This window comes from Stylophora pistillata, chromosome 5, assembly GCF_964205215.1.
Source record: "Stylophora pistillata chromosome 5, jaStyPist1.2, whole genome shotgun sequence".
Classification (NCBI taxonomy): domain Eukaryota; kingdom Metazoa; phylum Cnidaria; class Anthozoa; order Scleractinia; family Pocilloporidae; genus Stylophora; species Stylophora pistillata.
Window position 1 is genome coordinate 38,361,537 of NC_142523.1, and position 262,500 is coordinate 38,624,036.

Below are 262,500 nucleotides of genomic sequence, written 5' to 3' on the forward strand. Positions count from 1 at the left end.
TGTGACCCTTCTGGGCCATCGTAAATCTTCTATAATCCTACGCAGATCGCTTTCGTCCACAACCAAAAGCGAGTTCCAGTTCATGCTGTTTTGGCGAGAAACTAAAAACTATTCTTCCTTGGCGTTGCGTTCCAATTTTTTTTGTTTGCGTTTTCTTTTTTTGGTTTGCGTTGCATATTTTATTTGCTGCAGTATTTTTTGTTTGCGTTGCATTTTTTTATTTGCTGCGGTACTTTTTTTCTTTGCATTTTGATTTTTTTATTTGCTGCAGTATATTTTTTATTTGCTGCAGTTTATTTTTTGTTTCCGTTGAGCCTTCTGGGCCACCGTACGAACCGGATCACGCCTCCCGGATCACGCCTCCCGGATCACGCCTCCCGGATCACGCCTCCCGGATCAAGTTCCCGCATCCAGAACGAGCGCCGAGTTACCAGGACGTCACCATGAATAGGCCAGTTAAGTCGAGCTGGAGCGTGACAAAACACGCACAGTGGAGGAACTCCTCCAAGCCCTCAAGCGGTGGCTGACTTGGTGAGTCATTAGATTGGCACTGAAAGCCCTAGTAGTTTCATTTATAGAAAGCCTTGGGCCCCTCTCGCCATATTCGCATTCCATTCCATTCCATTGTGTATGGAAAGCCATACTGGACAAAAGTGGGCGAGAATAATTTTGATGGCCGAGAAATCATTTTGTCACGCGATCAAGTAAAACAATTCTGACCGGCGATCAACCCCTTTTAATATATGGCCTTCCATAATAGTACCTGTCCAATCGATCTACGCACTGCTCGCAAAGAGCAACAGATATAGTTTCCCTCGCGGATTCATGAAAACTTTTACAGCAACAAATTAAATACCTAACCAGAGAGCCAACTTGAGAGCCAGTTGAAGTCCTGGAAGCCTAGTTACCCCTCATTCAAGGCTAACATTCAGAAATTCTCAAAGTGCATTTACCAAATCGCTTTTGGCACAACCTCTACTCCAACCAATAAATGTATTGATGAATTGATATATTGTTTACGTTCAGTTTATTATCTGTCATCTTGATTGGTCTTCCCTAGACCTTTCATTTGCATTATCTAAATTACACCATTTAATTACTATTTATATATTTATTCATACAGTCATTTCATGCTTATGTATTTATTTGTGTGATTACCGGTATTTATAACCATTCATATTAGGATATATTTTTAAATGTAAGTGTATTATAGTCTACTAAGTAGATAACAGGTCCACATCAGCAACTGCTGCCATCTACTCAACCCACTTTAACAAACAAAGGATGTATGTCTGTATGTAACCAATTTTTTATCATATTTCGTTCTCATTGCATTGCTTGCTCACCAACTCCAACTCCTCTTCAGCCCTAATTAAAACCCAGAACTTGATCAAAAAAATATGTGACAATTAATTAATGGCTAGCTGGTAAAAATACTGCTTGTTACTCAGCAAAGCTATCTTTAAAAATTCATCCATAAAGAGGACAGTTCTTAACTCCACTCGGCTGCTGACTAACCTCTAGCCCAGCAACTATTACAAAGCTAATCTCCAGTCAGTGTTTTTAAGCCACAAGTAGTCTAAAAGCAGGTCTATTTCTAGTGCAAATTGATCCTTTCATCTATAATTATCATCACAGTGACCCTCATTCCTCTTGCCTGAAAGCTAGGACTAAACCCATGCACTAATATTTTGGACGCGTGGGCAGAAAGAGCACTTCCCTAGGATACTGCCACACAGTCTGCGCTTTGTCCTGGCGCCTCGCCAGACGAGTCCTGGCCAAAAACCTCTGCCAACCCCCATTCTCTTGCACTCTCTATTTCATGCAATTTTCATACCACATTCCTCCTGTGTGAAGGCTGGACCAAAACCATGCACTAATATTTTGGATGCGCGAGCAGAAAGAGCACATCCCTAGGATACTGCGACACAGTCTGCGCTTTGTTCTGGCACCTCACCAGATGAGTCCTGGCCAAAAACCTCTATCCTGTTCTGTTCTGTCCTAACCCATACCAAACTGCTACTGTGTCACTGCCAAGATGCCCTTGGTAATTTCCCCTACTCTGTTTATTTTTCATGTAACAATGATTATTTTGTTGAATCATGTCAAAGGGTACAAATAAAGTTGTTGGTGCTTGATATTGTAATGATATTGTAAGGAGGAATTCTGTCTTCGTTGCTTCTGGGAGTTAAAGGGTTCACAATGTTATCACATTCTATATGACATGAATTATGTGGTAGATCTTTCATCTTTCATCTTTTCTTGTTTACAGGACTTTATTTCATAGGACCAGAACCAGAAGTTATTACAAGAGCATGAAGGTATGCATAATACTGAATTAGCAGAATTATATCTCTTGAGTTTTCCCAAAATTCCCAGTAATTCTTAACCCTTTCACTGCCAAGATCTCATTAGTAATTCTTCTTTATGTCTGCCATAAATCTTTCTCATGTAAGTTTGGAGAATTTGCTATTGGATCCACTAAAAATCCCCTTGACTTGCCTGCTTGAAATGGACTTGATATCGTGAGGAGGAAATTCTGTCTTGGTCACTCATGGCAGTGAAAGGGTTTGTAAGTTTCAATTTGCGGGATCTACAAGAACTCTGAAACAGTATACAGTAACATGAAAATATGCTGCTTGACAACTTACATTTGAATTTTAACACATCCAAAGAAGTTACAACCACATCAAATGAACTCAAAGCCTGACCCTGGAAGGAAAGGCTTAAATACCACTTGTATTATCTTACATCCATGATTAAATGACTCATTGATAGATATTCATGGCAATACACATAATTCAAGCAAGTCAATTTGTATTTCATGGAAAAGCCAATTGACAGATTCTATTTACATTTGTGTCAAACCCATTTGGATGATTTATTTGGACTATTTTCAATGAGTGGCCATAATGGAGGATCATTTTTTTTTAAGTTTTTTTTTTTCTAGACAATCAAAACTATTTGACATGTAAAACTGAGTTGAGCATATAAATCAATTTCACTGACCCCTTTAATTCTTAGTTGGGGGGTAATGATGCCTATATTTATTTTATACTAATGAATAAAGGCTGATAGTTTTTAAAGAAACTGTTTGGCGCTGCGTCGGTGGGGGTAACGAAATAATTTGAATATATCAACAAAGTTGAAATGGTAAATTGGCCACCGTTACGGTTATAAAAGCTGACGTTTCGAGCGTTAGCCCTTCGTCGGAGCGAATAGGGGAACTGTGGGTTGTGTGTGCTTTTAATGGCAGAAAATGGAGCTACGTGATTGGTGGGGACATGGCAACAAGAAAAACACGAATAAATTAGTGGAATGAAAAGCGTTCGTTGATACCTGTGAGATTTAGACTGCCGGTTTGAAAGATGAGCCTTTGTTCAAGAGTTTTGCGGCTTTCCGTACTACCTAAGTGTAAGGAAAGACTGCAGATTGCCATATGTTACTTAGAATGATTGGGTAAATTAAAATGTCTAGCGACTGGTTTCGATATGTCCTTGTCATTCCTCTCCACGTCGCGAAGGTGTTCTCGGAATCGGTCACCTAGTCTTCTGCCTGTTTCGCCAATGTAAATCTTTTTGCAATTTGTAGAATCTGCTGATCACATGTATCTCGGTGTGTCGGGCTTTGTTTACAGTAATTGTCACTTACTTCAGTTGACCTAAATTTCAATCAGCTCTCAGTTGGTATTTCAAGTATATTAAATAGACCTTGAGTCTCACCAATAACTTACCTTTGCAATCGTCCAGCATCGTTCAAATTAACATCTGGTACATGGTAGAGTTGAAGAGTAGAGGTTTTAGAGTTGTAGAGTGGTTACAAAGTAAAGTTCAAATTGTGTTTTAAAAATATCTACTGCCATAGTATAATGTGTCTGCTCTAGTTTTGAGACTTATTACATAGTCTATACATGATATTGATATTATATTCGCATATAACTGCTTCTTTGTACTATCGATGAACAGTTTGTATATCTCGGTGACAGGTGGACGGTAGTAAACACATTGTTCTAAAAGTTTGTTGATGGAATGTTTTTCTATTGTTTCAACCATTGCTTAATTAAATTAAGTCTTTTACAGGAGTTTAAAAAACTAGTCATTGACGAACAACTTCTGCAGACAATAATCTATTACATTATCATTGCTTCACCTCAAAACACTTTTTAACATCCCCTAACCTTTTGCTCCAGAAATACCGAAAGACTCGTAGCAAACCTAAGAAGCAGAAAAATACGAACAAAAAAAGCATTTATACATATGTTTTATATGATTGTTGTTGTTTAAAAAAAGCATTGGCGACACTATAACAAAGTGGTTAAAACAAACTAGAACTAAGGGTGTATCTAATAATGGTAAAAAGTATGTTGAATAAATTATTATGAAATACTATGTATTATGTATGATGTTTACTATAGTATAATCCAAAAACCTACCCATCCACCCACCAATGTAAGAAAATACTATATGGATGTATTAAAACTATTAGAGATAAAAGTCAAGTCTATGTTGTGAATTCTGTGTATTGTGTACTATATATTGTGATAATAATTATTTGACATACTTGCCTGAACTGGCTCAGTGTAAGGCATATTTCCAGCAGAATTCTGATGTGTTAAGAATGCTTTAAAATGATTTGGTGAGTTGTTCTCTAAAGTGACTGGCTTAATAGCTGTTTTGAGCTCCTTGAAGACTTTTTCTCTAAGTCCTTAAATTTTCTTTACTTACAACCTGACCACAATTTACATAAGTCCTCTATAAGATGATAATAATTGCTAGCATTTTTGGGACAGCTCTATTTGACTTTGATGATCATAATAATGCTAATTCAATAATTTCCAGGAAATACACAAACAGTTCATAGCTAAAGAGTTTTCATGATAATGAATTAATTAGGAGAGCTTTCAGTGTTATCATGATAAAATTATTTTAATAAGTTAAGATCACACCTTGCGATCAGTCATTCCCAGGAGTTCTAATGTGTTGAAATTTAAAGCAGACTCCTTTAATATCATTGTCACAAAATGGTTCTATAGTTTATGAGTCTGTTTGTATTTAAAAGACATTTTCTGCACTGCAAGTGTTTGACACACACCAGAACAGTTTGAAATAATTTAAATGTTTGACTAACTGTTAAAGCAGAATGAAGAGGATATATTTCCTCATTCTTCCCCCTCCCCCTCCCCCACCCCTTTCATAACAAAGCAGGGAAAAGGCAAACTGTTTGCACGTGTTCAGAGGCTTGTCATTAAAACCTGTGGGGCCACCAAGTGAGAGGTCACTTGTCTCCACTAGACTACAGAAAGAGCCACTGCTATTATGACAGAATCTCAGGTTTGGAAGTTTTCTACGCCAATGCAGAGCCAACAACATCAGCACAACCAATATGTTGCAATAGGTTATTCTACAGTTCTATTTCATTTATTTTCCTTGTGTTACACATAATTATTTTCAATACTTTGGTCAATAATAGCAAGCATTTAATCAGCAGCTCTTGGGTATACAATGCTCATTTCATGCGTGACTTCACAAAGTAATCATCAACTTTAAAAACTGAGGCAATTGACACATCAAGTAAAGCTACATTTCTATAGCAAGACACTTTGTAGCAATACTATCATAAACACCAGTTTAAATGTTGATCAGTGGTATAAATGCAGAACAAGACAGACAAAAGCAGACAGGTGACTCTGATAACAACATGTATCCCAAAACAAACAAACAAAGTTGAACAAAGCAAAAATTGAACAAGTACGAACATGAATAAGGTACATGTATCTCATTCGGTATCTAAGCAATTGCACAGCCACCCCTCCCCTATCCTAACATTAACCCTAACTTGCTATCAGCTGACTGTTGTTGGTTTATTGAGGGGGGATTAGTGCACAGTTGCCTAGATACTGATACTGATCCAAAACAATTAACAAGAAGGTAAATAAATAAGATAGAAGGCTTGTTTCCCTTCTCACAATGTTCTTCAGAGCCATGCTTTGGCTTAAATGTTCTAAACATGGAAGCATCACCTTGGTAAGAAAAAAAGACGTACGCTGTCTATTTCTCTTGGTTAAATGATCTCTATGTCGTAACTTCTTTTCCATTAACATGTCTAACAGCACTTCCATTTGAATATTCGGCAGAATCCTTCCATGTTTCCGTTTCACCACTGACAGCCGCTGATGATAATTTCAGTGATTTAGGCTGAGAACTTGATTCGTTCACAGTTTCTTGAGACTGGGCTTTATCGCTAGACTTGGAAAATACGGCTGACATTTTCCTGGCCACATAGCGCCCAGCTATAACAAAATGAGAGGAAGCTAACTTTAGTTTGAAATGTTACTAAAGTGAAGTAATCAGCTGATTCGATATGTCTTCATGGAATCAATAACTCTTTTCTGGACCTTCGTTCAGTTGGAATTTGTGACTGTTATTCTTTCGATTTTTTTAACATTACCCAGATTATACTGCTGTAAGATTGCAATTGGCATGTAGCCATAGAACTCGCTCTACACAAAAATACGAAAGCCTTGATTACGCAACGAAGTCATCATTTAGATTCGAAGTATATTATCCTTTTATATCAAGGTAACCAAAACATGACAAAAAAAGGTTATCTGGGTAAAAATGATTAGAATTAATTCTTAGGATCTTCTTACCGTTAATAATTAGTCATACCATCCTTCAGAAAAGTTGGTTTTTACAAGAATTTCCACACAAATGCTATCTATATGATTCGTTTGATTATGAAAACAAGATTTTGTGCTGTCATGCCTTGGTAACCACTCGATCTTAGACTGGGGCGGCCACGCGGCCACGCACAGACGTCGTGGGGCCTTAGGCGAGTTTCGGAAGTAAACCCACATAGCGAAACGTTTCAGGCTCTTTGTGACACGTACAATAAAACGACTAGGTTGGGCTGGAATGATAAACTTATATTTGTCGAAACAATACAATCTTAGTGAAGGTAGGGTCAAGTAAGGGTAAGTTTTTGAATGAAGGGTGGTGCTGCGTCGCTGGGGGTATTACAAGATACTACGGTTTTATAACCCGAGTCAAGATGTAAATTGGCCACAGTAAAGAAGTTTTAAAGCTGAAATTTCGAGCGTCAGCCCTTCGCCTGAGTGAAATGAAGAAGGGCGAGAGCAAGAAATGAAGGGCTAACGTTCGAACCGTCAGTTTTAGAAAATCTTCACGATAACCAATTTACATTATCGACTCAGTTGATAAAAACCAATTTAGACTAGGTTTACACTAGAGGAGAGTTTTCCGGATTCATCAGTTTTGGAGTATTCGGATTCGTAGGCGTTTACACTGAAAGGATATTCGGATTCCTGACAGTTTACACACAACGACAACTCCGGGAACATTCGAAATGGAATGGTTACCAAGCCCAGTGTTGTTTCGTCTTTCGATCGACAAAGTGAAAATACCTTCCCCAAAAAAGGCTAGAGTAGATGCAGATGCCACTGAGGCAAATTTGAGTTGGACAGATGTTAAGCCATCTACGTCGTCGGCGATTAAGTGTGGCTGACGTTAAACTTCCTTGCAATAATAACTTGCGTTTCCTCAGAAATACTGAGGTACACATGATAAAATTTATCGCCTGAACCTGCAACAAGATTAGGCATCCGGAGACCGCCAGTAATGTTAGCACCGGATCCTCCATTTTGGTTTCCCCGCAAACTCAAAAGATTGAAGGCGGAAATAATATCCGGATTCGAGAAAAAAAGCGCTTACACGACAAAACTTTCCGGATTCAAAAGTTATGGGATTCAAAGTACCCACTTTAAATTCCGGAATAAAAATCTCCGGAGACACGACCAAACCGGGAGGTTTTTATTTCGGATTCGTCCACTTTCGTGTAAACGGCAAAATCAATCCGGTACCAAAACGTTTCGGATTCATCACAAATCCGGAATAATTTCCCCTAGTGTAAACCTTTTCTTAATATCTTACAAAAGTGGATTTCCTCGACACTTTGATCTAAAGATAATATTTTTTCTCTGTTGTTGTTTGCTTGTTTAAGTTTCTCTTCTTTCCTTTTTTTTGTTTACTTGGTTTTGTTTGTTGTCTCAAGGTAATGCCAGATTGAAGGGAATGCTAAAGCATCAACGACCCATTTAAAATTTCTACACTGCAGTGGACGCGTTTAAGAAAAATATATATTGATACCTGAATTTAACGACTTCTGCAAGAACGATATAATGTTCTTCTATGTCAACCATTAATAACGAGCATGAATAATTGTTCCTAAGCTAAACAAACAGACAGACAAACAAGCAACAAAAACACACCAGAACTGAGACTGATACTAACAAACTTAAACAAGTCCTTATCAAAGATTTTTAAGGAAATTTAAGAAAGCAATTACATTTTTCCTGTTTATTCTACTTTGAATTACCCTCACTTTTAACATAAAGAGAGTAAATACGTATGATGCACGATCCTCGCAGTAGAGAGCGCTATTTATGCAATAGCGAAAATCAGACCTGAAAAAAAAAAAAATCAAGCAAAGAGAGTAAACATGTCTTAAAATAATATATTACAAAACCTTTGCAAGCCAACGAGCTTCTGTCAGAGAAAATGAATGCATTACATTTTGACTTAGCTTAGATTTAAAATGCACTAACAAGTGCCTCACACGTAGAGGCCGACCTTCGCACACATGCCACTCCGGCCTCAGACATTTCCCAGAGTCGTGCTTTGAATCCCGAAGTCCCCAGTGTCTAGTGCACCTGGGAATAAAACTTCAGCTCGCTGGCATGCGTAACAGAGATGTGGCATGCGTGAGAAGATGGCTTCCCGACCCCTTTTCACAGGTGCCTCACACGTTGAGGCCGACCTTCGCACGCATGCCACTCCGGCGTCAGACATTTCCCAGAGTCGTTCTTTGAATCCCGTGGTTCCCAGTGTCTAGTACACCTGGAAATAAAATTTCAGCTCGCTGGCATGCATAACAGAGATGTGGCATGCGTGACAAGATGGCTCCCCGACGCCTTTTCACAGGTGCTTCACACGTAGAGACCGACCTTCGCACGCCCGCCACTCCGGTATCAGACATTTCCCAGAGTCGTACTTTAAATCCCAAGGTCCCCAGTGTCTAGTGCACCTGGGAATAAAATTTCAGCTCGCTGGCATGCGTAACAGAGATATGGTATGCGTGAGAAGATGGCTCCCCGACGCCTTTTCACAGGTGCATCACACGTAGAGGCCAACCTTTGCACGCATGCCACTCCGGCGTCAGACATTTCCCAGAGTCGTGCTTTGAATCCCGAGGTCCCCAGTGTCTAGTACACTTGGGAATAAAACTTCAGCTTGCTGGCATGCGTAACAGAGATGTGGCATGCGTGACAAGATGGCTCTTCGACGCGTTTTCACAGGTGCCTCACACGTAGAGGCCGACCTTCGCACGCCCGCCACTCCGGTGTCAGACATTTCCCAGAGTCGTGTTTTAAATCCCGACGTCCCCATTCTCTAGTGCACCTGGAAATAAAATTTCAGCTTGCTGGCATGGGTAACAGAGATGTGGCATGCGTGACAAGATGGCTCCCCGACGCTTTTTCACAGGTGCCTCACACTTAGTGGCCGACCTTCGCACGCATGCCACTCCGGCGTCAGACATTTCCCAGAGTCGTGCTTTGAATCCCGAGGTCCCCAGTGTCTAGCGCACCTGGGAATAAAATTTCAGTTCGCTGGCATGCGTAACAGAGATGTGGTTTCACTCGTCTTCGTGCGCGCACACAGTATAATGGCATATACCCAATGATGGCTAAGGCAACGAAAACTATTGCATTATCCAATGATCCAGTTTAAAAAAAAGTGACGTCATTTTAAAATTTCATCTGAATATTTGTTTATCTATTTTCATATTTTATTTGTATTGTCTGCCATCCGCCGACCGCATTCTCGTTCTATGGAGTAGGGAGGCTGGATGCTGGCATTTTTTTTGGATATCTCTACCTATGGGGGAGATTATACTGGTTTAGTTTTAACGACACGCTCATCCCGTGAATGACTCACTTAGACTTTGCAGAGTTACGTAAGCTTAGGCTTGCATGTAAAATTACAATTTTGATAAAGTTGATCAGACAAGACACACAAAGAATTTCACAAAAATGCATGCGAAGGGGCGGTGCTGAAAAACACGCTGTCCTGCTGAATGTTAAGTGAAAGATTAATTAGAGGGTCCCAGTAGTTAGGTTGATGAGTATTGAGTTATTGAATTTTTTTTTTTTTTTTTAAGAAGGACGTGGTACGTTTTTTTTTTTTTTTTTTTGCATTACGCGCACGAACATCAATGTTGCTTTGGTGCGATAAAAGTGGGTGAAAAAAAATTATATTCCTAGGCGTCTAAGATTTCAGTTTTCCTCGAAATAATTCCTCAGGTTTTGTCTCCAACATCATGTGATCTACCGTTTCCTCGTTTATTCGACTAGTCCCAAGCATCCTCATTACTGACTATTTCACCTTGTGTACGAGCTCAGAACGCGTGGCACAGGCTAATTTCTTTTGTACTATTTTTATTTAGATTAAGTTGCAAGACAAAAGGCGCAATTAAGGTCAACGAGGAGTCTAGTTTGGTAAGAAATTAAAATTGGTGCGGATTGTAAGAAACTTATCGTCCATCCAAATAATTGCCCAGGGTTAGGCCTCAATATTGTCAGATTGGAATGCCAGTGGCCTTGTTAAATAGTCAAGTAATTGCTCCAGTGATTATCAGAGAGGCTGTATTGTTCCTCTACTTGGTTCCTTTTGTTTCCGAAAGCAACGAATAATTGCTAGGCAACCAATTTGAATATTAGTGCTTCAGTACATTTTAATCACCTCACGCGGGTTGATTTTTGCAGCTCGTAGATCAAGCGCTTTTCTGAAAGAAAGTTTAATTCATGCAGTCTGATTTTGCCGGGTTAGCTTAGTCTCGAAAATGATTGTTGTTCATGACAGTGACCGACTTTTTGACATTCTCTTTTGTGAACTGTAATACTGCTCTGCTTTTAGAAACGACAGTCCTGATAATAATATCACTAAGAAGCCTTCAAGTGCTTATGAACCGTTTATTTTGAATCGGAAAATGCAGAGGCCTTGTCAAGAATGAATTTACATTTTCATAATGTGTTACTAAAACATTGCTTTCAGTTCTAAGCTTTCTTCAGAATATATTTCAATTTTTTTATGTCAAACGTAAACATTAATATTAAATTATGATTTTCTCTGAAAACATAGAACTAACTTAACTTTAAGTAAAATATTATCGTTAAAAAGCGACTCTGTAAAAGCGACGTTTACCACTCACTGTACAAGAAGTTTGTTTACAAGTCATTTAAAGCTAAGCCGCCTTTCAGTAGGAAGTTTTACCTCTCGTCAGTCACAAATGATTTATTGAATTTTCATTGTTTTTAAAAGATGCTCGCCAAAATAAGACAGACAATGTCCACTGCGTCTTTTGTTGAAACATTTGCATATGTCTAGTATTTCTCCTCAGCATAATAGTCACAAACGTTAAGATTTATTGACTATCCTTTTGATGGACGATAAAACATCTGTATTTCTTTTTCTTTTTCTCGTTGAGTGATCTTATTTTTTTTAAATAACGAACCTTTATTTCAACAGCGACTCATTAAATGGAAATTTTTTTTTTGTCATACCAACAAATTAAACAATGTTACAACCGAATATATTTGGGGAACTCTGCCCAAATTTACCGCTATGATTTCGTCCAGTCAAGTCTGCTTAATTAAGAAAAAAATTTCAAGCAACATCACCAATTATTCGTTTCAAACCTCGCTTTCTGATCTTTTCAGGATTCGTTGAAAATTCGCTGATTTGTTTGCGTGTCTTTTTGTCGAAGATAAACCATTATGTTTATACCCGGATACTGCAGCCGTTGACAGCGTATTATTATAAATCTTTGAATTACGCTTGTTTTCGAGGGAATCTTGATCCTCCTCGGCCAAGTCTTCAAACCGTTTGGTATTTCTCTGAAATGTATTATTTGAGTTTGTTTTATTTGAAAGCGAAAACTGAGTCACTGATGCATTACTAAGATTTTGTGTGGAATAATCACGATCACCTGATAGAAGACCATCCTCCCTTAATTCTTGAAACCCATGGGGATTTCTTGCTTTGTAATCTCTTAACTCTCGTTTTAGTCTTTCTATAATTAAATCTTGGTTATCTGCAACACTTGCTCTTGATCGCGGCGTTTCTAAAGAAGCGGCAAAAATTGTGAAATTCCCCGTGTTCCTTCGTGACAAAGTGTGATCAAGCGCGTTGTCATCCAGTATATTGGTGTTTCTCTGCGTGAGAGATCTTCTCGACACTGGATGTGAATCTTCAGAACTGGTAACATCATCTGATTTTCTTCCGACGATTTGTTTCCATTGCATTGGCAAACCAACGTATCTCCCCGAATCCTCATCCAAAGCCACATGTACACGATGTTCAAAATTGGCAGGTTCGGAAACTTTTTCAGCTTTTTTCTGTGCATTTGGGTTATTTTTCATCAGCCCGAGCTCCGTTGCGAGACGTTTTAAAAATTTCCTTGGATCCATCACGCTGGAAAATCCTTAAAACAACTCTAAAACATTGTGGATGGCGTAAATCGTTTTATATTGTTATGAACAGCACGCTATCATACGACACTCCAACCACAACTCGATGAGCCGCAATTACATGTTCAGATCTCATTCCTCTCTGACCGTTTCAATCTTGGTATTCTTCCAATATTTTACCGAATTAAAATGAAAGTCGGGATATTGCTTCGCATTCGACGTAAGCTGATATGTCGAAAATAAACTTGATAATTTAGACAGAGACTTCTCCTGAACGACTTAGATCTTATTTGCATAATAAATACAATAAACAGTATAAGCAAGAAAGTCCCTTATATGGAGAAGAGATAAATAAATATTGTTCCTATGCCACGGTCACATTTGGTTCCCTTGGTTATCATTGCTATCTCCAGTTTTTTAAGTTGCGATGAAAAAACATTTCAACCTCTTATTAAAAAAATAAGAAAACACCAACAACGACGAATTCTTTGCTTCTGTCTTACCGGAAACCATTACATATATGCAAGTATTATTCTAATTCCGAAATTTTTATTATTACTTTTTAATCTTTGTTTTTATGTATTCGTTTATTTACGGTAAAAATTTTGAGTATTACACCCTGACTTTTGAAGAGTATCATCGCAATAGTAAATTTGAAATTATAGAATTAAGCTAGAACAAATTGAAACCATAATGACACTAATTGCATCGTCTCTTTTCATTAGAAATTAAAATTGTTGAATATTTTGAGCACGAATACTAAAGCAAGCCATAACAACTAGCACAGTTGGTAACAGGGTTACAGCCGCCATTATTCTCATATTCAGTGCAGGATTTATGAAGGCTGTAATCCTTTTGCTTAACTTTGCAGGTGCCTTCTGTTTTAAAGATTATTTTTATTTAGTGCACCAAATTCACTCACACATTGCTACTCACACTTGATATTTAGGTGTGAAGCGATTCGCTATGATCTGAGTTCTGCAGTAAGGTACACTTTTGTAGGGATAGATTGAAGCAGTAGCGCAGGTTTCTCTTAAATGACAAGCTTTGACTCTTGTTGTAATACTCCAGACAAATTCCTCGTTAAAAAATCAGATCCAGCTCTTTTCCCACTCGAGATTTGGACCTGTAGAATAAATACCAATAAGGCAATATTCAGAATCTGTTACGTATCTCGTGTATGTGTTCAACAATTCACAGCTTGTGCTGTGGTGTATTTTTATCTCCTAAAGAGTACAGATAACCTTTAGAACAATCCATGATATTTTTTCTTAGCTTGGTACGGTGTCTTGTTTATGATTAGATGAGTTTCGTGGAGAAAATTTTTATTTGTGCCATTATTGGAACTAAGGTAACAAAATAGGAAATAGAAAGGACTGAAAACTAAAAAGAAGCGAGCATGTCATTTAGCACTGTTCATTGGTAGAATCAATTTAGTGCCGTACAGTTCCTAAAACGGTTAATTATTATTTTTTTTTCAAAATTGCGAAATTCAAGATAAAAAGAATTTATTAATCTGCGCATGCCATTACGGAGTCAGTTTTCAAATCAAATATTGATGACTGTTTTGCCTTTCACTGACGCAGTAGAAATAAGTAGAAATGCAAAGTCAGAACAAGCCGGGGTTCTAATTAGATCGAAACACGTACGCATTGAATTTTGCTGAATAGGTATGAATCATTTTCCTCAGAAAAGAGTTTTAATAGAAAAATAGTTTAATTTTGATCTTTCCTTATCGTGTACTCGTTTTAATGTTAAATTTGCTTTACTTTTAATGTTTGCTGCAGGCAGATTGTTTGTTAGTCGTAAGCCACAAGATAGAAATAAATTGTTTTTAAACGTATTTACTCGATAAACTTCACCATGCAGACGACCTTGGGTTAATACTGCCGTGAGTTAATGCATCTGATACGTCACGGTTTCCCCTTCAATGCATTTGACAAGACATTTGACACGAAAACGGAGACTAAAATTGTCTGATCTTCAAAGTAAATTGTGTTTTGCAAAATCTTGATGTCGGCGTCTTTCCGTGGATTGGTGGTTTGGTTGCAACGTGATATGAGGGTGCACGTACAAAGGATAAAAAGGCAATAACAAATTGAATAATAATGCACATTTTGCCAGTATTTGTTCTCGTGGTAAATAAGCTTATTTCAGGGCCAATGCCAATGTCGCGGGCTGACCACGCTGTCTACGCGCGGGAAATATGCATGCAATTTGCTCTGCGTGGGAGGTTTTGTAAAGTAACGTAACGTATTGTAACGTAACGTGTTGTAACGTAACGTATTGTAACATAACGTTACGGATTTTTGTGCCACCCCGTTCGTATATTTTCAACGAGGGAAGAGTAAATCAGTATGTCAAATTACTGGTTGAAATACAACATCGTATAGGGATAGATAACGCAATTACGACTTTGTTGTGGTATTTCATGTTTCCTTCAGCTTTGAATCCGGAGCCAACTCCCCTTCATCTTGAACATAATTAAACCAGCAGTAGTGTTCTTACGTGGACGCATGGAAAGTATTAGGTTATGTTTTATGCTTAATTTGGCATTGAAAGCCAGTGATATGCCACTGAGAATATTTGAAGATGATTCAGTGAAGAGTTATCCATCTTGAACTATGGAAGACAAGAACAAGATATTGCATGTCAATGGCTATAATTTCCTGTTATCTTCCCGCAAGGGAGACATGGTAAGCCTCCGCCGCAAACTGGGAAAACCTCACGGATATAGAATCTTACAATAGATGGAAACATACACGAGATAATTTGAATTTGCACCAAAAGCAATTTCCAAAATTCTTAACCCTGTAACTATCATTAATTGTGACGAGTACGTGATTTGACGATACTACGAGCTCCTTCAGAGAGATGTAAAGGTAAAACGGTTGTTGTTGACCTGTTTTTGGTCAAACCCTTCTCTGCACTGATCGCATTTCGGGAACCTTTAATATTGAGGTGTATATTTCTTTTACATTTTCGTACCTGAATTGAATAAAACTTGGGTTAAAACTGAGAAAATTCATCAATTATCAAGTTGCTTGGGTAGGACACGTAATGGATCTCTCCACAGTAAAGATATGGTGTTGTGGAGTGTTGAATAAGTACAATCAACAAGGAAATATATAATATTCAACTTAGGAGATCCGGCTTCGCACATAATTACAAATGGCCGTCTCACAATACAATTTTTTTCTACCATCAGTCTTTTGTTTCTATTTGGTTTTTCACCTCCTTTAAGCCCGGCCTCTTGTTTTCAAATTACCCTCTGACCAAAATTACCGGCTTTGGTCTGAGTGTCATGGAAACAAACTAAACACAATTCATATTATCAGCAGATGGTCTTAAATTTCCTGCAGAGACGTACATCTTACTCTTCCTTAATCATAGAAACAGTTTTTAAAGGCAACCATGATTTTTCTTTCTAAATCCTTGAATTTTAACTGTCGCCTGGCTGTTGTGTTTCAAAGATTACAAATTGCAATCTAATGACAGTTGTTAGACTTCCTGTGCTACGTTAAGAACAGTTTGAAAGATCGCTTGATATCCACTCTAGCCTTAGTGAAAACTGACCAATGAATATCTAGACTCGTTGAGTTAAAAACTCTTAAAACCAGTTAATTTCCTGTAGTTCCCAGGATTCAACTTGGTGCCCTTTTCCTTCTTATCGAAGCTTGGTAAGGTTCTTCTGCTTCAACGCCTCCGTCCGCCTTCACATTAGAGAAAATTTATAATAATTGACAGTCATGGCAAGACTTCAGGTTAATCAGGTGTCTTCTTCTCACCGTTTTCCTGTTGGATTGAATGAGAAGAATTCATTAGGAACAATATAAATTATGGCTTTAGATTATAACATTTTTCATATCTTGTCTCCGTGCACCTCATCATTATTTCAAACTTTCTAACCCTAACCCCTAAGAGTAGATTCCTTGATGTGAGAAACCTAATGCCGAATATTGGTATTCAGATTGCGGTTTTTTGTCTCGTTCACTTTCATTTGTGGGTCTTGTTACAAAACAATCGATAAGTTACGTTCATTTACTTGTATTTGGTCACTAGTGGAAAAACAAAAACATAGTAAATTGAGAATAAAAGTAACAGGGCAGCGGAAGGAAATCTTGATATGTAAACAGTTAAATCATTACATTGCCTGTTTACAATTTAATAAACCTTTACTTGTCCTCCGTTATATAATAATAATTGAATTTAAGACTAAATATATCATAGCACCCCGTCACTTTTGCTCAAAATGTTCTTAATACATTAGGGCTCGGCAGAGAGAGATAAATTTTGTAGAGACATCAAGAACAAACAGCGTCCGCTCTGCATAATTTATAAAAATGAATTAGTTACTGGGGAGTCACAGAATAATTCAGTCCTGAACCCAGCTGTGTGCCACGAACCTTTTCTCATAGTTACTTTTTATTGTTGTTTTTGTGTTTGCTAGTTTGTTATTGTTTGAACTCATTGGCTGAGAAGGTATTGTTATGACCCGGAATGTGTCATTATGTTTGTGTTGCAAACGTTGAATCTGAGAACAAACCGCAGAGAAAAGGAGATAGATAACTTCGTTATTGGATATCCTTGTTTTTTTGTTTTTTTTTAATTACACACAGAACGTAACATATCTCCCGTTATTTGTTTCAAAGATCTCCTGATTAATTAACAAAATCCAATTCTAATATTGATTACAGGATAGTGTAATTGTCAGAAATTTGTTGAACATAAGAAGCGATTAGATACTGAAAAATTAATTTCTTGCCATAGTTACGTAGAATAATACAAATCTAATTGCCCCTCACTTAAGTTGTAACGAAGTGTCGTTGTAGCAACATCTTCTTTTACGCAGTTTCGGTTTAGGATAAAATGATTTTCAAAAGGCTTCTTATCAGACCTTTGTGAAAAGTATAATACTTTTCCTACCGATCTTTTACGTACAGACTTGTTGAGAAAATTAATGTCAACCGCTTCATAAAAGAATTTAGTTAAATGCCCCAGAGTGTTTGAGTTAAGAAGCTTTACGGTCTCCATGATAAGTAACACTTATTGTCCATTTTATAATAGCAACTGAAAAAACACGATTTTCTCCCTATTGATTTCTTACAAAGCATTTCCAAATGGATAATAATACTTATCTAATGAATGGTTACGAACATTTATAAAAGTCGAATAAAGGAAGCCTTTCTTTTTTACTAATTGTGACTCTTTTTTCGTTTTTTATATCCTCTACAGCAGCTCAAAAAATTGAAACTGATTTTGGAGTGTAATTCATGTTGAAGGTGACAAATTAAAGACATAGGTTGAGTGAGTTAGCAGTAATGTATACTGTTTGTCTCTAAATACATTTTAAAGAAATAAAACTTCCGAAAAATCGAGAGGCTAGTCGCATGTAACCATTTTCCAACTTTATTCACAATACATTTTTTTCATTCCTATACTAGTCAGTAAAACCTCAGAAAAGATCCTTGCAATCTCAGGTAAAATGCAAATGAGCTCTTTTGATAGCTTGTGATGTTAAATGTATTACTTTTAGATTACCGTACACTTGGCTGATTACTTTGTTAGGAAAGTGGTTCCTCTCTAATCAAAATCAGTTCATTTTCGTTAGAGCCCCGAGGGTCGATTACCCTCAATTTTATAATGTAAACCTCTTTTAAAAAGCCTAGAGCGAGTTAGAGAATTAACAGAAAAAAAATGTTTCTTTCCGTTCGTGCTTACATTTTTATACATGACCCTGTTTCGGAATAACATGCTCTCTCTACATCCGGGAAAAGTACAATTTTCTTCGCGCGAAAACCCTCGGAATAACGTGCCTGTCTATTGGACGTTTGAATAATGCATGTCATATAATATGAAGCACTTGCCGGCGGCGGACTCACAGCGGGGTAGATACATGAGGAGAGTTGGTGCACGTGTTAGGCGTGAGGCGCACAATTTTCACACTTATAAGCGATTTTGCAGCTTACTTGTCCAGTATCCGGTGAGACAACAATAGGGCTCAGTCATGGCGTGTGTCATTGTCTCCATCCGTCAAAATTTTTCCTTCCTTCCTTTGCAGTCTTATAAAGCTAGCAAAGGTTCTTGTGTTTTTTTTTTTTATTTACTACTCCAAAGCCGCAACGGAAATTATTTTTTAAGAACCAAATGTTAAAACAAGCGAAAACCTCCTCTTAAAGACCATTTTTGCTTCATTGCATGTCCATGAAAGGATTGCACGACACTAGAAAGTCGCACCTATGTCACGGGAATGTTTTCGTTTGATCGCGCAAGGACATCATATAGCGTAGAAGGGCCTTTCTTTACATTTCCATATTTCAAAAGGGGAATTCCTGAAAAATCCCCTTTATGAAAGTCATTACAATTAATATTTCCCCTCCAATCTTATTCGTGATATCTCTGCGCACTCGTTGCCGCTTACAATCATCGACCCCTTCCAGCTCCCAGCAGCCAATCAGCTTTTAGCGGATGAATAATTATGTAAGCAAAACACACGCAATGAAAAATATTTAGCATGGATGAACCAACAGCATAGGTGACCATCATTTTGGCGAACGTGTGAGATTGCCAGTGTTTCGATTTGCAAATTGCAAAAATTTACTTTTTCATCTTGATAAAATCTTGGGTCCATCTTCTTCGTAGTTGTTCTGAAGCAAGAAGTCCTCGGCGTCATTATACACTCGGCGCCGCTGTATACCGGCTTTGTGACATTTTTTCAGGTCCTAACATCGCAAGCTTTGCCGGTGAGTCATTTCCACGTGTTGAAGCCGCGTGCAATTCACTCCGTCGATCAGCCGAGCACTGTTGAACATTATAACACCTTCTTTTGCGCTCGTAGTCCTCAGTTTTTTCAAAGAACTTCTTGAAAGATGTGCAAAGAACATTCTGTTGGTCCGTACGAACAACCTCCGGCACAAGTTACCCCTAATGGCGACTTGAACAACTCCCTCATCGTCTCTGAAGTCGCTGAGCAGCTGGCTGAAATCGGGGATAAGGTTGAACTTAGTTATCATCAGCGGAGAAGGCGGGAGGAAGAAGCTGGATTTGCTATAAGAGCTGTTATCATTGCTTTGGTTTTTGCATTCCGCGTACTAATTTGACAAGGAGATATCTTTGAACAGGTAGCTGTTTATGTTCTGTTCTCTGCCTAAACCAGCGCCTGGCAGAAGTAGCAAAGAAACTCTAACAACCATCTAATTTACAGTTTACTTACAAGTGAATATCTATCAGTACTTCTTCAACGTTACTTTGGGGATAGAGCGCAGGATACCAACTACAACAATACTACAAACACCTTAGAGATGTTTTTGTTCCTCCTTGACATTTTCCATTGGCGTCACGGAGGTCAAAGCGCATTACTCCGTTTCTTATCGCCAATAATCAAACCGAAAAGTAGCATAAACAGCACACTTTGTGAGTTTTATTCGATAATGCCTCTGACGCACAGCAAACTAGGACTTCAATCAATGTTCGATCCTTAATCGCGAAAGAGAAAGGCTGTTAACTTTACACGGTTCAAGCCGTACTTCCAAGCTGTTGTTTGATTCCATTTTTCGGTTTCGATCTAAGGAATGTTTGTTGTGCGAGATTCTATTTTTTACTTTGATTTCAAAAAGAAAAGATAAACAGAGTTTGTTAAAAACAGGGCTAAATTATGAAGATATCGCTTTCTGGTACTGAGGTTGTTATAACGCGAGATAGATGCTCGGCCAGAGTCTGTATATTTAGTGAACTGAAGCTAAGGCTTTCGTTTAATTCACCCTCGTGTAGTTACGCAGGAGTAACTTCGCTGCAGACCTTTCAGTTCTTTGCATAAACTCTCTTGTTCAATCTATTTCCCCGGCCATGGCCATGGACTGTTGTTGTATAGCATAGCATTTTAATATGTCATGCAGTGCACAACATTCCTTGGGCTGGGGTTCTCAGGCCTTGAGTTCGAGTGCATGAATGCAAAGATCTAGATATGATCTTGGACCGCGAGTTTGATGGTGAAGAACGCTACGATCAAACAGGGGAGAATTCTGAACCCGGAAGACCAAATGAACACTTGAGCTATTTCATTTGCGTAGGAGTGGGCATTGCTATGGGCTTGTAAATACATATACAAAGGGCAACATAAACAGCGAAAGTTCTTCTTGGCAGTAATGTTTATGTGTTAGACTAATTCAATGTTTGCAATAAAGCGCTAAGGATTATGCAACTATGCTTTCTTGATCTCTATAGTTTTCCTGTGAGAGTTTCTTATACAGGTTCAGCTATGAATTTAAGATAAAATGGTGTTTTAAAATTAAAGCATCTTCGTGGTCGGTGAACAGGTAGTGCTTAAGCTTTTTACGCGGAAACGTTTTTGCTTCCGATTTGTGACCCATCCGGCCTTGTGGCTGGCTGATGTAATAGCTAGTAGCCAACATAGTTTATTTCTCCTCAAAATGAGGATGTTACCCGCAGAACTAAACCTCGTCTCATAATGGAAAGTTCCATTCAAATTTTAGCATTTTACGACATTCAAACGGGGGAAGTAAACCCAAGCTAGGCAAATGTGCTGATATATTATTTCTTACGCAGATATTTTCATAGTCATGTGCCTTTGAAGTGTCAGATGATCTTGTCTTAAACGTGTTATGAAGAATCTTCTTCCATTTCTTTCGAACACAAAATGGCGACTATCCTGTGAACGTAATTTAACTACTACCTTTGTTCAATGTTGTTGTTGTTGTTGTTTTTTTTTCACTCTGGAGTCATTCTCCCTCCTTTGTAGATCATAGATCAAAACTGTGCAAAGCTTTTAGCATCCTATTATGATGGCGTCGACTTCTTCATTCTCTTTGAACCTGAGTCGTGGAAGGAAGTACAGTTGTCGATGTATTTCATCGTTGTATTTGTTTTTTTAGTTCTATTCTTTTATAAAAATAAATGGTAGAGAACTTTCAGCTTTCTTTTTCTTGTCTTTGAAAACGACTCTCCGTTTTGCTGTGCGCAAACACAGGGTTTCTTTTGCAGAGCTCGCTTACGCAAAAAAGTTTGTTGTGGAACACAACTGTGTATTTACATCAAGTAACAGGAATTGCTTCCCATTGCTTCCGATTTCCCCGCTTAGGTAGGGGCTTCCTAGATCAATAATACATCGTACAAGAAAAATAAGATTTAAAACCCTACAAGAGCTGGCGAAAATATTATGAACATGCAAATAAAACTGTGTTTTTCCGATCATAATGATCATACTCAAAAGAACATAATGGCGCCCAGTTCTTGAAGATTACATCACGTCTAGGGCCCTTTAACCTGCAATCGTTCTACTTTCAGTTGAAGATTCATTTACTTCCATAAATATGTTGATGTAACCTTTATCCTTCAGGAGTTGAGGGTGTATATCTACGTGACACCTTAACCATTTGTTGCGTTGGAAAGGCTTTCCGCACCGGTAGGTGTTGTGCTAAGTTGTGTCAACAGTGCAAAAGCCAAGGCCAAAGACTTTAGGAGACATCTCAGAATAATCTGCACTTTTGCAAGTTAACCCTGCTCTTAAATTTAGACTGATTAATATACGTTGAGGTATGAAGTTTATTAAGGTCTTCTTTGGGCTTTTAAGTTACCACAGCGAAGAAATGAAGGCAAGCTATAAAAAGGCCAAATAGCAAATCCAAACTTTGTAGAAATTTAGATTGTCATTTCCACTCTGTATTGTGCAGAAGTAAATATTACCAAACCAAGTAGAAAAGTGTTACGAGCGTAAAATATGGAGCTTAACATTTAGATCAAATGACCTCAACATGTTTGCCCAGGATTGCTACAGTATTTCCAAAACTTCTCCTAAAAAACATTGTATCACAAATCCCTCACTGGAGTATTTATTTCCCAAATTTACATACAACATATACGTTCAAAATTGCAAAATGAAAAACTAGCATGTTTTTCTTGTGCTGAACTGCAATTCTCAGAAGTTTCAAAACTGTGTTAAGAGAAACACTCCTAAAGTTGCAAGCTCAACGTTTTGTATGACAACTCGATCGGCCATGCGTACTAAAAATGCTGAAAAATCGACAAGAAAAATCTTTCAAATAACATACAGGCGCCAGATCCCTCGAGTAGCCATAAAAAACATTATTCAGCAGAAAATTACATTTGAAAGCCGACAGTATTTTAATCATACTCTAAAGTAAAATTGCCAAGGCCGACCTCGCTGGATCGATCGATTTTTTATACATTGTGCTCTACGGTGATCCAGAATGTGTGCTTTATTTTTCATGGTTGGTTCACCTTTAGTTGTGTCTTAGTGGCTGCTTAAAAGTATTGAATTCGTTTTATACTTGAGTAGAATTTGTGTTAGGAGCGTTCAGCAAAGCTTAACCGAATGTTACTTAAAGGGACTGATGTATTAAAAGGAACATGGCAGGAAACAAATTTAGCCTTTCTGTCTCATACATTCCGAGCGATGCGAGGCAGAAAGTGTTTGTGAAATAAATACAAAAGATATTCACTGAGTTCGATCGACATTTTATCCCAGTCGCTATTTTATTGTCCACATTATTGACCGAGGAACATCGACATGACTTCAGTATTTTCTTTGAACATCTAAGGCCATGTTATCATGATGTTGCTTTCGTTGGAGTTCATTGGAACATAACTCCACGGTGGTAGGAATAGTAAATAAACTTAACGACAAAACAGAATAAATTTTCCAAACTTCAACAAATAAATATATTATTCGTTAGTGGCCAAAGCCTATTATTTTTCACTCAAAGGCCGTTCCTTCCGATTCTAGAGGTAAATTCCCAGCGAGGAATAATTTATTTCTATTTTTACGAACTTTAATTCAAAGAAAAAGGTAAATTTTTTGGACCCTAAAATTTATATTCTCTGGTCGATTGGGAGCAGGTGCACTCGGCGCTTTACGGGGCCTCCTTCAAAACAATATTGCGATAGAAAGATTCGATAAATAATTGTAATTAGTTACCGAATTCTCGCTCTTTGATTGGTAGTTATTTTCGTTTGGCACACAGACGTCAACTCTACCATCACGTAGATTATGCTTGCCATCATAACAAAAGTGGTCTTCGCTACTAACAGCATAATGACATGCTGTCAAATTTTCAACCAATGGCAGACAAGCGCCAGTGGAGAAAATTGCATTTGTTTCCTTTCAGTTAATTTGCAATGACAAGAAACCGCGAGAATAGAGACCTGAGACCGACATTCAGCTTCAACTGCCTACCCCTGAAGGGACTATAACGAACTATCGTCACCTCCCTCGAAAGATAAAAATATTATTTCTCGACAAAATTAGTGTGATACAGAAAGCATTGGTTTTATTTATCATCATTATTATATTTGTTTTTTTCGGATTAAGTCGATAAAATCAGTCGAATGAATGAGTGGTTATTTCGCCCAATTGCTTCAACTTCGTTCGAATAAATTCGTATGTCTTGGTTCTCAGAATACAAATATAAGTGAGAGAAACGTGAATTTTTTGCTGCTGATGGAGAGTGAGAGAGAACGAGCTGAATCTATTTTAAAATTATAGATTTGTTCGCAAGCTTTCCAGTTAAATGATTTGCTTTCTCGTAGATTCTTAATAGAGCCCAATGGACTTAGACGGAAAGAAGAAGGCACTGATGAAATGACAATTTCGAGAGTGATACAAAACAAAAAAAATCAGCCATAAAATGGCTATAAATGGAATCGCCATCCGCTCAAAATCGAAAAAAATCGAATATTGTAGTCTTCATTTTCAGCAGAATCAACCAAAAAATATAGAATAAAATAGTAACTTACCAGACCAACATATAAACATCTCCATCCAAGATGACATTTCCAATTTGCTGTAATGGGTAGAAACATCACTTGAGCTGCGGAAAATCAGGCGCAGTTATTTGAGAGGAGTTTCTCATGTAGTTCAGCCAATTTACTTATGAAACACTTTCTGACCTACCGGTCACACAGAAAGGATTGCCCAATATTGAATCTGCGCAAGCGTAGTAGGAGAGTATGTGACAGGTTTTCTACTTAATATGCAAGATCTATTCCCCAGGATGACAAATACAGTCAGTAACATAAGTTTCTTTAGCTAAGCGTTAAAATTAGAAAACACCTGACTGGACACTGCTATAAGCACTTATTGATTAAAGTCATTCTGGATAATTCACTTTTAGAAACTTTTCCCAAAACTCAATCTGGCAAAACCAGGATTTCTTATGCGACATCAGAAGAGGTTTTTTTATTAGAAGTGGTGAGTTGTGGGATAAACTGACAGGTTTCATGTTTCCACAACTGAATATTATTGGTGATCCACAAGAATTATTTAATTATTTAAAAGCTTAGCTTGTCCACTTTTATACGGTATGAGAGTAGAGAAAAAGGTTTCAATATTTGTTCGCCTTTTATAGGCTTTTTTTTAACCAAAGGGACTTTGCCAGTTTCTCGATGGTTCTCAAACATGAGCTAGCTTAATGGTAAACTAAGTCGCAACTCGCTAATGCAATAAGCACAGAGAGAATTAATAAATGGATGAATTTTTGATTGTCGTTAAAATGTTTTCACGGTATATTCAAAAGAGAGGGGAGGAAACGACGAAATAGTTGGTTGGCAATTAGCTTTCTCTGGAAATATTCATTTCTTACAAAGTAAAGCTTTAGAAGATGTCAATTTTTCAAAGTGAGGAAGATTCATGAAAGCATGATAACGTAAAGTGCTGAGAAATATAATTTCAACTTGAACTGCTCTTTATTTAATGGTGTGTTGTTGTCAGTGGCCATTTCTATATAGAGAGATGTACTTAACCATTCTTGATCTAAACCCTAAGCAACGCTAATTTTACTATCTGTGCGTTCCCAAACAAAGACAGCGTTTCTTGAGGGAAACATTTTCGAAGAATTTTAAATTGGTTCAATTAAACCGAATCGAATCATGCTCAAGAGCATGATGTTGTGAAAAAGTTTCCAAACTTTTTTTAACTTCTTTTGAAAGAGTGTTATCCCCGGAAGAATTCTCCTGAGTATGCGCAGTTTGTTTCCCTTTCCTGAACGCATGCGTCTAGGAGAACAATGGACATGTGCAATGAAGCGAAAATAACAAAGAGGTATGGCTGGGTAGATCTAGCAAACGATAGTTTTCAATTTGCTTCTGTCAAAGCTATTTTGTCTTCGTGTTATCCCGAATAATGTGCTTAAGAAAATGTAAAGAGAAGCTGACCACTGAATGACTTGGCGGCAGTCACGTATTTAAACGATCTTACCTCATAAAACTGTAGGTAACTTGAAGTAAGGTTAAGCCATGTTAAGGCCAAAACTTTGTTTACCAATGTAATTATGGTTTTTCTAATTGTGTTCAAAGCTTGAGTAATGTTTTAAACAGAGGCTAGGTGATTTCAAACATTGTGAATACAGTGAGAAGATTCAGAACATTGCTGCTGTAATAAGTAGCCAGTTGTTGAAATTTTGTTTAACCGCTCAGTGTAGAATATTTCGTTTGTTTTGACGCTTATGATATAGTTGGGACAATTCACTTTCTGTTTTAGATGCAGTCGACAAAAGTAGTGTATCTGCGTTTTAATTCGCAATGGTTTAATTTTTTTTTCAGTTCTTCATGAACCATTTTTAAAAATGGGAATATTGTTAGTTGTTCAGTTTACTTCAGTTTTACACTTGAAGAATATAGAATCAAACTTCTTAAGAGCTGTATTAGTCCATAAATATGGAATACGACATGCTTTAATACAACCAGTAATGTCGAATACTCTGTTGGTCTGTCACGTGCATTATTCTATCTTGTCTACAGCTTTAAACAGAACTAGCCAGACCGCCGAAAAAAGTTCAGAAACGGCTCAAGGATTATGTTCACGGGGTGATATCATTGACTAAACAATTAACCACGTGTTCACCGAAAAAAAAATTGTCTGACCAGAAATGAGAAACAACGCCAGGACAATCATTTATGGAACAAGAGATTACAGACTAACTGAATGGTAAACTTTTGTGCTCTTCGAAAAGTTGACTGGAAAATTTTGGAAACTGTTGCGTTTATAGAGGTGATTTATAATGAAATCCGCAACTCCGGCTTGGAGCGAATAAGATGGGATGAAATAGAGTGATCAAAAGTGAATGCATGAACAAAACTTTGTTTTTTACTTTGTTTCCAGCCTGCTCTCCACTGCATAAAGGTTTCAGATTGCTTGGTTATCTAAGTGCATGTATGCAGACAATGGAAATTTAAATTGCGTGGAGTTGAGCATCGAGTCTTATAAGAAAAAGATATCAGAATTACACCAGTGCACAGCGACACAAGGAGACGACTGTGAGAATGTTGCAGCTTGCAGTTTTGCTGTTCAATTTTACGCGAGAAAGTGTTGTGTTCTGGCCGTTCTATCGTAAAGTTTGCTTCATTTGCAAACATTTACTGCTCTGCAGTCAAGAAAAGGTCAGTTTGACCACGTGTGAATAGAATCAGTGAATATAGATTTAAAAACAATTCGTATCTATAAACGCAGAACAGTAACAGAAAGGAAGTTAAATCACAAATAATTGAATGGTAGAATCTTCGAACCGAGGGATTCGCTCGATAATCTTTTTTTTTTTTTTTAAGTTACATCAAAACAAGTTCTGCTCATTCCTACTATTTCTCACTTTTGATGAATGATTTCTTCTTCAAGAAGAATAATTGAATACCGATATATTTCTTTGAAAATTTAAGATATGCTAGTCAGCTGTCACGTTGTATTTCAAGAGGAAATATAATCAACCAAGATCATACACAAGGTTTGGGTTTTATTTTCTTACCTTTTAGATCTACTTGTTCAAATAAAAACAGATGAAAGGCAAGCGAGTGATCCGTCCGTCAGTTGCTAGACATCTTTACAAGATAGAAAGCCTTCACTTTGGCGATCTGTGAAAAGAAAAAGGAAAAAAGCGAATCAACATCGACAAAGAATTACCATAACCTTTTTGCCAAAATTATGTGACGGAAAAAAAAAAACACTGAAATATTCACCTTACAAACTCTTACAATGTATAAAAAGTTCATGTTTATTTCCATGTCCTTTCAGTGCCACTTTTCTCCTGGTTACCTTGGACTATCACGACACAAGTGGTACATTTCTCATCAGCTTAGTATTTTCCCTCGAATATATGCCGTGACTCATATATCAAACACGGATATCAGCCTCTGAGGCATTATTAATTTCTTAGTGGACCCAACAGTATTTGCATTTGTTTCATTTGTTAATGAAGATGCGTAGGCGAAAAAAGTCAACCGAATAGAAAAACCCATCTATCACGCACACAATACTAGCTCTTGGTAGTCACGACGCCGCACGACACGGCATTAAATGATATGTTTATTCTGTTGGATCAAATACTTTTCAATAGATTCAGCATCAACTACAAAGATAAAAAGAAAGTTTGAAAACGTTTCGTGAGATCTTCTTTGTATTAATTTATCCAAATAAACTATAAGAAACCTCTAGCCAGTGAAGGGTTGTTTTGAAATCGAGACTCCTATCATGAAAAAACTTGAATCATGAATTGAATTTCAAATTACAAATTGGCGGCATCTCAAAGTGAAAATTAAAATATATTTATTATTTTTCATGAAATCACTTTCCAAAAAGCATGAAAAGTTGCGTATCATCATAGAAATATCTGGTTAAACAGAAATGAGAGTACTACACTGACAACGTTCGGCTACCCTGTAACTTTTTTCCCTGTTGTGAGAGACACGAGGCTATTGAAATACTTACTTAGACGAGAATTGATAAATGCTAGAATTAAAGTTGCATGCGGGAAATTTCAAACCCTCACAGGTTCATACGGCTTGTCACTTTCGTGTCAGCATTTTGAATAAAGAAATTCAGGGATCGCCAAGCTTATCATATAAATATCTGTAAACAAGGCGCAGATATGCTCTCAAATTGTTTTGAAATAGTGCAGGCCCATGTTTAAAAAATTCAATTTTTTTTTTTTAACAGAAGAGGCAAGTCAATCTGAAACCAAAATACCATACCGGTGTATCACATTTTGTTTGCGATCAATGTAACATTCTGTTGGTAAAACCTAGCTGTTGAAATGCTTTCTGTTGTAAATAGGCTATAAATTTCCAGTTTGATTTTTTTTTATCACTGCATTCAAAACACACCTCGTAATTTTCACATCAGTTAGGTTTAAAATGGGCCCTCTATACGTTTGTAGGAGAAGAAAACAAAATCCTATTTACTACCTAACATTTATCATGTAAAATAGGTTTATATCACTCCTTATTTTCCCCACAGTAAAAAAAAAAAACTGTCCAAAAGAACATAAAATGCCTAGCTTACCTCGTAGATGAAATAAATACATTATCAATCTATCATGAAAATAAAATTACAAGCTAATCTCAGACATTGTTTGGCTAGGTAAGCCAAATGGCCTTGCTCTACCCTGGAGGGAACGTTTCCTCATTTAACCCCTCCCTCATCAGGTAGCCTAACATCCAGCATGGAAACGAAGTGTATGTAGATTTTGCCTTTGTCAACACTGATAATTATTAACGGCGGTTTCCGAGATTCGGTCCATCCAGCGAAACACAAATAAATAATGGCAGCGTAGAAGATCGAGGTATCCTCGGAGATTTTTCTCTCGCCTAAAGTTATGTTTAAATCGACGGATCATCGTGGCAGTATGGCAGATTGGTTTGCTAACTTGTACTTGAAATGGCCAGCAGATCTGGGAGCTGTGTGTGTCTGAGAGAACTGTAATTAGCTGTTATGGCGCCGTAATCTTTCATTCAGGATGGGAGTTGTTTTTCCCAAGCCTTCAAAGAACTCTACTATTTCAACATCGAAAGGGAAAAATGCTACCTTTACAGGTACAATTAAGTTTATCCAACAATCAGGGTAATTTTGTTGCGTCCTGTAGCGTGAAAAATATAAACCATCTGAAAAGTGAACATGAAGTGAAAATTTCTTCGGCTTGTTGTTTTATTCAACTCCCTGTCTTGCAAAACTTGTTGAACTCACACGCTTATAGAGATACAATTTCGATTTTACTTATACAGAAGGTAGTGTTGTTCCAGTTCGTGTGTCGAACGAGGGATTTAATCCAGCAGAACTTGTCCTGTATCAAGGACAGGTGAGTATAGAGTGTAAACAGCTGAATATATACATCTCTCGTTCATCACTCGCATTATAATTTATCTGCGAAATTAAGGATTGAATAAACGTGATACTTCACAGAAAAGACTATGTTGCGTCGGTCAGTGGTGGTGAAAAATGTAGTGAAAAATGTTGTGCAAATTATTTCAGAATTCAAAAACTTAATTTAGTTAGAAATTGTTAAGCTGAGCGTTAATTCCGTGTAATGTATATAATGTTGTAGTTCAATTTTATCCTTGGTTCAAATTTTATTGGCCTTTTGAATAATAATGTGAAACTTTGCCTCACTATTGTTACGTTTATTTTCGTTGTTTTTTGTTTCATAATTTAACCATGATTCTTTCAGGAAGATATGAAGAATTTAAGATTTCTTTCATACTAGTACATTTCAGCATTATTAGCTCTAGCCTCCTAAACCTGGCAGCTTCACTTTTTTATTCATTGCCCCTTTTATTTTGGAACCATGCTCACTGGTCTTTGTATTTATTTCCAGAGCATTTCATTTGAATGGAATGACAGCACCTCCCAAGGTTTCAGAATAGTTCAGGTAATCTAACCATTTTCAATTGAACAAGAAGGTTTTTGCAAGGGGTGATATACCCACTTTGTAATTATTTGTTAGTTCTGTAGCCTAATACATGTTGCTAGGACACTTGACTGCTGTCAGTTTTAAGTGTATTTATTCTTTTCCTGGAGTCAAACTGGTGAGCTTTAAGAACAAGACTTAAGAATGCATGAGTTTTTCCTCTTGCCATCTCAAAGGTGGACTAGTGTCCATTACACCTGATTGCCGATCACAAAAGTCTATTTTGAATTATTGGGTCACTTTATGAGCACAAAATTAATAGCTGAATTTGAAGTGCATGTTTCACTCTAAGTCAAGACAATGATTTTTGAATTTTTAACAACTAAAAAATTTTAGGGGACAACAACTGAATTGACTTTTTTCTTCTTTCTTTTATTTATTTATTACCATTTATGGCATACAAAAAACAGAAGCCAAGGGATGAAATGCAAAAGTCATAGACCCCATATTAAAGCAGATCACCAATGGTACTAGAATGAAAATAATGATGGAAATTAAAATATGGTAATAATAAATATAAATATTAAACAATAAATACATTAAGAGAATGAACTACTCCATGAAAAACTTTTTAACTAAGACTTTAAAAGAATTTACACTTGTTGCCTCACAAATGGAAAGGGGAAGGGATTTCTTTGCTCCCACAACTCTATGAAAATAACTATGTTTTAGAACATTCGTTCTTGCATGTCGTTAGAGTTAACTTATTGTTGTGTCTAAATGAATGGTGATCAGTATCCTAATAGAAATCTACATGAGGTCCAACATCAATATCAATTATTCTGTGGAGAGCTTTGTATAAAAAAGTAACATCTGCTAATAATCAACTTTTTCCAGTGATAACAAATTATTTCATTAGGTGGTCAGCATAGCAGTCCTCAATCCCCCACCATTTAGAATAAGATAAATTTAAAAGAATACTACTTCTGGCTGGTAAAGTTACGATAGCCTTGAAGAAATTATATTCCAGGTCCAAGCTAGAATATAATTTTTTACCACCGCTGCCCAGTTAGCTCAGTGGATATTGCCCTGGACTGTTGAGCGGGAGGTCAAAGGTTCGAGCCCCGGGCGGACCAACACTCAAGGTCTTAAAATAATTGAGAAAAAGTTGCTACCTTAATTTCTATAACATCAAGAAATGGTTAGATATTCTAGTCTTCTCGGATAGGGACAAATAAATGGAGGTCCCATCTCCTGCAGGGTTGGGGGTTAGGAGATGTTAATTTCCCACGCACGAGATTACTGTCTGATGGATGTCCTCCCCTGGGGTAGGATGGGTGGGTTTACTGGACCTGCAGCACTTGGCGCAAGCTGTTGTGGTGTCCCTGCTGGTCAGCGAAGGTAATAAACTATAAACTAGCTGCTTCCTATTGCTATGCATTAAACGAAATGTTGCCATAAGTGATAGTTGGATGTATTTTTTTAAATGAAAACAGCTGAATAGCTATGATTTGGATTTTATAACTTGAAGGTTTGTGGTACAGAACTGAATTGTGTTCCTGGTGGATACAACAGTGGTGATCTCACAGCTGATGGATCTTTCAAGGTGTACTTTAGGAGGAAAGGGCAATTCACCTTCATTAGGTTTGTGTTGTAAATTAAAGTAAACATACAACAACCATTCAGAATAAGTCAGGTATATTATTTATCAGGTACGTGGGAATAAAGTGAGACTCATCAGTCAAGGTTTTTCCTTCTAATATTCTCTTTGCTTTGACTGCAAATGAGTCATTAAGACACATGGTCAGGTTGAATTGCACAACATAATTTAGTTTAAATAGAGTCAAAACATTCTACCATTTCTTAATGCCGAGATAATTTTCTTGGCCAATTCATAACTCAACTAATTAAACTTTAAAATGCACCCTGATCATTCAACTTTGTCTTTTCTTTCAATTTTAGTGAGTCAGTGGACCGTAGCTGTCTCGTATTGCCTTTCAAGGTACAAGTAGTGGAGAAGCCAATGAACATCGTCACGGTGCGCAGAATATTTGATCTTATTTAATAATTTTCCTATTCTGAAGAGGTACACTGTATGAAATTTTTGAAAGGAGTGAAAAATTGCAGCAAAAAAAATGTAAACATGACATTTCTCAGCATTGTGTGAAAGGGGATAAGAATGGAAATTAAATTGTAAAAAATACAGAGAAATTATGTCATCTAATGTTAGTAATAATCATTATCCTTTAGATAACAGGCAAAGGATTTGAGCAGATCTTGGTGGACATTGAAGAAGGAGAAACTGTTCATTGGAGCTGTAAATATGGAGATTCTGAAGCTTTGTCTTGTGTTATTCAAGAGATGGAGTAAGTAATGTCGAGTTAAGACTGTTATTAATAATTCCCACCCTGTTTGTCAAACTAATTGAGCTGAACGACGATAGCAGGATTTTCTCATCTCACACATGTACAATGAATACGTGTCATTGTCTGTGTCCCTGGGAATGGGAGGCATTGTGGTGTAATGTTTAGTGGGTTGGGTCGTAGTGGATTGGGTCGTAGTGGGTTAGGTCGTAGTGGGTTGGGTCGTGGGGGGTTGGGTCTTAGTGGGTTGGGTCGTAGTGGGTTGGGTCGTGGTGGGTTGGGTCGTAATGGGTTGGGTCGTGGTGGGTTAAGGTTGTGGTGGGTTGGGTCGTGGTGGTTTGGGTCGTGGTGGGTTGCTTGTGTTCAGTGTGTATTCCCTCAGTGTCTCTCTCCACTCAGGAGTGTAAAAGAGTACTGGTGAATTTTTTTCTTTTTTTTCGGGGGGGGGGGGTGGGTAACCTTGTGATGGACTGGCATCCCATCTTGGAGGATGAGTTAATGCTCATAATAGTGTCATGCTAAAGAGACTGCGATTAGATCTGCAGGGCTCGACACTAACGGTAGCCAACTGGCCACAGACTAGCTTAGAAATTCAGTTTTGGCTTGTGGTTTTCGATTTCTACTAGCTAGTTTGGCTAGTAAACAAACTGAAATTGTCCTAACATCTAAGATGTTACCAGCCACTTGGCTAGTAAGTTGAAAAGTTAGTGTCATGCCCCGATCTGGCTGCCTTATTTCAAGCCACTCATTTCAAGTGCAGGCTTTGCCATTTATCATCAAAGGGGGAAGTTAAAGGTACGAAGTCGGGAATTGTTGGATTGAGAAAAAGGTACATTAACTGACATGCCCAGGTATTCGGCTCTCACTATTGTATGTAGCGTGACACCTTTTGGGAAAGAATCAGAGATAAATACTCTGTTTACCAGACTGGGAGATAAGTTAAGTTTTATTAATGACTAAATAAAACTGTACTTTAGAGAATCGAAGCAAATGTAACAATATACTGGTTGCGACTGTTGCATGCCATTGACTGCCCTGTCCTTATGACATAATTTTATTTTTTCAGATATTGTTTTAAACATGCTGGGTTTGTTCCTAAGAAATCGAGGTACAAATAATTTTACTTTCCAAATTATTTAGACCTTATTTAAATCTATATCAGAGAGGTAAAGTTGACAAGTTGTTGGAAAAGCTTGAGTGTGTTTGCATTTCTTTAACTGTACTTCATTACAGTGATACTGGTTATCAAACATTATAAGTGGCATGACTAGTAGTGAATTACAAACAAATTTTTTTTTGTTCTCTTATTCAGGATAAATGTTCATTCAACCCATGAAATGACATTTCAGGACACAGGCCTGTACTACTTTTACCTTGATAAGCATGAAACAGACACAGACTGGCTTGATGACTCAGCAAACCTGACTTGTGTTGTGAGAGTTACTCAATTAAACAGGTTAACTTTGTAAATATTTACAGACATTAAACGTATGTTTTAAAAGTATTGTACTTCATCTAGCAAACAAAAAAGAGCAAACAAAGAAAGGTATTTTGATTGACATGATGTTTAACCACCTGATCACGGCCAGTGTAACAACTGATCAACAGCACTTGATTTCTGTTCTTTTATATTGGAGAAGGCAGAAGTCCATTTTATACTTCTTATGTGTTTAGTGGCCAAGCCTTGGAGGGGCTTACATTTCAAATCAGCATTACTGACTCATCATCTGACTCTTAACTGACGATTTGTCAAAGGCTAATGAACTTGATTCCTATTTTACCAGTATAAGCTCAACTTTGGCTAATACCTATGGCACCCAAGTGCAAGGTCATTCCAGTACCATATCTGCTATCTATTATAGAATTACTCCTTCCCTTATATCTTTTGCTGTTAACTGAGATATTATATCCCACTGATATTATATCCCACTGTTTTAAGCTGCATATCAAAGTGGGTAATTAGCTAATGGCCGTGATAATATCAGTGGAAAAGAGCTCCAGTTGCTAGGTGATGTCTTCTTTGATAGCTTTCTCAAGATTGCAGCAAAGAGCTTTGCTGACTGTAAATTTCCTAACCATTGGTAAACAGCCCAAGTTAACTGTATCCACAAGAAGGGAAACACACATGATTGTGGCAACTACTGCCCAATCTCCTTGCTTAGTATACCACTCCAGCTACTGGAAAGTCTCACCTGTTTTCAGCTTGATTCCTTCTTAGACCACCACAATCTACTTAGCGATTCACAGTGGGTTTTCTGGAAGGAAAATCATGTGAACTCCTATTTACTTAGCATGACTGAGAAATGGCAAATTGCCCTTGACCAGAAGGAAGCTATTAGAATAATATTTGTAGTTTTCCAGAAATCATTTGACTGCATTTCTCATTGAATTTTACCCCTGAAAATCCAGGCCTTTGGCTTTTGTAATGATGCTCTTGACTGGGTCATGGATTACCTCTCCAACTGACAACAATTTGTTTCTGTCAATGGATCTACATCAGACAAAATGAAGACTACCTCCGGTGTACCCCAATGTTCCCTCTTAGGGCCTAGGCTTTATTTATTTTCACAAATGATCTTTCTCTTTACTTAGATTCTAACCTTCAAAAGTTTGCAGCTTACTTTATTGGTGACTTGATTGATACTATCTCCATCCAAATTCAAAAGCTTCTTAATCAACTACACAACTGGGCTAAATCGATATATCTAACTTTATGTTTATCCATCCCACTAAGACGGAAATTATGTTTATGTCCAAGTCTCCTTTTATCGGCCCAGTCAAACCTATCACTTTAGCTGACAAGCCCCACAAATGTGTATGCAGCTGATCTTGCTTGGTGGTTAAAGGACAACAACTTAACTGGTCTCCTCATATTAAACTAACTGTTTCTTACTTCAATACTAATATTACCAAACTCAAACACTCCGGATGAAGTCCTTTGACTGACCCACTTTGGAATCAATCTACTTCAAAGCCACCTTACCTAGTGCCTGCACCCATTGTTTTTCTCTTTGGGGATCATGAAGCTTATTTTCCGAGCTCGAATACTCCCACATACCTGCTGCCAGATGGATATCCACTTTAAGTCCATCTATCCCTTAACATGAAGTTCGATCTCTGCAAGACCAAACGGAACTCTCAACTCTATATGTCCAAAAAAAGACTTGCTTGCATAGCATATCAGGCTATGAACAATTTGACGCCAGACAGAATTACAAATTTGTTTTCTAAACACAGAACTAAGTACAACCTAAGGGAAAACCTAAGATTTGAACTTGTTCATTCTAACTCTAACGTTCTTCACCACTCCTTTACCCACTGTGCTAGTATGTAGTCTGGAACTATTTACCAAGTCAGCTAAAACCTATTCTAAGCTGTACCTCATTTAAATCTTACCTCTGTGGAAGTAATTTCATTTGGCTCTAACCCAACAGCAACAAACAACAACGTCAGTGATTTACTTTTAACAATGATATTTATTTTAGTTTTTTAGTTATAAAAATACTTTTTCTCTAAAATACTTTTTCAGCTTACTTTTGCATGTATTTATATGATATTTATTATTGTTAGAGCACTGGTCCACATCAACATAAATGCTGCCATTAATTAACCTACCTTATCAAATAAAATATGTATTGTATGTAACTATGTATGTACATTTCTGCATGTAGACTTCACTGCTTTTTATGAAATTGTTTATACAGGCCAACTGGTCTCTTGTTGAAAGCTAATTTTAACATTAGGTCAATTTGAGGCTTGTTTCTAGACTGTTGAAAATCTTGAAAAGTATAAACACACAACTGTGAAATGAATTATTTCAGCCCAAAGGTTTTACATGATGCCAAAGTAATTAAGGTCAAAAGCAAACCTTATTAAATGCCAATTGGTCTATAATTTGTTGCTGTTGTTTTCAGGGAGTTCTCAATTCATCCATCTGACGAGGGTCTAAATCCAAGCATGATATCAGCCAGAGTCCATGATAGAATTTGGCTTCACTGTCCAACTAACAGGGTGAGAGTAAAACATTAATTTTTTTTTTTAAGTACACTATCTGAAAGAGTTTTTCAAAATCTTTGTATGAGAAATTTTTTTCCCAATTGTAACATGAATTTTTTGATGAATTCACATTGTCTGTTCTTTAGACATTACTTTTAATTTTGAATTTCTACTCTTTGAATTTAAAAGTCTTAAATAATTTTTTGTATAATTATGTAACTAATGAGATTTCTTTGCAACACTGTTATTTTCAATTTTAGACTGTTGGGAGAAAGATTTTAAATGCTTGTATTTATAAAGATACCATAGCAAGTCCATTGGTTTCATCCAAACTGTGTGCTGGCTCAACCAGGTACACCCTCAGTCTTTGTAGCAATATTTGTGTTTGATAATTGTGATTGAACAAACTGTCAGTGGGTAATTAATTTAATATTGTTACACAGTTGTGCACACATTCAAGTATTGTAGCCCCTTGGTCTATACCAGTACAATGAATTTTGGATCAGAGCTTGTTTCCCAGTCCTGGCCATTTTTTTTTTTTGTTCAAACTCTTACAATACCTCTTTTCACCAAGAAGTATGCAGTGTTATGTGCAGTAGCAAAATTAATTATTATTAACCTCAGAAATTAGAGGGGACACTGTAAGCATGGATTTATAATGTCTCATAAAATTCAATTCAGAAGGAATTAGCAGCCCTGTTAGTCCCTTCATTCCCTGAGTATAAACTGGCCAGCAGGGATAGATTGGGAGCTAGTAGGCTCATTTGCGTAATTGGTAACAGTAAGGGCGTTGTCTTAAGTATCATGTTGATCTTTACACATTTTTTGGTAACAGTAAGGGTGTTGTCTTAAGTATCATTTTAATCTTTACACATTTTTTGGTAACAGTAAGGGCGTTGTCTTAAGTATCATTTTGATCTTTACACATTTTTTGGTAACAGTAAGGGTGTTGTCTTAAGTATCATTTTGATCTTTACACATTTTTTGGTAACAGTAAGGGTGTTGTCTTAAGTATCATTTTGATCTTTACACATTTTTTGGTAACAGTAAGGCTGTTGTCTTAAGTATCATTTTGATCTTTACACATTTTTTGGTAACAGTAAGGGTGTTGTCTTAAGTATCATTTTGATCTTTACACATTTTTTGGTAACAGTAAGGCTGTTGTCTTAAGTATCATTTTGATCTTTACACATTTTTTGGTAACAGCAAGGCTGTTGTCTTAAGTATCATTTTAATCTTTACACATTTTTTGGTAACAGTAAGGCTGTTGTCTTAAGTATCATTTTGATCTTTACACATTTTTTGGTAACAGTAAGGCTGTTGTCTTAAGTATCATTTTGATCTTTACACATTTTTTTTAATCTCCATTTGAACCCTAATGTACAATGAGATTTTATTTACATTATCTTAAGTGAACATTTTCTGTCAATGATTTTCATGCTTTGATTATAATTATTCTTTATTGTAGAATTGCTGAACTTGTTTCCTATCAATTTGCTGAGCCTGGTCTTTATCACTATGTTTACAACATGGCTGATCTGTCACAGTTTAGAGGATTTGCTGTTGTGCAACCAAAACCAGAGGAACATGTTGTTGACATTGTTGATGGACACTTTAAACCTGGTAAAAGCATTCATGACAGTTGTAACATGACTTGTATACAATGTCATGTAGCCATCTCTAATTAAACTTAAAATATAGGATTGTACTACAGCAATTTTAAGACTTAGGGTTGAACTCTTTGTAGCTTACTGTCACTTCAGAAGCTCTTTAGTTAGTACAACACCCTCAAACCCCTCCCCCTCCCCTCCCCCTCCTCCCCTCCCCTCCCCCTCCTCCCCCCTTTATTAAACAGGAAGCCATTTTGTTTCTCTTCAGTTTATTACTCATGGTGGAATAGTATTCAACAGCTAATTACCCGAGCCACCAAATCAGTCCATGAGTGATCAACATGTACTTGTGTGGTTTCTATTGATAAATTAAAAGAAATAATTAATAGGAGTTATAGTGTTAGTTGATTCAAAATACAATTGTCATTGATAACTAAAGAAATGTTTAAGTATTGTGTATCATTAAGGAGAATTGCTTCAACATCCATCAATCATCCATCAAGGGAAAGAGTGAACAATTATTTCAAATGATTATTTCAACAGCCCTTTTGACAATAAATGAGAAAGAAAGGGTCTGGTGGACTTGGAAGGACAACTATCAGCATTTATCATTCATTTTGAAAGAGGTACGTGATTGTAACAAAGGAAAAAAATTATTAGTGACTTGCCAGGTTATAAGAATAGCTCTTAGTCATGACTGTAAAGCTTATGTAAATTAGTAGTTCTTCGTTCACAATTATATACCCAGAAAGAAGGCCTTATATAATGTGTGGGCAGTGATTTGTTGGTTTTCCTATTGTTAATCATTTTGTGCATGTATTTCAGTCAACACTGGCTTGTCACTACTACATGAAGAAAAGAATGCCAAACAAGTCTTTATCTCATGTCTTTTCACTTGATATATTCATTTTCAGCTATGCCAACCTCTGGAGATCTCAAATCTGGAGATTTCGTTTGGACCAGCAACCCCCCCCCCCCCCCCGACTGAATTTGCCAATACAAGCCCCTCTCTTGGAAATTTCTTTTTTGATTTGAACCTCCTGCCCCAACCCCTCCCCCCCACCCCCATTGTCAGGGACTTCAATAATAATGGCTGAATACTCATCCAATCAGACTCTTGCTTATATAGCAGTAACAAAGAAGAAACTCTCTTTGTTTGCAACAAACAACATGCATCACGCAAGAAAATGATGACAGAAACCATAATACAAGTATAAGAAGCTAGATGATTTCAGAATTTTGGAACACATGGAGCTAAAATCTTAGTTTTTTGTGGGCAACTGATCCAAACTTCCTTTTATTTGGGAGTTTTGGTCACCCGCACAGGAGAGGGGGAGGTTGGCTCTGTAACCGGGAGACTCCAGGATAATCTGGGAGAGTTGGCATTTATGATTTTACATAACTTATGGGTAATATGATGGGTGAATTAACTTCAAGTTACTACTCTGGTCTTGTTTCTAAACTTAGTTGAACTGCTGCACTCCTTTAACCAGAAGGAAATCTCTTTGCTCAGGTAGGGGCTGTCTTTTTCATTCAATTTATTATGCATGGCTGAATGGCATTAGCTTTGAGTAGTAATTCAGAGATAGAATATTTTAGATTCTTTAGTTTGCAATATCTCAGTCTGTAATGATAAGATTAGAGAATCATTAATTATTGAAAAGAGGAAAAATGTAAGACCTAAGTACCTATTTGATACATTACAAGAGAGAAAGAAGAACACAGAGGCAAATGCTTTTGAGATGGGCACCACCACATACACATGTACAAAAAGAAAGTAGTGAGTGGTGCATTTATTTAGTGACATATGTGTTGATCTATTGGTCCTAGCTATTGTATGAAACAAAACCTCTGAAGTTCTGAATATCAAGGACTCATGTTGAATCACAATATACAGTAAGATGTATTGTGATTAAACCACAATGGCTTTCTATATAGTACTTTGTTTTGGAATATTATTGTTTAAAGTCTTACCTGGTACTTAAGAAGATAAGAAATGTTATCGCAGTTCATTTTGCTTGCTTTAAACTGTGCCCTCAGTCTCTTTTGTTTTATTTATTTATCTATTTTTAGGATGTGATTGTGAGAAATTGAGTGATCAGGTGGAGTTTTTGAGACTGCTGGGACTGGTTACTCACAGGTTTGATTCCATAGGAGAGTTTAGTTATCACTTGGTGCCCAAGGATAACCAATCTTTTCTATCTACTTGCTGTTCAGTGGTGGTGCAGACAACTTCAAAGGTACATTTACTAGAAAGAAGAGAGGGCATGATTGGCTGTACATAGTAACAAAGAAAGAAAACAAAACTTTAAAGGGGAACTGAAGCCTATGATTGAATCTTTTTTAAATTGCAGCTAAGAGCTCAAATATCAATGTTCAAACATTTTGGTCTGTCTTTGGGTCAAACTTCGCCTGGAAAAGAAATTTTATGTTGTATTTTGACCTTGTAGTACAGCGGCTCAGAAAAGCGATGTCAGCAGTTATTTCAGCCCACTATTATGTCACTGGTGGGGAAGAAAGATAATAATTTTCCTGTAGAACTCTTCCTTCAGAACTTTGGTATGGTTATATATGGAGTTATCAAAGTTGCATGGGAATCAAATTCAAAAATGACATAATTTAATGTCATTTTTTCTGTATTAATGCAAAACATAAATTATAAACAGGAACTCTTGCTGAAAGAACTTTATTTTTGATCACATGTTAATTACTGAAAAATAATTGCAGAATTTGAACCAGTAAATAGATGCAGTCAGCTTACATGTGTGCATCCTTGTTACCACCCAATTCGGATTATCTAGTGATTCACTTGGGAGTCTGCAATTGCTCTCTTTGTACAATGACTCCCTTGCACTCCGTTCCATGCAACAAATGGCACAATCTATTAATTGCACCCTCCCAAATGAATCTTTAGGTAGTTTTAATTAGTTCAAACAGATGGTCAAAATTATTTATTGTTGATGAATTGTATGTAATAAGTAATGTAATTTTTACCTGATAAGCCTTGAAACAAACAATTCGATTTCATCTCTTGTTGTTTAGCATCATTCAGTCAAAGTTTGTGATGGTTACTTTACACCAAAGATTCTGAATGTGCATCCTGGAGACTGGGTGTGGTGGCAGTGGGGTGGTACCAAAAGACCCCATAACATCAAACAGGTATTAACTATGTTTGTTAATCAGTGATTAGTTTCAGGTCCAGATCATGTGCACACTCCTTAATTGTGTGCTCTCTTTTACTTGGATGAAGACGCAGTCATTTATCTCAGATATAGTTCTGGGTCGTCATGGAACATTCACACATTCCTTTGATTCCTTAACTCTTTCTAAATCCATTGACCATATATATAAAGCATTGGCAGTCACATGCACTCAAGTTGAAAAGGTTTATCCACAAAGTGATTTATTTGATTGGCATTGTTTCTTGTAAGTGGTTCGTTTCTACACAGTCAACAATGTATGATATTTAGCTTGAAGTTCTCACTGCTAAACCAATTCAATGCTGTTCAATGGAAGTAAGGACACGTAAAGTCACAGTTTGTTAGCAGCAATTCTTAGGGAAAGACTTCAGAGTTCTTCCTCCTCAATTTAGTTGTAAGCTGGGAAGATAATTATTCATCGTTTTTCCTTCGCAATCCTATCTGACGATAGTGATAACTAATGGGGCTCAACAAAGGCAATCATATTTTTAGTTTGAAATCAATCAAATTGAATGTGCTGGACAAATTCTTGAGTGATTAAAATATACTCCGGATAACTTTTTTAAACACAATTATTGGAAAGGCATTAATGCTGTCTTTCCTTAATTTTTTTTTATACATATATTTAATTATATCAATTAATGAGAAAACTAAAAAAAAAACACCGTCCTGTAAATGTTATATATTGCAGGATTTGAACGAGCAGCCTCTCGCTTTCTGCACTTCCAGCCAATCTGTTGCCCCAAATCTGCACATACTTTACTTTCAATTGGTAGAAATTAAGTTTTATAATTAAAGAACTGAAATGGTGACAATAAATATCAAGACAATGGACTTCTAATAGCCTGAGGACCATGTTTACTATCTAAACAAAACAATCTTCCCATACGGAAGAACCCCTTAATAATCTTTGTCACATGGACACTTTTTATTAAACTTTAATAAACCTTTTATAAAAGTGTGTAAGTGCTTGTAAAAAGAAAAGATTAAAAAAAAATCATTGCAAAATAAAAACATAATTATTCATGGAAGTGGACCCCTTAGCTATGAAATGATACAAAAGGTCCATTAATTCCCAGCATTTTATCAGTCATTAAGCAAATTCAGTTGCTCAGGGCTTTTTTGAATTATCTGTCAGAACTGGCCACACGTCACCTTAGCTAGTTAACTGTGCAGCTTGCTTTATATAAGCTTGCTTTCTATATCACAGACAAATTTGGAGCTGGTTGCTTTGGTTTTGGTGTATTTTTCACAAATATCCTGCCATCTTCAGTTCACATTGGTGTGCATGCTGGATCAGTTGGTTTTTGCTGCACCAAATTTTCCTTAGCTCGATGGTTGAAAGCGACGGTTCTTACCTGTTTAGTTATTGGTGGACACGATCCCCCACTTGATATTGCAGTCTGGATGGATATTTCTAGTAAACCAGGTCCTACAAATGATTAATGGATATCTGCTCTGGCGGTCAAAATCTGGTTCATGGCGGAAATTTGCATACTTCAAGGTTGATTCGAACAACAAGCACATCAAACAATGGACCAGGAGCAAGGTTTGGAATTCCATCATTAATTTCAATGTGGCTGACTGTCACTCATCTCTGGTTATATTAGGCCAGTGTTTCGTACACTCACGGACATTCCTATTGATAGATCCAAGTGTTCTTGTTGTTCAACTCGAACAACAAGCACATCAAACAATGGACCGGGAGTAAGGTTTGGAATTCCATCGTTAATTTCAATGCGGCCGACTGTCACTCATCTCTGATTATATTAGGCCAGTGTTTCGTACACTCACGGACATTCCTATTGATAGATCACAGTGTTTTTGTTGTTCAACTCCAACAACAAGCACATCAAACAATGGACCAGGAGCATGATTTGGAATTCCATTGCTGATTACAATGTGGCCGACTGTCACCTCTGGTTATAATAGGCCAGTGTCTCTTGCTTACAGAGAACTCGTCGATGAGAACTGTGGTGATCAGAAGAGATTATTCTCGGTAACAAAGTGGTTGCTTGGTGGCGGTCGTGAAACTTAATTTCCACCTTTTAAGGATAAAGCTGCTCTTGCCAATAGGTTCGGTGAATTTTTTGCCCAGAAGACTGTCACTATTCAGGTTGAGCTCGATGAAATGTCAGTTGATTTGTCACCTCGTAACACTGACCCCTAGCCTGAAGTATCTTTGATTGAGCCAATGATCAGTTTCACTCTGCTCACTGAACATCAAGTACGGAAATTGATTGAGGCCACGCCCAAGAAATCACGAGCGCTTGATCGTATGCCAACTCCCCTTCTTGTTGCCTGTATTGACACTCTTCTCCCTGTTATAACCAAGATCATTAATCTTTCATGGCAGAATGGTTTATTTACTGACCAGTGGAAATGTGCCTCGGTCCATCCCCTGTTGAAGAAGCTCGGTCAGACTGGAATCGATTTTTCAGAATTTCAGACCAGTCGGTAATTTACAATATATTTCCAAACTTACAGAAGAGACTGTGTTCATACAGACGCATTGTCAGATGCTCACCAATAACATCTATCCAGAGCTGGTGTCGTCTTATCGTGTACACCATAGCACAGAGACGGCCTTGCTCAAAGTTATGAACGACGTTCTTCTGAAAATGAACTCGCAACATGTGTCTCTGTTGATCCTTCTGCTTACCAAGGCTGTTGGCTTGCAGGATAAAGCGCATGATTGGTTCTGTTTGTACCTGTCTGGTCGGAGTCAACCAGTTGCAATCGATGGATCGATGTCAAGGGAATTTTCTCTGGACTGCGGTGTTCCCTAGGGTTCCTGCCTGTGTCCACTGTTGTTCGTTATTTACACCTCTTCCCTCTTTAAGATCACTGAATGTCACCTTCCTCAAGCCCACTGCTACGCCAATGACACCCAACTCTACCTCAGTTTCAGGCTGGGCGATGATGATGCCTAGGATGTCGCACATCACGCTTTGGAAGTATGCATTAAGGACATTTGAAAGTGAATGATTGATGAGCGGCTGCTATTGGACAAGATGAAGACTGAGTTTCTTGCTATCGGAACTCGTCAGCAGTTAAGCAAACTTCGTTCTTCTAGCATAGAAGTTGGCAACCAGAAGATTGATCATTCTCCCAGCATTAGGAACCTTGGCGTTATGTTAGACGAATCTCCCGGGATGAACAGCCATATTAATCAGATATGCAAGGCCTCCTTCTATTACATTCATAACATTAGGCATAGATCGAAATACCTATCCAAGGAATGCAAACAATCATTAGTCCATGCTTACATAACTTCAAGGCTGGATTATTGCAATAGCATATTATGTGGGTTACCCAAGTACCAGCTATCGAAGTTACAACGCATACAGAATATGGCAGCCAGGCTTATAACGGATACAATGAAATTTGATCATATTAATCCTGTACTATTCAACCTTCATTGGCTGCCAGTAAATTATCATATTCAATTCAAGATCTTGATGATTACTTTTAAGGCAATTCATGGCATGGCTCCTAGTTATTTAAGTAACAGGTGATCTGTATTAGATCATCATCTAGATATTCATTATGCAATAATAATACTATAATTTTAGAACGCTCAAAAGGGGTTATGCGGACAACTTTAGGTGCCCGCTGGTTTCATGCCTCTGTGCCTGCGCTGTGGAACACTCACAATTCAGATTCGCTACAGCTATTGAAATCTCTGAAGACCTATCTTTTTAAGCTAGCGTTTTAGATTTGCACTACATTCTTATCGGTATCTTGTATTTATTTCTTTACTTTTTATTCATTCATTCATCTATTGTAATTATTTATTGTAAATAGTATCTTTATTGTAATTATTTACTGTTAATATTAATTCTCCTGGATTGTAAAGTGCCTTTGATCCTCCTATAATGTTAAAGGGCACTATATATTAAGTAAAATTAATAAATTATTATTATAAATTTTTATAATTATTTCAAATAGTTCAGGTGCTCAGGGCTTCTTTGATTATCTGTCAAAACTGGTCACACACCTTAGCTAGTACTGCTTTATATAAGCTTGCTTTATATATCACAGACAAATATATCTTGGTTGTAATACTTACTGTGAAAGTGTAGTATTTCACGAAGAATCCAGAGTAACATCCATGTTAGCTGAGATAATGCTAAGCAGCTTTTGTTGTTTTCATATTAGGTGTCACACCAATGGATATCAATGACCAATGGATTTGATAGTGGAAAGGCCACTAAATCAGCAACTGCCTTTACACATCTATTTCAGGACCTTGGTATATTTTATTTTGCAAGGTATGTACACTGTGTATGCTGAATTATCTCACCCTGGTACAAACAATTTGTTTTAATTTTGTGAACTTATAGAGACATTTCCTTAAATTATCATTTCCTTGTACATGTAATGTGGGTAATTGGTTGTAAATTATGGTACATTGCACACTGATGCAGTGAAAGTCAGAGATTGCTGCTGCATTTGTTCACAGGTGCACATTCTTTGTGCTAACATTTTGTGGGACATGTGCCCATGTCTTCTAATTAACAGATTTTAACATTCAACCATCTGTTGTCATTTCATGCTCATCCTAAAATTTTTTCATGTTTGTTTTCTTGGCATAAAGCAGTGGCAATCCTGAAATGCTTGGGGCTGTTGTGGTGACTCCATCATCTAAGGTAACAATCCTTGTTCTCAGTTTTATTCCTTTCAATGTTTCCTTGACATTTGATCAGTTAGTTAGATTTTCCACACTCACTTTTTGGAGCTGTAAAAATACCATCTCAGGTACACATAGCTGTTGTTACAGCTGAGGGAATTCAGCCAGATCCATTGGTAGTATCAGTGAATGACTGTGTGACTTGGGTATGGTCAGATGGGACATGCTGCAATGTGCAAGAAATGTCCTTGGCAGGTGAAGTTCGAGGATCTGTGAAACCATCACACAAAGTCCACTTTAAAAGGTAAATAGCAGGTTGAAAAAAAAACAACAACAACAACAAAAACGAAAGCAAAAAATAAAACTAGTAGTAAAAATAAAAACAAAACGTAATAGTAAAAGTAAAAACACAACAAACCAATGTTGAAAAATGTAAAAAGAGACAATAATAACCACTGAGTAATGATTACATTTGTACTCAGTCTGGTTATGGTAAAATAACTTCCCATAGGTCTCAAATGTTTTGTTTTTATTGACTTCATACCACTTAATTCAGTGTTATTGATAAAAGACTGCTATGATCACATAGAGATTTCAGTTTCAGCTTATTTACATACACACTGCATGGGATTTAAAAGTTTTAATTTATAATAATTGTTTTGTGGTTTAATTTAGGTGCCATTCACACCTTTTTGGCAAAGCTGGAATGTACCTCTTCTTATGTTCAGGATGTCACGACAGTGAAAGTGAGGTGAGGAGAATGAAGATGATATTATTTTTGTACTCCCTTTTGTGAATCAAATCAAGCTTACCAGGTGCGACTATTGTACTTTAAGTAACAATTTTTCAATTGACTTCAGATAACATAGATATGGTCACTGATATATCTGTGTGGTTATGATATCCAGTGCTTAGTTTGAATAATTATTGTACTGTATCTCAGAATTTCAGCACAGTGATGTTGTTTCCTGTTCCATGGTTTTTATGTGTATGCATTTAAATGTCTTTTTCAATGCCTTCATTTTGTCTTGTTAGGTTCACAGTCAAAGAAATGAATCTTTCATCCACTCTGTGCTAGTAGAGCCAGTCCCCTACTCGTGTAGGGTAGGAGTTTCTGCAGCTGAGGGGTTCAAACCATCTGTTCTAACAATAGAAAAGGTACCAACAGGTCACTCTTCATTTCAATTGGAAATAAACAAGAACGTCTGCTAGACTTTAGTATTTAGTTATGTAAACTGCATTTATTACACGACTCGGGAAGTCAGAGGGCCAATAACTAAAATCAACCAATCAAAATGCTCTATTGCCGGTCAATATTCTCTCAGTGTTGGACCGGGCACTGTCCCGAATGGTCCCGAATGATACCGCACTTGTGTCCCTTTGAACTTCAAAGAAAAAAGATATACATCGGCGAAACAGGCAGAAGACTAGGTGACCGATTCCGAGAACACCTTCGAGACGTGGAAAGGAATGACAAGGACACATCGAAACCAGGCGCTAGGCATTTTAATTTACCTAATCATTCTAAGCAACATATGGCAGTCTGCGGTCTTTCCTTACACTTAGGTAGCACGGAAAGCTGTAAAAATCTTGAACAAAAGCTCATCTTTCAAACCGGCAGTCTAAATCCCACAGGGATCAACAAACGCTTTTCATTCTACTAATTTATTCTTGTTTTTCTCGTTGCCATGTTCCCACCAATAACGTAGCTCCATTTTCTGCCTTTAAAAGCACACACAACCCACGATTCCTCTATTCGCTCCGACGAAGGGCTAACGCTCGAAACATCAGCTTTTGTAATCGTTACGGTGGCCAATTTACCATTTCAACTTTGTTGATATATCCAACTTATTTCGTTACCCCCACCGACGCAGCCCCAAACAGTTTCTTTCGAAACTATCAGCCTTTATTCCTTTGAACTTCAGTCGTATAATAAATCTCTTATTAACCAAGCTTGCTCGGGACCGTACCAGAAGAATATCGGCGCTCGGTCTTTTTTGTACTGACCTCGCTGCGCTCGGTCCGTACTGTCAAGACCTTGGGCCGATATTCTCCTAGTACGGCCCTCGCGCTTGGTTAATAAGATATATATAGTTATTTTGAGTTCTTCACTTATTCAAAATACTTTGTATTTTTTAATCAATTATTTATTTTCTTATTCTCAAGTCTCACTGTATTCTTTGGACATGGGAGAACCAAGGAGATGAAGAACATAACATTCTTCATGTAAGACCACCCCAGGCTAAAGAGGTATACCATGACATATAATAAGAGACTGTGATGCCCTCCCCCAATCTCCCCAGTAAAGCTCTCATTTTTAGAGACATTCACATTTCTTAAGTTTTCTGAAGATCACCTCTGAGTTTGGAAATCCCAGAAGGAGTATGAATCCTTTGACGACTAGTTGCACCGTCAACAGAGTTGCCCACAGGCGTCTATGATAGATTAAGGAAGATTGTCAAATGTTTTCAATCAGTTGAGACATGATTTCAATATCAGACGTTTACTGGCGGTTTACCCTGTCCTCCCTGCTATTTGAGTTTTTATTTATTGTTTTGTATTATTTTTACATTCATCTTAAAAGTCACAGCCACAGTATTTCACTTTAAATTCAAGTGAAATAGTAGAAATCATTGGTGGAAGGAAAACTACCTGTCACCTTCCTGTATAACAAGCATAGAACACTGGACAGTACAAGATCACAAAGTGTTACTTTCTATTATCTGACCACACCGTGCATCTTTAGTTTAAAACCGGTCAAGGTGTTTTGCTCTGAACATGGACTTATGGACTTAATATATTACACCGATAATTATGTTATTTGACTGACATTTACATTTTATATTACTTGATATATTTCTTTTTATAATTTTTTTTAAGCAGCCGCTCTCTCGTGTCGTTGGTCTGTCTGCCTTTAACAGTGGTCACAAGACAACTTGCAGCACATTCTTTCACACATTTGACGTATCTGGAACATATTTCATATCATCAGAAGGAACAGATGGGTATTTGTGTAAAGTGGAGGTCCTGGAAAAGGGTGAGATCAGTTTGTGTATAAAGCTAGTCCATGTGTACATCATTTACTCTTTGTCACCAAGATACCAAAGATATGCTGGAATGACATATATATAGTAAGCTATAATATCAGTGGTGTTATTGAGCAACCCCAGCTTACTTTTATTAATCCTACTTTTTGTTTCATGCATTTAGCGGTGCACGTTGCACAACCTGGGATTCCTGCTGTAGAAAAAAATGGAGGAGATGTAAGTGCAGTTGAAATCTTCTCCGTCGTTTCCAGGAAAGATTGAAACACTTGTATTAAGCTGGTGACGAACTGATCAGTTCTGACAGGTATGCTATTATTTTTTAAAGGTTGAAAGTGGTTATCAAGTGTTCCTGGAGTGTGAAACAGAGGAAGCAGATATATATTACACTAAGGATGGATCGTACCCGGCTGAGTACAATTCACAACTTATGGTAAGGGCTACACTACGTCTCAGTTTGCTTATAGTTTTTGCTTAGAATTATTGGCGACTTAGTATTGTAAACTGTCGAGTTAAAAAGTATTGTGAGAGGTGGTGGAACATAATTTTAATTTTGGAGAAGTGGACTTGAAATATCGGCCAAAGTCCATCAGGGACTTCGTCGAATTTTCTGGAATACTTTCTTCAGTACACGGTAAGATCCATTGCAAGGGACTTGGAGGTTTAATATTGTAGAAATTTGATCAGTAATGTCCTTTTTTTGATAATGTGTGAGCCTAACGTGTAATTTTCGTTTCTTTTCAAAGCATTACAATAAGAAGGAAGGAATTTACCTTGCCCAAGCTGGATTTGTTGTCATTAGAGCTGTAGCCAAGAAAGAAGGCTGTGTAACCAGTTCAGTGTATACTTCAAAGTAAGTACAACATTCATGAACAGTTTCGTATGTTTCCTTCACTATCTATCAAGTTGTTTTTGGAAGAACATGGATTATCTAGGTTAAAGTGTATATGACATGAAATTTTTTTTTTGTTTTCTGCTAGTTCGATATATATAACAAACGGTTCGAAAGTTAAAAATCGTTGAAAATAATTATAAATACATAGTTTTCGTTTAAACTACGCGCTAAGTTGGCTTGAAATTTGTCCCCTCGAACGCGCGGCCAAAAGGTCACGTGAACTTTACCTGTGACGTCAGGTTGTTTGACTCATTAGACCACTTTCATAAATGGCTGCCCGATTACAATTCTTTTGTTTACATATAAATTTGCCTGGGTGGCCTCGTTCTCCCGTACAAAATTCAAAAGAATACATAATCTCAAGCGAGGCCAATCGGGCAAATTTAAGTTTAAACAAAAGAATATTAATCCGGCAGCCATTTATGAAAGTGGTCTATGGTGGAAAAGAATAGGCCAGTACGGAAAGGTGGACGTTATTGTGTGGCTGGGGCGCCCAACAATAGAAGCTGTACGAATACCAGCTACACACCGGGTATTTCGATGCACCAGTTTCCTGTAAATCCAACAGTGAGAGCCCAATGGGTGAAATTCGTGCAGCGGCACCGAGTTGATTTCGGCGAACCTGTTGCCAAACATGCCTCGTTGTGTTCGACTCACTTTGAGCAAAGTTGTTACGAGGGCAGCTTGGCATTTTCGCTGGACGGTATGACGCAGGTAAAACGGAACAAAGTTCTTATCAAGTGCTCTGTTCCAACAAGACATGCAGTTCTACCAGAAGGTCCTGAAGTTCTGACAGATCGCAACAGGCGACAGGTAAGCCTTTTCTCGTGATCTCCGATCATAAACATTAACATGTGTAAGTTTTTCTGATGTGAATAACCTATTCTTTTGGAAGCATTTATGTGTAAAATGTCCGTGTCTAATTGCGGTTTTGCCGTGCTGAAAGCAAACTGAACTGCTAAAACCTATACCTTAGTGAATCATCAATATGTTCACTGGAGTTTTGAGTATTGATTTATACAAGCTTTGTGATCGTTTCGAATCCTACACATAATCTTAGCAAAAGCAAGGGTGTCTTGTGCTCGATATATTTTATCAACCAGGATATTTTATGTTTTTGCTGCAGCTAAGGCGTGATGCCTTTGCAGAGTTTCATGAGTCGGAGGCGAAGAAAAAGAAGGTTGATGAGGCCAGGGAAGAATCAATGAGTAACCTTGTAGATGATCATGATGATGATACAAATGAAGAGAATCCGTTCAACATCGCAACAGATGTGTGCATGAGCCCAATTGATGAAAGTTCTGGCAGCACCAATACCTCAACTGCTACTGTTTCTGTTACCACTCCTTTCACTTCTCCAGTTGCCTTGACCTCCACCAACAATACCTGTACTACGCCAGTCAATACAGCACCATCCCCCAATGTAACACCATTGCAAGGCAGCTCTTGTGTAGATTGTGTATATAAATCCAAATTAAAAAATCAGAAGAAGCAAACTATGCGTCTAAGGAGAATAGTAAAGGAACAGAAAAAGGAGATAAGAGAGCTCAAAAGTGTGAGTGCTAAACAAAACCTATTTATGCTTTCTTGTAGCTTTGTATAATGGCAAAAGAATAGTATCCATATTGAACTTGATTCAAGTGTTCCTAGTGCTACTCACTCTCACTAGTACTGGATAATTTATTCCATCTTGTTTGTTTGTTATTATAGAAAGTAATTGAAACAGCATCTGAAGGAGAAATTGATGTGCAGGAGGAAAGTGGGTCCAAAGATTTATTTATCTGGTCAAGCACTGGGACTGATACAGATATGGCAACAGAGAATGAGGATGGGGACTGGAAGTCACAGGCAGGAGGTTCCACAGAAGCTGAAGGTACTGAGGATGATGAAGAGGAAGAGAATCTCTCAGAAGAAAGCATGGAAAAAGATATCAGGTGAGACTACTATTGTAGCTTTCATTGGAATTATACCACTTGCATAACTGGATTGAGGCACTTAGGGAGTTATGGGAAAGGACAAAAGGAAAATAGCCCTTTTTCCCATCCAGAACTCCTCATGTTCATCAATTCACTCTCATATCCAATCTTCTCTCACCCTCAAAACATATAAGTAGCTACTGGGTATGAGTCTGAGTTTATTGTTTGTTCCACTTCACAATAATTCATTATGTAACTTGAGTATATTATTGAAAGGATTCAGCCATGCCTTTTATTTTGCAGAGTTGATCCAGATACCCCTGAATATGATGATTGTCTCCACAGAGGATGTCTTCTACATGTTTTTTCCATGGTAAAAGCATGTGAAACAAACAAACAAACAAACAAAAAATGCACTAACATAATTAAATAAACTTATTTATTTTACAGAAGCAGAGCAGGCTAAACTACAGATGTCTATCAGTGACGATACCCCAAGCAGCAGTCAACCCACTTCAAGACGACCTTACAATTGTTCAATATGCCAAAAACCATTGTGAAGTCACAAAAGCCGTTGCAAAAAATAAAGTGACCAAACTTTTGTCACAGGAAGATTTTCTGCGTGGTACAATTTTCCTTTTTACTTCAAATTTTCCATGCCTGCATTGCACTGTACTCATCGACTTACAATATTTGCATTGTACCTACAACAAGTTGAAATTTTAAATTTAGTCAAACTAGTGTGCATGTAGAACCTAAGCTGTTTCTGGTTCACAGTCCATACATTACCAAACAATAGAACAAGAAACAACCACCCATGAAAATCAATTTGAAAATTGTTGTTTACCGAGACAATCAGTGTAGAACAATCATGTCATAGTTTTGATTCTGTGTACTATGCTAGTCTCTGTAATGAGCAGCAGCAAAACCTCTGGTATTTTGTGACTGGTATTTAGTTCTGATATTATGGTAAACACAGGCTGGTAGTGGTCTTCTGTTATCCCAGCCCATGTAGCCACAAAGCCACCTTGTGGTCCATCGGTATGCAACAGCTCTAATGAACCTAGAGTAAAAGCACAATGAAAATTATATAGGAAGGTGTGTAAGAATGCTCTACATTACTACAGGACCGGCTGCCTTTCACCTCCCCATGACACACACATTCAAATAAAAAATATTTATGTTTAGGAATTGATAATGAACTGCAGAGCATTTCTCAAGCTTACATTTTCCGACAAGCTACTTTGCAAGCAATCTTATTAGTTCCTGTTTTATCTTAGGTCAGTGCATCAGATAAAAGTCCAAGTAAATGCAAAATCTAACTTGGTCAACTTTTATAGCTTGAGGTGCCTTAATTTACCTTGATTTATCTGAAGCTTAATGTTTTATGCCCAGCAAAGTGATTATGCTAGTTTACACATTGTATGTTTTTATTTATGTTTTACTAAAAATGTACTGACTCGTTTTCTGACATTCTACCTCGGCGACGGTAAGTCCCACCATCCTGGTTTCTCAACAAGGGAGCCACTTGGAGAAGAACTGCGCGGTTCGTAATTGCATCGTAGTCCTCGTGTTGTGTGATGCATTTTATCCGTTCAATGGAACCATCAAAAACCATCGTTGCGGATGAATTTGTTACCTCTCTGCAACATCGAAACTCCAGGGAACCAACTAACGTTCCGGTATTACATTGCTCGCAGCGACACCTGAAGAAGACAGCAAAAATGAATTGTTGTCTAACAAAGGTTTGCTATAAGTATATATACAAGGAATTTTAAAGGACCAGTTTTACTAACCAGGAGTCTACGTCTACAGTTCTCTCGTATCTAGCCTCCAGAGTTGACGGGGTAAGTCCATCAACATCGGTTTGTTCGCTCGAAACGCCAGTTTCTTCTTCGTTCTCGTCCGCGAGCGGCTCATCTTGATATGGAGCTATCACACCAGTGATAACTCCCCATTCCTCTTCAGAACTGTCGCTTATTCCACAATCCATACTTTCTATAGAGTCAGACGACTCAATACTCTTGGAATCGCTGGACATTTCGAAGCGTGAAACGATAGAATTGAGCGAGTAATCACAGCGTGTTACAAGGAAAACACTGAAAGTTGTTGACCTTGCCAATCATAGGATCAAACAACCTGACGTCACGAGTCCAATTCTCGGCCCAGTCTCCGGGAACCATTTTACACATAAATTTAGCGTGTTTCGGGCGCTAAAAATCGACCAAAAAAATTGTTTCATTCATTTTAAACTCTCAAACCGTTTATTACACACATGGACCTAGCTATCAACGAAAAAAAAAATTTCGTGTCATATACACTTTAAAAAATGATACGCAAATAATCACGTATCGGAAATGTACAATGGGGTGAAGCTGGCACCCGCTAACCGCTGAGGATGCGAGTAACCCGTGCAAAACATCAGACGCTCCCTGTTTTCCGTGCGCTTGACTTGTAACACTGCGCAGAAGCCCGTGTGACTGGCACCCGCCGAGGATGCGAGAAACACGCGCGTGAAACATCAGACACACCCTGTGTTCCGTGCGCATGAGTTGTAACATTACGCGGAAGCCCGTGTAGCTGGCAACCACTGAGGAGGCGAGTAACACGCGCGTGAAACATCAGGCGCACCCTTTCTTCCATGCGCATAGCTTGTAACACGCACTTGTTGGTCTGAATCATCTAGTGAAATTAAGCGCTTACTGCGCAGGTTTGGATATGGACACCTGTTTCTTAATTTTACAACCTCTCATCTCAGAGAGACCAAGTGATTGATTTTAATTGATTTATCCTTGGAATGATTTATTTAACTTTGCTTTCACAGACGTTTTTGGGTAATTGCAAGCAAAGATGTTGTTCATGAAGATTTAATTGATAAAGAGTCTGAGCAGGAACTGGGGACTGGGTCAGAGGAAGTAGATTTAAAAGAAGAGGTGAGAGTCTGAGTAATTGGACAGTGTTCCTATAGCATCATCTAGTCACGGCAGGCAGGTTTTGGTAGAATGGGAGACTGGGTCAGAGGAGGTAGATTTAAAAGAAGAGGTGAGAGTCTGAGTAATTGGACAGTGTTCCTATAGCATCATCTAGTCACGGCAGGCAGGTTTTGATAGAATGGGAGACTGGGTCAGAGGAAGTAGATTTAAAAGAAGAGGTGAGAGTCTGAGTAATTGGACAGTGTTCCTATAGCATCATCTAGTCACGGCAGGCAGGTTTCGATAGAATGGGGGACTGGGTCAGAGGAAGTAGATTTAAAAGAAGAGGTGAGAGTCTGAGTAATTGGACAGTGTTCCTAGCATCATCTAGTCACGGCAGGCAGGTTTTGATAGAATGGGGGACTGGGTCAGAGGAAGTAGATTTAAAAGAAGAGGTGAGAGTCTGAGTAATTGGACAGTGTTCCTAGCATCATCTAGTCACGGCAGGCAGGTTTTGATAGAATGGGGGACTGGGTCAGAGGAAGTAGATTTAAAAGAAGAGGTGAGAGTCTGAGTAATTGGACAGTGTTCCTATAGCATCATCTAGTCACGGCAGGCAGGTTTTGATAGAATGCAGAACCCTTGTGCAAACTGAAGGCGATAAAAGGCATTATAGAAGCATGAAGCCTCTGAACATGAAGTTCTCGAAACTGTGTTTGGTTACTCTCATTGTACGTAAATCTACCTATGCACTGATGAAAATGAGTGCGTACTATCTTTGATAGAGAGCAATGATAAATAGGTTTTTAGTGACTTGTTATATGCAGAGGGTAAAGTTGTTGTTGTGTTGAACTTGCTGGGATAATCTGTTTTTTGTTTTCTTTGTGGTGATTGTATTTTATCAGATATTCAAGTGGCATTGGTTAAGTTGTAGGCCGAGTATTACCGTAGAACATGTCTGTGACAACACATTTAACATCAGTGTTACTCTTGGAAACGCTGTAGATCTAACATGGATCAAAGGATTTCAGGTGCGGCGTTATTCTCCTAATCTTTCTTTTTCTACTGCCATTCCTTCCCCTCCCCTCCCCTCTCAGATCTGTTGTGATTCAAAGGATTTCAGGTGTGGCATTATTCTCTTAGTCTTTCTTTTTCTACTGCCATTCCGTGCCTTCCCTTCCCCTCCCCTCTCAGATCTGTCAGGATTCAATGGATTTCAGGTGTGGCCTTATTCTCTTAATGTGAAGTGAAGTGAAAACCTTTATTAATTTATAAGGCTCAGGGTAGCCCCTTCAGACGCAAAAAGCTGTCTGTTATCAATGGGAGCCCTGAGCAACAACATTAAAACATTACACTAAAACAGGAAATAATATAGAGAACTATTTACAAGTAAAAGATTAAAAGATGTATAACACGAAATATCATTAAGATAATTCGTTAAAAAGAGTGCAACCATAATAATAGAAGGATCTTTTTGCAATCTCAGTTCTCACGGCAGGCGGATGTAAGAGGTTGCTTTGTCTAGTAGCACGCGCATGGATTGTATTATTACGTTTAAAATATTGTTTAAAATACTGGGGACATTGACCTTGCAGGCATTTCTTAACGAGTTTAAAGACAGATTTACGTCGGCGCTCCTCCAACGTGGGCCATTTCAGAACGTCCATTGCCTGCTTGCTGCGCACAGTTCTAGCCACTATCCTAGCAGCCCGGTTTTGGAGGGCTTCAAGGTCTTGTTTACGACCTTCCCCGCAACAGCCCCACACACATACACAGTACTCTAAAATAGGCCTAATTAGACTACAATACACTACATTTGCACTCTCTCTAGAAAGGCTTCTACGAAGCCTGCCGAGCATTCCTATGCGTTTTCCCGCCTTCGAAATTAGGTGCTTTATTTGCTCATTCCAGCTAAGGCGGTCATCAAAAACTATACCTAGATAAGTAAAATGAAAAACTCGCTTAATTACATTGTTATTTAAAATAATAGAAAAGGAGTTAACAGCAGATAGTCTAGGGGCGGTTCCGAAAAGCATAGCTTCAGTTTTTGTTACATTTACAAACAGACTATTAAAAGAAAGCCAGTCATCAATTTTAGACAGTTCAGCATTCAGCTTGTCTTGAATTACAGAGGCTTGAATTACAGAGGCTTGAATTACAGAGGCTTATTCTCTTAATGTTTCTTTTTCTACTGCCATTCTGTCCCTTCCTTTCCTCTCCCCTCTCAGATTTATCATAATCGAAGGATTTCAGGCGTGGTCTTATTACGCGAGCTCCCTGTGGAATTCCCGAGTTATAAATCGGGCCTCTTTATTTTCCATCTTGACACGCAAAACGTAGTCTAGCAATTAAAGCGCATGCACTAAGTATGCTTTTTCAGTTGCGAAGTAAGAAAACAACTATACGGCATTCAATCATGAAGTATATACCCAGGTAAGCTTCAAAGCACATGGTTATCATGGCGGTCAGAAAGATACCCCGTGGTTCAAGGGTAAATATGTCTTCTCATAAGCTCAAACCACATACAAAAGCACATACTGTTCGTGGTAGACCCACACTAAAAGATGTCGAGGGTTTTCGGAACGGGTCGATCCACGAACTTTACGAGAGATCAACTTACGAACGAATATTTTTGAGTGAACCTTCTATCGAGAATTATGCTATATCAAATGAACTATCTGCTGAACTGTCTATTGTAAGCTTAAAACCTATCCCTGAGCATCGTCGAGTATCTAGCTTAAATTTGTCAAAACGTAAATTATACAACGCTCTTGTCAGATTACATGCCTTTGTAAACATTCCTAAGCAAAGAAGCCCGAGTTCACGCAGTGTATGCGTCTAGTTCTCTTATGCTTTTGTTTCTACTGCCATTCCCTCCCTTTCCCTCCCCTCCCATTTATGAATCTGCCTTTGTCTTACCAAGAGAAGTTAACTCAACCATAAACTTATTCGCCATCAAAGCAGTCAGCTATCTTACCGTTTTTAATTATTTTTGAAGATACCCAGGACACACAGATGTTTAAAGTCAGGTCTTAACTCTTGATGATACAATTACTTGGATAATATAACCATAAAATTGCCAGAAAAGAAGTGAAAATCTGTATTGTATTGTATTCACCAATGATACATGTAATTCAATCTTTACAGCTACTTTCTCTATTCTACTTTCAGCTTTTCCTAAACGGTCAACACTACGGTGGGTGGTTCAGCCCTCGCTGCAGAGGCTTGGTTGTCAGCGGTATGATAGGTGGAAAAGTGTACCACGTGGTATTGGTAGCGTATCCTACCAAAGATTCATTTGAACCCCAGCTCTCCAATGAAGTGGTAAGGTTGTTACTTAACCCCATTAGCTGAACATAGATTCGATCATGCGCCTTGTGCAAATAAGCCTTTGTTCATCATTGATGTGCATTTTTCATCCTCTGTCCACTTTGCAGGTGGTTTCATGCCCTTTACAAGCTTCATCCGGGGGGCCGCTAGTATCTCTAGAAGCCACCACCTCACCTCATTCTCTTGTAATTGTATGGCCAATCTATTGTGATCCTAACACTGCTGATATCGTATCATACTCCGTGATTATCAATGACCAGCGGTTTGGAGAGCAGGTGAACACCGAATTCAAGTTTTACCTTGTGAACATCATGCTTCACCTCATGCTTCGGTAGTGAATGATTTATTCTACTGGTTTTCATATGAAAAGGGCTAGAATTAGATTGGGACGATTTGCTTCCCTATACCCTCTCCCTTCCGAAAAGGGCAATCCATTGCTCATTCGTGTCGTGCCAAGCGACCTTGAAATGCTTGAAAAATTTAGCGCCTTTCCAGTAGATACTCTTGGGAAGATTTCGTTGATTTTTATCGAAGATTGTACATTTAAATGTCAAGTGTACTTATAGCACAGCACTAGTTCCTCTGCTATTACCTTCACTGAAGCTGTTTGGTCTTTCTTGAAGCCAAAATACTTTACTGCGCTTTTTGTTTACTTTCTTCCCTCGTTCCTGACAATATGTTTTTCTCTTTTTTTGAGCAGGTAATACCGGAATGGGAAAGTGGCTATTGTAGAATACTATTTGAAAGCAGTATGCAAGATCAGAGTTACTCATTGCGTGTAGTTTCTCATTCTTCCCGTGGTAAGTACTTCAGTCTCTTAACTCGTTTGGTCGCCCAGAAATTTGAGCTAATCATCTGGTTTTTCTTTGAAAATGAAATCATAAGATGTGGCTAACGCATTTATATCATTTTAGCTGGCTTTCGAATGATATCTTTTTGCTAACCCATTGTTGAAGAGCTGTCTTTGGAGATTCTGTTTATGAAGCGTGTAATTCTTCTAATTTAGTTCGTTTCCTAGTTTCTATGGCAATCTATGTGACATAGAATAATCTAAGTTCACTGCACTTTTCTGTCTATTCTAAAATGTCAGAAAAAAAGTTGTCACAGAGCAAATAAACGTAATAAATTCATGTTAATTACTTCTAACGCTCGTTCTTGTTTTTTTTCTCTTGCGTTTTCTTGTTACTTTTTTTAATGATAAGGTCGAGAGTTGTTAGTGAAAGAAAACTTGTTCACAATTTATTTAGGTGCACATCTTTTTTTTTTCTTTTTTTAACAGGATCAGATTTTTTGTTGTACTCAAATGAGGTAGAATTCTCGCTGCCAATATCAGAGGAAATTCTTGCGGGTGCTTTACAGAAAACAACAGCTGAAAGTTATTCTGGGGAGGGTGACAAAAATCAAGATGGCGAAGCCGCACGGGAGCTGCTGTTAGTTGCTGAGCGAGTCACTTCAGAGTCGTGTGAGTCAGAACAATCGGCTGAAGGTGAAGAGCTTTCTCTGAAATCTGTCATTAGTAAACTGCAGACAATCCCTGAAGATCAACAGTTGGATGTTTTGGCTGCTGAGCCTGATACAGATGTTGAACAGGGAGTTTCATCTGAAGAAATGGACGATTTAAAGACTATGCTAGTGGACAATGAACTGTTACACCGTCTTGAAAAGCAAGAAAACGCAGCTGGAGATGGACTTGTTCCTTCAGGATATGAAGAAGCTGATGTGAAAGATGCATCAGCTGACTTGTCATCACCTCTGGGGGAAGTTGAGACTTGTACTGCAGTTAACGTTGAACTGGATCCCGCTATTTTCAGAGGCCTCGACGTAAGCCATCGAGGAACAGACTCAATTGTACGATCGCTGGTAGACTCTACAGAAGATGAGAGGAAAGCAAGTCAGCTGTATGAAGAAGTTATGGACGAGGCAACAACTGGGCGAGAATCTAACGTTGAAAGTTACACTCCCACAGGCATTGTATATAATGAACTACAAGAGGATGTTATTGTTAATCAGTGTGTTGTACGCGATCACGGACCAACGGTAGAACAAGCATCAGAGCAGGATGTGGGAACTCAAAAAACACTGGAAAATGGAGAAGGAAAAAGAACTCAGTTAATGGATAGCGACGAACAATCGTCATCGCATGAAACGAGCGCTGATCTTTGGGATCATAACGAAAAACAAGGCGACGAAGATGCGACAAAGAATGAAAATTTTATAGCCAAACGTGACAAGCTCAATAGTCACGCAAAGAGTCACGTAGCGAGCCAGGGTAGTACCAATCATGACAGAGCTGGCGACAATGGTGTCCAGGTCAGCTGGGACAATGACAAACCTGAGGTTGAATCAAGAAAAGAACCTGATCAGGAAACTGTAGAAGACGGGAGTCATTTCAATGATCTTGGGCACGATACTTTCATTGCTCACAGTCGAAGAAGTGAAGTAGGGAAGACAGACTTGTTCACAAGCGATGGAATGTCTTCTGAGATGGCTGATGATTGCACTGAAAAGGTGGTATGTGGTTTACCTAAGCATGATGCCTCAGGCGAGAGAGAATTGCAAGATAGTGACACAGCAATAGAGGATGGAAATGTGCGTGGGGCAAGAGGTGAATGCGTGAGAAAAGTGATATTACCCGACCACCGTGCGCAGCTTACTTTGGAGCGAAATAAGTCAGAGCAACCAGTAAAAAACAGAGAACTGAAGGATGAACACCATCAAGGCGAAAGAGATGATATAAAATCAACAAGAATACAGTTACAAAATGCCTGTCATGAAGAAGTAAACGGAAAACGTAAAAACGAGAACTTACAAGAAGAGTTGATTGCTGCTGCAGTCGAAGTGTTACAAGATTCACTCAACAATTTCACACAAGTGAAACACAGAGCCATTTCAGTGTCAGAGGAAAAAGATGACTCCAAAGGAGCGATTAACGAACGACTCAAGGAAGGCACCAACTCTGAAAAGGTCATGTGTATTGAAAACCAATCTGCAGATTTAACACGGCAGGAAATGAATTATCAAATTCATGGACCTAAAAATGCAAGAGACGGCAACCGACACGAAGTTGTGGACGACACTTGGTCGGCGTTCAGTAGCAATGGCTCAGTGAAGATTGATAACGACAGAATAATGACTGTTGCTTTAGAAACAACAGAGATGCCCACCTTTGAAGAAGCATCGGTCGTAGGTGATCCTATGTTCGAGCTTAACAGTAATCAAGAGGACGTAGACTTCCAAGTTGAAAGAGAAAATAGGGATTCCAACGTGAAGGAAGAGGAAGCAGAAGACCGTTTTCAAGGTTAGATTCTTTTGGCGTCTGACTGTGTTTTTCTTTATAAGGGACACGCGGTAAAGGCAGAATTAAAACCACATTTAAGCACAGGTTTCGAAGATAAGTGCCTAAGATTAGTTTACTGGGCATTGTCATGCATGAGCTCTCTCTCTCTCTCTCTCAGTTTATTCAGGTACTTTCCGTTCTTCGTTTTTTGTATAGTTATTCATTCGACACATCTATTTAATGATGTTGTGTTGTCAGGTGCCCAGAGGTTTGCTGTGGCTTAGTTGTCATGGTGACCCTTCCCTTTACGTCACTTACCTCTCAATGTAATTGACCTAGTGTGTCAAGCAAAGAGAATGTTGCACCTCTGTGTACCTAATATACTTTCACTACAATAGAGTCGTGCTAATTCGGCTTAAAAATTAATTTCTTGTCTCACGCCTCCCGTAACCAGATGCTTTCAGGTGAGATTCAAATCAACTTTTTTTTTTTTTTTACTATTCGTAACATGTGTGATGTCACTGACTGATTGTTTGGGAATCGTGTGTCAGTAGAGGTTTTAGAAACATGTTACGACGAAAATTATTCTCCAGGTGGATCCAAACATCTCCCCAGACCCCTTCTCGTAATCAAAGGAACAACGCCCACCACCGTGACTCTGGAATGGGAATGGAATTTGCTGCCCGGCCAGATTGTTGGCGCAGATATTGTCTACTCTGTGTTTGCCCTCGGTAGAAAATTTCACAGCGATATTAATAGCAATTTTTGGTAAGTTTTGTTGTCTCAAGAAAGCCCTGATTGTGCTAATCTCGGGATTTTTTAACTGCTATGAAATTGAAGTAGTGTCCTTATGCTTCTTTAGTTTTAATTTTGAAGACAGTCCAATGAAGACAATGTGGCCGAATGAAAATGTAAGTAAACTGAATTGACAAATAAAATGATAAAAGCTTTTTTTTATCCCTTTATTAACCTTGAACAGTCCCTTAGAAGTTCTCGTACATCCTTAACACACGCTCGTGCAAAACCTTTCTTTGATTGGTTAATTACTTTATTTCACCTTTTATTGTGTTTAGTTTTTCATATATTTATATATTTACAGGCTCACTTCAAACAACACGCATGGCGCACAACTGGCTGTGTTATCGAGATCACCGGCTTAAAACAGCGTTGTAGTTACAGGTAAGGTAGTTTAATTGATGCTGTATTGTTGTAGAGTACCTACGACACGCCCCTCACTTCTCTACCTTGGTCGTGTCTTTATAGAATGGCCGTTCTGGGCCAGTTGATGCCATGTGCTGATGAAAGCCTGTCACGCGTTATTTCCTTTACCATGCCTGGGCCGCCAAAGTCGCCATTACTCCATGTCAGAGACCTCCAGGATAGACAGGTACTGACAAAGTCCTTAAGTGTTTCTTCTTCAGAGAAAAATTGGACTCAACTTGCGAATTATTGATGTCTGCATCGCTTTGGGTTGAGATGGCATCGCCTGATTTTATCTTGCCATGTCCATGATCGATCATTCTTTGTATTCCAGGTTACTCTGACGTGGAAGCCGCCCGCGTCTTTCGGAGATGCAACTGTCGTGGGATATAGACTACTGAAAGATGGCAAGGCATTTAGGGAAGACCTAAGTTCTGAAACTCTCAGTCTGTCTTTAACTGGTTTAGAGGAAGGTTTGTGTGAACTGACATTTTATGAAGCAAAAAATACTCGGACTAGTTGATTAGAAAATTTCCCATTTGGCTCCATAGATTTTGTCGTTTAAAAGTGGTTTGAGGATGGAAACATGACTTTTATTGTATTAAGTTTGTGAAAGCTAAAACAACTCTAAATAATTTTCAAGTCAATTGTATAGATTTGTCTTAGATTTTTCTAACTTGTGATCTTAACTTGTAATATACGTTTAATCTCTATTTCTACATGTATCCTTTTTTTATCAGGTGTAATCCATAACTTCAGTTTATTAGCTCTGACTGGACACAGTGTAGGAGATAGCAAACCTTCTAATGCAGTCGTTGTACACTGTCCTATTGCACCTGCATCTCCAGAAATTTACATCATAGAATCCTCAACTTGGGGATCTATATGCATCGCATGGAAACGTGATAAGCTAGTGAGCTCCAGTTACTCAAAGAGACCTGTGCAGTCCAGCTACTGTGTCTTTGTAGATGGAGTACTTCATGGGGAATGTGCGCTGGATCATGTGACCGACATATTCTCAGATGAACACACTTATACCATTACAGACTGCATATTTGACCGCAAGTACAGTCTGAGCGTTAGAAAATATCTAAATCCAGATGCAGGTACCAGTGAAGATAAGAATAAGGTTTGTGTGTGTGGTTGCTATGGTGAGAGCTCCAACATTTTGGAGGTTTACTGCCCTGGACCACCATCTTCCCCTGTGCCTCGGGTTTCTCACATTGACCAATCAGGAGTCACCTTGTCATGGAGCAGGTCACGTGAATATGGTGGAGTAGCTTTGGAGGTATGTTTTTTCATTATATTAACTTAGTAATACCACGAGTTATACGGTCTGCACTATTGAGATTATTGTTATGAAATAAATGTTTATTTTTCCTTGTTTAAGGGCTACCTTCTCTGCATAAATGGTAAATGGTCAGGAGAACTGTTTCCCCCAGAACAGCAAGAAACAAAATTAACAGGTTTTAGGCCAGGAGATGTCATCCGCGTCCAGATGGCTGCGGTTGCTTCAGATCTTGGCGTTCCAATATCAGAAACAGTTAGCCAGGAAATCAATAAAGCGCGTTCCTTTCCGTCTTCATTTGAATTACTTGACAGTGGTGTGGAAAGTAGCTCAAGTTTGCTTTCCAAAGGTTCAGTCGACCATTCAGAACAGTTATCCCGCTCTCTAGGGCCGCCATTGCTGATCCAGTACTCCAACTTGGTTAGACCAATTTCCAGGTTTGGACTGACGAATGTGTGCTGTCGATCTGTTTGCATTACATGGTCATTGGATGTTACAGCTTCTTGTTCCGTTGAGCCAGCGATACTAAGAGCTTTTTGCTGGAAAACTACAAAGCATCGAAGATCTGCCGTGAGATACAGGGTTGAAGGTAAGGATTGAGCAAATTGATGTGAAAGTTCGGTATCACCAGATCTTGACTTACAGGTTATCCGTAGGAAATGTTCAGTTACCAGCATAAATTGCTGAGCAAGCAGTCGTGCACGAACTGTTCACGTGCACACTGAGAGCAATGTTCAGTTACCAGTCTAAATTGCTGAGCAAGCAATCGTGCACGAACTGTTCACGTGCACACTGAGGGCAATGTTTTACCAGACCGTCCATACAGCAGCTTAAAAAAGGTTATGAGGGGCTGAAGAGGGGTGACAAGAGCAATTTTAAGGTGTTTTTCTCCAAATATGTTTAGTAACATTTTGGCTTCGTCGTCTGAACCTTTTTACTCGTTGAAAAATGCTCTTTTGTCTTTCAATAGAGAAGCCTTTCAGAATCAAAGACCTTGAACCAGGAATGGAGTACTATGTAATGTTAGAATGTCTTGCGTCACACGTTAATGACGACAGTTCCAATGAACAGCCAATCAACCGCAACCAATCCCAGCCCATCTCGTTCAAGACGGGCATACCACCAGGCCCTCTCACTAATATTTACGTGATCTCAGCTACAGAGCAAAGTATCAAACTGGCCTGGGAGGCTCCAGTAGAACACGGTGTCCCTGCAGCCATGATACTAGTGAACGTAAAAAAGACCAGTCAGCATTCAACTGAACAAGGCGTAAACTTTCACGTGTCCCCTGACTCCACCGCTTTTGAATTTGAACATTTGGCGTCAAGAACCCTATACGCATTTACATTCAAGGTCTTAACTGAAGATGACATCTTCGACATCTCTGAAGAGAGAAGTACGTCAATTGCTAGTTTCTGTGCGTCTACAAACGGCGTGGATGCCGCTGACAAACTTACACTAACGTCACGCACTCCTACTTCACTTTCCATTAAATGGCAGCCGGCTGAGGCTCATGGGTTTTCCATTATTCAACACTATAAAGTACATTATGATCTAAACAGACGGCAACGTAAGAGGTCACGTGGTAAAGTGGTGCAGCAAGCGGAGACCGTGAAGGATTTCGTTATTGCGAGTGAGCGCTGTGAAGCAGCGTTAAGAGGACTGGAACCTGGTTGTGTTTATAAGATCGTTGTTCAGACGGTGGAAGGACTGATGGACCATTCGTATGAGGAAAACTACGACAGTGACGACAGCGACACGAATCCCGCTAATAGCAGTACTCCAAGTGAGAAGCCAGCTGATGTGCAACGAATTCACCTATCAGGACCCCTGTTAGTTTCGACCTTGGCCCCGCCTGAGTCGCCTGTGCTCATGGTTAGCGATTTTACTGCAACTCAAATTCGTCTGACTTGGAATCGACCTCTGGTTCTGTCACCAGGTAAGGAAGTTAAGAATTGTGTACCATTCACTTACCTCGAATTGCCTGCTAACGTGTCAACGACGTCACTCCATTTTGGCTATGTTCGTCTTAGACATAAAGCTGGAAGGGGCTCACTTTTCCAAATTTGCGTTCAAGGTGCTTAGTCTTTTCAAAAAACTAATATAACATAACTCACGTCAACTAATTTGTTGATTTTTGACATGGCCCAGTCACTAATGATGACGACATTCCCTGTGGTCGCGTGCGTCATTTAAAGGGTTTCCGTGTGCAAATCAATGGCCGCGTGTTCAGCAGATTAACCGCTGACAAGACGAGCATTACAATCAAGAAATGCAAGTCAGGAATGAAGTACACCTGTGTGGTTGTGGCTGTGACTTGTCCTGAGATGTTTGGTGGTCATCAAAGGAAGGTTGGTTCAGTGGGTCCGCCTTGGTTTCTAATTCTCGTAAACTAAGCTGGGTTATATGTATATATATATATATATATATAGGAAGTCTGCAAGTCGATTTTCGCGTGGAACAGTGCTCAATACGTTGAAGCAGAGCAGAATAAATATTATGAGAGGAAAAAAGGACGTAATTACATTTCCCGACAAGCCTGTTTCGTGAATCGCTTCACTCTTCAGGGGTTTAACCCCTGAAGAGTGAAGCGATTCACGAAACAGGCTTGTCGGGAAATGTAATTACGTCCTTTTTTCCTCTCATAATATTTATATATATATATATATATATATATATATATATATATATAGGGGGCAAATATACATATATATATATATATAGCTCTTTGGCATACAAAGCTTTGCTTTCATGTCCAAATTGAGCACTCTATCTAGGATGAGTCATTGCCGTTGCAATTGCGCATGCTCGCTGGTTTACTCTAGTTTGAGCACTCTGGCATGGCTTAGACGATACCACAAAGGTTGGGTCGTTTGGGGTGACCGTCTCGGTTCTCCCCCATCCTAGCATTAGCACTGCACTGATGAGGCCCAGAAGGCCGAAACAGTACTGTCTGCAGTTAGTTATATATATATATATATATGTCTATCTATACAGGGCAAATTTTCCTTTCAAACATTTATTTTATTTAAGTATGATTATTTGGGGTGTACAGGGTCAGGGTTTCCATCGTAAACAGAATTTGTTTAATTGAAGTTAGCCTGTATCCGTAATTGGATCCTCCTTTGTCTTCCGCTAAGTTGACTTCGGTCGTGTATCTTTAATAGATCCTTAGTTGGGTTTCATATGGGGTTATAGGCTTCCCCTACCCTGTCACCTTGAAAATGAAGTTTCCCGGGAGACCACGTCTCCGATCACGTAAATCACATCTTCGATTGCCGTGTTGCCAGCATGGTTGTCCTGATAGTGTAGTGGTTATCACACCTGACTAGTAACCGGGGGACGTGGGTTCAAATCCCGCTCAGGGCAAATTTTCTTTTCAAACATTTATTCCAGTTATATATATATATACATATATATGTATATATATATATATATATATATATATATATATATATATATATATATATATATATATATATATATGTATATATAAATATAACTGGATAATATATAAATATATAAGGTGATGAGCTTCGGGCGAAGCTCATCACCTTAGTTGTGATTTGAGTACTCTCGCATGGCAACATGCCTACACTTGGTCCCACAAGTGTAGCGCCCAGGCAATGGTTTATTCCAGAGCTTGGCCCAGTGTCTCCACTGCACTGACGAGACCCACATAGGTCGAAACAGTGTGCACCCTGTCTGCAGTATATATATATAACGTTATTTATTAAAGTTTTTAGACTTTTTATTGAGTATACGTCTTTCTTCGCTCGAAGTTGTCCGTCCTCGTGTGCCACACTACTTCTGTATGTATATATGTATGTATACTTACCTTTAAAACCTCTAATCTTCAGCTGTTCTTTGGAATTAAGACGCCTCTGAACGTAACTTTTTGTCTTTACTTCTTTGATGTACACTTCTAACACTAGATGAAACACTTGTACTTAATCTAAGGGGCTTGTAACCACTCTATAGATGACGTGTCTCTTTTATAATTATCAGGTTTTTCACTGATGTATGTTTTACCTTCTTGTGGCCGCTAGCAGAGTGAACCGCCTGACACAGCCATCAGCGACACAGACACAGATGAAGATGACATCAAATCATCCTCTGATTGTTTCGAAGAGTCGGCCTCAGATCCCGTTGAAGTTACTTTACCGCGTCAGGACTGGGGAGTTTGTTTGAGAGCAGATTATTGTGCAAGTAGGCCTGCCAGCTCATTGGGAAGCAGTCCGTGTAGTGAGACTGGTGACGAGGATGGTGGAGTGATAGTTCAGTGGAAGTTGTTGTCTGACCTAGCGGTTTATACGAGCGGATTTAGAGTGGTATGGTATTGTAGCACACTTGATGATCGGATGGAAGTGTCCTTATCTGGGGATGCAAATGAATATGGAATCTGGGCTGTATCACCAAGGTATCACTCAGTTAATGGCAGCATTTTGATTTTCTCCCTCTTTGCTAATGGGGACCATAAGCAGCCACGATGGCAACGGCAACGAGGACGTGGAAAAACAAGAGATCTAATGGGCAGAACAATAGCTCAGCACGTGCGTTTGAAACTTTCTACATTTCTTAGCCGTCCTGTGCAAAACAACAACGTGAAATCGCCAAAATTTGCGTCGTCTTCGAACCGAAACTACGACGCCAAATTAATTTAATTTCCATTTGGAACACAACGCTACTTCTATACGTCATGCTGAAGTTGAGCTGTGGCGCCGTATGAGACAGTAAGCTCATGCAGCCATTTTTGAAATTCTGACTAAGAGTAGAAATTCATTTTTTAATCGAAGTCTTCCTTGGCGTTGCCTTCCTGACTGCTTAAGGTCCCTATTGTATCCTCAGAGGCGCGTGAGGTTGTAGTGCACTGTGGACAAAGAAAGGATGAATTATCTATTTTGTCAATTTTAACTTATTTCATTTGTCTTATTCCGTTATGTCGCGTGATATTTTTGTTTTTCATTTGTCCGTCTTTTTACCAGTGCTGTGTACACTATTTACCTGGAGGTACTTGACGAAACAAAAGAAGCTAAAGCTGTGTTTGGTCCGGTTCATTGTCAGGTAACTTCCATTCTCACAGAGTACCCTGACTCTCCCTCACAACAGGACGCCCCAGTGTTTCAATTTTTTTTTTTAATTCATTTCTTGTCCCAATATTTCACCAAATGAATATATTAAACAGCCGTCAAGCACCATAACTGACTTATCATTCCTTTACCATTTCCTTAAAGGCTGGTTTCTCCTCCTTTAAAATTCTCTTCCCCAAGGTGACCCTTTTTTTTTCCCTATCGAAAAGTTTTCCTAAGATTATCTCTCTCCCCTTTTCTCCCCACGTGAATGTCTTGCTCGCAAACTTTTATTTTTGTCATGTAGACACCAGGCCCTCCCGCTTCTCCGTGGATCTGGTGCCGAACCTTGTCTCTGTCTCAGATTACAATTGAGTGGAATGAACCTGTTACATACGGGAATGTTAGCATCAGGGGTTATCAGGTGAGTTACCCTAAAGTTCGCAGAGAAATTACGCCTCAAAAACAGCGATATAGTTTTGTAATTGTTGGCAAACGGGTCAAAAGTGATGACCTGAAAGTTGCGAACTCAAAAGTAATTTTCTTTCGACTCAAAAGTGACAAATAATAGGTTCAACTGATGTTTTTCGACACCGGAGGCCAAACTCTAACAAATAAAACGCTGAAGCTGATATAGTTCACCTGTCACCTTGAATATGTGTTTTCAAATACCTCTTGTTGAGATAAAAATAAATTCCTAAAGTTTGTGTCGGTTATATTAGAGTTAAAACGACATATGTACGAAAACAACACACTTCATTCGATGTCACAAAAAACCTAAAAACAGTGAGAAGATGAAGAACACGTTGCTGATCCATTTTGAACTGAAAGCGATTACGCTGCCATTCAACGTCGTCCTCCCATGAAAAGTTTCTGATAGAATAATTGTTTACATTTCTATACCTACAGGTTTATCTTAACGATCGTCGCTTGGAGAAATTAGTCGACCGAACACAAAGACGAGTCACCTTTCACTGCCAATCATCCTGGTAAGAATGTCGTGACATGTCACACAACTGTCTCTTAACTGTGTCACGCTTAGGTAGACGTGAAGCGCAGAGTGATACTGAAAGTCACAATGTTTTGATTAATATTATGGAAAAAGGCGTAAATAGAGATTTATTTACACATTTGAGCCTCTAGCGATGACGTTCATTTGACGAGCTTAAAACTCAGAAAGTTCTGAATGAATAAAATAATGAATGTAAAAATTAAGAATTTAAATTGTTTACAATTCCCTGTAGATCAACTAGATTACTTTTGCTGGTGTCGACATAAAACAAGAGTTTTAAATAACTTCATGTTGCCTTTCCGTATGAAAACTGTCATGTTCTCACCTCGGGGAGTTGGAATTGAATAGAAATATAAAATTGCTTTCCTTGGTTGCTTTGACAACAAATCGAATTGTTTACTATCTTGCTCTGTGTGAGTTTTAACTCTTGGGACCTCCATCTTCCTGTTCGTGTGACTTCACTTTACGAGTCGCCGAACTGCTATCTTTTGATTGACTCTTGTTATCAGTTTATTGGTCTCGTCACTCGTCATTTCATCCTAGAGAAGGTGAAATCTGATTTGAATGTGGCCCTGAAATGAAACATCTCTACCTATCTGCTCATATAATTTAGTTTTAAGTTTATACGCTTTTATTGTTTTTTCCCCTGGTACATTATACATGTTCTTTGATGATATAGTAGGAAACTATTCAAGAATTTGTACGTGAAATTTTTAGGAAGATTCAGTCAAGCATTCAGGCATATATTATCGTAACACATCATCGACCAAACACCTCGGTAAATAAGCTGTAAAGAAACACCTGTTTGTTTCATTTTCTTTCATCTTGTCGTGTAGTTCCCCGTTGATAAATTTGCATGTTTTTTTCTTTTTTCTTTTTTTTTCTGTAATCCCTAAAACTAAACATTATAAAAACAGCTCAATATTTGCAGTGTCATGGAAATCTCGAGGCATTACTATTCGTTTTCGTGTTTGGTTGTAGGTCACAAAATTCTTCAGGACTCGTTTTTAATATGTGGTACTTTTGGTGTTTAGTTTGAGCAGTAACCTCTAGGACATAAATTAAAATAGTTTAGGTATTTATCGCGAGTATTCCTAAAGTTTGTGATAGAGAATATGTGCTGTCTCAAAACGATCAAATGCTTTTTTTTTCTGTTCTACTATAATCAAATGTTTACAACTGGTTAGAGAAAATCTAACGGTTGATCTGTGACGTGTGATGATAGCGGCTGTAATGTGTTTTTCCCTCTCCAGTGTGTACCGTGTATCGCTCGTGGCTCTTGGATCAGATCCTCAGTATGGTGATTCCCCCCCATCTAATGTCCTGAAACTCTTTACTCCTGCGGCTCAAGTCAACTTAATGGGACGCAGACCTTCGGTAGGAGTCAAGCGACCATCTCCTGACTTCACCGTAAATGTTCCATCGACTTCAAATACAAGCTTTTCATTCGAATGGACTCACCCCCCGGAAATATGTAGGTTTTCTATCTGACTACTTCAATCTGTCTGTGCAGTTCTTTAGACAGAAACAAGTGTATCCCTGATTATTGAAAGATGTTGCATGTTGCAAGTATTTGTTTGCTGAAGTGTGACGTTCTGAGTGTTTTATTATTATTATTATTATTATTATTATTATTATTATTATTATTATTATTATTATTATTTACTTTGAGTTGTTACGTGAGCTTTGTATTCAGATGTTGTGATTTGTTGGGGCTTTGGTGATGCAATACACGTTTGAAAACGTTTCATACGAATATTTCCTCTCTTCCTGGGTCGGGATTTAAACACGATAAACTTCCTCTACTTGTGAAGCCATGCCACTTTGATTCTTCTATTTATAAAGTTTATACGATTACTAAGGAGCAGGCAACAATCGTTTTTCTCTTTGATAGGGTTTTATTTCCTCTAGAGGCAAAAATATCCTGCTCATTATAGAGAAAAAACTGCTGTCAGTTGTTAATGGTGTATAATCTTTCTTTTCTAGTAGATACCGCTGATCATTATGTCATCAAATGGAGCTCTGTTGTCCAACCGCAGGTAAGAATACACCAGTTTATATTTTGTTTCTCCATCAAATGGAGCTCTGTTGTCCAACTGCAGGTTAGAATACGCCAGTTGATATTTCGTTTCGTCGAAGGCCATTGTTTTCTGCTTATTACTGTTGGTTTAGTGATCACTCGGTCTTTTTTTCATTTTAGGTTCAAGAACTAACATTACCATTGATGCGGACCTGTCACATGATTAAAGACTGTTCACCAGGAACCAATCACTTTCTTGTTGTCGCAGCCGTGAATGCGGCTGGGGGCCTGGTTTCTAGGTCAGAGCAGTATTTAGTACAAACTTCGGCACCTGTTCAGCAACCTGTCCTGAAATTGAGGTAACTCTTCTTGTGAGTGATTACTTAAATTCAGTGGGGAGCTCCCCAAAGACTCGGGAATGTTTGCTCAGTAATCTCTTGTACTTCGCTTTGACAGATTGTGTTGTCAGACGAGTATAACAATTGAATGGAGCAAGCCAACCACTTTTGGAGATGCTGAGATTGATCACTACGAGCTTATGGTGTGTTCTCATGAGTTCTTTAAACGATAAAAATATTAGTTTTTTTTTAGTGTTTTTTTAGTGTTTTTATTTTGTTTCAGTTCGAATGGTTGGTATCACTTCACATCATAAGCGCAGGTTTCTTACATTCCTTTGAAGCGGGAAAGCTACCAGGGTAAATATAAATTCGAGGTTGAATTTTGTTGAACCTTTTTATTTTCATTTTTTTTAGGTTAACAGGAAATCAGAAGCACAGCTGGATGTTGAGTTCAGTGAATACAAGTTTAACACCTTTGAGTCTTGCCACGAGTACACGTTTGTTTTAAAAGTATGTTAGTTTAAAAATCCTTGGAAAATCCTAACTGATTAACTTTCCTTTAGATTCATTTCTTGTGTCTTTTGGGGAGAAATTATTAAATATGAGATCGAGGATCAAATCCTTTTTCCCTCCGCAGGCCGTCAGCACTAAACCAACCTGTGACAGCCGCTGGTCGGAGCCTTTGGTAGTCACGTGCCCTGGTTCAGAGAAGCCCCAGATCGCTAGGATCCAGTCCCACCAGGTCAACTGTATAAGTTTGGGATGGAAGCCACCTCTTCTAAAGGGTGGAGCAGAGGTGGCTAGTTACAAGGTGATAAAGCTAGAGGTTTCTTTCATGAGTATATTCCAGCTTTGATTATTTTATTGCAATTTGCAGAATTTATATCTGTCTGCCTCCCGACGATGGACTATCATTATCAGCTCTGTTTCGTTTTTATATTTAACATGCATGCGTTATTTCTCCCTTTTTTAAACGCCCGTCCCATCCTGTTTGGGTATTTGGTGCTAGGTGTATTACTTAGAAGATAATGGAGAATTGGTGACAAGTGGAAGCTTCACAACAAATGAAAAGACAATAAAACACGGTCCACTACCCAGCCAAACTGAAAAGGACGAACTGTTTCCTGTGTCTCCCGACCGTTACTACTGGGTCATGCTACAATTAGAGCTCTTACCAGACGACTGCTTGGCAGTTTGCTCTGAACCAATCAGAACCCGTGCTGCTGTGTCGCCTGACTCACCTCTGATTAGTTTAGAAGTCGAGTGTTTGGACGAGAGGAGGAGACTGGAAGAGAGAATATGTGAACTGACTTACAAGAGAGACAGGTAGAGTTTTATGAATAGACTTTCATCAGTTAAGTTTGACAACATTGTACTAACAAATATTTCTCCTCCTTGTTTTGATTAGGCTTCAGAAGATTGTTAGTTCATTGAAAAACAGCATTGTTGTGAAAGGATCTAGGGAGAAAGAGAACAAGGTGACATATTCCGTTTATTTTAGATTTCTTTACACATTTTACTATCGAAAATTGGAGTAAAGTTTATTTTTCTTTCAATTGTGAAAGCCTCAGCATGGGCAGTCATGTATCGTGTACATTGAAATACACAATTGAATGATTATTTTACATTCCGGTACAGATTGTTGAGGTCACCAACTCAAGTTTGGAAGTTCATTCAGAACTCTCTGATGCACTTGAAGATATCAAAGAATACACAGGTTAAAAATCTACCCGTTTCACATTCATTGCTATGAACAACTAGCTAATGTGGTTTGTGACTAAGACGAAGTCTTTGAACATGGTTGTTCAACACAAAGTGTGAGCGAAGAAATATGGCGATCGGGAACCACCAAAGTTGTGATTAATATTCCTTGGCAAATATACGCGAATTGCTCGCTGATCGTCATATGCTCTGCTCATATCTAGGCTCTATTTCAACTCTTATAAGATGGTCTAGACCACATGACGACGGGGACGCAGTTGTAAGCGGTTACCAAGTTTTTGTTGATGGGGCTCGTTACGGCAAGATTCTATCTCAGAGGAGCTTAGAAACTCGTTTGAAGGTAACATCTTTTTAACTAAGCAATTTAACCTCAAGCAAAATCATTCCTTGCGGCTAATTATTATGGCTTAGTTCTATACGCAAAGTTTGTGATCTTGTGAGGAAACATTAAATAATTATTGGATGAGACTTTTGTGATATCCGGAATAATCAAGGTCGTTGTAAGTGTTATCAGCCTCAGCCTTTGGCTTCGGCTGATAACACTAACCGAGACACTGATTATTCCGGATATCACAAAAACCTCATGCCTCCCATAATTGTTTTATTATACATTGTTGTAAAGAAAATGACACCAAACGCATTATCGCAGCGAACACAGAGTAAAACGGATACAATGTATATATGAAGTTCATATATTTTGAACTGCGGTATTAGATACGTATGATGCACGATCCTCGCAGTAGAGAGCGCTTTTTATGCAATAGCGAAAATCAGATCTGAAAAAAATCAGGCCTGTACGGGACTCGAACCACTGCCCTCTGCGATAGTAGTGCAGCGCTCTACCAATTGAGCTAACAAGCCAACTGGGAGCAGGCCGTTAAGTTGATTCGTAATAAACCCGTGATGATAAATCAGATACAATGTGTATATGAAGTTCATATATTTTGAACTGCGGTATTAGATACGTGCGATGCATGATTACAGAGTAAAACGATCCATCCTTTTTTTTGCGCTTCCACATAAAAATATTTCAACACTTTGGCTAATTCCTTTTGTCGTTTGGCTCCTGGATATTTTTCTTTTTAAGGTATTCGTAGAACAGTTCCTTTGCCACTTTTGTCGATCTTTTAGTATTTTCCGAATCTTTATCTTTAAGTAATTTCTCAATTTCTCGCTGGGTCGATGAAGCGAATCGAGAAGCCATTCTTACTTCTCTGTCCGTAAACTTGACATTGCTCCACCGGAAATCATGCATTGCGCGCGCAACCAACAGATTATTCACTAATCTGTTGGTACAGATTAGTGAATAGTCTGTAGGTTGCGCTGTTTCCCAGAATTAACAGTGGGTGTTTAGCCAATGAGAAGACAGATGGCGACTACAATGTATAATAATAGTGTTTATTCGACTAATTATTTTGTTTTTCTATCAGCTGTCTACTGATTGTCACGTGATAGCGGTACAGACACTCACTGATCATCCAGTTGGACCCAGTTCTCTTTCCAATCCAGTTGAAGTGTCTGGCTGTGAATTTCTTCCTTTTGTGTTATTCTGTTATTTTGATGTACACAAAAGAGGTGAAAGGTGTGTGGTATTTTTACTTAGCTGAAGGCTTCATAACCACGCCGTACCTTAAAATACAATTAGAAGAGAGTTTTGGTTACAAAAAGAACTGATAGCCATGTGACTGACAATTGATACAAAAATCATTGCGAAACAGGCTCATGGGAATTGCAGCGAGTAGAGTAAAAACAAATTTCTTTCTACTGAATTCGGGTGTGTGTGTGTGAACAAATATTGGTTTTTGGGAGGGGGGTGGGGTGGGGGAAGCTTTAAACCGGAATAACTTTGGTTTGCTCATGATTGAGCCTATCACTTGGGGCTTACTAATCTTCTCGTGGGTGTGGCAAACTAACGTTTCTCTAAGGGTTAGAGTTTGTATATCTAGCCTTTTTACAAAGTAAATGCTCAATTGCTGCTATTTTTGTTTCAGTTGCCCTCGTCATGGTTGCTGTAGCTGGGAAGATTCTCATTCTTTCGAGTTTAAACACAGGAGTCAGTCATCAGGTGAAGTGTTTAGTCCACAAGGAATCCTGGCCCGTAGAATTCCCTGTCCCGTATTGAGTGTAATGGACGTTTTCAGCGCTCTTTGGCGACCAGTAGCTCCTGTTGGTCTCAACAAGATGGTTGCTTTGCTGTTTTGGACAAAGTGGTAAAGTTCATCGCCTTTGCATGTCGGTTGTTGATCTTCATCGTTCTATCTGTCAGCATATTGGTTTGTCTATAGTCTCTTTCTGTCGCTCCCTTTTGTCAGTGTGTCTGTCTGTTTTGTTGACTAGGTTGTTTTGAAACGGTAGTTTGAGCGAAGCTCCTAGCTTCTTAAAGAAGAAAATCCTTTAACTCATCCGAAAAAAAAAAGAAAAAAAAAAAACTCCGTTTATTTCAGGTGTTTTTCGTCACAAAAAGTCATGGAGTACTTCGTTCAGTTTGCAGAGGAATTCGCGGATGAGGTTGGTGAACACAGAGCGAGTTATTGAGCTAAGAACCTAACCCACCCCACCCTTCAGTTTTTTTTAACGTTTACAAATCACAGGGGGAACTGAGACATAATAAGGAATATAAATATACAGTGGTTAGATTACGTATGGCAATACTAGCGTTGATCTTAAACTCAAATTCATGAGCTGCTCCTTTTTTTCGAGGTTCAATTGAATCAAATCATTTGCAACGAAAGACTGGAACTCTTGAAGAAAAGTTAAAGAAAGACTTGGATGAGGTTCAAAAGTGGCTGAAATCCAATAAACTCACATTAAATGTCAAAAAGACAAAATATATGATAATTGGAAGCCACTACCGACTAAGGCATTTAAATGGTGACTTAAACGTTACTGTAAAAAGTCAACAATTGACTCGGGTGATTAAGTAACAATTATTCGACGAGCGCGCGTTGGATACGAGATGATAGATAGCCAACAAGGCGCGTAACGCCGAGTTGGCTATAATCATCTCATATCCAACAAGCGCGAGTGGAATAATTGTTTTTATTAAAAACGCCCTCAAGAAATTATTATTTTGTGAGAAGAAACCGGATTTTTTAGCTCCCTTTTGATTTTAAGCTGACGCGTACGCTTACCATATTTGTAGATTATGGTATATTGGCTCATATACCATAATGGCTAAGCCAATAAAAAGTCTTGAATTGCATTATCCGATGATCCAGTTTTTAATAATTATAGATATCTGGGAATAGAGGTTGACGAGGCATTGGGGTGGCAATCCCATGTAGATGCCATCTCTAAAAAGGTATCTGCAGGTATAGGGGATTTAAAACGTATTCGTTCCCTGGTGCCTCGCCAAACCCTACTGCAAATGTATGATGCTTTAGTCGCTCCTTATTTTGATTATTGCTCCGAAGTCTAGGGATGTATAGGAAAAGGCCTGTGTGACAGACTCCAGAGATTGCAAAATAGGGCTGGGAGAATTATAACATTTAGTGATTAGAATACAAGATCTGCGGATATTCTCCCAGACTTGAGATGGGATACGCTTGAGAAAAGACGCTCTAAACAGCTCGCAATAAGTGTTTTTAAATCTCTAAATAACTTTTACCCTGAGAGTTTAAAGAACATGTTTAAAGCAACCTCCGGTATTCATTCTTACAATGTGCGAGGTGCGTCGAACAACATTTTTGTACTAGGGTCCCGTACTGGATCTGCTAAGCGGGCTTTTAGCTACAGGGGAGCAGTCATGTGGAATGGCCTAGAAAATGTGCTTAAAGAAGAAAAAATATATATATTCTTTCAAGTCTGCCCTGTCTTTCTTGAACCATGGATGATTGCCCTGAGGGAGTTGAGAGTGAATTTACTTTAGTTAATTAATGTACCTTTAAGGTTGATTGATTCTTGTGCAATTAATTGTAGGATAGATTTTCTTAATATGTAGAAATTTTAGCAGTAATGTAGTTTCTTTGAAAATTTCTGTTATGTAAACGGCCCACTGGAAGAACACTTTTAATTTTTAATGAAGTGATACCGTCAATAAAGCTGGATTGAATTGAATTGAATTGAGGAAAGTTGTGTGGGAATGTGAACTAGCAACCAAAAGTGTGACTGACTTTTAAGATGACTCTCACAACCTGGTGTATATTGTTATTTTTAAAGATTGTTGTCTTTTCTTTCGTTATTTTTTAGTTCTCATTTGTCACATGCTGTGTGCGGAGTGAGGAACCACTTACATCCCATCGCCAGGCCCTCGCTGACATTCTGACCGAACGAGGCTGGCGCAAAAGTACCGACTGCGTCACACATACTTGTGGCTGCCATTCCCAGAGGCAGCGGACTCGTCATGCGCGTCGAGGCGTGATGAGTAACCCGGATATTTGTCAGTTGTTTGGTCTGGTTGGAACACCCACTCTTATTCTGTTGAACAGCTCAAGTGAGGAAATAAGGACACTTTTTTTTCGTATATTTTAGTAGTATATGCCACACACTAATGAATTGTGTTTTTCGCGCGCGTTGATTGGCTATCTCATGGCCGATTATCCAATTACTATAATTGACTTCTGAGCGGCCATATAAGAACAAAAAGGCTTCCGTCTCGTTTCAATTTCTGTGGAAGAAATTTTATCAGTAAACGAATAGGCCATGGTAAAACACAAGAATGCTAACAAATGCAATTTAGCGGAATATTATGGTATGTCAATGCTAGCAGAATGTTATGGTATGTTAAATTATCTTTTCAAAACATTGGCGGGCAATTTACAATCGTTAACTGAAATTTTGTGTTTACTATACAGAAGTTCACGCCTGGGAAAAATATTGCAACAAACAAATTCAATTATCTCTTGCACCTTCGACTGAATTTTTTAGACGCTACATCGAAGGTTACCTGAATAGATACATAGCATAAAAAAACTGACAGGATTCCGTTCGATTTTTGTTGCAAGCTAGACCTGAAGAAGTGACAATAGCGATTTATTTCCAATTTTTTTTTTCAGGTTACATTTCATGGCACGGCCGCTGTTCTTGTCAGGACGCGTCAAGTTTTCGCTTATTTCTTTTGCACATCTTTTCTCAAGTAAGTCAGACTCTCTGCCCAGTCTCCAGTTGCAGGCACTGTGAACTTGACAAGGAAGATGAACAAGGAACCAGTAGCCGTGATGACGAGGAAAACCCCGAAAACATTTCAAGTAAACAACGCAGAGAATCATCTGAATTGAAGTTTTTACATCAAAGACTTCACCAAACTAAATCAGACGATGCTTTCACTGGGAAACCTTCAACGTCTCAAGGGTATAAAAAGGAACGTACTAGACAAAAACCAACCACTGCTGTTGGTCGCTCTGCAAGGTCATCTGGTTATAACAGGTTAAGCGGGTTTGTTGAAACGTACAAAAGTTACCCTCGTTCTTTTAGTGCAGGTAGATTCATTCATTCCAATCAGAATGACCCAGGGTCATTTACACTGAAATCTCGTTTTGGCACCCCGCAAATTAGTAACCAATCCTCTCCAGGAAGATTCGCACTCCCGGTTCTTTCCCGGCAACGAACTAAAAGAACTCATCCACACGAACGAGGCTTAACGCCAAAAGTAAAAACGAAGATATCTGTCGATGACTTTGATCTCGGGTAGAAATTCTCTCTGGAGAATAAACAAAATTGAGCTCATCACAAGGATAAACATACGTTAAAAACGTTCTTAGGATATTTTACACCAAAGAATAATCAATTAAACTAAAGGATTTTTTGACCAAGTCTTGGGTTAATATGTTTTAAAATGGAAAAAGTGTAGTCAGGAGATGTCATGAGTTTTATAGAAATTGGTTGCCTGACTTGTTATTTCTTGAAACAGACGTTTCGGCTAATGCTTAAGCCTTCATCATTGATATGAAAAATGAAGATCGTTATCATACGCTATTTAAAGTTAAAAATAAATAAATAACTAAGTAAATAAACGTCTTCTTGCGATATACACTAGTGACGATGGATGTATATCGCAAGAAGACGTTTACTGGTATTCTTACTAATTATTTCAGCTTCGCCCTTTTGATTTTCAAATTAGGTTTGGTCAGAACATTGATCGACAGAGTATATAAGATCAATAATTCCTGTGTTGGTCTTCATCTGGATGTCAAGAAACTTATTTTCTTGCTACGGAAAAATTGTTTTCCATCTTGGGTCATAGACAAGATCATTTACAGGTATCTCGCTAAGAAAAATAATCCTTCTCCTACTGGGCAGAACGCCTCTTCTAACTTCGGTAAACCTTCTTCGCGCTATTATAAACTTCCCTATGTTGGTCGATTTTCTAACATCGCTCAGACTAAGTTAAGACAACTACTCAAACGTTATTGTAGAGCTGATTTAGATCTTAAGTTAGTCTTCAGTACGTTTAAACTCAGAAATATGTTCAGTGTGAAAGATTCAGTACCGCTAGATCTACGTTCGCGTGTCGTTTATAAATTTTCGTGTGCTGGCTGTAATGTCTGTTATATTGGTGAGACCACTCGCCACATTTGTACACGAGTTCGTGAGAACCTCTTGTCGGACAAAACTTCGCATATTTACAAGCACCTGCAATCATCAAGGGCCTGTCTTGACTCTTGTGATACTGAATGTTTCACGATCTTAGATTTTGCCGCTTCAAAATACCAAATTAAGATCAAAGAGGCTTTGCATATCAAAGTGGGAAAAACCCATTCTTAATCAGCAGTTGAAGCATCTAGAATTATCTCTTTCCTTTTAATGACGTTGTTCCTTGGTCTCTTATTTTATTATTATTTTTTTTTTTTTGATCTAGTCAAGCGCGCGCTATTTACATTTTTCGCGTATTTAATATTCAAATTGAAACGTAAGCCCTGACACGTAATTTGTAACGTACCTTAATATAAATTCAAATGTACAACCGTTAAAAGCTCATTTGCAACTGAAGATGACATGAGAATGTCGAAACATGTCTTGTAAATTTAAACTCAAAGTTGTCGTTTCTTTGTTGAGAGTTATTGTCACTCGGCTGCCTTTACGTCCTTTAGGTAACTAATTAGTGACTGTAAATAGAACAAGATTAGTATCAAGCATGTTAAACAGACTTGTCTGTTGAGATGTTTCAGTTTATTTAGCCAATAGAAGGCTCCAAACAACTACATGTTCTTAGTTTAGTCCTAATTTGAGTTCCAATTTTTTTATAAAATCACTACCATTTTATTTGTAGAGGTTAACTATATTTTCGTCCTAGTGACGTTAAAAGGCACACATTTTATAAATAGCTGTATCAACCTATTTATTTGTTTTGTTTACACTAAATGAATGGTTTTGTAGCAAGGTACTATCTTCTTCAGACTTTGCTTGTTTACGTAAGGTCGAAGAACGCAGTTCAGGGAGATTGATGCAAGTGCGCATCGAGTATGCGCACAACGGCCTTGAATTCGGCTGAAAGGAACTAGATAGCGGCAGGGTATTTTAACGCAGAAACGCGCGCATACGTGCGTAAGAAAGGTGTTTAGGCAGTGGGGTGTATTGATTGCAGGAGCACATCTTGAGTGAGAATACTCTCTAAGTTTATGAAACCATGCAAAGGGAATAGAGTAGGAGCATAACACTGTAAGTACAAACAAACAAACATGCCTGTGCACTTCATTAAATGCGTGCGGTTGGACCAGCGAATTTAGCAAGAACGGGTTGTGGCAGTGCACCGATATAAGTTCTTAACTAAAGAAAACGAGACATACATGGGACTGCACGGTCGATCCCTCTCGAAGTTTTGTGACGCAGAAGAATTAAAGTGTCTTGGAACTCATCCAACGCTGCATGTGGAACTACAAGGACGGTGTAAATTTCTGGAGCGCAGTCATGAAGGGGAAAATGTTTCTCTGGAGGGCCTGGTTCCAAGTGAAAGAAATCATGAAAATCGAGTTGCCACAAAGAAAATGTGAATTTAACGAATACTCCAAAATCAGGTTATCAGGTTTCGAAGTAAGTACTGGAACTGAATAAGTTATTTTTTTTGGTAAATAATTCGTTATTACTCAGAAACCTGATTTTGGAGTATCCATTCAAGTCACGACCAAAATAAAATATTCATGTGCACACTAGGGTGGTTTTGCTAAAAGAACAGGGTAATGCATTGTTCTTGATCTTTTTAATGGTAGAGGTTTTGAAGTAAAAAATAGGTTTATTTACAAGTTATATGCAGTCTTGCATTCCTTTCCATGTAAAATATCTAGCGTAAAAACAACTAAGATTTAAACCTTGTCTTCTCTACTGCATTAAGTTTATGCCTGTACACTGGACTAGTTTTACATAGTTCTAGGTTTATTTGACAAATGTGAAATTTCATACCCATTGTGGTCTGGCAAGTCATTCAGTAACCTACAAGCCAACCAAGAAACTTCCTCTGCTTTCCACTATGGGTTAGAATACTGTTGAAAGATGTACATGATTATGCTAAAACAATGAAATCTGCCAGTTAGAGATGATATCATAATCATCAAAACAGGGAAGGAATGTGTTTTCCATGACTGACATTAGTACATGGAGCCTGTCACTTCCCACTCCACCTGCCTTTGGACTGGAAGTGTTATTGGTGTCCCTGTGTTATTCCAAGGATTTACTTGATAAGATCAGGCCTGTATCCCACATTTTCATCCCAGCCTTTTCTGCATGTTTTGAGAATCCAATCATGTTCATCATCATCTGGTGAAAAAAGATAGTTTCGTGGAAGATATTTTGAGTAAAATGCAAAAATTCAATGAATTCTGGGAAAGGTAATGGATTAATTAGAAACTGACTTTAGTTTGCTTTTGTTACAAAAAATGTACAAAATGCTGATGAATGAACTCATTTTCTTATTACATTTACTTACTAACCTGCATTTCGAAGAAACTCATGATCATAGTCAACAACCACTCTTGATACAGGATTGTAAAAACCATCACCACAGTCATAGCAGCCTTCTGGAATCTCTCGAGGTGGAATACAATTTGTGAGCTGAGATCGACCTACAGGGCAATACATAAAAATGTTAACATAAAAGAGACTTTCCTTTCCACACCTTACATTTGCATAGAACAATAGTAGCAAGGATGTACCTGCTGGCTTGAGTCCATGGCAGATCTCGGTATAAAATCTCCTGTCGTATCCATCACAATACTCCCAATCCTCTTCATCATATTCTAAGCCATCAGCAAATGTATATTTGCCCTAGAAAATGTGCACCACAAACTATGCTTTATCAATTTCTTGAGTTTTTGCAAAGCCTCATATGTTTTAGTTTCACCCACACTACTCTCCTCAAGTGTGGACTGAGGTGAAAGGTGGGAGGGGAGGGTTGGGGTTAGAAACTGTTTAACCACAATCCAAAGTCACTAAAAATAGGTCAGACTTTTTAGACAAAACTATCAGTGTTTATTTTTTTGCTGTTTTTGTTAGTCTTATTGTTAGCATTAGTATAATCATTATCAATATACCCATCTTTGAGAAATATATGTCATAAGCCACCGGTCATTATCAACTAATTTATGCTTATTTTTTTTTGGTTTTTGTTCAAAGTTTTTTTCCAAGTTGGTTTCATTGTTACACATACCTCCACTGCAATTCCCTTCTCCCACTTTCCAACATACTTGCTTCCATTTGAGAAAAATAAAGTACCTTCTCCATGAAACCTTGTATCATGGGAAATTTCAAAACAGAAAATGTTATTTCAAGTTATGACACTATGCGGTATGGAAAACAACAGTTAAAGGTTCAACTAAAGTACATTAATCACTATGGCAGCTGATTGATTACTGTCCAAATGGAATGAGAGTTAATCTCTGAAAATTCAACAATAAAAAATCATTGTGTTTAATAAAATCCAAAATCAAAACTGATAATTCAAACAGGTTGTATTTACGTACAGTACGGAACAAATGATGGAAAAATTATAAAATAAAAAAGCTGGAATCTCGAGACTTCTGGCAAGAGAAAATGTTTAGAGTGAAAACAGAATTGTCAATTTATTGGAAACAACAAATTAACCGGCTCCCCCACTGATAACATATTAAATTAAGATTGAAAGCAAGCAATCAAGGAAATGACAAAACAGCAGAAGTTTTGTGCGTCAAAATTTGTCACGCTGTATTGAGTATATGCGTCATTCACGAACAGCGTGACGTCAACCGAACCAAATGTCAATAATTTCAGGTTCTTAATTATTTGATCGAAATTACACAAAAGTAAGATCATTGAAATTTTCACCAGCTGACTATAGTATTTGTGACTCAAAACGCATAAAACATTTAATACCTCGCTCGACACAATGTGACCATATATACTCCATGAATTAATGTGATAAAAACAGCTTACAAAAGAAGAGCAACAGCCTAAAATTAAAAATACTTTCCACTAGGAAAAAATATGAACTTACATTCCATCCTTCATCTCGCCGACGTATTTTTTTTTCAGTGAAGGAGGCAAAGTATATTCCGCTTGACCCTCCATTCTGGAATTATGAACACAAATTTAACGTGATTGACGATAGCTAGTTTGAACACGATACAGATATCTTTACCTTCCATTTTTTATATCCCCCTCGTGATTGCTGCCAGTGTATTCCATTTTATGGTCTCCAGAACGTAGAAAAAGTAGATAGACTTAGAGTTGTTTTCCAAAATGGCAGACCGTGGTAAGTTTGTTGCTTTGGCAACGAGAGGAGTCTACAGCTTTGTGACCAGCGGTGAAAAGCATGTAACAGGTTATGTAATATTTTTCCATACAATTAAAATATATTGGCTCTCGGTCACTGGAGCGCGTATTTCTATCGCTGAAGAATTTAGAATCGTTTCGCTTTCTAGTCGGACATAATTTCGCTTCTCCAGCCTCCACTGAGATACCCTGTCTAAAATGGAGGACATGTCAATGGTTCAGACACTGATGATTTGGAAAGATGGCGTGACTTTCATGGAAGAAGGAAACTTTCAAGATGCGCTTATGAACTTTATGGCTTTAGAGGGGAGAACAGACTCTTCTCAGCATCTTATCACTTCAGGAAGAAATCTGTTCAACATTGGACAAACTTACGTAGCTCTTGGGAGAATGGATATGGCGGCAAAGGTACTTTTGGGTTCATAGATATCACGACTTCTCCAGTCTAGGTGTTAAATACCGATTATAGTTTTGTGAAGTTTTCATTTACTTTAAGTAATTAACCGATGATCGTGATTTCGTTAATGAGCCGGTATAATTCTCCCTGTTCCTGTCACGCAAATTATAACCATGATGTTGCTGCCCTTTGAAGCGAAATAGTAGTTTTGGGGAGTTAAAAAGTTTGATGCTAATTTTCCAAAACGTCCGGCATATTTGAAATATTATGTGCAAATATTGTTTATTTATATACATTTATTTATTTTTATTGTCGATTATATTGTAGTAAATTAAGTTTTGCTGAGTAAGCGGGTCAAAAAAGTTGCACCTGGGGGCTATGTAATAGCTTGAAGTGAGGTCGTGGCTGAATTCATGGATATCATTCTAATTGGTAATGATATTGAGAAAAAAATTACCGTGAGTAAGATGCAGTAGGAGAATCTCCAGTAGAGATAAATCGATTCCATGTGACATGATTTTGATGTTTGTATTAGTCGACCACAGATTATTCCATTCTGTTTAATATTGCTTCTTAGCACTCACACCTTGAATTGGTCCCCTAGGGACCTCCTTGGACTGCAAGGTGCTTAAATCATCAGGATTGAATTTGTTGTTATTACACTCATCTACACATAAAAGAAAGTTCGGTATTTGCTCTGAATTATTGCATGATAGGCATTATTTTAGAAGAATTGTTAGTGAAAGCAATCACAAATTGCTAAGGGCAGACTGGAATCATTATGGGAAATTCAAATCGCATGTGACCAAATTTAATTATGTTACCAGATGAAATTCTTTCAATGTCTAAACAAAAGAATTCTGATTATAAAAAGGTTATAAATGCTTAAATTTATTCACTTCCACGGATAAATGCACACTGGCATTAGACAGTGCCTATAAACCACAAGGTAAAAGATGTCTTAACAATAGTACCCTGAATTAATTCTCTCAAGTTGGGATTCATGAATTTCATGATCTGTACAAAATAGGACAACTGTCCAACAGTAAATTATTTTTACCATATTGATGCAATTACTCCAATTGACTCATCACTCCATTTGACAGCTGTAACAAAAAAGATTAATTTGTAAGTACTTGTCCTGGATAAGTGTTGCCTATATTTGGTGCTTATTTTTGGACTAAGGTTTGCCTTAAAGAACCTCTGTCAGAAACCTATTGCCCAGCAACATAATGTTTCTTTTTCTGTTTGAATGTGTAATGATATCACAAGGATGATAGCAAATGTTTCAAGCACAAATTTAGGAAAATTTCATGTGTTACATGATTTTTTAAAAGAGAAATTAAAAACAGGCCTCAAAGTTTCACAGTCATCCAATTTTGTTAATCACTGATATGATTAAAGACCAAACTGGACTTCACTGAGTCCTTAATTACTGTTATTAATGAACCCCTAGGCACCCTCTTGCATTAATGGCCATGATATTAAAGTTTTTGATGCCATAATACAAACCTTTGTAAGGTAAAAGCCCTTTATCTCAGAATCTACCAAATGAGACAGTTTATAAATTCAGAACATGACTCAGATTTACAATCCATTAACATTTCCTGGAAATATTACTTTTGAAGGGTAGTAAGATGCACCTCTTACTGCCCCCCCTTCAATATCCGCGTCGCCCACAGACCCATCACCACACTACGTCAGTTACTAATCAACGTTAAAGACAAAGACGAACCGAAGAACAGACAGGGAACGATTTATAAGAGCAATTGTTCCGACTGCCAAGCGTCCTACATCGGTGAGACTGGCAGAAACCTCAGAACAAGACTGACTGAACACAGACGGGCGATGAGGAAAGGTGATGTCAGCAATCACATTGCTGAACACCATCGACTTACCAACCACAACATTGACTGGGACTCTGTGCAATGCCTAACCTACAGCACTGACTATTTTCAACGACTGACTCTGGAAAGCTGGTTTACTAACTTAGAACAGACTCCCCTAAATAGATGTCAACAACTACCCGTTCCATACAAACGACTCATTCACGACATAAACATCACAAACGACTGAAAAAGAATGACCTAACTTTACTGACAGATCGAAACAGACCAATCACGACCAATTTACGTCACTTGAGTCTTACAGCCAATAACATCATGGCAAAACCAACCGATCATTTCACACGAACTGGAATAAGAGCATTCTACTGACAACAATTATTCACTTGACTCTGATGATGACTTCCGCAAAGGTTGTCGAAACATCAGTCACTACCACCGACAACAGTCCTTCTCAGGACTACACTCACCCGGATGATCAGACTACGCCTTCACATTGTATTGTGTGGAATAGATGCCAAAGAGTATATTTTCATATCCCCATAATACCTTCTTACTTGCAAGATCACTATTTCTTATAGTTATCTTTGACAAACAAATGAATCTCACTCTAGAAATTCAATGATTCAATGATTGATCTGCTTGAAATGCAACCAACATAATTATACCATAGCTGTGAAACTCACCCAGTAAGGTTTATCCCATTATTGTATTCATCAAAGTTATTCAGTTTGCAGTCTAACAATATTCCTTTTGTCAATGAAGGCTTTTGAGGAGTCTGTAGAAAAAGACAAAATGATGGCAGTTGCTCATTATATGCTGGGGAACATCAATTTGGCTTTGAACAGGTAAGAACATTACTTTAAGGTACTTTAGGAAATTCGTGAACAAATTTACTGTGCCTTGAATTCATAGTAATGTAATTGGCTATAACTAGGGTAAAATTAAATGAATATGTACGTCACTTCTGTTAATTTTAGTAACTCATGCTATAATCAAAAGTGGCCAGCATGATTATATAGGATGATCTAAAATTTGGGTTTTGTATATTTTGACAGTTCTCCTTAATAATAGGAAATTTTCCTTTCATTTGTACTAAAAATTCCTCCATTCAAGGGGCAGATGATTTTAGATTGCTGTTTTATTATTATCATTATTATTATTATTATTATAATTATTATTATGAATGGTTTCATTGAATTTTCTATCAGTTTGGTGTAGCAGTTGATAGCAGCATTCTGGTGCCATGTGGAGCTGCATAATTATAGACCACTTTCATAAATGGCTGCCGTATAAATATTCTTTTCTTTAAATTTAAATTAGCCCTTCTGGCCTCGCTCGAGATAATGTATTCTTTTGAATTTTGTACTGGAGAATGAGGCCAGTAGGGCTAATTTAAATTTAAACAAAAGAATATTAATCCGGCAGCCATTTATGAAAGTGGTCTAATATAGTATTGTGGCTCCCAAGGAGAACTACAGTTCAAATTCCTTTTCTCCAGAGCCGTGTCCTCAGTACTTTAACAATAAGCTGGCAGCTTATAGAAAATGGCACATTGATAGAATTAAGAAGCTATTAATGAAATAAATGGAAAATATGAGACAGTTCTGAACCTTTTTTTTGAACTGCTCAGGGCTCGAAATTAACAGTAACCCGTTAACCAAGGGTTAGTAATTTTCAACATTTGGTAATTTTCAACATCATGTAGTTTGAGCTACTCTTTAATTTGCCCTATTCGTTATTATGATCAAAATGTTCAATATTTGAGATATCGTAACTTGTCAGCTTGGATACCAAACTTTATAATTTGGTTAGTAAAAAAGATATCTACTAACCCTTGGGTTAGTGATCCAAAAATTAAATTCGAGCCCTGCTGCTATTTTAGTTTGATATTCTTGCAGGTTATATACAATATGTACATTATTTTTTCATTTTCTTTTCTCCTAGGAATGAGAAAGCACTAACGAGCTATGATAATGCTTACTTCTATTTGCGTGGAAACAGATTGATTAATTATCAACAACTAGGACTAAAGGCTAAACTCTACTTATGTGAGGTATGGGGTGAAGTAAGATTCAAATAAGGAAGTTAAATTTCACAACGCATGACAATCATGTCATAGGAACTTGAAGCCTAATTGCTGGCAGTTTGATTAAAGGCTTAATTCCTACTAGATCTTGTTCCCTTGTATCTTCACCTTCAATTTTTATCTTTCTCATAAGATAACACACAAATCTTTTCTTTTCATTTAGATCCTCACCAACAGGGCCATTGCCCGCTCCAGGTTAGGTGATTTTCAAGAAGCTAAAAATGATTTTTTGATGGCTTTACAATCCAAGGTGGAACCTAGACACGGTGTTATTGATGACCATCTTCTCTGTTGGCAGGTAAAGCACTCAGTGCTTATACAGTAAGTTTTATTTTAGGTGTTGAAATTAACTATGTGCAGTTAGCTTTGATTACCTGAATGATTGATTGAAATGAATTAATACCAAGTATTAATTAACCAACTGATTCAGCTGAAAGAACAAATCTCATATGTGACTAAACACTTCTGAGACTCAACTTAAGGACTGACATGACGGACTGATACACTAGCTGTGAACATAACAACTGGCCCTCTAACTGGCTAACTTAGTAACTAAATAACTAACTGATTGACTGACAGATCTCGTTGTAGCTGTTAGACTGAGTGATCAACTGACTGATTGACAGACCAAGTGGTTGATGTACTAATTGACTGACTGACTGTCGACCGACCGACTGACCAATTAACAGACAGACCAACTGATTGCCAGACTAGTTGTTTGACTGCCGCCTGGTGTACTTATAGTGACTGATTTCTTTGTTTAGAGATTGACTGGTTTACTTCCTAGCTCATTGATTTACTTTCTGACTCACAGCTTGCCTGACTGGCTCTCATTTCCTCTGAAGAAGGGCTAATGCCAGAAATGTCAGCTTTGAAACTCTTTACAGTGGCTAGTTTACATTTATTTATCAACTGATAAAACTAAAATTACCTTGTTATACTCTCCCACCGATGCAGCACTACAGTTTCTTTAGAAACTTACACCCTTTACTAATTTGGCTCTCAGACTGTTTGACTGGCTGACTTACTGGCTACACCTGTCTGACTGACTGACTGACCGACCGGCTGACTGACCGACCGGCTGACCGACCGGCTGACGGACCGTCCGGCTGACCGACCGACCGGCTGACGGACCGACCGGCTGACCGACCGACCGGCTGACCGACCGACCGACCGGCTGACCGACCGACCGGCTGACCGACCGACCGGCTGACTGACCGACCGGCTGACTGACCGACCGGCTGACTGACCGACTGGCTGACTGACCGACCGGCTGACTGACCGACCGGCTGACTGACCAGCTGACTGAACGGCCAAACAAGCTGGCTTGCCTTTGGACTGACTACGTATCTTTAACTGCAATTGATGTCTGTCTGTCAAGACTTTCCATTTCTTTTTCTCTTCATAATAAATATACATATTTAATAAAACCTTCTCGTCTCTTACCCATCAGTCTGGACAAAATGTAGAACCCATGAAGATGCCATCAAATGCAGTCTTTCAGCCACAGAAACGCCATATTGATGCCATTAGCGAAAAGCGTGATTTCTTGGGACAATCCAAGGTAAAGAGAGAAATAAGGTTGAAGAACACTGCCTGAAATTCAAAAAGAAAAATTTCGTTGTTGTCAGTGGGGATAGTTTGATTAACTCCTCAGTTCTCTTTGGAAATTGAATCCGTACGCCAGGTAAAATCTGCTCACCACTGACTATAGCACACAAGACCACTGGGCAGGGCTGACTCTATAACACACAAGACCACTGGGCAAGGCTGACTATAACACACAAGACCACTGGGCAAGGCTGACTTATAACACACAAGACCACTGGGCAGGGCTGACTATAACACACAAGGCCACTGGGCAGGGCTGACTATAACACACAAGACCACTGGGCAAGGCTGACTATAACACACAAGACCACTGGGCAAGGCTGACTATAACACACAAGACCACTGGGGCAGGGTTGTTCAAAAGCTAGGTTAATATAACCCAGGGTTTGTGTAAAGTTTGACTTCAGATCTGACAGCTTGAAAAGGAAATTCAATATAATTCTTTTTTTTCTACAGTTTGAAGATTGGATTCTCTGAAAAGACTAAGGAAAATTATCCCAAGAAGGCTCTCGAATAGAGAAATAAAGAAACCTGAATTAAAATTTAACTCTGGATTCACGCTAATCAGCCTTTGAACAAATGGGCCCTGATGAGTATACTGGTGTAATTGAGAGGCTGGGGTAGAGTTGTCCTTTCTGGTGTACTTAGTAATTGTGTGATTATAATCGTAAAGAAGGCGTCAGTTCGTGCTAGAATATTTTCATCTACACTCTAAACTGGTAAGAGAGTGTGAATAGATAATCTCACTAAGTATGGTTCGGCGGTCTGTGAGAAACTTTTACAGCTTTCATAACTTTTGCAATGTTAGGTTGTCGCTGAAAATGAAGTCACAAGATTTCCCAGTACTCGCCTTAGAACCTCCACGGTACGTTTGTACTGATTTTTGTCTTATATTTTCTTCATGCTAGATCCTATTATCTTTAGAAGATTTTTTGAAGCTTATTTTTCTACATGTGGACACAAGTTCATCGATCCAGAAACCGTACTATTTTTCAATCTCCCAAGCCATAATTGTTATGAAATCAAGACACTGAGTGGGTCTCTAGATTCTATAGAGTAGCCTAGCCTTTCTAAAGTTGTCTTTAAACGTCCTTTTAAATCCTAGTGGTGGATGACGTCATTGTGACTCCTGCTTGAACTGCCTGGTCGCTTACCTGTGGCTTAAACTGAACAATCTCCCACTGATTTTTTTTTCATCCTTTGGTGATCAGTTATAGTTTCAGGGAAAGGCATCTTCGAGTCGAAGTCTTCATCAAGCACCTTTTTGTGAACCAAACTTTCCGGTTTGGTTCTGCGGGTGCGGCCAGGTCGCGGGGTTGTTTGTGTATTGGTTGTCGAATTTATAGCACATTTGAGGACAAATTGGAGTTTGCAGTGCAATCTGAAAACGTAGATGAATAGAACATTTTTATTTTATGCTTTAAATGGTGGAGATAGAAATGACATGTTCTCTGAAGCCTAACTCCCCGGCCTGAAACCCGGTACATTGCATATGGCTGCCTAGGTATTTTTTGTATCATCGCACCTCATACAATGCTCTTATTCTGTTTGTCAGACTCAGCCTCCATCCCCGGGTCTTCTCAAAGATGTAGAAAATGAGCAATCTCCTGAACAGCAAATCCCTGCAGCTGGACGGGTGGTATGTAATAAGATGTTAGTTGATATATTAATAATTTTTGGTGAGGGGGGGGGGGGCCTACAAGAATAAAGCAGTCGTAACGGAAACCTTCATTCGATGTTATCAGTTATTACATGTATGTCACGAACGTGCTTCATACTGTTGAACCTCCATCGAGCAGTAGCTGTTCTGTTGGAGTCCATTAGAAATCTTGACTATTATTTGATTTTAAGCTAACTTAAATCTATTGTTCCCCCCCCCCCCCTCTTCACCGACGCGGCACCACACTTTCTATAGAACTTACCCCTTTATTTAGTTTGTTCTTGGTTTACCTACGAAGGTCTGTCTCTATATAATCAAACCTTGTTATGCTAGCTTATTTTAAGTTTGCACTGATCGCGTTTAGCGTGTTAGAAAAAAATTAATGTTTTGAAATAGAATTTCCTCTCATCGGTCACCACATTCACCTATAGCTGTTGACTGAAAATGTAAATCTGCATCGTTATCAGGCTTCAGGAAGACACGCATTATTAAACGACTTGAGGAAAAAAGAAACTCGTCGTTCATTGAAGAAAGTCTCTTCTCGGATAGAACCACCGAGGAAGCCGCTTCCAGGCCTTCCCGACAGGCCAGAGAGTCCCCGTCGACCCCCACCTTCTCCGCGTGCATCTCATACCCCGAGATTTCTGGCTGAATCTCGTTCCCCGCTGCCTCACAAGAGGCCCGTAATTCAAGCAGAGAATAGACGAGCGCAATCTGCATTTGAAATGAAACCCCCTTCCAAGCCCCTACCTCCAGCTCCAAAATCTAAAAGCCCCCTTCCTACAAGAAAAATATCGATGCCAGCTCAATTCAAACAAGAACGTGACGTCACGGTCAAGTTTCAGTTGGTTCTCACGCGATCTGTGAAAGTGGACCAATCAGCCTCGGCCCAGGACCTTCTGAGAGCCGCGGCCAATACATTTAAAATGTCCGAAGATTCATTTGCATTATGGTATGACGATTGATGTTACAGTTGCAATAATTTATATTTTGCCGACAAATTTTTGGTTTCAACTTTGTAGTGTACGAATGAGATGACAAACCTTTGCGATGGGCCATGCATTAGTAGCGCACTACTTTGTGTAACATTTTCAACGAGGGTAACAGTTTTGAATAAATTTAGCCACTTGAAAATTGCGCCCAAAAAAATTATTGCTCATCGAAGAAAAAAACCTGCCTGAAAAAAAAGTTTAGCGTGGGGCAGAAAGTCGTCTCTTCATTCCCTAATAAATAATAATAAATAATAAATAATAATAAATAATAAATAATAATAAATAATAAATAATTAATCCGTTTATCAGGTATAGTTCCACATATATTTTTCTCTTGATTCTCTCGGTCTAATTCCTCAGTGTGATATCAAGGTGTTAGGATATGGGATAAGTAACTGTTACATATAATATAGAAGTCTTCCAATAGTTATCGAAGCTTTGTAAAATACTAGGTGTTTGATTTATTTTATTCAGGTACACGAAGGACAATCAGCTCAGCTCTCTCCAAGAGCAGAATGTGAAAGAATTACTCCAGTCGCCAACGGAGCAAACGGTGTTCTGTTACGAAAACAAACCCGAGTGATGAACGTTTTTTCACTGCAATTTACGTGAGCTAATTGATAACTCTGTCAGTCACTACTCATTTTTAAAGAGTCGATACAGTTATATAAGGTATATACTTTTTTTTTTTTTTAATTAAACTGCTCCAAGGGCGAGTCATTGTGATATCAAAGATAATCATTTCTTGCGTGCGTGTGGTACATTATACATACATTTTCTGTTTGATAAATTTCAAGTCTTGTTTTGTGCAGCACACCACACAGTTGTGACAGACACTTGAAGTAGACTTTTCCTTAAGGGAACTGATTGGTAAGATAAGTTGTTTAAAGATTATCTATGAGGTACAGCTATTTAACATTTCTGTCATCGAGGGAATAATCTCGAAAATTTTTTACATCTCGCGCCTCTGGGTCGTGATTTTTACACACTTTTCTCGTGTTCCTCCAATTAATGTTATTAACACCCCGCGTAGGTTATTCTGCCGGTACTAAAAAGTAAAAAGTGCGGTCTAGAGGTGGTTTGCAACCAATCTCTAGAGACAGTCAACAGTGGTGAAAGGAACAAATGCTGGTGGACGAACAGTAGGAGCTAATGAGATAGCTATTGTTTACGTCCACCAACATGGCGGCAATGACGTAACGTGCAAACCACCTATTTGATTAAATCAGAGTTAATAGAGGGAACTCTATTAACTCTGATTAAATGGACCAGCGAAGAGGTATATCAACAAACTTAAGATCAGTAGTTCGTTTTCTAACAGCTCGTCTCAAGGAGTATTTTTTTTAGATTAATCTAATTACTGGCAGCCGTTCTTTAGGATGCTGTGCAACACTTCCTTCAAAAAAGTCTTGAATTCGCCTGCGGTAGTGTTGAGTGATATCGCAAAGAAGGACTGCGAAGGACTGGAGACTAACTGAATGCCATGATTCAAAATAGAATTATTTGTTCGAATTATCAATTCATCCAGTTGTAGTTTGGTTTTTGTTTGCTTGATTGATTGTTGTTTTTGTGGAATATAGGTATAATTTCTCTAGGTTTCGTGAGTCTCAGCAGAACTGTTTCGCTTATTTGTAAAGTTATTTAAAAGAATGTAATGAGATTTGAGAAAGTGTAGTTTATATGAAACAGTCCTGAGATGTTTATCGCCTTGTACTCTAAAATTGATCTTACTGATAAAGGTAGTGCGTCCCAACTGCTGATTTGAAAACTACAACAACCTTTACTGTTCATAACAGTACACACATAATTTTCTCGGAATATCGTTGCTGTAATGCCTTACTATATCATACTGGTATGGGCGTAATAGTAGGTCCTTTTCTTCAAAATATGATATCTTCTTTGCGCTGTTAAGATAATCTGTAATATCTGTATGATAAGACGATAGTTGCTTGGCCGTTAATGTTGCTGCTTAGGTAATTTATGTGTGTATTTTTCTGGAAAACGAAATCATTCGAGGGTACATCGCTACCAGTGTATCAGGGCGTAGGGTAAAATATGAACTGGACTAGACTAGACTATTTTTTAGACGATTTTTTGGACGAATTTTTGGACCATTTGTAAGGGGGGAGGCACACCTTTAGTACTCAGGAAGGGGTGGGTGCAGTCGACAAGTATTGAGTACAAGTACTGAGGGAGGGGTGGGGGAAGAGTGTTATTACTCAGTGAGGGGTGGTAGGTGGTTGTAATTGTAAACGCTACTGGTTAAAGGAGCTTTTACTCGATCGTACTATTTATTTTAATCGGTTTTTCGACTGTCTTCTATCAAAATGTTTGCGCGGGGCCGCGGCGTTTCTTTAATTACCGGCACTGCTCATGGAGATGCACCTATTAGAATTAAAAAAAAAGTCTTCGTCAGGCCAGTAGCCCATACAGCCTAAGCGACGAAGTATTTGTACTCTCCCCCCTAGATGGGATGCTAATCCATCACTTGGTTTCTCCCCGTTTCAAATTCGCCTCCACTCATTTACACACCTGTAGGATGTCTAGGGAGCCATGACCATTAGGCCGCCACGCTTTTCCAGCCGGAACCATTGCAGAAGATTAAACAAATGCAATATTTCTAATTAGTTTAGTTGTTCAATTGTAAAAAGCTCCGAACTATTACAAATTAAAACTCTACCTTAAATGTTATTAACCACACATTTGGAGCTATCAAGATCAGCCGTCTACAGTGATTGAGAGATTGTCAGTTACTCGACATCTTTTCGCGTTTATTATAAATACCTTGAATATGTACCTTTGAATATAAACCTTGTTTAGAAAAATCCATCTGTACAGGGTTTCTATTCAAAGGTTTATATTCAAGGTATATAGAATAAACACGAAAAGGTGTCGAGTAACTGAAGATCTCTCAATTTTAACAGTAGACAGCTGGTCTTAATGGTAGCTACTTTGATAGCTCCCAATGTGTGGTTAATAATCATTTAAGGTAGAGTATTAATTTGTAATAGTTCGGAGCATTTTAATTAGTTTAGTAGTTCAATTATAATTGTTTAATTAAGTTGTGAATTTACCATCAATTTTTAATCATCAATATTCTTATTTATTTATTAATTTACTTTTATTTTCTTAAAAATTATTATTTTTCGGTCATTCCGGGAATTCCGGGTGTTCCGGTTCCGGTTCCGGTTCTAAATTTCAGCATTTTGTGTTTCCAAACTACCTTTTCGAGGTGTGCGGTCTGCGGTCTGCGGTCTGCGGTCTGCGGTCTGCGGTCTGCGGTCTGCGGTCTGCGGTCTGCGGTCTGCGTTTTCTAGGTCTGTGTTAACGAGACACTTGAGAGATTATTGCTTTGTACGATTGTACCAAAAATGATTTGATATAGTAAACGTACAAACGTTAAAATTGCGATAGCGCTTGTGAATTCTATATTTGCGGCTAAAGTCAAGGAAAAGCCAAAGAACGGAAATTCTGTAATCTTGAGCTCGTCTGATAACATCAACGGCAAAAGAAAGATAGATAAATCTGGTAATCACACAAAGGAAAACTGATGGTGCACAAGTCGACTCAAAAGGCACACGCATAACCTCTGCCAGACTGGTAACTCGACAGTGGAGGATCGTAAACGCGATATTTTCAATAAGAATTAAAGTCCAGTGTTTGCGTGGCAGTTTCGCTTTCGCATGGCTAAAACTTTAAAGAAACGCTGCGGCCCAGCGCAAAATGTTGATGTAGGAGAAGTCAGTCGAAAAACCGATTAAAATAATTATTACGATCGAGTAAAAGCTCCATTAACCAGTAGTGTTTACAATTACCACCACCTACCACCCCTCCCTGAGTAATAACACTATTTCCCCACCCCTCCCTCAGTACTTTTCGACTGCACCCACCCCTCCCTGAGTACTAAAGGTGTGCCTCCCCCTTTATAAAATGGTCCAAAAAATGGTCCAAAAAATAGTCCAAAATCGTCCAAGAAATAGTCTATTCTAGTCCAGTCCAGTCCATATTTTACCCTATGCCGTCTATCACGACTTTTTCTTAAAATCTTGTACTAACAGTAAGTATTTTTTGAATGATTAAAGGATTAATATGTTTGGGGTTCTTGATCTGTTAATCTGAATATAATATTTCTTTTTTTCGTTTCTTCCAACTTGTTTTCCTTGCTGTCACTAGTAGCAGCGCGCACGGACTAACAGAGGATCTCCTGCCAATGAAATACTTATGAATTATACAAAAAAATCTCCGAAATTTGTTGTCAGAAGCCTAAGCCAATGAAAATTTGAGCATGATAATCTAGAACAATCGACTGAATTACCCAAATAACCCATACACAGAACTGACTAATGATAAAAGGTATAATTGTGTTACTGGGCACTCACACAAACAAACAGAGTGTGTAAATTGAGGGATATTTAGTTAGGTATTTTGAGTTGATCATTTTCATTTACTACCACTACTCAACATTATAGTACTCACCATATCGCCCAAAATCTTCCAGGTAATTTCTGTTGATCGCAAAAGTAAATGAAGCGGATGTAGGCTTAATAACTTCGGTGTTCTTTCTTCAGCAGCGTGGTAAACATCGTCTATTTCTATTGTTTACAACCAAATTTTCTCGTTAACGAATACGTCAGCAGGAGGTTCCTTAATCAGTGAAAGCGCTGATAACGTGCTAAGCTTTTTTTGTGGGCGGCTAATGACGTGATAAAAGCTTGGGTGACGTTGTAGCTAATTGTTAGGCATTTTCGTCTAAAGCTGCCTAGTTACAGCAGGTGAAATCGTGTACAGCAGTGATATTTACTCAAAGTTCTCGAAGTACGCACGCCTATCAAACTCATTATGCGTTTAAAGCAATGGAAGCAAAGATTTACACCCATTTATACAGGCCCAAATATCTGAGATTAGATTAGCCTCAGGCCTTTTAATATTTTTAGCTTCATTTTTTTATTTAGTGTATTTTTAATGTTTATCAGATGTCAACCCACAGGACAAAATTTTTCCTGGCGAAAAATTTAGTCATGAATCCCTAGATTATTTTGATCCAACAATCTTTGCAGATGACTCCTTGTTGAAGTGTTTCGTGGCAGCAATAAAACCTCAACTAAGCACTTGCGTGGTAAACTGATTTATGGCGAGTATGAGGAGATAATATTGTTAGGATTTAATTATTCAGGCTACCTATTTGCGGCTACCTATCAACTAGGTCATTTGATTTACATTTGAATTGTGTCACTGTTTGCGGAAATTCTTTATGAAGTGTTTTTCTTAAGAAATCGGAAATGAGGCTAAAAAAAATGTTACTTTCCTTTTATGGGCTAGGGTGTTGTTTTCATCTTACAAACGATTTTAAACCACAATCAAGCTTCAGTGAATTGACTTTGCCTCCGGGCCGTTTTGATTATTATTCGAACCACAGCTCCATTCGGATCAGTCGATATTCACTCCAGCCACTAATAACTGGTGGGCACTTTAGCTGCCGTGCAAAAACTTCGGAAACTCGAATTTAGCAATTCAGGTAAGTGATTTTAGTTTTGTAGTTACAGCTTAGACTCGTGTTAAGACGCGGCCCCTAATTGTTTCCTATTAAAGGCTTTTTCTTCCAAGAATTCTATCAGGAAAAAGCCATTAAGAACTGATATTGGCTGTTTTGCTGAAAGGCTACCTCTTCGGCTTGCTTTTAAAACTCGGGGTAACGATTTATCATCGAGGACACTTGGTTATGCATTAACGATAAATTTAGCTTCAGTTCATCGGCAATTTTAAGTTTAATTTTTGTCTTTCGCCGTAAACGTCTTTGCGACCTCACTATTACCAGCCTGCATTACCCGCGCGCTTTACCACATCAATAGCGCTTCGTCTCGAAACTAACCACAAAGCTGCTAACTGAAAGACATTTTCCAATTGAATCTTGCCTGCTTACGTAGTTTGCGCTATAATTGGCCGGCTTGGTGATGTACATTTGCACCTTAACTCACAATTGTGGGCTTTAAGTTCAAACTCGTTTGGGAACGCACTTATTTGCTTCCAACTTTGAGATACAGACGTAAACTGTGGTGAAAATAAAGAATGAACACTGGAATAGCACGTGCCTCGATTTGTTAGTCGTACGCATCACCGTTCTCAGAATATGCATTTCTCATGCAGCATAATGTTAGCTGTGAGATTATATACACAGTCTTCCGGTAAATTGCAAAACTTAAGTCGCCGAATGAACATAGCCCTGTATTAGCTGCCTTAAATGCCAGTTAGGTTTGTCTGATATTAACCATTCATTATGAGATAATGTAGGTTTGACTCAGTAACAAAACTAAATGAACTTATGATGAAACACTGGATCACTTACACAAAATGGCTTTGATCTTTGCCGAAACAATACCAATGGTATAGTAAAGCATTTTCCATTTAAGTTTTTCGGACAGGTAAATTTGAGACTTTGTTTGCACGCACGGATGTTTTAAACCTACTGTTTTCAGTTGCTAATTTTCTCGAGTGGTAATTAGAAGGTTTAGATACCATGACGTAACCCCCGCCCTCTCACGCTACGTCATAATATACAACCCATAATATTAATATCATCTTTGGAGCCCATCTTAATTTGCTGCCATAACTTCAATTCTTGGTCTACTTTTTCTACCATATGAAAATAGCTTAAAGCAGATTTAAAAGCATTAATTCTACCATCTCTCCCTCTTCCCCCCTCAAATAAGAGAGTCGTAACGTTCCTTTTGAAGGAGAAAAGGTTTCTAAACTCTCCATGTTCCCTTAGCAACCAGCTTTGTTTCAATATGGGGGACATGTCCATGGTGAAGACTTTGCAGATTTGGAAAGATGGTGTGAATTTTATGGAGAAGGGCAACTATGAGGAGGCACTTACAAACTTTATGGCTCTAGAAGGAAGGACCGATTCTTCTCAGCAACTGATCACTTCAGGCAGAAATCTGTTTAATATTGGACAAATGTATCGTGGTCTTGATAGAATGGAGATGGCCACAAAGGTAGATATTATTTATACCGTAAAACTTGTATTCGAGTCTCACAGTTTAATTAAGCTTTGATAAAGCATTAGAGCACTGAATTATATCGAGAATGACGTCACTAGTAAATTATCTCTTCTCATCTTCACAGAGTTTTGAAGAGTCTATAGAAAAAGACAAAATGTCGGCAGTTACTCATTTTCTGCTGGGGAACACCAACTTGGCTTTGAACAGGTAAGGAAAAGTTATCCATACTCGCAGTCATGTTGGCTGTTTTATTGGTAAATGGAAGCGTAGTGTGAAGTCAAACTAACACTGATGTAACTCTTGCCAGGCGGGATGTTCATTACAATATCAAGGGCTTCCACCAATACTTTGATACGTTTCCCTGCTGATGATTCTGCAGTTACAGGTTATGTAACTCACTTAATCACACACATCGGTTCATGGCAAGCCAACAAAAAGGTTCTTACATCTCTCCATTGACAAGGGAGCAGACGAACCATATAACTTGCAAGCAGTAGCACAGATATTAGACATCGGGTGTCTTTAATACTCAGATAAGAAGCGTTATTGAATTTTTTTTTCCATCAGAAATGACGAGGCACTGAAGAACTTTAATGATGCTCATTCCTTTCTCCGTGGAAATAAATTGATAACTTATTATCCATTAGGCTTAAAAGCCAAACTTTACTTGTGTGAGGTAAGCTGTAAAGCCTCCTTTTTAATATTCCACATAACCATACGCACTCCACCTTGAATAAGCCTATCGTTGTCTTGTTCTTTCATATTCTTTTTTTATCATCATCATTATTAGTAATTGGCCTTTTTTTTATTTGCAGATTCTGGTCAACCGGGCTATTGCTAAATCCAGACTTGCTGATACTCAAGAAGCCAAAAGTGACTTTTTGAAGGCTTTACAAGCCAAGGTGGAGCCACGTCATCGTGCAATTGACGACTTCCTTGATTCCTGGGAGGTGAGACTTCAGCACGGCTATGAATTGTTCCCTTAGGCCAGAAGAAGAAAAACCTTGCAATAGATAAACAGTTTTGTTGATTTACCTAGCAAGCTATTGATCGACCCCATTATTTATTGAATGTTTAGGGTTAGGGTTTAACTAACCGTCTCACTCCGGTACCTACTTATTTCCTGATTATAACTGACTTGCTGACGCACCATCTTATTGAGGGACTGGGACTGACTTACCGACTGGCGAACAGAATCACCAACCATGACTCACCGGCTGAGCTGACTGACTGGCAAGCAGACTGCATGACCAAATAACCGTCTGGTTCACTAGCTACTGACTGACCAACTGACCAGCTGTTTGGCTTGCTATCGTATTGTGTCACTCCTTTTCTAACTGAACGTCTGACATCTGTACATTACGTCACCAACTAGCACATGTAAGGCTGCTGACCAGTGCATTCACTTCACCGACCTATTCCCTGTCGTGAATGGTCAGCGGACCGTTCGATCTCTAATGATACTAAGGTTGAGTTTGGGTTTTGTCTCTGCAGTCTGGAAAAGAAGTAGAGCCTTATGACTTACCCTCTCGCGTTGTATATCAACCACAAAAACGTCAAATTGATGCAATCAGCATGAAACAAAATATCGTGGGCCACTCCAAGGTACTCTTTAGGGTTTGATGGTAGCATATAACAAGAAGTTAGTTTCCTTTTTTTTTCATTTTTTTTTTTTCATTGATTCTTTTCTTTGCTGTATTTTGATTTGTTTTGTACATCTCTCTGTTAAGTGTAATTATTTATTTGTTTTTTTTTTAATGCACATTCCCTTTCTAAGGTTGTTGTTGAAAGAGAAATGACTAGGTTTCCTGATTCACGTTTGGAGTCAAAAAAGGTAACTTTCCAACCGCTAATCATAATATTGCAGGTTATCATTAATTATTTTGCTTGGTTTTGGCTGAATCATTGCTTTCATCAGTAAGAGACAAATATGAAGAACTTTATTGCCACTGTTTCGAATGCCAGAGAGATTCCAGTTTTGAGACACAAGCCATCTGCATTATTATAGCTCATTTGTAATTTTCAGACAAGTCCTCGTTCACCGACGAATCCTTCCAAAGACCTGGGAGATGAACAACGTTTGGAACAGCATCAGCCTGCAGCTAAACAGGCGGTATGTAAAAACGTTATAATATAGGAAACAACCACTTAAAAAGTTAGAAAAACGAGCGATACCTTTCTTGACTGCTTTTTTTTTATATAAAAAGAGAACACCGTTAAAATGTTTTTTTGTTCTAGGTATCAAAAGGACATGCCCTGTCAAAAGAAATCCAGGAAAAAGAATCAAATGGTGTTCTAAAAGAAGTCTCCACTGAAGCAAAGGCAGAGAAAAACCTGTCTCCAGGCCACCTTCAGAACCCAGTCAGCCCTGGTCAATCTCAAGCTTCACCAGGAGATTCTTCTACAGGCGGCGGTAGGATCGGAAATCGTTCACCGTTTACTCAGCGGAAAAAAATGGTGGGCTCTTTACCCAAGACACCATCATGGTCCTCTAATGAAGTAGACGCACCCCCTACGAAACCCCTTCCTCCGGCTCCAAAATCAAGAAATTCTGACTTAACGCAGCAATCATCAAGCAAAACACGTGATATCACATTGGTTCTCACGCGAACTGTTAAAGTTGACCAATCAGCCTCCACCCAGGACCTTTTGATAGCCGCGGCCAATACTTTTCAACTGTCCAAGGATTCATTTGCATTATGGTAAGTTGGAGTGGAAGCTTAAGGGAATTTAGATTGGTGCGTAGAGAATTCGGCAAAAATCACGTAAGTTGGAATGAATTAAAGTGAATTATTCATTACGCACTGTTCCTCATTAATCAATTTTTAATAAACCCCAATTCCTCTGTGGCTAAGGTCAATTCTGATATTTAATAGATATTTAATAGATATGTAATAGATATTTAATAGATATTTAATAGATATTTAATAGATATTTAATAGATAGATTAAACACAACAATTTCGTTATCCCCAGGTGCATGAAGAATACAAAGCTGTCAGTCCTTCAAGATCAGGATCTGGAGGAAATCCTGCAGTCACCGTTAGAAAGCGCCCCAAAAGTTTACTGTTACCTGAATAAACCGAAGTAGAGAACATTTGACTGCAGCAGTTTACATAACAATATCGATTAATTTTTCTGCTCTCTTAGGCGTCTTATAAACGATCAAATATCCTGTCATTTGCTAAATGAATGGAATTCGTTATGTTCTCTGCAACGCATCAGTTTAGTTCTAGCTAATCGCATAATTTTGAAATGCGCTTGCTATGGTTGCAATCTTGAAATCAAGCAATGCAAAATATTTTACATAAATGGTTAAGAAAAGTAGAAGACCAAACTGGTGGGTAGCGTGATTTTTGCGCGGTTAGCAAAGCGGAAAGAGAATACTTCAATATCGAAAACCAGGTGTGTAATAAGTACGTCAAACAAGGAGGCGGACAGTGCACTTAATAAAAAGCATTTTTCACCAATAAATTTTTGTTAAAACGTGGATTTATGGCCATGAAGATTTTTTTGAAAGGTACCTTTGTACTTTAAATTTTATCGTCATTTTTCACGAGATAAAAGTCGCATCAATGCACCTCATAACATTTAAGCAAATTGCAAATAATAGGTTTTCAAGCTTCACTGAGTCACTATCTCCAATCAATCGGCTACACTTAAGCGTGGCCTTTTTGTCATTTAAATATCAAGAGGTGTTTCCATGTCAAGTTGTTTTTACGACACACTTCAACAAAGTTGCGCGTAAATGTTTGCCTCGTCAGAACTTAGCATTTAAAAGATAGCTGGCTTGGAAAACTCGGTAAGTGATAAGTGTGTCTCTCATTTCATCTCCTCATAAAAATGATACAATGTAACTTATTAACTTCTATTTATGTATTATCGTAATGGTATTGATTTACCTCTGGCCTGATTATGTTCCTTTGGCTCTTAAATATTTTGCAATGTTGTTCCTTTCTCTGACTTCCTTATCTGCTAAAAGTCACGTACAAGCACAGTGTAGGCAGATCTTGGACCCCTGTGACGATAGGCATGGCACAGTGCACTATTTTAGTAACACAGACGAAAATATTTTTATGCACATTTACGAAATCGTTTTTTCAAGTACCACCGCCACAAAACGCAGACAGAAAGTATTAATAGTGATTACTTCGGGTCAGCAGACAAACGACCCAACGAGAAACTGAAATTTCAACTGTGTATGCTCGACTAATCACACACAATGAAGACGCAAAAAGAGCAAGGAGTTTTTAGCATATCCCTAACTTTCTGGTTCTTTTGTTAGATTACGTCAAATTATAAACAGGATCTTATAATAATCGACCTTTTTTTTTTTAAATCAAATAACCAATAGATCGAAAATTCCTTTCACTATTGAAAATCAGGACCGTTAATAACCACAACGCTGATTATTCATACAGCTACATCTACAGAGCATATACGTTCGTCAATCATTGCGGAAATTGCTCACATATATGCACGCCCTCGACTACTGCCCTATCTGATATACTAACTTAATTAGCTTTTAGTTGTCAAAAGCATTTTCGGGTGGACTCAGGGAAAAGTCAGTCAAATTCAACAACCAGGCTGAAATCGAGTCAAGCTGATAACAAAGTAAGGTGTGTATAACGTCGTTGATTTCATTCACTTTGTCATGGGCCGGTGCCACCGAAAGTCTGATGTACCGACCAGAGATGTAATACTTAAACCAGGAGTTGAAACGATTTGACTCCAGGAAAGGTATAAATTGTCATACAGTGGAATTAGGAGCCCTCCTGGATATTGATGATGATCTAATTCAGTATTAATCTAGATGAGAACTGGTTTCGGTGAGTGGCGAGGGAAGCCGTCTACTGAGAGTTCAATATGTAAACAACATTGCTGTAGTTTAGGACGCTCTCTGGCTGTTTGTGTTTAAACAATGCAACTAAATATATGATTAGTCTGTTCAATATGAAATCATTGGAATGGAATTGAAAGTGTTGCACAGTCAAGTAAAGATAACCCATGATAAAGAAATCTGTCGCGTTTCCTTAGAAATCGACTCTGGATTAGTTAGTGTATTCTATTTTGCGATACGAAACGAAACCAGGGAGATATAACGAAATTAAAGGAATAATGTAGATGTATTTTCTAACAAAGTAAAGATAACTTTCACGCAGATTTTTGAGTAATCGTCTATTGATAAGAAGGATTGCTATTTCATTTCGCAAAGTAGTAATTTAGGAAGAATTATTGTATTGTGAAATCGACTATTTTCTCCCTCCGGTGACAACGTGACCTCCTTGATGTCACAAAAATACTTTTAAACATTACAAATTTGAATATCACCAAAGATTAAGAATTAAGAAACAAGAGGATTAGGGAAAGCTGGGGCGGATCCAGGGGTGATTCGGGTGGGTCGGGTGGGTCGGGTGGTTCCGTGGAACCCCCCTGAATTTTCCTCAAAGTGCTGGAAATCATGTTTCCTAAGACCTAGTTTTCAAAATCTCACGGGGAAGCATGCCCTCGGACAATTCTCCGAACCCCCCTTGACTAAATCCGGGATCCGCCCCAGAAAAGAGTGGGAAATAAGAGGAGGCAAAAATCTTAGTACGCTGGGGCGGATTCAGGATTTAGTCAAGGGGGGCTCGGAGAATTGTTCCCCTTCTGAGGGGTTCAAGATTTTGAAAATTAGGTCTTCAGAAACATGATTTCCAGCGTTCTGAGGGAAAACACCCCTGGATCCGCCCTAGGTACGTTAGATTAATACCAACCAAAGACATATTATGTGACACAAGAATGACAGGGTTAACGCCTGCTGAGTGAAAATAGAAAAATAGTAACTCTTCCTAAATTACTTCTTTGTGAAATGAATAGAATTCCCTTCTCATCTAACGACAATTTCTCCAGAATCCTTGTGAAGTTATATTGACCTCCTTGGAAAATATATCGTTGTTATTACTTTGGTTTTGTTATATCTTGCTTGGTTTCGTTTCGTTTCGCAAAATAGTTAATATTCCACTGTTTATTTTGTTGCAGTGTTTTGATTTACGCCAGGACATGAAGAACATGTCTTCCGTAGAAATATTGAATATTTGGAAAGATGGTGTGACTTTTATGGAGAAGGGCAAGTATGAGGATGCACTAACAAACTTTATGGCTCTGAAAGGAAGGACTGACTCTTCTCAGCACCTGATTACCTCAGGCAGAAATCTGTTTAATATTGGACAAATGTATCTGGCCCTTGGAAGAATGGAAATGGCAGCACAGGTAAGACACATTATCAGACCGTCCCTGTTCTTTTGTAAAGTAGATAATCTAACAATGGTGATCTGCCCTATTTCTTTAAGGCATTTGAAGAGTCAATAGCTAAAGACCCAATGATGGCGATTGCCCATTATATTCTGGGAAGAATCAATTTGGCTTTAGATAGGTGAGTAAGATTTTAAGTTCCCTGCTTTATAATGTTAAACTCGATAGCTTATTTGTCAAGCATACAAGCTAGATTTTCTTGCTATTTCAGAACAAGCAAAGCAAAACTCTTGAAGAAAGTTGATAGAAAAAAATACAAAGTACTTGCTTCAAACATAGTCAAACAATAACAAAATTCTCGAACATGATTGGTTATTACCAGCCCGAATTGGGCACTAAATAGGACTTATTATCCAACCGCACAAAGTAGAGTACAAACAACGAGCGAGTAGAGTACATATATCCTGCGATAACTTACAGCTGGTTGTTTTGTACCGTCGAAAAACCTGTTCAATCGTTCGACTGCGCGCTTAGCTTCTCTATCCACTTTGTTTTTCCCGCCTTATGAGAAATGAGAAACACTTGGCAGAAAAAAAATTAGTTGCATAAAAGAAAACTTATTAGACGTATTGTTGTGTAGTATTTCTTAGTATTTTTACTTGTTGTTTGCATTTTAACTTACCCTACAGGCTCGTCAAATTACGGTACAACTAGATGAGAAATAAGCATTTATTACACGACTCGGGCAGTCAGAGGGCCAATAACTAAAATCAACCAATCAAAATGCTCTATTGCCGGTCAATATTCTCTCAGTATTGGACCGGGCACTGTCCCGAATGGTCCCGAATGATACTGCAATTGTGTCCCTTTGAACTTCAGTCGTACAATAAATCTCTTATTCACCAAGCTTGCTCGGGACCGTACTGGAAGAATATCGGCACTCGGTCTTTTTTGTACGGACCTCGCTACGCTCGGTCCGTACTGTCAAGACCTCGAGCCGATATTCTCCCAGTACGGTCCTCGCGCTTGGTTAATAAGATATATGTATCATGCGTCATGTACTGTTGCCGTGCATTTCGACACGTCTCAGTTGCCATTGTTGTTGATAATTTTTTTTACAGGAAACGTGTAACTGATGTTTAGTTTGTTTCTCAAATTTTGTCCTAGTTTTGACTGATTGGTAACAAGACTTCACGTCGTCTAATTTTGCCGCTAATCATACTTGTGATTAACAATCGGTCTCCTGCTTCGCGGTGGTCTGATTTTGTTAATCACACGTATGATTGCAGACCCAATTGGACTGGACTCAGTCCTATTACCATTATATATGTTGCAAAAAGATCAATTTTTTTTTTCAATTCTTTCAGAAATGAAAGAGCCTTAAAGAACTTTAGCGATGCTGCTTTATTTCTTCGTGGAAACAAGTTGATAAATTATAATCAATTAGGCTTGAAGGTTAACCTTTACTTGTGTGAGGTAGGCTTTCAATTATATTATTGTTATTATTCTTATTATTATTATTATTATCATTGTTATTATTAATAATCAAATAGACATTTATTAACTATAATCACTGAAAATATTTACAAAAATTATGATAAAATGCTTAAAAATCGAAAAATGCATTAACATGTCTGATAAAAATTTAAGAAAAGCTAGTGGATACACACATCGTTTAATAATAATGATAGCAATGATGATAATGCTGAACACTTCTTGGTTCAGTATTCCTGGATTTAGTTAGGATTCCCAGAAATAACTTTCTCATTGCCTTGTTATTATTCCTTATTATTATTCTTTATTGTTTTTCCTTACTATTATTCATTATTATTATTCCTTATTATTTTTCCTTACTATTACTCCTTATTATTATTCATTATTATTATTCCTTCTTTCCAAATTATTGTGCTGTTCCATAACCTTTCCAACCTAACAAAAACTTAGCAAACTCATCATCCTTCATTTTCCACGCAGCCTTAACGTGCTTGTGTTCGTTCAGTCTTGCTTGTTTGATTTTACCCTATTAATTTATCTAGAACAGTTTTTTTTGTTTATGAATAGTTTTTTTTTTGTGTACAGATTCTAGCCAACAGGGCCGTCGCTCAGTCCAGATTAGGGAATGTCGAAGAAACAAAAAATGATTTCCTAATGGCCTTACAATTCAAGATGGAGCCACGGCAAAGCATCATTCAGGATCTTCTTCTTTCCTGGCAGGTTAGCCAGCGATGCAGATTTCACTGAATACTAAAACTGAAAGTTACTTGTGACAGTTAACAGTCTCAAGTGATCGCAATTTGGTGTAATTTCTTTGCATGTCAACAGTATAATTTTTCCTTTGACTAACCAATCATCTTACTAACAAACCACCAAAGAATTTAACCAACCTCCTTAGAAGAAAAAAAAAAAACATGATTCCTCCTGGCAAATAACCTTTCATTCTTCCGACAAATCAAATTAAATATTGGCAAAATGAGGGAATAACTATGCCACAAGGCAAAATATTGATCATGAAAAATTTGAAAACCAAGTGATCGTGCGATCCTCACTGACTGGCAGACCAGACAGGTTAACCACGTTATGGAAACTGACTGGTGAATCGATCTAGAACTTCTGCCTGAATAACTGGCTCACCAAAAGCTGGAAAACACGCCGACTTAGCTGATCCTAATACTGATGGAGATGTTGAATTTTTTCTTCGTCTTGTCTATTTCAGTCTGGGCAGAGTGTAGAGCCTCTTAAGATGCCATCGCCATCCGTTTTCAAACCGTCAAAAGGGGTTACTGATGCTGTAAAAAAAGAGCCTAAATTCATGGGACAGTCTAAGGTACTTGGGTTGACTGAACATCATTGCAAATAGGCCATCGTACAGAGTTTTTGAAGTTGATGTATCGAGCCCTCAGTCTGTACAGAATTTGTAAAGCTGATGTATGGAGCGTTAGCGCTCTGTAGCTCTGCTGCCAAGGGTTAACGCTCCAAACGTCAACTTTAGAAACTATTTTCTACGGTGGCCAATTGACATCAACAACTCAGTTGATAAAACCAAAGTATCTTGTAATATCCCCGCTGACGCAGCACCACAGTTTCTTAAGAAACTTACCCCTTTATGAAGTACATTTGCTCGCTAGAATATCACAAATGGATTCTGATCTGTGTTATTGTTGCCATCAGGTCATTGCTGAGGTTCAAGTCAGGAGTTTTCCCGGCCCACGAAGTACACCTTCTAGTGTAAGTTGTCGCAGAAGTTTTCCAAATGTAAACGATGTATATACATGATATATTATTGATAATTCTAAAAGTTTTTTTTATTTATCTTTTTTTGTTTTTGCTTACCTTGATTGTTTCTATGAAAAGAGATGTCAGTGTAAGCTTAAACACTAGATATAAAGGCACAAAAGTCGAATTTTTTGTGAAGGGAAAACACTCGGGTCATTCCGTTACAAATGTCTCTCCGGCCTGGGTCTTGTTAGTGACAAGGGTCTTTCAGTGGAGGGGATCTAACACTCAACTATCCTTGAAAGAGAGCAGCCTGGGCAGTAGCATGCTGGCGGCTGAGCTAATTTTTGTTTTGTTTCAATCTCATTGCAGCCTCAACCGAAACGTTCCCCACCTCGTCCTACAACCCCCTCAAAATTTGTGGTAGATGAGTCTCTTGCCGAACAACACCTCCCTCAAGTAGCACATGCGGTTAGTAACAATGACATAGAAACCTTATACTCACAGAGTAAGAAAGGAATTCTGTGCTGAAATCAGTTGACCGCATTGATGTCCTTGTCAGTTACGTGAGACAAGGGTAGGAGTGGTTTGTGATGAAACACCATGAGCCATAAATGAAAACACATGGCTGATTTTCAATTGATTAGTCATGGAAATAACATGAAAAAAGTGAATCTGGATGTCCTTGAGGCATCCCTTAAGGTGGCAAAGATCCGTGCACCCTTCTCAGTCTTCAGATCTTGTGCTAGAAGTTTTTCTTCGCTCTCCTTACGTCCGGTAAATGTGATATGGTGTGTTTCTCTTAGAACTGTATGTACGCACTTACAAAAAAACAAACAAATAAACAAAATCTATTAATTTTCTTTTTGACTCGCTTTTAGGCATCCACGAGAGATGCACTGCTAGGCGATTTACGGAAAAACGAAACCCGTGGGTCCTTAAAGGAAGTCACAGCTAGGAAAGAACCTCCCACTAAACCGCTCCCCGTTCTCCCTAACTTCCTGGACAACCCTCAACAGTCGCCGCGCGCTTCTCCTACTCCGAGATTTCCGAGATCCGATTCAGGATATCTTTCACCGCGTTCTTCAATAAAGAGTTCAAAGAGTGAATTTAGGCCAATAACTCCACCATCGCTGGAAAATACGCGACCACAGACACCTGTTGAATTGGGGCCTCCCTCCAAGCCCCTTCCACCTACTCCAGGATCAAAAAGCCCAAGCCCCGTTCCTTCACGGGACAAAGTCTCGCCTGCCCAGTCTGGAAAAAAACGTGATGTCGAATTGGTTTTCACACATTCTATTACAGTGGACGAGTCAGTTTCAACCGTGGACCTTTTGAAAGCAGCAGCTGCTGCTTTTAAGCTGCCTGAAAATTCATTTGCACTTTGGTAAGGTGATTACTGTGTTAACTAATTTTTGTTGTTGTTATCATACCGTGAATGTCGGAGAGTTAACCTTGTATATATACCCAATTTCTTTCCTTCACAGGTGCATGAAGGACAACCGACTTACAGTTTTAAAAGATCAAGATCTGGAAGAAATCTTCCGCTCATCATCAGACAACAATCCCCAAGTTTTCTGCTACAAAAGCAAACAAGAATGAATGAGTTTCGACCGAATTTTCGATAGCGGTGAGGGTTTGATCGACAGATACATACCTCGTGAAAAGCCCGTTCTTAAAGAAAAAGAAAAAAACTTGGCGTGGAACTCTGACTTGTATCGATCTCATAAATTTCGAAATACAGATCTCGAAATACTCCTCTAAATTAAGGGAGCTTTTTTTTTTTCTGCCTACCAATAAAAATGCCAAAAATCCCGTTCGCGACGACGGTGGACACCTTAAGCAACCACGACGGCGACGGCAACGAGGACGCAGAAAAACAAGAGATCTAATTGGCAGAACAATAGCTCAGCACGTGCATTTTGAAACTTTGTACATTTCTTAGCCGTCCTATGCAAAACAACAACGTGAAATCGCCAAAATTCGCGTCGTCAACGCTACTTTTATACGTCATACTGAAGTTGAGCTGTGGCGTCGTATGAGACAATAAGCTCATGCAGCTATTTTTGAAATCCTAACTAACAGCAGAAATTCATTTTTTAATTCCTTGGCGTTGCCGTCCTGACTGCTTAAGTTCTCTTGCGTGAGCCTGAGTCATAACTAAAACCACTCTGTAGTTTTTTGTTTGTTTGATTGTTTTCTTTTTTTGTCTGTTTGTTTGCTTTTTTATTTGTTATTTAAAAAGAGAAAGAAAAGAATGGAAGTTCGGAGTATCTCTCCTTGTGTTATTAGTGTTATATAGGTTTTGTGGTTGCTGTTCATGATCATGTCCTATGCTTTAAGCATGTATGAACAAAATAACTCAGTACCTCTCCCCAACCCCGTAAATGCCGGTGACGATATCTTTCAGTAGTGAGTACGGTGACAAGATGATACAACTAAAGATACGACTAGACCGTTGTGGCAGCATTTTTCGAAGATTTTGTTAAGCGTTTGGTTTATTGACGAGCAAGTAACGTTCGGTAGTTGTAGTGGCGGTGAAATTTAGCGATTGCGAGTTAAGAATTGTTGTTTTGGTGGTTTGCGCGTTACGTTTGCCGCCATGTTGGTGGACGTAAACAATAGATAACTCATTAGCTCCTTTTGTTCGTCCACCAGCAGTTGTTACTTTCACCATTGTTACCTGTGTCTCTAAAGATTGATTGCAAACCACCTATTTGTAAGACATGCCGGGAAGATGACACGAACTTCAAAAGTTGTGAATATACTGAAAGTTCGAACTTAATCGTAAGAACGGCGCCGAAATGACTACCCATGTTGGTTTGTACGGCAAATGAGGTAAGAAGTTTAAAAATGTTTCATAGTATTCTTATTTAAACCGCAGATATATCAAAACACGTGGTGCCGACTTAAACGAACCGTTAACTAATCGTTAAGAATTGAAGGTGAAATATTTACAATTTTACCGGACTTCTGAAGTTATCACGTCGCTGAAAATAATTTAGCCAATGAACTTTGTACAGGAATGTACAGAAAGTCTTTAACCTTTCACCTGAAGCTTGATTTATTTGAAGATTTTCATAACATCAAAATTAATTTGTTTTGGAGGTATTTTTCGCGTGATTACATCACTCCCGCTAAGAGCGGTCTTCTCGACTTCCCGTCCTTAAAACAATTTTCTCTAATTTTTTTCCTATGAAAAGGGTTTAGGAGACATGTTTCAAAAATAGTTTGTTTGTTTTCCAATTCTCTTTTTTCGCCTCGCCACAAGCGAACATTGACTTTTGGCATAGTTAATCGTAGACAACCATCGAAACTGTAAATTTCACAGCTTTTGTCGAGCGCGCTGCATCTGTAATCGTGTAGTTCACGGAATTCTCTCTTGCTTCAAGTTGCATACTATATTCAATCAGTTCACAGACGAAATGTGGAAACTTCACTTGAATTCCTATGCATACCAGCGTGATCAGAAGAGACCCTTCCCTTTGACCTTTATTTGCATATCAAAAACTAACCAATTTAAAAGAAAGAATTCTCAAAATGCAGGCGTAAGTCGGGCTAAAAAAATATATCGGACGACAGTTTGTGCACCAATGAGGTCACCGATTGCCCCAAACCAGCGGGTATCTCGCTAGATCTCATCCACCATCATCTTGAAAACAATGCAAATCTATCAAAGCTCGTTTGCATAATTCTGAAAAATGACCAAAATATGTCTTTGATCGTTCAAACTGCGTTTGTTTATCTTCTACGTAAATTATTTTAGGTTTTAATAACAATTGGATAGAAAATAAATCGCGAGTTGTCCTAAAACGTTTTTTAAACATAATCAGTCCTAACGCTTGCATGACTTACAAAGTAAACAAACCATTTACTGCAAAGTAAACAAAGGCGATAGGAAGGCGCTTTCTCGATAATTTTACTTGAATCAGGTCAAGAGCACGTACAGAGTGAACTAGATCAAAATTAAAGAATCCAATTTGCCATTCTGGTCATTGCAGACATATTGTTTAGCTTAAAAGGACACACAAACAAGTTAAAGTACATGTACGGTACTGTGTTATTTAAAAAACAACCTGCAAGAATTCTTGCAGTTTCAACTGAGGTTTAGCACACGGAATGCAATCAACAGGCCCTCCTTTCTGAACATTTGCTGCCATCACTAACGATTTTATGCTGTTACAGTCCTCAACGTTCTTGTGCAACAAACTTAACCTTTTCCTGCGACTATCAAAACCAGCCAGGCGAATACTGCGTTGCGTGATTAACTTAAAGACATTGATTTGCGTTGTTTCAAGGTGATGGTGGATGAAAGCTAGAGAAATACCCGTAGGTTTGAGGCAATCGGTGACCTCGTTGGTGTACAAACTGTCATCCGATATATTTTTTTAGCCCGACTAACGCCTGCATTTTGAGAATTCTTTCTTTTAAATTGGTTACTTTTTGATATGCGAATAAAGGTCAAAGGGAAGGGTCTCTTCTGATCACGCTGGTATGAGTAGGGATTCAAGCGAAGTTTCCACATTTCGTCTGTGAACTGACTGAATATAGTTTGCAACTTGAAGCAAGAGAGGATTCCGTGAACTACACTATTACAGTCGCAGCGCGCTTGACAAAAGCTGTGAAATTTACACTTTCGATGGTTTTCTACACGGGTGGTCTTGCCAAAAGTCAATGTTCGCTTGTGGCGAAAAAGAGAATTGGAAAACAAACAAACTTTTTTTCAAACATATGTCCTAAACCCTTTTTATAGGAAAAAATCAAGGAAAATTTTTTTTGGACGGGAAGTCGAGAGGACCGCTCTTAGCGGGAATGGCACTTAATTAAGCTCCTGATTGGTAAACTAATGGTACTAAATTATTCTACAAATTAAGAATTGCCCAGGTCCTCCTAACACTAATCCAGTGTTTACTTGGAGATTATATAAGATGGTTTGAGTGTATTTGAAGGTGGTAGAATGATGCGTTTCCTAAGGGGGAATGGGGAGTAGGGGGGGGGGGGGTGGCACATAATTTTGAAGTGTTTAGCACCCGAATGATGCCATATTAATAGAGTTCTATAATTTGGATTTTTCTTCGAAACTACATAGTTCTCTGCGTGTCTCAGACGGCTCCAAATAGTAACATGTTGACACAGCCTTTGTTCAATTTTTCCGTTTTATTTCACGTGGAAATAATACATGCATTTGAAACTTATCACGGTGCAAAGCATTAAAAAAGCATTTGAATAGCATGTGAAGAAGTAATCTTTTCCAAAAAAATGTCTTCGTATTCTATTTCATGAGAGTTATTTGGATGACTGTTTGTTAAGCCACGAATTATATTTTTCCCGTTGATTTTCCCAACAATACATTCATACAAGTTCTGTGTGTATAAACACACTTAAATCATCAGCCGCCTAGGCAGTCATTCGATTAATTTGTTTGCGTGGCAAACCAAACTCCAAAAACAATTCCTCAGGAATGATACGGGATTGGTGAGCTCGCAAGTGAAAGTGTGATTCTTTCCTTCTTTTACGAATAGCTGCGTGAAGAGATGACTGCTGATTTAAAATTTAAAATTCTCGAATACAGTATATTTGTCTCTAAAAATGAAACTCTTGACTCGCTCTGTCGTGTCTTGGCGACGCCTTCACTGGACCCAGAGTTCCCTCAGCCATATGTACTCGTACGTGCTGGTTCAACAAAGCAGCACTGGCAAAGGCACTTGCGCAATAGCCACATCTAAAGGGCCTTTCATTAACATGTGTCTCCATGTGTGCGCGGTACTCCATGGGGTGAGAAAATGATTGGTTACAGTGCGAACAAGTCAAGTTCTTTCCGCCAGTGGTTCCGTTACAATGATGCACCTCAAGTTGTTCTCGGTTTGTAAACGCTTTAAAGCACTGGTTACACCTCCAGGTGAAATCATCCGCTGGATCAAGGCGCGCAGGCGTCTTAGTTTGTTGTTTGTATCCGTAGCCCCGTCCTCGATACGAGGTTGCTCTTCTATCTTCGGTCAGCGTCACGTGATCTTGTTCAGATTTGCTCGATTCGGCAGGTTCATTTCTTCGCAAGGGAGGCCGGCCCCTTTGTGCTGGCGCATGGTCTGTAAGATTTCTCCGAGCCGCTGCTTCGATTGTTTCGTTCTTGTCGGCGGCTCTGGCCCGAGATCTTTCTTGGGCGACCAGATCCCGAGGGGGGTGGACACCTGGTGATAGATAATGGACTTCAATCACCTAGCTACCGCACTGGGTTGGCCGAGAGGGAAGTGTGAGTTCAATAAAAGAGTTAAAAGTGCTCATTACTGATCATGGGACAGTTTTTCTCGTCACTCACCTCTGCTGCCAGAATCACTGAGTGCCACAGGAACCCCCATGAATTGTGAATATCTTGTATCATACCACACTAGCAACTCTTGTCCGGGCAAAATCTCCCGGATTGTTCTGTAATAGACACAGCCATGGTATTGAAACACCACCATGTTCTGTTCTTTCTTGTGTCGAGCGCAGCGAACAAACCGCATCCAGCTGGAATTAGCTTCATCTCTGCCATCAAGATAATGACTAACCTGTCCATCATGAAACACCTGAAAAAGAAAACATTACGTTAACTCCATTCTACCAGAGGGTTGCCTTAACAGGAATCATCTTCAACTTGAATTAGTATTATTATTGTCACTTTCTTACCTCCCACATATATTCTGTCTCTGTTTCCACCTTGATGTCTTCTGGTCGCACAAGTTTTCCCTCGTAAGGCCCGATCCAGGTCCCAGCAGGTATCCTCTTCCTCGCGCACACTCCATAGCCAACACAAGGAATGCTGGATGTGCACAAGCATACCTCATCCGGGAATTTGAGAATGGATCCATTTTCCAAAGGGCTATGGGATTGCCCAGCGCTCACAAGTTTTCTGAGAGAGTGTAAAGGTCCATGCATCGGACATTCTCCATCATGTTTCTCGTTGCAGATATCGCACCCTATAAGAAAAATGGTGATTAGTAAGAGAAAGTTAGAATAACCTGTAGAAACAATTTTTTTTGGATATATTATATGAATGATAGTAAATTGAATTGGTCGAGGGCCGAATTTTCCTTTTGGTTCGTTAATTGTTAGAACTTGAGGTCTTTATACTCTTATTACGGGTCTGCTTGTTAATGAACTAACACTGTCGAGGGACAGATCTTTCGTTTATCAATCATAATTAATAATCACAATTAGAGGGAAAAAAGGGGAAAAAAACGACACAACATCTTTTCAATACTCGTCACACGTGAGAAAAAAAGCAAAACTTTGAGTAGCACGTGTCTGGCATGGTAAGAGCCATCTAGTTGCTTCTAAATTTAGATAAATTGAGAGCTCCGTATTTTACTGGTACTGCTGAGTCCTTGTTACAGCTACAAGGTGTAAATGTTGCAGTTAAATTGCAAGGTGAAAAAAATCTGGCTCACAGCTATTAAGCCCGGAGAACAAAAATTCGCGCAATAACTTTGAGTCGGCGACAACTTAAACAAAGTTCAAAAGGCTAAGTTCATTAACAACTCTTCAAGTTATTTGTTTGCGATGAACAGATATTTGTAAAATCATTTCCATGTGGTTTTCTGCGGAAAGCCATTCCTGACAGATCGAAGCTTGTTGTTTTTCAATAGACCGAAACAATGTATTCAGAACATAAATAACGCCAGGCTACACCTCTCCCAACCACGTGGAAACTATTAATCTGAAGCTGTTCTTATTTCTTGAAATAAAATGAACTCTTCATCTCACTTTTCTCCGACGATTTATTTACGGACAAAGTTAGAATGTATTTAAATCTCAGGACAGTTCCATTTTTCCACAATTGCTTATTAAATAACCCAATACTTTGAAAGTGCTATTCTGAAAATAAAATTCAGTAATCCACTATCATCGATCAGTCCAACTTTGTAAAAATTGAATAATAGATGAGACCATGGAGGAATTTTCCCATTGTTCGCAACGGAATCCGCCTGAATCAATAATTTTTTCAATCTGTAAAACCTGTTATCATGTTCCACAAGTACCAATCATTATTTCGTCAAATATACGTTTAATGTTAAAAGTTACAAGGTTAAGAAACTTAAATGATATTTTTCTGTTGACCTCAGTTTTTTGTTTCTTTCCTGTTTGGTGTACAAAGAGTTCATTTGTATCATTTGCATACTTGATAAAAATAAATCGCATCCCTAATGCAGATCAGGAATTGTAAATTTACTAACTTGAAAAATGAGATTACATAATCAACTCAGTATTTAAAAATATGTGACCAGTTCCAGTTCGCGAGGAAACTACTTTTGAATTAACTAGTAAAGAATGAAAACTAGAAAATCACAGTTCTCGGTGTGGAGGCCAGTATTGGAAACATATTTGAAAATTAACAACAAACAGTTCTAGCGTTTGGAAATTTAAGAGACTGGGTAACTCATATTGAACTCTTTTTGGTGCTACATCCAAAACTCGTGTTTCAAATCCAGCAGAACACGGAAGGTCTCATTATAAACTGATCATGTTTCATCCGCTCCACTCTTTAAAACTCTATGTTCAAAGGAACGTGATAATTTTTATGAAACCACTTGCTTCTAAAAGAGATTTTGGATAAATTTTTCCCAGTAATTGATACGAACTTTTCTGCTCTCATGCAAGAACTGAGAACGCCGCAATACACCAAAAGAGATACATTGATTTTTTAGCTCCATCAAAAGTAAACAATAATATATACATATATTAAAAGTGTAAATGAATGCTCCAGATACTAGCCCAGGCAAATTTATCAAAGCCTTATGTAGTTTATCTCGCGGTCAGTTTTTCCCAACTATTTTGAAGGAAGCTGTGTCTCGTTTGTCATGGGGTATGGCACCATTACGAGATTCGCCAGACGATATTTACCTGTAATCTTTATACTTACATGAAAACGCTTTGTTAGACGCCCCATTTTCCAGTTGTGAAGCTTTTCGTCTCCTTTGCTGTAGTTGGATAGGATCCACGAGACGAATGGGCGTGTAGCCATACAAATAGTTGAACAGATCTTCAGCGGTTAGCTTAATCCTCGGGGAAGACGGCGGATTAGGGGAAGTTTGGACCTGAATGGGAGAAGTTTTTCCCCCTTGTCTGGTTCGGTCCAACGCTGTAAATGTTGCCATTTGTAATATCTTGACTTCACAACAACTAGAAACGAGCGCGAAAAAACCGTTGCTATAGCTAAGATGATCTTCACTGTTAGTTTCACGCTAGTAAAGGAAGTTTAACAAGCAGAAACCTATGAAAAATAGAAAAGCATATCAATAAATTATTGCACAACGCTCTGTCGGCCCTTCTCACCAGGTGCCATATTCTTGGCTTTATACAAATGACATAAGTTGGAAAGGAAATTATTCATGCATTGTCAAATGAAGCGTACTCCGTCACCTGCTCCACGTTTTGAAAAATTGATGAAGGCTAAATAACTTCTTGGCGGTAAAACAAGCTTCTTTTCTTTGCCAAGGCAGGTAGTCGCTTTTCCATTATTTTGACAGAATATTTGTGGCACGTGCCGGGAGGCCCACCAGGCTTCAGCTCAGCGAATAATTTACGACCGAAATTATTCACTCCGACGAGACTGAACAAAAACAAAAATCTTTTTATAACACTTTACGTTTTTACTCCAAATGACAATACTGTATGATATCTTTGTCACGGTTATTCTGTCGATAATGCTTGATAGGCAGCTTTGATGAAGTTGTCTTAATGCCTTCCTCACGACCGACACAATGTGTCATGGGTAATTTAACAAGCAAACACAAAACTTTAATAGACACTTTCACGAATTTTCGGTGAAGGAACATTATCAAAACGTCTAGTCTCAGCGGTAAAAGGTAAAAGGAAATCTGATATGAGGTGAACAAAATCAGCGTTGCTAGAACAGATCGGCAGTGCAAGGAAATCTGTTTAAAAATTTTGTTCCGCATCAAAGCCACAATATTATCGATTCAAATTCGTACAGCTCTTGCAGTTATCATCTCAAGGTTAAAATAACTAAGATTTCCATAACTACTGTGGTTTTAGCTCAAAGAAATATTTTACTTTCTCAGATCAAAATTCTCTTTGGCGTTCTCGATCTTTAAATTTAGGAATTCCTGAGCACCTGCGGGAGCGAATACATTAGTAGCTTGAGATATCGGCAGAATCTTATCAACTTCTAACTTAAAGTTTCCTCGAAATTTCTGGTCCTCGGTTATTACTATTTTGCTCCTGTCTTCCGAACTTTCGAACAAATGTTTGCTCTGTAACAAAGACAATTTACAAGTTATCTGAAAACTTCTTACCTGAACTGGATACGCGCACAAAGAAGAATTCCAGTCTGTCTCTAAATTACGCGATGAAAGATAAACTCTATCAGCTCTTTTCAAAAATACGAGACTTTCGCAAGATTTTTCGTCTCGACTCCGCTCGCAAAGAACTCAAGAGCAGACGTAAGTCCGTACTATGGAACACGTGCGTTTCTTTGATTTGACGAGCACGTGTTTAATCTTGAACTCCAAAAATGTTGAGGAGGAGTTTACCAAACGGATATCTGAAATGGGACGCGATTTAAAGCAAAAAATTTCCGTGTTCTTTGTGGAAACGAAAATATTTTGAAAAATTGAAAGGAAGCTCTGACACTAAAATTAGTCGCTTGTGTAGATTCTCATACGAATTTTTTCGATCGGCTTATAAAGTCAGCCGTGTACTTGTTTATACTACAGTACCTGGCGTAAGTGTGAAGCGCGAAAAGATAGAAAAGGAGAAAGCTTGTGAAAAGTTTGACTTTTGAATAATTAATTACGTTCCCGGGTTAAGTGACAACAGATTCAATCAATATGAAATTTCAATAATTAATTTTGTGTTTTGAAAATAGCTTCAATTGTTTGCTAGAGAAAGTTATTAAATATGCATGACCTGTCAAGTAGCTTTCCATAATTCATGGCCCTGGCATTTTATGGCAGTGAAAATTTACCTCGCATTCCGACTAAAATATTCTGTTCTATACTGACTAAAGAAATAAACTTGAATCAATTCTGAAACAAGGTGAAAATTATAAAAACTCAGGTGGAGCTTTGAAAAAAAATTTAAAAATTGGTAATTGTCTTTCTCGCGGGTGTTTCTGTTTCGAAAATCTTTTGCCTGAAGGAGAATCTACTCACATCAATACCTAGAGCTGAAAGTCTCCATGAAAAAGGTTATTCTCTGACGAGTCTCTGTTCGATAAACTTTGTTCCTTTATTTGGCTACAAAACATGCAAAATAAATATTTAAGGTAGAGTCAGAAAGGAATACATCGAGATTTATCACTTAAGGTTTCTTGAGAATTGCCTTGAGCAGAACTACGATCAGAACACTGAGACGGAATTTTTGTATTTGTCACATAAACTGCTAATCGAGAAATGTTCTCGAAACTGTGGTTGCCTTAAGAGACCACTATTCATCCGGAAAAATGGGAACCTTTTAAGCAGGTTCAGTGGGCCTCTTTAATTTTTCATAAGGGTTGTCTCGCTTGTTAGCTGTGTGTAATTGAGATCTTTCCAATCTAAACATAGGAAACAGTTTATGGTAAGCTATGAAATAATGATCAAACTCAAATAGAATATTTAGCACTGGAGTTATCTGGCATTAAACAATGCAGCTCCATAGACTTTTGTTCTTTTTGTCTTAGAGGAATCAATGTTTTTGACATATGTAAACGAAATCAGACTTTCTCTAAAACAGGCTCTTCCGTTTCTTTAACATTGCATTCATTTGAGTGAATGTTAGAAAAGTGAAGAACAAATTCACCGTCGTGGAATATCAATTAGAAAGAACTGCTTCACTTCAGGGAATCTTGTCGGAGTATAATGTAATTGACCTTTATTTACGCTTGCTTATTAAGACCAAGGTAGCTTTGTGGGGTGTCTAAGTTAATAAAAACCTAAACTTGAAAAATACAAAATAAACTTGCAATTTATCTCCGATTGACCATTCGTTTCAAACTAGAAAATACTTTACAAAACAAGATAATTTTATCCGTTTTGAGCTTTCATCGTAGCGTTGAAAATAAATGTCGAGCTTATATATTGACAAAAATGTTATCTGGACACAAACATGCAGGGATCTACGAGATCAAATCACTTTTTTTTAATCAGTGAACAGCTCACCAGAGCACAGAAACAAGATAAATCTAATCGGAAAAAAAAAATTGACTGGTATGTGTATATGAAAGAGTGCCGCTTCTTTTTTTCTGGAAATGCTCTGTGAAATATTGCTACCTTATTTCCACCTCTTTTTCAATTAATCTATATCACGGGATCTTTAAGCTATAAGAAATTGCTTAAGAATTCCCAACGAATGAAAACAATTTGAAGAATTGCTTTTATTGTCAAAAGTGCTTAAAATATGGCGAAAGAGGGAGGTTTGGAAAAGATAAAATCTCTATATTCATTTTCCATTTTCGCATGTCGTTATTTTTTAGTTAGTATCCATCTTGAGGAAACTAGTAGAATATGATAAAAAGAAAGTTAAAATTAAAATCTAACCAAAGATTGATCACTTTATAATGGCCATTCTTTTGTTTAAATGCAATGTATCCTCTTCAACTACACTGATTGAGTCCTTTGGATCAATTTGGATCAAAACGCGCTCGCACAGTGACTTTTTAAGTTAGTAACTGGGAGCGATGTGAAGTTTACACTGCCGAAATACATTCATAGCAGTTCTTTGTAAGCTGTGGGTCGTGACATTTGAGTCAAATTGATTGGGCATACTCCAACTTGGCAAGTGAGTCTCACCGGCGCAAAAATGAAAATATCACAGAATGAATGAGTTGGAATTGACATTCGGTATACATCAAAAAAGGAAATCACTATGTATATGGTTTGAGCAAGTAACCTTTGGAGTCATTTGCGCTGTTTTCAGCATGATGTGAAACACTTGATTCTCTTTGTTGGGAATAACCACAACATTCTATAAACATTTTTATTAATGACAATTTGGTCAGCTGTTATCCGTCAATGAAAATTCTCTTTTGGCTCCTTTTTATTTTTGGATCCCAGAGGTAGGCCTAGTTTTGATCATCTGAGTTACTGCTTGTGTCTTAAATCTGTTGAAAGGATGCATGTTGAAGTATTGTAAAATTTTCCGGGTTTGATGATATGATTGAACAGTTAAATGAAGAGCAAAATGTTGCTTCTAGCGGAATGAGCCAATCAAACGTTTGATAAACTTATTCCTTACTTTTTCTCATGTAAATTTCTTTGAGTCGCATGCTACACCTTATGACTTAATCACCTTTAAGAAGCATTCGGAGAAAAATATGAATAAAATTTGTCTAACATGATCGCTTAAAATGGTTATTCTTGAGTCAGGAATACGGAATGACAGATTAAACATATCATGGAACCTTCTATGGGAAATAAAAACTTTCAGGTTAAGGGATGACTGCACTTACGAAAGTCTCAGTGCTTTCAGTTCCTTGGAGATGATTTTTTTTTAGTTCGTAAGTTAACTACCCGGTAAACGGAAAATATACTCTTTTACCTATTCATTTGTGAATTCAGTAATTGACCACGGTCTTGCTACTTTGATTCTTATACCCTGAATCTAGAATACATCATGGCCTTCTAAAAGTTCACTTTAAGAAAATAAGTATACCTTTGAATTCGAACGATCCAACGTCAAGATTTATAGCTGTCTTATGAACAACTCCATTGACTGATTTCCTTCAGGTTCAACGTTTCTTTCCATTTCAATTTACCAGAGAGACATTTAGACTTCAGGCCGTCATACTTCTTAACGACAGAGTATTTTCTTAAATTAAGAGGCATTGTGCGGTTGATGAGTTGGTAAACAGTGAAAAAAATCCAGTTCAGTTTCAAGAGCTGAAAATGAAGCGAGCTTGTTGTCACAAATAATAGAGTAAATGAACATCACTGTTGAGCGAACTTTAGTGGTCCGAGTTGTTGATTTTCTAACAGATCAACCTGTCACATTGCGGGTTGTTTGCTGGTAATTACGGGTATTATTCATTTCCCCCAAATCTTTATTTTGAACGATTTAGAAGATTAACACAAATACTTTAAACATTTCTTTCTTTTTTCCATCGTATTTTAATGGATTTACAGGTTTGAGCGCAGACGAATTCAAGATCCTAGCGGGTGAACCAACATTATCAGTGATGTATTTTTGGAATTAAATAGACGGGTGAGTTAGAGATACACTTCTGTCCTTATGACAGATCATTTTATATAAAAGAAAGCTTTGTGAAGATGTAATGGGTCTTTTTTTTTAGATCTACTTTTATATCTCCTGAAATCCTTTCTATGTGTTAACTCCGCAAAGAGTATCTACTCACTTCAAATCAAGAGCATGGTACTACATGATGTTAACGGGAGGCGAGATAGACCAATAGTAATCAGAATGGTGTCTATCTCGGAAGATCTACACCTTTATTAGTGAGCTTACTATTCTAGGTGAAATTCTAGCATAGTTTTTGTAAACGTTTATTAAACAGCGCATGACAGCAGCCATAATTTATTGACCTCGACGTGGGGTCGATTGAGGCATGAACAACACTGTTCCGCATTGTAAATAGTAGATTTTTTCCTGATTGTCTTTTTTCCTAATTTAGACTTATTGAAACCAGCTAAAGATGAAAACATCATAAACAGAGCAAAAATATTTGCAGTAAACTGCACTTCAAAAATTTCAGCTCCAAAGCAAAGTTGGTGAGTTGAACTTGCCTGACGATGTGGCTTGTTCAATTTGATGGCCTTCTCCACCTCCCCTTGGCCCCGTCTTGTCCCCTTTTTATTTAAGAAGACATCAATCCGGGATCATCAGCAGTTACACTGTTCAAAAAAAAAAAAAAAAAAAAAACTACCTTTTAGATTTATCACACGCTAAACGAAAAAATACGATAGCTTTTGTGTTGATTTCCTCCCCCCTCAGGCACTCGACGTAACTTTTTTCAAATAAGGTGGAATACATTTAGAATCTCTCTCGAATATTTCTCAAGTTATTTTCTTCAATTTATTATCTTATCTCGCTTATCGAAAAAAATCCCCTTACTATAAATAAGATTTATTCTTTCCCTTTATACTGTTTTTTTTTTCCCGATGTGATCTTTCTGTCGTTCAATTTTTTTAACAGGCTGCTCTTTGTAGGTGTTTCACCATGATTACACTTCTGCCATTTCTTTTCCCGATTTTACTTCATGAATGCTGTGCGACTGGAAACGTCTCTGCAGCGTTAAATAGTAAGTACACATGTCTTTTCCAAAACGAACGTTTTATCTTAGATTTTTCTTGTACTCGATAGCTCATAGTAAACGGCCACGTGGCTTCCCCAAAGAACATCCTCAAAAAAATAATGCATAAGGAATTTGCGCTGGGGTCCAGGCTTCAGCTATCAAAGGCAGATTAATACAAAAGTACTTACGATTTATCTTCTAAGAATCAAAATTACGTTGTTGCAGATCAAACCTGTTGGACCGAATGCACGAAAACATGTGGTGGGGGAATGCAAGTCACGTGTTTAAATAACACGGCTGTAACAAGAGCCTGTAATACAAGGCGCTGTCCAGGTTAGTATGCATATATCCCTTTCGCCTTTTAGTGTTTTTGTTGTTTTGGAACATAAAAGAATGAGGTGAGGCCAGTAGTGGACACGTCTTTTTCATGGATAGAGAGCTGGACTGTTGTGCGTGAGGTCGAGGGTTCGAGCCCCGGCCGGACCAACACTCAGGTTCTTAAAATAATTGAGAAGAATTTGCTACCTTTCTATAACATCAGAAAATGGTTAGATATTCTAGTCTTCTCGGATAGGGACGAAAAAATGGAGGTCCCGTCTCCTGCAGGGTTGGGGTAGGAGACGTTAATTTCTCGCACACGAGATTACTGTATGATGGATGTCCTCCCCGGGGTGGGATGGGTGGGAGGGTGGACTAACACAAATGGTTCCTATGTTCCTTTCTAGTCCTTCCCCACTGAAAAACGTAATGCAGTGAAAATGGACAAAATTAAATTAAATGTCATGTTGAAGAAACGTGTCACATTTTCAGATATTTTTTCAAAGCCCAATTCTTGCTCGCTATAGAATTCATTTATTGTGTAGGCTATCATGGCTCAATTTTCGTTTTTCCCCTTTTTATGAAATGTCACTTTCTCAGGTGATCCCGAGTGGACGAAATGCACTTTGTCTTGCGGTGGAGGGATGCAGAAGAACATGGATAACAGCAGTATTATACGAACGTGCAATACCATGCCATGTCCCGGTCAGTAATTTATATTTGTCTTACACCGGTCTGTCGGGTCTAAAACGATAACAATTTTGTTCATAACTAGTTATGCTTTGCTGCCTGCTCGGCGATTAAGGATGGAAGTATTCCTCTCTCGCTGCTCGGTAAATATCACAAGTTTAAAATCTTACTCCTCCTTGCTCCCAGCTCCCAGCTCCCAGCTCCCAGTGTCATAAAACACCCATGAGTTCGTACCCAGCTTTCTCTGCTATCCGGTACGTGTAATAATAATCCCTCTTTCAGGAGATGCGGGATGCTTGTCTGCTTACCTTAGCTTTGAACATGTTTATAATCACATTGTCTACGACGAGTCACATAATGGCAACGCTGGAACAATGCATGGTTGCGCACGCATCGTAAGTAACGGTAAATTTGGCAAAGGACTGCAACTGAGTGAAGATGGAAATGTCACATTTGATGTAGAAAAATTTAGTAATCGACCAACGGACGCTATTACTATATCTTTGTGGCTTAATTTATCGCAAGTCAATGGTTCACACGAACTCTTTTTCACATGCGGGACTCCCGAGCTCTACAACATGGGAGATTATCATTTTGCAATCGACGATGGGAAAGTCCGTTGGCTTGAGGAACTCCCTGGAGGTGGAACGCGTTTCAAAGTTTCTTCAAGTATGTGACTCGCATGTTTATCCTTTTGTGGAGATTTCTGACTGAATTTGCTCCAAATCATCGCTATTTTACCTTAGATTTCTTTCACAGCTGTACTTTAAAGCTTTTCTATAGTAAGATATGAGATAGACAGACTTGATGACTTGATTTGGTTCAATGGAGCAAGACAACCCGTGGCTCTTTACACAGAACACAGCTGATTGAGTTGCAGCTAATCCACCCTTGGGAAACAGGGGAATGTAGGGATGACGGAGAGGAAAGGGTTTCTATGTGCCCATACCCCATGCACAGTGCAGAAACAATCGGTTTTCATTTGCAGAACTGAAGCTTTTTAGCAAACGATGCCGATCAAGGCTTTGCATAGTGAGTAACAACAAATTATTATCTTGATTTGTTTCACAGATGCTACAATTAAGAGCGGCTCGTGGTATCACATTACAGGGACCTACAGACATACCACAGGGAGGGCACGACTGTACATTAATGGACTCCTGTCAAATGAAGCGCAACTCCTGACGATTTCAAAACGGTCCGTGGTGCCAAACCTAAGTAATACTACGCATGCTCAATGGAAGTGTGCCAATCTAGGCAGTTCAAAGAAAGACAAGCCTTTACAAGGCATCATGGATGAATTTCGGATCTTTAAATGCGAGCTTTTACCACAAGAAATCATGGATTTGTATAGTAAGAATACTGTCAAGAAATTTCGAATTCCAGCAGCAAAATCAACGTTAGTAGAACGACCTCTGTGGAGAAAAGAACCATTTTTCTCCAATGGATGATAGAAAGGAGACCGATATTGGTAACTTAAGGGAAGCTAAGACATATGAAGCTGGTCTAGTGAAAGTTCCCAATATCCTCTATGAAGATGAAGGTTTTTACCTTGTTATTAGTGAGACTTATATCTGAAGTAAACGAGCCTTCTCGATGATGATCAGTTTATTAATCTCAGCGATGAACGAGTCTTAACACCCAAGAATACCGCAATAATACAATAAGAGGGAGAAAACTAACGGGCTAATACATAGGAACGAAAATCAACTTACGTAATATAGTGATGAACGAGGCAACAAGTTGGATATAGATTGCTAAAGGCTGTAATAGCTAGCATTCGTAAATAAACTGAAGCAACATGTCCGACCAGTGAATACTCGACCTCAGTGAACTGGTCAGCGGTTGTACTGGGAGTGTTCTTCCAGTCAGCGGTATCTCTGCAATATCTATGTAGGTATGTATTATTTACTCTAAAATATCATTTTAACTATGACAAAAAGACCTCTATGCATAAAAAAAGTTTGTAAAAAATCGATCACTGAGCAGTTGTATCGTCTATTACTGTGCCAGCTGTTGCCATTTTTCTTCGGACATCTTATTTACAACTCTACAGACGTTTAAATTTAACGTAGAGTTTTTCAACCTCGTTCCCTGGGTCTCTCATCCTCCCGCCCCCTCTCCTCGCTCGCTCCAGGGGGCTGGAAGATGAGAGATCCTGGGAACGAGGTTGAGATTTTTTAAGTCCAACTTGATTGGTGACATTGTGAAGAAAGATCGGAAATACACTAAAACAAGGAATACCGGAACGATGAGACAGCACAGAGTATTAAAAAAATAACATTAATGAAAGACAAGAAAATTATATAATAAAATGTGTACAAAATAATATTCGATTTTCCTGTGGTTCGCGCCCTTCGTTTGCTAAGTCCGCAGGTACTCTAGAGGACTGATGTTGTCGATGCGTTGCACTCCTTTCGTTCAGGAGCCTAAACACGGGGAAAAGCTCTTGGCCATGGAATAAATAATAGATTAAGATACAAATTAAGATATGGCACTAAGATATCGGAGCTCAGAAATCGCTCACGCAATAAGGAAGCTCCTATACTGAACCGCAGACCAACCAGCTAAAAGATAAATTCTTATTTGTCGAACACAAGTCAGAAACATGAACAAAGACTGAAGGGATTGCAGTAGACTTTAAATTTGCAAATGTACACTGATATAAACTCACCGTTCTTCCTGTTTGAGAAAACCGCGAAGCATCTGTGATAATGTCATCGATCAGCTGAAAATTAAGACGGTGTACAAGTTTCTCTTAGGGGCATCATCAATTTCCAATTAAGGATTGTTTCTATTTGCTTTTTAAAACGGTTTTAATGATATTTCAAACAACAACAAACATATGAGACATATGTGTGAACTGCGGTTATGAGACGTATATGAGAACGATCCTTCGCAGTAAAGCACTATTTGAGCAATAGTGAAAATCAGACCTGAAAAAAATTTCAGGCCTGTACGGGATTCGAACCACTGACCTCTGCGATACTAGTGCAGCGCTCTACCAATTGAGCTAACAAGCCAACTGGGAGCAGGCCATCAAATTAATTCGATATAAAATTAATTTGATGGCCTGCTCCCAGTTGGCTTGTTAGCTCAATTGGTAGAGCGCTGCACTAGTATCGCAGAGGTCAGTGGTTCGAATCCCGTACAGGCCAAAAATTTTTTTCAGGTCTGATTTTCACTATTGCTCAAATAGTGCTTTACTGCGAAGGATCGTTCTCATATACGTTTAATGATATTATTGTGGTCGCAGAGAAATCAACTGAATGCTACACTCTAATCAGGCAGCACAGGGCGAAAACCGTAACCTGTGAACCATGGAGTAAAAAATAAATGTGCATTAACTAATCCTAAAAGCTTTTCCGTTGTGTTTACGGTCCTCCTAACAGGAGCTCAAACTACCACCTTGAAAGTCCGGGCAATATTCAGCGTGCCGTAACGTGATGAAATTAACTAAGTTAGCCAAAGATTTCCGGATAATGCGAACGCTCCAGTTAATAAAAGTTCGGTTGTGAAAGAAATTACCTCCGTCCTCCTAAAATTTAAGTCTAATCCTCATAATAAATTATTTAAGTTTTTTACTACATGGAAACAAACTTTTTCAAGCCAAAGATAGCACTTGCCCAAATGTAAATCAGCAATTGACGTCGTCATTGTGATTGACAACTGTAGGTGACAGTAGCCATGTTAATATCCTTTCTTATCAGTTCAACTTCTTTAAACTTTTAGACTTGGGAGGTAACAGTGATCTCATAGAGCTGTGTGAAAAACGCAAAGGCGAATGTCTGCCTGAGTGCGAAACACTGTCGAATAAAACAACTTTATGGTACAAGTGACTCTCTGTCTGTCTGTCTGTATGTGCTTGCACTCACTCCGTCCCTTTTTTTTTTCGCCCAAAAGAGGAACCACGAGTCTGTCCACGAAGACAAAAGAAGGAAGTACGTTCTGGACCAATATTTAAATCTCATCATGATGGCCTTTCGTGCCACTGGCGTGATTAAAACAGATCATTAAGATCTCCACGAGAGAAATCATCATCCCTCCTTTAACATTTCTTGTAAAAGGATATGCCTCCTTTAGAAAACTACAAGGATATTAATTCTGCAAAGAAAGATAAACTGAACCTTGCTTCTTTGTGTTAAAATGATATGCACAGCAGGCAGTATTGGTTGTAGTGAGTAAATCAGTAAACACTTCAAAACCATCAATAATCGCATGAAATTTAAAACGTGTAATGAAAAAACTCAATCGAGGTATAAATGTGTTCAATGTGGTAGCCGCAACTTACTAATTAAAGGTGTCTGTTTTCATTTCGTCTAAATTATTGTGCGTGATAAAAATGAAAAGTAGCTTTGCAGACTTAACAAATTTAACGGAACACGTGCCGTCTATTAACACCACCGGGATACGACTAATAAAGATCTGCCGTTGAAAGCTTCATCATGCTCGTCCATCAGTCACTACTGTTGAAGAGAATGCTACGAAAGCAACTTGTTAACATTCTACTGAAAGTAAGTAATGAAAGTAAGTAATAAAAGTACGTTTCCTAATTAATTTGACACAATGAAAATTTTATTGAAAAAGTAAGCCAAAGAGATCTATTAAAAAAAGTGAAAATTTTGTTGAAAAAGTAAGCCAAAGAGATCTATTAAAAAAAAAATGAAAATTTTGTTGAAAAAGTAAGCCAAAGAGATCTATTAAAAAAAAAACGAATTAAGTAAGGTTCCTATTTTGGCTCCTGGTTGGAAATGTTTTCTTCTGTATCGTTACACTTTAACTCTGTGCTGACAACCTGCAAATACTGACCCTCAATTTCAAGCGCAGATTGGCATTTATATTTGTTTTGGACACCGTGGAACTTTATGACCAGACCTATTGTCTAAATCAGAATCTCGACACAATTCATTTAACGACAATTTTTTGTCCCAGTTAACCCCTTACTTAACACTAATTCGCAAAGTCTTTCCAACGGAAACGCAAAATCAATGTGGCCCTTCCTTCAAAGGGGACGAAATTAATTCATGCAATTTAAAGACAACCCGGGTTATTTGAATACCGCGTGTTAAAAAAAAAGCTAAGACTGAAGTGTTTCTGGGAGAGACGCATTTGGACATTGGCTAATGGTTCGCCGCCAGACCTATTACGATCTGCGAACAAAGGGGCCGACCTGCACGTGTAAATTATTGAGACTTTCAAACTTAATTAAATGTCAAGCCACATAGGAAGACCGAATAGGACAACGTAAAATTGATGAAAAAAGTAGTAATTGGCCTAATTGCGCCGAGCGATCAAAACACATTGTTTTACGATGAGGGCATTGTTCAACAGTGCACCTCCCTCAGAGATTAATGAAAGTTTGGCTTGCAATACAACTGACTCTGCACAGTGAGCTGGGAGACTAACTTACATATCAGACTGCTTTTTGTATTTGGATTGTGAAAATGAGCGGGGTCCTATCCGCTTTTGAAGAAGTAGGTATTATATAGTTAGAAGCCAACCGAGAGACTTTAAAGGTCATGGTAGATCCACGATTGAAACCTTAAGCTCTTACCAGGAAAAAAGTTCAAGTAGAAGCGATTCCTAACAAAAACCGCCTGACTTTTGACCCTCGAAAAGCGAATTTCTCATCTTGTATTAATTGGAGTCGTACACTTTAACTAAATTCCACATAAATTTTAACGCTGGTCACATGAACTTTAGGAACTGATTATACCGTACTCAAACTGCATACACACGCTTATTAAATTTGCAAACTTCCCTGATGCAATAAATGTATTCCTTTTTTGTGAGTTGAAAATTTACACAGTTTAAGCAGTTTTCGCTAAATTAATTCAGTCACTTCTAAATTTTTATCCCATGTCTGTATCCCCAAACTCGTGTGTTTACATGCATAGGATTAGAGGGTCACGCGAATCGAACATTTGTTCTGTCCTTGAACGATGTTAAGGTTTATCAATATTTCGTCGTGTCAAAAAATGCGTTCTGAAAAATCAAGGGAGATATAAATAAGTATTAACTTTTCAGCGAAAGTCTCTTAAACATCATTCCGAATACGAGTAGATAACAGTAGCTGGGTAGCTGGAAATACTCATTAGACTCGTAGACTTTCAGACAAAATTTTAATTAGTTTAACACTCCTTTTGTTTCATAATTTTCAGCAAAGGCAAACGCAGAGAAAAGAGAGACGAAAATGGAGACGTTTTAGCTTCCTTTGGAAAAACATTATAACCAGAAAAAAAGGTTTTTTCATTTCAAGTATAGGTTAAAAATTGTTATTTTCCGTTAAAACAAACGACCTCCACTCTTGTAGTGACCAAGTAATTTTTTCATAGAATCTAAGAACATTATCGGTTTTCTTCATTACCAAAAATTGCTCCTCCTAAGTGTTATTACATGCTGAGGCATTCTCAATTCGGTGATTAACGAAGAAGTCCTCAATTACACAACTTCCTTATTCTTATCACACTGTCGATAAAAGTTTAAAAAGTGCACCTGGAGATTCATACGCAGTGTTGCGTTTCGAAGGCGTCATATCTGTCAAAGTTGACATACTTCCATTTTCAACATAACAACTGCATTTCAGAGGTTTTTTTTATATCTGGGTGTTAACTTGTGATTACTTTGAACCATGTCTCGGCCAGCTTTTTATTTGGAGGATGATGCAGAACATTAACCCGTGTTTAAAACTGATCTGGTTATTGGGATACATTGCGCAATTTGTTTCAAGCTCAGATGACATTGAACTGTTAAGTTAGCTAACAAAAATTAAAACTGGCGGCACCCCTTTAATTTGTCATATCCACCTTTAAGGCAAGTACTTATCAACATTTAAAGTTTGGTTTTCGCTAAATTTAAAGCGACAAATGTTGTGAAACTATATTCTCCTAATTGTAAAGATCATGTATTATTGAACACAATTTTAACAGTGAATTCGTGGAAGGAAAAAACGCGCTACGTCTTAAGTATAGCAATGCTTTCCAAAAGCTTAGAGCCAGAGTAAAAGTTAAACAAAGACAAGGTGTTCTGTAGCTTAACATTTGAATCAAAACAGCTAATTGAAGAAGAAGAGAACCTTCCATCCCCTTCTCAGGAAATCATTAAATAAGAGAGTAAACTTTAAAGCTAGTTATTTCTACTTTAACAGTTTGTAAAATCACAAACAGGCTGTTAATTTTCAAATGTTTTCATGTTTGAAGCTTTAGTTTTTTGATCGCGTGTCTCAGATGCACTTCATCAGAAAATCGAAATCCGTGAGAACCTCACGAAACCCGTAGGCACAGACACCACTTTTGAAGCTAAAATTAAACCATAAATACTTCATGCGAGTTGTTAAAGGTAAATCCCTTCTCGGTTCCTTGGACGAAAAATCTGTATGATAACTGTACGATTTGCAAGAGGCCGGCTGGCTTTAGGTACATGGTCAATCAAGTTTTCTTTTCCTTTTGCTTTTTACGAAAAAATCCAAACAATTGTCTTGTGAAATATTTGCACGTTTTTTATTTGATGTCTTCTAAATAGTGAAAAGGCCACGACGTCCACTGTACAAATACAATGTCTATGACGAAGTTCAGCAACGACTCGAGAAGACACTCTCGTTCACAAAAACGATAGCAACACAAAATGAAGTCTGGTGTGAGAGAGTCATTAAGCTTGACAAAAACAATTTTAATTACGCAATAATTACCAAGGGACTAGTGAGGATTTTGTGAATTACGCGCACTTACCAAACGCTAACCCTATGCGCGTTCGAGACTTCATCTACGCGCATTGCGAGTGTTCTAAACAACTTACGGAGATAATGATGCCACTAAATCGATAAAATGTTCCATATGTTGCTTTCACAGAGAACTCTGAATTAAGTGTGGTAGTTCTTGAGCGGTCGATCGGTTAAATACGCAGAATATTTTTGACCAATCAGCGAGCACGCTTGAAGTTAAATATACCATACTGCTTACAGAATGCCCAAAACAAACGTTTACTTGCTCGTCTGGAAAAACTTATCTAGTTTTAGCTTCATCTTCGATTCAAATACTCCACTTTATTGTGTTCATAGCTTAATTAGAGTTAGTTTGAAGGAACACGCGGCAAATTGTCGGCAAGCGTCTAGTCCGTTAAGTGGTCCACCCAAGCACTTTCAGAAGACAATAAACTTCTCAGTCAGTTACAACAATACAATTTATTGCTGTCACGAAAAGCTGTAATTTACCCCAAATTCTATCTTTACTTAGAAAAGCACTAAATTTTATATCACGAAGCTTCGGTGTCTTATATTAATACGAAAATTACAGTTTTTTCACGGTTTGTGGGTGTCCTTGTTAGTTCCTCTGCAAAAAAAATATTTTTGAAGTCGACGAGTGATACAAGACTGAAATTCTTTAGGGTCTCAAAGGAAGAATAACGAAATTACAGCTTCATTGGAGATGCTTTAAAATACCTCTGGTTGAGAGATCTACAAATTGGCTCATTTAGTATTGGGTAATGGGTATTAAGAATTACTAATAGCACTGGTTTGAACAACAGAGCTGAGAGGGAAAAAAGCCAACAAGGTTTGTTTATACTGAAAAAAACTTACGTGACAAATCGGAAAGGTGCAAGTAAATGTCTTCGTCTTCTAGACGTTTAGATTTTAAGAAAACTTTAATTTGTTGATCGCAAAATGACCAAAATCTTTGAAGAGATGTCGAGGTTAGCGAACAATTAAATTTCGTTTGAGCATGCCAAGTAAACGGTGCCGCCATGCGCCACTCGAGCATACAATTCCATCATAAGGTTAGAATAGTATAAATGAAGTAAGGTATCTCTGTTAATCTTTTTTCAGTTTCCACTTAAGCCGTAGAATGCATCGGGGAATTTCAGTTTAATTTTGTTTGTTTGTTTATCACCAGACTAGCTATGTAGGGGGGTTCTGTGCCCGACCTTTCGTGAGGTTTTCGTCTCTTTGTCGGGTTTCGAAAAAACTCTGGTTTACAACGACCTGTCGATGGATCTTTTAAAGAAGAACTTTCGAAGTTGCTTGCTCTTGAGTAATTACAGGGGAGTTTTAAAAGAGAGTGAAAAAGGCCACGAAACGAAAATAAGATAAAGAGAAAAATGAAAACCAGATCCATAACAATTAAGCGCGCCTTAAAACAAAACTCGCGGTTTGAGCATTACTGTGAAATAATAAAAACGACCGACCCAAGCGTGCCTGTAAAGCTCTCCAAACAAAGAGAAACGCACGTTTTCAAACTTATTTGTTTGAAACCTGCGGCTTTAAAGTTGTTTGAAAACAGAGAAGATAAATGGCCTCCAACAGCGGGGTAATCGACTACAAATTATGGTAATTTGCACGTCTTTCGAGATATAAATACCGAATACTTTTACTCGAAGGATTATATTTTATTGTGCGTGTTTTTTTTTTTGCGATGATACCAGGAGGGTTATTACGTCTAAGAAGTATTTTGTCGAAATATGTAGTTGTTGTAACTGTGTAGTGAGTTATCTTCTCATAATGAAGCTGTTTGAATGACTTGATGTTGAAGGAAGTTACCACAAAAGACAAATATTCTGAGCTAATTATTGCTGCTATTAAGAAATTCTAAACATGTCTGCATTCAGCTGGCCGTGCATTTAGAATGGGAAAAATAAACTCGGATTTCACTGTTTTACTGAATATTTTGGAAACAGAGGGGCCGATTTTGCATGAGCAAGGTAGAATAGTTTAGCTACCGCCTTATCTGTAATTAGAAAAAAAGCTTTTTCTTGTTTTTTTTTAATCTGATTTCGCTCCTTATTCATTCATACCTTGTTCAGGATTAATATGCATCCTTCAATTATTTCTCATTATGGCAATACAGGTGCAATCAACAATAGGTTTTGTTTAAAATGCGGCTTTTCTATTGGCGTACAATCGCATTCAACACTTGTTGTTTGGTTAAACTTCAATCGATCGATCGTTGGATCTACTCCAGTTATTCAAAAAACACAATAAAGAGAGCGCGTGCGTTCAGTTTAACAAGTCAATTGACGGGCCATGCACGTGTCATATACGAAACCATTTGCTGCGGCTTACAATAAAACAGCGAAAGCACAATCACCATAAAGAAAGACTGATCAACGCAAGTCGGTCACTACTTAACGCAACGCAAGTTTGTTTTCACTACAGATCCAATTAACACTTCTTTCGAGCAGATCATAACCCAAGAGGCAGCTTTGCAAAGCAGAAACCTGAAGTAACGGTCAAGACACCCAACAGGAAAACTCTAAAAAGTCTGAAATGCCGAAGTCTTTCCTTTTAAAGAGACGAACTCCCCAAAGCCCTACAAATTCAAGCCATCAAATCCTTAAAGAACAAGGTTTGTGGAAATTTATGACTTGCTTTTTAACCAGTCAGAAATCAAATTTCTGTTTAAATAACGATTCGATTGAGCGTCCAAAATGTTCTAATCCTTAAAGTTACGAGTTCATTTTTTATATTAAGATAGTTGATGTCAACTTGCTGTGGAATTAATTGAAACAAAGCTGTTATATTGGCCGCTTTCTGTACAGTCCTTCTGAAAAAATTGTACATCGGCTGACAGCATCTGGAAAACCGCAAAGTACAAAAACATCCTTGAAGCAAAGAGTTTTATCAACTCACATAGTTTGTTGATGTTGCTCCAGCAGAAGCAGAATCAAACAGAAAACTGTTGAAAACATCCTTTGAAGAACAAACCTACAGACCTCTGTACCAGGAACCAAAGCCAGAATCTAGAGCGGAACTATTGGTTCAGAGCTCGGTTTTTCAGGGAGCAAGTTACAATACAAGAGCTTTGGCCATAAACGACGAGTTTGTTAACATTACAAGTGGCCGCCAGTTCTCCATTTTAAGCCCATTTTACCACTTCGGAGCTCCTGACAGATTGGCAAACGCCCTCCATATGCATCCTGCCACAAACGAGCATTTCCTCTGGAGAAATGAGCTCAGCTTTCCTCCTACTCCAGCTTGTTGTGAAATTTATAAGCGCGGGGTTTCTCTTGTAACTCAACCTTCGATTGCCATTCCTGAGAAAGTCAAAGAGCCCTACCAGTGTGATCAGTGTGGTAAGATTTTCAAAACCAAATATACTTTAGCTATCCATTTGAAAATGCCAAATCACACTTATGCGCGGCCATTCGTATGCAATACGTGCGGTAAAGGCTTCCGCTTATCCTCTACGCTTTGCAGGCACAAGATTATTCACACAAAAGAAAAACCTTACAAATGCCATGTTTGTGAAAAAGCATTTAATCGCTCGTCTACACTTAAGACGCATATCCGAACCCACAGCGATGAGAAAGAATTCGTTTGCGATCGCTGTGGCAAAGGTTTCCATCAGAAGGGAAATCTACGAAATCACATTCTCATTCATACGGGAGAAAAGCCCTATAAATGCAGCCTGTGCCAGAAAGCTTTTAACAAATTGTCCAATTTGAAGTTCCATATGCATGTGCACACGGATAATTCGCCATACAGGTGTAAATTTTGCAAAGTTTCGTTTTCACGAAGATGCGATTTGAAAAGTCATATTCAGAACGCACATGCTGGTCAGGATGCAAAGTGAGTCTGTAACTTGACTCTAAAGGAAGAGAGGACATAAACGTTGAAGGTATTACATAGTCGGAGGGCTTTTAAGTGATATTAAGAGATCCTAGATTACAAGCATCGTATAATTACACTAGATTTTCTTTTTTATTTTGCTAGAACTTCCTTTCTTTTAGCGTGCAAAGTCGAGGAAATTTTATTTTAGTGAGATACAGAAAACTTAATTCCTTTGTAATTTTTCTTGGTAGCTATTCATGTAATTGTAAATTGTGAAAACTGTAGAAGCACTTGTCAAATCCTACAAACTGATAACCCAAAATAAAAACAGTTTCTTAATTCTTAATCATTTAGTCTAACAAAAAACACTTTTAAATAACGACAAGGTTCTGTGTTTAGCAGAGGTACTTGTGTTTTCTCTCGTGTCAAGAATTCGAAGAATACTTACTTGGCTTATTATAATAAGAAATAAAGGTAGTTTAGTAGCATGAGCTGTAGATATTTGTACATAGTCTTATTTGAATACTTGTAACCATAGTTAGCTCGGATAAATGTCGAAATAAATGTACCCTCCTGTTAAGACTATCTCATGAATTCTAATTTCTTGACGTTGTACTTCACATGCCAGTAATTAGTCTGTGCTTATATTTAACATAATATCCAATGGTTTTCTTCCCGTTGGCCCGGTCTCGAATTCATACTCTCTTTTCGCGATTATCGTAATATTGATGAATTTTTTTGCGACAGCAAAAGTACTTATAATATTACCGACTTTTTTAGAACCAAATAGGCAGACTTTTCCATCTGCTCTCAGATTTACTCTCAAAATGAGAGTAAAGTGGATGCAAAATAGGTCCTTTTTGTCAAACGGGTTTTTAATGAAGTAAACACCTTTCTCAAAAGAAAAAGATGCGTAACATGTACTTCCTGTACAAAGATATTCTCAGTTCTACGAGAAGAACTTAACAGTTTAAGGTATAACGCTTTGCCATCTGCGAGTGCGTCATAAGCGATAGCGTGCGAAACGCCTGCAATGGGTCGTTTTACTAAGGTCAGACAATGCAACTCTTCCCAGCGAAAAAAAATCATGATCATCACAAACTAGTATACTTTAGGGCTTAATTGTCCTGAAAAGTCACCGTGGTAGGCAACTGTGTTCGTGGGAAGAGATGAAGAAAACAAAGGGGAAGTGTTCTGAATATATGTAAAAAAATTAGGAAACCTGCAGAAGTTATAAAAAGGACTAACTTTTTTTTACCAAACCATCATGGTAAATGTTTTTAACATGGCAGCAGCAAGGCCCTAGATAAAATTAATACCAGCAAATGGTACAAGAGAATTTCTTTCCTTTTCCCTCAAGGGACGATTTCAAATACAAGGAGCCTCTGGAGTATTCTTGTTAATAAGGGCAGGTGAAATATTTGTAGCAATTACTAAGTCGAGTAGCTACTTCGCATTTTTTCACTTTTTTTATCTCTTAGTGCCATCCCTCAATGTGTTATTTTTGCTATTATTCGTTTAGCTCCACTAAGCTTCACATGAACTAACTGAAAAGTAAAGTTAAAAATGCGTGCTTTCCTCAAGCGACAATTTAGTTTGCACCACCCTACACAGAAAATTGAATCAGTCGCAAATGACGCTTTCAAAGGAAACCTGCTGTTATTAGATCGCAAACACGAGGAATGGCTAGTGTTTCCAACATTAAAAATTCATTCGTTCTTATTTCCTCTAAAAGTAACGCGTATTCTTCTCCAAGTGCGGTTTAGAAAGATCCCAACTTTGAATCCTTGATAACTTTCTTCTCAAAAAAAAAAAAAAAAAAAAAAAACTTTCAGTGTTAAAACGACTTCTGGGAGGCAAGCGGTAAATTAATCTTCCAATAATATATTATGATATTTCGTTGCGGGCGAGTTTCCCGGCCTCGGTAGGTATACGCGTTGATATATATCGTACAAAGAAATAGCATGGGGTTGTTAAAGAAGAAAATAAAATAAAAACAAAAACTCAACTTTATTTTCTAAATTTATGTTCACAGAATTGAAGGACGCAAAGAGTTGTCCAAATTAGGTTTCGGAGACAGAGCTCCCGCGACGCTTGTATTATGATATTGTGATAGATTATCATAGCCAACTAAGATTCGAGACAGGGTTCTTCGAGATTATCACAATAGGTTAAAATATTCAAAAAAAGAGAAAACTACGGAAAAAAAAGAGAAAAATGAATAAGAAACTCTCAGCTGGCCGATACATCAAACAACTCAACAGAATAAAGAGCGAAGCGTCACATAACAGGTGACTTCAACCATATTCTCGGTTTCAAATTTTGAGCGCACCTGATGCAAGTACAGTGTCAATGGTAAAACCAACAGTCTGCATTGATCTGGAGACGTTCTCGCAGGAGGCAAGGTTATATCACCCGCGAGATTGGTTAAACCATCAATTAAATTTCTGTAGATTTTAACCAGTCGCTTTGTGACAGCTGACGAACTTTATGATCTAAGTTTAGATTCAAATATTAACTGTTGATGTCAACATTGCATACTTTGAACTGATATTGAGCACAAATTTGTCAAAGGCTCTGTCAAGTGATCTAAGATTATTACAGTTGGAAATTAATGAGTCTGTTAACTGTTATTACTTTTGTTTTTACGTTGACGTTCATCACATGACATGATTCACCATTTTACATTTTATCGTTTTCATAAGCGCTACATAAAAAAGTTTACAAATACATTATTTACAAATACGTTATTTACAAATAATGTATTAAAAAACGACTTTTTTAACGCCTTCAATTCGTAATTCGTGTTTGTTTGTCCTTAACATCGCCCGCCTAGATTAGCTCGCTATTTGCAGGCGGTGTTTATTGTAAGTAATTGTTTTGGAAGACCTAATGAACTTGTAAACTTGTAAACTTACACAGGACGACTGCGACACCTGCAAAATTTGTCATCACATTAGAGAACAAAAATGATGCACCACGCAGTTTTCTAGTGTTAAATCGGTTATTAAGATGGTTTGGGTTTAGAAATCCGTTTTTAGGATCAGGAAGGGTATAAAACTACAAACTAATCGATGAGAAATAGGGAAATACGCTGAAAATTTCTGATAAAACGATCAGCGATAGGGGATCATAGTTCAAAAACAAATTTCTCCACGGGACTTAACACGTTACGCGTTTACACGTTTATTTAACAATAACAATAACAATAAATCCTTATTCCCCTGGCTCCGCAGATAGCAGTGCTAATCGAGGCGGGCCAGGATAATCAGTAAAAGAATAGGAAATTCACACAATTAAAACTACAGATGAATAAATAGATGGAAATACGAAAACAAATTAAGTCTACGGAAACAACTATGTGGTTAATTCAAGTTGACAGCGCATTATGACCAAAAGGAAAAGCCCTGGGAACTGGCGAAGTCCTTAACTATTTTATTAGATCAATGGGTACACTCTCTGGCGATTACTAGCGTGTTCTTCAACCTTCTTTCGCGCCTCAGTTTTCATACCGGTAAACCGATAGTCTCAATTGTTTAAACACCCTACAGATATTCATTGTTCAAAGATCTAAAAGTGTCAATTCTGTATTTTGGCCAAGATCTCCTCTACAATGATCGCTTGTCTATAAGTGATGTGATTATAAAAAAAGTTACCACTAAGCAAAGGATTGGAAGAAAAAAGCCACCCTCGATTTAGCTTTTTACATCGAAATAGACTGAAATTTATCACTGTTACAATAATAAGTGATCTGTGAAACATAAATCATATTTTGCGCAATAAACTTTAAAATCTCATTTCCTGTCGTCAAATTGAAGCTTGCATTTCTTGTTACCAAATATATTCCAAATCTCAATGACCTTGGCTAATCGAAGAAAATGAAAAAAACTAGCTTGATTAATCTCGCTTAACAGAAATAAACCAAAATTTTTATGAAGGGAAATTAGCAGTAACAATGAATGATTTTATGGGTATCAAGGTCCTTAAGCGCTCACAACCCAACCGCGTTTATTTCTTGTAAAGAACAAGGGGCTGGCCCGAGCTTAATGTCACCGACAGGGAACCATCGGAAGAAACAGTTAAAGTTTCCGAGGGATTTAAAACATTTCCGAGAGTATCCCCTGGTTGGTATGGGGTATCCCTGATCGAAATATTAATGGATGTATCAAGGTTGGTTATGACAATAAGTGCGCTTCCTTTGGAGAAGGCGTAAGCATCAGTCTGGACGTGTCTCTCCATCTATCAAGGTAAACAAAAACATATGAAAGTGAATGATTCGATACCTTAATAGCAGCATAGGCAGAATTGCTAAGGTCTACAGTGTTACTAAGGTTGAGATCGGACGCCAGCATTATCAGGCGCCTCTGGCATCCGCTTTAGTCCATGTAACAACCTCACCTTTTCCCCCTACACATCCCACCCCAGGGGAGGACATCCATCACACAGTAATCTCGTGTGTGAGAAATTAACGTCTCCTACCCCTAACCCTGGAGGAGACCGGACCTCCATTTTATTCGACCTTATCCGAGAAGACTAGAATATCTATCCATTTCATTGATGATATAGAAAGGTAGCAAATTCTCCTCAGTTATTTTAAGACCATGAGTATTGGTCCGGCCGGGGCTCAAACCCTCGACCTCCCGCACAACACAATCCGGCGCTCTAACCAATTGAGCTAACCAGGAGGCGGTCAACATAAATTAAGGACTGCGCTCGACGAGTTTTTCGAACTTGCTTTATGAACGAGCTAGTCAGATAAGATACTAAAACTCTTCCAATGGAATTATGTCTCTGATGCACCAAAGCCAATAATTCGAGTATACTATGAAAATATTTTTAAAATCGGAGAGGCATTCTCTTCATTTTATTTACTAAACCAAGACTGACGCCCGCGATCTGTGTCTCGGGGCCGGCAAACCGCAACTGCACATGCGTTAGAAAGGTGCACAAGATAGCAAGAAAGATAGAATTTGCTTATAAACATCGGTTTTTCTGTGAAAGTGGAGTGCGATTGTCTGGTTGAGAGTTGTCCCGAGAAGGACTGTTATATATGGTTTCTTTATGCGCGTTACCTGTTTTTCGTGTATCCATTCATTTCCAAGAGATCTTCTGAATTGTGCAAGTGTCTGAATAAACTTGTACAGTGGGTTTGCGGTGGACATATAAGGCCAAAGAGATTCACGGTTTTTTGGGTCGGAGCCGCCGTTAAATCCTTGTTCAGTTCCGTAGTACACTATTGGGATCCAGTCCCCCATCATCACAAATGCAAGAGCGTTCTTCAGTGATGTGTGACTTGGGTTAAGATTCAAGAATCTTTGATTGTCGTGGTTATCCAGAAAGCCTCCAAAGACTGATCTGGTTAAAAGCAAACAAATCATTATCTCCTGTCTTAGATTAAATTCTATTTGTAGCTTCTTCAGTTGCAAGACCATACAACTTGTCTGAGACCCACGGCTCAAAGCCAGTATCTAGGCAACTGCGGAGACTCACATTGCAAAGTAGAAAAAGACTTACCTGTCCTTGTAAATTGTATAGGAACTCTTCACAGCAGCACTAAGGGCAGTAAAATCTTTTGATTTTTCCTGGAAGATTTTCCGTAGGGTCCAGTACATTGGATAAGCTAGCACAGAGTCAATATATCCTTGGTATTCCGCCACATAATCCATAGATCCACAGGGTGGAGGACCATTATTTGCCTCCCCGATCATAAACGCTCCTCCAGCTTTACGAAACTCTGCCCAGAATGCCTTTGGAACCTGTATGGCAGTGTCCAGGCGATAACCGTCAAAGCCAAACTCGTCAGTTAAACCTTGAATCCATTCGAGGAGCGTTTTGGCCACAAATGGATTATTTTGGTCAAGATCAGGTAGGCCAGCCAGCCAGTAGTTCTCGATCTTCCACTGGTCTTTACATTCTTGAGGCCATTTTATGTAAGGATGTTTGGGGTGGTAATGACTCGATTCATTAAAAGGAATAAGATCATTAAAACTAGCTTCAGGTGGGTAACCCATGTGGTTGGCCACAAGGTCAAGCATTACCCAGACTCCTCTCTCGTGACAAGCTGTTACTAGAGATTTCAGATCATCTCGGCTTCCAAAGTGCGGATTTATTTCAAATATGTTCTGAGCCCAGTAACCATGGTAACCTTTCTCGGTATTTTGCACAATAGGTGAGATCCATATAGCATTAGCGCCCAGGCCCGTTATGTAGTCCAGGTGCTTTTCAATGCCTTTGAACGTGCCACCGCAGTAGTTACTTAAATCACCACATTTATCGGGCGGTAAATCTCCAGAGGGGGCAAACCGATCCGTCAGGAGCTAGAAAACAGGAAAGCAAGGTTCAGCGGTTACGTTATGATATCAGAAGAGATGATGTCACGCTACGCTTGCCCCTGAGGAATTGCGTGACATTTCAAACAAGAGCTGCAATGGAGACATTGCATGGGTGTGACCCTTTGACTCACAGAAGCGATTAACATATAGTTTCTCCCTATAATACCCATGCGCCACCCACCAAAGTAGGTTAATGAGAATACCCAAGTTTACCAGGTAGAAGTTGTTAACTTGATCTTACACCAAATTCTCGTAACTAATTTACGAGGAAAAGTGTAGCAGCTGGAGGGGGAAATAAACAATCAGATCTTGGGAGTCAAACGGTTAAGATGGGAAGTAGCTGTGCATTCGCGACTATGATTTCTGTCATAAAGCTGACACCTCCCTTAATTCCCCTCCCTCGGTTAGACAGTTGGCTTCTGTCACACTAACCTGCTCAGCAGTTGTCCCTTGAACTGCTATTAGGCGTCTTTTTTTTTAGGTAGAAAGGCTAAAAAAGGTTAGTCCGGAAATGTGCTGACGAGAAAAGGGGAAACATTGCAGTAACCACTGGTCATCTTTTACGTTTACCCTATTTATGCGGAACAAGGTGAGTCAGCGGGAATTGCACGATTTTGAGGGCATAAGCGGGCTAGGGCAGACATATTACCTACAGGAGAAGAAAATCGGGGTTTCTTTTTAGCCCCTTCTTCCACCCTCCCCCAGCCCCTCACTACATCGATCCACATGTATATGTTTTTTTTTTGCTTCGTAACAGTTGCCTCGGGACTCATCTTAGCCTCTTTCCGTATGACTCTAATAGGAAACAAGTTATAATGCTCCCGTTTAGAGGAGGAGACATTAGGAGATAAACAAAGTAATACCGCCAACGAAATCAGGTAAATACCGCAATAATTCAATCAGAGTCGAAACTCGATGTCATGCCGCAACCATTACTGTGAACGTTTCGTGACACACTTAGGGTAAATAAAACGGAAATAACAATTAAGAAATTGCCGACAAAAGAAAGGTCAGGTAATTTCAATTTCAGCCTGTTTACCAAACAATCGGAAACTGGAAAAGGCTTGGAAGATGGTGGAAGAGTTTGAAGATAAGTTGTCATTGACCGTCCCAATTACTGAAACACTGTATCCTGCAGGTTCGGAGAATAACGCACTACTGTAATTCGAGATTAGAATTACCGAATTTCGCATGAAAAAATTTCTAATACCGCAATATCCCTGTAGCTACTTAAAGCAAATTCATTTTTTCAGATTAATGGAGGACTCAATGAACGAAAAATTTTTCATTGTAAAGGAAAATTTTCAGTAAGGTATAAACTTTGTCATCTAGTAATGTAGGCATGTTGCAACATGTCTTTGAAGAATTTTTAACCCGAACTCGACCCTCACATGATCAGCCCAGTTTTAAGCTAATGGTTTGAAAGTCTATATATCTTCAGCAATCCTAACCTGATATATTATCCTTCCTTTCCATTCTTCAGCTGTTTTTCCACCGCATTGATTAAAACTGATTTGAATAAAAAGCAAAAATGTGGAGATTGTGCGAAGCGATAGCCTGTTGCAGCTTTCCATGTTGAGACGCTAATACGCTAAATCGAGGGTGCGAGGTCAGACTACATTTAGAACTACGCCTAATTTAGAACATAAATCACGACAAGCGCGTGCTCTGATTGGTCAATCTATTCTCCACTGTTTGCTCATGGGCGCACGCTGCCCACGTGAGCGAATGTATTCGAGTAAGGAAATGTTTCGTAAGCAGTTTTTTTTTTATGTTATAAAACAAGTGGTAAACACAACAGCGTAAACTATTGAATTATGGATGCATTAGGGAGGTTTGCTAAGCACTGAAGAAACCTTTTTCGCGCTTAGCAACCTCCCGCGTGCACCGTAACTCACTCGCTGTGGTGTTTACCCTTATTTTGTTAAACTATGGCACGCTGTGTATGATTGGTCAATTCAAACTTCATTATGGCGCCAGTATTGGGGACGGCCGGCAGCAAGAAGACGTTCTCTTCACCGAATTATCGCCTGGTAAGGGGTGGCACAGTGGTGAGAGCACTCGCCTCCCACCACTGTGGCCCGGGTTCGATTCCCGGACCTGGCGTCTCATGTGGGTTGAGTTTGTTGTTGGTTCTCGTCCTTGCTCCGAGGGTTTTTCTCCGGGTCCTCCGGTTTTCCTCCCTCCGCAAAAACCAACGTTCCAAATTCCAATTCGATCTGGAACAGTGGACAAGAATAGCTACCCAGTGGATGTCCATTGTTAAATCATTTATTTATTTATTTATTCATTTATTTAAGACGTTAACGTTTTGTAAAACAACTTTTTTTAATGAAAGTCATGTAAAACAGTTGGTGGGGTCACTTGATTTACCGGAGTTAACGGTTGAATAACTTCCTCTAATTTAGTACACAGGTTATAATGTAATAAAATAATTAAAATTTTTCTTTCTTATACTTTTTATAGAATCAGAGTGGAAACAGGAGTTAAGCCAAGGCGTTAAGAAATTTTGGTTTCACTCTCGATCGCGAGAGAAACTGCGGTTGGAGTTGAAAAGTGTGCACAAAATAAAATACTGTTTCGGCTTGAGGAGAGATTGTGGGAGCTTTTTCACCAATTTGTAGTGTTTGATTTTGATTGAAATCCAGTGGGTTTACTTTTATTTTATGAGAAGGATATCCTTGGGACAAAACGAACGCGATTCTCTTGATAATGTTTCCGAACGGACTTGTCGCATTCAAAAGAGCAGTTACTATTGATTATTCATTTTTCCGGAACCATGGCAACACTGCTCTAGAATGACTCTTTACAGCAATTTGAAGTGAACGAGTGTCAATAAATTACCAAATGGTATGGAAGTGAATTTGTAAATATAGCGAATTTTTCTGTTCATTCGTGAAACATTCGAAGCCGAATGCGGATGTTGCACGTGCAAGAGAAGCAATGTATCATCATCAATCGGAGTTGTTTTTCTTCGATCAGTGTGGCGCGAGACGAAAGTACAAACGCTTTCGAAAGCCAACCGAATTGTTACCGTTCTCGTTGCGTCCCACGGGGCTCAGCGGAGCGGTTAAAGTTGAAGCTTATCTTAAACAACAGCAGCAAAAGGCTGGCGATACTGCCCAGGGGAAGCAGAAGAATTTTGCGGCTGAAAATAGCGAGACCCCCGAGTTTCGGCCGGCTGGTTCGCTCAACAACTTTCCTCTACCGAAAGCTGATCACTCTGCAGAGATCGACGGTAAAAGACCACATCCTGCTGCAGGGAAATTATTGAATTTACCGGACATCGGCTTAAACTCAGGAGGTTTTAATTCTCCACTAGTGATTAGGAGTTTTGAACAACTGGAAGGAGATGATGACGAAGAAGACACTCAGAGATTCTTGTTCGAGGAGAATAAGTTCGCCTCTCAAAATCTGCTAGCTCAGCTGGGACGATTACTCGACCAGATTCATCGACAACAATTAGAAGAACTAGAAGAAATTGAGTCAACTAGTGTACATTTTAGTCGGGTTGGTAGTCCTGTAGCTGAAGTTGGTGAAGACAGCATTGTTTCTGAAACTATTCGCAGTGGGGGAGTTGTAATTTCTTTACCGGATGAGTTGCACAAGAAGCTAAGTGGTAATTTCGAAGAACTTTCAGCTGGGGCTTTATATCTGCGGCGTGAGTGGCAAACTACAAGCTACAGAGAACAAGCGATCTTGCAGAAACGTTTAGGGCTCATTTCTGAATCAAATACCAACGTAGACGCTTCGAAATCGGGCCATGAGAAAATATCGCCGTCTACAGGAATAATGGATCACAACAAAACTATAAGCGATGATAAGTTGGCGGCAATTAGAGCATCTGAATCAAAAGAGAAGCGAAAACAATCGACTTTAGGAGAATCTCTTTCTAAATTAGACACCACTGATGAACACAATTTAGGAGCACAAACTCCAGCGACAGATCACAGTCACTCGGACAATCACGCTCGTCGGGAGTCTTCTCGACTTTCTTTTAACTTTGGCAAAAAAACACGTTTGGAAAAGTTCAAAGTATTTAGCGACAAAGCTTCAGGTGGTGAGTTAATTACTTGTACTTTTATTTTGATTTTATTCAGAAATATTTTGGTGGTGTAGATTTCAAAATCAGAAACTGAAATTTGTATGCCGGCGAATGATCAAATGGGTTCTGATATTCTGGGCAGCTGACGTCACGAAATGCGTTGGGTTTCTTTGGTGATACAAAAGGTCTTTTTTTCGCTATATTAAACCTTTAGATAATAGTTTTGATGGGGATAAAAAACCACTGAATTATGTGTTCCGCGACACCAATGTAGAAAGCTGGAATTGGGATAGAGAGTATAATTATATTAGCACAAAATCTTGAAAAAAAAATTATTCCTTTTTTTTTGAGTGACTTAGGCTATGCTGTTAACCTCTATCAGTTTATGGGATATGATGGAAACAATGAAGAGCAATTAGTAGTTAAATATTACATTTATCAACAAACTAAATCTATCCTTAACCTCCACCTTCCAAATATTTTCCCCCTTTAAATTAAACCTCTTGTTGCTTAATATTTGATTCCAAGTTATTTATTCCCCCCCCTTAATTACCTCTCCAAAGATTTCCTCAACCACTAGCTAGTTACTATCTCTGAAACAATGCACTTCTACAAATCATTTTCTCTTTTGTTGAGCTGTGAACTCTTTGAAGGATATATTGTACAGTCTCACAATTGTACATACCAATTTTCTTTTGTTTCAAACTTTCAGAGAAAAAAAAGTCAGGGCTTGATGAAGATGATGACACTCAGAATGACAATGATAGTGAGTATTCGATTGTAATGGTTTGTTGTTTATTTTTTTTTTCTTAGTTATTTGTTAAGTTGTGTTAATTCTCCTTTACATGTTGAACTGTTAGGAGCTCAAATGTAAATGTTTCAAGCTTTGAAGGAGTGTAGTAAAACAAAACGTCAAGGATTCTATAACAATCAGCTGTGAAAATTAGTTTGCACTTTCAATACTCTTGCATTTTTCAACAGTTAAAATCATCATCTTTCTCTCATATTAATTAAGAACTGGGCCTACATTGTGCTCCTTAAAGCCACAATTGGTTTTGGTTGAGTCGGAAAAAGTTTTAAAGCTGACTTTACAGGGAATGTTTACAGTCTCATAAGCAAGCTTTTAACATCATTGGCGTGTACAGATTAATGAAGACAATTACTGGATACTTTACTGGTGTATAAATTACATTGTAGTTTGTGAATCTGGGAAAAATGCATCCTTTTTATTTTCATATTGTGCAATCATTTCACGATTTTTTTGTTGCCAAAGGATGATCTGAGGAAAAAAGTTTGAGCTTGGAGCTCTGGGGAGCCTGGGGGAGAGTATGATTTTAGTTACTTTTGAATGCTTTACAGTTTTATAATTTTACAGGAACTGTTGTTCATGAAATGCATTGGGTTATTCTGTTACTGAAATGTTTCTTTTCATGTTCACAGTTACTTCTGGTCATGGCGTTGGGCAACCGACGGTTATCAATTTTTCCTTACTCTCTAAGGCCTGTGAAGAAAAAGGTATTTGCAATGCATCAACATGTGATTTTCTGCCCATTTTTAACTCTTTTACCCTCTAGTAAGTAAAGTCTGTTTACGAGCCTAGTGGCCCATTAGGCCGTTGCTTAACTCCGGTTTCTGTAGCATGAAGCGACTAGGAGTATTTCTACTCCCCCCTGGATGGGATGCCAGTCCATCGCAGGGTTACCCCCAGCATTAATATAAGAGAGGCACTGTGAGAGTACAGTGTCTTGCCTAAGCACACAACACAATGTCCCGGCTGGGGCTCGAACCCAGACCACTCGATCCAGAGTCGAGCGCACTAACCGTGAGGCCACCGTGCCTCCACCTTTTACCCTCTAACATGTGAGTATCAGTCTCCTTCATGCTCTTTACAATGTCGTCATGTACATTTCCTTTAGTGCTGGCAAGGAGAATTCATTTCACAATCAAAGGTTCTCAGTTTGATGATCATTGCCTTCATTTTCATGATCTTTATGAATGATTCAGCAGTATTTTACTGGAAAGGAAAATTACATTGCTAGTCACTCCCATGCACTAGAATTTAAAGGTTATTAAATAAGAATTAATGTTCGCCAATGATGGTGACCTGTCTTTTCTGACTATTGAATAATGGCATTTTATTACACGACTCGGGCAGTCAGAGGGCCAATAACTAAAATCAACCAATCAAAATGCTCTATTGCTGGTCAATATTCTCTCAGTATTGGACCGGGCACTGTCCCAAATGGTCCCGAATGATACTGCACTTGTGTCCCTTTGAACTTTAGTCGTGTAATAAATCTCTTATAAACCAAGTTTGCTCGGGACTGTACTGGAAGAACATCGGCCCTTGGTCTTTCTTGTACAGACCGAGCGCAGCAAGGTCCATACTGTCAAGACCTCGGGCCGATATTCTCCCAGTACGGCCCTCGCGCTTGGTTAGTAAGATATATGAATTCATGGTTATTCTTTAATCAAAACACAAGGATGGATACTTCATCAAGAGGATACTGATGATCTTGAGAGGCAGACGTTGTTGGAATGGGCTCGTTCAAGGTTGCAGCAAGTTATCAGAGAAAAGTAAGGCCACTTTACTTTGCACATATTTTCACCAGCTTTATAATTATACAATTTTTTTACAGGCCATAAGTTAAATGGTTAATTTATTGAATTGAATTAAGGGATCATGAATGATCGCATTGTAACTTGATCTCCATACAAACAAGTACTGGGTGATCAGGACACTGATTAATTATAGCAACTTGTAACTTAATATACACCTGTGTCAGTAATATAGTTTATTATCCAATTGTGCTTCGTAGAGTACTAATAACACGCGAGACGAGTATCAATATCACGCGATATTTATACTCCAGAAATTTCCGCGATTCGTCCACACTGAAACAACAATTTGGCGTGTTGGATAATAAATTTGTTATTAGACGTTTAGTTCACAGTATCGCTGAGTATTTTGACTCGTCCTACGGGCTCATCAAAATACGGCACAACTTGTAAAAATATTCAGCAATACTACAGAACAAAAGTTCTAAAATGATATATTTATTTGTGACCGCTTGCAGCCTGAGGCTGAATTACGGGTACAGTTTTAAGGTTGAGAACAGATGTCAGCATATCATGCGCCTCTGGCAGCCGCTTCAGTCTATCGATCTCACCTTCCCACCCATCCCACCCTAGGGGAGGACATCCATCACACAGTAATCTCGTGTGTGGGAAATTAATGTCTCCTACCCCAACCCTGCAGGAGATGGGACCTCCATTCATTCGTCCCTATCTGAGAAAACTAGAATATCAAACCATTTCTTGATGTTAAAGAAAGGTAGCAAATTATTCTCAATTATTTTAAGACCTAATGAGTGTTGGTTCAGCTGGGGCTCAAACCCTCGACCTCCCGCACAACAGTCCAGCGCACTATCCATTGGGCTACCTGGGCGGCAGTGAGCCGCAGGGTTGGATGTCAGAGAGAAGACATCCAACCTGTGATTGTTGTAACTCTTTTACAACATACAATTTTCTTTTCTCTCTTTCTTTGTCTACGTTAGAGAAGAAATGAAGGAAAAAGCAAGAGAGCTTAAGATAGATGGCCCACTGGTTATCAAGTTTTATGGTGACACCCATAGGGAGGCAGCTATGAAATACAAGAAAGGGGTGTCATGGGCAAAGCGGTGGAAAAATTTGTCTGAAGAAGACAAAAGACCAAAGTTCCTTACCTCTCTGCCTGATGGCACTGCCTTTTGCTAGTATCCTTTTTGTATTTATTTATAATGTGTATAATATAAATGTCACCTGTCTGACCTCCTACATTTTCTGAAAAACTGGTGACAATTCGACAATGTATATAATAAGTGTGTGTTGGCGCACAGGGTATGGTTTTGGAGGGCTTTCGTCTGGAACAGTGGTTATGCAAGTTTAATTTTTTAGCCCCTTAAACAATTTTTTTTTTCTGGACTGGAAGTACTTAGTCTATTAATCTTGAGCAGCTGATGTAAACCTGGAGGTATAAACTGTAAATAATGTTTTCGAATAGCAATTCTTAAACTTTGGTCTAGTAGAGGTATCTGCTGTAGCACCCTGATATGCAGAAATTTGTGTCATTGGTTGTAATTAATCAGGATGCATTATAAACCATTTATTTAATTATTAATTATTTTATGCTTGGCTCAGGGTTTGCAGGTCTTTGCAACACACTTCAACCCAGACTTCCCTTAGGAACTCTTCCCCAGAGCTTAAACAAGTTTCAGCATCATTTGTGTTGGAAAAATTATTGTTTCCTTAACATGATACCTTCAGTTACCCATCTGGTCGAATAGCAGTGTGTGCCAGTTATCCAGGCCCTAATATGCCGGGACAATACACTGTTGTCTATGGAGACTCGGCAGACAGCCCAATGCTGGCCACATTTGTGCCAGCTGGTCGGGGATGTTGTTACCACAAGAATGGAAGCATCAGGTAACATTGGTTGAGAAAGCAGTCTTTTATTCAGTGCTATTAAATCAAGAGTTGTAGAGACCCAATTAATCAAACAATACATTATCAGTCAATTAATGAATACATGTTCTCTATAGATTTGTTTCAACTACAAAATTTGGAGCAGTCATGGAAGAGGTAAGTACTTAGTAATGTTATGTATGATGGAAGTGCCTAACCTGTAGTTCACTATGAACTGTAGTTTTGTGAAAAACCCATGAAAGTCATTTCATGGCTCATGAATACTGCAAAATGAAAATTCATGGGGTTATTTCAAGCCCTGAATTTTCCATGAATTAGGGGAATTTTTTTCATGACCCATGAATTTCTTAAAGTCTACTTTCGTGACCCCATGAATTTCCCCTGAATGTCACCAGAGTGAATTCCATGACCCATTAATTTCTTTAAAAGCCAACTTTCATGACCCATGAATTTCTTTAAGTCTACTTTCATTACCCATGAATTTCCCCTGAAAGTCACCAGAATGAATTCTGTGACTCATTAATTTCTTTAAAAGCCTACTTTCATGACCCATGAATCTCTTTGACTCTACTTTCATGACCCATGAATTTCTTTACGTCTACTTTCATGACCCATTATTTTCTTTTACTCTACTTTCATGACCCATGAATTTCTTCAAGTCAACTTTACGACTCATTAATTTCCCATGAGAGTCACCAGAATGAATTCCATGACCCATTAATTTCTTTGAAAGCCTACTTTCATGACCTAATAGTTTCTTCAGAAAGTTACAGAATCAATTTCATGCCCCATGAATGGCAATCAAATAATTCCAAGAAATTCTCCATATCTTGAATGTAAAGATTTTAAGACAAGGAGTAATTTTAGAGGCTTAAAACTTTGGTTCAATAAAAGGTATGCTATACAAAATGTACCAAGAGACAAACATACATGTATATATATATGTTTATCACGAAATTTATTATTCAAACTAAGTTATAGTAATTCTTAACATAAATAGGCATTCTTTCATAAAGTAGCAGTCAGTTGTGTTAATTGCTAATTGTCAATAATAGATTTGCTTTCTAACCTCAAAGGCCTCTTGGATTCCATAATCGTAAAAGTTTTTATTGTGATGCAAAATGTCTCATGTCCACAGATCAGTGCCAAAATCATAAAACATAATCATAAACATGGGAACGCTTTGGAATGTGCACATACATTTGTAGGCGAGAGTTCCATCGCACCATAGTCGCTTTCTTCACTTGAACAAATGTTTCTTCGTTGAAGCGAAGGACTCGCGTCAGGGTTTCGAGTCTTTGTTTCCTCGATAACTTTTGGCCACAAATCGTCCACTTGTGGTACGTTAGATTCTTCTCGATTGTTTCTACACAGAGTGAGTTCACATTATTTATATCATCTTCAACACATGGATCCAGGGTTATGCATCGTCCAAACGTAGAGTAGTGTCGAAGAAGTCAGCAACTTTTGCCCGCTTCTGTTGAGACTGCAATCGGGCAAGCCAGCGGATTCTGTTTATTGGCCAATGACAATTCCCAAAATTTCCACGTGATCATACTCATGATCGGAAACAATGAAAACTCCGTTTAGCTCTCAGCTTTGAAAGGAACTTTTGATCGGTTAATGGCTGGTGTGCGTGCTCGTGATTTACTTAATGAACGTCTCTAAAGATGCATTTTACTGTTGTTCAGTGGGAAAACGAGAACAGCGTCAGTGGTCGTTGGCGCCGTGGAGTTAAAGGAAGGGACAACAGTTCACATATTGATTGGCCGATGCAAGGGTCAAACGGCCATTTATAAAGCTTCGATTTTGAAAGTTTGTGGTGATATTCGGTACGTGATCAAAACTGAAAATCGAATCGGTCACTTGCATGCCACAATTTCTTAAGCTTACGCTCTACGAGGAAATAAATCTATCAATAAGCTGAAGGTTTCAGGATTATTTTAGTCACGTTTTACAAGCTGCGAGCCCAGCGAAAAAAGGCAAACAGCTGTTTAGTCTACAGTTAAGGATAACTTCATTACAATTTATTGTTAGTTACAACAAGATTGTAATTCAAAAATAAATTATTCAACTGTAATTCAGCCCTTTAATCCCAAGAGTGTTAAGTCGAAATTGAGTAGAAATCTTTGAATTTCAATTTGCAGAATCAATAAAAACAAACAGTACAACATGAGAGTTAAATGTTGCTTGACAGCTTACGTTTGAATTTTAGCACACAAGAGTTTTATTGTATTGCAAGCATACAGCTACATATACACTGTAGTATAGTCTTTGGCACAAGTGAAGAGGAGACTTTTTCATTCCAAATTCATAGGGTCTCCAAGGAATTTTCATGGTGCTTGCATATTACCAAGAACCCCATGAAAACTAACTGGCTATTAACTTTCATGTGCCATGAAAATGCCATGGAGAGGCCATGAAAATTCAGGGAAATTTTTCATGGTCAATGAATCTTTTACATATTCACAGGATATTCATGGTCAGGATTTCCTACAACCCATTAAAACCTAATGAATTTTAACACCATGAATTTTTTTCACATGAAATTCATGGGTTTTTCAATACCTTTGAAAGGCCACGAAGTCACTTGACACAATGCTCCATAGATCGTGAATATGCAAATTTTCACAGGTTTTTCATGGGATTTTTCGTGTCTTTTTCATGGCACTGAGACCATGAAAAAGCTGTTGATTTAACCATGAAAATCCTGTGAAAAACCTGTGAATTTACCTTGAATAAATTCCCAAGATTTTCATGGGTTTTGATTTCATAGTGGTTGTTATTTTTACCTTCCTTAAATTTAGGCTCAGAAAAATGCCAGCATTTCATGTTTTCTCATGATCACCAGATTTTTTTTAGACTGAATGTCAAGTACATGTATGCTCACAAAATAGGCACTCTCGGCCTGAGGGGTCATAAGCAGACTAGAGATAGTACGTTTATGTCTAAGGGAAAAGAAGAGGCCTACATGTAGATGCATGTGACAAACCAAGGTGGTTTACCAATGGCTTTTACCTCGGTCTATTGATTTGCTGAGAAGAGTGGATTATTTCCAAAACAGAAATTCACTGGTTCATTTAATAATAATAATAATAATAATAATAATAATAATAATAATAATAATAATAATAATAATAATAAAATAATAATAATGACAATTTTTATTTCACAAAATCAGTAAAAATACAGGATAACAAACAAAAATTAAGACAAATTAAAGTATGAATATTAAAACAAGTTTAAAAAATCTCTAGCTGAGAGAAAAGTCTTGAATCTCTTCGGTATTAACAACTGTTCTACAGAGTAGCAGAATTCATCTTATGTCTGCATTATTTTGCTTCAGCTTCATTCAGCAGAACAGCAAATAAATTGACGATACATGATCGACGTCCTTAATAATAATAATAATAAATAATAATAATAATGGGATGGGTGAGTTAGGATTGATTGTAAAACGCTGTTGATCTGTCATTGTAAATAGCGCTCTATAAGTGATAAATTGTAATAATAATAATAATAATAATAATAATAATAATCTACCCGATAGCCTGATAGATAAGCGCATCTGAAGGGCTATCTATAGGCTATCTAAGCCCATTGGCACAACGGTCACTGACCTTCTTTACATCGATGACCTGAAGATCTTTGCAGCGTCTGAATCCAAGTAAAGCAGAGTCATGAAATCGGTGAGGGCAGCAATGGAGGATGTGGAGCTCATATGGAATTCCAAGAAATGAACCGTGGCCCAGTTCAAGAGAGGGGTCCGCCTTGCTGAGAGTACTGGCCTGCTGATGTCTGATGGGAAGGTAAAGATACCAATGCTCGAAGATGGTCAGCAGTACAAGTTCTTAGGTGTGCTTGAGTCTCAGGCAAGAGGAGAGGATAGTTTTGCAATGCGCTGCCAGAGAGTATTTGCGTAGGTTGTTTGTGATCTGGTCGAGCCCCCTTCTCGGATTACCATCGCGTGATAGCATCCAACCAATTTGCTCTGCCAGCAATGTCTTACTTTATGTGGACACAGCACTGGCCAATAACGGAATTGAGACAGGTGGATAGAGATTCCCGCAAAATCGTAACAGAGAGCAGAGGAAAGCACCCTTGTTGTTCAACATCGCTGTTATACCTGCCCCGCGATAAGGGGGGGGGGGGGGGGGGGGAAAGAGGCCTGCGTTCCGTTGAGACCGAGTACAAGGAGACGAAAGTTAAAGCCGCAGTCAAGTTGTATCAGAACAGAGACCCGGCCATGAAGATGGTGAGAGAGTTTGAGGAGCAGGCGGAGAGTAAAGGAAACCAGTCAATGACGAAGGATGCAGAAGAGAACAGCTTTTACCAACAAGACTGTACGCCATTCACAAGACCCAGGCGAGTCCTACCAGTGATCCTACCTGCAGACTGTGCGGTACAGCACCTGAGAGCATGGCTCATGTACCTGCAGACTGTGCGGTACAGCACCTGAGAGCATGGCTCATGTACCTGCAGACTGTGCGGTACAGCACCTGAGAGCATGGCTCATGTACCTGCAGACTGTGCGGTACAACACCTGAGAGCATGGCTCATGTACCTGCAGACTGTGCGGTACAGCACCTGAGAGCATGGCTCATGTACCTGCAGACTGTGCGGTACAGCACCTGAGAGCATGGCTCATGTACCTGCAGACTGTGCGGTACAACACCTGAGAGCATGGCTCATGTACCTGCAGACTGTGCGGTACAGCACCTGAGAGCATGGCTCATGTACCTGCAGACTGTGCGGTACAGCACCTGAGAGCATGGCTCATGTACCTGCAGACTGTGCGGTACAGCAACTGAGAGCATGGCTCATGTACCTGCAGACTGTGCGGTACAGCACCTGAGAGCATGGCTCATGTACCTGCAGACTGTGCGGTACAGCACCTGAGAGCATGGCTCATGTACCTGCAGACTGTGCGGTACAGCACCTGAGAGCATGGCTCATGTACTCTCCGCTTGTTTTGCGTTGGCCCAAACAAAGTACCTGGCAAGGCATGATGCAGTTTTGAAAGTCCTGTTTTTTGACATCATAGAAGACCTGGGACTTATTGAAACGTCGTCGTATCACTGCTGATAATAACAATAATAATAATGTACGCATTAGGGGGATGGTGTCGTGACTTATTATTAGAAGCCGAAATGAAGGAGTTGATCGGAAACAAGAGTAAGGGAGCTCTTCAAAATATGCAGAAGGCTGTGATCTCGGGAACACTAAATATCTCTCGGACATTTAAAGTTGTAACATGAACAATGAACATCGCTTTCTATTTAACTCTTTGCCTTCAAAAATTCTGTGGATTATTAGAAACTTACCAAGTGATCGTCACTGATTAACTCTTTCATAGCCGAAATAGGTAATAGGTTTTTAAAGATTTTATAACGACTATTTTTGGTTCGGTTACCCGAAATACCTATTTTTTTTTTTATTTCTGAAGGTTTTTTTTTTTCAATATAGTTAACGGGCTACGCTCATACTATTCTTACTGCATATAGCATACAAAAGTTTTAAACTGCTGCAGAATAATAGTAATAATAATAACTATTATTTAGGATGGTAAAGTAGAGCAGAAGTGGAGATGGCCTTTGGGAAGACTGCAGACAGCTATTGTTGTGCAGGTTGGTTTATTTTGTACAAATACTTTTATAACATAACCAAAGTAAAGCGCGCGCTCTGATTGGTCAATTTAGCGTCCCCCATTTGCCCATGGGTGTACGCTGCTGACGTGAGCAAATGCAAAGACTATTTTTACGCGCGCGCTTGTTTTTTCTGGTCGCGTAAGATTTGTTAAATAAACGGGAACTCTTTAGCTACAATGTATCAATGTTATGTTATAAAACAAATGGTAAACACCACAGCGTACACTATTGAGTTATGGATGCACTTGGGAGGTTTGCTAAGCACTCAAGAAGCTAGAGTCGCTCTCGGCTATCGCCTCGAGCGACTCTTACGCTTCTTTCGTGCTTAGCAACCTCCCGCGTGTATCCATAACTCAATAGTGTACGCTGTGATGTTTACCATTTGTTAAGTAGGAGACTGGGAATGAAGGGCAAGTGAAGGATGTTATTGAAGGATACTTAGGGTCAGAGAAATCATGCCAGCTGGGCTAATTGGTCACATACACCCACCATACCCAGTAAAAGGTCATTTATTTTGCAAGGGCTGTATAAACCAGATCAGAAATTGCAATTATAAGGCTTGAAAGCCTGGTTTAGTAATTTTTTATCTTTTGTGTTCCCTTGCAGATTTTTTTTTCTTGAAATATTTGTTAGTGTACAAGTTTTTCTTTTTTTATTTCTGACAATGTAACAAGCTCCCTTTCTCTTGCAATAAACAATGGTGCATCCCCATGTAGGTGGAGCTGGTGAATGTAATCTGCCTCATATTTAGTGGGACCCAGGTGAATTTAGGCAACAGTGCACTGAAATAGGATACATAGTGCTATGGGTGGAATTTTATATAAATGAAATTGTATATTGAATTTTCTTTTAATTTTTATTTCATTCCACAGCTGAATAGCTTCATCAATCTTCGCTGCGTAAGTCAAGCTGGTATAACTTTGTACTTCAGTTGTCAGAATGAGACAGCTAAGTTCCATGTTGGAATGCCACAAGGGTCAAAACCCGTCAAACTTACAGAACTGGTACAGTTATGTTTCAGATATGTTCTAAGTTTTAAATTTATCATTTTTGATTATGCAATCAGTCATTTCCGTTGTAACAACTTAGCCATGTCATCTCTTCATCACAGGGGTACCTTCAAACCAACATGAAGTTTTCATCAAATGCAGCCATGTTGGTATGTAATAATAGAATTTTTAGATGGTGACAAAAAGTATGATTAAAAGAAGAAAACATGATTTATGCATGTAGTGTGCATGTAGATGACTATTTCTGTAACGGCAGAGGCCAAATTTGTACCAAACTGTCATCCGAGTTTTACAACTTGTTTTGCATTTTGAGATCAACTGAAAGTACTTGAACTTTAATCTCCCCCATAGTCCATGAAGCCAAAGACAAAGAAAAAAGAAGAAAAGAGGAGAAGAAAAGCGCAGGTATTGGTTTTATTCAAACATTCTGCGCTGTGGGGTGGGGTGGGTTTGGTAGGGCTTGGATAGGGGTGTGGTGGTGAGGCGTGGCGTTGGTAAAGTAGTCTTCTAACTCCACGCTTGTTTGAACAGATACATGTATGAGAGGAGAAAAGAGAAAGCAACTTGATCCGATCATCGTTTTATATCTCCTTGTCGCTTTACTTACTGTCCCGTGACTCTTCAGGCCCCATTAGAGTGGGCACAGAGGTCTGAGTATCCCTTATCCTATTGATGTTTGGTCTGAACATCTCGTATCCCGTTAATTACTGTGGTTTGTATTCCTAAAATTGCAGCCTTATCCCGGATATCCCGTATTCTGCCAATTTCTACCATCAAGTAGTTTTCCTTATCATATAAGGGGCAAAGTTACTGAATTGTGATTGGTCGAGACAGAGGACATTCTTTCTTAATTTTTGTAATTGCCCCGGGCAAATTACTTGAAAATGATTGGCTGAAAATCGCTTAGCAACGGCTGCCAAGGTAAAGAAATTTCTGTTTGTTTTGTAACAATGGCGTCCCGTTTTGCGCGAGATCAGTAAGAAAACATTTTGCCCCTTATATTATAAACTAGTAATCACATGGTTCCTCGTAAAATTAAGGATTAATATCACTTGTGTTTTCGGAAGTTACAGAAATTGCCCGAGTCGCGCAGCGACGAGGGCAATTTCAGCAACTTCCGAAAACACGCGTGATATTAATCCTTAATTTTACTCGGCCCCATGCGATTACCTATACAAATTTCCCCTCTCCTGACACCTCACCCATGTAAGGAGTAGCCTTGTATCATTTTAAAGTAAGGGAGATTAAGAAATCAAGCCACGATTCATTTTTCCTCTTTTTTTACCAAACAGAAACTGAAAAATCCAGAAACTATCTCTGAAGAAGTACTCGAATTGCGGCAGCAGGAATTAGAGGAGAAGTTTCCGGAGAGAAAAGAACTGGATTTGGACGCACCATGGCAAATGGATTTGTTAAAACTCCAGAGGAAAGTAAAGTGAGTAAACCTTGTGAATAGCACTTAAGTTATCCTTTTAGCTCAGACTGAAGATCTAGAATCTCAGTGAAGGTTAGTTTTGTCTTCATTCATACAAGGAACTTATTTCTGACTATTCCAACTAGCGTTTTGTCCTTTTTGTTCTTTCTTTTGTCAGGGGCCTGATTTTTGACTGGATGGAACATTATCGTGCAGCTGTTGGCATTACCCCTCCACTCCGTTTTTCATTACGCTCAAAACGCCGCGCCATGTCACATTCCGCTCGATCAGTGCCTGGTGTTCTTCCTTCAGGATTCGAGGCGACAAGGGCCTCTATACGTCGATCTCCCTCAGCACCCCCCATTCCACACTCCAAAAGGAAATCTTGGTACCGTTCTAGGTCCCAGCTGGGTACTCGTCCGCATAGCTCAGCAGAGAAAAGCAAGCTTACGCGGATTGAGGACAGCAGAAGTGTCACTATTGAGGTACCTACCAGGGACATGCTAAGTTCAAGGATCGCAAGTAAAGGTCCCCCGGCAGTTTCAGGGTAAGAGGCTAAGTTAACCATCATTATGTTGTCTGCGTTTTTCATTATCTTCATATAAGGTTCTGTGATATCCAGTGTAACAGTTCAGAGACGTATAAGCTCTGTACAGACAAAGTTAAAAGAAAGACAACAACATTGACTTTATTTTTTTAAAATGAAAGAAATAAAGGCTTTTGTAACCCGCAGTTAGCAAAGCTATTCTAGGCGGGCTACCTAAACAGACACTGTATAGGCTCACACACACACACACACACACGCACGCACACACACACGCAACAATGAAATAAATAAATAAAAGAAAGAAGAGACTCATTGAGGTATAGCTTCTTCAACGTGAGTGAAAATTCGTTGAGCTTACATGTGGCATTTTATGTTTCCTCTCTCTCTCTCTCTCTCTCTCTCTCTCTCTCTCTCTCTCTCTCTCTCTCTCTCTCTCTCTCTCTCTGTCTCTCTCTCTCTCTGTCTCTGTCTCTGTCTCTCTCTCTCTCTCTCTCTCTCTCTCTCTCTCTCTCTCTCTCTCTCTCTCTCTCTCTCTCTCTCTCTCTCTCTCTCTCTCTCTCTCTCTCTCTCTCTTTCTCTCTCTTTCTCTCTCTGTGCAGTTCTCATAGTCCAACTCACACCACGCCACGGACCCCTTTCCGCTGTGGAGTGATACAACAGTCTCGGGTTGCCAGTCCTCCAAGAAGTGGGTGTCCTGTGTATCCTTTTTTAAACAAACCTGCTGATTTTATAAGTTAATACATTACTTCCTGCGGCACCAATGCAACAACAAAATTAAACAAAAGAAGGCCAAGAGGTTCTGTATACCCCTTTAGAGTTTTTATGGTACTAACGTTAAAAAAAAAAAAAAAATTGCTGCGTTAAATAGGTGGTGTGACTATGTCAAAACGACTAACTGAACAGCTGAATGTAAAGTTAAAATGACAACTTATCTTATTGCTGTGAACAAAGAAACACTTGGCCAGGGGAGCTGCCAACAGCTTGTGACTGACTGATAAACGTTTTGTTGGTTTACTTGTGTCCAAATCCTTGACTTGCAACTCAGCGCTTTGAGAGCTGAGATGCTTGGAGAGAAAGATCCACAATGCAGGTAAATTGTGATATTGATCATTTAGATTATTCTTATTATACCCATATCACTTGTCGCGGTTGCAATTAATAGAAATCGTAACTAAAATTGAGATTTTTTCATCTAACTTTCCTTGTTTACAGATGTGATCGTCGGAAAATTCCTCTAGTGACTGACCTGGAATACGACTGTTTTATTACTGAGCACGTACCCAGGACCCAACTGCTGGTAGTCAGTGTCACGTCATCCCTGTAAGTGACTGTCGCGTTATGTTATTTTTCGACTTACTTGCGGCAGTTTGGATCGACAAATTTCATTAAAATGTTGCTCTTACTTCAGCTTCATACCCCGTTATGCTTTTCTGTTCGTCCATTCCCGAATGAATGGATGTGATTGCAGGTGACTTTCACGACTATGTAAATTTATAACATAACCAAAGTAAAGCGCGCGCTCTGATTGGTCAATTTAGCGTCCCCCATTTGCCCATGGGTGTACGCTGCTGACGTAAGCAAATGCAAAGACTACTTTTCCGCGCGCGCTTGTTTTTTCTGGTCACGTAAGATTTGTTAAATAAAGGGAACTCTTTAGCTACAATGTATCAATGTTATGTCATAAAACAAATGGTAAACACCACAGCGTACACTATTGAGTTATGGATGCACTTTGGAGGTTTGCTAAGCACTCAAGAAGCTAGAGTCGCTCTCGGCTATCGCCTCGAGCGACTCTTACGTTTCTTTCGTGCTTAGCAACCTCCCGCGTGCATCCATAACTCAATAGTGTACGCTGTGGTGTTTACCATTTGTTAAGTAAAGAAAGAAACAGACTTAAAGAATGCTTGAAGGTGACATTATTGCAGCCATTCGGCCCCTTCACCTCAAAATTGTTTTTTTTTTTGTTTTTTCGGTCCTGTCATCAGCATTATTTTACAACGTGCATTCCTTTTCGCTCTGGACCCCGGCAGTTGTTCAAAAGGCGAATAACACTATCCAACGGATATGTTGTAGTTCGATTTTATCCTTGGTTCAAATTTTATTTTCCTTTGTTCCAAACTCATTATCATACATTAACAGGACCGAGAACAAAGGAAAATAAAATTCGAAACAAGGATGAAATTGAACTACAACAGATACATCGCTATCCAGCGGATAAGTGTCAACAAAACGTGCTTCGCCATCCGCTGGATAAATATTTATCAATGATTCAGTCGATAGTATTTTCACTCTTCAAACAACCGTAGTCTATAATAGATATTCTCATATTGTTTTTACAGACACCCCGATGCAAACCCGTGTGACACCATGCTGGATCAGCTATTCCACGAGAAAAACCGTAACAGGTCTCTGCCTTGTGTACAGGTAAACTTGCATCCTTCATCCTTTAGTTTATCGAAGGGTAACCATGGTAACTTAGTCAGTTCAGTTTCAAGCCTCCTAGTGGGAGCACTATCGCATAATTAGAGGTATCCCTGTGTTTCTGAACCCTTTCTTTAACGATTATGTCTTTCCTATAGCAGTGTTCCCTTATCCTTCATCAGTATCTCAACCTTTTTTTACATTATCCCCTCTCTCTCCCCCGCGACAGGCACAGAATGATCCTTTCCGATTGGTACGTTACGACATTTCATCAGCATCGCATTTTGGCACTCAGGCCCAGCCTCTTCTCCTCAGACGACATAACGCCGTTCCAGGAATGTTCTTGGTAAGGTTTGCACGGTCACTATTAGCTCTCTCGACTATTAATGCCTGTACCCACTAAGAGTGTTTCCTCTGCAATTTGAGTAACCCCTTCCCCCATTACCCCTTCCCCCATTACCCCTTCCCCCATTACCCCTTCCCCCATTACCCCTTCCCCCATTACCCCTTCCCCCATTACCCCTTCCCCCATTACCCCTTCCCCCATTACCCCTTTCCCCATTACCCCATCCCCATTACCCCTTCCCCCATTACCCCTTCCCCCATTACCCCTTCCCCCATTACCCCTTCCCCCATTACCCCTTCCCCCATTTCCCCTTCCCCACCCCTCCCCCCTAACTCCTTCCCCTCCCCCTATGTCCCTCAACCGCACTTACATTGGATAGGAGTCATACTATTCAAAGAGTTGTAACAGAAATTCACAACTTACCACAGATGTACACTGGTGGAAGACTTTTATTTGCTGATCATATCTTCAATGGTTATGGAAATGCCAAGAAAGATTTCCTCAAACAGGTATTTTATCAGTTTTGGTTTTTGTTTTATTCTTTGAATTCCTTTTCACCCCCTGTTTCCTGAATTACTAACAGGAAACTTTGTTCTACTTCAGATAATGCGAACAAGAAAGGACGCGCTAGAGGGAAAATCTCTCCCAGCCGACTTCCGTTTGAGTCCTACTCGCGGTCGTTCAGGCCCGAGAGTCGCCTGGGGTGGGGAGATCGGTGGTGTGAAGATAAGTGAACGAGCCCTTAACTTGAGCCCAGCTGTTAGAGAAATACAAGTGTCTCATATTGATACAAGGCTGGATTCTGCAGCTACGACTGCATCTTTGGGTTCTACATCTATTGATGTGAGGTAAGGTGCCACTTTGTCAAACGTTTTGTTTTCTTTTTTGGCAGGTGGATAACAACTCTCGCAAAAAATACTCTAGAGCGATTTTTATCTCCAAATAAGAAGAGAAAAAAAAATTAAAAATTCTAATTGTTGATCAGAGGATATCTCTTGAGTTACCTGGAAGTCTGACTCCAACACCACGGTACAAGAAATGCTTTTCCTGTAAATCAATCGCAGTTGATATTATCTACTTATTGGCCGAGTTGAAGGGTCCAACGCGGAAATATTTGGCTCGAGGTCATGGCGTACGGACTGAGCGTACCAGCGGTACTCATTCTCTCCATACTATATTTCCCTCTGAGAATGTGTAATAACTGTTACTCTATTTGGCTTTCTTGCAGAGGTGGAGCTAATTCAGCAGCAAGTTTTGTTAATTTTGGTTTGTCAATTGACAGCCCATATCCAATGAACTCTGTAAAGCGGTGGACTGCTTCGGAGACAATACCCGAACATCGCCGAGTACAGACATCAGCCTGGTAGCCTAGAATTAAAACAAGATAGATAATTAGATAGGTTATTATGAAAGATAAATCCCTATTTATTTCTTTTGCTTTACAGAACACTGTAAAGAGGATATATTTTTATCAACGCTTATTTTATGAGAAGTTTATCATTGCATCTCACCAATGAGTTAAACAAAACTCTTTTCAGAACAGATTGAAAACTTTATTGAACTACTCCAAATCAATAGAGACGGATACCAAATATATTTTTATCTATCAAGTCTCGTCGGTATTTGTAGAGTATTTTGAGTGATCCATGAAAGTGGGTTCTGTGATTTATTTAGTTCCTGTATTGGGCTTGTTAAATCCAAACTACTTAAAAAATCGCAAATGAAATGGAACAATAAATATCAAAAACTATTTTTTTATTTCTCCTTCTTATTTCAAAACCATTTAAACTGAATATTGACGCATTACCGAAAAGACTAACAGCACATGTAAACTAAGAGAAAGCACTGCGATCTACCGTCGACTTCAGATACGAAACGAACATCTTACAAAAATTAAAGTGGGTTAATGGGTATCGACTGAGTAAAGACATGAACACATTACCACAAACTATCCGAAGATTCGCTGTTTGTTTAAATTACGGTATATTGGTCGTCAGTTGCTTTCCTTTGTCAATAAGATAAAATCCGAAGAAATAACAGGGAATTTCTGGATTTTTTTTCGAGCGCTATCAATTCAAGAAGACTTCATCCGCTTCACTTATCATAAATAGTCTGTTGACTGTGTATCGCACTGACTCACTTTTTCAGAACCTATTTTGATTTGTATTTGGTTGCACTTGAATAAGACAGGCGATAGATAAAATTGACTGTTTGTGGTTTCGACTTTCTTCAGATGTCACCCGGAGTGAATGTTTTAACGAAGCCTATATTTTTAGTTTGGTCATGTTTATCAAATTTAGTTGTCGAGGGCGTGAAAATAAAAAAAAAAAGAAAAGAATTTCTTTAACAGTTGTAGACGTAGGTTTCGTGTCGGGCTGAGATTTGAGCTTGTCGCGACAGTCTTTAGACATCAGAATGGCTGTCGCAGAGAACAACATATCGACGTGATTCATCTTAACCTTAACTTGACTTTTTGAGTGTTTTCAATTCCAACCAGGAACAATTGATCGCAGGATTTGAAACATGCATGTCCATATTTTTTTGAATAAAGGCTGATAGTTTCTAAAGAAAATGTTTGGGGCTGCGTCGGTGGGGGTAACGAAATAATTGGAATATATCAACAAAGTTGAAATGGTAAAGTGGCCACCGTTACGATTATAGCGTTACCCCGTGCACGTTATACAAATACATGTCCACGGCCTCAGTTTAATGGAACTTTGTTGGTAATAATTTAGCCGAAAATCGTAGATTAAACTCATCTTCAGTTTTTCTATTTAGTTAAATTCGTAAAGTAAACTTTAATGCATTATGTCAAAAAAAGAAAACAAAAACTGTTTTGAGGAGAACCTTTATAGACACCTCATGTAGTATCCAAACAGCATTGGCAGGCTGGCTTGTGATTGGTTGACTTAACAGGTGCAACAGGTGATCTCTGATTTTAGTAAATGTGCTGGACTTGTGACGCTCTTATGTTTAACCGCGCATGCGTTTTTCAAATGGAAGAATCACCTACGCAAAAGAAGAGTAGTTTGATTACCTCGGAAGGCGCTGTATTGGACGCAAACGGATATGACACGATGGAGTGTCGATTGGGATAATACGTAACACAGCATCGCACGCTTGGGAACTAACAGAATCGAAAAACAAATGCTGTCGTTTGGGTTGATGAAAGGATTTCACGCAGCGAATTATAACTTTATGTTAATAATCGGCTATGATTTCCCTCGCAATAGTAATTGAGCAATTTTCAGCCCGGAGCCTCGGGAATTTTAAAGTGCTTTTGAATCGCTGCAAATCTTAGATCAGCGTCTTCAAGCTTGGAAAGCAAACACTTCAGTGGGCTGGGAAAAATCTTGACAGAATTTGATTTTGCTCGCCAGACATGATACGCAAGAGATTGCCTAAATCAGTGACCGTCTTAGTTGTCACCATTTGCATCATAAGCGCCATTATCGTTAAGTTTTACAGCGGGGAATCAGCGAAGGAGAAATCATTTACTATCAGTACTGAGCAAGATATTCCTGGAGGAAAAAACCTGATTGAAAACAAACCAAGGGAGAGCCAGAAGGGACAAAAGCAAGAGGAAACAAAACGGTAAGTGGATCAGAAGTTTTTTAAAAGTTGCTGTTTCTCTTTGTCAGTTGAGGTGATGGCAATTTTAAATAAAAATAACAGGTCCTTTATTTATACTTGCAACCGAAATCAATTACACGTGAATAATATCTATGCGTGGACGGTTCATTTCAGGAATTGTCCCATGTACGCGTGTGAAGCTATCTCAAAAGTAAATTGTTAAATTAGTGTGAGCGAGTTACTGCCGAAACAACAAATTCAATTCCTATTTAATCCCTTCAAATGTTGATGTTGACATCAGGTCGTGAAGAAAATCGCCGGAGGACGCTTATCAACAGAACTGTGAAACAATCTTTGCACAGCATGCTTGCAATGGCCATGGGGCGGCCAAATTATTGTGCAATCATATGAATTACTTAAAATCACTTCTTCAATCATTATTTCTATATTCTTTGATATTCATAGCTTTGTATACTATTTGAATTTCAATATCATGAGTTCATCAGTTTAATGGCTGTCCAATATTACTCTCGTTAAATTAAGTCTTCTTACTTACTTTCTAATCAGTGTTTCTTAAAAGTATTATTCTGAGATTTTTAAAAGGGCTTTTAACGGAATGTGCGTAAAAGATATCGATCGCGACATACTGGGCATGACTTTCCTTACAATATTCAAGATTACCACTTATCCACTTATCTATTTTGAGCAAAATTTCGCGTCTTCAATCACATCAAAAATATCTACTTTGAGATACGATGAAATATATGAAGTTTATATCGTGCATCATATGAATATCTACTTTGTTGTCTTAACCTAGAATTATGAGGCCTCTGAATGTTTCTGAAACCTCGATAAAAGCAATAACCGCAGTGATTTTGATGCTTTTTTGTGTAAAGAAGCTGTCCTAAAATATTGCAAGCTAGTTTGTATAAACCCTTACACCCTGACATCAGAATTCATATTCTCCATCTTCTTTCATTTTCGTTGGTACTATTAAGGAGAATTTGTTTAAAAATCCAAGTTTCTTAGGTTAGCGATCATGTTCTCAATTCTCGCGACCTCAGTGAATGATTCAGCGGTCCAGCGGTTTTGCACAGCAGCCATGTTGGATGGCAGGAGCAATGAAAATATTTTGCATAAAAAAGAAATTTTTTTCCCATGGGTAAAATAATCTATTTTTCCTGCCATCCAACATGGCTGCTGTGCAAAACCTCTATTGTTGTAAGGAGAAACTAGATGCTGGTCACTCTAAGTTTTCATAGGGTTATCTAACTATTGAGTGTCCACAAAGCGGTAAACAAATGAATAGAAACTTAACTTCTCTTCTTGATTATCATTTTCGTTTTATTTGCAGTTGTAAGCCAAAAAAGAATGTGGTTTTCCTCAAAACTCATAAGACAGGGAGTAGCACTATCACGAACATTTTCAACCGTTTTGGCGAAAGAAACAAGCTTGTTTTTGTTGTACCAACAGAGAAACAAAATCGGTTGGGTTGGCCATGGTTCTTTCAAGAAGAACACATGATTCACTACGACAAAATAAAGCCCAACATGCTTTGTAGTCATTCGCGTTATAACCGAGAAGTCTTGGACCGAGTTATGCCTGAAGACACTGTATATGTGACGATTATTCGTGACCCAGTGGCCCAATTTGAGTCAACATTCTCTTACATGACATTTGGGGAAATACTGGGCATTTCCAACAAAACAGACCCTTTAGAAGCTTTTTTTGAAAACCCAAAAGACGTTCTAGTTAATTATATACTCACTCAAGATCTTCGAATAAACAGCGATCGCTTGAAACTTATTCGAAACGGAATGTTCTTCGATTTGGGTCTGGAATCTAAAGATTTTGACAATATGGAAGATATTCGACAAAATATTCAGCGACTGGACCGAGAATTTCACCTGGTGATGTTAATGGAGTATTTTGATGAATCACTGATCATGTTAAAAAATCTTCTTTGCTGGGATATAGAGGACATTGTTTATTTTCATCACAATCAAAGAAAAGAGACTCATAAAAGAAATCTAACGAATAAACTAGTGACCCGGATTGAACAGTGGAGCAGTGCTGATAAAGCATTATATGATTACTTCAAAACTTTGTTTTTTCAAAAGCTCAGTAACCAAACTCCGGATTTCTTTCGTGACATTTCTGTTTTAAGAACAAAGAATGCTGGTTTGCGAGACAGGTGTTTAGATTTCACAACCGAACACAACGGGGATTATCAAGATGTTGAAATACAAGGATTTAAAATCAAGAAAAATTTGACTAAAGCAATGGAGACTTCATGTGACAAGATGACTTGGAATGAAGTCAAATATCTTGGGTATTTCCGGTATAAACAGAAAAAGTTATTAGAGACTACAGAGTCACTGAGAACGCTTTGGGACTATCTAGCCACTTTTGTGCCATTTACATGATGCATTAGACTTTCTAGTAAAAATAACCTTTATCTGCACGCTTAAACTGGTCTTTTTCATGAATTTCAGTGGATTAAATCTCTCGAGCTCAGCACTTGTCACAAGAGTTCTACATTTTCTCTTCTTGTTTTTCTTTAATCGAAGGGAACTTGGCACGAACTGCCTGAAAAAACGAGAGCAGTGAAACAGGGAAGGTAAAGGGCTTTTGTCTGATTTTGGAGTATTGTCAGAAATCAAACGGAATTGTCAGGTCCAATATCCAACACAGCCACCCGAAATCGAGCGTTTCCGTCCGTAAGGCGAGACCGTCCGAAATCGGACGGAGGTAGTCGGAATTGCACGGAAACGTACGTACGAAAAGCTATGGTGTGTTACACCTCGTCTGTTGTCTGTGAAGCGTGTAATACCGACTTACTTTCTGATCTTCTCTCTCCTGTGTCCATTATGATGACGTACCGATTTTGAGTCGAGAAATACTTTCTGTCAGTTTTACCACACTTGATATTTACGTCAATCGTATTTTAAATTACTCTTCAATGGGAAACAGGAACATGTCCCAATTGATTGCAAAAAGTAAAACCAAGGTAATAAATTCTTTGTTTTAATTTCATTTCCTATACAAAATATAAACAAACAAACTCTGTTCAATTCACAAGACATTTCAGGTCTTGCCGAAAACAGGAGGGGGGGGATAGCATTTCATGTGGCCAATGGAATTGCCCCCAACGTTCCCCAAAGATACGAACAACGACAGGGAATAGGTTTGTACTGTGAAAAAAGACTCACAAAGTTAACTACCGGTAAGTTACGGCAAACGTTGAAATATTTTTCTATTTCAAATTCTGGAGTGAGGGTCTTTGATCTCTTTCTCCGTCTTGTGAATCAGCCACATTTTAAATAGAATTGGCGATTTCAACTTGGCCCAAACCTCCCGAAAATGGAACAGAGCCGGTTTCATGCAAGTCAAGTGTTTCTGTTGGAATAAAATCAAGTAGATCTCTTGAGTCTACACCTTCTTCATCTGATTCTCTTGGAGACTGAGCGTTGGAGTACGCACGCGCAGATGACACTATGGATGAAGTTCCGTCCTGTTCCTCGTCAGACTCAGAGATGTTCGATTCCGGGCCTCCATCTCTTGCCCCGTTTTGACTGCTCGCATTGGCCATGATGGAAGCGAGAGAGACGTTAAAATTGAGTGGGACTGAGTTTGGGCGTTTGACTTCCGTCGGAGAATACTGTGTCGAAGAGAGCTGGAAGCTAGCCGAAACAGCTTGCCTAGGATAATAATTGATATCGTAAAATATCTCATTTCGATTTAATCGTCTTAAGTAAATCCTACCGTCCTAAATTTACGCAGTTAAGTGATAATTCTAAACTGAACCCGCGCTTTGTTTTTGATGTTTCAGTCTTGTAATTGTGTAAGGACTGAAGGAAACATTCGTTTCTTTACTCTCTCCCCCAACTCCTACCTTTATTACAAAACACCCTGAGCGGTTTATATAAAATGTTAAAACAAAATGTTAATAAATGTTACTAAAATGTTATGATTTTAGAAATTTCTCTGTTGTTCAGCTCTGAAATTATATTAAAATAATTATTTGCCTCAGGTTCGGTTCGCCTTCGGCGAATAATTGTTAAATATTGCTTAACCCTGATTGGTACATTGACTATACCTTGTGCCCATCATGAACTGTTCCAGTGATATCTGATGAATACCTGCTACAGCCGCTTTTATCTGTGTCTGGCGACGCTCTAAGGAAAGAGTTTCCTGCAGGAAAAGCAAACATACAAATGAACAGAAATATTTGTGAACAAGGGTCGTAATGATCATTTAAGGTTTGCCGAGTTTAAATTATTTAACGATTTTCAATAAGGAAAGAAAAGTCTCCACTTACCACTGGTGTCTTTTGCTTTGTTAATTTAACTCCTTTGGGAGGAGTTGTGGACGACTCAGACCGTCGTGACCAGGTCCTCGCCGCCATGTTGACCGTGACACTTGTTGTTTGACTGGTACCTGATTTGCCCCCATGGTTTAGTGTATCCTCTGATTGGCTGGTTTCAACAGACGTCATGCTATCGCTGAACAAATCAGACTGCCCTGTGGATGGGGGTGACATGCCAAGGTATTCCATGACAAGAAGTTTAAGTCGCTTGTAAGCGTCACTGAGATCTTCTGTTGAATTGTAAGAAAGATTTGAGTGACAATCGAACATCCACGATTCTTTTCTTGGCAATTCACGATTATACCCATTAAGCAATACCTTTATGTGGAATCCGAAAAATCCGAAAAATACATTTTTTTTTAATTTAACGTTTTACACCTCACCTTAATTGGCACAAAATTTTTACAAAGGCAAAAATGAATGATGGAGTGTTCCTCACCGCTGTTGATAGCCATGTCAAAGAAGCCGGGATTTCTTCTGTTGTGCTCCAGGCATAAAGTAGCTCGATCCAACGACTGTAGTAACAAAGGCTCTGGATAATCATGTCGCTCCCGAAGGCGTGCTCCGTGAATCTGAAATTAACAAAAACTTTCAACATTCAGAACTTAAAAAAAAGATATGTAATTCTTAGGCAGTCTGCACAATGACTAAAAGGTTTTCCGCTAAGTTGAACACGGGTTCGGCGTCATGTCTCGTGAGATGTCCTTGATAATTATTGTGACAGTTGCAAAATACGACAAATTATCTGTTACATGTAGATATCCTACCTCTCTTGATACGGGAAGCACCAAAACATATCTGGGCTCAAAATAAGTGTTCTTGAAACTCAATACTCCCTGGAATAATATGTAAAAATAGCATCTTAATGGCTTTCTTTTAGCATTGTCATACTGAATATAGTGAATATAGTGAATATAGTTTATATCTGACCACTTGCATCCCAGAGGCTGAATTACGGGTGCAGTGTGAGGTTGAGAACAGACGTCAGCATATGACGTCATACAAGAGGAAAGCAAACTCTGTCGCTTACAGGGAAGTAACTAACCTCTAAGTCCATGTGGAACACTGCAGCAAGTCCTTCACCGGCCACACTCTCAACGGCCTCTCGTGTGACACCGTACCAGTTCCCCGCCAGCTGGCACGTTTGTAGGAATTTACCCTGCGGATAAACACAAACATGACATGATAGACTTCTGAAACTTTTAATGTCGTCTTTCCAAAACTCCTTTGTTTATTACTAATGATAGTTCCTGATTGTTACATGGAACCAACGTTTTAACATACCATTACAACTCCTTGTTCAAATTGTTCTTGAGTGACAAAACAGTAGTCCTCGAGATTTTCTTCCTTCTCCCGAGGCATTCTTGTGGTATGACAGATGCTGTGAGGAATAAACACACAAAGATCAATCTCGAAACTGAGCCAGTGACAAAGAAAGGGTCTGAGATCTCACCCGAAGCCAAAGAAGTCTGGAAACTCCTGACATAATCTTCGCGCCAAATAACGTTTTCCTGATCCGGGGGGTCCACACAGGATCAGCATCGGATAGGGCGTGTCCACACTTGGAAGGGTGCTATCGGAGTAGAGACGATACGAAATGTGAACACGTTTTGTTGACATCGATATTTGGCAAAAATTGTTACTCAAGCTTTAAGATTATTAGAGAATCGGGTGCAAGCACCACAACATTAGTGAGAAGTACAGCTTTTTCATTCCTACAACGCTCTTAATATCACTTAACTGGATAAGATAAGAGAATGACTTTACTGGATAACACAATTACTGGTAGAACCAGTAGTTCTCATTGTGGTCCATGCAAACAACTGAAACAAATAATTCAGAAATACGAAAATACAACTAAAAATTAAAAATTAAAAATGAATTAAAAATTTCTGCTTATGGTAGAATTATCCACTCTAGAGTTCCGATCTATATATTTCTTGTATAGTTGATTTCTAAATTTACAAAGGGAAGTGAGACCCCTTGTATTACTGTCTTGGTTCTTCCATAATCTAGCGCCACTTGCAAGAAATGAACGCTTGCGGGTCATTGCGCTGAAAAAAGGTGTGGATAAGTCCAAATTAGTTGACGCCCGAGTCGTGTAATTACGTCTATTTTTAACATAACGAATATAATGATTAAAATAATCAGGACATTTCCCATGGATAATGTTATGCATAATACACAATTCCCTATGCTCTATTATGTCACTAATGGGGATCCAACCTAATCTCTTAAAAAGGCCAACTGTTCATTCAGTGCCTGCATTTAAAATTACTCTGGCACAACGTTTTTTAATTCTAAGGAGCCTTAATTTGTAAATTATCGATCTTAGTGTTTCCCCATACTGAACAACAATATTCAAAGATTGGTTTAATTAAAGCGTTTTATAGCAAAATCCTAAGTGATAGATTCAGGTACTTTCTGGCTCTTTTAAGAAGATTTACCCTAGAATTTAATTTAGTGATTATGTAATCTGTATGGCTATTCCAGTTAAGATGCTTGTCTATCTTCACACCAGGCAGCTTTTCGTTTACGGCCTCTTCGATTTCAGTGCCTCGAAACGGAAGGTTAAGCGATGGGTTTGTGCAGTGGGAAAGTTTTGCTTGGCTCCAACAAGTAGCTGTTTTGTTTTCTTTGCGTTTGGGACCATCTTGTTTGGCGAGAACCAGTGATTCGCTTTGTTAAGACTTCCCTGAAGTCTGTGTTGGATATGCAAGGGATTAGAATTAGCTATCCATAGTGTACTGTCATCGGCGTAAATACCCCTATTGCAATCAGGTATTGCAAGTGGAAGGTCATTGATATGTAACAAGAAAAGGATGGGACCCAAACCAGAACCTTGTGGAACGCCTCTAGTAATTGGTAGTTTGTCAGACAGCGATCCGTTCTACTTTATTACTCTTCAACGCTATTACACATCAAGAAGAGATACAACATCGATACAACATTGATACAACACCGCTGCGTTCAATCGTGTAGGTAAGAGTCAAACCACCGCAGAGATGTATTATCAGTGTGGTACATACTGATTTTTGATAAGTAAGTTGTGATCTACCAGATCAAAAGCTTTACTAAGGTCCAGCAGTACAGCGCCAAGTTCTTTCGAGTCCATAGCTTTGAGCCAGTTGTCAGTAAGACAAAAGCGCTGTTTCACAAGAATGATACGGGCGATATGCTGGCTGTTTACTGTGTAAGAGCGTGTTCGATGTTAAGTAATCAAGGTACGATCGCGCAACATGCCTCTCCAGAGGTTTAGATATTACGGGCAATATGGAAATGGGACGATAATTGTTTCTGTCATGGATTGAGTTGTTCTTGTGGACAGGAGTCAGTTTCGCTCTCTTAAAGTTGTCCGGGAAAGAACCACTTGCAATACTAGCATTGGAGATATGGGTAAGAGACGGAGATATGATTCCATCGAGTCCTGTGGCTTTAATTTATTATTTATTATTTTTTATTTATTATTTCTTAAGATCTTCACCCACCCGTCTCAAACTAATTAAGGACCGTAACCAAACCACGACGGCGACGGCAACGAGAACGTGGAAAAGCAATAGATCTAATTAACAGAACAATAGCTCAGAGCGTGCATTTTAAAACTTAGTTCATTTCTCAGCCGACCTTTGCAAAGCGATAACGTGAAATCAGCAAAATTTGCGTCGTCTGCGAACCGAAACCGCAACGGCAAATTATTTCAATTTCCATTTGCAACTCAACGCTACTTTAATACGTTATGTTGAGGCTGAGTTGTGGCGCCTTATGAGATGGTAAACACATGCAGACATTTTCAAAATTCTAATTAAAAGTAGAAATTCATTTTTTAATCGAAGTCTTCCTTGGCGTAGCTGTCCTGACTGCTTAAGGTCCCTATTGACGGGATGTGGAATACGGCTGAGTTATTGATTTTACCTTTACAGGACGCTAGTTATAACAAGGATATGCTCTGAGGTATGGCCCTTTCACGGAATTGTTGCAAACTTTGCAAACTTTGAACACGCGCAAACACGCACATTGCACATTACAAGACACAAATGCGTGTATTAAAAAACGCACGCAAGTGAGCGTCGCACTCGTCACGTGTAAATTATACGTAACCGGTCAACTAGAACTCAGAATGCGTGTAATGAGACAACAGAGCATGAAATAAGACAAAAAGATTAAATTCTGAATTCAGTATTAAATAAAGACAGAATATCTCGGTATAAAAGATCTTGATAATACAAAGTCTGCCTCCTTAACTACCTGTCATGAATTCTTGTCGGCTGGAGAAGAGCCTTTGTCACGTGGAACATATGATCACGCGCTGCTATGACCTCTGGAGGGGGTTCAAACATATTCACCGCTGCAACCTGTTGAATCACCAATAAAGCAAAGATTTACTGGCGTGGACATTTAAACAGACATGAGACCTATAAATGTACATTTTGAAGCATTGCAATACACAAAGGCCTGATATTAGGCACGCTGAACTCTGTGGATTCAGAGGCCCAAGCCGGGGACATAACACCAAACTCTTACACTGCCTCTTTCCGCCCCAGGGAAGTCAGTCAGTCTCCATCTATGGTATGTATTCTTCACCTTATATGTTAAACCCTTACCGACACCCTAACATCACTATGAATATTCTCTATAATATTCTGTATACGTTATTTTCCTATGGCACTGACAGGGAGATAATTTGGATGTATCAACAAAGTTGTAATGGTAAATTGGCCACCGTAACGATTACAAAAGCTGACGTTTCGAGCGTTAGCCCTTCGTCGGAGCGAAGTTAGCCCTTCAGCGGAACTGACAGGGAGAAACTGGCTAAGAGTCCAAAGCTTCTCTATTTGGTGATCATTTCCTCAGGTCTCAAGTCCTTAATGTGTGGTTCAGGGGTACTATTAATGACTTTAATGTGTGGTTCAGGGGTACTATTAATGACTTTAATGTGTGGTTCAGGGGTAATGTTAAAAGTAGTTTCTGTTCATTCTTAGGATTTAGACAGTTAACAGAATTGTGAAGAGTTGAGAAAATAATCTATTTTACTCACAGCCAATAAGTTACCGGCTAGCTGTTAGTGTCAACAGATAAACAGTCACACACAAAATCTATTTTACTTAGAGTCACTATGTTACTGGCTGTGTTATGATGTTCGTCCTTCGCTGGCGAAGAAGACCATGACTTAACTCAAATCACTGAGGGGGCGGGATGGGTGCAGAGATGGCTGATAAGTCCAATCTTCGCGCGGAAGTGTCTGACGCAATGCGGGCAAGGGATACTGGGGAATGGACCAGGTTGAGGGTTTGAATTCCTTTCCTTTCTTCTCCGGCGACTCTGATCTTTCTTACGGATGCAGATGATCTCGAATGCCAGCACTCCCACTCTCACAAGCGAGCGCCATGCAATCGCTTCCCATGTGGAGCAGGGAATGTCACAGCGCTTAAGAGACTCTTTCAGAGAGTCTTGTGTTAAAGGGTTAACAAATAAACAGTCAAGAACATACGTAATATATTTTACTTAGAGCCATTATTTAAGTTACTGGCTGTGTTAAGAGAAGACACAAATAACAAATAAACAGTCAAGAACCCTATCTATTTTACTTAGAGCCACTAAAGTTATTGGTTGTGCTACAAAGGATCTGTTACCTTTTCCCCAAGTGACACCTTGGATCGATCCAGTTCAGTCAGAGTTTGTATTTTGAACAATAAAGACAGTCTGTAGTCTGGCATTCCTTGGATCGGGTTTCCAAGCAAGTTCAGATTTCGTAATAAATTCAGTTCTCTGATGTACCGCACTTCAGCAATATCGATCACCTGAGAGAGAATAAAGAACTGTAAGACAGTTGGGAAAAAAATATCAAACATTCACCTGTAAAGGGGAGAACTCCTAGTTTTTAATCTATTTTGTTATAAGAAATCTTCAAAACATGTTAACTCATAGACTGTTCCCCTTGTGATGTCACTCAGGCTTTTTCCCTTGAAAGGTGTTGACTTGTGTGCTACTGTCGTGCAGATGGAGAAGAATATTTCAATTAACACCCACACAAAAAGGATTTTGTCTTCCATTTGCCCAAGATAGACAAAAGAACACTAGAAAACATTAATTAGCGAATAGTTTGAAAGACTTCGCAGATTTTCATGTTGTTACCTGATGGCTAAGAATATCAGATCTTCATGGCATCTTCCAAGAAACTTTTGAATCAAAAGCAAGCTGAATTCTTATTACAACAAAACAGGCAAAAATATTAATCTGACTCGACCATGCATGCATGGCCAGAAAATGACACTAATTATTACACAATAAAAATTTCACTTCTGATCAAACTGACCTGGTTTTCTTCAAGGTCAATTTCTTGAAGTAAATTGTGATTCTGAAGACCTTTCATACTGCGAATACTGTTCCTGGATAAATTTATTATCTAATAACAGACAAGAATATAGTTTAAAACTTTTGCCAAGTAATAAACTAGTATATCTAAGTAAAAAAATCTGTTTATAATTCCTTGGATTTTTGGAAAATTGTAAGTTAGCAATTAGTGCCAAATTATATGATTACATCTCTAGAAATGTGTTTCCTCCATTAATAGCCCTTTGATAGAAGTGTCTCCCATGGTGAGAAAATATCTCCCCCCCCTCCCAATGAAAGCTTTGACTGCCTCCCCCACCCTCCCCACCCCTCCCTTTTACCCCTTAAACCTATTAGGTTAAGAGCAAATGCTAAAAGGCTTTATCTTAAATAGTATCATCATGTGCTTTAATACCATTTCCTCTCTTTGTTTACCTTCTGTCAATAATAATTGTAAATAATACAATTATCACACATTTGTAATGAAGAAATTAATCTGGTTCTTACTTCAATTTTATATCTGCACCCACCTCAAGATATTTGAGGGTTTCCAAGTTTTCAATTTTCTTTATGTTGTTGTTACTCTGAAGGGAGACAGATGCAGATAACAATTGAGACTCTTTCCACTCATATGCAGTTTAATAGGAGTCATGCAATCAGCTTTAAAGATGTCAAGTTCTAAATTTTGTCTCCTGGAGTCTAGCAAGCAAAGCAAAAAAAAAAAAAGAAAGAAAAAAACAAAACAAAACAAAAACACAACAAATATTCTTGGATAGAACAGTACAATACTTGGTTTCTGTAATATTAAAGTCAGTTTTTCATTAGTGAGCCAATGATTACTATAAAGTAATGTTGTACTTTGATAATAATGTACTACCATTTAAATTTCAAAAATCTAAATTAACTGTTAGCAGTGTTAGTCCTTTGATGGAGTGAAGCTCTGATCTTGAATGAGAGTAAGATTTCAATCCAATCTCTTTGAGTTAATTACTTGAAAAGTGGGGGGAACTTAAGACCATTGTAATAACAAAGCCCAAGATGAATGTTTTTTTTTTTTTTTGGCTTATTCTTAGGGCAAGGACTTTTTCTCCAGTATATGACTGACATTTTTAGATATATGTACATGTTAACCTAATTTTTGGATTTCCTCCTTTAACCTTTGACATTGCAGTAAGAAAACCATCTAAGTTTCTGGTAGAATGTAAGAATTAAGTGAACCAACCAAATTGAGTGATTTGAGTGGCAGGTTGTCCAAATTAGCAATCCTGGATATGTTGTTGTTCATCAGACTAAAGTGAGTCAAACGATGACAACTTGATAATCCCTGGATCTCTGATATGTTGTTGTCTGTAGAATGAAATATCAAGGACAACAATAACAAAAAAATCAGAACTAAATGCTTATCTACATGTAGCAAGTCAATGATTAGCGATAACTTAGAACGAGAGTCAAGTGTGTTTTCCTAAGATAGGAAATTCTTCCGGTTGTGAATTAAAGAAAAAATAATAACCTTGATTTATTTTCTCCCCTTGGCAGATGATAGCTTAATTGAGATCCCCCTCATTTACATTTACAGTTTTACTCTTCTCCCCTTCAAGTTTGTGTCCCAATCAAACAGTCAAATGTAGTTTACTTCATTGCTACAGTAAGGATACAGTCCAGTGTTAATCTGGTAAGACAATGATGGGCAGACAAATCTGGAAGAACTTCTATCTTGTTATGTGACATAATTACATCCTGAATGGGAAAATACTGCATTGTTAATAATCACTGTTAAGCAGACATTGTTCTTGATAGATAAATCATTTATTAAAAAGAAACACCTCACAGTCCGAAGACTGAATTACGTGTAAAATATACAAGAAACAAAAATAATTCATAGTTAATATGGTTTGAAAATCTTATTAATAAAAAAATGATGTGGAAACCTATTTTACTCATGATTCTGAGCATTTTATAAAAATATTTTTCACCATTCTTGCCCTCAGACCGTGGAGGCACGGTGGCCTCATGGTTAGTGCGCCCGACTCCGGATCGAGTGGTCCAGGTTCGAGCCCCGGCTGGGACATTGCGTTGTGTTCTTAGGCAAGACACTTTACTCTCACAGTGCCTCTCTCCACCCAGGTGTATAAATGGGTACTGGCAATTTAATGCTGGGGGTAACCCTGTGATGGACTAGCATCACATCCAGGGGGGAGTAGAAATACTCCTAGTCGCCTCATGCTACAGAAACCAGAGTTAAGCACTGCCCTAATGTGCCACTAGGCTCATAAACAGACTTTACTTACCCTCAGACCAAGTGGAGGCTTGAAGTCTAAAACAGTAGTAAGCTCATTGTGAGAAACATCAAGGGACACCAGGTAAGGCATGCAACCCAGTGGACTTAAATCTGTTGATTTAAAATGTCACATCTATTTGTTACTTGTAGATCAACAAATCAAGCCATAAGAAATTTAAAGTTGAGGCATACCTGTTAGTGAATTGTGTGAAAGAACAACATTCTGTAAGTGAATATAGTCTTGTAAGCAGGTTATGTCAGTGAGACCACAACCCTGATGAGATAAAAAAATAAAAACAAGCACTTAATATGCATAAAGTGAACATAAAACAAAAAAAAACAAAAAAAACGGTTACATGCTTTTCCTCAGCATTATACATCTTAACTTGAAATTTTTGAAATTGTACTTTATCAAATCTGACTCTTCTAAATCTAAATGTCTAATCTGCAAAGGGCAATACAGCCCATCTTCAGCAGATATACCCACCCATCCCACCCCAAGGGAGGACATCCACCACACAGTAATCTCATGCATGGGAAATCAATGTCTCCTACCCCTAACCCTGCAGGAGACGGGGCCTATGGTTTATTTGTCCTTATCCAAGAAGACTAGAATATCTATCCATTTCTTGATATTATAGAAAGGTAGCACTTTCTCCTCAGTTATTTTAAGACCCTAAGTGTGAGTCCAGCCGGGGCTTGAACCCTCAACCTCCTGCTCAACAGTCCGACCCTCGCTCTACTCTTGGATTCATTAAAGAGCATTGACAACTTAACCCTTTGACTGCAAGATGTGATGAACTTGTAACTTCTCCCTGTGCTATCCATATACTATCCAGCAAATGGGTGACAAGAAAACCCAAACTTATCAGGTAGACGTTATCTTGATCTATCACCAAATTCTCACAATCTATTTACAAGGAAGTGTGTAGCAGCTAGAGGAGAGATTTAACAATCAGATATTGGAAGTTAAAGGGTTGGGTTCCATTACAAAGACTCACTAAACTAATTATTTTTTCTGGTAATGAAAGGATCAGTTAAATCGTTTTACCGGTAAAAAGAGATGAAGATAAACTTGAAGTGTTCCATCAGCAGATCTCCCCAGCTCTGATAAACCGTCAGCTATCATGTCCTCAAACTCACTCGACCTCTACAAAACATAATGTGTACAGAGAAAAAAATTCAATGAAGGGATCTGTCGCAATCATGATCACACAAGTAGGTTTATAACATGGGTGTAATTTCATCACTTACTCATTGAAAATGATCCGATTTCTAAAACTTAGATATAATCAAATATTTTTTCGAAATCGTCAAGCGCCTCGACTTCTAAAGTGAGGGGTTTGGATGGTTTTTAGTTTATTAATAACTTACATAGTCGTGGTGTTTCAAAACAACAACCTGGATATACATTATCGTGCATTAAAATAACATCAAAGTAATTTTCACCTGATCTTCTAGTTCTTCTTCCTGTAGGCTCGTATCCTCAGCAGGATTCACTTGCCGTACATTGGTTTTCGATTCCATTGCACCGCGACTTTCGGTGTGCTGTTCTTCGCCATCGGCTTTGGGTTTCATCTCCGTGAGTCCATGCTCAGAGGTAGTTTCCATCTCTGTGTTTGCATCGATTGCCTTCTCTTTGCTACTTTTACCTATCGAACTCATTTCTGTTTCTTTCGGGTACATTGACTGGGTAAAAAGTGGATTCTGGTAAGAGTTCACCAAATTTTAGAAGAGCTTATAAGTTTTATGTGTTGTCCGCCATTTTGTATGTATTTTGTTTCTAAGTAACAACAATACGGAGCTTAAGCAACCACGACGACGAACGGAGGACGACGACCGGAAGTAGCAAGAACGTCACTGCGCAAGCGCGAACCAAGAATTCCGTCGTCGTCTTGTCGTCGACGACTTGAGAAGGACCTGCCTCACGTCGTCGTGAACTTCCGAACTTCAAAGCAGTTTTTCTCACTAAAGGTGCGGGTTTATGGTTAGTTTTTAGACAGTCTATGGCCGGTTGGAGTTTGTATTCGCTTCTTCGTTTGATTTAAACCACCCTGATCAGTTTTTTAAACAAATAAAACTCGAAAACCCACCAACTCATATTCCTTCCTCCGCACAAGAGATGTCAAGTCAAGGGGTGAAAGCGACCACGTAAGGTTTAAATTTATTTGAGTATATTTTATGAAAGAGTGCTGTTTATCATTTTTTTGAATGAAAAGTGTTAAATGGCAGTGTAATACACCTCTGCGTTCGGTCAAAAGCTGTGTATGGAACTGCCGGATTATTGCTACTTAAAAATTTTGCTTGTTGCTGTTCTTCAATCGAGACGCTTTAAACAACAAAGAATTCTTCAGATCGGTGTGTTAACATGAGCTTGAATACCTGTCAGGTTTTCTGAATCTATTTTCAAAATGTTTGATATAGATTTACAGCCATAAAAAGTATTCCGACAAAATCACACGCGATCATAACTGCCTTTAGTGCAATGATGGGATGATGACCATAATAAAATTGTTACACCCAAATGATAGTGGTTCTTTTATTGAAGTTGTTTGAAGGCAATCTTCGTACGCTATACGGCTGTATTGATGTGTTTATTAATCGTTTGGTTATTGTCTTTTTGTGTCAGCTCAACAGAATAAATAAACGATTACTTGAGATGAGGCCTCCAGATACTCTTGCTAGACTACCAAGAGACATGGAAAAACATTTTAAAAATTTGAAAGGTACAGTGTGAGACTTTAATTTACCATTTCTATGTTTGTATGCAATGTTTTAAAACCAAATAACAGTACATAACATGTGGGACTCTTGCAATTGACAGACATTTAAACCATGTCTTTTAAGCATTACCAAATGGGAGATCTGTTTTATATAAGTATTTATTAGTAAAATGCAGTTGCAATGGAATGCATTTTTTGTTTTGATAGTTCAAACAGTAATAATGGTATTTACTCTTGATTTCTTTCCAGCATCAGAACTTCAGGCTTGGCTCTTGTATTATTCTTTACCCTGCCTAGTTGGCATACATCCTGATATCTATCTTCAACACTTTGCTCAATTCTCTGAGGGTATTTATATTGTACTTGGTGATTCTATCACACCAAATCAGCTTAGCAGAGCACGAGATCTACTTCTGAGGTTTTATAAAGACTTTGCAGAGCTGTATGGTAATTTGTTTTACTTCACACTAACATTAATTTTACAGTTAAAGGACATAATGCAAAGCAGCTTGAATACAGCAGTGATCATTAACCATAAATGTATTGTGATATTTTGCAAAAAAAGACTCCATTGGGCATAAAAACCCTAGAATTTGATTGCCAAGTTTAGTGCAACCTGTATGGCTCTCTATTTCTTCACTGAACACGTATTTGAACAAAACATTTGACTGACTCCTGCATAAACAAATTAACATTCCATGATTCTAGAAACATCTGTCAGAGTGATGACAATAGGTTAAATTTGTATGAACTCTGGATATAAATTTAAGTTGCAACATGTAACAGTACCCATTTATACAATTCATGATTGTTGAAAAAAAATATGTTAAAGGTGAAGGTACTTGTGGCTTAAATGTGCATAATGCTGGCCAGCATCTTGCTGACTATGCAGAGGGATGGGGACCACTATGGGCCTGGTCCACCTTTGGGTTTGAGGATATGAATGGGACCCTGATGGATTTTGCACATGGAACAGGAAATGTTTGTCGTCAGGTATTTAATCTGTTATTTTGTACAGTAGGGAGTGCTCAACATATACATCTTTGTATGATTGTAGTTATTTACTTTCTTGCTTTTTTTTAACAGCTGATCTGGATGTTGCATGCACAAAGCCGACTTAGATGTGATGTCAACTTGATGGAAAACTGCTCAATAAAGCAATTTATTGAGTGCATGCTTAGCACAAAGAGACAGTAAGTGTGATTAAATTTTAAATTACCAGCTCCATGAAAAGTATTTTAAAGCAAAAATATACACAAAATATTCTTCTTATTTTAAAATGCAAATAATTGTTCATTCATTTTTATCATTTTATGCATTTAAGTGCCTTCCCAAAGTATACAGAATCAAAATTGTCATCTGCTATTTAACTTAATTACTTTTTTCTGTATGTTTCAATGACTTGTGTACTCACACAAAATCTTATTTTAGACTTCGAAGCCTGAAGAAGGCAAATGATTGTCAAGTAGCTGGTGGGACAAAGAAGGTACAAAACCTACAACAGCCAATTGGTGAAGCCATCACCAGAATACTAGGAAGTGATGCTGTTTGGCTGGTAAACAGGATTGTTGTAAATGGCCATGTATATTTCTCAAAGCAATACACAAGGATGGTTAAACACAATGCCTGTGTCGTACAGTTCACTGACAACACTCTTGGTGAGATAGAGTTCTTTGTATGGGAGAAGAAGTCTGGGAAGGTGCTTGCCATTTTCAAGGAAATCGAAATTGATTCAAATAAACTATTCTTCTTTAATGATGTGGGATTGCATGCAGTATGAGTTAAAACTGATAGGTGAGTTTCTACAGTAGCATCTAAAAGATGCCAAATCCTGGAATTTAATAATTTCAGTATCTATTCATTCTTTGGATTGTTATGGGCAGTGATAAGATGTTGAGAGAATGTACCATAATCAAATCAACCTTTGAATAGGTTTGGATCAGAATCTTGCATATATAGAGTTTGGCAATAGAAGCTCTGAACATCTGTTTCACCAAATTAATATTTCTTATTCTTAATGTTTTAGGTCTGACCTGAAAGCAAAGAATGTCACTGAGATTTTGGAGAAGATTATGCTTCTAAATGGCAACTCCAGAAACCATGTTACAATAAGATTTCCAAACTTTAATGGTGTCTGTGGTTAGATATAAGAAAATCTAACTTTTCAAGTCTCAATATGCCAGATTTGAAATTTCCCATCGCTTCAGATAAGACTGCCTTGCCATGATATTTAAGTAAAGATGTGTCCCTAAGCTTTCTGTATAAAATATTCTAATCTGGCAAATAAATTGATACTTTAGTTGATACTGTATCTATATTGAACTTGAGTTTAAATGGCAAGTATTTATAATTCACCATATAATTAGAATAAATCAGGAGCAGACAGTGCAAAACTGTGTTGGCTGAATCCTACACATTGTGATAAACCATTTTGCAGGGATGCCTCAGGTTGATATAACCTTGTATTTCAGTGTGGCCAGAGTCGTTGTCCTTGCAGTAGAGCACTTTTTATTTTCTGACTGGAGCACCAAACACATGGATCAAAAATCCCACTTAAATTGCATTTGCTTTAGTTTTCTCCTTGTATTCTCTACTCCTGTAATTTTTTATTTCTATTCATTGTGAAATGCAATTAAAGGATAAAAAAAAATGTTTTATTGGAAATTTTATAAGCTTAGAGAATATCTGCAGAAAAAATTAATGAGTTATAAATTATAACACAAAAAAAATTGTGACTTTTTTAAACATCTAAAATGGCATTTTTTTTCTCTCAAAAAACAAACTCATGAGTAAAATTCTTAAGAATCGAGGGTTTATTTTAAAAGATCATTTTTCCAAGTAAATTCCTAATAATTTCCCAAGGATCAAGAATCTATTTTTTTTATGTAAATTCTACCTGTAATGATTCCTAGGAAATTCTTAGGAACCTAGTAATGTTTTTTCACATCTCTAGAGAGCTTAAATTTTTTTAGGAAAATTCCACTTACTCCTAGGAAATTCCTAGGAATCCTAGAAAGTTAGGAAACCATTTCGCAAGGGCTGCTATCTGTGCCGATCGCTAGCTAGCATTGATTAAATTGACAGACTTACGTCGTTTGCTCGCCAAAGGATGGAGCATCAAAGGTAGAACATAACAGGCTAAAGCATGTTGAAAATCAGACAAACCTTGTGCAAAATAGGTTTGTATATATCAGCAACACTTAGAACTGAATTTAAACCTCAAACAACTTGCGTAAAATTTGATATTTTAAACTTTTGCGATGTGTAAATTATTGTAAATAAAGCTCAAGCTTAATACTTCCTTGGACTGTTGATGTTCAAGAATTGAATAACCTACTCTCGAACTTTCGATATATATGTGGCAATTTGATCCATGAGTGAGAAGAAGAAGGTTTTGGACGTCTATGAACGATGTCATTTCTTAAACTGACGAAGCGAGAATAAACAAGATTTCAGACGTCGTCGTCCTTGAGCAACTTCACTGCTTAAGTTTCATTTTCCCGCTAAAAACGACGTCCTCGTTCCAGACCCTTCGAGATTACTTGACGTCGTCGTCGTCCCTTTCGTCGTGGTTGCTTAAGCTCCCTATTTAGACCCAGTCTACGACGAAAGTGGCTTTTCCTCGCGCCAGTCTTTACCTTTGAATACACAAATCGAGGTGATCTGTACGTGACGTCCGTGCGGGGGCCTGGGGAAAGAAATTTTAATGCCATATCCCATTAACCAACACGCGCACCAATTCAGCCTGTTTTCATGGCGGCCGATCGGCGTGATGCGACGTCGATGTAGCTAACAACTTTCGCACTTTAACAAGTGAGAAGACTTGTCATGGTAGTTTGAACAATGCAGCTACTGCCATGAAAAGAAACTCCGTGTCTGCGTGGTTAAATACTTTGACAGCTTTTCGCGATGAACATTGCAGACAATCCAAACGTAAGCTCGATGTACTCATGCATAATTTGTATGAAGTTTGCTTTTTTATTTCATACTGATGTACTGGATTCGCTTTATCAACAGTAAATGTTATTCGTATTAAAGCTGCCTTGTTTCTGGGAATGGTGTGTTTGTGTTGATATTATTTTTTATATGTGCTGATTTTAAAGAAGTTTTGATCGAGCCTTCGTTACTCTCTTGAAGTCAGTTCCATTATCGCGGGCTTTTTGACGCGGGGATATTCAGCATTTAAAGTACTTTTAAACATGTATTGTTTCTTTTGCCGGCTAATTGTTTTTATTGTGATTTTTGTTGTTTGTTTGGATGTCTTGTCGAGCAAAGGAAAATGTGCTTCACGCCGAGTCAGTAAATATTCGACTTCATTGCCCATTTCAAAACTGTGGTAAATTTTAGAAAAACAAAAAAAATTTAAACGAACATCGTCGTCTTTATCCGGAGCACAAACTGGATGGCTTGTCAACCTCTCGGAAACGGGTTTCATTAAGACAATGTGCAGAAAAATTTTTAGACGACGGGAGTAATCCTTATTCCAGGAAGCAAAGGGTCAGTGAAGTGCTGAACTGTCTGAACGATGAAGAACTTGTGGATTTAGTTTAACCAAAGATTGCCAAATTTGTGTCACCTATGGACTTTTTACTGCAAGGAACTGATGGAAATCAGGATTTTCACAGCAAATTATCCAAGTTCAGAGATGAACTTTTCCTGCACTACCCAGAACTTCAGGCACTGTTTTCTCCAGATCCCTCAACAAGCACTGGTTTCTATAACCAGAGGCAAGTGTTCACTGAAATAGTTCAAAAGAACAAACCTAATTCTTGCAACTCGCTCCTTGAAATTGACAATGGTTCTTTTTTCAAGGATGTTGTTATGCCTTGTGTTTTTAAAAAACAGCACTCGCCATTTTTGGAATTTTCTTGTGGAATTGTCGGGTCCCTTGCGATTGGACAAAAGGAAACACAAGATGCACTAAGAAACAAGTGGGGAAAAAATTGGAAGTGGCCATTGTCATCAATTCAATTTTAAGTAAAGATGAGATTTTTGGTAATCTGAATGACACCTGCCAAGAATTACTGTGTTAAGGACATTAGCCAGAAGGCTCATTTTTTGATTGATTATTGATTAGTTCACTAATTTCAGAATGATCTTAGATAGCCACATAGTTACAATGCTTATCTGTTTTTCTGTATTTCTATTGGTTTTGTAATCGGACCTTTCAGCGTCACCACACGCATATAAAAGGCAATTTTAGCGTCCCTTTAATCAGTTCTTCGTAAGTTTTGAATAGCCTTGGTAAACTTTCACCCTTTCGTTTTTTTCAACCTATGGCACAAACGGGACCAATATGTGAGTACCTTTGTAACTTTGTTTTACCCTCTCCAGTCTTTTCAGTGTTGGGTGACAATATACAAACAAATATTGCAATGATCTGTATAGATTTAAGATTCAAAGGCCAAATTCGTGCCAATTTGCGAGTCAGTGAACGCCCATCATTTAGATAGAACAATGGGCTGATTATCAGTCATCAAACTCTTTTAATTTGTTTCCAAACTTTTGTTCTGTTTCACTTGTATTGTTAATCTCGTTATAGACTTTAGAGCCCAGTATTTAACATGCGATTCTTTGATCATGTATTCCGCGGCTTTTCGTTACATTGATAGAACTTCGTTGTATGGTTGTTTCAGTTTACGATCGATCGTTCGATAGATTGATTGACTGTCAGAATAATCGTTATTTTCGTCATTGATTGTGGTTCGTGGTCGATTGCTTTTCAAGAATAAAGATTTGTGCAAACAGTCAACTTTGGGTTGTCATTTCGATCAGTAAAATAGTCCCAAACACCTCGTTAACCGTGTTTTGGAGCGACACGCCCTTGAACTTTAGAATTTAGATTTTGGTTGCTGTGAACGCTACATACTGAAACAAATTGGTCTAGAATATAATGAATGTGGAGAAGTGGTTGTAGGCCATGTTGACATTGAAAAGTACATTTCATTGTTTCTTGCCCAACCTGGAACTCAGAGTGTAATAAATACACCCAACAATTGTCTGATGCTAATGGATTACACAGATGGTTTTCCGTGGGATAAATGGTCTCATCATTTTACCGCAGAAACCAGTGTAAGAGTGAAACTGGTTGAGCCTTACAATTTACTTAGCACAGTTTTGACTGTTGCCCTTTGGTTGGGGAATGACTATGAGACAAAAAAAATGTGGTCATGCTGTTTACAAACAGCTTCAAGAGCTAAAAACAATTAAACATCCACTGACTGGGCAAGAAATAAAAATTATTAGTCTAAGACACACTTGTGGGGATGGTAAGGAAGGGAGGTTATCTACTGGCAGTTCATTTGCCAAATCTCCTTATCTAATCCCAGAAGCTCCAGAACACCAGAGCCAACTGGGTGACATGAAGATCATCTGTCCAGAACCAGTTTGGACAGTTTTAGATGCAGAGAGTTGCCAAAAAAAAATTTGAGAATGAACTATGTGGAAAAGCCCCCACTAAACAAAAGCGCAGAGAGTTTGCAAAACAAAATCTTGGGAACACTGGGCGTAAAAATTTGAATGGTACAGCCTTTTTGGAGTACTACCCTGGTACTGCTCACCAGGGTTTTGGTCACCTGAAACACTATGTTCGCAAATTGCAAAAATTGCAGCAGGTAAAATGTGCCTTTTTCAAACTAGTTCACATCAACAGTGATTGTATTGTGCCAGAAAATATCTATATCTCATCCACAGAAAGCTTTTTTGGTTTAACACACTTAGCCACCAGGAAGTTGTCTTTAGCTTTACTTTCCTTGCAACAATAGAGGTAGGGGTCTGTAGGGTGATTATGGATATTTCTACAAAATGTGTAGCTCTGTAAAATATTGATATCTCCCCCATGGAAGGGATTTTTTATAAGCACCCCCACCCTCCAGCAATTCTGAAAAATCTCCCAATATTTTTTTTATAGTTTTTGGTCTTTGAGAATGAGACCCCCTGGAATTTTCATTTGCCTTCTGTGGAGGGGGGGGGGGGGGGGGAAATAATGGCTAGTTACAGGAACTACACAATAAGAATAACAAAACAAAATGTGTATAGCGGCATGTTCAAAAATTATCAAAGTCCTTTTAAAATTAGGAAATAACATGTATGCCTATCACGAGTTTGCACCCTTTCACTAAAAATCCTGTAAAATCATAATCTACATTTTACATAAATTGGGTATAGTATATAACCTAACTGATACTGTATAACACAATAATATCTGGAATTTTTACAGTTTAAAAAAGTAGTAGTGTGCTACACAACTCTGCAAGTCTGTTTATTTCATTTCTGTTCATCTTCATGACTGAAGATTCCTTGAGTCTAGATGTCATGTCATTACCAGAGTTGGAGAGGAAGGTTCGAAGGCAGAGTTGTATCATTGAAGCAGAAGTCAACCAGAAATCGAGTGGCAAATGGACGGAGGAATGTATCCTGGCAAGTGAAAAACCACCATACCGGATTACAGTGGGACTGATGCGTCAAAATGAGCCTAAATTGAGCCAGTTGAAAGAGCTGCTACAAAAAATTCCATCCTTGAAGCGAGCAGCCGATGGAGGCCTTCAGGCAACTTACCAACCAAACTCGAACGTCCATAGAAATCCCGAGGAAAGGTATCCGGTCTTGAAAAATCCGACTCTCGTCAGAGCCGGGTTCTTCGCTTGTGTGCGTCTCTTAAGCACATTACCATCGCACAATAAAACTGAGTACGTCGTCAAAAATTTGTACTCCCTGATGGAAATGAATTTTAAAACAGTCTTCTGCGGGAAAGAACAGAGCGCTGAGTCGAGAATACTATCCCAGCATTGGACTCACAGAAGCCATCCGAGTGAGTAAAATTTTCACCTTTCAGAACAATAGCTGTCTTTCAGAACATTTCTTTGTCGCAAACTTTCCCGCATGGCGTCCGACCGACCGCCATGCTTCAAAACAGATTGGATTGGCGCGCTTATTTGTTTATGGGATACGGCATTAAAATTTCTTTCCCCAGGCCCCCGCAATGACGTCACATATCACCTGGATGGCAGACAGAGGGGCGCGTGTCGGCTTATTTCGTAGAGGGTCTTTTGGTTCATGGTTGAATTTCTTCTGCGCTGTCGCGTTGCCAAGCCTTCGCCGTGAAGTTTACAAAGGTTTAACTTGATGTTTACACTTTTTTCGAATAGGGAGTACAAATTTTTTCTGTACTTACAGCGCTTATCGTCAAGTTTCGTCAATTTTTTATGATGTTCCCAAAAACTTAAACGGATTAAACAATGTTAAGATTATTTTTTATTTATTTCTTGATTGTGTAGTGTGGAAATTGGAAATTGAAAATTTCTCAGTAATACGTAGAGGTCACTGTAGTTTTCAAAGAGTGGGTTCAGTTTTGGAGTGCACCTTTTACTGAGCCCACCCCGGGTTAGAGTGAATATCTTGAATTTCCTTCATGATGGGCCCTGGGAAATGTATTTTTTTCTTTTTTCTCTGTGTTTTTTGAATGCTCTGTAAGTTATTTGCGTGGTCGCAGTAAAGTAACAGGAAATCCTAAAGAGATTTTTAAAGCGTTCGAAGGAAAAAATGAAAGACGCAATACCTTTTTTACAAAAAACAGAGGCATTTGATAAAAATAATTTATGCATTTGGCCATAGGCGCGATGAGAATTATGTATGAATTATGCATTCCCATCTATCTGGCACTTTAGGACAGTGTGACGTGGTTCTTGGAGTTGCGGTGTCATGCTTCTTCCAAGAGAAAATTGACGTATTCCGCCCTTGGCTGTGCTCATAACTACTTCAGGAAATATTTACACGATGGAAGTTTCTCTGTCTAAAGTTACTTGCAGCAGAAATTTGGAGAAATTGCTGAGGTTTTGCGGAATACATGTATGTTCGCGTAAGGTGAGAAAATGAACCGTCAGATAGTATTCTTTTCCTCGATAGGGCAGCTTGAAATTTTTCCCTTTATGCCGGGAATTCTATAAATTTGTATGCTTTACTCATGGCTTTTGATTCAAGCATTCGGTTATTCTACTTTTCAAAGTTTTCTTCTATCAAACCCGTTAATTGGAAAGTTCTGGAGTGAACTTCGTTATTAATTTCGTCTCAAATCGGGTTTATGTTTTCCTTCACAGGTTAGCAATGCCTTGTGCCTTCCTCTTTGTGAACAGCGAGCTAAATGGTGAGTAAACGCTTTTTTCATACAAGTGTTAATGCTATATGTTCTTAATTTCTTAATTCATAATTGCTGCGACCCATATACTCCCCCACCATCCCCCGCTCCTTATCTTTTTCACATTCACTCACCCTCTTGTTACAAATTCTTCCTCTCCCCAGCCTCCCGCTCCATTTAAATCAAAGATGAAAGCCATAATTTTTGCAAAGAAAATACCGAGCTCTAAAGGGAGAGAACCAAGTTTAGCACGATGTAATGGTAGTTACCTTACATGTGGGTCATCCTCGGTGTAAAAACCTGACGAGGTTTTCTTTTTTCATGAGGTATTGTTTTGCTGTACGCTGCTGTTTATAATGTTTTGTTGTCTTTGTTTTACGTCACTCGTGAGTTTCACAGCTTTCTACACTTAGGATGAGCCTTACATATTGTTGGTTTTTACGCGAACAGTAACAAATAACAAGTGCATAATGCACAAAGCATGTTTTCGAGTATGGAAAGGGGTTGAGATTGCGTGAAGTGAAGTTACATCGAGTGAACTGCTGAAAGCCTACTTTATTTATGCTATTTTATCTTCCATTTGCAGTCCGGATAAAAAAAAAAAATTCTACCAACAATGCGCTTGCCAGCAAAGAGCAGCATAAACCTCGCGTAAATGTAATGATGTCCTTGAATTTTATTTAAATACCTGCGCTTCCACGCTCTGTTTTCATAAATGGTATTTTTCTCACTTCCATTCCTGTGCATATCAAAACACTTTGCTAATTTTTTGCACATTCGATATTTACAGCATGAAGTCATCGGAACGTCACATACTATTTTTTTCATTAAACAAAGACTGCCATGGATTGGGCTATTACCAATCATTGCGTTCTTAACTCAACAGTACTTTTCCTAGAGGCTATACTTTAGCTAGGTAGGTAGGTAGGTAACTTTATTTCAACTCGAGTTGTTAAGACTGATCAGGCCCCCAGCCAGACATGCTAATATGCCCCAAAATTGTTCACCTTTCACTTATTTGCAGATGACACCAACATTTACTGCTCTTGTAACTTGAACCTTAATGATCTTGAACTAAAGTTAAATCGTGAGCTAAAAGCAGTTGCAGAGTGGATGAAATCTAACAGACTAGCACTTAGTATTCTCAAAACAAATTTTGTTCTCTTTGTAAAAAAAATGAAAACTACACAAGTCATTTAATCTGATGATTGATGGTGTGAATATCCAACAAGTTTCCATGGTAAAATATCTGGGTGTTACCTTTGACTAAAATCTGACATGGAAGAATCATATTGATGAGCTCTGCCTAAAACTGTCAAAAACTGTAGGAATCTTCTCAAAATGGTGGTACTATGTTGACATTGATATACTTCATATGCTTTATTATTTTGCAAATCTACCCCTTTCTCACTTATGATATCCTAGTTTAGGGTTTGACATATCCAACTTATATAAAGCTAATTATTACTTTGCAAAAGCTTATACTCAGAATTAGGACATTTCCTGAACCAACATCACACTTAGAACCACTGCTGAAATCTCTCAACCTCTTAAAATTCTCTGATAGAATTCATTTTGAGATTCTTTCTTTTGTTTATCAGTGGTCCTATAAAATTACTACTTGTTTTACTTATTACCGTTTAAGCAAATTTCTCCTGTTCATTCACATTATACACGTCGATCACTGAATGAGAACCTGTTTGGAAACCCAGTTCAAACAACTCAATATGGTATAGGTGGTTTGCAACCAATCTCTAGAGACACAGGTAACAATAGTGAAAGGAACAAATGCTGGTGGACGAACAAAAGAAGCTAATGAGATATCTATTGTTTGTGTCCACCAACATGGCGGCAGAGACGTAACGTGCAAACCACCTATTCGTTCCCTTCATTACACTTGTACAATACTCTGGAATTCATTACCAATTAATGTTAAATGAATCACTCCTCTTTTTAGATTTTGTCAAAATATAAAGAATTCTGTGATTGATGGTTATAATAGTGTTAAATAGTTTGTGTAAAATTAATATCTTTTATTCTCAATAGCTAGTATGAAGGTACTTTTTTTTTTACCTAAATTGTTATTAACACTGTACTCCCTTTGTTTGAATCTTTTGTTCTGGGACACCTACTCGATTAGTTCTTAGAACCATTTGGGTACCCCAAACTCCACATAACTAACATGTGTATTTAAATATTCTCTTCTTCCTCTCCTCCTTGAATTCTTAGATATCCTTAGTACCAATGAATTGTAAATTATTTTCAGTTTCTTTTTTCTGTTCTCTTATTATGCTGTATTCCCTATACTGATATTTGTAACACTACTTTAATAATTATAATCTTCTCTAGTACACTATATTCGTGTGAGTTTATTAAATTTGTTGATTGACTTTTTCCGGAGGCAAGATTCTTTTTGAGTATTAATCAGTGCATTATTGCATTTGCAGAGTGGCGAGAAGAGATTGGAAGTATGGATTGGGAATAGGAGAACACACTCAAACGTTAGTTGTGCAATTTGTTGTTTTGTTAACAGTTCAAAGTAATTACATTTAACATAGGTCATTCTAAAAAAGACTGTTTTCTCTCCCTCAGCCCAACATTACATAAAATTAAACTATTAAGACTCTAATATTTCCAGCGGCACTTGTCAATGAGTAATCAATGTATGTCATTTGATCTGTAGAGTCGAGAGAAGATATTGAAAAGAGCCACAATTCAAAGAGGAATGGATACTTTGACTGGGAAACGTACAGATTGATGAAGAACTCGACTAAACGTGAGTTGTTCAATTTGTTGTTTTACTCGTAGTTTAAAGAAGTCCTTGACAATGAGGACCTTGAGAGCATGGCCAAAATTCCCAAATTATTCTTTTGATATAAGCATTGAATGTTTCGGTCTTTTAGGTTTTTTTTTGCCATCAAACTTTACGAATATTGTAAACTGTTGCCAAAAAAAAACGAAATCACTGAGAAAGAACTTCAACACTATAATTGAAAATCACGATTTTTTCTGAAGGAGAACTTTCAAAAAATGTTATAATGCTGAAAAAATTAAAGAAAAATCTTGGTGGATTATTTCTAGCATAGAGAAAACCGTTGTTTAGTTGAAAACTGACCTAGGTCATTTGAAACATCATTTTTAAGAAAGACCGAATGCAGAAATAGCAGTTTTAACCCATACTGAGTGTTGTTTAGCCAGTTTAAGTGAAACAAGTTTGGGCAACAGATAAGTCAAACATTTTTCACCACTAAAAAATTTTTCAACTAAACAAAAAACCATGTTTCAAACTGTAAAAAAAGCTTTCTGGAGATCATGTAGTGTTTTTGACTGGTATAAGGTAGTTTTAACAGAAAATTAAGCCTTTTCACGTAAGAAATTATAAAGAAAACATAAAATATTCAAATTTCTCAAATTTCTTTGAAACAAGAAATGAAGAGAACCAAAAAAGTCTGTTAACTTAGAATTTTTAATATTTGACTCTGGATAGTTGTTCATTATGAATTGGGCATAGTTCATTTTTTTAGGATGAAAGTTCACTCTGGAATATCTTTGTTACATTTAATATATCAATCATTCAATATTTGAGGCAAACTAAAGCCTAAGAGTAGACAATGTGATTGTCTTCAGAAAGATGAAGGAATTAGAAAAATACAAACAGAATAAGAGCAAGAAATGAGAGTGTGTTTAGCAAATTGCTGGATCAATGATGTTTTCTCTTTTTTTTTTCGGTGAGCAAACTCATTTCCCTTCCCAATTTTTCTTGGAAAGGAAAGAGAAGAAAACTGATTACGGAGTTGTCTTTAGACGAGTAGGGTTGTGAACTATTAAAAATTTTACGGACCAAAAGCTAGTTTTCAATTAGTTATGTTTACCTTTGGGGTTGTCCTTTCTTTTAAGGGCAGTGTCTTCAGAGATTAACACGTTTTTTCTTTCTTTCGAACAATAGTTGTTTATCAGTAAAAACCTACGACAATGATGTTTTTTGGCTAGTTTCCACTGTAAAGTACAATGAAACGTCTTAACCAAGAAAGATAGATTTTAATTTCAAAAGGACATTGAATTTTTTTAATAAAGAATTGTACCTCTAAATTGTGATTGACTTGTGGCATAATCACAATTCTTAGTCTTAACAGTAACACAATCACCCGTCTTAACTGTAACATTGGCAAAATTTTCGAAAAACCGCCTTCTGGTTAGCTCAATTGGTTAGAGCGCGGGATTGTGTTGTGCGGGAGGTCGAGGGTTCGAGCCCCGGCCGGACCGATACTCATGGTCTTAAAATAAGTGAGGAGAATTTGCTACCTTTCTATAATCAAAAAATGGATAGATATTCTAGTCTTCTCGGATAAGGACGAATAAACCGTAGGCCCCGTCTCCTGCAGGGTTAGGGGTAGGAGACGTTAATTTCCCACGCACGCGATTACTGTGTGGTGGATGTCCTCCCCCTAGGGTGGGATGGGTAGGAATTGGCCCTGAAAAGCCCCTATAGGGAGTGGTCAAGTAACGTATGTATGTATGTTTGCAAATTGTCGCAAATCATTTAACTATTTTTTTTATCAAATATCACAATAAATGAAGTTGTGAAATATTTTCTTCTGTTTTCTTGTAAAAATTCTAGTATACCCAAAGCTCCATACGGATGTGACTACCTGATTTGAGTAATAAAACTTGTAATTAATGAAAAAAACTCTATAAAATGCTATACCGCGTGAGATTTGCAAAATATCTGAGCGTTTTAAATGGCCTGCCCCAATAAGCTAAAGATAAGAATTACCAACGTTGATAGCTCGAACGTTAAAGAAATTCTGGAGGTTTGCGAGTTTTCACTCGCTTTGAAGTAAATGGCCCGGTACAAATGAATGAGCTATGTAGAAAGTCCATGAGATCACAAACAAGTTAAATGAAGTAAGATAGTTAATCTTTTCTTTTGGTGAGTTCCGTAAATGCAAAATAAACCTTTAGCAACCATGTTTCCGAAGTAGAAAAATCCCTATATCTTGCTATTCACGGTGCTTTTTGCGGTAAAGTGGTCGGTGAATTGATTTTTACTTCTTTCTATGCACTTTTTCCTAATTTCAGTTTGCAAGTGTGATCAACACTTTATTGTTCTTGTAAGTGTTACACTTTCTCAGCGCATGAACTCAGGAAGCATTCTTATCATAATCATTATGAAATAAAAGCCAGAATGTCCAAGTTTTTCAACTCTAACCGAGAAGGTTGGCGGAATGGACTATACAGGGTTAAAACGGGAGAAATTGTTATCATATTTTGCCTCTATACTGATTACCTGGGAGGCGTCACATCTCATTTTCATATGTTTTGAATTAGTTTCTTTTCTCTATTGATCATATTTTCAATATTTACCACCTCAGCATAGAGCTTAATAGTCCATTTCCTGAGAATAGTTCAAATTAGGTGGTGAAGTCATTAAGCATTAGAGAGAATTTGCTATTTCTAGCTATTTCGTCCCAAAAGTGATGGGTAATCAAGCTACAGATCAAAGGAAATTGAGGGCCTAAAGTTTTAAAGTTAAAAACTTGATGGAAAGTTGACTTATCACAGACATCATTTATTTTTTCTAGATGAAACATCACAGGAAGGTAGCTACTCTTTCAGAAAATGTATACATCATCAAAGAACTCTGAGTCTTTGGTGCAAACGTCCTCAGTTTCGAAAAAATTAAAGGGCTCTTTAATGATACATGTTCTTTAAATCTCTTTATTAAGCGTTCCTAAGGGGTGGATCTCTTCCAACCAAAGAATTCTCTTGAAAGGGCCCAAAATATCACCCCTATTTACCTCCGCAAGCACTTTACATCGAAAGAGAACAATTAAAGTAAGCAAGACTGTCAATTCGTGGTGTGGAATTCAACAAATAGAAAAAAAAATATTGGATGTTATGTGAGTTTAAGGTCCTCTTCGTAGGCGTTTCAAAAGGGAGTCTTACTGGAAAGACCAGGATTTTTTTTTTATTTTTTTTTTTAGAGAGTTCTTTGCTAAGTGAAAGAAGATTCTTTAACTAAAAAGGCGGGTATTGAAAAGAGACGGGTGTTGAAAAATAACAGTTATATATACACTTTCTCTTTAAATGTTAAGATTTTCATTTGTTAAAAAGAAACATTCGAATTCCAAACTGTTTTTCTAAACGGATTTCAAAAGGTGAAAGGTATAATTGAAAAGATATATAATTGAATGCGGTAATAATCTGGAGCAAGCAAGTCTACCAATAGGTTGAAAAAAATTTTATTTTTCCTCAAAGAGATAAAATGTACACGTTTCAATATATTAAGAATATATTTTTCGTCCTAAGATAACTTGTGTTTAAAGTAATTTATACGTCGTCAATATTTTTTTCGGATCGTGAAAAACCTTGACGCAATTCTTGTAAGTCCTTTAAAGCAAATAATTTGCTCGCCGTTCAACATTTTTAAGATTATTTTGCAAACGAAATTAATTTCGTTTTCTATTTTTCACAAAGAGTGAAAATAGGGACATAATGATTTAGATTACAAACTTGGTACCTGAATCGCTATAAAAGTGTCTGAGCTAGGGGCTGAATTTTTTCCATCAATCCTTATAGGAGCTCCTTCAATATCACCTCCATTCAACTCTGCAAGTATGCTACAACAATGAGAATGCTAGTTATGTAAGACCTCGAATTGAAGAAATGTATTTATTGAACTTACTATGGCTCTAGGGAAATCACTTTCCGCTTTTCAAAAGGAGGCCCTATTAAGAGTGAATGACGTGTTTGTTTTGGTAATGTAGCTGTTTATCAGTCAAATAAGAACGTATTCATGTCTCCACTTGAGCTAGAAACTAAATCAAGTTTAATCTCTCTTCGGTCTTAAGATGCTCCTTAGAATATTTTGATACGAATTTGCCTTATTGGTTTACTTATAAGGATGGCCTTGGCTGAAAGAGAGATAATTAAATCAGTGAATCAAGAAAGACAGGTTTTGATTTCAAAATGGCATTAATGAACTTGAAAAAGTATTTTCTCTTCGGAATGTGAATTAGTTAACTAGAGAGAAGTTCAATTGTGATCATAACTGTTATGAACAAACTAGAATGAAGCCTTTTTAAGTGAAATATTGAATACAAAAGATGAATGTTGAAAACGGTTTAAGTTCCAAAACAACCTACTTTTTATTTCATAGAGAGACAAACACTAGTCTTTTTTCAAAACACAAATGAATAAAGGCTGATAGTTTCTAAAGAAACTGTTTGGGGCTGCGTCGGTGGGGGTAACGAAATAATTTGGATATATCAACAAAGTTGAAATGGTAAATTGGCCACCGTAACGATTACAAAAGCTGACGTTTCGGGCGTTAGCCCTTCGTCGTAATCGTTACGGTGGCCAATTTACCATTTCAGCTTTGTTGATATATCCAAATTTTTTCAAAACAGTTGTTGAAGATGAATTAGCATTTCTATTCGGATTCTAAATGCCTCGTAGGATGAATCTTTCTGACCACCAACTACTTAGTATGAAAATCAGAACAACAATGCAGGCGGCCAGTAAGATCGTGATCGCCAAATAAGGTAATGTAACGTGCGGTTCAAGGATGTCGTTCTGACCTTTTTAAAAGGTTTCTATGTTTCTTTTGTCCCTCTTGCTGTTCACCAGCAAAAGCAAAAAAAAATTTTAGCTTGAGCGGCGTATTTCGGATCCTCTTCTCTTAATTCGGATCAAGAAGTTAATCTTGAATGAATTTTTATATCGGGCTGAGGAGAAATCCTGGTTTACAGGAAATGCTTGGCTTACTCTCAAAATAATACTGAACAAATTTAAAACAGGTTCTGCCCAGGTGAAAAACGCACGTAAGCAATTAAAATTCACTTTGATTTTCAAGAAAGCAAAATACTCTTGCTCAAACAGTTTGGATGATATCTAGTTTTCTTTTAAGATTAGATTTCCCCCCAAGGTAGCTATATCTTACTTTTCGTTGGTTAATCTTAAAAGCAGACTTTTTTGTCTTAGCTTGTAGTTTGTTGGTTGGCAATAGTCACTGTCGTCTAGCTATAGCGCATATTTTACACTTGTATTTAAACGGAGGCTGTATCCTCCGGCAGTCGTTTAATTTAAAGTTGGTTCGAAACTACAAGGGCCTCAAGCCCCGTTGGTTGGTTTTCTGTTTACCTTCAGAGGTAAAACTTTTTATAATTCTAAGAGTTCCGATAATATTTTCCTGGGAATTTCTTTTTCCTAGTAAAAAATTCTCGGAGCTCTTAAAATGATACAAAATGCTTGCCTCTTTAAAGATTAAAAGGAAAAAGAAAACCGACCAACGGGGCTCGCGCCCCTTGAAGTTACAAATCAACATGAAATTAAACAACGGCAGGGATACGGCCGTCGTTTAATTTCTCTTTGTTATTGTGCACTACCGTTAGACCACAGTGACTATTGGTAAGAACACTCGGCAGAATTTGCCTAGAAATAGGTTAGGTCCCTTTGTTAATGAAACAAAAGATGGTATTGTGTTTGATTGGTACTGTTATTATCCCACAGGGACTTGCATTACTATTCTGTTAATTTTGCCTCTATTGTTTTCTTTTGTAGGCTGCGTGAATTTCAGGAGTGAAGAATGATCTACTTTGAAAAGTGGTGCTCAAGTGGGACTGAAAATTTTGCAAAGCATACAAGTAGTAGTAGTGGTAAAAAGAGAATTTTGCAAGTCTACTAAAAGAAGTAATAGTAGTCGAACAAAAAACTTTGCAAAGTGAACAAGCCGAACTGAAAATTTGCAAAATCTACTAAGTAGAAGCAGTAATGTACAAATCGAACAAATTATTTACGAAGTGTACTTAAAGAAGAAAAAGTAGTATTGCACAACCCAACTGAATGTTTGCAAAGTGTTCTTTTAGAAGTAGTAAAACTATAAGTCGAACTGAATATTTGCAAAGTTTACAACAGAAGACTAAACGTAGTGGTCAAACTCAATATTTTACAAGGTGTATTAAAAGTACAAAGCATTTTTAAAATTCGAAGTATGTATTTGCAAAGTGTATTAGCAAACATGCAGTTCGACTTGTACTTCCACTTTTTCTGAGTGTAGTACTAGAAGTCAAACTCTGTTTACAAAGTGTAGTACTCCTAAAAGTAGTGGTCGAACGAACTGTGCGTGTGTGCAAAGTGTAGTACTCCTAAAAGTAGTGGTCGAACGAACTAACTGCGTGTGTGCAAAGTGTAGTACTACTAAAAGTGCAGGTCGAACGAACTGACTGTGCGTGTGTGTAAAGTGTAGTACTCCTAAAAGTAGTGGTCGAACGAACTAACTGTGCGTGTGCGCAAAGTGTAGCACTACTAAAAGTGCAGGTCGAACGAACTAACTGTGCGTGTGTGCAAAGTGTAGTACTCCTAAAAGTAGTGGTCGAACGAATTAACTGTGCGTGTGTGCAAAGTGTAGTACTCCTAAAAGTAGTGGTCGAACGAACTAACCGTGCGTGTGTGTAAAGTGTAGTACTCCTAAAAGTAGTGGTCGAACGAACTAAATGTGCGTGTGTGCAAAGTGTAGTACTACTAAAAGTAGTGGTCGAACGAACTAACTGTGCGTGTGTGTAAAGTGTAGTACTACTAAAAGTGCAGGTCGAACGAACTAACTGTGCGTGTGTGTAAAGTGTAGTACTCCTAAAGGTAGTGGTCGAACGAACTAACCGTGCGTGTGTGCAAAGTGTAGTACTCCTAAAAGTAGTGGTCGAACGAACTAACTGTACGTGTGTGTAAAGTGTAGTACTCCTAAAAGTAGTGGTCGAACGAATTAACTGTGCGTGTGTGCAAAGTGTAGTACTCCTAAAAGTAGTGGTCGAACGAACTAAGTGTGCGTGTGTGCAAAGTGTAGTACTACTAAAAGTGCAGGTCGAACGAACTAACTGTGCGTGTGTTTAAAGTGTAGTACTCCTAAAAGTAGTGGTCGAACGAATTAACCGTGCGTGTGTGCAAAGTGTAGTACTCCTGAAAGTAGTGGTCGAACGAACTAACACACGCAAAGTGTAGTACTACTAAAAGTGCAGGTCGAACGAACTAACTGTGCGTGTGTGTAAAGTGTAGTACTTCTAAAAGTAGCGGTCGAACGAACTAACTGTGCGTGTGTGCAAAGTGTAGTACTCCTAAAAGTAGTGGTCGAACGAACTAACTGTGCATGTGTGTAAAGTGTAGTACTCCTAAAAGTAGTGGTCGAACGAACGAACTGTGCGTGTGTGCAAAGTGTAGTACTCCTAAAAGTAGTGGTCGAACGAACTAACTGTGCGTGTGTGCAAAGTGTAGTACTACTAAAAGTAGTGGTCGAACGAACTAACTGTGCGTGTGTGCAAAGTGTAGTACTCCTAAAAGTAGTGGTCGAACGAACTAACTGTGCGTGTGTGCAAAGTGTAGTACTCCTAAAAGTAGTGGTCGAACGAACTAACTGTGCGTGTGTGCAAAGTGTAGTACTCCTAAAAGTAGTGGTCGAACGAACTAACTGTGCGTGTGTGCAAAGTGTAGTACTACTAAAAGTAGTGGTCGAACGAACTAACTGTGCGTGTGTGCAAAGTGTAGTACTCCTAAAAGTAGTGGTCGAACGAACTAACTGTGCGTGTGTGCAAAGTGTAGTACTCCTAAAAGTAGTGGTCGAACGAACTAACTGTGCGTGTGTGCAAAGTGTAGTACTCCTAAAAGTAGTGGTCGAACGAACTAACTGTGCGTGTGTGCAAAGTGTAGTACTCCTAAAAGTAGTGGTCGAACGAACTAACTGTGCGCGTGTGTAAAGTGTAGTACTAAAAGTGCAGGTCGAACGAACTAACTGTGCGTGTGTGTAAAGTGTAGTACTTCTAAAAGTAGCGGTCGAACGAACTAACTGTGCGTGTGTGCAAAGTGTAGTACTCCTAAAAGTAGTGGTCGAACGAACTAACTGTGCATGTGTGTAAAGTGTAGTACTCCTAAAAGTAGTGGTCGAACGAACGAACTGTGCGTGTGTGCAAAGTGTAGTACTCCTAAAAGTAGTGGTCGAACGAACTAACTGTGCGTGTGTGCAAAGTGTAGTACTACTAAAAGTAGTGGTCGAACGAACTAACTGTGCGTGTGTGCAAAGTGTAGTACTCCTAAAAGTAGTGGTCGAACGAACTAACTGTGCGTGTGTGCAAAGTGTAGTACTCCTAAAAGTAGTGGTCGAACGAACTAACTGTGCGCGTGTGTAAAGTGTAGTACTAAAAGTGCAGGTCGAACGAACTAACTGTGCGTGTGTGTAAAGTGTAGTACTTCTAAAAGTAGCGGTCGAACGAACTAACTGTGCGTGTGTGCAAAGTGTAGTACTCCTAAAAGTAGTGGTCGAACGAACTAACTGTGCATGTGTGTAAAGTGTAGTACTCCTAAAAGTAGTGGTCGAACGAACGAACTGTGCGTGTGTGCAAAGTGTAGTACTCCTAAAAGTAGTGGTCGAACGAACTAACTGTGCGTGTGTGCAAAGTGTAGTACTACTAAAAGTAGTGGTCGAACGAACTAACTGTGCGTGTGTGCAAAGTGTAGTACTCCTAAAAGTAGTGGTCGAACGAACTAACTGTGCGTGTGTGCAAAGTGTAGTACTCCTAAAAGTAGTGGTCGAACGAACTAACTGTGCGTGTGTGCAAAGTGTAGTACTCCTAAAAGTAGTGGTCGAACGAACTAACTGTGCGTGTGTGCAAAGTGTAGTACTCCTAAAAGTAGTGGTCGAACGAACTAACTGTGCGCGTGTGTAAAGTGTAGTACTAAAAGTGCAGGTCGAACGAACTAACTGTGCGTGTGTGTAAAGTGTAGTACTCCTAAAAGTAGTGGTCGAACGAACGAACTGTGCGTGTGTGCAAAGTGTAGTACTCCTAAAAGTAGTGGTCGAACGAACTAACTGTGCGTGTGTGCAAAGTGTAGTACTACTAAAAGTGCAGGTCGAACGAACTAACTGTGCGTGTGTGTAAAGTGTAGTACTCCTAAAAGTAGTGGTCGAACGAACTAACTGTGCGTGTGTGTAAAGTGTAGTACTACTAAAAGTAGTGGTCGAACGAACTAACCGTGCGTGTGTGTAAAGTGTAGTACTCCTAAAAGTAGTGGTCGAACGAACTAACTGTGCGTGTGTGCAAAGTGTAGTACTACTAAAAGTGCAGGTCGAACGAACTAACTGTGCGTGTGTGCAAAGTGTAGTACTAGAAGAATTACAAATAAAGGTCGAATTTATATTTTGCCAAGTGTATTAAAATTCGAAGAAGTAGTAAAAGTGCAGGTCGAACTGAATATTTGCCGTTGGAGAAGTAAAAGTCAGTCTATATTTGCAAAGTGTACTGAAAGAAGAAGTAGTGGTAGAAGTGAAACTTAAAATTTTGCGAAGTGTATTAAAAGAAGAGGTAGTAGTACAAGTCGAACTGTTAAAATAAAGTGTACTAAAAGTACAAGTCAAACTGAATTTTTGTAAAGTGTACTAAAAGTTGAAGTAAACTGAAAATTTTGCAAAGTGTATTAAAATTCGAAGAAGTAGACGTAAACAAGTTCAACTGAACATTTGCAATGTATTTAAGTTAGAAGAAGTAGTAAAAGTGCAAGCCGTGTACTAGAAGGAGAAGAAGTAGTGTAGAAGTCGAGCTGACAATTTTGCAGAGTGTCCATAGTCGAACCGAGTCTAAAAGATTTAGTATAATTAAACTGTGTGTGACAAGACATTAATACACAAATGAATAAGACACCGGTGGGCAACGTTGCCATTCAAAAATTTTTCATTTATTTGTCATAAATAAATGTCTTGAGCGTCCTCTTGATAGTGTTCAAACCTGAAAAAAATATTTAATTTCAAATCAATGAATTTGCATGTCGAGGTCGAGATTCAAATTTTAATGAGTAAAGTATAACCCAAGAGATTCCTGTGAAATGATGAAAAATCAATGGTTGACGTTCATTCTTGTTCTCTTTTACAATTCTTTTGATTACATTCATCTTTGAACAATTCTAAACTAAATTTCAGTCACAGGTGGTAAGAAATGTTTGAGCAATAAAAGGTAACGCTAAAGTAACAAGATTTATTAGAAAGCAAGTGACCATAAATCGGTAGTCCAATGAGCTGGTACCGAGGCAGTTTAACACGGATAGAATGTAGCTCATATTAAGAATTCCCACGAGAGCAATACTGGTGAAACCTATTGTCTCTATTAACAATGGGAGTCAATCTATTTCTAGTGAAATTTTGCTGTTCTTTCATGCCAATAGCCAGCGGTGTCTAGCGGTAGTGCTCATTTAACGCTTAAATTGAACGGCGGTATCCGTTCAAAAAATGTATTAACTTGACTAAATGCTCTCAAATTTTCTACTCTGAGGTTTTACGTTTGCCTTAGGGTTTTTATTTTCTGAGAGCCCACAGACACATTTTTAGAAAAAGTATGGGCAATTATCTAACAGAAAGTTTATCTCCAAAAACTATTAAAAGTTCAAAATTAAATTGTTCAATTAAATAGAGTGTTGGGTTATCTTCGACACTTCTTCAAAACTACAAATGTGATTCAAAATACTAAATTTCTGCTTAAAGTCGAACGCTTGCACTACACGATCTTGAAGAAGCCTGTCGTAATTAAATTGTTTGACTTTGCGGAGTACAGTTATCTTTATCTTAACGTATCTATAATCTCCGATCAATTGATAGTTTTTACGAAATAGAATTATCCTTTGCATAAACTTACTTCACGTAAACACTCAATTCCCACGAGTGATGAAGACAAAATTTCTCCTAACAATACATACACAATATCAAGCAAACAAGAGAAATTAATGAGGGAAAATATCAATCATTAGTTCTTCCAATACTAAACCAATCTCCGAACTTACATCATAAGAATTGTATGAAAGACAGCGAGGAGAACTATTACTGAGTTTTTAGGAGTGAGAGCGTTAAAAATTACGTTTACATTTGATTTCACCACATTTTGTTACACCTGCGTGACCTTTTTTAAGTTTAATTACTCAGTTTGTATTAGAAAAATTAATTTCGGAGTGAAGGGTTCTACTTGAACGTAAATCGTTTTTCTAGTTTACTTAATAACGAGAGGTTTGATTTCAGACTGAGTTTTTGCGACACCATAGAATATTTTTGAGGCTTAACAACAAGTGGCACAAATGCATATAAAACGCCTAAAAATGTTTTTGTATCGATCAGACTATTAGCATTAACTGAACCGCTGGCAACATTCGTCGAAAATTTGGGTCTCGTTCTCCAAGTTCCATTGTAATGACTATATTGTAACTCCTAGCAAACAACAAATTGTGCAACTCACGTTTTGCTGAGTTCTTTACATCATTTTGTGCGTTTCCCTATCCAAGTATTCAATCCTCTTTTCCAAATGCAGTTTACATTCCCGTCTCTCCATCCTGAAAATCCAATAAACGCACTGCTTACTTACATGACTAACCAAACAAACAACAAAAGAAAAGGAAGGGCAAAAATGAAAAAAAAAAGAATGCAGTAGGAAAAAAAACCGTTCAGCTTTTCGTATTCGTAAGAGAAGCTCTTGGGCGTTTTTCAAGCTAGTTTTGAGTCTTTTAAGTAGCCAGTTCATGTCCAGTAGATGACTTCTTTGCAGGAACTGGCGACTTTAAAGACTCAGAACTACCTTGAAACACACGCAACAGCTTATCTAATTTCCATCTTCTAATTTCTAAATTTAAATTAATATTCTCGTAGATCCACTTTTTTTACCGGCAAAATAGATTTTAGAACAGCTTAGTCAGAAGTTCATCAACAACAAACAAATAAGGAAAGGAAACGTCTTTGAAAAAGACCTATTGACGCCATAATCAAGAGTAGCTCATGTTCTGGTAATGGCAAAATAATTTGAATGATTTAGCATCGTTCATCGAGTCAAATTGTGATGGATTGATTTAAACTACCAGCAAAACAGCTCATTTAGGAACTTATGTTATTTTTGCTTTCTTCTCCATCGCCTGCGTTTCATCCATTCTAAATTTCCAATCTTCTTTTCAATCTCATTTTTCTTGCCCTCTCACGACTACCGAGGAAATTCAATAAATACAACGATTCATAACAAGTCGAACTCTATATGAAGACGAGCCGAGATTTCCTCCTGCTTAATTTCACACGGGGTGTTTATCAGTTAACTTCATACAATAACCCTCTCTTGTTTTTTTCTCTTCTTTCTGTTTTTTTTCCTTCCTTTCGTTTTGCTCGTGGAAAGCAGTTTACAAGCCAGTCCAAAGTCTTCTCTCTTTTCACTAGTTTCATGTTGTGATTTGCAAGTACATGTTTTCATTGCATTTTGTTCTTGCCCACGTCCCACGTTTGTTGCAGATAGATATCGAAGTCTACGTTTAACATAAGAAACTGTGGGGCTAAACCCACACACAACCCACAATTCCTCCATTCGCTCTGATGAAGGGATAACGCTCGAAACATCAGCTTTAACTCTTTACGGTGGCCAATTTACAATTTCAGCTTAGTTGATATAACCAAACTACAATGCTTAACATACATTCATCCCTAGTATCACAGTCCGCAAGTGTCCTGTCACATTCTCAATAAAATATAAATGTAACTTGACTGATTTAACTACCTTATGCTTGATTCTCACGCTCTAGTCCGTAATTTCAGCCACTGGAATTATTAACCCCTGAAAATTCAAACACATCTTGCTGTAGTTAATAATTTTTTCACTAACGAAAAGGAGATTTAAGTGCTTCTTCGCGTTCAACGAAATGTACGTGTTAAGCGTTATTCGATATTAAATATACGAAATGTCTGAAGAACTTATCTAAATTCTGTCCGACAAGCGGTGCAGACACTTGCCTCCCATTTGATTCAAACAGATATGCGCAGAGCACAAGTGCGCAAGCTAAGGCAAAGGGTATCGCTAAAAGACACTAATCAACATTTAAGACGAATTTTTCTGAAAAGTCGAAGTAATAGAATTCAAAGTAACAATGTTTTAATAGTTTTTAGCTGGAGTATCGCGGACTTGAACACACGCAAACAGTTCATTCTCTCACCTCAGTTATTTACCGCAAAATCATCAAACCTCTCCTTCAAATTCTGGGCTCCTGATCTTTAGATAAGGAAATACTCGTCTTGAAAATACTTCCTGAAGCAAGTATTCGCCCAGGAACTGGCAAAAACGTCAATTTTCTGTTGCAAGAAGCAAATCACTCACTGCATTACTGCGCGAAGCACATGTCACACTGGCCGAAGGTATGAAACAATCATGAATGTATAATTAATTTCAACATGTTTTCTATCCCGCCCTTTATCCCTGAATAAATTATCTACAACTGTTCCAATTAGCGAGTTTTTCAAATTTTTCCCAGAGGTTTCTTGGTGGGATTAGATTTGAAAGCGAAAGGAGGGCAGTCAATTTTTGAAGAGATACTTTTTGTTTGCATAGAAAACATTTTTAACACACTAAAGAAAGCATATTATGAGCATAGTGGCTGCCTGTCAGGTTTTGAGAAATTCTCAATAAAGACTTCTGCTACCAAACAACTTCAGGAAAACAACATGCGGTAAAATGTTAACTAGTTTATTCAACATCAACTTTCCATTTCCCTACGGCTTTATTACTTTTAATCATTTCTCCTGATCATGAACATTACTTAGTTGACTTTATGCGTCTGATTGGTACGAACATAGTTAATAGAGGGGAACGAATTAAATCAAAGAACGTCCAAATTAGGTCAACAAGTGAGGCGTGCTAACTGTATTTATACCAACTCAAAATAAGTTACAGCGACTTTGATTCTTCAAAAACTCAATTTTCTCCGACCAAAATGGTACAATTTTGTCTTTACGTTGTGAGGCAATAAAATGTAAAATTGATTAAAGTACTTGTACTTTTTACGCATATAACAGGAATTAAACTAATATAAAAAATTAAAGGAAGTAAAGTTAAAATCAAAATTATTAAACAGTTTGAAGTCTTCAAAAATTTATTTTTCTCCAACCAAAAGGGGCAGTTCTGTCTTTACGTTGTTACGGAAAAAACGTAACCGTTACGTTAGTTAATATATCTCAGTTCTCTTAACATACTCTCAAAGCTTAGAAGTAATTTCTTAGTTTAACTTGGGTTTATCTACTTTTCTACATTTGTAGCCTATTGTCTCCAAGTACACTTCTCTACTAAGATTTTATCTACAGCATTGTGTAATGATCTCACTTGCCTCGATTCGTTCTAGTAATATGTTACAAGATTTATGCATATTGCGAGAAAATGGAACAAACATCTCAGGTTTTATGAATTGAAAATTAACAAAATGAGCATCGTTAGGCACAGAAAAATACACAGTAAGACATATACCAGATAATTTTTGGTGCGATAATCTTAAGGAAGGTTTTTTTACCTTTGCAGGAAATTAATCTCGATCATACGCCATATGCACAATAAAACTGACAAAAGAATAAAGGCTGATAGTTTCGAAAGAAACTGTTTGGGGCTGCGTCGGTGGGAGTAACGAAATAATTTGGATATATCAACAAAGTTGAAATGGTAAACTGGCCACCGTAATGATTACAAAAGCTGACGTTTCGAGCGTTAGCCCTTCGTCGGAGCGACGAAGAAGGGCTAACGCTCGAAACGTCAACTTTTGTAATCATTACGGTGGCCAATTTACCATTTCAACTTTGTTGATATATCCAAAATAAAACTGACACCCTAATCTACACCACTGTCTCTCTAAACTCTAGCAATCCTTGGTTAGAGGTGGTCTGATTAGACTGCTTACTGCTCGTACGCGAGAGAAGATTTGTTTTTCCCGAAACATGAATACGAACGGTTAATTTTGACGGACAACACATGTACAGAACCCTCTTAAACCCACGACGAAAACTGTCATTGAACACCACGTAGATCATTGGGTTAATAGCCCCGTTGGCTCTTATCAGAAATTCGCAGGCAAAGAAAAATTCAAAAGGAAGTTCAGCGTCGCTGAAATGAACAGAAAAAGTGGATATTTGTAGCGGCAACCAACATAGAATAAAACACAACACGATAAAAATGAGCATTCGAACCACTTTGCGTCTTCCCGACACAATACGCTGCCGAGTCATTTCGTCAGAAATGCCAGGGATTTTACGAAACCACAAAATATAGGACATTAGTGAATAAAATATGAACATGGCCATGAATGGAATCGAGTAAATTATAACAAATAATAAAACAGTGTATGTTTTGGAGGCAGTATCTGTATCAAAATAAGGGGACCAATCTTCGTAACAATACGAGGTGTTGCTATCTTCATGCAACCTCATGGCGTACATCATCGGCGACATAACCAGGATAGAACACAGCCAGATTGAGGCGACGATCCATTTCAGATAGGTCTTATTCTTAAAATTTTTCAGAGGAAAAACAATTGCGAAGAACCGATCGTAAGCGATGGCTGCCAGTGTCAATACAGAGCTGGTAATCATACCAAAACCCATCGCGTTAACAAATTTGCAAATGCATCTTCCCCAAGAACCACGGAAAGGGAAGGGACGTCCTAGGATTCCGGCGATAAATGGTTCAATGGCAACAGCTGTGTAAAGCAAATCGCTGATACTCATGTTCACGATTAGAAAATAGGTATTGGCGTGTAACTTTTTTGTGGTAAAAACCACGTAGATAACGATGGTGTTGCCAACTAAAGACAGCATTGCTACCAAGACAGCCGAGATAACCTTGAAGACTGCCAAGGGAGTAACGACTCCACTCGTTGTCATGAAACCTTTTTCAGGATAATCAATCGATAAGCTCTGAGAAACAGTCGAGTTATTCATCCTTTCTATCTATTAATTGATCAACCTCCCTCTTTCTTGATTTGAATTTGGGAACGGTTATCAACTGAAAATGGTGCCTCGGCGAACTGATAGACTTCAAACAACTCTCAGTTTTGCAGCCTGCTAGTCTTAAAGCATCGATAGAAATTATTGCATGCAAATTATCTCCACCTACGTTGCAGTTGAGTTTAGCAGGTATACAATGCATTAAGTGATACGCGACCCTCTTCCAAACATTTTTACGTCCCATTAATGACGTTTTTGACCATTGTTAATCGTCTTTTCCCTGGACTCTTCCCTCTCCCTTATTTGGTACTCTACTGATCCTCTCTGTTTGTTGGTGCTCTACTGATCCTCTCTGTTTGTTGATACTCTACTGATCCTCTCTGTTTGTTGATACTCTACTGATCCTCTCTGTTTGTTGATACTCTACTGATCCTCTCTGTTTGTTGGTGCTCTACTGATCCTCTCTGTTTGTTGATACTCTACTGATCCTCTCTGTTTGTTGATACTCTACTGATCCTCTCTGTTTGTTGATACTCTACTGATCCTCTCTGTTTGTTGGTGCTCTACTGATCCTCTCTGTTTGTTGATACTCTACTGATCCTCTCTGTTTGTTGATACTCTACTGATCCTCTCTGTTTGTTGATACTCTACTGATCCTCTCGGTTTGACTGTGTCATTCACAAGTTTTCAGCCCGTGATTCAACAATCATAGAAAGAAAAGTAAACTAAAAAGAGAAGAGAAAGCACCATAGCGAAAAAAAAAAAGAGTTTCCCTGTTGGTAATTAATGTTTGTAATTTGGCTGTAATTCCATTACCAGTTAGCTTTTATCTATCCACCCATTCTTCAATGGATGTTCATTACCCCGCGCAGAAAATTGCTGCAGGTTTGAAATGGTTAAAGGGATCCATCAATCACTAACAGAACACTTTCCAACGATAAAAATAATGTGGCCTTTCCTGTAGTTTGCTATAAGACAATGTTCAATCAAGTCGTTGGTTGTCTTGCTAAAAGGTTATCATTGCAAACGCCATTAACTGTCTATATTCTCATTAATCATCTCCGATTCTCATGAGAAAAAATTGAAAAGATTTGAATTTATAAGCAGCCTCTATAGGCTTTAAACGAGAAAAAAATTCAATACAGTTTTTCGTGATTTTAAAGGCTTTCTGGTTTCCATTTATCTAAGACATACAATGTATATGCGAATGTGCTAAACGTTGCCAAACTTCCGAGTTTATTTTCAAATTCGAAGTGCTGTCATGTAAATTTACCTAAGCTTTTTAAAGTCGTGTACCATCAACAATCAGCGCCTACGCAAGACCAAAGGGTTAAGACAAGGAACTTACCGGGAATAAACGTTGGCGTAAATGAGATCTTCATTCTGTTGATCTCGACGACTGTGGGGCTACATTGATCCCTGGATCAGTCAGCTAATCACTTGAAATTCATTCAAAGATGAGCAGTCAGCACGAAACACATGTAAACTGCTAGGAAAATTTTTTGAACTGAAAAAAATACACATAAAAGAAAAAAAAAATTAGTCATGCACGTTCAAAAGATTAAGTAAACAAAACGTTCCTGAAACGAGGATTTCATAGTCGTGGTGAACTTTGATTGTATTGTGAAGGAAGTGTAGAAATGATTGATAAACAGTTTCTCACAAAGACTGCAAGCGGACAGAATTATATCTAGTAGCATTTTGAGACAAAGCTCTCCGATTGGTTATTAACTTCAACAACAAATCATTACCAGATCTGAGCATAATATTTCCTGGTAAAGATACAATACTCAGACATAAAAACAATCTCGGACAGAGCTGCTCAAAGGTGACATTCTACATCTCCTATTGCAGAGTTTATTCCAAAGCGTGGCTTTGCGGGATCTGCAAATCGAAAAGAAATGCTGCATAAAACATACGCGTAAGCGTCAAATGGGGTAGAAAAATTGTGACCAAAGATAGGTAGCATTTCGAAGTTCTATTTCATTGAAATACAGTAACATTGCTAAAAACATCATTGATATGACGCCTGCTGTATAATACTCCTTTGAAATTTAAAGCCTCTAACCGCCTCAATTGCCATTCTCTTCGTCGCTCTCTTACGGACAAGACCACACAAATAAGTTTAAACACCTTTTGGAGCATACTTTATTTTTGGACCCTTTTCTTTAAATAGGTACCCCTTAAGACTAGGGGTAGCCCACTGGGCCTCTCTGAACAAATTCTAAAACAAATTCTGCCATTGGATTGTTATTATTCCCAACAGTCAAAACTTTCGAAAAGGAAACTCAGCAGATAGCCACCTTAGTACGTATCAATATTCAGCGTTTAAAAGAGTATTTTATTTAACAATGAAAATTACAGAGAGTTTGATCATTTTCATTTGAAATCACGTTTATTTCTTATCTCAAAACTGACTACGAAGTGATGATGGTCAATCAAAAAACAAGTAATATTAAGGAAACACTTGACACCAAGCTCTTCTACTGGTTCCAAGAATCTCACAAAACGACGCAACAGAACTCATCATGGGCAAACAGAGAACTGCCACTTTCAATTTTTTCAATAAATTAATATACATTGATAAAATGGTCGTCCGAAGGTTTGATAAACACTGGTCGACTTATCATTTGAATTGAAATGCAGCGTCCATCATGGATTCGTGTACACTTCTTGAACAACATTCGTCTTCGGCCAAAATACTTCGCAGTTGTTATTCATGCATTTCAGAATTTCCTTTGCTTTCTTTTCCCCAGTGAAGTAAGAGCTCTGAGCAAATCCCCACCAATGGGGATCAATGGAGTCTCCAGCGAAAAACAGTTTGCCCAATTTACCACCCAAGTTGTGGAAGTCTGCAGCAGTGGTTCCTACTTCGGCATTTGCATAAGATCCAAGGACAAAAGGATTTCGGGACCATTTACTGTAGAATATACCTAGGATTGTTAAAAGACTTATGAATATAAGCCAAGTTAAAAGGGCAGTACCGAGCATCCTGTCCGTTGTCATAGTTTGGGTTCGAGACGTCTTCGATCGAGATCAGTAAAAATTATCCGCGTTTTCAAAAGCAAAATCCTCGAAAATCCATTCTGGATACTTGCCTCTAGGAAGTCGATCGTCAAAACTGGACTCTCGATCTCTAAACATTGAACGACCCTTGGTTAAAAGAGTCTTGAGATTAAAGGAGTGAGCTTCGAATAGGGACCAAGTCAAAGTGTAAACTTTAATAAATTACATCCCGAGACGAAAAATGCAGTTTAACTTTAAGATGTCACTAAAAGATACTCTACCTTCAGCCTCTGGAATTTTGGCGCCATAAACCTTCTTCAGCTCTGTCATGATTTCTCTCAGCGTTTCTGATTCCGACTGACCCTCCACTTTGAGGCTCATCTCACCCGTGACGGTTACGTGCAGGATGGCTGAGTCGGGTAAGATGTCGCGTGCCTCGATGTCCATCCAAATTGGGTAATACCCCCTAACACGGTGAGCGTAGAGGATAAATTCATGGCTGTCCCAGAACTTGTAAGGGAACTTGATGAAAATTTTAGTGTAGTGCGCCAATGGAATCTTGTTAATGGCCTGAATTTTCCACTGAGGAAGTTTTGGTGAGAAGCCCACAGAATCACTTGACAACACGCCTGTGCTGAACGTGCAGAGTCCATAGTTTCCAATATATGTCTCTCCATCCACGGTGCTAACTCTAACACCGTAACGGGTGTAAGAAACAGATTTCACTATCTTATTTAAAAGGATTTTGTCTTTAAAACTATCGGCCATCTTTAGGAAAATACTTCCATATCCCCGCGGATCAGCGACAAAGAAGTCGACTGAACGAGATCCAAAGCCCGTCAACGATTCCATTTTTGGTTTTTCAGCGAACTCGAAGTCCAGGACGGAGTATTCAATAACCCTCTTAGATGGGGTGTCAGGTCTCCACCCAACACTCGATAGCGCGGCCCTCACGGACATATCTGGCCGCTGATGGTTAGATTTTCTCTCTGATAATTTTATGAGCTTCTCTTCGGCCTCAGCGAACAGCTGTAGTAAGTAGCGGTCTGTGATGTCTCGCCCTCGTTCGTCCCTGGAGGCAATTAGAACGGAAAGTCCTCACGAAAAGTTGATCGTTTATCGAAACAATTGAAGAATTTAAAAATGGGCAAACAACAGAGGTGCCTTTCTTTCGAACAACTCGAGTCAAAAGTATGCGTGGGAAGTAGTTAAGGGAGCTATGGCTTTCTCCGTAACCACCATTTAGGATCTCATTACAAAATGGCTTGACCTAATGCATTTTCAGTCGCTGCACTTTACTACCATGGCAATGTTTGTTTGCCAAATTTTACCAAACTATTTTTATGACTAGAAATTAGGGGTTGCGATGTGAAATCAACTTAAAATCATCAGATGAAGATCTGAAGAGAATTTTGCTCGTCATAAGCACACTAGTATTTCATGCATGTCGATACATGTCAGTCGGAGCGATTCGAAATTGAAATTCCTACAGAAAGAAAAAAAAGGATAACATAGATGTGACTGAGGTACTGAGAGTTAGCAAGCTGTTTTTTCAGGATGGAAAGTGACAAAAAAAGATTTACCTTGATTGGTTAGCCTGACTCTTATATCGTGTGAAAAACGATTAAACGTCCGTTCATCTATAAAACCAAGATAAACAACAACACTTTCTGGGATTTACCTCATTATGACATCACTGTAGTTAGTATAAATCCCTCTCAGGTTGTGTTTTTCTTTGAGATTCCATAGAGGATTATCATCATCATCAGCAAAATGGATCCAGTTCGCTCCTTCTTCAAGCTTTACTCCTGAGAATGACTTCTGTTTGAAACGTCCTCCAATGTAATCTTGGGCTTCCAGTATCAAGAAGTCATTCATGCCATTTTCTTGCAGAGTTTTTGCTGCAACAATTCCTGCAACACCAGCTCCGAGAATCAAGACCTTTGCCCGGCGTGTCGCAGATCTTCGGTCAAGGATTTGTCGGCCAACAACGTCTCTTGCAGAAAACAGTTGAAGCACGAATAGAAATAGACATATAGGACTGTTCTCCATTCTGTAAATCCCACTCCTGCAATCCAAATATACTTTTGAAGTGCCTCGATCCACTAACAATGTTTTGCTTATATTGTAAAAGACTTGATATTCACACATATAACTCAAGACTACCAAACCTGAACACTTGCCATACAATCATTTTTGCTGCTGAAAAGAATTTTAAATCTTATATTCGTTTAAAAAAATGGTTTATCTCTTTCTTTTTCATATACTAACCCAATAAAATATAATGTGGGTGAAAAATAACAAAAAGGAAAAAGAAATACTTTGAGAATACTCTCCCTCACCCCTTTTGTCACGAACTGGATCTTTTCCTAGGTTGCCGGTATTACGGTTCAACGAAGTCAATAGCTATAAGAGAAAGAACTTTTCTTCTCGAGCAGCTGCATTAAAGGTGACCAAACAGTCAAAATAGGGCACTAAACGCACTTTACAGATGTAGCTCCAATCTTAGAACAGACCCCTGAAATGTCACTTTATGTTTCATCAGGCTGCTCCCATATGTTTCACGCAGACATGATGTAAACACGATATATTTAACTTTTCCGTCTGAATCAACAACTCGGTGCTCAGTATATCGTCAGCAAAATTACCCTGTCAAAAAGGAAAAACGCTACATTGAAAGCTGTCACTTAGTAGAAGGACGTGGAACATACCACAGTACACACACAAATTCGCCTAAAACTGACTACGAATTCAATCTAGGCTAAGCTCACCCTTATATAAAAACAGCTTAGTTGGTAAAAATTCCTCGCAGAGTCTGTCTTGGTTAGTTCCCCAAACAGAACTTGGTTCAACAGCAGCGGATCAAGCTCACGCCTTCTTCTGTCTTCACTTCGGCCAATGACCTCAATTTGAAACGTTTCCCTGTGTAATCTTGAGCGGATTCCAAGAAGCACCAGTTTCGTTGTAGATTTTTCGCTACCGCCACCCCCTCAACACCACCTTTAATGATCAAGTACCTTTGTTGGGGTGCGTTGAAGGTCTTTTTGCTAAGGTATGTCGGCTATTGACAAAGGTTCGTGGCACAAGTTTTGCAAGGGCCAAAAATTTTGCCATCTCTATTTTTCTAAGTAATTCGCTTACCTCGCTCTTCCTTTTGTCTTGTAATGCTCGGTATACACACTTTTCGACGTGGACGCAAGAGGACGCAAGAGAATTTTTTAACACCCCAACAGCTTAAATAAATTTCTAAATTTATTCAGCATCTGTTGCAAAAGATTCACTTCCATTTACATTAAGGTGGCTCGTACCGGTTTTCATCTTTTTGATGGTCTGTAACTTTGAAAGAATACAACAGAAAGATTGACCAAGGCCAGTTGAACACTTTTACGGGGTTGAATTACATAATCATTGGTTATCCAAAAATAAGTGTTATTTCGTCACTAGCAGTTTCCATGGCTACGCTTTCATAGGCTTATTCAGACGCATTTTTTAGCTTGTGGCTTAAATAATTCGAAAGCTAACCTGGTGACCCCCTGATTTTTTTTCAGTGATTGCTTTTGGCACTTGAAAAGGAAAATGCACAAAGACTTTTAAAAAATTCTACAGAGCGGAATTTCAGAAAATCTACGAAAAGGGCAATTTTCACACATCGCAAATTTCCTTCCGTAGAATTTTCTATTTTTTTTTTCTGATGATTCTTTCGACGTTATTATCATATTGGAACAATAAAAAGAAGGGATCACCGGACTTGTTTTCATGCAATAGCTTTCGTGAGTTTAGCAATTTCCACGCGCGCTCTCGCACATTTAAAAATCTGGATTCTATAAGATCGACATTTGCTCATGATCTGTTTTAGCTACCGCTGACAATTGCGTGTGCTCGCGCGAGCACCTACGATCTGATGTTTACAGACGTTTACTGCTAGGAAAATCATTAAACAGCCGTCAAAGACAGCCTCCCGAGCTCATCTTAAAAATCCTACACATGACTTCCGGCTATATCATATTATTTTCCTTGAAGTTTCAAAGTCTTCTTCCACTTCAGGTAGATTATCCTTCACTTGAGTTCTTCTTTTTTCGCCGTCGAAAGATTCCATATCGGTTGAATATTTCTTTTAAATGTGAAGTGAAGCAACCTTTACTTCTCCGAAAATCGTCTTCGTTATCTTAGTTTCTATCTCCTGCATTCACAGTGGCCGCTCAACACATCAAATATAAGCTCTTAGGTAAACTTCTCACAAAAGTAGAAAAAATCCACGCGCCGCCATCTTTGTTTTGAATTTTCATCTTTTGATCTCGCGCTTCTTTCGCACGTTTCTCTCGCGCGCGTCACGCAAGAGTGACCTGTTGCCCGCGCGAGGAAACTGGTACGAGCCACCTTAAAAAAAATCTATAGTCATCTTGAGACAATTTCGAATTTGCAAAATTATCACACCCAAGAGAAAGAGACTAACAACATTTCCCATTCGAAACAATTCTGTTCAGTTCGGATAATCTAAGTCACATTTGGAGACTAGTCTTCGCGCGAACGTTCCGATTGGAGTGAAGCTTAGGAATAGTGGCACTAGCATGACGTCTTCTTACACGTGACTTCGGAAATCGCAACATCAGAAGAGTTTCTTCCACTGCTGTAGCCTGGGGACGAGGTTGTTTGATGTCTGGTTGTGCCACGAGAACATAGCGACTAAGAGGAGAGACAGAAGATTTAGTAAAGAAAAATTTAAAGTTTGCACTTGCTAAAATGTCTGCATTGAACTAACTTAAAGAAATGACTTACGAGGCCTAAGTGTAAGGAGCTTTAAGCTAGGAAATAATAGTAGTAAATGCATATTTATCGTCCTTAATACTGTAACTCCAAATTTTAGCATTAAGGAGTGCAAGAAATTTTGTTTGTTCTGAATTCTAAATTTTCATTCCCCACAAAGGCTCTGAAACAAGGCTAAATGGGGAGGTTGCCGTCAACACTAGACAGAATAACGAGGCTTACCTATCAGAGCTATCAGCTATTTAAATTGATTTAAAAAAATTGCCCACGAGACAAATCTTTATTTACCTGCATTTGCTTGGGATTGAGGCTGACGGAGGGGGCTTGGGTAAGACATTTGCAACATCCGACACATGATGGTCACCTGTCTTAAGGTCCATTAAACTTTTAACCAATGGGGTGTACAGCACACCTCCAGGCTGGGAATTAAGTGTCAGGCGGAAAGGACGTTCGTTTGATAACTCTTGTTCCTTCAGTTTCCTGATTTCAGTTTGACTCAGGGGGGGTGAGGGTGACGTTTTCCGACCGATTGCGGGAGGTGGGGTGATGAACTCCAACACGGGGTCGGGCTTGGGCGGTTGCTCTGCAGGAGGATTGAAAAACCACTAATTAAAAGTCGACCAATTTACGAAGCAAGGCGAAGAGAAGCAGAGGACAGAACCGAAGTACAATACTAAGGTAAGCAAGAGGAAAAGCTGAAATTAATTAATCCCAAATAAGCCGACAGGAGGATCTCTAATCAAAAGAATACCTTGCGCGTATTCTAAGTGACTCGAGTTTTTCCATCTTTCCTTGTGTTTGTTATCAAGAGCTTGTCTCCTTTCAGTGGCACTTTTCTGCCTCTCCAAACGCTGTTGCTTCAGTCGATGAGCCCTAAAAACAATGGTCACGAAATTAACCCAAGGGAAGTTTCCATCGATTGTTTGTAAACTGCTGATGCAGTCCGGCCAAAGTTCCCCGAAAAGTGTTGTGATGCGCATTTGATCATATCCACATGTTAATTTGCGCAATATAAATATTATATTATTATTATTATTATTATTATTATTATTATCAAGCTACTACACAGCAGTATAAAATTGATTTTCAGAAGGAAAACTTGGTAAGATTTTCAAAGGATAAGGAAAAATAAAACACTGAGCTCAATAAGATGTCTTCACTTCGAGTTACTCTTAAATGTGTCGACAATAATCTTCCTTTTCAACCAACCCGCGATTTTCCACGTTTAAGACTGGATAAAAGTGTTTTTTTTTTACCCTTTCCGTTCGCTCTTTCATGTATCCCACTTTATTACGATTAACTGTCATGATTAGTAAGAGTCTCATAATACTTAATCGATAAGCACTCAAGACAGTTTTGATTATTTGTTCTCTTACCTTTCTAAAACCCTATATTGCCAGTTTCCACTGTAGTCACTTGTATCTAACCTTGGGATGTCACGCGAATTTGAAAATCTGAAGGCAAAATTCCTTAATAAAATTAGGTGATATGAGAAACAAAAAGCTAAAGAGGAAAACACAAAAAGAAGACGTAAAAAGTTAGACAGACTAAAAGGATACGAGGGGATGAAATAGGGTTGTGGCGTGGTAGAAAATGAGAGCCTATGTCTACTTCGTACCTCTCACTTCCAAATGATCCTCTGGAGATAAGATCCTTAACGTAATCCTGAAACCGAAATGAACGCAAAGTTGCTATAGAGGCGAGAATGAAGTGAGTGAAAGCCAGATCAATTTTATCATAGCTGTGGTCAAGAAATATCTTTACATCATGCGATTTAAGCAGCCTTCAAAGAAATAATTAGGGAAATTAAGAAGGCACAGATCCAGTCCAATTCACAGATCCATTCCAAATCTATAAATCACTCTTTCCACACCCTTTCAAGCTATACTTGGTTTATACAAGAGGACAACAACTGAGAGAACTTATTCCCGTGATCCATAATAACTTTGTTAAGTCTGTTTTTAATTTCTTGCTACGCTGGGAAGTTAAACTTCCCATGATAACGCGGTTAACGATCTTCATATCATCTGTCTTTGAGGTTTCTGGTGTTCGAGTTAAAGTAGTTTTAAAAACTGTAACCGCTCCCAGGGTTCGTACCCTTTTTCAGAAACAAATTTCAAGGTATTTTCCAGGATTTTTTCAGGCTCAGATTGATTTTTCCAGGACTTTTCCAGGCTCAGATTGATTTTTCCAGGACTCCAAATTTCACATTTCACCCTTTCATTCCCAAGATTTCCAAATCAATAAATCAATTCTCCTTACGGTCTATACACATTTCTTGTAACGTAAATTCTGAAAAAATTATTGCTTGGCTTTTTAGCTGATTTCCAGGACTATCCAGAACCTGTAGTCTTTTTCCAGGACTTTCCAGTCCTGGAAAATGTCAAAATAAAATTCCCAACTTTCCGGGTTTTCCAGGACCCGTACGAACCCTGCGCTCCTTCTCTTATGGACCAAAAAATGTCATCACGTCATCAGAAAGTTAACACCTCAAACCACAAACCGCGGGCTGCCAAACATCACACATCACATTTCACCACAGAACCCCTAACCAATCCGCGGTTATTTTCAAATTAGTCGCGCCGCAGGAACGCGCTAAAATTAGATTAGTAAAAGTGATCATTGAAAGTGGGATGTGTATGGCGGAAAGGTTTTCTCTGTTCATATTCTCTTAGTTTATAACAAGAGCAGCTACAGTGTAACACTGATGTTTCTGGTGGGTAATTTGAGATAGATATATAGTTTATTACCATAAAAATAAAAATACTTTGCAGCCATAGGCTGGATTGCGTACTTTTCACAATTATTTATAAATCTATATATGAGACTATATAAAACTACAAAATTTACAAAAAAATTATAAGACCTAAAATAATTACAACTATACAGCAATGGAATAAAACGAAGTCGATGCTAAGACCCTAGATTAGCCCTCGCTTTGTTTTGCATGTGGTCTCTAAAAGTCGATTTTAACCATTTGGAGAAAGTCAACTTCATTTATCAATTTATTTCATAAAATTATGTCAACGGTTTCGTAATCCGATTATATCGTAAGCATTTGTTTACCTTATCCGCATCGCGTGGGCCGACACTGGAGCGCATGGCTTGGTAGGCATCTAAAAAATCCTCTGAAGGAAGAAAGTATACATATATTAGATGTTTATGCACAAGCATTAGGATCAATTTTACTCGTTAAGTAAATGCCCTGCATCACGTGTTACAAATATTTGCAGGTCTGGCACAAAATATTCTGATGTAAAAATCACAAGTAAGAATTATGAAAGAAAAATAATACAATCTAAGTTTATTATGTAACAAGTGGCCTAATACTTTCCGACTGGCTTGGGTCACATGTAGAGACCACTGGCCCCTGGGTCTCACTTCATCCGTTTTGAGGAATATAGATGGTAGCCATCTATATTCTTGGAAGGGAGAAAAAGTGAGGATGAAGGTAAGAAAAAAATGGGATGATCAAGTCTCTAACCTACACCTCTCTTGATAAGGTCACCGTGAACTCCTTCTAATAAACTCCTATCTTATACTGTTATCTTAAATGTTTCGACAATTCTCTTAAATGATTAACAAGGAACTGTGGAGCAACTGGTAAAGAGAATAAGTGATCACATCTTAATGCCATGGCACCTTCGCCGCTCCCAAAACGCTTTACTAACCATCCTCATCAGATGACACGTGTTTCCATGCATTCATCCTGGCAGGTGTGACACTCTTACGATCACGTGTCTTTGTTTGTTCCGTCGCTTTATTTAGTGATGTATTCTCATACGGGAACATCGAGTATTCTTCGTGGCTCGTGGTGTTACTGCGAACGGTGTCGGCAGTTTGTGGTCTTTTCTGATCGTCTTTCTTGCTCAGGTACAACGTATTACCTACGAGAGGAAAGTGGGAAATCATGGCACTTCTGAAATACTGAGCGGTGGGCAAACAATTGTTAAATGTCGCTGAGAAAAGAAATAGGAAACCATGGCAATCCTGAAATACAGAGCGAAGGGAAAAAAACTGTTAAACGTCGCTGAGAAAAGAAATACAAGAGAAGAGTGGGAAACCATGGCACTCCTGAAATACTGAACGGTTGGCAAAACATTTTCAAGTGTCGCTGAGAAAAGAAATAACACCTGGAGAAGTTACAGTTGGAAAGCATGTGCAATTTCTTCATTGTATAAAATAAAATTGTTTTCTGATGAATCTATGGTGCCACGTACAAGGATTATTCAAATTAAATGGGGACGAAGTTGAAAGCTCGCCACGATGGCTCATTTAAGACATCTTTCGTTATAAGAGTAATATTTCTTCGGCACTATGGTAAGTAAATCAAAACATATGACTCGTTGTGTTATGAAGTGTAGCGGGCAATTGTGCAAAACGCGCCCTACCTGAAAGAATTAAGGTGAGCTTGCTGAAACGTAACGAAAAATGTAGCAAGTTTTATGTAAGGCGACGAACATAACACATATCTAACTAGGACATTGACCAAAATGGTTACAGAATTTAAACTTCGAGGTGTTGATTTAACGACAAACCAAGGACATTTCTTTGAAAAATCACTAGAAGTTCTTATTAAAATCAAAGTACATGTCAAACTAATCTAAGAATATCAAAAGAGAAGAAGTCTATCACCTTTAGGCGCACCTTCCACTTTCTTTGTCGCTTTCGATGTGGCAACACTTGGTGAACTACCTGGCCGCGTTGGCTTGGGTGGAAAAAGGACTTCCCGGTCTGTTTTCTGGAGTGCTTGTATGCACCAGCGCATGAGAGTACTTCCTTGTTTTCTTACGCTAGGGGGCCTCAATGATCCGGGCGTTTCATGTCCCTCGGCACCAGTCTGCAGACCAACGGTATCGATAAGTCGTAAAAGATCGTCATCATTCAAGTCAAAATCACCTTGGTTCACCTCATCAGTTCTTAAACTGAAATTCTCCGATGTACCGTGTTTTTGTTTGTAGCGTCCATCCGCTGACCAAGTTCTAACGTTGGTTGACTTTGGGGTGTGTTCCTGCCTGCTTCTCGCAAGTGCGAATATTGTCAGCGGAGAAACACCTGACGAGCTCTTGGACGTTTTTCTCAACGGGTCACCAGGCCTTTCGTTGCCATAAACAGGTACAACTGTTTCTTTGAAGACTAAGCCCGCATTGCGAGATCTTAGCGTTGGGGAATCTCTTCCAGAAGTGTATAGACTAGGGAATGGTCGATTTGCTTGAGATGTTCGGATGTGTTCTGAGCTAAAGGTCACACTCTTTCGTCCACGATCGCTTCGTTTACTACGACGAGACGACGTTAGATGTTCAGCAGGAGGGCTAGTATATTCATTTATTCCTTCTAATTCATTGTCATCATCATAGTCTTCAAGAATTTCGGCATCATCTGGGACTTCATTGAGAGGTCTTTGTAGCACCTTGCCCGTATCAGGATCAATGAACGTCACTAATTGAGGATCCCTTGGTTCTGGTGAATCATGTTTTCCTGGTTTATCACCCTCCACTGGAGCTCCCTCTTCGTTTTCTCTCTCACCTTTGGTTTCGTTGTCTTGATCTAACATATTTTCATCTTCATTATCAGCAGCCAGATCCTCGCCGCTCGATACAGCTTTCGATGTACTATCTTCAGCGGTTCTTTGAGGGGGTGAATATGATGTGGTCTTTTGTGGCTCTGCTGCGTCTAAAAAAAAAAAATAGATCAGTAATTCATCATACATGCGACCTCTCTACAAAGAGCTAAAAGTGCAACAACGAGGTTTTTAATAATCAGAACCATTGCAAAGAAGGGAAAAACGAAACAACAAAACAAGAGAACCTTTGCCTTTCTCTCTCACGCGCATTTGTTCCTCGTTCTTCGCTGATCGAGAAGGCAGCTGCTCTGGTGGGCTGGCATTAGAAACCCGTTTAGGGCTGACAGTTTCTTGTCGCATCAAAGGCGTTTGTTCCCTTGTTGGCATAGTAACAACATTAGGCGTCCGATGCGCAGGAACACCATCCTCGTCATCTCCATTATCATCATCACCGTTTACTTTTACTGTATCTTCGGTTTTCTGTTTCTCTTCTTCAGCTTCACCAGGCTCATTTTCAATTGTTTCTGTCTCTTTCTCATCTTTTTCTTTCTTGGCTTCTTCCTCTTCCTCTCCCTTTTCTTTAGGTTTCTTTGCTTTCTTTACAATGGGCTTTGGGATACGTCTGGGCTGAAAAAAAGAAAAAGTCGCTGATGTATGTAAAATACAAAAATCTACCACATAAATTATGTGTTACAAAAGTTGAAAATATCCCATATTTGATAACCATGATGCTTACCCATCAAGCCATCATTAAGTTTCTTACTTTAAACGACTTGGGCTCAGGTCTCTGCTCAATCAACTTTTTGGAAACTGGGGCAGCATATCCGGGACCTCCAAAACCAGAACGCAGGGATCTAGAGTTGATGGCTATGTTTCCCATCCTCCCTTTTTCTCGTCGGAAGCTGGGAATGACTGGACCTTTCTTCTTTTCTTTTTTGTTTTCATTCTCGCATCGTTCACACGGTTGGTCTTCAGTATTTTGGGACTCTTTCTTTTCTTCACCTGACAAGAAAACAAGAGACATCGAGGGCAGTTACGGAATGAAGAACGATTTTCAAATGTTTTCACGAGGCAAATTCTGTAATCGGGGACACACACTTTGACTGTGAAAGCACGATTTTTCAACACTGGAGCATTGATAGACTACGAAACATTTCAAGATAAGCTACTTCTTAATACTTAATAGCTAATTAATACTTAATAGCTACTTCTTAATACTTAATAGCTAATTAATACTTAATACTTAATAGCTACTTCTTAATACTTCAAGGTGAGTAGTGATACGCGATCCTGTCGAAAGAAGAAATTTTGTTGAGAATATCCATACATCTGATCGGGGGAAGGCGGTGAGGACTGTTAATTTCCCGACCCTCCCCCCCCCCCTGGATTCACCACTACAACCCTGGCACAAGCAGGCACAAGCCTCACCGGTGCTTATAATCGTAATTTTTTGAGTTAAAGAATAAAGATAGGATTCGACATACTTCCACTCGAGTCCTCGTCAGACTCTACCTCCTACAAATAAAAAAAAACCGTTATCAGTTTCATTATATTCTTAATCATTTCATCATCTAAGAATATCAAGTACACTGTGCACGAAAAACCAAAGCCCTAAGTGACCAAAGTAAAACTTACCGGGGGAGGGGTGGAAGGGGGTGTTGGTTCTGGTGGAGGAGTTCTGGGCGGTGAACTCACAGGTGAGTTTCCAAATTCAGGAAGGTCCCATAATTCCGTGCTGGTTCTGCGTTCAGACATTGTTACAGAGCTTGCCAAAGACATTCGCCTGGGGGTGGAGGATAGGGAACCATAGACTTCAGTCGGAGCAAGCGAGAGACTGTCCGACATTAAGCTAATGGACTGAAAGTAAAGCAAAAAGTATTATAGATTACAGTATTTTAGGTTGTGGGTTGTTTAATGGTTGGTCAAAATTCTTCCTTTATCGGAAGAAGCTCTTCAGAAGTTGGTTTGGGAGGATTAACAAACGAATATGAGGTAAGAACAAACTGAGTATGAAGCAAGAGTCGCACAGCTCCTTTAAATGAGAGAACAAAAATTCTGGGTAGCTTATCACATCATCAGTGATTTTATACATGCGCTTAAGGGTAGTTTTCAACCGAGTGACAAAAAGATCATCATCAAAGTAATCATAATAGGCAATCGAAAAAAAGAAAAAATGTAGAAAGATCACAAGATTATCATTAATCAATAAGTACTCGATATAGGGGCGAGCAGACTGCTTGAAGCGCGGGAAAACGCGAGTAACCAAGTCTCTCTTCCATTCAGTCTTGCATCTGATTGGTTGAGAGTGTGGCGCGAGTCTCCTGGTCCAATCACAGAGGAGAATAGAGCAAAACCAACGCGATACCGGTTGACTTTGAACATTCGAGGAAAAAGTGCTTTAACCTCAAAATAACTGTTTCATGTACCTCTTCGTCCTCCTGATGCTTTTGTGGTTCAAGGTCGGGGGGAGGTCGACCTTCCATGAACCAAGACGTTTTCAGCTGCAAGTTTGGAAATGGTACCTAGAGATTGAAAAGAGAGAAAGTTCACAACTTGGAAACGACAGCTAAGAAGAATACGTGTAAACCAAGTTGGAAATTAATTCTTTACCAAGTAATTCTCCATATTAGTAGGATCCGGTTGCAGAATCTTTTTGCTTTCAAATCTTACTGATGGGTCCTCGTAGATGTCTGATTCTATACGATGTAAACAAAAAAGAGCAACCATTGAAGTAGGCAACAGATTGACGATTAATACAGACAATCTTTTATCTACCTGTCTCAAACGCCTCGTCGTCGATTGAATCGGATCTGCCGTCAAGCAATAAGCCATCTTTCACTGGGCACACTGAAAGATTAAAGAGAAATTACATCGTAACACGCCTACAAAAAATAGGCTACAAAATCCGTGCAAGTCAAATTAAGAGAAGTCTGTTGGAGTAAACTAAACAATGACAGTTCAGAAAACTCGTTACTCTAGTTATTCCCTTGCAGATCTTCTCGATTGAGCGTCATTACACCGTCACCAAAGTAATCACCGCGGTCAGTCAGAATAGAGGTGAAGATCTCAGGAGGCTACTTAAGAATACAAGTGACTTGCTTTCCAAGGAAATGTGAGTAACTAGCTAGTGATTGGTTTTACCGGAGTGTTGCATTTGATTGGTTAAGAGGATAGCGCAAATATTCCAGATCAGTGATAGAGCGACGAGCAGAAATATCAACGCAACCCTGGATTTCTCTTCTCTGTACCAAATGCAACGAACAATATCGACTTTCCCTTTATCTGCTTGCCCCTTTTTTTCTTCTTTCTTTTTCAGCATAGGTGGTCGTCCTTCGAGGAGTTTCAGGGCGATGATGGGTCGATTTAAAACACTTAGCTGCTTTGATTTACGGAGACCCTTCTAGGCTTACATTTTTTTTTTACTCACCTTTTTCATTTGGAATTATGAAGATGTGCTGTTTGAAACCGATAAGGATATCCCCTAGGAAAAAAAGACGTGAGAGAGAAACGACAAATGTCAAAACGAGGACAAAGATTGAGAAAAATTGACAGAACTGCAACAGTTATAATGGATCTACATGTATCACTCCCTTGTCTATTCTTTCAACCACATCTCTTGCATCAAACTCGAAATTGTGCGATCTTCTTTTTCAAACAGGAGAGGGGATCTCCGACAAACAGAAATATTCTTAGAACCCTCATGAAAATAATCTATGAAATCTAAAGATTCGTACCTTGAGTATTGAGGAAAGAGGCCACTGTTAATGTTTCGTTCATAATGATTTCCCGCAGCAGGATTTTATTTCTGTCCCAAATCTTGATGATGCCATCCCCACTAAAGCAGCAAAAGGTACAGCCATGGGAATAAAAGAAAAGAAAAGAAAGAAATACAAGAAAGATCTTGATTGTTTACCCTCTCACTCTCAAGATCTGAATTTCAATTCTTCCCTCTAGCTGCTTCACATTTCCTTATACATTAATTAGGAGAATTTCGTGTTAGACCACGAGAACAAGTTCTCCCTGATGAGTTTGAGTATTTCCATCACCTGTTTGCTTGATAATGCATACCGTAAATCCTCTATCAAGCCCCCCCCTCTCTAGAGAAAGAGATTTATTAAGCCCCCCCCTCTATAAAGCAGTACTAGTACGATGAGGCATTTCATTATTGTTGTTCATTTGACTTCAGTTTGCCGTTTTGTTGTTATTTCTGTCTTACTGATTTATAAGATGATTATGACAAATCATACAACTCATCAGACTTTACTGAGGATTTTGACCCTGCCAATTGGGTAAATGAAAAAAATGCAGAATGAGAACAATTTTTTAATAAATACGGTACATCATATCCTATTGCATCCTGGTAGTGAACATCGGGATAAATTAATAAGCCCCCCGTCTAATAAGCCAAATCCCCCCCCAAAGTATGTGAAATAAATAAGCCCCCCCTCCCCCCTCGGGAGGCTTATTAGAGGATTTACGGTAAGCATCATCCGAAGAAAGTTAAATGTTAATCACGTCTGGGAATTAAACAGTCGAACAAACTTTCCTTGCCCGTACTATTGAAAATGTATAGCAAACAAAATTAAAAAATGTGCACACTGATTTTAAAGTGTAAAGGGTTAAGGAATTTCATGGCAGTTTTCATTCTTAACTCATCGACATTGGCAAATTTCATCTTTGACAACATTTTCGTGAATTTGTCTTCTTCTTCAAGAACATTGCTATGCATATTTTCCATCAAAGTTTCCAAAGCAAACTTCGGAAAGTTATTCAGGGAAACGTGGTAGTTCAGTCTTAGGTTAAACATATCACATGAAACGACAGAAGACTAACCTGACACTACAAAATATCTCCAGGTTTGAGTTAGAGTCCACACTGTTGATACAACTTTGATGATCCTTTGGAGGTGGACGACTGGTTCCTGCCGCTCTCTCTTCTGTTATGAAACCAAAGATGATTAAAACACGAGTTTAAATAACATCAACCTCGTACATGTACCAAAAAGTAATTTTTCGCATTTATGGATCACCAAAACTTACTACATGAATTGTAAGCACATTATCATTATTATGAATGTCGAATATCTGTTATATTTTGTAAGAGTTACATCATTGAGTGCGTAGTTAATAGTGCGAATCAATAACTGGGTCATGTGAACCTGCCTATCAACTAAACAGCGGAAACCTGTTACACGGTCAAACGGTGACTGTACTTGGCAAGTTTAAAGGGACTGCCGCAAAAGTTGGCTTTAAAATACACTGTAAATAATTTTCGAAAATTTGAGCGACAAAGACTATGAGTCAAACCACGGTCCTTTCAGGGGAGGGAATCGTGGTTAAATTTCTATGCGCAAACACATTAGGCTCTATATAGGTAGGATTCGGACGTCATGTGACTTACCTTTATCTTCGCGAAATTCACCGTTATCCACAGACAACGAATGAAGGTGCAAATATCCACTTTGATGTCCGCACAACATAATATTGTTCTAGCCACAGAAAAAAAATTCCCTTTTATTATGTAATGATAATAGAACTGTGTGAATTCCACTTAGGTCTGTAATCATACCAGTGATTACAAAGTCAGACATACGAATGGCGAGAATCCTATTTGTTTTTACAAGCACGGAAACAAACCGAATTGGAAGATAAAATGCTCTGTTACCAATAACACAAAACTGTGACAGAATTTGAGAAATAGAATATCCATTTGTTAAACGTATACATGAATTAAAACATAAGAGTTGACTAAATTCACAAGAAAACTGGTCCTCAATACAGCGCGTACAAATGGCGCGTAAACTGTCATGCGACTTTGTGTTTGACGCAATTATACATAATGTCCTCTAAATGCTAAAATCAGGTTGGTAATTGAATTTGATACATCATAACAAATATTAGATATGCGCTACACGATAAGTGCGCGGACAAGAAAAAAACAGCAATTCAATTCTTACCATTCGCGTAAAACACGTCATGTCAGCATCACAATCAATCCTCTTCGTCAACAGTAGGAGTGGCAATGACCAAATAAGGATAACAATCTTAGAACACCGACACTTTGTAACCAGAGTGTTGTTGTCTTGGTCATGGTAGACCTGAAGAACCTGCATTCACAAAGAGGCAGATATTCTTTAAAGTAGCTCACAACAATAAGGCATTTGAAGGGTAAATTTAGCTAAATACATGAAAGCAATCCTGTTCCTTTCTAATGAAATGTAAACTCTATAAACGCATGTGACGCGGTTGCATTTGGTGCATGCGCTGGACCTTGAATCGAGGTAATGACTGCTGATCAAAGTCATCCTCATCTGTTCATGGATAATAAATTAGTTCTTATTGTACCTCCCTTCCCTCCCAGGGGCATAAATTGCGAACTGTCAGAGGGAGACTTGACGAAATGCCGAGGAGAGAAAGAAGGGCGGAGGGGAGGGGAGGGGAGGGATGGAAGAATTTTCAGTGACCTAACCCTATAGCACAACTCCTCACAGGATCGCACTGAGAAAAGCGAGCTACAGCGATTATGGCCGTTTACCCAGACCATTTCCAACTGGCCAGAATTTTTTTTCACAGGCCGTGTCTTAATATACTTACAGCGTCCTTATTTGCTTGGAGCTGATGATACTTCAGTCCTTGCCAAAACATGTGAAGAAACAGGACGCGCCCATCCTAAAAGAAAATATAATGCTCACTAAAACTTAAAAGCCAAACCGAAAAAGTTCTGTTATGGGTGAAATTAACCAGTCCACTCATTGGATAATTATTAACTCATCGGTTTCTTCGATGTGTGTGAAGGAAATAGCAGAATATCCTTTTGTGGGAGTGATATAGATTCCTTTCGAGTCTAAAGACATTGCTTCGTAAACGACCTCAAGAATGTCTCTGATTGTAACGATCTTAAGATCTGAGAGCTAATTCTCCCAACAGACGGGGATGCATTTCCTAATTTGCTATTCCTTAGAATACAAAGTCTATCCAAGAAAAAAATGTCCACGAAAATATGATGTAGTTGATAATTTGGTAAATTTTCATCACCTCTGTGTTTAAGAGGGCATTATAATTGCAAAGAGAATTAACACAATGATCACTCTCTGGTTTGAAGTGATAAAGTTAAACAGCCCATCTGATCATTGCCCTAATGCCCCCTCCTTCTCTAAGTAGCAACTCACCTGAGTTCCCGCCATTAGGAAATGTGTTGTATCCGGACACGCATCTCCCTCCAGTGACGTCATTAATATTGGAGAATACAATATTCCAAGACACGTGATCAGTACTTTCTCCTTACGAGTGGATAACACTGATTCCCTACCACTGGCGTCTAACGGTGGAAAAGAACTGGGACCAAGAGAGGGAGACTCAGGACTTGGAAATCTGACAAGGGGCACAAATTTGGAAACATCTTTCTTTAAGCAAACCGAATGATTGGATATTAAATTCAATTATAATTATCAAAATTTTCTCAAACATGATTAGTCGATAAATTACCTCAATTTTAAGAGATAATTTTTTGGAGCTATAACCGGAGCAGTTGGTTATAATCGGACACCTGTACTTAAATAGTTACATCAGTCAAGCACATTGGGTAAACTCAAATGTATCCAATGATCACAGGATTTATTACAGTAACCTTAGCTATGGCCCACCATCCTAAGCTGGGGATTTTCCGAAAAATAGGAAGCTGTAATTGTGCGATCGACTGATACCGCGCTACGCAGATCTGTCCATCAAATTCTTCACGGGTTTTATCTTCAAGTATTACCGACCTGTTTCCTTCACTAAGCCATGGACTGCTTGCTCTGGATTTCTGTAATGCATCTTGGGAATGTTGGCTGTGGATGTTTTCAATAAAGTCTAGTTTCCAAGACTCCACTCTGGTGGCTGGATTCGTCCTGACATAGAATTCATTTGCAACCTTTAAACCAGTTTATACGACGCTTGAAGGTGTAAGCAACCGAAACTCAGCATTTTATCACGTGAGTAACTGTCGCTCTTTCTTCTCACAAAAGATGAAACGTGCCGCGCGGAAATCTGAAAGTGAGGCGCACGGAAAGAGTTGTGCACGCTGCGCTTACTTCAAGGTTTTTAAATTATTTTGTTTTGTTTTGTTTTTGTTTTTTTCGACTCGCGTGTTAGACTGTGCCGAAAAGCAGGGTCTGCTTGTGGTCTTGAATAATGAAAAATGGCTCATACTTCCTCGGTTTCTACATGAAAACTGTCATTTCTCTATCACAGTGCAAACGCTTGTTTTTAGTGTTGATCCAGACAGATGTGAACAAATCATTACCTGGTATAGTAGACCCAAATTTCTCGTTCATCGATCAACAAGTACATCATGTTAAACTCCCTGTTATATGCCACATCTTTAACCATGTTCAGAGGAGAAATGAGTGGCGGCGGAAGAACTGTGGAGAGGTTCTGACGGTTCCGAGAAATCAAACGAACACTGCGAGAGAACAAACAAAAAATGGTGATTTCAGTGCAGGGTTACTCCCGCGTTCTGCCTTCGAAGCTCACTAGAAACGTCACTGAGTGAGTTTTAGCAATAAAAGATACTTAGGATAGATAAATTTAACCTCCCTGAATAATGATTTAGTGACTCAAAAGTATTTTAGAAACGATTTCCTTGTGAGTGTAGACACAACTTACAAGAAGAAGATTGACGGAGATTGCCTAAATTTTTCAAAATGAGTCTTTCCACAAACTCTGCAGCAAAACCGTCCACTGCATCAAAACCATGGCCCCAGCCCTTCCCTCATAGCATCATCCCCTTCCCCATTCTGTTTAGTACTTTACCTGCTGTCATTTCCGACAGCCATTACACGTGTTGACTTTCCTTTACACGTGACCAGACTGAGCGACGTCACTGAACAACGTGATGAGGCCCAGAAATCACATAGATGATTGAGTGAGAATACTTCAATAAAGCGATTGGAACAGCAGTAAAGAAGCTTGGGGGAAACGATGTTCATCCAGTAAATTCCCTCAGAAAATACAGGAATGCTGAAAAGAATATTAAAATGGGGAACCAGTTAACAAAGGCTTGGGATTCAAGAATCACGGTCAAAATGTTGTGCTCCTAAGAATTAAAGTTCACTCTCAAGAACAAGGGAGGGGTAAGTCACTTAGTCAAATGCAAAATAACAAGAAAAATTGAAAAATTGAGGTACACAAAATTATCCCAGAAGTTGTGGGTGCAGTCTACATAAAACGTATGTGCAAGTTGACGGTCTGATTTGCTTCTAGACGCTGGTTTCTAGAGCGTATCATCATTTGACTTGTTCGGCCAGTTGCTTACGCCATCCTTAATAGAGAACCACAATGAAATTTTTACGTGTGTTGGGCTAGACGGGTTAAACTGAACGAGTTCGCAAAAAGCCGTCCATCCCTGCACTCGCTCGGCTCTGTTGCATTTTCCAAGAACGTGAATTTTACTTGCGGACTTAATTCAGTCAATGAGTAGGAGGCATGGACTGTCAGCGGTCTCTCACCTGTATACCTCTTCCATAAAGTCGAGAGAATTCACTTTTATTATGCCATCCATGGCAGCAGTTATCACAAGCGCTGAATTCTCAGGGTGAAGCAGAATCTTTGTTATGGCCTGAATATGGCGAAGGAAACAAAACATCAGGATCCATGAAAACCTTCATTGTGGCTGGTAATGGCGCTCATGGCGTCTTCAGCACATAACAGACAGAGCACAAAGATGATGTCGAGATGAGAGAAGCTCACCTTGGAATGACCTGAAAACGTGTGTACTTTTCCTCCACTCTTTGCTCTACTCCAAACATTTACTAGGAATCAATTGATATAAACAAAATGAGAAACACTAGGTTCTATATCCAAAAAAAAAAAAGTTTGACTTCATTAGCGCATGTTGGTCTTCAGTGTTTCCTGAAGGACGTCATATACTTTTCCCAAACACATATCACGCGCGTTTTTCTCAAGACTATGTTTTCTTGCTTTTCGCCACGGACGTGTATCAGTTTGGAGCTTACACTCTACAGCTCATTATCATAGGGCAGTTTTGGATTAAGTGCCGTATGTATTGTGGTATTGTATTGGCTTAGCCTCAGAATAAGCACTTATTGGCGCTGCTTTACGAGTATCTTGCACTCTTCTCACCAGACTCGTGGGAGTTGTGCGAGTTATCAGCGTGATAAGACTCCCACTGGCCATCAAAGCAGGGTGGCTCAATCTTCGCTTGTCTCTCTTGCAGCCGTTCTACTGGATGTCACGCAACACCCCTCAATCTTCGCTTGTCTCTCTTGCAGCCGTTCTACTGGATGTCACGCAACACCCCTCAATCTTCGCTTGTCTCTCTTGCAGCCGTTCTACTGGATGTCACGCAACACCCCTCAATCTTCGCTTGTCTCTCTTGCAGCCGTTCTACTGGATGTCACGCAACACCCCTCAATCTTCGCTTGTCTCTCTTGCAGCCGTTCTACTGGATGTCACGCAACATCCCTCAATCTTCGCTTGTCTCTCTTGCAGCCGTTCTACTGGATGTCACGCAACACCCCTCAATCTTCGCTTGTCTCTCTTGCAGCCATTCTACTGGATGTCACGCAACACCCCTCAATCTTCGCTTGTCTCTCTTGCAGCCGTTCTACTGGATGTCACGCAACACCCCTCAATCTTCGCTTGTCTCTCTTGCAGCCGTTCTACTGGATGTCACGCAACACCGCTCCAAGAGTCGACTAGAACTCGATTGAAGCGCACGCCATGCATTTACTTACAGAGGACCGCAGAATGAATCAATGAAATCTTACCATCACAATCATTTCCTACAGTCACCAGAAAGTTGCAAGCTTTAGAATATACACATCCAGTCACTGGACCTCGGTGAGCACTGAAAGACAGTAAAAGTGAAAAGTATATTATAACATAACCAAAGTAAAGCGCGCGCTCTGATTGGTCAATTTAGCGTCCCCCATTTGCCCATGGATGTACGCTGCTGACGTGAGCAAATGCAAAGACTATTTTTCCGCGCGCGCTTGTTTTCTCTGGTCGCGTAAGATTTGTTAAATAAAAGGGAACTCTTTAGCTACAATGTATCAATGTTATGTTACAAAACAAATGGTAAACACCACAGCGTGCACATTTGAGTTATGGATGCATTTGGGAGGTTTGCTAAGCACTCAAGAAGCAAGAGTCGCTCTCGGCTATCGCCTCGAGCGACTCTTGCGCTTCTTTCGTGCTTAGCAACCTCCCGCGTGCATCCATAACTCAATAGTGTACGCTGTGGTGTTTACCATTTGTTAATTAGCACTTTTCATTTGCTCTTCAAGAGTCCTCAGACGCCATTTTATCCGAGACATTATACTGTCATGTGTCAATTACTGCTTAAGGAAAAACTACTGACAGCTGCTAATCTTACTTACTCCAGTATCTGAAAAAGAAGATTTCCCTCCATATCGTATGCCACTACATTCCTTTCAGACAGGCAATAGAGACGCTGTCAATAAAACAGGCATAACAAAACAAATGAATAAAGGCTGATAGTTTCGAAAGAAACTGTTTGGGGCTGCGTCGGTGGGAGTAACGAAATAATTTGGATATATCAACAAAGTTGAAATGGTAAATTGGCCACCGTAATGATTACAAAAGCTGACGTTTCGAGCGTTAGCCCTTCGTCGGAGCTTCGTCGGAGTTTACATTTTGACATATATACAAAGGAAAACAATAATTATTAGTGGCACTTGATACTCTGGGATGTCTGTGGTAATGATAAATGGGGTGGCCTGGTCAGGTTTGTGGATGGACAATTTCGGCACAGCCTTTGTAAATATGCTGATTCCAGGTCGAGGCTGATGACCGGTCTGACAAATTTCAAACCATGGATCCTACACAAACTTCAGATTGCGGATCCTTGATGTTTCTTGTAGAGTGTCTGCACTCCATACTCAAAATTTTAAGATGAGTCTGGGCTGGGTCAGCAGCCTTGCATTCCTCCATTAACTCCTTCCCTCCCTTTTACTACAGCACAAACATAGTCATGTAACTCAATTTTGAAATCTTTCTAAAGGTCTTCAGGGGACAACACTCACAAGAAACACTGACCTGCATGGGTTCATCCAGATCAACTTGTTTCACCCAGCTGCCTCCCATGTCAGGATAAGATGCCCTGTGAGCATACAGTGACTAATCATAAAGTACTCATAGCATTTGGTTTACTTCTCAAGAAGTCTGGATTTTGCAAGGCCAAAATGATTCTTTGAGTTTACTTAAAGGAGCAGTCAAGGTGGTGTGTTGGATTTAGTCTCTGAAGACCCCCTTTTATGTGCCTTTGATGATTCATTACCTTTACATACACTTGCCTCCTTGCTCAACTGAACACTAAAGTGATAATTAATAATTATTCCACGAGTGCACGTTGGATATGAGATGATAGATAGCCAACAAGGAGCGTAGCGTCGAGTTGGCTGTAATCATCTCATATCCAACAAGCGCGTGTGGAATAATTGTTTTATTAGAAAAGGCCCCAAGAATATATTATTTTGTAATAGTAGTACAAATATGGTAAGCGCAAGCGTCAGCTTAAAATTAAAAGGGAGCTAAAAAATTGAATAAAATTTAACAATTTAATTTAGCGTTTTTAATATAAAACAATAATTCCACTCGCATTTGTTGGATATGAGATGATTATAGCCAACTCAGCGCTATGCGCCTTGTTGGCTATCTATCATCTTATATCCAACGCGTGCTTGTGGAATAATTGTTAATTAATTAAATTGAACATCAAATCATCAAATAATAGCCATGGACACAGGGACAGATGGATGAAATTGTGGCTAAGCTACTTGAGGCTTTACTCACCTTTTCAAACTCTGCTGTAATTTTGGACTTGGGTAACACGTGAATGTGGTATCAGTTTGACAAGTGTCTTTACATGTAGTTATCGTATTACCTTAAAACCAACCCATAGTTGGCCATGGGTCTTGAGTCTCTGTCCCAGGCTTTTTTTCTGTCTTTGTCTAATTCACCAAATGTCCAGAACTAAAAAAAAACAAAACAAAAACAAAACAAAAACCCTCTGAACTGCTGCCACATACTTAAAGATGCTCAAAGATTAATCAGGAATAAATTAGCATTATCATAAAAGCTTCATTTTACTTCAAGAAGTAAAAATGAAGAGGAGAAATTTGTTTCTCTCTCTTCTATGAGCATGGAACAAAGAGGTGCAGCTATGAAGAAAGGAGTATTACCTAAATTAGATTCAACGAATATATGAAGTTCGTATATTTTGAACTGCGGTTATAGATACGTATGATGCACGATCCTCGCAGTAGAGAGCGCTATTTACGCAATAGCGAAAATCAGACCTGAAAAAAAATCAGGCCTGTACAGGATTCGACTTAATGGCCTGCCCCCAATTGGCTTGTTAGCTCAATTGGTAGAGCGCTGCACTAGTATCACAGAGGTCAGTGGTTCGAATCCCATACAAGCCTGATTTTTTTTTTCAGGTCTGATTTTCGCTATTGCATAAATAGCGCTCTCTACTGCAAGGATCGTGCATCATACGTATCTATAACTGCAGTTCAAAATATATGAACTTCATATATTCATCGTATCTGATTAATCATCATGGGTTTATTACAAATCAACTTAACAGCCTGCTCCCAGTTGGCTTGTTAGCTCAATTGGTAGAGCGCTGCAATAGTATGGCAGAGGTCAGTGATTCGAGTCCTGTACAGGCCTGATTTTTTTTTTTTCAGGTCTGATTTTCGCTATTGCATAAATAGCACTCTCTACTGCGAAGGATCATGCATCATATGTAAATTAGATTAAGAGATTACCTTCATCCCTCCCGTTCCACCTGTGATAAGTTCATCTTTAACATGATTGAACACCATACACAGAACTGAATGCATTTCAGCTGCCACTGAAAATACCTCATGAAAGTTTAAATTAAAAACCTACACAGGAAGGTAAAATAATAATAAAACATCAGACAAATCCTAAGGCACAGTCCCTTCAATGCAAACTCACAAAGCCAAAGTCAGCCAGTCATTAATAGATATTATGCTGCATCCAAGAAATGAAGAGAAAAATAAAGCAGTCTGGCCCTAAACCCTGGTTCATCCACTGAACACTACTGAAGGAAAATGCCTGTAAACAATCATACAATAATACAGTTGGGTCCTTTAACAAATTGCAGGTAAAAATTAAAAGAACTAAAAATAATCTAATAACTGTACAGAGGAAAAACACCGCAACAAAAAAAATAAATAAGGAACATCTGCAATGGTAGCAAATACTTTTTCTTAACTAAAGCTAAAAACACATAAGTTTAAAAAACATTGATAATAATGTCTTAGTATAATTTCAGAGCTGAGGAAAGAGTTTCCAGCAATCTGATTGGTCAAGCGGTTCCTTATATGATGCTATATAAACCGCTCCACATGGTTTATATAAATTGCTAACATAAAATGTTAATAAATGTTACTAAAATGTTATGATTTTAGAAATTTCTCTGTTATTCAGCTCTGAAATTATACTAAAACAACTATTCGCCTCAGGTGCGGTGAATATGGTTGAATAATCCCCTCGACTTTGTCTCGGGGATTATTTGACGATATCCACCTCGTCTTCGGCGAATAATTGTTAACTATAAATTAAGGATACATTCTGTAACCCCACCCATACTTGTAAACACATGAATTGTAGAGCATCTTTTCCCAGTCAACTTGAATTTTTCAGTATATACTATTTAGACCATAAATACTTGGAGGGTTATCTTTTGCACCAATGAACTTTCAATCAAGGTTTCTAGGAAGGGTACCATACATACCTTTAAAACATACTCTTTGGATAATGCAAAATATACATTGAACTTCCTTGAGAATATAATGAGCCTTAGGACATTAAACTGATAAGAGGGGTAGTTCAAGTGTCTTGTGACTGAAAAGAAATAAATGATACATCAGTGATATATTTGAGAGCAATTCTAAACATCCAGCACATAATTCCAACCATTGGCTTTCTGAAGCCATGAAGTGAGACCAGAGTTTTAAGAATTAATTCTTACCTAAGTAAGTCTTTAAGAGAATATTGAAACTAATTATGGAGTTGGCAACATCTTGTGTCCAGGTAGAGATAAATTTTTGTTTGCTAGTACAAGTTTGCAAGAAATCAGTTGAAGAGATAAGGCTGTCAAGGGAAATATTATGTACCCTTATCACTGTCCATGAAGTCTTGTACATTTGAAGTCAATTACATTAAAAACCCAAATTTGAAGAAAGTAAGCTTGTTACTATAGGCCATTCATTAATTTCATTGTACCTGTATTGTAGACACTTTCATAGGACCAACTTGTGATTCCTCGAGAATCAAGGAATACAAACTGCCTGAATCGTGAATTGTGCGTCACTATGAAAAAGAAATAATTAAAACAGATCCAACCACAAATAAATTATACAATCACTACTGATAAGGGTGTCAAACATCTGACCATCTATTATTTACAAGCAGAAGTCTGATCTTTAAACCACAGCAATGTCTATGCATGTATAAGTTATTGCATACCCAAACTTGTGGATTGAAGTCAGATTCATAACTTAGTGAGCTTCACTTCCAGCATTATTACCTAGATGAGGATAATTAACAAAATTTGAAATGCTACCCCTCCCCCATCCACATCATGTCTCCCTGTGCATCCTTTCTGCAACCCATTTTGAAATTACCCTCGTCTCATACCTCCAACAATCTCACAGTTCTTTGAAGCATGTTTGTAGGATCCTCTACTCTGAAACCCATAAGGGATTTGCAAATAATTGCTTCTTTCACTGATGCTGTATGTTACTTCGCTTTCTGTCTCCTCGCCCTGTGACTCCGTTCTGCCGCTTTTAAAATATTCCACTGTCTCAGCATTTCCTGCATCAGAAACTCTTATCTCCTCCTCTCCGCTCTCCAACACTGTAGATCGATCCATGACAGTTTTATACAAAAGTTTTGGAACTTCCACAACTCCTTGGCGTGCATATGTTGTGTTTTGAAACAGTGGTTCTATAAGTGCGATGCAATTTGCGATACTATCCACACACTGAGCATCATCTAAACATGTCACGTACACGGAAATAACTTATCTGTTTCGTAGCGAAATGTCTTTAGAGAAACCCATGCAAGAACAGAAAGCTGTCACGATTGTAGCAATAAACAAACTCCACATCGGCAAATAAACCTCCTGAATGCTCCTTGGTAGTTCTTGGTCGACAAGAAATTCCTCACGAATAAATGTTTACTCCAAAAAGCCATAGGAGACTTGTAGCCATTGTATTGTGGTGCAAACATTAACTTTTCACCGATGTGACGAACAACATTAAGCAATGTCGTGTAAAGGAATCCAACCGCCCGCACACAAAGTTTTTTAAACTTTTCTTCCGAGCCTCGACGTTAAAACTAATAATAACCCACGGATTACCCAGAGATGTTGTCAGATGAACTTAATTTTGAAAACACCAAGGGAAACTAGATTCATTACGGTTGAACAGGACTCAATTATTTTCATGTTTTAAACAAATTAGCGATAATCTGTCTGGTCGAAGGGTTGCTAAGATACGAGAAGGAATGGGTACTAAAGATGTTTGACAAAAAGTCTGTGACAAAATATGTGCCCAGCCCAGCCCCTCTCCCATGATACATAACTTTTGTTTTTTTCTTTTTTTATCCTTTGGTAAAAAGATTTTAAGGAGTTTGAAAATGTTTAACTGATACCCATCACTTGGCCAGGAACCTTGAACGAATGAGTCAAATAACCTTACGTACCACTTTGAAAAGTGTATGGTGGCTTGGCGTCCCAGCCTCTTAAGCATAGCGAATGCCGACTTGACCATTAAGGTGAGTTTCGTTCCTGAACGCAACTCGAAACCAAATCTAATGAAACTTACATCAGATAAAAGCTTACATCTCATACATGTTTTTTTCTTTTAGTTCCAATTTTTCAAAATTGAAACTGCGCACAAACACGGTGAAATCCAGAGAAAGAGCCATTAACAACGATCGTCAAGGAGCCAATAAACACGGGTGGTGATTTGATTCACAGTGCAGTGGAGGCGGCAGGTTTGTTATGGGAAGTGACGAGTGGACCGTGAACATAGTGTCATACGCGGGTGGATAGTGCTCTTGATCAGAAAATATGGTGCCCCTGCTACACGAGGGGTGGATGGCGTTTGACAAGAGTTTATAGTGTTAGATAGGGTGTATGATGCCATATAGAGATTTATTATGTTGCTGGCAGTGCCTGTGGGCAGTATAAAGCGAATCCTATGTTCCCATTGGCTACCCGAGTGGACAAGATTTCTCGCTATGATCCCTGCAAAAAAAAAACAACAACAACAACAACAACAAAAAGCAAAACAAAAAACACAGAAAAAAATTGCGCGAAACGTTTTTGCAGAGTTTGATATGTTTGGACAATATCGGCGATGGAGTCGCCAAAAGCGGCAGAAGGCAGTCAAAACAAAGAAAACCGGCATAAACGATGTGGGTTCATTGTGCTGCAACAGTCGACTTACCCCCTCGGCTCTCGAAATAACAAGTCATTAGGGATTGTTATTGATTCTGTCTACATAAGAACCGTGATAGAACTAGCGTTTGCAAATGAATATTTATTCTCTGAAGAGCTCTGTTCTCAATTAACAAGTTATCCAGATCTATTTGGATGTTAAGCTTAGCCATAGAAATTGTTATAAAGAAGCATTTGTAAAAATTTATCCAGCGCCGGCCGTGAAGTCCTGATGAGGAATTGATCATTTCTTATACCAGGTGTTCAATGTTCCTATTTATTATTTGCCTTTACACAAAAACATTCGTCAGCAAAAATTAGAATTGATAATTTACAAGAGATCGTGAGGACTAAAGGCCATCCCTGTGGCGAATGCAGCTTAAGAGATGAAACTTCACGGACTTCCTTCGGTTTGATTGGTTCCCGCTCTACAATAACTTCACAGGGTATTTAATCCTGATCGAAAACATATTGCATCTCGTTTGCAGTGCTTTTGAACTTAGCGATAACAACATCGACAAACACGTTTTGACTTCAAATCTAGCTTTCTTTGCGTTTAGCAGTAAATAGTTCCAGAAATGAACAAAGGGATTTTCGCTCTAGTATTATTGGCTTGCATCGTACTCGCAGGTAATTCCAACATTCCTTTTTATTTTCGTGACTTGTCTGTTTTACGTCCTGTTAGCCGGTAAAGTTTTTTAACATAATGTTGAATATATCAGCAAGAACCTTTAGAAGATTGAAACTGAATGCTTTTAGTTTAAAAAGTTTCTCTATCGCTGAGTACTTTTTTTTGGAATCATAACATTGCAATCTAGATATTTAGACGGTGAATTTTTTAAGTATACGCTAATTCTTCTCCAAAAAAATCTGTAAAGTTTTATCTAAGAGCTAAACTCTGCTTGACTCATGTACGAGATGTCTTGTGCGTGTATGTGCCTCCAAATGCTTTTATAAAATGGAGTTGTGTTCAATGCCATATCATCTCAAATCAGCAGAAAATAATTATTTTAAAACGTGCCTATTGCGCTTTTCTTAATTTCACATGTATCTTTAAATTGATGATATGTTTACGATAAAATATTTTTATTTACCTTGCATTTCTTAGATGATCAGGGAAAGAAACGTAACTGGTAATAATTTGTCGCAAAGAAAACCTTGAGGCATTTCTAGCAATGAATTTAATGAGGTGTATTACCGAAAATCACACTTGCTACCCCGGACAAATCATAACGCTTAATATACGGATACCTGAACAGGTTGAAACCTAGAAAATTCGCAGTACTAACCAGAAACTTACACTTTCATCTTATATTAAATGCTCTATTTTAATTTGTTTTTCAAAAATTGAAAACACTGTGAAAAGACTGGATTTACATAATTCTCAGTTACAATTAGACATCTTCGTTAACGGGTCAATTTTGTCCGGTTTTCACTGGACCTCTTCATGTTAAAACGCTCTAACATGTTTGCTGAGAGGAAAAATTTAATGAGAAGATCGATCACCCGATAGACCCTTGGCTCGAGAACTCAATTCAGGGCGCTGTAGCGAAAAGGAAAAAACATTTGGTCTGAAATGATATGTAATTAACTCAGCTTCACTGTGGGACCGGCTAAAACTCGTCGCCATCTTCATTTATCCACCCTGGTTAAGGAATTGGAATGATATTTTTTGCGTTAACTCGTATAAAATGGAAATAGCTAAGCTAGTTTTCGGTAGTGACAATCGGTTTGCATAAAGAACACACAGAAGAATTACATAGGGCGGTACACGAGGGGTTCCTGCAAATATAACCTTTCTTATGTAAATTTTGGCTCACAGCGAAAAAGAAAAACGCAGCGAAAGATTTGGCATAATTCAGCTGAGAATATTTACCCATTTTTTTGTGCTGATGCAATCGAGTCAGAAAAATATGACGGTCACAGCAAGTTCCTAGATAAAAAATCGAAATGCTTCTTTTTTTTTATGAGATATATTTTCTTTAACAGACTTGCTGGAAATGTTAATTGATCGCAGTAAATGACATACGTGTTCAATATTTCGAATATGTAAAAGTACTAGTGATAATAGCTGTTTTGCATGAGAAAGAAAAGTTCAAGTGACGAACCCCAAAACAAATTATCTGTCAATCAGGCTCTCAAAGTGATTATATAAAGACAAGAACTTCAAAATGAACTCAACAATCAACATCATGAAAATAGTGCTCGTGAAATTTAGGACAAATTTAGTTTCGAAACAGAGCACAGAAATATTTATGCCGAGGATGAGGTTATTTCTCAGATCTCTGTCCTTAAAAAATTTTAATGACCGGATTGAATAAGTGTTTGCCTGATTGATGTTGTCATCGAAATAAAATTAATTACTGCATCCCCAGCTAAATGGCTAAAATTCCTTCTCAAGGGAAGAAATTTTTAAAGAAAATACGAATGATTTACATGGTATGAAAAAGGGTGTTTGCACAACGTTAAGAAAGAAAACTCATTGAATCTCACTTGATTGACATGTCGTGGTTGATTAGACCTATAATGAACGAAACACACTGCTTTAGTTTTCTCTCGTGCATTGTTCACGGAGCACTGCATGAGCTGTAATTGATCACGTGGTGTAGACGTACAGCTGACGTCAGATAAGTCCGGTTATCTCCGCCTTTTTCTATAGGGGCGAGTACAGTTCGTAAGCCTTTACCGGATTTACTCGATAACTCTGTTAAATACTTGAATGGAATGAGCCAGGAGATATGTACCAGCAAATTGAAGAAACCGAGTTTATAACTGAGCTCGATGATGCGTCAACTGAAACATAAGGAGTTGTGTAGAATTGTTAAGACACGATTTGCAATTTTCTTCACTTTACCTCCTTTTGTTCATTGCCCAAAACAAACTGTTTCCCTTGCGTGTTGTGTATCTTTATTTATAGATCTCAAAAGACGCAAAAATGTGGAAAGAACTTCGATGACATAATCAGTGTATTAAATAGATAATAAGTGAGAACCAATCAGAATCCGGCGTGTATAATACAAGCTGTCAATCAATTCTCAATTATTTGATTATTTCCTATCAGATCTGCCAAGCTCTGCTGGTAGTAATCACGTCATCGTAAGCAAATGCAATGAAGATATGAAAATGGAAAAAAGCATGATGTGTGCACATATGTTTCTTAAGAAAATGAAAGATGGTCCCGCAAACTGCAGGTTTGTTATTTCAGAGATTGTTGGTGTTTTTTCTTTTTGTGTGCTTCAAGAAAACTACCGCTACTTGGACTGCAAAATATCAGATTGGTAACAGCTATAAGACGACACCGCACAAATCATGAAAAGAGGCAACAGCAGAGAAAATTTCTTAGGCGAGCAGTCATTATCGGAGGATCATGTTTGAGGGGAGTGTTAGAATTCTAAAGTGAGGATCAGGTCAACAACTCTCAAACTCCTCAAGGGTATTGTTGGGACTGTGTGACGATAAAAGCTCAACCCACCCCTCCCCCCCTCCCCCCATGCCCGGTCCCTCAAATGAACAAACCACGACATAAATAATCAACTTCTATCAGCTTTGATTCCTTTACTTACGCCGCTATTTTAATTTTTTTTTTTACCTTTGCAGTCACGAATTGATGAAATTCATGGGCTGCATTAAGAACTTTACGCTTGACCAGTGCTACGGGGATTACCTGAAAACTCACCGCAGTATGATGGAGCCAATGGGAAGAATGTCCGACATGAGAGCCAAACATTACAATTTCGGTCGGTTGTTGTGTGGTATGGACGGAAGTGGTTATAACGTCACAGGGCTGCCTAAGAACATCACTGACATGCTGAAATGTAAGAAAGAGTTTTACGACAAAGGAAAAGAATGTGCTAAGCCATTCCACGACAAATTCAAGGCCAAGGCTAAACCCGAAGACTTATGCAAGTAAGATACCGATATTCAATGGAGTGTCCAAAGTAATCTGCGATTGCTTTGGTTTGTCCTTTCTAAGCAATGTGATTGGTTAAAAAAACTCTCGCCACGTTCTCGACCAATACTTAAAGCGAGTAATTAATCAATCACGATTTAGTTACTCTGGTTTTCCCGCGCTTCGGGCAGTTTGTCGTTTTCTAATCTTTTGACATCTGATTTGATGTTGTAATAACTTTGCTTTTGTTCTTGCTTTCTGCGACTCTCAATCGAAAAGCGCTCAAACAAACTTTTACGAGATTTCTTTACAATGCTCTTCACAAGGCCTTTTCTTTTGCACAACAAAAACTTTAGAGGTTGCAACTTCAACTGTGATGAATTTTCCTAAACCCAGGACTAACTCGTTAAGTTGGAATACCTCTGTGATTTTGTTGAAAGCGGTTGAGCAGGAATTACTTTGATGAACACTTTACACTAGATCTTGATATGTAAATGTGTCATTTTATTTGGTGACGGTAATTAACTTTGCAAAGCAAATTCTAGGGAAAACTCCCCTTAATCACCAGGTTCTGCACGCTAAATAGATTTTTTCCAAAATGGAAGCTCTTAAAGATTTTCTTACTTCTCAGTTGAAATAATAATCATCAAAACTGCATATTTATTTCAGGTATTTCATGAAAGCAAAGGAGTGTCAGGGAGATTTGATGAAGAAGTACTGCACACTAAGCAAACCCCCAAAATATGATCCTTTCAATCCATTCTGTCCTGGCGAAAAGGATCCATCTGCTGGAGCAGGAAAATTGTACACGACTTTGGCCCCTGCATTTACGGGTCTTGCTCTTCATCTTTTATTATAAGCCTCAGACTGCGAGTGCACAGGAGTTTCCCAATATACAGTAGAACACTGTAGAATCGTATTTTTTTTTTTTTTATTTTGCAGGATGAATAAAGTTTATTATAGTTCGAACCGTAGAATTTTTCGAAATCTCTTTAGTGCAGATCTCGAGTGCATCCGTCCTCACGAACCTCAGAATTTTTCTCTTAAATCAGCCATTTGAAGATTTTGCCAGCTGTTATGCTGATTCCAAGTGTTATTTTTCTTAGTTATCATTTCCTTTTTATCATTATCATTCAGACTACATACACCGTGTTTGATTTTTTTTTGGCTGTTTTCTTTTAGTACTAGCACTGGAAATACACAGTAGAGCGCTTCTCACACATATCAGTGCGATGTTTCACTGTTGTTGCAGATAGTAAATTACAAACGGACTAACTAATTTGCTTTTGAGATACAATGAAATATATGACGTTCATAATTTGCTTTTATCAGCTGATATAAAGCTGACGTTGCAAGCGTTTACCCTTCTTCAGAGCGAATTAACTGACCGAATAACTGACTGACTGACTGTCAGGTTAGCTGGCAGGCTAATAAGCTGACTGACTAACTGGTCATAACCAACTTTGCCATTTTGTTATGGTGTAAGTTATTTCGCACAATACAGCTGTTATTCATTGTTCTCCGGGACTTTTCCATCGCATGTTTGGAATTGTGCCTGCCAGACGTCGAGCTAATGGGTATTCACGTTACCTTAAGATTTAAGGCGTAAAACGGCGCGGAAAGGGGATGGAGAATTGATTGCAATTGAGCAAATTGCCGCGCTGATATCGCAGATTTTTAATGACTTCTTTTTCAGTCTTCGTCTACTTTGACCTGGTTTTATAAAAAGAATCAACTGCTTCTTTGCCTAAAACATTTTCTTTTCTCAATCGGCGTGACAGCTTTTGAATTTTGAACGGTTACGAAGTCTCGGACTCCAGAGACAAGAGAACACAATTAAATTAGAGAACGTGATTTTCAGAAAAGAAAAGGACTGGGTTAGAAAATGTTTTCGGCTAGATAAAGTCGGAGCTCCAATGTCGATTCAAGAGACAAAAACGCGAAAAGAACTGAATTTAGAAAACGCGCTTAAATGGGCAAAACATTTGCATTGGCAGTCTTTTGATAACTTTCAGTTCAGCGTTACTTTCCAGTTAGTGACATTTTTTGGAGATTTTTTTCGATTGCCATACTACCTGCTAAGATAATCTACATGTAGTTCGTAACTAATGCGATGAGGGTGATATCGCAGAGACATTAAATATGTATAAAAAAGTCTTTGACTATAGAACACGTTTGAGGCTGTGGTCATTGTCGATAACAGATGACTGTTCTCTCGTTTTGGTTCATTTTGGTCTCATGTTCAACGAACATATTTGCTCAGCAGTGTAGATTGACACAACGTTCTGAGTATGGCTTGGTTCTACTTGATCACGTTTACGAATCGTTCACTGTGGATCGGTTGGTTTCGTGTTACATTGCCCGCAATTCAAAGCCTGCGTGCCAAAGCCTTAACTTTAGACTGATGGATAAAAGTTGCCAGTTTAACAACGAAACTAAGATTTCCCGCCCAGCCAGTGTGAAGCAAAATGAAGGCTTTATTTATGCTGACAACCCAAATCGCGGCGAGAATGCGTTTCAGATGCCTTAGGAAACGCCCATGCACGTTTATCGATCTTTGTCTTTTAAACGTTGAAGGTTACATTTTTGACACGGCTTTGTCTTAATGTAACTAGGTAAACTCGTCTGAGCCACTACAATTTAAAACATTGTTACTGTGATTGATGATGAATTTACTTGGAAAAAATTTGTCAGGCTGAAGGAAATAATTTTGTAATTGTTAACCTTTCTAAAAGATCCACAAGATTACCTTTATGGTTTGTTTCTTTTCGAAATATCAAACCTCTACTGTCAAATGGCCGAAGTGCAACATTGACCGTGTCTCGTCAAAACGGCATGTTTGGTATGTTTTATGGTCATAAAGACTATCTCATTACCACCCTTGCCGCAAATCTTGCATAAATTGGACAGTATCCATCGATCAATATGTGAAGACAGGTGCCTTTATTTAAAAAGTGTTACTTATGCTATTTACAATATCGCGACATACATTTGACACATGCAGAATGTAATGATTTGTGTTTATTTTGTTGATGTTGTTGTTGTTAAAGCTTTACTCGGGTCAGCTTCCTTCAGAGCTGCAAAGTCTTGTCAACATATCATTCAGAGTGGAGATTCCACTGGGAATGAAGAGTACTGGGTCGACCCACAAGGCAGTGGGAACCCCTTCAAGGTTTTTTGTGATATGACAACTGATGGAGGTACGGTTGTATATTTCCTTTTAACTTGGTGATTATTTTTATTATTTTTTTTTTCTAACTAATGTTTTCTTGTAATTCAAAGGAGGTTGGATGCTGGTGTTGAATGTTATTTTAGGAAGTTCCTCATCTTCATGGTGGAATGGCGTCGCCGAACAAACCTTCCAAGGTATTAGGAACTATGGAAATGGCACCATGGCTTTAACCAAAAGCGCTATGAAGCAGTTAAGAGCGCGCACAAACTTTACTCAGATAAGATTTTATTGCAGCAAAGAAAAAGGAACAACATTCCACATTAAGACGGCTCTGAACGACAAAGGTGCAGAAGTGGTGCGATACTTCAGCGGTGAAAGAGATGAGATGCCTGATTCGTGCGACTCCTTTGTTCGTATGGATGGTGATAACTCAAGACTGGCTCAGAATTGTGCGACATGGGCATACCATGGTAAGTGGGGACATACTAGTCATGGTGTTGGAGAGAATCGTTTGTACCACTACGCAGCGTTTGTGGCCCACAGCTATCACTGGATAATTTCTACCGGTGGCCACTGGATGTGCGAGGATGAAACAAACGACAACCTGTCGACCGGAGATTTTTGGAAAGTTTATGTCCGCTGAAGTACAGCTGCTTGCAATAACTTTGTAACAGAAAAAAGCAAAAAAGGGAAAAAGTCAAATAGAATTTATTAGCATATAAAACTGTCCTCTGGCGATATGCCTGTCAGCCGCGGATTTTAAATTTCGCAAATTTTCGCATCAAGGTCAACTAAAAGCAATCCTCGCGGATTAGGTGATGTTGTGGTTTAGCGAACTTATATGGTTTAGTAAAACAATTATTCACCTCAGTGTCAGTAAAAGCGGTGGATAATGTGACAATAGGATTAAAGTAGAGATTGTCTAACGTCAGTTGACCTTGGCGCAAAGGTCACGTGTGTGCAACTAGCTAGCGATGTCATGGGAACACTTGATATATGCATTGAGTTCTGAGTTAAGCCTCTTGCGTCTTGTTGTTTGTAATCTTGCGGCTCGTTACAGATATTTTCCTCCACTTCGGCGAATAATTGTTAATTATAGCTTATATTCTCCATCGTTTATTTGCCTACATATTGTTTGCATTTAGTTTGGTCGAGCGTTGTTTAAAACGAGCTTCTGGCTCGGGAGATACTTCAGCAGTGAAAGAGATGAAATGCCAGATTCGTGTGACTCCCTTTTTTGTACGGATTGCGATCACTTTTATGTTTTAGACATTAAATAAAGTTATTCTTATCCTTATTACCACAGAACTTTTACTGAAAATTATTTCAAACTATTTGAGAGTAACAGGTGATTATGATTTTAGTTTTATTGAAAGTGGAATGGAAGTACGTAAAAGAAAAAAAGAAAAGCTTTATTGATGATATTCCCTGTGAGAGCACCCGCCGCGCCACGACTAACGCTAAAAAGGCTCCATACAATTACTTATAATAGAATTATAAGGAATTGTATGAAGCTCTCCGAGATACTTACAGTGCAAGCCCTGCGTGTCTTTTCGTGATATTCTTTACATTTTGTTTGATCGAGCGTTTTTTAAAACAAGCCTTTGGTTCGGTAGATTGGGCGATCACTCCTATGTTTTAGACATTATAAAATAAAGTTATTCTTATCCTTCTTACCAGGGAATTTTCATTGAAAATTATTTCAAACTATTTGAGAGTAACAGGTGATTATGATTTTAGTTTTTATTGAAAGCGGAATGGAAGCATATAAAAGACAAAAAACTTTTATTGTTGATATTTCCTGCACATGCAGATAAGGTACCAGTCGAAAGCCTTATTATCTGGCGATGCTTATCACATCAAAAAGATTTAATTCCTTTTTCACTTTTCTTTTCCCTATTTTAGATTTCATGCCACCAAAGAATGAAAAGTATCAATGAGTCGATATGTCAATTTAAGTATTGCGTGCAGTATGACTGTTTAAATTTGTATAATTACATTAATTAAGAAAAACTGCTAAAGCTATTGTCAGTTGGTTTTGAGGTCTTTGGGTCTCGAAAGTCGTCAAGACTGTAAGCGGTGCCGATGACAGATGGCTGTCTTCTCGTTGTGGTTCATTTTGGCATCATATTCAGTGAAAACAGCTGCTCATCGATGCAAATTGACACAGCAATCTGAACATGGCTTGGTTCTACTTGATCACGTTTACGAATCGTTCACTGTGGATCGGTTGGTTTCGTGTTACATTGCCTGCAATTCAAAGCCTGCGTGCCAAAGCCTTAACTTTAGGCTGATGGACAAAACTTGCCAGTTTAACAACGAAACTAAGATTTCCCGCCCAGCCAGTGTGAAGCAGAATGAAGGGTCTATTTATGCTGATAACCCTGATCGTGGTAAGAATATCCTTAAGGACCTATCTGGATGTATAATGTTACATTTACATTTACATGAGTCTGTCGTGGTGGAATTCAACAAACTAGTATAGGCAACCCCAATTGTTTTCCTTGTTTCTTTGACGACTGCAAAAAATTAGCAGAGAAAACTAAAGGAAAGTTGAATAAAGAGGCTAAATTTCTAAAGAAACTGCGGTGCTGCGTCGGTGAGGGTAACAAGGTAACTTGGTTATATCAACTAAGTTGAAATTGTAAATTGGCCAACGTAGAGAGAAAAAAAGCTGACGTTTCGAGCGTTAGCCCTTCGTCAGAGCGAGTGCGCTCTGACGAAGGGCTAACGCTCAAAACTTCAGTCTTTTAACACTCCACGGTGGCCAATTTACAATTTCAACTAAGTGGATATAATCAAAATACAGGAAACTTTGTTACGTAATGAATCCATTTTGTTTCAAGGTCTCGAGATTACGTAACTGGTCTGCGTCATTCAATAAAAATCTAACTTCAACCATTGAATTTGTTCAAATCTAACCTTCTATCGTTATATCGACCCACTTCAGAGCGAATGCGCTCTGACGAAGGGCCAACGCTCGAAACGTCAGCTTTTTAACCTTTTACGGTGGCCAATTATACAATTTCAACTAAGTTGATATAACCAAATTACAGGAAACTTGGTTGCGTAATCAGTCCACTTCGTTACAAGGTCTCAAGATTACGTAACTGGTCTGCGTCATTCAATAAAAATTTAACTTTAACTGTTATATTTGCTAAAATCTAACCCTTTGTCGTCATATCAACCCACTTCTAATTGCCAAACGGCATAGACGCCACCCCATAAAGAACCTTTACTTATGGTATTTACTTTTGCATAATTGTTACCAACCGAAAATTGCGACTCAAGACGTTCAATACCAAGTAACAGGTGCCTTAATTTGGGAAGTTTAATGGTGCTTTTAACAGTCGCATGACATGCTGCTGACGCATGCTATGTATGATGATTTCTTTGCATACTTTATTTGTAGCTTTAGTCGGGTCAGTTCCCTTTAGATCTGGAAAGTCTTGTCAAGATATTATTCAGAGGGGACATTCTACAGGGAATGGAGAGTACTGGGTCAACCCACAAGGCAATGGGAGCCCGTTCAAGGCTTTTTGTGACATGACAACTGCTGGAGGTACGGTTGCGTTTAGTGTTTCAAATTTAATATTTTTTTTCGGTATTAAGATAATTATGGTGTTTTTTAACTCAAAGGAGGCTGGATGTTGGTGTTGAACGTTATTTTGGCAAGCTCTACATCTTCATGGTGGAATGGCGTCGCCGAACAAACCTTTCACGGAATCAGTAATTATAGAAACGGCACAATGGCCTTAGCCAAAAGCGCTATGAAGCAGCTAAGAGCCCACACAAACTTCACCCAAATAAGATTTCACTGCAGCAAAGAAAAAGGAACAACATTCCACGTCGCAACGACTCTGAACAACAAAGGCGCAGAAGTGGTTCGATTTTTCAGTGGTGAAAGAGATGAAATGCCAGATTCGTGTGACTCCTTTTTTCGAATGGATGGTGATAACTCAAGGCTGGCTCAGAATTGTGCGAAATGGGCACTTCATGGTAAATGGGGACATACTAGTTATAGTGTTGGAGAGAATCGCCTGTACAACCACGCAGCATTTGTAGCCTACAAATATCACTGGTTAATTTCTTCTTTTGGTCGCTGGTTGTGTGATGATAATACTAACAATAACCTGTCAACCGGAGATTTTTGGGAAATCTATGTTCGTTGAAACTTTGTCAAAGAGAGATGTCCCTGAAATGAAGTTGAAGCAATTGCATCCCGATTGCGAGAATTTAACACACAATCAGAGCTTGATTCCACTGACGATCTCCGTAAAAAAGAACTCAGGCCATGGCCAATAATTAATTAATTTTCTAGAAGAATGTACATATCACGTACTAGTTGGTTTCTCGTTAACGTTCAAGAAATAATCTGAACAGCGAAGTTATTTAGTCTGCTCATTCGACTCATTTGCATTTATTTGAAATGTAAAGCGTCTAAATTAAATCATAACAAGCGATTAATAATAATAATAATAATCCATTTCTATAGCGCCTTTTCTACAAGATTCAAAGGCGCTGTTTACAAAAATTCGTTGAAGCTAGAAAGTAAGAATAATCACAAGAAATGGACATTAAAACTAGGCACTAACTACACAAGAGATAAATGTACACGATAAACAGGTTATTTATTGATTCATAAACGTCACGATTCATAAGCTCGAATAAAAAGAAATGTTTTAAGCTTGCGTTTAAAATCGTCAATTGAGTTTGCAGATTTAATTTCCTAGGTAAGTTATTCCAAAGTTCCGGAGCAGCAACAGAAAAAGCTCGTTTACCATATGAGTTTAGATTAAAAAAGGGTTTAACTGATAGAGTTTTATTAGAGGATCTAAGATTGCGGTTGGGTGTATACAATTGAAAAAGTTCCTGTACATAGATTGGAGCGCGATCATGTAGCACTTTGTAGGTAATTAACATAATTTTAAATTCAATGCGAAGGGAAACAGGGAGCCAGTAAAGATCTCTGAGGACTGGAGTAATATGGCAAAATCTTGGACAATGGTTGACAAGGCGAGCGGCAGAATTTTGAACATGTTAAAGCTTTCGAATAAATAGGATAGTAGGTCGTACAATAAAGAATTGCAATAGTCAAGTTTAGAAACTACCAAGGCATGAATGATGATTTTTGCTGCATCATAAGTAAGATATCATTTGCGTATGAAGCCAATGTTACGAAGATGGAAGAAGGACGATTTACGTATACAGAGTACATTGACAGGAGGTACCCTACAAAGGGACTGATCAAAGATAACACCAATATTTCGTGCACTGGGGGAGCAGGATACGGTCTCATTTGATATATCAACAGAAGACAGTGGCGGCCGAGGACGATGGGAAAAGGATATCACGAGAACCCCAGACTTATCTTTATTTAATTTCAACTTCTTGGAAAGCATCCATGGATCGATGTCCCGAACAAAGTTTATCCGTTTGGTGTTACTCAGATTCATATCAGGAACAGAGGACGTCCTAAACGTAATATATAGCTGAGTGTCATCGGTATAAAAGTGATGAAACATTTGATGTTGTCGATTAACTAAATGGAAAATAATGAACATTTCTAGTGCAACTGAAAATCTTTTTTCGAAGCACTTTTTTGTTAGTTATCCAAAGACTAGATTGTATGCTGCTGTAACTGAGTTACAATTTTGGCCCACAAATAAAAAAAGTTAAACGTATGTAACTTTAGAACTAAAATACTATAACGGTCAGCGAATTCTGTCTACCAAAACACGAATAGACCTCCGGCCAAAACCGAAGTAATCGCAACAGTCAAGGACGAAGCATATCACGAGGAGCCGATGAGAACTCAGAATAAAAAAGCAAACAAATCGCTTGACGCGGGAAAATGCGACTGACCAAGTCGTGCTTGGGTTTAGCTTTGAATCTGATTGGTTGAGAAAACTGTGCAATTTTCAGACCAATCACAGAGCATAGTGATGCAGAACTTGCACAATTCCAGATCACTTTCGACACTTAATTGAATATTGCTTTATTAACTTACCATGAATTGGTTCCCTTTCGGCGAGGTAGTGATAGGTTTTTCTTGTAGATAGGAGTTCTTGCCCAAAGGAGATTAGCACACCTTGATGATTTATTACCTTCTTGACGAAAATACCTATTTCGTAATAAAAAGTACGTTTTAAGGTTTTGACTTTTTTATTTTGGAAATTGTATTTTTAAGTGCTTGACTTCCACAAATATTCCTCTGAGATGCGATACACTGCCAATACCCTAACTAAGATTTCTTGTGATCCTTTTGAAATAGCTTGGATATATCAAAAAAGTTGAAGTGGTAAATTGGCCACCGTAACGATTACAAAAGCTGACGTTTCGAGCGTTAGCCCTTCGACGGAGCGAATAGAGGAATTGTGGGTTGTGTGTGCTTTTAAAGGCAGAGAATGGAGCTACGTTATTGGTGGGAACATCGCAACGAGAAAAACAAGAATAAATTAGTGGAATGAAAAGCGTTCGTTGATCCCTGTGGGATTTAGACTGTCGGTTTGAAAGATGAGCTTTTGTTCAAGATTTTTACGGCTTTCCGTGCTACCTAAGTGTAAGGAAAGACCGCAGATTGCCATATGTTGCTTAGAATGATTAGGTAAATTAAAATGTCTAGCGTCGAAGGGCTAACGCTCGAAACGTCAGCTTTTGTTATCGTTACGGTGGCCAACTTACCACTTCAACTTTGTTGATATATCCAAGTTATTTCGTTACTCCCACCGAGCAGCCCCAAACAGTTTCTTTTGAAACTATCAGTCTTCAACCTTTTGAAATAGCGTTTGAGTGTTTTCAATCATTTTTCAAAATTATAAAAAGCTTCATCTCTGTTAGGGATTCTCTAACTGACTGATTCAGAAGAAGAAAGACCATAAACGTAGAAACTAAGAGCCGTTCATCTTTTCAAGTTGATAGAAATTTTTGAAACATCACAGTTCAAATGAGACTTCAAGATGCATGCAATATGTATTTATGAACGATTTCCCTTTTTTCCCTCTTTTCTTCCCTATTTTAATTTGCACTCAGGGTCAACAAAACTGCGAGCTATCCTGAACTGTTTAATATTGCACGAAATAAACTAAAAAAAAGTGCAGTAAATTTCCTGAAGCCAGTTGGCTAAGAGGTCTTCGAATATAAAACACTTTTGAGGCTGTGGCGACTCTCGATGCCAGATGGCTGTTTTCTCTTTTTGGTTCATTTCGGCCTCATATTTGATAAACGCATTTGCTCAGCACTGTTAATTTGCAAAGCGATCTGGGTATGGCTCGGTTCTTGACCGCGTACACAAATCGTTCACTCTGGATCGGTTGCACTCGTGTTAAACTGCCTGCTATTCAGAGCCTGTGCGTCAAAGCTTTAACCTTAGATTGATGGACAAAACTTGTCAGTTCAGCAACGAAACTAAGATCTCCCTCCTAGCCAGTGTGAAGCAGAAGGAAGGCGTTATTTATGTCGACAACCCAGATCCCGATGAGAATGTGTTTTAGATGCCTTAGCAAACGTCCATGCACGTTTATCGATCTTTGTCTTTTAAATGTTTAAAGTTACACATTTTCTACGGCTCTGTCTTAATGTGATGAGATAAACTTATCTGAGCCACCAAACTGAGAATCGCCTGTATGACTACGCAGCATTTGTAGTCTTTGTATTCTATTCTGATTTTGTAGTCTTGGAGAAATTTAGAGTAATTTTCATTGGTATAAAAAAATACCGTACAGGTGAATAGTGCTATTCGCGCGCCTGATTGGCTTTGTAAGAAGTACTAATCACCCCCGCGCAACCGAAGAGACAAATCGCGCGTCAAAAACTTCATTTCCGGCAACTGTTTTAGAACCGACTGAACTAAACCAACAGAAACATACCAATAATTTTGGTTTCTTTGTGGTAGATACTAAAAGAACTACTCATTTCAGTGTCTTTCAAAGTGGTGAATATTTACCTCCACTTCGGTAAATAATTGTTTTTATAGCTTATATTGTCAATCGTTTATTGACGTACATAATGTTTACACTTAATTTTGTTGAGTGTTTTTAAAACGAGCCTTTGGATGGGAGAGTGGAGGATCACTTCTATCTATTAAAAATCAAATAAAGTTTTGGCTTATCCTTATTTCCACGGAATTTGCACTGAAAACTATTTTAAACTCTTTAAGAGAAACAGATAATTCTAATTTTAGTTTTATCGGAAGTTGAATGGACATATATAAAAGAAAAAAAAAAGAGAAAAGCGTAATTGTTGTTATTATATACATACTGATATACATATACATACTGAGATTTACTGAAAAGCGGCAGAGTCAAATTTTCGTTCGCAAACCGATGTAAACCAATCAAATGTGGCGTATCGCTTTTCCCACATGTGAGGAAAGCGATACGTCCAATCAGGAGCCGCGTATCATGTTTTTTCACGTATGAGCCGTACGGCAAGTTGAAGTTTTCATTCAAGGCTGGTTGGCGCGGTTTCGTACGCCGTACAAGCCATCGCTTTGCAAATAGTTTTTATTTGCATTTCTTCCATCGTTAATATTGAAAGTTCCTGTCTCGGCGAAAGCCATGAGTGAAAAGCGTTTCGTTATCCACGATTCATAACTTTTGGATCTTATTTGAGCTCTTTCCCTTTTTACGAAGCTGTTTCCTTTCAGAGATTGTTGTTTGACCACATTTGTTTAAATAAAGCTTGTCATAGTTCAAGGAGGGTGTTCAATCTCAGTATGTATATAACAAACACAAAACCACATGGAAAGTGCGTGCGTACGGTGTTGACACACTCTTTGTTTTGTATCAGAAATCTCTCTCGTTCGCTTCGCTCACTTGTTCGATTTCTGATACGCCACACCTCGTGTGTAAACACCGTACACGCGCACTTTCCTTGAAGTATTCTATTTTATTATATAGATACTGATTGAAATACCAGGATTTCTCCTTTTATTAAAAAATCATATCTTCACCGTGCGCAGTGAAGATACTATTTTTATATTTCACGTGTGAGGATACTGGTGTGGCCATGGTTACCAACACAATTACCCAATTACAATAGAGCTTCTCGCTCAGGCGCGCGGTCGGTTGACTTAAAATTTCATCAGTATCTATATAATAAAAAGAACATTACATGGCCGCTTGGGGATACGAATTTTATCTTCTCGTGCTGAAAGTATCTCTCACGGGTGAGCGCAGCACTCACTCGTGAGAGATGCTTTCAGCACGAGAAGATAAAATTCATATCCCCAAGCGGCCATGTAATATCCTCTATGTATGCCATGTATATGCAGATGAGGTACCAGTCGTGAGCCCAGTCGTATGGCGATGTTTATCACAGTTAAAGATCCCTGTGAGATATTTTACTCCAGCTAAGTAGGTGCGTCCTTTTTCAAAATAGCCTTGTGTGTTACACTTAAGTTTACGGTGGCCAATTTATCATTTCAACTTTGTTGATATATGCAAATAATTTCGTTACCCCCACCGACGCAGCCCCAAACAGTTTCTTTAGAAACTATCAGCCTTTATTCATTTCTATGCCTGACAGCCGAGGATTTTAAATTTCGCAAATTTTCGCATCTATGTCAACTAAAAGCAATCCTCGCAGTAAGGCGATGTTGTGGTTCAGCAAACTTATATGGTTTACAAAAAACAATTATTCACCTCAGTGCCAGTGAAAGTAGTGGATATTTACCTCACCTTCGGTAAATAGTTGTTAATTATAGCTTATATTCTTCATCGTTCATCTGCCTACATATTGTTTACATTTAGTTTGGTCAAGTGTTTCTTAAAACGAACCTTTGGTTTGGGAGGTTGGGCAATCACTTCTATGTTTTAGACATTAAATAAAGTTATTGTCATCCTTATTACTACGGAATTTTCACTGAAAATCATTTCAAACTCTTTGACAGTAACAGGTGATTATGATTTTATTTTTATTGAGAGCGGATGATGCAAGTATGTAGAAGATAAAAAGAAGCTTCATTGTTAATATACCCTCTACATCTAGATGAAGTGGTAGTCAAGAGCCTTATTATCTGGCGATGTTTATTTATATCATAGTAGAAAATTCCGTGCGGGATATTCTACTCTAACTGAGATTAGCTAACTCCCTTTTCAAATAACGTTTGTGCATTTTTGTTCCTGTTTTTCCGAGATATAAAACATGTACCACTGCTAGATAATAGTTAAATGATAGATTGAAAGATTTACTACAAAAGTAGATTTTTGCAGCTGACCATGATCTTAAATTGTTAAACATTTACGAAATTTCAGAGTTGAACTGCAAACTCAAAATACAAATGTTATAAATATTTTAAAAGGTTTAATTAGATTTTCAATTTTTTTTATTCCTTAATTTGGATTTTATGCCACAAAAGATGCAAAGTATCAAAGGGTCTATTCGTCAATTTAGGTACTGTGTGCAGTATAACTGTTTAAAATTGCATGATTTATAGATATTAATTGAGAAAGATTGCTAAAGCTATATCCAGTTGGTATTTGAGGTCTTTGGGTGACAAAAATCGTCGAGACTGGAAGCACTGCTGATGACACATGGCTGTTTTCTCGTTTTGGTTCATTTTGGCATCGTATTCAATGAAAGCATTTGCTCAGCAATGCAAATTAACACAACGATCTGAACATGGCCTGGTTCTACTTGATCACGTTTACGAATCGTTCAATGTGGATCGGTTAGCTTCGTGTTACATTGCCTGCAATTCAAAGCCTGCGTGTCAAAGCCTTAACTTTAGACTGATGGACAAAACTTGCCAGTTTAACAACGAAACTAAGATTTTCCGCCCAGCCAGTGTGAAGCAGAATGAAGGGTTTATTTATGCTAATAATCCAGACCGTGGTAAGAATATCCTTAAGGACCTGTTTGGATTTTTAATGCTACATTTATAGTTACATGGATCTGCAATGGTGTAATTCAACAAAATAGTGTGGGTAACCAAAATTGTTTTCCTTGTTACTTCGAAAACTGCAAAAAATTACAAGAGAAAATTGCAGGAGACTTTGTTACGTTATGAGTCAATTTCATTACAAGGTGTCGAGATTACGTAACTGATCCGCGTCATTCAATAAAAATTTAACTTCAACCGTTAAATCTGTTGAAACCTAACCTTCTCTCGCCATATCGACCAATTTATAACTGCCAAACCGCATAGATGCTACCCCGTCAAGAACCTTTTGTTAAACTTTTGCATACCAATCACAAATTACGATATAAAGTGTTCAATACCAAGTGACAGTTACCTTAATTTAAGAAGTTCAATTGTGCCGTTTACAGTCACATGACATGTTGTTGACGCATGCTAAGTATTATGATTTGTTTACATACTTTATTTTTAGCTTTGGTCGGGTCAGTTCCCTTTAGATCTGCAAAGTCTTGTCAAGATATAATCCAGCTGGGAGATTCTACAGGGAATGGAGAATACTGGATGGACTCAGGAGGAAACGGGAGCCCCTTCAAGGCTTTTTGTGACATGACAACTGATGAGGTACGGTTGTGTTTTGTTTTTCCAGTTTTTGAATTTTTATTTCAAGAATAAAAATCATTATGCTGTTTTTTAACTCAAAGGAGGCTGGATGTTGGTGCTGAACCTTATTTTGGGAAGCTCCTGATCTTCATGGTGGAATGGCGTCGCTGAACAAACCTTTCAAGGAATCAGTAACTATAGAAACGGCACAATGGCCTTAGCCAAAAGCGCTATGAAGCAGCTAAGAGCCCACACAAACTTCACTCAAATAAGATTTCACTGCAGCAAAGAAAAAGGAACAACATTCCACGTCGAAACGACTCTGAACAACAAAGGTGCAGAAGTGGTGCGATTTTTCAGCGGTGAAAGAGATGAAATGCCAGACTCGTGTGACTCCTTTATTCGTATGGATGGCGATAACTCAAGGCTGGCTCAGAATTGTACGAAATGGGCGCTCCATGGTAAATGGGGACATCCTCGTCATAGTACTGGGGAGAATCGCCTGTACCACCACGCAGCATATGTACGCGGCCAATATCACTGGGTGATTTCTTCCTCTGGCAAACGGCTATGTAATGATAATAACGACAACCTGTCAACCGGAGACTTTTGGAAAATCTATGTTCGTTGAAACATTGTCAAAGAGAGATGTCTCTGAAATGAAGTTGATGCAGTTGCATCCTGGTAGCGAGAATTTAGCGCACAATCAGAGCTTCATTCCACTAACGATCTCCGTGAAAAGGAACTCGGGCCAGAGCCAATTTTCATGAAGAATGCACATATTGTGTACTTGTTGAATCCTTGTTGATGCTGTAGATATTGTCTTAATAGCGAAGTTATCTAGTCTGCTTATCCGACTCATTTGCATTTATTTGAAATGCGAAGCGTGTAAATGAAATCACTGCAAACAATTAACTGGAAGGAAAAGTATGAACATTTTTTGTGCAACTGAAAATCTTTTCTCAGCATTTTTTTGTTAGTTATGCAAAGACTAGATTGTATGCTGCTATAACTGAGTTACAATTTTGGCCCACACGTAGTAAAAAAGGTAAGCGTACATTATTTAAGAACTAAAATACTATAACGGTCATAGAACTCCGTCTACAAAAACACGAATAGAAAGCATTTTGAATTAGTGTCGTTAAACTTCCCGTTAAAACCGAAGTAATCACAACAGCCAATCAGTGAAACGAGAAATTTATATCACGAGGGGCCGATAATAACTTAAATAAAAAACAAACAAATCGCTTGACGCGGGTTTAACTTTGAATCTGATTTGTTGAGGAAACTGTGCGATTTTCTGACCAATCACAAAGCAGAGTGATACAGAACTTGCGCAATTCCAGATCACTTTGGACACTTGCTTTATTATCTTACCATGAAGTTGTTCACTTTCGGCGAAGTACTATTAGGTTTTTCTTGTAGATAGGAGTTCACGGCCAAAGGAGATTAGCACACCTTGATGATTTATTACCTTCTTGACGAAAATACCTTTTTCGTAATAACAAGTACGTTTTAAGGTTTTGTTGATTTTTTATTTTGGAAATTGTACTTTTAAGTAATTGACCTCCGCAAGGATTCCTGCCAGATGCGATACTCAGCCGATACCCCAACTAAGATTTCTTGTGATCCTTTTGAAATAGCGTTTGAGTGTTTTCTATCATTTTTCCAAATTATAAAAAGCTTCATCTCTGTTAGGGATTCTGTAACTGACTGATTCAAAAGAGTAAAGACCGTAAACGTAGAAACTAAGAGCCGTTCATCTTTTCAATTTGATAGAAATTTTTGAAACATCACCGTTCAAATGAGACTTCAAGATGCATGCAATATGTATTTATGAACGATTTCCCTGTTTTCCCTCTTTTCTTCCCTTCTTCGCACTTCGGGGTCAACAAAACTGCGAGCTATCCTGAAGTGTTTAAATTTAGTGCAATAAATTTACTGCGCTATTTAAAAAGTGCAGTAAATTTCCTGAAGCCAGTTGGCTAAAAGGTCTTCGAATATAAAACACTTTTGAGGCTGTGTTCACTCTCGATTCCAGATGGCTGTTTTCTCTTTTTCTTTCATTTCGGCCTCATATTTGATAAACACGTTTGCTGAGCACTGTTAATAAGCACAGCGATCTGGGTATGGCTTGGTTCTACTTGATCGCGTACACAAATCTGTTACTGTGGATCGGTTGCATTCGTGTTACACTGCCTGCTATTCAGAGCCTGTGTGCCAAAGCCTTAACCTTAGGTTGATGGACA

The 262,500-nt window shown here is 38.4% G+C and overlaps 21 protein-coding genes, 7 long non-coding RNA genes and 1 other non-coding gene across 57 annotated transcripts in view; 15 read left to right on the top strand and 14 right to left on the bottom strand.

Moving 5' to 3' along the window:
* Window positions 1–3,767, bottom strand: part of LOC148731856 (uncharacterized) — a 6,768-nt gene extending 3,001 nt beyond the window's left edge. The window contains exons 1-2 of the long non-coding RNA XR_016001730.1: window positions 3,340–3,767; window positions 1–2,604 (exon numbers count right to left, since the gene is read on the bottom strand). The exon at window positions 1–2,604 is cut by the window's left edge and continues 3,001 nt beyond it. This is a non-coding gene — a long non-coding RNA (uncharacterized LOC148731856). The remainder of the gene's footprint in view (window positions 2,605–3,339) is intronic.
* LOC148731857 (uncharacterized) lies at window positions 423–8,383 on the top strand. The gene is made up of 3 exons (XR_016001729.1): window positions 423–531; window positions 2,273–2,321; window positions 8,071–8,383. It is a non-coding gene; the product is annotated as an uncharacterized LOC148731857 (long non-coding RNA).
* LOC148731858 (uncharacterized) lies at window positions 5,384–6,906 on the bottom strand. The gene is made up of 2 exons (XR_016001728.1): window positions 6,650–6,906; window positions 5,384–6,289 (listed from the first exon to the last, which is right to left on the bottom strand). It is a non-coding gene; the product is annotated as an uncharacterized LOC148731858 (long non-coding RNA).
* A 1,865-nt stretch (window positions 8,384–10,248) lies between the features above and the next one.
* Window positions 10,249–13,007, bottom strand: LOC111339605 (uncharacterized). The gene has a single exon (XM_022946291.2). The coding sequence runs from the start codon at window positions 12,542–12,544 to the stop codon at window positions 11,768–11,770; it is 777 nt and encodes a 258-aa protein (XP_022802026.2). The 5' UTR covers window positions 12,545–13,007; the 3' UTR covers window positions 10,249–11,767.
* Window positions 13,008–15,477: 2,470 nt separating this feature from the next.
* LOC111339607 (uncharacterized) lies at window positions 15,478–27,829 on the bottom strand. Its single transcript, XR_002695679.2, has 4 exons — window positions 27,527–27,829; window positions 27,316–27,421; window positions 24,317–24,390; window positions 15,478–16,339 (listed from the first exon to the last, which is right to left on the bottom strand). It is a non-coding gene; the product is annotated as an uncharacterized LOC111339607 (long non-coding RNA).
* Window positions 25,610–27,293, top strand: LOC148731859 (uncharacterized). The gene is made up of 2 exons (XR_016001897.1): window positions 25,610–25,786; window positions 26,318–27,293. It is a non-coding gene; the product is annotated as an uncharacterized LOC148731859 (long non-coding RNA).
* A 1,164-nt stretch (window positions 27,830–28,993) lies between the features above and the next one.
* On the top strand, window positions 28,994–81,335 carry LOC111339590 (uncharacterized). 6 transcript variants are annotated; one of them, XM_088761603.1, is made up of 59 exons: window positions 28,994–29,377; window positions 29,567–29,640; window positions 30,157–30,210; window positions 31,721–31,833; window positions 32,152–32,227; window positions 32,440–32,555; window positions 33,619–33,660; window positions 33,865–34,008; window positions 36,467–36,563; window positions 36,809–36,900; window positions 38,017–38,171; window positions 38,702–38,784; window positions 39,626–39,671; window positions 40,232–40,398; window positions 41,201–41,317; window positions 45,520–45,632; window positions 45,959–46,010; window positions 46,120–46,295; window positions 46,667–46,742; window positions 47,027–47,149; window positions 48,158–48,241; window positions 48,872–49,028; window positions 49,202–49,254; window positions 49,364–49,468; window positions 49,782–49,888; window positions 54,671–54,779; window positions 55,664–55,789; window positions 57,930–58,082; window positions 58,196–58,363; window positions 58,789–58,888; window positions 59,368–61,386; window positions 61,959–62,133; window positions 62,228–62,276; window positions 62,465–62,544; window positions 62,629–62,752; window positions 62,900–63,038; window positions 63,306–63,853; window positions 63,956–64,442; window positions 64,824–65,792; window positions 66,005–66,204; window positions 67,903–68,273; window positions 68,839–68,917; window positions 69,230–69,346; window positions 69,832–69,911; window positions 71,188–71,408; window positions 71,921–71,973; window positions 72,135–72,313; window positions 72,411–72,495; window positions 72,707–72,802; window positions 72,930–73,103; window positions 73,302–73,618; window positions 73,701–73,770; window positions 73,931–74,009; window positions 74,218–74,354; window positions 75,445–75,596; window positions 76,006–76,224; window positions 76,459–76,522; window positions 78,203–78,446; window positions 79,009–81,335. In XM_088761603.1, exons 1-59 carry the CDS (start codon window positions 29,302–29,304, stop codon window positions 79,641–79,643), a joined length of 11,316 nt encoding a protein of 3,771 aa, XP_088617729.1. In that variant the 5' UTR covers window positions 28,994–29,301; the 3' UTR covers window positions 79,644–81,335. The 6 variants fall into 6 exon arrangements, with proteins under 6 accessions (XP_088617729.1, XP_088617733.1, XP_088617732.1 ...); XM_088761607.1 differs by having other exon boundaries at window positions 71,924–71,973; XM_088761606.1 differs by having other exon boundaries at window positions 67,906–68,273.
* LOC148731860 (uncharacterized) lies at window positions 49,963–52,572 on the top strand. Its single transcript, XM_088760803.1, has 5 exons — window positions 49,963–50,743; window positions 51,057–51,485; window positions 51,641–51,864; window positions 52,150–52,219; window positions 52,297–52,572. The coding sequence occupies exons 1-5, from the start codon at window positions 50,366–50,368 to the stop codon at window positions 52,570–52,572; spliced, it is 1,377 nt and encodes a 458-aa protein (XP_088616929.1). The 5' UTR covers window positions 49,963–50,365.
* On the bottom strand, window positions 52,052–54,498 carry LOC148731861 (uncharacterized). Of its 2 annotated transcripts, none has more exons than XM_088761617.1 (3): window positions 53,643–54,498; window positions 53,326–53,552; window positions 52,052–52,909 (listed from the first exon to the last, which is right to left on the bottom strand). In XM_088761617.1, the coding sequence occupies exons 1-3, from the start codon at window positions 53,885–53,887 to the stop codon at window positions 52,716–52,718; spliced, it is 666 nt and encodes a 221-aa protein (XP_088617743.1). In that variant the 5' UTR covers window positions 53,888–54,498; the 3' UTR covers window positions 52,052–52,715. The 2 variants fall into 2 exon arrangements, with proteins under 2 accessions (XP_088617743.1, XP_088617744.1); XM_088761618.1 differs by having other exon boundaries at window positions 52,671–52,909; window positions 53,307–53,552; window positions 53,643–54,104.
* Window positions 74,803–74,875, bottom strand: Trnas-acu (transfer RNA serine (anticodon ACU)). The gene has a single exon. It is a non-coding gene; the product is annotated as a tRNA-Ser (tRNA).
* Window positions 81,336–82,133: 798 nt separating the features above from the next.
* Window positions 82,134–90,606, bottom strand: LOC111339601 (MORN repeat-containing protein 5). 3 transcript variants are annotated; one of them, XM_088761619.1, is made up of 9 exons: window positions 90,468–90,606; window positions 87,619–87,710; window positions 86,149–86,194; window positions 85,546–85,755; window positions 84,414–84,488; window positions 83,592–83,670; window positions 83,098–83,209; window positions 82,876–83,007; window positions 82,134–82,702 (listed from the first exon to the last, which is right to left on the bottom strand). In XM_088761619.1, exons 5-9 carry the CDS (start codon window positions 84,485–84,487, stop codon window positions 82,617–82,619), a joined length of 483 nt encoding a protein of 160 aa, XP_088617745.1. In that variant the 5' UTR covers window position 84,488; window positions 85,546–85,755; window positions 86,149–86,194; window positions 87,619–87,710; window positions 90,468–90,606; the 3' UTR covers window positions 82,134–82,616. The 3 variants fall into 3 exon arrangements, with proteins under 3 accessions (XP_088617745.1, XP_022802019.2, XP_088617746.1); XM_022946284.2 differs by lacking the exons at window positions 85,546–85,755; window positions 86,149–86,194; window positions 87,619–87,710; window positions 90,468–90,606 and adding an exon at window positions 84,558–84,699; XM_088761620.1 differs by lacking the exons at window positions 83,098–83,209; window positions 85,546–85,755; window positions 86,149–86,194; window positions 87,619–87,710; window positions 90,468–90,606 and adding an exon at window positions 84,558–84,699.
* On the top strand, window positions 84,890–97,378 carry LOC111339599 (uncharacterized). Of its 2 annotated transcripts, none has more exons than XM_088761612.1 (9): window positions 84,890–85,099; window positions 87,698–87,780; window positions 88,880–88,988; window positions 89,185–89,319; window positions 90,475–90,585; window positions 91,441–91,497; window positions 92,188–92,271; window positions 92,760–93,244; window positions 93,759–97,378. In XM_088761612.1, the coding sequence occupies exons 1-9, from the start codon at window positions 84,890–84,892 to the stop codon at window positions 93,865–93,867; spliced, it is 1,383 nt and encodes a 460-aa protein (XP_088617738.1). In that variant the 3' UTR covers window positions 93,868–97,378. The 2 variants fall into 2 exon arrangements, with proteins under 2 accessions (XP_088617738.1, XP_088617739.1); XM_088761613.1 differs by lacking the exon at window positions 84,890–85,099 and adding an exon at window positions 85,142–85,520.
* Window positions 97,379–98,536: 1,158 nt separating this feature from the next.
* On the top strand, window positions 98,537–103,774 carry LOC111339598 (uncharacterized). The gene is made up of 10 exons (XM_022946282.2): window positions 98,537–98,799; window positions 100,051–100,279; window positions 100,410–100,492; window positions 100,853–100,961; window positions 101,101–101,235; window positions 101,780–101,890; window positions 102,063–102,119; window positions 102,312–102,398; window positions 102,524–102,987; window positions 103,261–103,774. Exons 2-10 carry the CDS (start codon window positions 100,070–100,072, stop codon window positions 103,373–103,375), a joined length of 1,371 nt encoding a protein of 456 aa, XP_022802017.2. The 5' UTR covers window positions 98,537–98,799; window positions 100,051–100,069; the 3' UTR covers window positions 103,376–103,774.
* Window positions 103,775–103,923: 149 nt separating this feature from the next.
* LOC111339597 (neutrophil cytosol factor 2) lies at window positions 103,924–112,004 on the top strand. 4 transcript variants are annotated; one of them, XM_022946280.2, is made up of 11 exons: window positions 103,924–104,086; window positions 104,807–104,903; window positions 106,306–106,536; window positions 106,617–106,699; window positions 107,886–107,994; window positions 108,598–108,732; window positions 109,232–109,342; window positions 109,687–109,743; window positions 110,104–110,202; window positions 110,613–111,118; window positions 111,219–112,004. In XM_022946280.2, the coding sequence occupies exons 3-11, from the start codon at window positions 106,327–106,329 to the stop codon at window positions 111,331–111,333; spliced, it is 1,425 nt and encodes a 474-aa protein (XP_022802015.2). In that variant the 5' UTR covers window positions 103,924–104,086; window positions 104,807–104,903; window positions 106,306–106,326; the 3' UTR covers window positions 111,334–112,004. The 4 variants fall into 4 exon arrangements, with proteins under 4 accessions (XP_022802015.2, XP_022802016.2, XP_088617735.1 ...); XM_022946281.2 differs by having other exon boundaries at window positions 104,807–104,898; XM_088761609.1 differs by having other exon boundaries at window positions 104,814–104,903.
* Window positions 112,005–114,868: 2,864 nt separating this feature from the next.
* On the bottom strand, window positions 114,869–123,600 carry LOC111339595 (putative histone-lysine N-methyltransferase PRDM6). 3 transcript variants are annotated; one of them, XM_022946276.2, is made up of 5 exons: window positions 123,364–123,600; window positions 118,631–118,981; window positions 116,398–116,687; window positions 116,048–116,297; window positions 114,869–115,919 (listed from the first exon to the last, which is right to left on the bottom strand). In XM_022946276.2, the coding sequence occupies exons 2-5, from the start codon at window positions 118,863–118,865 to the stop codon at window positions 115,315–115,317; spliced, it is 1,380 nt and encodes a 459-aa protein (XP_022802011.2). In that variant the 5' UTR covers window positions 118,866–118,981; window positions 123,364–123,600; the 3' UTR covers window positions 114,869–115,314. The 3 variants fall into 3 exon arrangements, with proteins under 3 accessions (XP_022802011.2, XP_022802009.2, XP_088617740.1); XM_022946274.2 differs by lacking the exon at window positions 123,364–123,600 and adding an exon at window positions 120,027–121,707; XM_088761614.1 differs by lacking the exon at window positions 123,364–123,600 and having other exon boundaries at window positions 118,631–119,116.
* A 151-nt stretch (window positions 123,601–123,751) lies between these two features.
* On the top strand, window positions 123,752–128,299 carry LOC111339596 (uncharacterized). Of its 3 annotated transcripts, none has more exons than XM_022946279.2 (7): window positions 123,752–123,912; window positions 124,340–124,436; window positions 124,861–124,966; window positions 125,186–125,293; window positions 125,879–125,983; window positions 126,251–126,637; window positions 127,040–128,299. In XM_022946279.2, the coding sequence occupies exons 3-7, from the start codon at window positions 124,885–124,887 to the stop codon at window positions 127,417–127,419; spliced, it is 1,062 nt and encodes a 353-aa protein (XP_022802014.1). In that variant the 5' UTR covers window positions 123,752–123,912; window positions 124,340–124,436; window positions 124,861–124,884; the 3' UTR covers window positions 127,420–128,299. The 3 variants fall into 3 exon arrangements, with proteins under 3 accessions (XP_022802014.1, XP_088617742.1, XP_022802013.1); XM_088761616.1 differs by having other exon boundaries at window positions 126,254–126,637; XM_022946278.2 differs by lacking the exon at window positions 124,340–124,436.
* Window positions 128,300–135,621: 7,322 nt separating this feature from the next.
* Window positions 135,622–138,095, top strand: LOC111339592 (uncharacterized). 2 transcript variants are annotated; one of them, XM_022946271.2, is made up of 2 exons: window positions 135,622–136,305; window positions 136,613–138,095. In XM_022946271.2, exons 1-2 carry the CDS (start codon window positions 136,227–136,229, stop codon window positions 137,530–137,532), a joined length of 999 nt encoding a protein of 332 aa, XP_022802006.2. In that variant the 5' UTR covers window positions 135,622–136,226; the 3' UTR covers window positions 137,533–138,095. The 2 variants fall into 2 exon arrangements, with proteins under 2 accessions (XP_022802006.2, XP_022802007.2); XM_022946272.2 differs by having other exon boundaries at window positions 135,625–136,305; window positions 136,616–138,095.
* A 2,585-nt stretch (window positions 138,096–140,680) lies between these two features.
* Window positions 140,681–145,448, bottom strand: LOC111339591 (uncharacterized). The gene is made up of 4 exons (XM_022946269.2): window positions 145,294–145,448; window positions 143,025–143,827; window positions 142,583–142,865; window positions 140,681–141,749 (listed from the first exon to the last, which is right to left on the bottom strand). Exons 1-4 carry the CDS (start codon window positions 145,414–145,416, stop codon window positions 141,519–141,521), a joined length of 1,440 nt encoding a protein of 479 aa, XP_022802004.2. The 5' UTR covers window positions 145,417–145,448; the 3' UTR covers window positions 140,681–141,518.
* A 408-nt stretch (window positions 145,449–145,856) lies between these two features.
* LOC111339587 (uncharacterized) lies at window positions 145,857–165,489 on the top strand. The gene is made up of 22 exons (XM_088759582.1): window positions 145,857–145,875; window positions 146,309–147,902; window positions 148,600–148,653; window positions 149,328–149,402; window positions 150,371–150,464; window positions 151,445–151,642; window positions 152,193–152,351; window positions 152,468–152,507; window positions 157,913–157,978; window positions 158,872–159,003; window positions 159,111–159,158; window positions 159,361–159,414; window positions 160,302–160,444; window positions 160,602–160,970; window positions 161,570–161,668; window positions 162,016–162,060; window positions 162,183–162,290; window positions 163,310–163,394; window positions 163,621–163,737; window positions 164,166–164,246; window positions 164,341–164,585; window positions 164,966–165,489. Exons 2-22 carry the CDS (start codon window positions 146,786–146,788, stop codon window positions 165,102–165,104), a joined length of 3,468 nt encoding a protein of 1,155 aa, XP_088615708.1. The 5' UTR covers window positions 145,857–145,875; window positions 146,309–146,785; the 3' UTR covers window positions 165,105–165,489.
* A 1,256-nt stretch (window positions 165,490–166,745) lies between these two features.
* LOC111339604 (galactosylceramide sulfotransferase-like) lies at window positions 166,746–169,827 on the top strand. Its single transcript, XM_022946290.2, has 2 exons — window positions 166,746–167,331; window positions 168,665–169,827. The coding sequence occupies exons 1-2, from the start codon at window positions 167,120–167,122 to the stop codon at window positions 169,734–169,736; spliced, it is 1,284 nt and encodes a 427-aa protein (XP_022802025.1). The 5' UTR covers window positions 166,746–167,119; the 3' UTR covers window positions 169,737–169,827.
* A 502-nt stretch (window positions 169,828–170,329) lies between these two features.
* On the bottom strand, window positions 170,330–182,437 carry LOC111339603 (leucine-rich repeat and guanylate kinase domain-containing protein). The gene is made up of 18 exons (XM_088759584.1): window positions 181,737–182,437; window positions 181,339–181,437; window positions 180,480–180,561; window positions 180,298–180,398; window positions 179,665–179,746; window positions 179,232–179,356; window positions 178,540–178,593; window positions 177,993–178,082; window positions 177,310–177,477; window positions 175,925–176,031; window positions 173,133–173,252; window positions 172,964–173,060; window positions 172,725–172,838; window positions 172,447–172,515; window positions 172,119–172,251; window positions 171,632–171,909; window positions 171,410–171,504; window positions 170,330–171,011 (listed from the first exon to the last, which is right to left on the bottom strand). The coding sequence occupies exons 1-18, from the start codon at window positions 181,971–181,973 to the stop codon at window positions 170,630–170,632; spliced, it is 2,433 nt and encodes an 810-aa protein (XP_088615710.1). The 5' UTR covers window positions 181,974–182,437; the 3' UTR covers window positions 170,330–170,629.
* Window positions 182,410–185,314, top strand: LOC148731863 (uncharacterized). Its single transcript, XM_088759585.1, has 7 exons — window positions 182,410–182,438; window positions 182,925–183,013; window positions 183,260–183,457; window positions 183,843–184,003; window positions 184,097–184,203; window positions 184,442–184,668; window positions 185,037–185,314. The coding sequence occupies exons 1-7, from the start codon at window positions 182,410–182,412 to the stop codon at window positions 185,045–185,047; spliced, it is 822 nt and encodes a 273-aa protein (XP_088615711.1). The 3' UTR covers window positions 185,048–185,314.
* A 6,356-nt stretch (window positions 185,315–191,670) lies between these two features.
* On the top strand, window positions 191,671–204,896 carry LOC148731864 (uncharacterized). Of its 6 annotated transcripts, XR_016001215.1 has the most exons (7): window positions 191,671–191,872; window positions 192,106–192,152; window positions 192,308–192,469; window positions 192,934–193,059; window positions 194,591–194,644; window positions 194,827–194,919; window positions 200,706–204,896. It is a non-coding gene; the product is annotated as an uncharacterized LOC148731864 (long non-coding RNA). The 6 variants fall into 6 exon arrangements; XR_016001214.1 differs by lacking the exon at window positions 192,934–193,059; XR_016001212.1 differs by lacking the exon at window positions 192,308–192,469 and having other exon boundaries at window positions 192,934–193,063; window positions 194,593–194,644.
* LOC111339608 (uncharacterized) lies at window positions 204,839–209,684 on the bottom strand. The gene is made up of 4 exons (XR_016001216.1): window positions 208,128–209,684; window positions 207,695–207,751; window positions 206,402–206,495; window positions 204,839–204,910 (listed from the first exon to the last, which is right to left on the bottom strand). It is a non-coding gene; the product is annotated as an uncharacterized LOC111339608 (long non-coding RNA).
* Window positions 209,685–209,721: 37 nt separating this feature from the next.
* On the bottom strand, window positions 209,722–212,401 carry LOC148731865 (substance-P receptor-like). The gene is made up of 2 exons (XM_022946293.2): window positions 212,243–212,401; window positions 209,722–211,619 (listed from the first exon to the last, which is right to left on the bottom strand). Exon 2 carries the CDS (start codon window positions 210,886–210,888, stop codon window positions 209,788–209,790), a length of 1,101 nt encoding a protein of 366 aa, XP_022802028.2. The 5' UTR covers window positions 210,889–211,619; window positions 212,243–212,401; the 3' UTR covers window positions 209,722–209,787.
* Window positions 212,402–213,214: 813 nt separating this feature from the next.
* On the bottom strand, window positions 213,215–216,997 carry LOC111339594 (uncharacterized). 3 transcript variants are annotated; one of them, XM_088760084.1, is made up of 4 exons: window positions 216,672–216,997; window positions 215,582–215,968; window positions 214,182–214,972; window positions 213,215–213,827 (listed from the first exon to the last, which is right to left on the bottom strand). In XM_088760084.1, exons 2-4 carry the CDS (start codon window positions 215,950–215,952, stop codon window positions 213,547–213,549), a joined length of 1,443 nt encoding a protein of 480 aa, XP_088616210.1. In that variant the 5' UTR covers window positions 215,953–215,968; window positions 216,672–216,997; the 3' UTR covers window positions 213,215–213,546. The 3 variants fall into 3 exon arrangements, with proteins under 3 accessions (XP_088616210.1, XP_088616211.1, XP_022802008.2); XM_088760085.1 differs by having other exon boundaries at window positions 216,243–216,997; XM_022946273.2 differs by having other exon boundaries at window positions 215,582–216,997.
* Window positions 216,998–217,134: 137 nt separating this feature from the next.
* The window catches only part of LOC111339606 (uncharacterized), a 52,605-nt gene continuing 7,239 nt past the window's right edge, over window positions 217,135–262,500 (bottom strand). For 2 of the 5 annotated variants that reach the window (XM_088760080.1, XM_088760083.1), the window contains 30 exons: window positions 236,287–236,350; window positions 235,608–235,681; window positions 234,996–235,075; window positions 233,956–234,017; window positions 233,715–233,824; window positions 233,020–233,226; window positions 232,511–232,669; window positions 231,990–232,115; window positions 231,396–231,597; window positions 230,821–230,895; window positions 230,184–230,333; window positions 229,628–229,715; window positions 229,061–229,163; window positions 227,962–228,062; window positions 227,655–227,708; window positions 227,003–227,074; window positions 226,838–226,923; window positions 226,654–226,749; window positions 225,863–226,084; window positions 225,712–225,742; window positions 224,991–225,229; window positions 224,473–224,854; window positions 223,300–224,337; window positions 222,336–222,551; window positions 221,731–221,792; window positions 220,283–220,329; window positions 220,041–220,118; window positions 219,416–219,537; window positions 218,953–219,247; window positions 217,135–218,583 (listed from right to left, as the gene is read on the bottom strand). In XM_088760080.1, the coding sequence (XP_088616206.1) occupies window positions 218,400–218,583; window positions 218,953–219,247; window positions 219,416–219,537; window positions 220,041–220,118; window positions 220,283–220,329; window positions 221,731–221,792; window positions 222,336–222,551; window positions 223,300–224,337; window positions 224,473–224,854; window positions 224,991–225,229; window positions 225,712–225,742; window positions 225,863–226,084; window positions 226,654–226,749; window positions 226,838–226,923; window positions 227,003–227,074; window positions 227,655–227,708; window positions 227,962–228,062; window positions 229,061–229,163; window positions 229,628–229,715; window positions 230,184–230,333; window positions 230,821–230,895; window positions 231,396–231,597; window positions 231,990–232,115; window positions 232,511–232,669; window positions 233,020–233,226; window positions 233,715–233,824; window positions 233,956–234,017; window positions 234,996–235,075; window positions 235,608–235,681; window positions 236,287–236,350 (4,825 nt within the window). In that variant the 3' untranslated portion in view covers window positions 217,135–218,399. Of the gene's footprint in view, window positions 218,584–218,952; window positions 219,248–219,415; window positions 219,538–220,040; window positions 220,119–220,282; window positions 220,330–221,730; window positions 221,793–222,335; window positions 222,552–223,299; window positions 224,338–224,472; window positions 224,855–224,990; window positions 225,230–225,711; window positions 225,743–225,862; window positions 226,085–226,653; window positions 226,750–226,837; window positions 226,924–227,002; window positions 227,075–227,654; window positions 227,709–227,961; window positions 228,063–229,060; window positions 229,164–229,627; window positions 229,716–230,183; window positions 230,334–230,820; window positions 230,896–231,395; window positions 231,598–231,989; window positions 232,116–232,510; window positions 232,670–233,019; window positions 233,227–233,714; window positions 233,825–233,955; window positions 234,018–234,995; window positions 235,076–235,607; window positions 235,682–236,286; window positions 236,351–237,133; window positions 237,223–238,022; window positions 238,143–239,017; window positions 239,128–239,508; window positions 239,596–239,922; window positions 240,780–262,500 lie in introns of those variants that run through there. The other 3 variants (XM_088760081.1, XM_088760082.1, XM_088760079.1) reach the window with 3 other exon arrangements.
* On the top strand, window positions 242,202–247,790 carry LOC148731866 (uncharacterized). The gene is made up of 4 exons (XM_088761621.1): window positions 242,202–242,359; window positions 244,791–244,920; window positions 245,327–245,635; window positions 246,288–247,790. Exons 1-4 carry the CDS (start codon window positions 242,308–242,310, stop codon window positions 246,475–246,477), a joined length of 681 nt encoding a protein of 226 aa, XP_088617747.1. The 5' UTR covers window positions 242,202–242,307; the 3' UTR covers window positions 246,478–247,790.
* LOC148731867 (uncharacterized) lies at window positions 252,160–254,474 on the top strand. Its single transcript, XM_088759405.1, has 2 exons — window positions 252,160–252,352; window positions 252,430–254,474. Exons 1-2 carry the CDS (start codon window positions 252,163–252,165, stop codon window positions 252,960–252,962), a joined length of 723 nt encoding a protein of 240 aa, XP_088615531.1. The 5' UTR covers window positions 252,160–252,162; the 3' UTR covers window positions 252,963–254,474.

Bases quoted from the DNA above. Each gene is read 5' to 3' on its own strand.
- LOC111339592 (XM_022946271.2), top strand. From the start codon at position 136,227: ATGCCGAAGTCTTTCCTTTTAAAGAGACGAACTCCCCAAAGCCCTACA. The intron at 136,306-136,612 runs GTTTGTGGAAAT...ATGTTGCTCCAG, and splicing joins TCAAATCCTTAAAGAACAAG to CAGAAGCAGAATCAAACAGA.
- LOC111339590 (XM_088761603.1), top strand. From the start codon at position 29,302: ATGGGAGTTGTTTTTCCCAAGCCTTCAAAGAACTCTACTATTTCAACA. The intron at 46,011-46,119 runs GTAACAATCCTT...ATACCATCTCAG, and splicing joins TGGTGACTCCATCATCTAAG to GTACACATAGCTGTTGTTAC. The intron at 73,771-73,930 runs GTGACATATTCC...ATTCCGGTACAG, and splicing joins CTAGGGAGAAAGAGAACAAG to ATTGTTGAGGTCACCAACTC.
- LOC111339603 (XM_088759584.1), bottom strand. From the start codon at position 181,973: ATGTACCCGAAAGAAACAGAAATGAGTTCGATAGGTAAAAGTAGCAAA. The intron at 176,032-177,309 runs GTAACAGATCCT...GTGATTCAACAG, and splicing joins AGGTGTCACTTGGGGAAAAG to GTTGCAGCGGTGAATATGTT. The intron at 171,012-171,409 runs GTATAGTCAATG...TTATTATCCTAG, and splicing joins CAGTTCATGATGGGCACAAG to GCAAGCTGTTTCGGCTAGCT.
- LOC111339599 (XM_088761612.1), top strand. From the start codon at position 84,890: ATGGAGGACATGTCAATGGTTCAGACACTGATGATTTGGAAAGATGGC. The intron at 89,320-90,474 runs GTAAAGCACTCA...CTTACCCATCAG, and splicing joins ACCATCTTCTCTGTTGGCAG to TCTGGACAAAATGTAGAACC. The intron at 92,272-92,759 runs GTATGTAATAAG...CATCGTTATCAG, and splicing joins TCCCTGCAGCTGGACGGGTG to GCTTCAGGAAGACACGCATT.
- LOC111339596 (XM_022946279.2), top strand. From the start codon at position 124,885: ATGATTACACTTCTGCCATTTCTTTTCCCGATTTTACTTCATGAATGC. The intron at 124,967-125,185 runs GTAAGTACACAT...ACGTTGTTGCAG, and splicing joins CGTCTCTGCAGCGTTAAATA to ATCAAACCTGTTGGACCGAA. The intron at 125,294-125,878 runs GTTAGTATGCAT...TCACTTTCTCAG, and splicing joins TAATACAAGGCGCTGTCCAG to GTGATCCCGAGTGGACGAAA.
- LOC111339594 (XM_022946273.2), bottom strand. From the start codon at position 216,051: ATGTGTGAATATCAAGTCTTTTACAATATAAGCAAAACATTGTTAGTG. The intron at 214,973-215,581 runs GTAAATCCCAGA...AATTGCCTCCAG, and splicing joins TACAGTGATGTCATAATGAG to GGACGAACGAGGGCGAGACA. The intron at 213,828-214,181 runs GTAGAGTATCTT...TAACAATCCTAG, and splicing joins CAAAATTCCAGAGGCTGAAG to GTATATTCTACAGTAAATGG.
- LOC111339605 (XM_022946291.2), bottom strand. From the start codon at position 12,544: ATGGATCCAAGGAAATTTTTAAAACGTCTCGCAACGGAGCTCGGGCTG.
- LOC111339587 (XM_088759582.1), top strand. From the start codon at position 146,786: ATGTATCATCATCAATCGGAGTTGTTTTTCTTCGATCAGTGTGGCGCG. The intron at 149,403-150,370 runs GTATTTGCAATG...TCAAAACACAAG, and splicing joins TAAGGCCTGTGAAGAAAAAG to GATGGATACTTCATCAAGAG. The intron at 161,669-162,015 runs GTATCCTTTTTT...CTTGCAACTCAG, and splicing joins CCAAGAAGTGGGTGTCCTGT to CGCTTTGAGAGCTGAGATGC.
- LOC148731861 (XM_088761617.1), bottom strand. From the start codon at position 53,887: ATGTCCAGCGATTCCAAGAGTATTGAGTCGTCTGACTCTATAGAAAGT. The intron at 53,553-53,642 runs GTTAGTAAAACT...TGTCTTCTTCAG, and splicing joins ACTGTAGACGTAGACTCCTG to GTGTCGCTGCGAGCAATGTA. The intron at 52,910-53,325 runs GTAGAATGTCAG...CTTTTACTCTAG, and splicing joins TGGGACTTACCGTCGCCGAG to GTTCATTAGAGCTGTTGCAT.
- LOC111339597 (XM_022946280.2), top strand. From the start codon at position 106,327: ATGAAGAACATGTCTTCCGTAGAAATATTGAATATTTGGAAAGATGGT. The intron at 107,995-108,597 runs GTAGGCTTTCAA...TTTTGTGTACAG, and splicing joins TTAACCTTTACTTGTGTGAG to ATTCTAGCCAACAGGGCCGT. The intron at 111,119-111,218 runs GTAAGGTGATTA...TTTCCTTCACAG, and splicing joins GAAAATTCATTTGCACTTTG to GTGCATGAAGGACAACCGAC.
- LOC111339604 (XM_022946290.2), top strand. From the start codon at position 167,120: ATGATACGCAAGAGATTGCCTAAATCAGTGACCGTCTTAGTTGTCACC. The intron at 167,332-168,664 runs GTAAGTGGATCA...TTTTATTTGCAG, and splicing joins AAGCAAGAGGAAACAAAACG to TTGTAAGCCAAAAAAGAATG.
- LOC111339601 (XM_022946284.2), bottom strand. From the start codon at position 84,604: ATGGAATACACTGGCAGCAATCACGAGGGGGATATAAAAAATGGAAG. The intron at 83,210-83,591 runs GTATGTGTAACA...CACATTTTCTAG, and splicing joins AGAAGGGAATTGCAGTGGAG to GGCAAATATACATTTGCTGA. The intron at 83,008-83,097 runs GTACATCCTTGC...ATTGCCCTGTAG, and splicing joins CCATGGACTCAAGCCAGCAG to GTCGATCTCAGCTCACAAAT.
- LOC111339595 (XM_022946276.2), bottom strand. From the start codon at position 118,865: ATGGCAACATTTACAGCGTTGGACCGAACCAGACAAGGGGGAAAAACT. The intron at 116,298-116,397 runs GTAAGAAAGTGA...TTTCTTTTTCAG, and splicing joins AGACAGAATATATGTGGGAG to GTGTTTCATGATGGACAGGT. The intron at 115,920-116,047 runs GTGAGTGACGAG...ATCTATCACCAG, and splicing joins CAGTGATTCTGGCAGCAGAG to GTGTCCACCCCCCTCGGGAT.
- LOC148731866 (XM_088761621.1), top strand. From the start codon at position 242,308: ATGAACAAAGGGATTTTCGCTCTAGTATTATTGGCTTGCATCGTACTC. The intron at 242,360-244,790 runs GTAATTCCAACA...ATTTCCTATCAG, and splicing joins GGCTTGCATCGTACTCGCAG to ATCTGCCAAGCTCTGCTGGT. The intron at 245,636-246,287 runs GTAAGATACCGA...TATTTATTTCAG, and splicing joins AAACCCGAAGACTTATGCAA to GTATTTCATGAAAGCAAAGG.
- LOC148731865 (XM_022946293.2), bottom strand. From the start codon at position 210,888: ATGAATAACTCGACTGTTTCTCAGAGCTTATCGATTGATTATCCTGAA.
- LOC111339591 (XM_022946269.2), bottom strand. From the start codon at position 145,416: ATGGAAAGCTGCAACAGGCTATCGCTTCGCACAATCTCCACATTTTTG. The intron at 142,866-143,024 runs GTAAGTCTTTTT...GCTTTTAACCAG, and splicing joins TATACAATTTACAAGGACAG to ATCAGTCTTTGGAGGCTTTC. The intron at 141,750-142,582 runs GTAACGCGCATA...TTACCTTGATAG, and splicing joins AATGGATACACGAAAAACAG to ATGGAGAGACACGTCCAGAC.
- LOC148731860 (XM_088760803.1), top strand. From the start codon at position 50,366: ATGGTGGAAAAGAATAGGCCAGTACGGAAAGGTGGACGTTATTGTGTG. The intron at 50,744-51,056 runs GTAAGCCTTTTC...TTTTTGCTGCAG, and splicing joins CAGATCGCAACAGGCGACAG to CTAAGGCGTGATGCCTTTGC. The intron at 51,486-51,640 runs GTGAGTGCTAAA...TTGTTATTATAG, and splicing joins AGATAAGAGAGCTCAAAAGT to AAAGTAATTGAAACAGCATC.
- LOC148731863 (XM_088759585.1), top strand. From the start codon at position 182,410: ATGTCAAGTCAAGGGGTGAAAGCGACCAC. The intron at 183,014-183,259 runs GTACAGTGTGAG...ATTTCTTTCCAG, and splicing joins ACATTTTAAAAATTTGAAAG to CATCAGAACTTCAGGCTTGG. The intron at 183,458-183,842 runs GTAATTTGTTTT...AATATGTTAAAG, and splicing joins AGACTTTGCAGAGCTGTATG to GTGAAGGTACTTGTGGCTTA.
- LOC148731867 (XM_088759405.1), top strand. From the start codon at position 252,163: ATGCTATGTATGATGATTTCTTTGCATACTTTATTTGTAGCTTTAGTC. The intron at 252,353-252,429 runs GTACGGTTGCGT...TTTAACTCAAAG, and splicing joins TGACATGACAACTGCTGGAG to GAGGCTGGATGTTGGTGTTG.
- LOC111339598 (XM_022946282.2), top strand. From the start codon at position 100,070: ATGGGGGACATGTCCATGGTGAAGACTTTGCAGATTTGGAAAGATGGT. The intron at 101,891-102,062 runs GTACTCTTTAGG...TCCCTTTCTAAG, and splicing joins ATATCGTGGGCCACTCCAAG to GTTGTTGTTGAAAGAGAAAT. The intron at 102,120-102,311 runs GTAACTTTCCAA...TGTAATTTTCAG, and splicing joins CACGTTTGGAGTCAAAAAAG to ACAAGTCCTCGTTCACCGAC.